Here is a 270,632-nt window from a genome sequence, read left to right as displayed (position 1 = left end):
CGTTTCTAAGATAACGATAAAAATATAAAGGTATTTCTATACCAATTACACTGGTCTGCAAGGAAATCCTCCTTTAAATAAAACTATACTTTTATAAAGGATTTTTGTATGCTGATTCCGAATCTGAAGTCAGAATTGACCGAGCACGTCACGTTTTTTAGATATTTTCATCATGTAATTTTTTTCAATTAAAATTGTTACGGTTTATGAAAGAACTTTTTTTACTTGCTCTATAGGGCAAGTATTGGTTTCGTGTAGAAAAAAAAAATCGAGGTTTTAATCAAAACCAACATAACGATGATGGAGAAGATCAAAAAAGTGGTTTTCGTCATGCCGTCCGTCGGTCTGTGCGTCTGTGCGTCTGTGCGTCTGTGCGTCCATCTGTACATCGAGCTAGGGCCTAAACGGATGGATGGATTTGCTTGAAACTTGGTACAGATGATTTTTACGTAATTCCCTAGGTCCGTTTTTTTTATTTTTTTAATATCTCCATTTTAACGCATATCTCCCATATAACGTTTTCGAGGTATTGCAAATTTCTCGAAAACGGCTCTAACGATTTCGATCAAATTTGGTGTGCGGAATACTCTTATTGATTCTAACAAAACTGCGTTTTTAGTTTTTCTCAAAAAATGCCGAGAGCGGAAATATGGCGTTGCCGTTTTTCAAAAATTGACATGTTTTTTAAGTTCATATATTTCATCAATGCATAAGTCAATTTTTTCAAAAGTTACAGACATCATATGTATTGAAGTGTAAAATGTAAAAAAAAATTAAAAAAAAAAGTTTTTCAAAAAATATTTAAAAAATTGAATTTTTTTAACTTTCGAGTTTTTTTTTTGTTTTTATTTTTTTTTCTCCACAAAATCTTAAATTTCCAATAGATATTTAAGATAAAGATGCTTTGAACTACAAGAGCAAGTACGTGCGACCCAGTCGTGCATTTTATTTTTATTTCAAATTCAGTTTCAATCTTCTCAATATCTCTTTACTTCTCTGAGATATCTAAATTTAAGTAAGTTTAGTAGGTTTGGCATATCTTACCATAAAGAAACTGATCTCTAAAAATTAATATATCTTTCTCCCTAGAACAAAAGTATACTTTTGTAATGGACTTTAGTGCGCTGATTTTGAATCCGAACTCAAAGAATTCCGGTCAGCTCTGGTTTTTGAGATATAGTAGTTTTTTTTTATAATTTGCTATAAAAAAAACTTGATTAATGATACTTTAATGCGAATATCTCAAAATCCTGACGTGATAGATTTTTTTTGACTTCGGATTCTAACTCAGCACATCAAAAACAATTAGAAAAGTATACTTTTGTTTCTAGGAGAAACAAATCTGAAGCTATACAAAGCAGTTTATAGAATGGTTTATTACAATTAAGATTTTTCTAAATAGAAAAATAGCTATAAAATTACAAAACACTTAAAAATTTAGTTTAATGTATTTTATTATGGTTTTCTTTAAATATTTGACTTTTAAATATAATGGGCGTTGACATTTTACATTTTCCTTAATTAAGGTGTTTTTGTTCACGTGGGATTTACTAAAAAGTGAATAATTTCGTTATTTCTACTTTTTTTGTCAATCAGTATTTTAAAATATGAGTAAACATAAATGTAAAAGGACATATTTGATGTCAATCGATAGGTCATATTATGACAAATAAGTCCTCCAAATTTGAGCTCAATGCGACAAATAGTTTTAATTTTATACAAGCTCAAATGAATCTAAAAGGGTGATTTTTTAGAAACTACCCACATTTTTCAAAAATCATATCTACAAAAATGGTACCTGATAGAATTTTTCTGAAATAATATTTAGATTCAAGAAAGTGTCATCTTTCATAATATCAAAAAATTATTTGAAGGAGAAAAAAAAAGTTAATTTTTGCAGACCAGTGTTATAGGAAACGTATGTATTAACTTTAACTCTTTATTTCTCCGAATTAGTTTTTTGTAATACAGTTCAGCACCCAACATATAAAATTGATATGCAAGAATTGTTTACACATTTCATAATCTAATTGTTAGTCATAAAATTTAATTTAAAAGAAAATTGCGTTAAAATTTAATTTATTGGCACTGTGCTCAAATTTCTAAGGCTCTTCAAATGAAATTTTAAGTGAGAAATATCTTCACACAATTTTCAGATCAACTTATTTCTGTTCTTAAGTGAGAAATAACTACACATTTTATTTTTATTTATTTGTGATTAGGATATACATATGCCAGTGGTTTAAAACCAATTTTGCAGCTTCGAAATACGTGCGTTCTAAATGTGTGGTAAGCTAAAAACCGCAAAATTTTAGGACTCTTTTCAGTTTTTAACTTATAAAATTAAGGGGGTGCACTGCATATTGTGAAAAAAATCATAAGGAACCATAAAAATAAGATACAATTTACAGGCTTTTCATTTTTGTCTTCAAAAAAAAAAAAAATTGTTAAGATATTGAATAATATTTGAGATCACGATTGCAACTTCAAAACAAAATTTCTGACCAAAATTGTAAATTAAATGATCAAACATAGTTAAAAATCTACCAAAATAATTTCAATCTCAAACTTTAAAATTGGTAAACACAAAATTATAATGTTTTGTATTTCGCAAGGTTAATAACGTTAAGAACATTTTTAAAATAATAGTCTGATGTAACTGTGAGTTGATTCTGGTACCTCGAATTTTTGGGAGAGTTGTTATTGGTAATTCTAATTACCCAATAAAAACCTTAGTTTTTTCGAACTCAAGTATTGCAAGCTAATAAAATAATAAGAGCCAAAACAATATGGCATAAAGTGGTTCAGTGGTAGAAGTTTCCTTGTTTTTTATTTTTAAGACGTTAGACGTTGGTCAGCTTATCTTTGGTTCCATTCAAAGTCGTAGTGTATTTGTAGAGGATGATTTTTTAGATATACGATTTTTTTCAAAAATAATTTTGAAATACTAAAAAAAGGGATCTACACTACTTTTTTTACATTTTTTTTTTAATCTGAGTCTATTTACTGAATTCAGCTACACTAGTAATTTTTAAATTGTAGGTAAAATGTAATCTTCAACAAAAAGAAAAATAATATATGCGTGATCTTATTTTTTCCGGTTTTCTTAAAAAAAAAGCACGTATACACCATGGTGACCTCATGAATTTCACAATATCAAACAATTTTGTAGATGTATTTCTTTTTTTATTTATTTTCTATACGACTTACCAAAATCCAAAAAAGTTATCAAGAGTATTTCCACCCTTATTAACATCAGCAGGCTCTGCCACCTTCACATCAGGAAAACTAGAAAGCTCCCTTTCTCTAGATCCCATTTCTTCAGCTGATTCTTCAGCAATTCCACTATCATCTTCAGTATCAGTAGCTTCTTCATCAACTGGATATAATTTTCTATCATTCCAATGATGTCTTCGCACACTTCTACCAGATCCTTGTGAATGTCGTGGATTTACATTCAAAAAGTAATCCATACTATTTGAATAAACTGGCATCAATTTAATAAAATTAAAACACTTCTCGAGTAGGTATTTTATGCAATACGAAAAAATTTATATCTATCACAAATCAAATTGGGAATTTTCCGTTCCGTTAATAATATTCACAATCTGAGCGAATTTTTTTTTTTTTTTTCTTAGCGACCGATGTTCGTGGTGCACTATAAATCACATTCAAATACAATTTTATACAATTAAATTGTACACGATTTCCGCACGCACTTAAAATAAAGATACAAATGAATTTTATTTTGTATATATTTTGTATAAAATTTGCAACTCGCTTTGCTGATCTGTATTTCACAAGCAGACGTCCTGCCAATTTTTCCCAACTCGGCGAATAATTTTATTTTTATATAAAAATTTCGTTCGTTTGTTTCGCACAGCTTCTTTTTTGCGCGTATTTTTCTAGGTTCGTTTTGTTCTAAAGCAATGTGCGATCTTTATAGATTTTTTTTTTTTTGATTTTGTTTTTTTTGAATTTTCTAACTCACGAAATTTATTTCACACTCGATGGTTCGATGGAAAAAAAGACGTAGATACTTTTTTTTTTTGTTTAAATGATCTACACACGACATTAGACGTCACCGTCACCAGAGGGAGTATAGATCTAAAGCAAGCAAAAACAAAAGTTGTAAATTATGCGATATAATTAGCTTTTATCTTGTAGAAAAACAAATGTTTTTTATTTTTATTTTTTTTTTTGGTTTTTGCAAAAAAAAATTATGACAACAGGAGCGAAATAATATAAATTGTTCCAATTATAGATGACACTGTGCGATTGAGTATGGAGACATTGATCGTTTGGAAGCTATCTTCAAAGGCTATAATCAGAAAGGAGCCCGCGAGATCCACACCGAGCTCGATGCCAGAAGATGATGAAGTAAAAAAGCCAAAGCCATCAGCGAGCGAGTGCAACACACTTTGTGCAATTAGCAAGATCTTTTTGGCTTAATTTACAATGAATTTTTTTGGCACTCTAATGTGTTTGTATTAAAATTGTTTGTTTGTATTTGTCATACATTAAATAAATGTAAAATATTTTTTTTTTCTTAATTTTAAACAAAAAAATTGAGATTTTTAATTATTTATAAATGTTTGATTTTTTTGTTTTTGAAAAAAAAAAAAAATATATATAAAATTGTTTGATAGTTTCGAAAGAAAAATTTATGGTTTAAATTAAATTTTTCTATTAATTTTTTGTGTTTATAAATGAGAATTCAATGTCAGTATAATATTATAGTGAAAGTTTTTTCTTTTTTTCTTGTCTGCTGTCTACTTTTAATTGTTTATAATAAAGCTTATTGTGATTTTGAGAGATTTTAAAAACACATCACGAACAATTTTTTTGATAAATATTATTTTTAAAATTTACAATGTCATGCCTTAGCTTTTTCCTTGAATTTATTGAATATATTTATGTTTAGACGTAGAGTGTAGTTTTCACTGATGATCAGAAAACAGGTGCAAGGGATAAATCTTTGTTTGTTTTTATTCGGTTTTGGTTGTTTGGTGTTTTTGCATCAAGCAAGCCGGAAAACAGGTGGTAAAGAACGTATTTTCTAAATTCTTGTATGAAAATTAATTTTAAATTTTGACAAAAAAATCCTCATTATATTTATAATAGAATAAAGCTTATTTCAGAATAATCATCATTATTATGAGGAAGTCATCTTATGAAAAAGAAAATACTTATTTTTAAGTAAAACAATGAAAGTGTTCTTTTGTATGCCTTATTGCCTTATTTCTGTCCAAAATTATTTTGTTAAAACATGAAACAATGAATAAAGAAAAATAAGTTTTTACTTGAGTAATACTAATTGTTATTAATTTAAAGCTTGTATGTAAAAAAGAATTTTTAATGAAGAAAGCAAACAAAATTTGTTTGTGCGAGTGAGAGTATAAGATGGTTGTTATTTTTTGGTAGGTCTTTCACTTTTGTATTTAAAGTATGTATGAATTTTAATTTTAAATCAAATTCTTTTGTTGCTTATTTAGTTTAACTGCCGTGATTATGCCTTGAAAAAAAAAAATATTCATATTTTTTCGCAGAAAAGAATTCTTTTTTGGTTACCACATTCCATATAATATAAAGCATTACATACCCTATATTTTTTAAATCGGTGGTCAAAATTTATTTCTTTTGACCAATTTATTGCCGCATTGGGTTCTTTCAAACCCTTCTTTAATGATATAAGATACTCAAAGTTTTTGGAATAAAATAAGACTTTCAAAATATTCTCTTATTTTTTCAACTTCAGCACTTCCAATGAATATGAAACATTTTTACTTGCGATATAGGTACTATAGGGCAAGTTTAGGATTCTTAAAAAAAATCGAACTCGAGATAACAATTTTACATGACATTACGATGATGGAGAATGCCAAAAAAGTGGGTCCGGCAATTCTGTCTGTCTGTGTGTCTGTCTCTATCTGGAGCTGCAGCCTAAACGAGTGAAGTGATTTTCTTCAAACTTGGTAGTTAGCAGTTTTTGGTGATTCCCTAGAGGGGAAATTGAAATTTTTTTTTTATGACCAAAACTAACGGTACCTGCCATATAACGGAAATAGAAAATTTAATTTTTTTCAAAAACGGCTCTAACGATTTTGATTAAAATTTTTGTGTGTAATACTACACATAAGGGCCAACTTTTTAAATAAAAAAAATATTTTTTGTACCGTTATTAACGGTACCTGTCATAGAACGGTTTTTTTCGTTTCTGAATATCTCGTACAAAATTAACCCGATTTAAATGAAAATTTTTATACAAAAGTGTGTAAGTAAAGATAATATTAAAATTTTAGAAAATTTTCAAAAAACGCATTTTTGGTTTTTTAAAAAATATTTCAAAATTTTTTTTTGAAAAATCAATTTTTTGAAAACGGATCAATGAAAAATTTTAAAATTTAGGTTTTATGTGTAAATTAATTATTTCTTCAAAATGGCATACCAACTTTTTTTTTTAAAATGTTAAAAAAAATTTATATATAAAAAATTATTTTTTTAAAAAACGGCTCCTACAATTTTCAAAATTTTTTTTCTAAAAATACTTTTTTATACGAGAAATAAAATGGCATATTTGTTTTTTTTTTTAAGATATTTTAAAACGGAGTTTTATTAATTATAAAAACAGATTTAATTTTTTTATACTACTTATGAAATTTCTTCAAAATATCGAATTTTAAATTTCTTGACTAAAAAGCTTTAACATTATAGTTACTTTAAGCATAAGAGCAAGTACGTGCGACCCCAGTCGTGCAATTTATTTATAATTCTAACGATAAGTTTATTATATCGATATAGACGAATAGTGGCATTCTAAATTTTTTTTTCTAAAGTACCTACAACTTATCATTAAACTGTAGTTTGAACTGAGAAAAAAATATTTTTAACAGATTTTCAATTTGAAATACCTAATTAAAATATACCTATTAAAATATTGCAAAATATTTTTGACGTGATAACGTCTTATAAATCGATGAACCATGGCAGCCACCACAAGAAAGTGACGCCATTTTCTAGCGTTACACTCTCGCACTTTCGCAGTGCGGCAAAAAATTTAAATTCAAAATTAAAAATAAACTATTAGATATACAATAATCTCCTATAGCTTATTTGAAAGATAATAAAATATCCTTTTCTTTATAAAAAATCGATATAAAACAAATAATTCTATTAAATTTACTTAAGTTAAATAATTTAATTAGTAAAAACAACTAAAAACAAAAAATTTAATTCTTTCAAACTACATGTTTTCGGTGTAAATGTATTTTTATACATTGTTTTATAAAAAATTTTAGTCAAATTTTTGGTTTTCTGAAAAAGAAGTAGATTTGGCTTAAATTTTGATAACTTGAAATAGATTGGATCAGAAATTTTAAAATGAAGTAGATTTCGATATTTTTGTGATGGTGCGAAGTAGGAAGTAGATTTAATTTTTTTTGGAAAAGTAGATCTACTTCAATTGAAGTAAAGTGACACCACTGCCTAAAGCTTAATCTAAATGAAGGATTTTTAAAAATTCCGTCATTTAATAGTATAAACAGGGGTAAAACGGAAAGATGAAATTTGGGCTAAAATCTTAACGTGAAGTCGTAGAGAATTGATTTTTTTTGTTATAGATAGATGACATTAATTTAAGAATAACTGCATTTAAGAAAAAATTCTAAAAAAAATTTGAAACTAAGCTATAACGTTTTGTTTGAACGTTGCACACGTGTTGGGGCTATGACAAAATGATGATTTTGGGTAAAGGAAATTTTTTTTGACAATTCTATAGATGCCAGGTGAAAGATGAGGGAAAAAAAATTAGGCGTCTGATACGGATTTTGTTCCAACACTCTGCGTATCGAAATATGAATTTTTGAAAAACACCTTGTTTTTTAGGAGTATTTTTGGGTAATTTTTGATTTTTAGCTTTTTTTTTGGAGCGTTCAACAAATCTCAAAAAGGACATGTAAGTTTTGGCCTTATGCATACATGTGGAAAAACTTGGAATCGTTTAGTGAGTTTTGACTGAATAACGGAAGAAACAAGTTTTTAAAAAACACGTTTTTTTTACCGTTTTTAACCGATTTTCACCGTTTTTTATTTTTATCTTTTTTTCTTTAATAGATACAGGAATAAAGTATATGAAGTAATGATAGACCATGACTACGGCTATATGTGTGCGAAGTTTCAATCATTTTCGTGAACACAATTTTGAGATAACGTTAAAATAAAATTTTAGAATTTAACAGGTTATAACTTTTGACCAAGAGCGGATAGAAATTTTATTAAACTTTTAAACATCCTGATACAATTACCTTTCATTTGGTATATCACACATAACGGTAGCCTAACTACAAGCTTCACAATGTTAAATCAAGAAACTTGCGAAAAACCTCAAAACACCAGTGGAGATCTGTTGCCCCCCGAACAGCCACCAGTGTGGGAAGTACCGTAATCTCAGTCTGGAAATTCGAAATGGTTGACTTTAAAAAATTCTAACTTCTCTTGTAGGCATCTTTGAAATGAGATTGATACGTCATATGAAAGGTGAAATATTAAGCTTTCACATGATATATATTTTTTATAGGTTGTCAAACAAAAAAAATTGATTCCATAGCTTGAGAACATAAAAATAAATAAATGTTTTTTTTTGCTTTTTTTAATGAAATTTGATCGAGTTCAAAAAATTCAAGCTCTTTCTGTAGATGTCTTATAGACCTGATCGATATATATATTTTGAGTTAGGTTTGAGATGTTATAAAATTTTTTATTGGCGTGTTTTTTCTATTACTCAGTAGCTACTCATTTTTGATTTTATTCGCAAAACAATAATAAAAATTACACTAGTAAGTATTTGTTTTTATTGTTTTTCGAATAAAATAAAAAAATGAGTAGCTACTGAGTTGTAGAAAAAACACGCACTATAGCTTGTTAGGGGAAAAAATTTAATTAATGACGTCAGAAGATAAAAATTCATGTTTTTTTTTGCTTTTTTTGATGAAAATGATTGTTTTCAATAAATTATTTTTATACTTTTTGCGCATTGTAAAATTTAAAAATGGTTTTATTCTTAAGAAGAAATACTTGGCTTTTAAATTGCATAATTTTTTTGTAAGCTTTTAAAATAATAAAATTAATATAATGAGAAAATAAAAAAGGTATTTTTTTTTAGCTTTTTCTTGTAAATTATGATTGTTTGAAATAAGTAAACGCGTTCAATTGACTCATTTTAAACAAAAGCACACAACCTGTTTTCATTTGACGTTATCACGTTAAATCATCGTCCGTAAACCGGCTCTACAGACAACCTCTTTTTTACAAAAGCACTTACAATTTAGAAAAAAAAATAAGTTTTGGATTAAAATAAATTTTTTTTTTTTTTTTTAAATCGAGTTTTAAAAAATTAGACATTGAATTTTTTTGAAATTTTGGCTTTAGAAATTGATTTAAAAAATTGTTTTTTTATAAAACGACTCTAGCGATTTTAAAAAGATGCATTTTTAGAAAATAAATTGTCAATTTTTTTTCTAAAAATTAATCTTTATAAAAGAAATTAAATTGTGTATATTTTTTTTTTTTGATTTTATGTGAAGAACTGTTTTTTTTTTCATTTGAAGAACGAATTTTATGTTTTTTTTTTTTATTTATTTTATTTTCATATTTATTTGCAGTGTGGTCCCATCTCCCATTTCAATTTCGTCCAGTTATGGCTATAGAAACTATGAGAAAAACCATAACACCCGTTTTGATCCATGGAAGTCGGTTTTGTTTTTTTTTTGTTATAACAATTATTTTAATGTAAATAGCTAAAGTATCAGCTGAGATTATCGGATTTTTTTAAAGACCTTTATTTTTCAGAAAAGTTACACAAGTTGTCAGTCGAAAAAATGCAGCTAGAGACTCCTCATATAAAACTATTATTTTTGGTTGAAAGCACTCAACATCGTTGTTAGAATTGGCTTAACTTTGAACTTGACCTTGGCTTTACAAACTCAAGCTATTTGGCTTTTATAGATTTAATTAATTAAGGTCCATTTTCTTCACTCGGAGTTGAACATAACTTGAGAATTTTTAATATAAAAATTCTCAAGTTTTGTTCAACTCCGAGTGAAGAAAATGGACCTAAATCAACTAGTGCAAAAGTTGTCGGGCTTATACATTTTTAACATTTATGATGAAAACAATAATACCCGCTTAATTGTATTTCAGTCACGTGCTCAAAATAAATTAATAGTTAGGTAAGTAATCATTTTAAATCACGTGCGATCACATTTTTTCATCATACCATCAACTGCATAATATTATTGAAAAAAAAAAAACTTTTAATTGAATCGCTAAATAAATATGTACCTAAAAAAATATACCTACTTACCTTAAGAAAACCACACACAAAAGTGATTTTATCTCGTTTGATCTAATTTAAAGTTGACTGACTCTATTACCATTTAATTAAAAATACTACATATTTAAACATGTTCATAAATATATAGATTGATCAATGACATACTTTACAAATGACATCAAAACAAAGAACAAAAAAAAAAAAAATCAACTAATTACTTCTTGTAGGAAATAACATGATAAGAAACCAAATCAGGTTAAATTGACATTATAACCAAAAACAATCAATAAAAATTAATTACAAACAATTAGTACTGACAATATGGAAAAACAACATTTCAATCAATGTAATGACTCACTTTTCGTAACGTTTATCTCTCTGACGCTTCTTCATACATAAATCAAACCTCAGAACCTTTTAGTGAGAGTAAAAAACAATAAAGAAAAAGATGTGGAGAAAGAAAAACAACAAATAAACACATGCCTTGACCCTGTTTGGGTATAACTTTTACAAGCTTTCTATAAGTTAACAGGTGAATGTATTTATATTCTTTTTTCACATATATCTCACATCTCTCAGATACATTTCGAACTTCAATCGGAACAGACACGAACCGAATGGTCAGCCAGAGAACGTGTAGTGTATTCTATTCTATTTATATACAAATAATGCTAATTACATAAAAAAAAAGATACATCTTTTAATAGAGTTAGACATCAGTATGGGGTGCATTTTCAAGATTCTCTTAGCTCTCGTAACTGTGTTCTTAAGTTTAAGCGCAGTTAATTCACGAATTCAATTAAAACAACCTGAAGAAATCAATGTGGAACGTATTCCAAATGGTAAGTCCCATTATGTTCCACAAAGTCAATTTATTAACAAACACCTTTCGATTTAAGGTCCACCATGTATTTTGGATATAAACAAAGACCTACCTTTCCCTCAACCCCTTCATCTTCAACCTGGATCAACAGAATTCTGGCCAGTGGGGTCTAAAAGTCAGTTACAAATCCCCCGTGGAGAAAGCCTTGAACTACAATGCACTAAAAATTTTCGATTAAAACCTTCCCACAAATCTATAAATGCAACTTGTTCAGAAGATAAGACCTTTATAGTCAATAATGAAAAAGTACCTTTTCAATTGCTCAATTGTACAGCCCCGGTCAAGTACAAGGTTAGAGAGGCCAATAACACATGCGCCGCCAATGCCAATCTCTATGAAATCGGATTCGAACTCAGTACTAATCGATTTATCCGAACAATAAGTATTTGTCATGACAAATCGACTGTTAATACTCTTTGGACATTCAATAAACTCAAACCGGAGAATGTACACTTTCAAAAATCTGTACAACGTTTGAATTTTAGCAAGGCGGGATTTTTTGATAAACGTAATATGAATCATATCTATTCGAAAGAGAATCAGAAAAAGGTTTTCGAAAATCTTCTTGGAAGTAATTATGTGAAATTTTTCGATAATCGAACACAATTTTTATCACGAGGACATTTATCTTCGAAAGCTGATCATATTTATGGATCTCAACAGAGGGCGACATTTAATTTTTTCAATGCTGCTCCACAATGGCAGATATTTAATGCTGGCACTTGGAGTGCTGTCGAAAATGGTATTCGAAGATTTTTAGAAACTAAGAAAATTGAAGTGGATTGTTATACAGGAACTTGGGGAGTTATTTCGTTGCCTAATTCGAAAGGTGAATCAAAGGATATATATCTTACTGTGGATGAAAATAATAATGGTGAAGTTCCGGTTCCGAAATTGTTTTACAAATTGATTGTTGATACAAAATCAAGTCCACAAAAAGGTGTTGTATTGATTGGTGTTAATAATCCTTATGTGACAATGGATGATCTCAAAGAAGACTATTTGATTTGTAATGATATAAGTGAATGGGTTCCGTGGATTCGATGGAAACGTGATAATATTGCTAAGGGATATTTCTTTGCTTGCAGAGTGGATGATTTTATAAGAGTTGTGGATGAATTGCCAAAAAGTTTGAAAAATGTTCATGAACTTTTGGTATAGATTGGATTTTTTTTGTTTATTTTATACGAGTCAGAAAAAGTCATTTATTTTATTTTATTTATTACTTTTTTATTGTGATTAATATGTGTATAATTATATGTTTTAATTTTTAGTAAAAATATTTAATGGAAATATAATTTTGTATTGAAGATAAAAAACAGTGTTTTTTTTATACTATTGCAAATCAAAACTACGATTTTTTAAAAGTTTTCTTAAAAAATACTGACACGAAGCGTCACAACGCGTCACGACGCGATACAAGGCGAAAAGGTAGCGCGTCGTCAAGTTGACAAGACTATAAGTGACAGTGTGAAAAGGCAACAAGATGATAGGGCAACCGCCGCACATTGGGGCCTTTCCATAGCAATGATAAAAAGTTCATTTTTAAATAATGAAGTTATGGGAAAAATTTTTCTCTTTTCTCAAAGTCAACAGTTTTTTGGATAAGGAAATGTTAAAATCATATATTTTGACACTTGTGCTAACTTTACCACGCATTCAAAGTTGAAGAAGTTGGCGAAAAAAGCACGAACAAAAACGTAGCTGGATTTATGTATAAATTTTAAAACCTCAATTCATTTTGTGAACATTTACCTGATAAAGTGATATTATTGAGATTAGTAAAGGTGTGCGTGTTTTAAGTTTCAAAAATAAAAAATTGAAAAAAATAAATAGTAATTAAATATAAAGTGAATAAAATGACTATTTTTTTTAGCTTATAATTTATTGTTAAGGCAAATACTTAACATAAGAAACAAAAACTTCAAGAATATGAACCTGAAAGCAGAAGTGCTATATATTTGCCTTAAATATTTTTTACGAAATTTTGAACAACAAAAAACGTTTTTTTTTTAAGTCCTATTTTGTTTTTATTAAAATAAATAACAATACCATTCTTTTTTAACAATCATTCAATGATTACGTAACAGAAATGTACGTACGTATCAGAACCTGTAATAAATTTTACACCATTAGAAAGCCTAATATTTTAGCTCAAAATATTTATATCGCCCATGTCTTTGCGACGTCTCGTCTACAAAATGAGTTAGAATTTTTTGAACCCAATCAGTTTTCATAAAAAAAAAACAAAAATATCAATCTTTTTTATCTTCTCACGCCATTAAATTAATTTTTTTCTTTGACAACCTATATTTAGTTTTATACCATAATAAAGCTTATTATTTCACCTTTCATATGAAGCTTCAATCATATTCTTGCGATGCCTACAGAAAAAGTTAGAATTTTTTAAAGCCAACCAGCCAACCAATTTTTTATAAAGTTTTGACTTTGAATTTTTACTTTACAGAAACTATTCTAGAAAACAACTTCAATCAAAAAGCATTTCAAACAATTCAAAGTAAGCTATTATAGCACAGTATTCTAGGTCTTGATTTAGTGTAATTTTTTTTATCTAAGGTTAAATTTTCATAAAACTACCCCTCCCACCGGAACGAGGGGTGTTGCAGAGACCTTCTCATACAATTTTTTTTTCCTAGATTAAACTCAAGATTTATTTCTCAAAATACTGTTAACTTTAGTTACAAAACCAAAATAGAGTGACAAAAAATGTCTTATTATTAGAGGAAGCAATTGATATCACAAATCAACCTATTCTGCCCACAGTTGTTATGTATGCCGCCGTGAGCCAAGCTCATACATAGTCATGTACTCAAGCAGTTTGTTCTCTTTTTTTACCGACTTCCAAAAAGGAGGAGGTTTTCAATTCGTCTGTATTTTTTTTTTTTTTTTTTTTTTTTTTGTTACCTCATAACTTTAGACTGAGTGAACTAATTTTGGTAATTCTTTTTGTATTGGAAAGCTGATGCAATTGGAACTATTAGAAAAACAATAAAACCCAGTTTTGATCCATGGAAGTCGGTTTTGGTTTTCCATAAAAATGACTATTATTCGTTATGATCTCAAACGATTTCGGGAAAGTGGTGCTATTGCTGGCAATAAAACGGATTTCATCAACAGTTAGGTATAGGTAGGTAACAGCTCTCAAAGTATCAAACAGCATAAACAATATAAGCATATTTGATAAGAAAGTGCAAGTGATTGAATTTATGGTAGTTTCACAATAAAAATGAGGTTTTCTCGCAAACACGAAATAAATGCAATGCATTAGCCCGAAAAACTAAAAACTATAAGACAAGCTCTTTTAAGAAATAAATGAGAAAAATTTAAAATTAAGTTTACGCTCTTTCTTTGTTAAAATTCTATACAAACCGAGCTAAACCTCAGCCTAAGGCCCAAAATATACTTTTTCGAAAGATGTCAAGTACTGAAGGCGATTCGAATAAAAGTCCAATAGATCTGATTTACTTAAATACATATAACTCTTCCTTCAACCTTTTTCAACCCATAAGCAAGTTTATAACCTTCTGATTCAATTGCATTCACTTAAAATGAGTCTCGTCAATTCAACCAGAAGAAATGGAAATTGCATAAATGCAATTAAATGATAAGCTAATTTTTCAAAACAATGTCAAGAACTTCTATTTTAATGAAATACTTCATTTAAACCACGCAAATAAGCTTTATATGTAAATATTTGACTTCTTTGTTTATTTTTCACATTTTGTTTAAACTTATTATATAATAAAATAAGAAGCAGTTGTGTACACTACTGACTAAAAATATTTCAACAAGCTGATTTTTTTTTTTTTGATATTTAATCAAACCATAAGTAAACACACGTTTTTTTTTTTCTCTGCAAAATCCGCTGCTTGAAAAAGCTTTTAAAAGATATCATTTTTTTTTCATCAGAAAATATCAACAAACAAATCTTTGGCACCTTCTTAAGACTTAAGATCAGCCACGCAATTACTTTCCTTAAAATAAATTTAAAACCAAAAATGCAGTGCTTAAAGAACAACTATATTTCACTTTAAGTTAACAATGACTTAACATCAAACTTGGGCAAAAATGGTGTTTTCTTTGCAAAATCATTCACTTCACAAGCATACGAGTATCCTGCTTTCAAATCATCCTTCTTCCAACTCAAGAAATCAAGCTTATCACTGATATCCTTACATATAATATAATTCTTCTTAATTTGATCCATTGTCAAATAAGGATTATTAACACCTAAAAGAACAACTCCCCTTTTGGTTGATGGTTCAATAACAACCCGATAGTATAACATTGGCACAGGCATTAAACCGTTATTATTTTTGTCATAATCCAAATAGATGGGAGTTTCGACACCTTTTTCATTGGGAAGTTTCGTAACTCCATAAATTCCAGTATAACAGATAACGTTCATTTTTTTCTTAGCTACCCATTTCCTGACGTTTTCTTCAACTACCTTCCAATTGCCAGCATTAAAAGATTGCCATTGTGGAGCTACATTCGAAAATAGAAAAGTTCCCCTTTGTTGAGTTGAATAGGGAAAATCAGTCTTTGCTGCCAAATGTCCTCGAGCATTGAACATTGTGTTTTTTACGTTAATATACTCTTCACCTTTACCTTTGCCAAGAGTTTTATCCAATACAGTAGTTTGACTCTTTTGGGTGTACAATTTATCAACATTTTTACGACCAAATATTCCACCTTTGATAAAACCTGGCCTATCTGAATTCACCTGATAGAATTCAATCTCTGGAGTCATAGGGTATTTGACATAACGACTGACTTCTTCTTCTGCATTAAAGCAAACTTCCATTTGTTGGACAAATCGCGATCCAACTTCGAAACCATTCTCATACATTTCACCACCATTGCATGGTGCATCCATTTTGCGAGTTACAAACGATGGCCAAGAAGAGCATGTCACTTCGGAGATATTGTAGGTAGATTTGCCAATTTTGAAATTTACTCCTGAAACACAAGTTGCAGTTTGACTTCCAGATATTCCCGATGGATTTTTGTATGTTGAAGTGCAGAAAAGTTCCATTGCATCGCCACTTCCGAAATCCATGGCTCCAACTGAACTTATGGGCCAAAAGTCAGTTGTACCGGGTTTAAGGAAAAGTGGTTGTGCTTCTGCTCCAAGAGAAGAAAGGGGAACATTGCAACCTGAAGGAGATATCAAATTTCAAAGAAAAGAAAACACAATTTTTTTTTTACTTATTTTACCTGACTTAGCGGCACGTTTTTGACGAACAATTGGTGCATCATCTTGTACAACTCCAGCACTGATAAGTGCAAAAGTGCAAACGAACACCGAAAGAGTTGAGGCAAATTTCATTTTAAACTTGGGCTTCGAATAAAAGTATTCAAAGCACTAAATGTCTTGAAACATTTAAGGTTCCTCGAAACCTTTGATATCATCTCGTTTAGTCTAATGTTTGACAAAGTTTCAAAACACATGTTCAAACAATATAATTTTAACTTTGTATTTACTTAATATTTAAGTTTTGAAATGTATAAGTATAAAATTTCCACAATATCAAGACCTCAAGCAAAAAAAAAAAAAAAAAATTCAGCAAGAAATACCTTTGTAGATACTTGAATCGCTTGAATCTACTAAAAGTTTGTCAGATGTTTTGTATAATATTTCCAGTCTATAAGTGTTTATTTTAATTTTGTTTTCGCATGTAGATAAACAATATTAGCTAATTATTATATACTTTACTTTAAAAATATAACTACAATTAATTAATAAGTTTTTTGTTTTCCAAAAACTTTAAACAAACTTCATTTATTTTTGCCAAACTTAACTTCGTTTTAAATCTACTTACACTCCTTAAGTTCAAAACCATAGACGTAGGAAATTATTATCGTATCGTTATGAAAAAGTGCATTTCTGGTTAGACGTTTGGACTCGTACTCAATTATGTAATTAGTACAGATAAAATACATTCATGAAACTTGCCAAAAAGTTTACTCTTGGGATAAGAACCAAGGATAAAAACAAAATCTATAAAAAAAAGTCTTTAAAAAATGGTTCGTGCAAAACTTCTAAGAACTTAAGTATAAATGTTCAATTTGTCGAAACCAAAAATAAAATGAATCATTGGCTTTTTGGGACCAATTACAGATTTTTTGTCTGCTTGAAAAATAAACACCCTTTCACCTAAATTTTGTGTATAAAAGCTCTATATTCTTGTTTTCTATTCCAAATTCAACGTTTTCACTCAATTTCATAAGGGTGAGCCATAATTTTGTTTTCATTAAAAAAAAAACACCCTTTAAACCATGATATTCTTATAGACACTTTATGTTCTTGTTTCTAATCTTAAAAGTAACATAATTACTGAATTTCAATAGGTTACCACTATTATTCCATTTTCTAATATACCCAGACTTTCTCTACACCTAAATCAACACCCTTTCATGAAAAAAAATTAAAAGACTAATTTTATTCTTAATTCCCATGGGAAACACAACATTTGTAATAAATTTCTTAAGGGGATTTTCCTTATTTCCCAAAAAAAAAACACCCTTTCACCTAAAAAATTAATATAGACTGCTTAGATTTTTGGTTTCTGTTATAAATGAAACATTTTTACCAGTTTTCATTGGTATAACATTTTTTTCCAGTTTTTGCGGTACTGCATAATTCCTAATTTTATCATTTCTTGAAAAAAAAAAACACCCTTTAACTTAAGATAACTTGGTAGACTTTTTAGATTCTTAGATCTTATAACAAACAAAAATTTTTCACCAAGTTTTAAAAATTAACAAAATGTATGTCAGCTGTTACGATACCTCTGTCAGCTGTTACGATACCTCTCACACATAACTCAACCCATACAAAAAAGTATAAAAAGAAAAATATAAAAAGAAAAATAAAAAGAAAGGTAGGCCTAAAAACTCCTGGTACAAGCAAATGCAAAAACACCAGCATTCAGTTGGCCTCAGAAACGGAACAATACAAAACCGGGAGGCTTGCCGCCGATTTCTGAGGTCAACCCGGCGAACCCCACAGGCGGATCACTAGTGTGAAGCAGTAACGTGGGAAGGTTATGATCCCCTCGACATCGAGATCATAACAGCTTGTTCTTGTTTCTAATCTTAAAAGTAACATAATTACTGAATTTCAATAGGGTACCACCATAGGCGGATCCAGGGGGGGGCACGGGGGCACGTGCCCCCCCCCAGAACTTAAAGTTCATACTTAAAGGAAATCAAACTATAAGAGTTTTAAAAATATATGAATAATAACAGAAAGAACTTGAGTGAAACTCTTGTCTATTTCTGGCTGAAAATGCGAATTTTGTTGATTGTTGCATCCCTTTCCCATGAAAAGCTCCACCTCACAAATAAATAAACGGCTATTTGTTGGGTACACACGAATTTTTTTTTCGATTTAAAAAAAAAGTGAATTTTCAAAGTGATTTTGGTGAAAAATTTTGATTTGGACATCGAATGACATTGAATGATATAAAAAAAATAATTGTAGGTATATGCAACTCTATTTTTTCATACAGAATGGTTAAAAAATTTGCACTTTTTTCGTTGTTTTTTTTTTAACATTAGTGTTTTTAAAATAGCGGAACACGTCACAAAATTGCATAAACCATATATTATAGAACTGCTGGATATGTAGAACAAACTTGCATTTCAGAAGTTTGCTCAAGTTTGCACCCCGAAAATAAAACTCCTCAAAAGCGACCCTTATACTTATAGATTTTTATAAATATTATTTTATTGAGAAAATTTCTCCAGGGATACCTTTAAAAATATGTAAAAAAAATAGTGTTCCAAATTTCAAAAGAATCGGTGCAGTAGTTTTGAAGTCATGAGGAGCACCGGCGTTGAAAACATTAGTTGTGGGGATAACGATTTAAAGTTTTGAACTCTGGACTAAAAGACTAAAACGTTCCTAAGGGAAGTATTAAAATACTCATAACTTGGTCAATTTGGCTCCAAGAGACCTACAATTTGAACACAATATTCTTGAGGTATAAAACAATTTAACCCCTTGTAGCCCCATGTGACATTTGTGTAATAAACCGAAAAAGATTGCATAAAAGCTCTACAAACTATTTTTTTTTCTTTTGAAGCTTCTAATATTATAATCTTTAAGTATTGCTTTATCGAAATAGTACTTCAAATTTCTAATAAATAGCACCAATAGTTTTTAATTGACAGTTAATGTTGAAAGTTGGGCTTTTTTTGAAAATAAGCAAATTTGTGTAAAAACAACGAAATTCAGAAAAAAAAAAATAGTTTTTGTTAGTAAATCCCACGGGGTTTTATTTTTGGGTTTTAGGAAAGTGCCTAAAAATTAATATTAGATAGTTTTTTGCTTGAATTTTTGCATTTTTATATAAAAATATATTATTTGAACTTTTTTTTTACTCCCATACGTGTTTTATTAAAGATAAAGGCCAATCGATTGACTTATTAATTTTTAAATTAACGACCTTGGGTTACAAAAGGTTAATGCAAATAAAAAAAAAACAAAACTGGGTTTCCCGGCAAAAAAGTATGATTCAGTTTTTTTTGTTATTCTTAGGAACTTTAATATTTATTAGAATGAAGTCTTTAGTATTTGACTAAAAACTACTAGGTCATTAACTAATGGTATAATTATGTCCATAATATTGCAAAAAACGTAAACATTTTTTTTTTCAAAATTTCATCTTTAAAACTTAATTTCTCAAAAACTATTTGGTGAAACAACTTAAGTCAAAAAATTAAATAAAGAATAGATTACTAACTTTAATATAGCACAGAATTGTACGTGCATTTTCTGATTTATTATATTTTTTTTCTTCCGGCTAATCCAGGAGTAAGAGGGTTAGCACTTAAGTGGCTTTTACTATAACAAGAAAATGAAAATTTTTCCTTCCGAATAACTTTTTGGTCATTTGGTACCTATTTGATGTGGGAAATGTGCCTAAATATTTTTGGCCAGGTTTTAGACCACTGTGGGTCGTTAAAATTTTCTGCTTGTTAGTCAGTCGTATGGTACTTCACTTTATTTCTAACTGTTATTGCTGTTTTTTTTTGCCAATCCGTCCCTTGTGCCCCCCCCAGAAAAAAATCCTGGATCCGCCCCTGGGTACCACTATTATTCCATTTTCTAATATACCCAGACTTTCTCTACACCTAAATCAACACCCTTTCATGAAAAAAAACTAAGAGACTAATTTTATTCTTAATTCCCATGGGAAACACAACATTTGTAATAAATTTCTTAAGGGGATTTTCCTTATTTCCCAAAAAAAAAAACACCCTTTCACCTAAAAAATTAATATAGACTGCTTAGATTTTTGGTTTCTGTTATAAATGAAACATTTTTACCAGTTTTCATTGGTATAACATTTTTTTCCAGTTTTTGCGGTACTGCATAATTCCTAATTTTATCATTTCTTGAAAAAAAAAACACCCTTTAACTTAAGATAACTTGGTAGACTTTTTAGATTCTTAGATCTTATAACAAAAAAAACTTTTTCACCAAGTTTCAAAAATTAACAAAATGTATGTCAGCTGTTACGATACCTTTCTCACACATAACTCAACCCATACAAAAAAAAAACACTCTTTCGCCAAAAAAAATTTTAAAAACTTTATGAATCCTTTTTCGTTGCTTTATGTAAATTTCATCAGTGTAACATGTTTTTCACATGGGTTTCGATCATATTTTACATGTTGAATTAAAAAAAAACAAGCACCCTTGTGTTTAATTGGCAATAACTTTTCTTAGAGCAATCGTATTGATTTTGTTCTTATGTCATTAGATTGAGAATCAAAAAAATACCCTAAAAACATGTGTCATATGATGATATTCCACAGAAAATTAGGTTTAAAAAAAGATCTCGGCGAAAATTTGTTCATATGGTTCCATTGAAATGTTGATGTATGTACTGTACAGAGGTGCTAAATATTTGGAGAAACAATAAAAACACACCAAGTATCACCAGGAACATTATATGTAGATCAAACAAACAATCAGCAAATCAGGCGCCTTGTCGCGTTGTAAGAGGCAACTATTCACAAGAGGCTGGGGCTGATACCATCGATGTACAGACCAAACATATATAACGATCAATAATTTCTTTTTTTTTCAGTTTTTTTTTCATACTTTCGTGATTAAACGATGAATGATATTGCAAATTTCGAGAGTTTCGATATCCGTTTAAAATCGATTAAAGTATCGTGTTTCATGATAGCTACCCACTTGTTCAAATACAAAAATCGCATTTAACGATCATATCTTTAAACCACTTTTGCTGCTTGCAAATCAAGATTCTATCACATCCAAACTAACTTGTCAAAAAGTTTCTAGATAAGCTTATCACCTAAGAATTTTTCAAAAATAAGATTTTTAACTTTAGTTATATATCACAATAATTTAATGTCCTTATATCTAATAATTTAAACACTTTTTCTTCCTAATTTAACTTAATACAATAATGAAGTAACATCAAATTCTGGTAAGTTTGGATTCTTCTTCGCAAAGTCCTCAACTTCACACGCATACGAATACCCTGCTTTAATATCAGTCTTTTTCCAATTAATCCACGTAATCTTATCACTCACATCCTTACACAAAATATAATCCTTCTTTATCTGTGCCAATGTCAAATGTGGATTATTAACACCAATTAAAACAACTCCTCGCTTTGTTGCTGGTTCAATTACAACTCTAAAGTACAACATTGGTACAGGAATTAAACCATTATGATTTCTATCATAATCCAAATACATTTCCGTTTCAACTCCATGTTTATTGGGCAAAGTTGTTACACCATAAACTCCTGTCCAACAGTTAACAGTCTTTTTGTTTGTTGATACCCATTTTCGAACACTATCTTCAACTCTTTGCCAATTGCCAGCATTAAACACTTGCCATTGTGGGGCAGCGTTCAAAAATAAAAATGTTCCCCTTTGTTCTGTGCCATAAACAAAATCAGCTTTAGCAGCCATATGACCACGAGCTAGATAAACATTTGTCTTTGTGTCAATATATTGACCAGCAACACCGCCAAGTTCATTGTTGATTGTTTCGGTTTGTGTAACTTGTTTATACAAATTATCAACATTTTTACCATCAAAAAATCCAGCTGTAACAAAATTTGGTCGAGCAACACCATTTTGGAAGTAATTACTTCCTGGTGTAAGTTGATAGTAGACATATCGAGTCACTTCCAATTCTTCATCGAAACATATTTCCAACTGTTTGACGAATCGTGATCCAACTGAAAATCCAGTTTCAACTTCTATTCCTCCATTGCATGAAGCACCAGTTTTTCGTGCTTTGGCACTTATCCATGACGAACATAGAACTTTGCTGAAGTCGTAGTTCGATCCTCCGATTTTGAATGTTGATCCTGATACACATGTTGCAGTTTGACTGCCAGACTTTCCAGATGGATAGGAATATGTTGATGGACAGTACATTTCAACACTTTGTCCAACATTGAATTCCATGACTCCGACATCGTTGAAAGGGTAAATTTGAGAAGTACCAGGATTTAAGAACAAAGGCTGCGGACTTCCTGCATTTGGTAAGCTAAAACTGCAACCTGTTTGATAGAAATTGTATAAACACGTTGTTTTAAACAGATCCTTTAGTTATTTTTACCTGATCGTGATTCGAATTTAGATTCTTCGAAAATTTCGTCAGGTCTTTCAATATCTTCTTCCAAATCGGGAATTTCTTCATCTTCAGAAAGGATATCTTCTTCAGGAATTAAATCAGGAACAACTACGTCATCTTGTTCTGAATTTCTAAGCTTTTGTAATAATGAAGGATATAAAGAATTTGCTGAACTGTTGAGTACAAAGCTTCCAACGAGAAGCAATAAAACAGTCGCGAACTTCATTTTTGCGTGATTTGATAAAGTTTTGGTTAATAACCTGCCTTTAAATACTGTGAATTTCTGTTTCAACCTAATATCTGGCGTGTGTGTTTGCTTATGATAAGGCTAAAAAATTGAGTGATACCTTAAAGATAATCTTGAGTGTTGTAGTTTCATAGATTTTATAAAGTGGTTTCAACTTTTAACTATTCTAATGTTTAAAAGGCTTTGATAGTGATCAAATTTTTAAAATTTATGTAGAAAAGGGCTAGTTAAGTTTTTGTAAAAATTAAGACCGAAAATTGTCATCGAAATATGGATATTCTTGTAGATTTCATCAAATTCTTCAGCTATGGGAATTTCTGACTGATATAAGGATGATTTCAATAGGTTAACAAACTTAGTTCTACTTCTTTCCAAAAGATGTCGCTGTTAACATTTATAAATTCTGTCAACTATAAAAGCAACTTTATGCAACCAATCTGGGAACTTAAGATTTATTTTTGCTACATGTTCAAATAAACGTAAGATAAATTGTATATTTTTGTAGACAATATTATTACTAGTATCGATTGCCAATTTATTGATAAGGATTTTAATTAACAAATGTATTTTCAATGTGTCAAAACTTCAACAAAAATTTTTTTGTTATCATGATAATCACGTTTTAAGGCATGTTTTAATACTGGTTATACCTAAGCACGTCCCAAATTATTTGATCTTAGGGATAATACATAAATAAGTAAATATTTTATTAGCATTGTTACACTGGCCAACAAGGTTTTTGTTACAGACACCAAGGTATACTTTTCTATAGGATTTTGGTGTGCTGAGCTCGAATCCGAAGTCAAAAAAATTCTATCACATCAAGTTTTTGAGATAATCCCGTTAGAAAATCGAAAATGCCGCTTTTTACCAGTTTTCGAGATTATTTCTTAGCTTTTGATTATTTGTTTTAAATAAATTTGTAACGGTTTCTAATAGAATTAAATCTTGTCTTTCTAAATCCGTTTAAATCTTTTAAAAATCTCTTTTCTTCTTTGAGAAATCTGAAATTGAAATCAACGTGTTTGGTATATCTCATGTTTATTTACTTTTAATAGCGAATCTCGAAAAGTTCTTTGCCAATCGCTTTCAAATTTTGACACAACGTTCCATTTAGAATCTTGAAAGTTTTTATATTTGCGAAGGTGGTGAATCGCGGTGAGATACATCAAAGCGTGACCGTGTCAGATAGTTATTCTAAATAATTACTAGTGAGAAAAATATAATTTTTTTCTTGTTAAAAACAAGATAAGAACTTACTGGAATGTAAATGAAACGTTGTGTCAAAATTTGAAAGCAATTGGCAAAGAACATTTCGAGATTCGCTATTAAAAGCAAATAAACATGAGATATACCAAACACGTAGATTTCAATTTCAGATTTCTCAGAGAAGAAAAGAGATATTTAAAAGATTTAAACGGATTAAGAAAGACAAGATTTAGTCTTATTAGAAACCGTTACAAATTTATTTAAAACGAATAACCAAAAGCTAAGAAATAATCTCGAAAACTGGTAAAAAGCGGCATTTTCGATTTTCTAACGGGATTATCTCAAAAACTTGATGTGATAGAATTTTTTTGACTTCGGATTCGAGCTCAGCACACCAAAATCCTATAGAAAAGTATACCTTGGTTTCTGTAACAAAAAAAAAGTTTAATTTTGTTGACCAGTGTTATCAATGCCTTAAAATGACTTTTGAGTTAGTCAGTAAGTCCATTTACCCAATTCGTTTTATTTTTTTTTTAAGTTGAATAAATAGGTACCTAAATGTTTTTTTCTACATGAACTCATTTGAAACGTCATGTTCATCATTAAACATTCATAATTAAATATAATGAATTCTTCTGTTTCGTTTCGACTAAAAGCTGTTATGTGATATGAAGAGAACATTCTACTTCTTTTCGGCAAGAATATAGTTAGAAGAAAAGAGGACAGGACAAACCAGTCTCTACAATTTGTGGTTTTCAGATCGAGAAAAGTATAGGCGGACAACTTTTCGAATCGGAACGAAATTAATTGAATAAAAAATGGATTTCGTTTCAATTCACAATGTGAGTATAAGAGAACGTAGGCAAAGTGTCGTGAGGAACGTCAGACCAGAAAACAGCAACACATTTGTAGTTTCTCATGATTCTGTTTTAAATTGTGCCTACCTACGTTCTGTAACTGTCGTATCGATTAAAGTGGTCAGGAAACACTGGGAATTGGTACAAAATCTATTTTTATTTTATTTGAACTTCGTTCCGATCTAAAGCGTTTCTCGACAACTTTCCAAGATGTGAAAATAACATAACGTAGGTACTGTTCTGAATCAAAAGTAAGAATAAAACGACAAATCCTATTTTTACTGTGTCTGACAGCGTCCTTAAACACTTACAGGAAACTAGAACAGAAAAACCATATTGAACAACAAAAAACTACCCTCATCGAATGACAATTTGTCGAAATAAAAAATTCATCGAAAAAAATTCTTCGAATGGTAATTCTCCTAGTAACAATTCTTTGGCGTCTAAATGTCTGAAGAAGGTCTTGATTTTCGATTAAGTAAGAACTTCTTTAATTTGTAAACAAAAACATCAATTATAGGCAACTGCTTCATAAGAAAATTAGGAATTTCTTGAATGACAATTCGTCGAATTCAAAAAATGATTAAAGAACAATTCTTCAAGAAACCACCTGAGAAAAGAAATTAAATTATTAAAAATTATCAATTAAATTCACAATGACGTTACAATGGCAATGACGATACTTTATCAGATAAAAGGCCATTGGCACTGACAACTTTATCATAATTTCTGACTAATTAGGTTGAACGATACCACAAAGATATGAGCTTAAACGTAATATTTCATTCATGTTTCTGAAAAGCCATCAACTGTTAAATTCTACCGCAGGATGGCACCTTAAAAATCTTTCAAACTAATTGTTCTCGAGAGGTCATTTAAAGGCGAAAACAAGCTTATTAGTATGTTGAATCTAACAAAATTAAAAACAAATTTATACGACTACTCTAAGGCCCAATTTATTCACTCTCCATTATATTTAAAATCTCCATTAAAAAATTGAAAACTGTCAAATCGCATACAAATTTTAAAATTTCCCTTTTTTAATGGAGACTTTTAATTTAATGGAGTGTGAATAAATTGGACCTAAGAGACTATAAAAGTCCTTTTAATATAGGTAATATTTTCAGGGCAACAGGTACATATTTTCAGAAAACTTCCCATAATGTGAGAGGGACGTTTCATTTGCAATAAGAACCAAGAATTTAAAAAAATGCATCGAAATATTTTGGACGAATGGTTGTTTTTTTTTTTTAAGGGACTAACAACATTAAGTTAAAATATTTCGATGGTTATTGGCATGAAGGATACAAAACGACAATAAGCATATCATGGGTGAAATGGTGTTTTTTTTCTATTAACCTGAATTCATATTGGATTTAAAGGGTAATTGTTGAATTGCTAGGGAAAATGTATGTAAACTTGGTAAAAAGACTGAGCTGCGTTCTTTTTCTAACAATAGTCAACTATGGTTGTTATGTCAAGAAATATTGTTGATGTGTCATTGTTAGAAATTGTTGGGTTTTTTTACAAATCATTTAGGAACGATTTATTAATAGATATTGTTAAACTGTCAAACCAACAAAAAAAATTGTTTTGAAAATACTTTTATTTGCATAATTGTAACAAAAAATCATGTTTTTTTATTACAAAATAAATTCTCTCGCATCATAAAATTACAAAAATCTTTTTTTATTTTCATTTTTTCCGTTTAATTCAAAAGAAAAAAATCTTTGTTTGTTTTGTAAACAACACATCCACTTTGACACATCAACAATCTCGTAAATGTTCAACTCATATCAAGGAGGTGAGTTGGAAATAGTTACGATTTGTAACTATTTGACACTTCAAAACGAGTTTAGGAACGATGTTCATCTGTCAAATAGTTACAAATTGTAACTTTTTTGTAGTTTAGGAACGATAAACGTTAACGATAGTTAACTATTGTTAGAAAAAGAACGCACCTTTGATGCATTTTTCTAACTTTCAAAAATTCAAATACATAACTAAGAAAATATGTTTTTATTTAGGTAACACCTGTGAACAGACTCTTGCATCCAATAAGTTGAAATAAAAAAAAAATACTTTTAGGATTTTATTACTCTGAAAAATATACTACATTTTATAAAGTTAAAGTTGGTTAGCTTTCAAAAAAAAAAAACTTTGTGATTAAATTAAAATCAAAGAAAAGTGAGAACTATAAAACGTTGTCGGTCGCACTTTAAGCTTAGTATGCAGATCGAGCTAATTTTAAGCTGCCGTAGAAAATTCTCTAGTTTTCAACATGGTATAAGAAAAGAAGGTATGATCACGCGAATAAAGTCTGTATCGAGAACTGTCAGATGAAAGAAAAAAAATGGCTTTCTAAGGTTTTGACAGCTGCCTCATTAAAACTGTTGTTGTAAACAAATTTGTCTTGGAAATTCTTGTTGCGTTTGACTTTGCCAAATTAAACGTCAAAAACTTATTACTCCATTTTGTAAAATTTTACCATAGTTTTCAACTGTATCTCTGTCAAAATTTAGATCATGAAAAAGTAAAAAAAAAATGGAAGAATGATAAAATTTAGCGCGATACGCGCACTACTCTTTAACCTTTAAAAAGGATTTGACATTTTCTATTTAGCTCAGATCGTCCTTACTAACCTATTTATGTATCTTTTAAGATTACACCTGTAATGATTAATAAAAGCCTGCTCAAATTTTGGTTAAACATCGATTTTTAATTTGATAAAGATATACATAAGCTTGTGAATTGGAGCAATCATTGAGAAAACATTATCCACATCTTCATTGAGAAATAAACAAAAATATACATAAACAAGATAAAATTGCTTAGTAGGAAAAACAAAACTACACACCAGCTGCGTGACAAGTGTCTTAAAATTTCACATGGGTAAAAAATGACAAAATTATCTTTCAAGATAAGATTTCATGCGAACAACTTGTTTCCTTTAAACAAAAGTCTTTTATCTTCATTTTGGTACCTACTCGTAAACACATTCTCAAAATTTCAAAAATAAAACCAATCAATTCAATTGGATCTGTTCAAGGTCTCTCACATTCATTTCACCGAAACGTCTTTCCGAATAGACCTGCCTTTTGAACTAATCTAATTATTTTCTAATCAGAACAGAAATTATTTTTACTCTATCTCCTTAGATAATCGAATATGAAAAAACCCAAAAATAAATCACCCCAAAATGTTATTTAAGCTTCATGACATAGTGTCTAATCGGTTATTGTTATAAGAAACTTGTTGACAGTAGTTATAGAAGCAAAATGCGTTCCGTAGCATTTCGATTTTTACTCATTTTGGTCGTAACGGGTTACGCAGTTCAATCTGAACATAGATTTTTTAATATAAGTGAGATTCTCAAGACATTGAACTTTAATGGAGTTCGAGTTAACGGTGATTGTTCATATCGCATAACTGGAGATTTGACAGATCCACATCCATTATTTTTAAAACACAACAAAACACAATTTCTGCTGCCCGATTCAACTGGAATTGTCAATATTAAAAATGGCCAACATTTTGACATGTTCTGTTCTAAAGGCTTTTCTGAGCCATTGCAGGGTAATCAGAATAAAATAACAGCCCAATGTCTTCAAGGTTCATTCCATCTAGTCGATGGAATTATTCGGAATTTCAAAGATTTTTCATGTAAAGATTGGTCTACATACACAGCTCGTCGAACAAACCTAACTTGCAATGGCGGAACTGTGCTCATAGAAGTAGGTTTTGAAATTGATGGTGGACATTTTGTCAAAGTAATGGAAGTATGTCATGACGAAGTGAATGAGGTCACTCGATACGTACATCATAAAATGGATCCAACTTCACTCGGATATCAACGATATGCTACAAGACCATTATTTATCACTGGAGACTTTTATAAAGGCAAAGATGTCAACGAACTCTACACAAAAGTTAAACAAAAATTGACATTTGATAAGATACTTGGTGGAAATTCTTCAAAGTATTTTAATGCTAGCGATATATACTTGGCACGAGGTCATATGTGTGCTAAAGCTGATCAGGTTTATGGAACAGCTCAGAGAGCGACATTTTTCTTTGTGAATGCAGCTCCACAATGGGAAGTTTTCAATGAGAGAAATTGGGAGAATGTGGAGAGATCTGTCAGAAAGTTTGTAGCTAATCGGGGGATTTCTGTTGACTGTTATACTGGAACATGGGGTGTGTCAACTTTGCCTGATGTCAATGGGACTGAGAAAGAACTTTATTTGGACTTTGATGAAAATAATAACGGGTTGATTCCAGTGCCAAAATTCTATTTCCGGGTGGTCATAGAACCGGCAACGAAGAAGGGAGTTGTTTTAATTGGTGTTAATAATCCACATATATCGTTGGAACAAATCCATCGGGATTATGTCATTTGTGATGATGTGAGTGAAAATTTATCTTGGATAGATATGAAAAGAGATGATTTTATGGGAGGTTATTTGTATGCATGTGAAGTGCAACAGTTTAGAGCGGTTGTCAAGGATTTGCCGGAGTTCGATATTGAGGATTTATTGTACTGATGATGTATTATTGTGATAAATAGTGACTAATAAATGGTACAACGTATATAAAAGTGCACCAGTTTTAAGTATTGTTATAGGATAATTGTTTCAAATGAATGTTTAATAAAATTGTTTTATATTGTACAAAAAAAATGTTCTTGGTTGTTTTAATTATTTTATTGTACAGTTTGTCGACTTTTGGTTTGCTTAGGTGCTTTCAATGGTGAATTCGATAGTGTTCAACAATTTTCTTATAAAAACTTCTCAAAAAGAAAAACAAGCTCAGTAGATTCGCTATTGTAAATCTTTATGTAAAAGGAGACAAAATTTAGCACAAATGAAATAGAATTATGATGTACTTTAAAATGAACAGCTTCTCCGGTAATAATAGCCGCACATTTTTTAAGAGATGTGTCTGATGTCGAAGAAAAAGGTACTTACCTAAGTGAAGAGCGGTTTAACTGGTCCAAAAATGGAAAAATGCGCTGGTTTACACGAAATTAGCTCAGATTTTTCGAAAAAGTGAATAGATATCGGCTTTAGATATGTCATCGTTTTTGTCTCTAAGAATGTCCCGACCGAATGTACCGAGCATGTCCCAAAGATATTATGAAGTGTCCCAAAGATGTCCCGAGCATGTCCCGAGCATGTCCCGAAGATGTCCCGAGCATGTCATGAAGATGTCCCGAAGATGTCCCGAAGCTGTCCCGAAGAAGTCCCGAAGATGTCCCGAAGATGTCCCGAGCATGTCCCGAAGATGTCCCGAAGATGTCAAGAGCATGTCCCGAAGATGTCCCGAGCATGTCCCAAAGATGTCCCGAAGATGTCCCGAGCATGTCCCGAAGATGTCCCGAAGATGTCCCGAGCATGTCCCGAAGATGTCCCGAAGATGTCCCGAGCATGTCCCGAAGATGTCCCGAAGATGTCCCGAAGATGTCCCGAGCATGTCCCGAAGATGTCCCGAAGATGTCCCGAGCATGTCCCGAAGATGTCCCGAAGATGTCCCGAGCATGTCCCGAAGATGTCCCGAAGATGTCCCGAGCATGTCCCGAAGATGTCCCGAAGATGTCCCGAAGATGTCCCGAGCATGTCCCGAAGATGTCCCGAAGATGTCAAGAGCATGTCCCGAAGATGTCCCGAGCATGTCCCAAAGATGTCCCGAAGATGTCCCGAGCATGTCCCGAAGATGTCCCGAAGATGTCCCGAAGATGTCCCGAAGATGTCCCGAGCATGTCCCGAAGATGTCCCGAAGATGTCCCGAGCATGTCCCGAAGATGTCCCGAAGATGTCCCGAGCATGTCCCGAAGATGTCCCGAAGATGTCCCGAGCATGTCCCGAAGATGTCCCGAAGATGTCCCGAAGATGTCCCGAAGATGTCCCGAAGATGTCCCGAAGCTGTCCCGAGCATGTCCCGAAGATGTCCCGAGCATGTCCCGAAGATGTCCCGAGCATGTCCCGAAGATGTCCCGAAGATGTCCCGAAGATGTCCCGAAGATGTCCCGAAGATGTCCCGAGCATGTCCCGAAAATGTCCCGAGCATGTCCCGAAGCTGTCCCGAAATTGTCCCGAAGATGTCCCGAAGATGTCCCGAAGATGTCCCGAGCATGTCCCGAAGATGTCCCGAAGATGTCCCGAAGATGTCCCGAAGATGTCCCAAAGATGTCCCGAAGATGTCCCGAAGATGTCCCGAAGATGTCCCGAGCATGTCCCGAAGATGTCCCGAAGATGTCCCGAAGCTGTCCCAAAGATGTCCCGAAGATGTCTTCAGGACATCTTGGGGACATCTTCAAGACATGGTCGGGACATCTTCGGGACATCTTCGAGACATCTTCGGGACATCTTCGGGACATGCTCGGGACTTCTTCGGGACATCTTCGGGACATCTTCGGGAAATGCTCGGGACATCTTCGGGACATCTTCGGGACATGCTCGGGACATCTTCGGGACATCTTCGGGACATGCTCGGGACATGCTCAGGACATCTTCGGGACATCTTCGGGACATGCTCGGGACATCTTCGGGACATCTTCGGGACATCTTCGGGACATCTTCGGGACATCTTCGGGACATCTTCGGACATCTTCGGGACATCTTCGGGACATCTTCGGGACATCTTCGGGACATGCTCGGGACATCTTCGGGACATCTTCGGGACATCTTCGGGACATCTTCGGGACATCTTCGGGACATCTTCGGGACATCTTCGGGACATGCTCGGGACATCTTCGGGACATCTTCGGGACATCTTCGGGACATCTTCGGGACATGCTCGGGACATCTTCGGGACATCTTCGGGACATCTTCAAGACATGGTCGGGACATCTTCGGGACATGTTCGGGACATCTTCGGGACATCTTCGGGACTTCTTCGGGACATGCTCGGGACATCTTCGGGACGTCTTCGGGACATCTTCGGGACATCTTCGGACATGCTCGGGACATCTTCGGGACATCTTCGGGACATCTTCGGGACATCTTCGGGACATCTTCGGGACATGCTCGGGACATCTTCGGGACATCTTCGGGACATGCTCGGGACATCTTCGGGACATCGTCGGGACATCTTCGGGACATCTTCGGGACATCTTCGGGACATCTTCAAGACATGGTCGGGACATCTTCGGGACATGTTCGGGACATCTTCGGGACATGTTCGGGACATCTTCGGGACATCTTCGGGACATGCTCGGGACATCTTCGGGACATCTTCGGGACATCTTCGGGACATCTTCGGGACATCTTCGGGACATGCTCGGGACATCTTCGGGACATCTTCGGGACATCTTGGGGACATCTTGGGGACATCTTCGGGACATTTTCGGGACATGCTCGGGACATCTTCGGGACATCTTCGGGACATCTTCGGGACATCTTCGGGACATGCTCAGGACATCTTTGGGACATGCTCGGGACATCTTCGGAACATCTTCGGGACATCTTCGCGACATGCTCGGGACATCTTCGGGACATCTTCGGGACATCTTCGGGACATTTTCGGGACATGCTCGGGACATCTTCGGGACATCTTCGGGACATCTTTGGGACATGTTCGGGACATCTTCGGGACATGCTCGGGACTTCTTCGGGACATCTTCGGGACATGCTCGGGACATCTTCTGGACATCTTCGGGACATCTTCGGGACATTTTCGGGACATTCTCGGGACATCTTCGGGACATCTTCGGGACATCTTCGTTACATCTTCGGGACATGCTCGGGACATCTTCGGGACACCTTCGGGACATGCTCGGGACATCTTCGGGACATCTTCGGGACATCTTCAGGACATCTACGGGACATGCTCGGGACATCTTCGGGACATCTTCGGGACATCTTCGGGACATTTTCGGGACATGCTCTTGACATCTTCGGGACATCTTCGGGACATCTTCGGGACATCTTCGGGACATCTTCGGGACATCTTCGGGACATGCTCGGGACATCTTCGGGACATCTTCGGGACATTTTCGGGACATGCTCGGGATATCTTCGAGACATCTTCGGGACATCTTCGGGACATCTTCGGGACATGCTCGGGACATCTTCGGGACATCTTCGGGACATCTTTGGGACATCTTCGGGACATCTTCGGGACATGCTCGGGACATCTTCGGGACATGCTCGGGACATCTTCGGGACATCTTCGGGACATCTTCGGGACATGCTCGGGACATCTTCGGGACATCTTCGGGACATCTTCGGGACATCTTCGGGACATGCTCGGGACATCTTCGGGACATCTTCGGGACATCTTCCGAGCATGTCCCGAAGATGTCCCGAAGATGTCCCGAGCATGTCCCGAAGATGTCCCGAGCATGTCCCGAGCATGTCCCGAAGATGTCCCGAAGATGTCCCGAGCATGTCCCGAAGATGTCCCGAAGATGTCCCGAAGATGTCCCGAAGATGTCTCGAAGATGTCTTGAGCATGTCCCGAAGATGTCCCGAAGATGTCCCGAAGATGTCCCGAGCATGTCCCGAAGATGTCCCGAAGATGTCCCAAGCATGTCCCGAAGATGTCCCGAAGATGTCCCGAAGATGTCCCGAAGATGTCCCAAAGATGTCCCGAAGATGTCCCGAAGATGTCCCGAGCATGTCCCGAAGATGTCCCGAAGATGTCTCGAAGATGTCCCGACCATGTCTTGAAGATGTCCAGAAGATGTCCCGACCATGTCTTGAAGATGTCCCCAAGATGTCCTGAAGACATCTTCGGGACATCTTTGGGACATCTTTGGGACATCTTTGGGACATCTTCGGGACATCTTCGGGACATCTTCGGGACATGCTCGGGACATCTTCGGGACATCTTCGGGACATGCTCGGGACATCTTCGGGACATCTTCGGGACATGCTCGGGACATGCTTGGGACATCTTCGGGACATCTTCGGGACATCTTCGGGACATGCTCGGGACATCTTCGGGACATCTTCGGGACATCTTTGGGACATCTTCGGGACATCTTCAGGACATGCTCGGGACATCTTCGGGACATGCTCGGGACATCTTCGGGACATCTTCGGGACATCTTCGGGACATGCTCGGGACATCTTCGGGACATCTTCGGGACATCTTCGGGACATGCTCGGGACATCTTCGGGACATCTTCGGGACGTCTTCGGGACATCTTCCGAGCATGTCCCGAAGATGTCCCGAGCATGTCCCGAAGATGTCCCGAAGATGTCCCGAAGATGTCACGAAGATGTCCCGAAGATGTCCCGAAGATGTCCCGAGCATGTCCCGAAGATGTCCCAAGCATGTCCCGAGCATGTCCCGAAGATGTCCCGAAGATGTCCCGAAGATGTCCCCAGCATGTCCCGAAGATGTCCCGAAGATGTCCCGAAGATGTCCCAAAGAAGTCCCGAAGACGTCCCGAAGATGTCCCGAGCATGTCCCGAAGATGTCCCGAAGATGTCCCGAAGATGTCTCGTAGATGTCCCGAGCATGTCCCGAAGATGTCCCGAAGATGTCCCGAGCATGTCCCGAAGATGTCCCGAAGATGTCCCGAAGATGTAACGAGCATGTCCCGAGCATGTCCCGAAGATGTCCCGAAGATGTCCCGAGCATGTCCCGAAGATGTCCCGAAGATGTCCCGAGCATGTCCCGAAGATGTCCCGAAGATGTCCCGAAGATGTCTCAAAGATGTCCCAAAGATGTCCCGAAGATGTCTTCAGGACATCTTGGGGACATCTTCAAGACATGGTCGGGACATCTTCGGGACATCTTCAAGACATCTTCGGGACATGCTCGGGACATCTTCGGGACATCTTCGGGACATGCTCGGGACATCTTCGGGACATCTTCGGGACATGCTCGGGACATGCTTGGGACATCTTCGGGACATCTTCGGGACATCTTCGGGACATGCTCGGGACATCTTCGGGACATCTTCGGGACATCTTTGGGACATCTTCGGGACATCTTCAGGACATGCTCGGGACATCTTCGGGACATCTTCGGGACATCTTCGGGACATCTTCGGGACATCTTCGGGACATCTTCGGGACATGCTCGGGACATCTTCGGGACATCTTCGGGACATCTTCGGGACATCTTCGGGACATCTTCGGGACATGTTCGGGACATGTTCGGGACATCTTCGGGACATCTTCGGGACATCTTCGGGACATCTTCGGGACATTTTCGGGACATCTTCGGGACATCTTCGGGACATGTTCGGGACATCTTCGGGACATTTTCGAGACATGCTCGGGACATCTTCGGGACATCTTCGGGACATCTTCGGGACATCTTCGGGACATCTTCGGGACATCTTCGGGACATGCTCGGGACATCTTCGGGACATCTTCGGGACATCTTCGGGACATGCTCGGGACATCTTCGGGACATCTTCGGGACATCTTCGGGACATTTTCGAGACATGCTCGGGACATCTTCGGGACATCTTCGGGACATGCTCGGGACATCTCGGGACATGCTCGGGACATCTTCGGGACATCTTCGGGACATTTTCGGGACATCTTCGGGACATCTTCGGGACATCTTCGGGACATTTTCGAGACATGCTCGGGACATCTTCGGGACATCTTCGGGACATGCTCGGGACATCTCGGGACATGCTCGGGACATCTTCGGGACATCTTCGGGACATCTTCGGGACATGCTCGGGACATCTTCGGGACATCTTCGGGACATCTTCAAGACATGGTCGGGACATCTTCGGGACATGTTCGGGACATCTTCGGGACATCTTCGGGACATCTTCGGGACATGCTCGGGACATCTTCGGGACATCTTCGGGACATCTTCGGGACATCTTCGGGACATTTTCGGGACATCTTCGGGACATCTTCGGGACATCTTCGGGACATTTTCGAGACATGCTCGGGACATCTTCGGGACATGCTCGGGACATCTCGGGACATGCTCGGGACATCTTCGGGACATCTTCGGGACATCTTCGGGACATCTTCGGGACATGCTCGGGACATCTTCGGGACATCTTCGGGACATCTTCGGGACATCTTCAAGACATGGTCGGGACATCTTCCGGACATGTTCGGGACATCTTCGGGACATCTTCGGGACATCTTCGGGACATCTTCGGGACATCTTCGGGACATCTTCGGGACATCTTCGGGACATCTTCGGGATATGCTCGGGACATCTTCGGGACATCTTCGGGACATCTTCGGGACGTCTTCGGGACATCTTCCGAGCATGTCCCGAAGATGTCTCGAAGATGTCCCGAGCATGTCCCGAAGATGTCCCGAAGATGTCCCGAGCATGTCCCGAAGATGTCCCGAAGATGTCCCAAAGATGTCCCGAAGATGTCCCGATGATGTCCCGAGCATGTCCCGAAGATGTCCCGAAGATGTCCCGAAGATGTCCCGAAGATGTCCCGAAGATGTATCGAAGATGTCCCGAAGATGTCCCGAAGATGTCCCGAGCATGTCCCGAAGATGTCCCGAAGATGTCCCGAAGATGTCCGGGAGACATCTTCCCGAAGTTGTCCAGAAGACATCTTCGAGACATCTTCGGGACATCTTCGGGACATGCTCGGGACATCTTCGGGACATCTTCGGGACATGCTCGGGACATCTTCGGGACATCTTCGGGACATGCTCGGGACATCTTCGGGACATCTTCGGGACATGCTCGGGACATGCTCGGGACATCTTCGGGACATCTTCGGGACATCTTCGGGACATGCTCGGGACATCTTCGGGACATCTTCGGGACATCTTCGGGACATCTTCGGGACATGCTCGGGACATCATCGGGACATCTTCGGGACATCTTTGGGACATCTTCGGGACATCTTCGGGACATGCTCGGGACATCTTCGGGACATGCTCGGGACATCTTCGAGACATCTTCGGGACATTTCCCGAGTATGTCCCAATGTCAAAGTTAACAAATATCCATTATTATTGCAGTCCACAAGTAGGGGACACTCCAACGAACAACAGGCTAAAACCGCACTCTTCTCCAATTGCGAGAAACCAAAAAAAAAAAATTAGTCGGAACTTAATCATTGAAAATTTGTGAGACAGGACTGATCTGCGCGGTCTTGGTACAGTTTTAGCTATTTATTAAAATTGCTATATTTAATTTTTTTCTGGTGACACTAGCGATGGATACGGAAACAACAGGTATTAGAAATTTCAAATACAATTTATTTTATGAAATTTGTTTGACCTTAATATTTTGTTAGTGGTGGGCAAAAAGGGACCGAAATAAAGATAATTTTTTTAAGAATTTTATGTATGAAAAGAAATTTCTTTGTGTATCCTGCTAGATCCCGCAATTATTGTTATTTGTATGAAAACTTGAACGCTTTACCTAACAAGTTCTTAACAATTTAGCCCCAGAATACCGCAGTCTCGCGAATTTTCAGCACATAGAAAATTTTAATATATTTGCATAATTAGTGTTAAAAAAAATTATAATCTGATTTTTGTCTCCCTTTATCAATTAATTTTGTATATTGGACATTTAAAAATATTTAAAAAAAAATTTTTTTCAAAAAAAAAAAAAAAAAAATTAAAAAAAAAATTTATTTTCCAAAATTTTTTTTTTCCTAAAAATTTTTTTTTTTGTAACAAAAACAACTGATTGCCTCTTAGATTGTTGAAATACCTCTATGTTTGCAGCCGTACCTATGAGAATTTGCATTTTTCTTTGTTTTTTTACAAATTTATTATATTTACGAACCTATTATTTAAAGCAGCCATCCAAAATTAAAAAGTGGCATCACTGTCACATTAACGTAACATAACTTTAACGTAATGCAAATTGTCAACAAAGCACAGCTGTCAACAACATGAAAAAGCTCTGGAAAAGTTCCACATTTGTTTGCATATGTTTTGAATTAAAAGCACTCGAATTAAATAATTTCTTGTCAGTTTTTTACCGGTTCTCTCCAAGTTGTGTTGTTAAATTAAATTTATTTCCCCCGTGTTTTTTTTTTTCTTTAACAACTTAAAATTATTATCTAATATTGTCATTTCTTTGTTTATCTCTATTAAATAAAAATAATTATAAAATGAGTTCGAAAGTACCAAATGTTGTGCTAAATAATGGCAAAAATATGCCAATTCTTGGTCTTGGAACATGGGGAGTAAGTATTTTTAATGCAATGCTTTGCCTTATCTTAAAGTTAGCTAATCTTTAGTTTGATGTTGTTTTATAATAAAAATAATATTTTATAAATAAATTAGAAAAAAATGCAATTATTATTCTTGTTACATTTCTGTGGCTGGTGGCTGCTTGCATTTTTACATTATTTTTGCATTGAAATTCTAGAAATGACCTTGGCAACTATTCCGTCAGTCAGTTTATAGAACTTAAAGTTTTTTTTTATAAAACTATTTCTAGAACTACTTTTTTTTTACTGGATGATTTGATTATTTGTTTGTAATTTTGATCAATTATTTGTTAGAAAAAAAGGTTTCCATTGATAGAGTTGAATTTGATTAATTCATGACGAATTCAACTAAAGTAGTTGAATGAATTATTAATTTAGAGCAGCAACTATTTCGAGGCAATAAGCCCTTAGTAATCACAAGAATCGAGGGGCACTTATTTAGGATTGTCTTTGTCATAGAAGACTTCATTATTTTCTCGATTGTTTCAATTGCGCTCGGCAAAACTTCTGTTTAGAAATTGTTTTTTTTTTAAGTTTTTTTGTTTTTTATAAAAAAAGTTAAAAAAAATATTATGTATAGTCAAGTCAGTTGATAAGAAAGAAAACTTGAAGTTGATAAGATAATCAATGGCGAGTTCTCTGACGACGACAAGTAGTTATGTCTTGCCGAATATGTAGGTAGTGGAAATGTTTATGATCTTCTTCTTACTTAATTAATATGAGAAGATTTCCATAAAAACAAAAAAACAAACTCATTGCTTAGGTCAAAATAATGCTATCAATGAGTTTGTTTTTTTATGAATAAAATAAAACATGTGCTACGAACAAATAAACTACCTAAATACCTGTTCAATAAGTGCTTATGAATATAAGTGCTTATTATTCATATCAAACAAATAGAGAATTAGCTCCAAAAGCACAGTTGTAGAGAAATTAATTAATACCAAACAATCTACTTTTCTATCTTACTTACTTTGTCTATCTTTTTCTATCTCAAAGTCTAGTTAAAATTTTTGCGTAGTAAAAAAAAACTAATACCTACTTACCTATCAATTTCAAATCTCAATTGGGTGAATGTTAAGTTCATTGTATTTTTGAGAGAGCGAATAACTACTATCAAATAACTCTCAATTATTTTATATTTTGCATACTAAAATAATGTAGGTATAACTTGCTTTAAACTAGAGCAATAGTTCATTCAAATAATTTATCGAGATATCTTATATATAAAAATGAGTTCGTTTAGTGTGTGTGGCCGATAAACTCGCGTTTGGCTGGTCCGATTTTGGTAATTTTTGTTTTGTTTGAAAGGTATTAATATGTAGATGGTTTGTATCAAAAAAAAATAATACCTTTTCTCGCATCTTTACATAGCTGTCAATATGTACGAGTAAAAAACCATTCTCGCTTTTTAAAAATTTTAATTAAGCTTAATTTGTAAGCTTTCAAAATAATTAAAAATGTCTGATTTTGAGTGAAACAAATAATAATTATTCGTCTTGTGATATTAAATCCACATATGGACTGCACAAATAAAATGTATATCTCTGATTTTCATTAAGGACAAATAAGTAAAGCATTGGCACATCAATCAGAGATATGGTTTGTATCTACATATTATATATATTTCTCCTGTGCGTTTGTTTGTGACCCTACTCCTAAACGACTAGACAGATTTTTCTAAAATTTTGTGTGAAATATATGTGAAAAGGTCCATCCGAAACAGGTTTTGTTTTATAATTGGACCCAGTAGTTGGCACTGTTGTCAAGTTTTAGGAAAATTGCATATTTTGATTTTTGTGAAACTTTTTGTGTCTGATATAATTTATTCGAAACATGTTTTGTTTCATAAATTGGACCCGGCAGGTGGCGCTTTTGCCGAAGTAGTTATAGACAAATTTCATATTTGGAGTCCGAAAGACTTGACAGATTTTTGTGAAAGTTCATTTGTGTGATAAGTTCCATCCATGTTTTGTAAATTATAACTGTATGCGGTAGGTGGCGCTGTTGTCAAATTATATATAGAAAGACTTGACGCTGTTGTCAAGTTATCGTTAAATTCCATATTTGGAGTCGCTGTATAGACTTTTATGAATTTTTTTGCGTTTGATAAGGTTCATTCTAGACAGGCTTTGTTTTATAGTTGGACCCAGGGGCGTACGTTGAGTTGTCTGTTCCCCGGGGCAAGATTACATTTTTGTAATCTATTATGATATAGAAAATAAGAACAAATAAAAAAGGACGTATACGCCCACTTATTTTTTTTTTGGGCCCCTGATGTACCTATCATTTGTTGGGCGCTAAAATTATGTAAGTAATATTTTTTGGGCCCCAAGATAATATGTAATTTTTCTTTCAAAAAAGCAATTTTTTTTTGGGACCCCTAAGGTAATACTTTTTTTTTAGATGAAATATTATGTGACTGGCTACCAATTCACTGAAAAATATAATGTGTCTCTCTTGTGTCCGAAGTGATTCATGTCAAGTATCTTATCTTTTTTGCTTCGATACTTTTATAACCAGTTGCCTTCTCTACATTGTCTCCTTACGGGGCCCTGGCGTGTTGGGGGCCAAGATTTTATAGGGTAAATAGGGGTAACACGACATTGAAAAAAGAGGCTATTTTCTAAACGGTAAGTCGTAAAGAGTTGACTTTTTTTTTAAATGATAGACAAATTTATTCAATAGTTAAAAAAGGTATTGAAAAAATTCAAAAAAATTTCAAAACCAAGTTGTGAGGGTTTTTTTTGCAGTCATAGACCTTCGACAAAAGACTAATTAGAGGTACGCAAAATTTTGCACAGAAATTTGAGTTACACCATAAGAAAGATATTTAAAAAAAAATTAGGGGTCTAAAACGGATTTTTTTCATAGGCCCTGTATTTTGAAATAAAAATTTTTGAAAAACAACCTAATTTTTAGGGACATTTTTGAGTAGTCTTTTTTTTTGAATTTTTAAAAGTCTGCAAAAAATCTCAAATTTATAGGAAATATAGTTTTTAATCATGCGCATGCATGTACAAAGTTTTGAATTTTTAAAATGATTTTTGACCGAATAACGTGAAAAACAATTTTTTTTTGTCCCAAGTTTTTTGGCCGTTTTTAACAGTTTTTTATTTTTATCTTTTTTTCTTCAATAGATAAATGAATGAAATTTACAGTGTAGATAGATATAATAGGCAAGACTATATTTGTACAAAGTTTCAATTAATTTTGTAATGACAAATTTGAAATATCGGTAAAATAAAACTCTATTTTTCAACACGTTACATCTTTTGATCTGGAGCTTACAAAAATTTGATTTATCTTTATTGAGCATCCTGATAATATTACCTTTCATTTGATATATCACACATAACGCTACATTCACTACAAGCTTCACAATGGTAAATTAAAAAACTTAAAAAACGTTTTTAACATAGGCCACTTTTTTTTTAATTTTAAAAGTGAATATTTTTAAATTAATTGGACGAACTTTTCAAGTTTTGATTTCCTTTTTGTATTGGGAATTATGACAAATTACAAAGTCGAAAATAGAAATAAATACAAGAAATGGCGGAACGAAGTCCGCCGGGTCAGCTAGTGTTTGATAAAATTAATATGATAGGTAGATGGCAGCATCAAAACACTTGCAAATAGTTGTTCGGTAAATTTTTCCCGTCATCAATTTTATGAATTTTAGGCGCTTAACTGTTTATCTTTAAAATTAGGTATAATCTTTGAACAACAACAACATCTTGAAGGTGCTACCACCAAGTGTTTATGGCAAGAGTTACAATACTGTTTCACGGATGCCACTCCGATCAAACTGGTCTGCCAGGAAATCCTCCTTTAAATAGAAATATACTTTTCTTCTAAAGGATTTTTGTATGCTGATTCAGAATCTGAAGTCAGAATTGACCTAGCACGTCACGTTTTTTTAGATATTCCCGTTAGAAAATCTCAAAAACCCATTTTTTTGCTGTTTTCGAAGAAATATTTTGGCATAATGTAACCTTTTTCAATTAAAATTGATACGGTTTATGAAAGAACTTATTTTTTTCTTTCAAATTCAATTTCAATCTTTTCAATATCTCTTTTCTTCTCCGAGATATATCTTAATTTAAGTAAGTTTAGTAGGTTTGGCATATCTTACCATAAAGAAACTGATCTCTAAAAATTAATATATCTTTCTCCCTAGAACAAAAGTATACTTTTCTAATGGACTTTAGTGTGCTGATTTTGAATCCGAACTCAAAAAATTTCGGTCAGCTCTGGTTTTTGAGATATAGTAGTTTTTTTTTTGAGATTTTCTAAGAAAAACTTGATTTTGTGATACTTTAATGCGAATATCTTAAAATCCTGACGTGATAGAATTTTTTTGACTTCCGATTCTAACTCAGCATATCAAAAACTATAAAAAAAAGTGTACTATTGTTTCTAGGAGAAACAAATCTGAAGCTTTACAAGGCTGTTTATCGAATGGTTTATTACAAATAAGATATTTCTAAATAGAAAAATAGTATATAAAATTACAAAACACGTAAAAAAACATTTAATGTATTTTATTTTGGTTTTCTTTACATATTTGACTTTTTAAATATAATGGGCATTGATATATTACATTTTCCTTAATTTAGGTGCTTTTGTTAATGTAGGATTTACTAAAAAGTGAAGGATTTCGAAATGTCTGCTTTTTTTGTCAATCAGTATTTAAAAAAAAAACAAGTAAACATGAATGTAAAAGAACATATTTGGTGTCAATCGATAGGTCATATTATGAAGAATAAGTCGCTCAATGCGACAAAAAGTTTTAATTTTATACAAGTTCAAATGAATCTTAAAGGGTGATTTTTTAGAAGCTACTCACATTTTTCAAAAATCATTTTTACAAAAATGGTACCTGATAGAATTTTTCTGAAACCAGATTTAGATTCAGGAAAGTCTAGTCTTTCATAATATCAAAAAATTATTTGAAGGAGAAAAAAAAGTTAAATTTTGCAGACTAGTGTCATCAGACTCCTTAATTCCATAGTCTAGTAATTTTTCATTTAATTTGAAAAACTTTTTCCGTCACACTTGAGTATTGAACCTAGACCAAGCGAGTTTAGACTAAGCACCACACACAAATGGAATTAAGGAGTCTGATGATCGGATTGGCATCCCGCATCCGTGAAACAGTACTGTAACTCTAGCCATAAACATTTGGTGGTAGCACCTTCAAGATGTTGTTGTTGTTCAAAAATTAAGTTTCAAGTACAAAAATATAAATAATCAAAAAGAATAATAAAAATTAAATTTTCGTCAGATTTTTCTGAAAAAAAATTGCTATATTTAACTAGTTCAGCGCGGCTTAAACGTTCTGTAATTTTTAATTCGTAAAAAGAAGTAGGTAAAATGAGTAGCTATTGAGCTGTACAAAACACAGGGCTAATATTAAAAGCAAATAATCAATCACTCGTGTGAATTCGATTAAACAAGCGCATACCTATATTCTATTTAAAAATGCATCGTGCTGATTTAAAAAAATATGGTTTTCGTACTGCTGATTATTGGATTATGCGTGTTTTTCTTCTCTTCTTTAACATATTGTACCCTTTCTTAATTTTTTTTTTTTTCATAGAGCTGTGAAACTTTCACGAAAATTAGACACGAAAGCAATTTCTTGCAAATAACTCAAATATGTTTAAAATTTAATTCGACTATTGTTAGTTCATTTAATATGTTTGGCTTCTAGAAAATCTGAAAATTATTTCAAGAACTGAAAAAAATTTGCTTTGTTGATGCGTTGTTAACGCAGCAAGAAGATGATATGACTTTTTCCCCTAAGCCTTGTCTCAGCTTCACATACAAAATAACACCATAGGGCAAAAAACCCGTAGAACCTCCACTAAATAGATTCAAAAAAATAGCTTGACCTTGTGCGACAATACACCTATGGGTTCTATTACATCACGCATTCGTCGATGAGCAAAAATTATGATTTGGACTTTTTCATCTACTTTGAGAATTGGATGTTCTTCATCAAAATCATTTACTATCAAATTTTACCTTTCATGGTATAAATTTCTGGTCTCTAGCCAAAACGAAAACAATAACTAGTAGTTTCTTAAATAAATAGTTTCGCCGGGAGTTTTCATTCAGAATTGGGCTGATTATTTTATTTACGGGCCGTGTTTCTTAAATAAATTTTTTTTTTGTATTTCTGATTTTCTCAGAGCTAAAAAAATTAATAACGTCTTCTTTTTAAATTAATAGAAATTAATAGGTCTTCTGAGCTAGGTCGTTTCATAACTCAAGTCAGTTTTAAAGGGTTAAAAGCGATTGATATGCAATAATCAAAATGCTTTCTATTTATATAAAATACTATATTCTCGCATTATGTAAATGTGTTATTTATTCTTATGCTTTTTGTATATGTCCAAGATTTATTTAATTGTAAAAGTGCAGCAGGTTTTTGGAATATGGTTATATGAAAAAAAATTAAGTATTTGTAGATAAAATACTATAAATAAAATTATTAAATTTCAACAGGGTTCATTTAAGAGGAGTGATAGACCAAACGTTGTAGAGGTAATATAAAAAAAAATATATAAAATCTGTTTTAAATAGAATTTGCTGAAATACTATCTATGTAATTCAAAGGTAATGGTAAAAATGATCCCTAAAAACATACTCTGTCCACATAAATTTAACTTGAAACTTATTTGTAGTCCCAAACAACATTTTTTTAAATTCCTTTTCCTCGGAAAAGAATGCAAAAATCTAAACTTAATAGTAGAACAAAAAATGATACCGCATGAACCAAGAAATTTGACACTAGTTAAATAAAGTACAAATCATCTTTATTATTGTTTATTTCTTTAATGAAAGAGTAAATTCACTCTTTGTTTTCAAAAACGGTTGTTAAGAAGAACTTATATTTTCTTTTTTCTCGGAATTGTTTTGAATTGATAAACCATGGTTTTATCTGAGTAAAATAACCGAAAAACAAACAACATTTTTGTATGGTATCAATATCAGATTTATATGTATGAAACTACTCCAAGGAAATTTCTAATGCACATTGTTTGTGCTATTTCTCAAATGTTTTTGTTACCTTTAAGGACTTCAAATTTTCTAAAAGTATTAATCATCTCCCATAATAATTTCAATTTTATTGAAAATAATGAAATTTATATACATCCAAAGTTCAAATATAAGAAAAAAAAAGGCAACATTTTACACGCAATTCACTCACAATTAGTTTTACAATCTTTGCATACAGGAAAAGTTAGAAAAACCTTGGTTCATTATGACTTATAAGCAACCAAATTATTCATTTATTAACTAATCAAAGTCCTACACTTCTTGCCCTATTTTCTCTCAGAATCCACAAGTGGCGTATGTAGTTACTATTATTTAAGTTTTAAAACTTACAAAAGTAAACGTAAGAAAATCAATAACCCATTACATCGATTCGAATGTAGTTTCCCCCAAATTATTACTCGTGCGACATCCATTACTTATTCTCAAATACTATATTCAATTAAATTGAAGAAACACCCATTTCACCTCAACCACTTAAATCCATCAAAAAGTGATTAAAAGTCTTGTCTTCGTCATAACCATGTAACTTAAAAACCAATTTCTTAACCATTTTACGTCAAACATCATTCTTACAACAAATACAAAACAAAATGCATAATAAAACTAGCTCATAAAACTTTTAAGGTAAATACTTTACCTACTCAAACACACCAAAGTGGTTGGTTAGAAACAATAATGAAAACTGCCCAACCTACCTCAACCCATTTCCTCACAAAGTTAGTTTATTGTTTTAATGATTAGCTATAGCATACCCTTACATTTTATAGAAACTATGTTAGTAAATTAGATGAAAGATTAAAATTCTTCTTTTTTACAGTGAAACGCAAATACAAGCGAAACTGTTTTCTGTTTAAGAAAATAATTCTAATTTTCTGTTCTTTTCCCAAAAAGCATTTTCAATTTTCAATGCAATCTCTATCATCCTACATTTGATCTCTGCTCTAATTCTAAAACAGAACCACAAATTAGCAGCAACTAATTAAGTCTTGAAACTTGTAACATGAATGATAAAAAGCACGTTAACATGCTAAACAATTCTTATGACTTGAATGAAACTTCTACGTATTCTTCATAATATTGACCTTTTCTTATTTCTAATACTTTTTTTATTTCTTTAATTTAGAGCCCCCCTGGCCAAGTTGCCCAAGCTGTCAAGGATGCCATTGACATTGGCTATCGTCACATTGATGGTGCTCATGTCTATCAAAACGAACACGAAGTCGGCGAAGGTGTCAATGCCAAGATCGCCGAAGGTGTTGTCAAACGTGAAGATCTCTTCATTACCAGCAAATTATGGAATACATTCCATCGTCCCGATTTGGTTCGTGGAGCCTGTGAAGTGACATTGAAGAATCTTGGATTGAAATATGTTGATATGTATTTGATTCATTGGCCAATGGGTTATGCCGAAGGAGAGTCTCTTTTCCCTGCTGGTCCAGATGGCAAGACTTTGTACTCGGATGTTGATTATATTGACACTTGGAGGGAAATGGAAAAACTCGTTGATGATGGTTTGGCCAAGTCAATTGGTATCTCCAATTTCAATAAGAAACAAATTGAAAGAGTCTTGGCTGTGGCTCGTATTCCACCAGCTACCAACCAAATTGAATGCCATCCTTATTTGAATCAGAAGAAATTGATGGCCTTCTGCAAGTCGAAGAATATTGTCATAACTGCTTACAGTCCATTGGGTTCACCAAACAGGCCATGGGCAAAGCCTGGCGATCCCGTTCTTATGGATGATCCAAAGGTTGTTATTTTTAGTTTTATTGTTTTATTGATTTGGTTTTGAGATTTAATTTTTTTCAGATTGTTGGCATTGCCACAAAATACGGCAAGGAACCAGCTCAAATTTTGATTCGTTATCAATTGCAACGTGGTAATATTGTTATCCCCAAATCGGTTACCAAATCACGTATTGCATCGAACTTTGATGTTTTCGGATTTGAATTGACTGACGAAGATGTTGCAACTATTGATAGCTTTGATTGCAATGGTCGTTTTGTTCCAATTGAAAGGTAAATCTTATTATTTTTGTAATGATTTTTCAGTTCAATTTTTATAATATTTTATTTTGATGCAAATTTATAAAAAAAAAAAAAAATAATTAGCGAGGCTGGAGCACATCCACACTATCCCTTCCATGATGAATATTAAAAATAATTGAAGGTTTGATAAAATTGGTTTTTCTGTTTTTGTGAGAATCACCCTCTCAAATAATAAATTATTGTGTGCTTCTCTGTGTTCTACATGATGATTATAATAAATTATTGTTCCTTTTTGACTCGTTTGTTTGATAAGAACTAATAATTTGAACTTTTGTGACCTTGAAAGGCTGACGATGTCATAAGAGATAGCATCATTTGATTTTGATTTTCCAAACAAATCATTTATTTTATTTTAATTTTGTAAGCAAATCGCCAAATAAGGTGTTTATCTGGCTTTATATGTTGCCGCAAAGGCTTTTATGCACATTAGGACCTTATAATTGCACAAATTCGATCTTAGGGGGAAATATGGGGCATCATTATGAAAGAGCTTTGCTTGAGATTCAGAAGTTTATCTCAAACGAAGAATGCAACTTGGAAACAGATTATCTCACATCGATGATTACAGATTATTATGACAACAGGGGTTGGACTTTTGTGTTGAATATTGAATTTAATCAGTTTGAATTTTTGTTGTTTTATTTTTGTTTTATGCTGAAGGTGGTTGATATTTGTAAACAAAAAAACAATTCAATGTTGTTTTACCCCTTCCCCTTGTAATGCACTATTTTCCCAAATATTTTTGCACTTATTTTGTTTTGTATGTATTTAATTTTTGTTTTTAATTTAATTTTATGCATTTTTATAATTCTCTTGTTTTTTTTTTATTTTTCTCAACAGTGGTTATGGACATCCTCATCATCCTTTCCAAAACGATGAATATTAAACAAATAGCAGCAACAACATTTAACATTATAACCAACGCACCAATTTAAAAAAAAAAAACAACAATTATATTATTCCACGCAGCAAATACAATAAAATATTATATTGATATCAACTAAAATATTAACATAAAATGTTAATTCTTAATTATGTATATTATCATTATCGTTGAATAAAAATTTAAAATTTATAAAAAAAAAAAAAAATTTTACTTTTGGTTTTTTTTTCTTTAATGTATTAGTATTTAAAGCTGGATATTATTTATGTTGATAAACCAGTGGCGAAAGACACTACAAATGGATTTGAACTGCAAATATTAGATAAAATTTAGAAAAAAAATAAGTACAAAACAAAATTTTAGATCCAATTTCACAGCCGAGTAAGGTGGCACTTAGGTCGTTATTATTGGAAACCTAAGTTACACTTTCCATATTAAAATGTGTACAGTCTTGACGTCCGGAGGCGCGTCGCCGTCTTCGGCAATCCGTTCAGCAGTTTTGAATTAATGTTCTACTAAGATTATAGATGATGACCAAATATGACATCTACATCTGGCTACTCGAAGCCTCTAAATACCCAGAACTTAAGTTCAGCTGGTGTGCTTTAACCCGGGGATTGTCAGCCGGACGCTTATAATGATTTTTAGAATAATTGAAATCGGAATTTTTTATTTAGTTTTAGTGAGAAAAACTGTAAAAGCTCGACAACATAGCCGCTACGCCATTTTGAATTGAATTAATTCGTGGAGATAGTTTTAAAAGATGCGTATTGGAAAATATATTATAACGTTTATAACAAAACTACATTTCTAGTTTTTTTTTTTAATCGGAAACGGATGTATAACGTGTCCGTTTTTAATGGGTCAACCAATTTTATTTAAAATTTAAATAATATTAATTTAGTTAGCTTTAGTAAATAAAAAGGATGGTTAACTCCTTTCCGAAAATAAAATGCATTTTGATGAAAATTCTGAAAAATCTTTCTTATACCAGAAATCAAGTGACGTATTTCTTTTGGTGATCAAATTATTTAGATACTCCGGAGTAAACCATTTTTTACCCTTTTGTGGCCTGAAGGAACACAAAATTAGAAGAAGTGCAAGAATAAGTACTAAAAGGGTACTCTCAGGGAATTCTCAAATGTTTGGAATTTATCAGTTCAAGTAGATATGTACATACGTATACTTTCTTCAAAATTTTTATTTAAAAAAGTAGATGGTTGAAAAGAAAATCTTTAAATATGCTCACAAACCAAATTTAAAAATTTAATAACCAGCGGAATTACATTCTCTGGATATTAATTTTGAAAATTTTGAACGTCTCGCTGCTGCAAAAAAAAATATATTCATTGGGTCTTTTACTGTATCCAAAAAACAAGTAAATAAGCCTGACTTTAATTATTAAAAATTAAGAACAAAGATTTCGATACAAAAAAAAATCAAATTCGGTTTGGCATGAACACTGTACCTATTGGTCATGCGACACAAGAACTAAAATGTTTCATAAAAATCTATAAGTAAATATACGAAAAAGAGATGTTATTTTATGAGAAGAGTTAAGTGCACGAATAGCGTTGGATGAGTTTCAAAAGCACGTAAAATTTTAGTCAGAACTAATTTTTAAAAAAATTTGACCAACTTAATTCGATAGAAATAAAAGCTTAGTTTTTTCACAAGGCATAACATTCAGCATTAAAAATTGAACGAATTTGTTGTATTTTTAAAAAGATGATTTCAATTATGTATGTATATAAAATCGAATTGGTTCACTGTGGCGTATGCGTTACATTTTTTTTGCTCTAGAATTTTATTGATCAATAAAACACTTTCAGCCGCTTAACAAATAACCTATTTCGAACCATGCTATATAGTGTAGTAATTGATCAATTGAAATTTAACGTACCCAGCTTTTAATTGCCAATTAAAATATTAAACGAGTTGGTAACAGGGTTGTAAGAAATTATTTTATTTTTAAATGCATTTGCTCTCCATTACAATTAAAAAAAAAAAAATATTATTGCAAATAAAAAAAAATTGCATTGAAAAAAGAATATTTATTGCAACTGAAAAATATTTACATTGTAAAAAAAAATATTTATTGCAACTAAAAATATTTTGCATTGAAAAAAAACTCAATGCTAAATATTTTGTGCATTCAATATTTTTTTTAATACTCGTCGAATTTCTTACAAATTTGTTAAAAATTCGACAAGTATTAAAAAATTTAAAAAAAAAATTTATTTGCAATAAAGGTTTTTTTTTCAATACAATTTTTTTTTTATTTGCAATACATAATTTTTTTTTACATAATTTTCATTTTTTTTAATTAATATTTATACAACCCTGGTTCGTAATCCCCTAGTTATCCAATTGTTGCAATCAGCAAAAAACTGAAAAAAAAAAGTTTTTCAAAACTCATCATTTGATTCTTCAATTTCAAAAATATAGAAGATACATTTTAATTAAGTTTTTGATTGCAGAAATCAAAAAATCAGTAGTTTATGAACTCACCCCTAACTTTTCTTTAAAATAACTTCCCATAAAAAATCCCTGTATATATCAAACTATTATACGTCAGAATAATAGTAGTATCATAATTCACCAATATTAAGTCAGAGTAATAACAAAATAAATAATCTTCTTTATTTAGAAGTGATATAAAATTCATGAGGGGTGTCTGTACATTTTACCAGCCTTGTGATCTTAGGACTTTTCGATTTGTATTGTACAAATTTAAAGAAAGAAATATGTGACCTTCGTCTTTACTAAGAGGTAAATCAACCCAAATTAAGTCTTTATACAAATATTATAAAAACCATGTGAGAAGATGATTTTAAAATAACCAATATAAAAGATTTAAAAAAATCAAGAAAATTTAATTAAGTATACATTATTTAAACATTGGATATTATTATTCTTTATTATAAAGAATTAATTTGAATTTATACAAGTGCAAAATTAAGATAGCCTTTTTAAATTTATGTTTACACAATATTTATATAAATTCGTCTCGCTACAAAAAAAATCTTTGTCTCAAATTTCTTGCATCAGACAAATAATTGAAATGCTTAATTAGTCTTATTTATAAAAACAAATAATAATAGGGTTATTCAGAATTCCGATGCAATTGCTAAATTTTATTTTTCTACTACTACAATATACAACAGACGAATTTTGCACCATTGTATTTAGTCTGTACATTTGGTTATTTTTAAATTTTTAAATGACGTTTTATGTAACAAACGTCACTTTAGAAATCAAAACCCTTTTAAATATTTAACAGGGCTTTATGAAATTGGCCATTAGTGTAAGAAAATGTTACAATTTTGCACTTGAACCGTGAATACCTACCCCGATTTTAAAAATTGAAGCCACTATTAATATGCTAAGTCATAAAAACTGGCTAAAGAATAAATGATATTTGTTTTTTTTTAACAGACCCAACAAACAATGATTATTCTTTTCGTAGTTTCTTATATCCTTGTTTGCAAAATCAATAGGTACAAAATAGTTTGGAAGGTATTTTGTTTCAAGCCATTTAAATTGACAAAAAATGGTTGTGTATAAAAATTGATGGAAAATTGTATATTTCTATGAATAATTGTTATCACTGATTAATTATTATTTTATGTGAAATAATAAAATTTTGAAAAAATTGCCAATAACACAGTTTGGGATTTTTGCATTTTTTCTTTTTTTTTTGAAAAATCAATTTTTTGAAAACCGGTCAGCGAAATATTTAGAAATTTTGTTTTTAAGTGTTGGTAAATTATTTCTTCAAATTTGCATGCCAACTTTTTTTTTTTGAAAAATGTTAGAAATTTTTTAAGTATAAAAAAATATTTTTTTAGAAAACAGCTCTAACGATTTTCCAATATTTTTCTAAAAATACCGTTTCGTACAAGAAAACAGGTGGCACATTTTGTTTTGTGATCAAAATCATTTAAAACGGTTTTTCATTAATTTAAAAAACAGATGTTAGGTATATATCCTTTATTAAAATAAATTATAATATTCCTCAATTTTTGTTATAGACAACTTAAAGATAAGAGCAACTTTTACCATAAGTGCAAGTACGTATGATTTTTAAAGAAAGACTTTATTTAGAAGCCCTATTCTGCTATTCACGTGAATCTCAGATCCGATTCACACATTTTATTCACTTTAACTCTATCTGTCCATTCTGCAATCCATCGGATAAACTGCATTATCATACCCTTATTTGACGTCCACGTAAACGTCAACTTAAAAAAAAAAATGGTATGCAGATTGCAAATGTATGGGGCAGGTTCAAAAGTTCATTGACGTGAATAGTGGAATACCAAACAACATTACCGATATTACCGACGTGAGTAGATAATTGCTTGCTATACCAAAATATTAGCATTAAAAAAAAAAAAAACTTTTTATTGCAACTGAAAAATATATGCATTGAAAAAAAAATACATATTGCAACTAAAAATATTTTGCATTAAAAAAAATTGTATTGCCTTTTGTGTGCCTTTCTTAGCGTATTACAAAGTTATGACATATTTTTCCAGACCAACCACGCATATCGAAAATGTATTTATTTGAGTCGTGGTGTGGAAGAAATTTAAGCACGGCAAAGTCAAATGCTAGATCTTGTTTTGCAAAAATTGAATTGTGAGGACCCTTCAGCTCAAACGAAGAATGCAGGTAGACCTAGAAAGGATTTCAACGATTCTAGTCATAAAACAAAAAAACGTAGGATTGAAAATCTTTTAAGTTCAACTGATTCTGAGCAGTTGTTGTTTGCGGCAGAGACAAGTTTGCGTGCAGCAGGCAAAAGTGATGCTGCCAATATGTTAAAAGAAACTGCAAGATCACCACATAAGGCTACATAATTAAAAAAATTGTTGCATGAAAAAACCAAAACACCACAGCCTTATAAAGCTGAAGAGGCACTTGCATTGACTTTGGACGCAAAGTAAAGCTAAACTTCATATGATCTAATACGAAAGCAAGCTAAGAAACGCAATTCAGACATTTTTTATCCTCCTTATTATCGTGTGCTGGAAGCCAAAAAAGAATATTATCCATGCATTAGTTCCAATTGGTTACCTTACAGAAGAAGCTCAAGAAGCAGGAAAGATTGCAAGTTTTACAGAGAGCTTCATACAGGAAAATTCTGCAGGGCCAGGGGGTCAATTCCCGATTTGTGAAGCTGTGAAGTGATACAAATAATATCATTTCAATTTCACAGAGTTTTTTCATTTTATCACTTCACAGGCACCCCTTATGCGATTCTCTAACTCAATATGTGATTAAATGTGTACTAAAAAGTACTAAATGAAAAAAAAAACTTTCATTTTTGAGAAAAATATATCCTAGCAGCTTATATGAACTAAAGTTTTAGTAAGTTTCTACGGAAGCCCGATTTTTTGCTGTTTGGACAGTGCAAGTAAACGCAAACTTCAAGTAGCGTTTAACAACACAGCCCGTTTTATATATGGTTTACGTCGTTTCGATCATGTTTCTGCACAGGCAGGTAGTGTATTTAATATGCCTTTTAACAAATACATAGATTTTCTTACTACTACCTTTACGAAAAGCTTAATTTCCCAGTATCACAAAGAAGCAATATTCTCATTGTACCTACCTTTAAATTTAGAAACTAACTAAATATTTTTTAGTTAATTTATATTAATTTCTGTAAATAATATTAGTTGTGTTTTTTATTACCACTGGGCTTAACTGTACAAAAAAAAACGCCTCGGGGCTTAACGAGAAAAATTGGCAGCACTGCATATTAAATGTTCCGAAATCAGCTGACACAAAAAAATATAAAATTGTTATATTTTTCACTTTTGGGTTTTCTTGTGTGTTTTTGAAAAAAAAGTTTAACTAAAGCCTGAACTACATCAAAACACAAAGTCAAAAAAAGTAAACAAGATGTTTTTTCTTCTTCCCCCTAGTAGCTTGTTTGTATATCTCCCTTTCATTTTAAAAAAGTATTCGATTCAAAAAGCTTGAACAAGACCAAGCTTTCAATTTTCACAAATTTTTAAAAACAAATACACTCAAACAATATTTGATATCCTTTCCGTAAGGTAGCTCTTCGATCACATAGTTACTGTCATTTTGCGAAAAAAAAGCTCTTTTGACAAACAATTGAAAATTCAGATACAGTCGATTCCCTATAAGTCGTACTTCCTTAAGGTCAAATTTTCCTCTTACTCAAATTTTTTACCGTTTTTGATGAAACCGACTGCAGCAAAAAGATTAAATAGATTCCTCTTAGTCGAATTTCCCTCTAGCTCGAACCAATTTTCGTGTCCTGTGACGATTCGACTTAGATGGAGTTGACTGTAATTTGTTTACTTTTTGAATTTTTTTTATTTGAAATTTAAAACTTCAAAAACAAAAGAGCTTTTTTAATTAATTTTTTTCCAATAGATGTCAGGTAAATATACATGTGATTTTTATATTTTGAGCTTTTTTTTACTTTTTTGTACTTTTTTGACTTTGTGTTTCGATGTAGTTCAGGCTTAACTATTAAATAAATATTTAAAATAATAATTGTCATTCCAAAAATTAGTTTTGTTGTTTTTAAACAAATTCTAAACAATTTACGAACAAGTTAATTTGGTAGCACAGATTTAAATCTGTTGAAAAAGTTAAGCCCAGAGAATTCTCCGGGCTTAACAGCTAAGCCCAAGGGGCTAAAGTGTTGTTGCATTTAACATGTAAATTCCTTAGCCCCGACTGCGTTTTTTTTTGCCCAGTTAAGACCGGTGGTAATTAAAAACACACCTATTATATATCGTCTGCACAAAGCTAAAACCGCGAATCTGCATTTTTGGACATTTTCACTTTAATACGTCATTTAACTTGTTATAGGTTCCTCTATCCACTGCTTCGACCCCAATCATCCATCTGTTGCCTAAAAAAAAAATTCAAAATAAAAATTCAAATTAATAAACAAATTCGAATTAGCCTTGTGAACAAGGCAGTTGCCTTTTCAAGGTTTAAGCCTAGTACGCAGCTGAAGCGACAAATTTTGAAGTCTCCAAAGTCAACACCAACAGCGAACATTATTAAAGAAAAAACCATCGGGAAAGTAAAAATACAAATCAAGAAATTCCAGAAAAAAACATCAGAAAATAAGTTTTAAATCAAAAAAAAAAATAAATTTAATTTCGTTCAAGATTTCATTAACGAAATTTTGTGTGGAAAATTTCGTTTCGGTTCAGCTGTGTACTAGGCTTAAAGGGCCTATATTTTGTTGTTCATGAAAAGTAAACAAACAGATCTAGTGTGGACACTGCTTTAAGTTTGAATATTCACACTATTTGACAGTTAAAATTTGTCTTGGCATCACTTTGAATTTCAAGAACTGTCACTAGAAGTGTCAAAAAATTTATCAACAAATCAAAACATTTCAAAATTATTTTAATTTTCTTATTTATGTCGTTTTCCAAAATTATGGGAGTGAATCACTCCTTTTTCGTGCAATTTTGGAATTTGTTCACGAAGAATTTGACAAGTGGAGTGATTTGACGTTTGCTTTGCATGTGTTTGTAATACGAAATAATGAATAAAATAATAACACAATCTTTTAAATTCACTTTTAGTGATTTTTTACAATACTTTATTGAATTTTTTTGTAAATAAATATAATTTCCTTCACAAAAAAAAGTTAAAACAACCACCCAACAATTTGACAAGCAGTCCATGAAGTCAAATGTAGAAGTATTGGTAATCACTCCGTCACTCCTTCAAAATTTTGGGAGTGAAGAATTCACTCCAAAAATTCACTCCTTTTTCAATTTTGGAATTTGAAATCACTCCTTTTGGAGTGATTATATAGCTAGGAGTGTCACTCCTTGAATTTTGGAAAACGACATTAATTAAAAAATTGCAAAACCATGTCCCTTCTAGTTCTTGGAGAAGCTTCCGAATCTGAAGAAGAAACTATTGTTGACAGAGTAAGTACTCCAATTTATGTCTTTCTATATTTAAAAACAATCAACAACCTCTTCTAGCCAATTGTTTATGCCAAAGCTGTTGCAGGTGAAGCAGCAGAATCTGATGAAGGTAGCTTAACCTTTAGATTTCAAGTCATTCACATTAAAAACTAAAAATATAAATTTCAGATGTCTATGATAAAAACGATAACCATCAATCTATAGAAGCCAACAACCGGACAATCAATAATAATGAATTCTTTCACAAGAAACTTGGTAACTATTCAAAATTCTCACCTTTTACTATTTTGAACCTACGACTTTTCCCTTCCAGTTGAATCCAATATAGCTCTTTGGAAAAACCTAAATAATCTCATACGTAACGTTGTACTATCTGCCTCCAAACAGTTACTAAGTGCTGATCAAATTCTCATGAAATCACAGGTTTCAATGCAATCAGCACTTTCTTCAGTCAAAGGCATTCAAACAAATGTTAAACAATTAAAAGACAAGACCGAAGACATTCTAACGGCGAACTTTATTCCCCAAATAAATATTTAAATACAAACCAACAAATTTTGTTTTTTCTTTTTCTATCATTTTTCCTCGTCTGAATCAGGGACATATACGGAATCGGTAGGAGATGGTTCTCGTGGCACATAAGTCGCCTCAAAGCATCGAGAGAATATGTAACGCAGTCCTTTTTTATTGGGGTCATTGTGTTCAGGAGATTGCGCAATTTGTTCACCTTGCGCTTGGTTTTCCTCTGTTTCCACAAACGTCACAAAGACTTCACTCTCTGATTGCCGGTTATCGTTGATTTCCATTGGTTGAGAATGTCCCAAATTTGTGTCTATCATTTCGGAATGTTGACTCAAACTTGGAATTCGTGGTATTTCAGTACTAGAAGCTGTGGATCGATGATTTCTAGGAACATCTACCGATTGTCTATCAAAACGGAATATCGACGAATCATCGGAACTAGGTAATTCCTCTTGAATACTTGTGTGAGCCATTGTTGTGGTGTGAGCTAAACTGGAGCTATTTAGTCTCTTACTCTCCCTGGCTGGGGGGACTTTTTTAGGAGGTGGTTTTCGTTTTGTTGCACTTTTTTGGGCATTTGTCTTTGATAGGAAACTTTCGGTGATCTCTCTAGGAGCGACATCTTCACACATTGTGACTTCATCGGGTGATAAAGTGGACATAATGAGAACACCCTCAAAGAAGTTCGCTTTCTCGATTTGGAATACTATCGGGCTATGAAGGAATAAAGACAAAATATATTTATTAATCCGTTATTGATCTAACGTTAGAATTTCAAGCTATTTATATACAATTTTGATACAGAAATTTAACCTACAAAATTAATAAATGTTAATACAATATGTTTAAAAGAGCTTTCTTGAATTTTTTTGATTTTTACATTGTGGCTTACGGATAAAATTAAAAAGTAATTATTTATGGAAGACTGAAATCAATTGATTAAAAGGGCTTTTCACACCATAGTTTGTTCTGCTGAAAATCGGGCATAAGGCCAACTACTGTCTTCTTATGCTAGTTTGACTAAAGCTAAAATTTAAAGGACACAAAGCTGATTGACCATTGATTATTTTGATAAGCAGAGCTGAAAATACTGTCTATGTTGCGGAAGTGAAGATATATTTACAAGCAAGAGTCTGTGAGAATATGGAGGCTGAGTGGTTATATGTATAACAGAAGAGTATTTTTTTTTTAAACGGAGCTATGTCATTTTTATATAAAATAAATAATAAGGGGCCTGTATGGCTGATTTGTGGAATATCAGAGTTGACGTAAAATTTATCAGATTGCTCATTTGTAAAAATAACAGTATAACAATTATACCAATTTTGGAAAAGTTCAATTTTCTCAAAAACGGCTTCAAAGATTTTGCTAAATAAAACAAAAAAATATGTAAATAATTTTGAAAAAATAAATTTTTGGATTTTTGAAAAAAAAATTACAATTTTTTTTAACAAAATTAAATTTTTGATGGATTTTTTGAAATTTTCGTTTTTGGTGTTGATCAATATTTACTACAATATGTATGGAATTTGTAACAAAGAAATTAAATGGCAGTCTTTTTTGGAGATCAAAACCGTTTAAAGAGACGTTTTTGTAATTTAAAACAATTCTTTAAGGTTTTATTCATTTTCTTATAAAATTAAATAAAAAATAATTTTTAATATGTGCAAGCAAATTTTTCCAAAAGTCGTAAATTTTATTCTTTTTTAATATACATTTACTAGATTTGTAAAAATTGTAAAAAATTTAAGCAACTTGAACTATAAAAGCAAGTTTGTTGGACCCTGTCGTTTTTAGTTTTGATTAAAACCTTAAAATTTCTTTTTCACACGAAACTAATACTTGCTTTGCAGAGGAAGTAAAAAATATTGAAATTTTTTCTGACTGTCAGTATATCTAAATGGCTGGTTCGATTAACAGTATAACTTCTATTCTCTAAATATGACGAGATCCTTGTCAAAGGCTTTAAGTTTATGGGCTAGTCTTGTGAAACAATTTATCGAATTTACTGTGAAATTCAAAAGCACAAAAAAAGAAACATTTGTAATAGTTGACTTAATCTGTACGAAATCATAATAATAATTGACTTAAGTTAAAGGATAACAATTAAAAATAATTAGGGATAGGATTTTCATGCACTTAAAACGAAAAATATGCGTCTAAAATATGCCTTCAAAAACAGAAAATATGTATGCATTTTAAAAGCACATAAATTTATAAAATATCTGTTATCTTCTACATTGGCTATAGGTAGAAGATAACATTAATTTAATAAAGAAAGGTCACGGAATAAGGAAAAATTTATAAAATATCAATATCATACAAATATTTCACGTTACTTTTATGAAAATCTATATACGAAACCATTTCCGAGTAGAAAGATGTAACTTTTTGTAATAATTGGGGTTTGCTTTGAAAAAATAAATAAAATTGGCCAAAATTTACTATTAAATAATACAATTCATCATTTGATCGTGTTAGAGTTAATTTTTTATAAGTTTGGACTACGTTGGTTTTTCAGTTTTTCACAGTATTTGCTTACGTTTTTGACTTTTTTTTTCCAATTGACGTTCAGTCACTTTTGGACAAAAATTTCAATTGTGTAATTTCGTTATTTTGCCAATTTTTGGGAAAATCTGCACGATAAACATGCATTATATTTTAAAAATATGCCAAAATATGCAAATTAGTGCAAAATATGCAAATATACATAATGTACTAACGATTGAATGCCAATTTAAATGAAATCACCTAATTCGAATACATAATACGTTGCCATGCTTCCAAAGTGTTCCTAAAAAAGCATGCATTTGAATGGAAATCCTATCCCTAGAAATAATAGACTCAAACAGTTTCTGAATAACTGAAAGTTTGTCGATGGATCGATAAGTCGTGATTTCGTTTTCAGACCCTTTTTTTTATCAATTGAAGCTATAAAAGAACTTTTCCATAATACTTACCTTCCAGCCTCACGGAACTTGATTTCTAGATTTTCAAAGAGTGCCTCCGAGAACAAAAGAAATGCTCTGAACTCTTTGAGGCAGAATGTGACCTGAGTTTCTTCCGAGATGGTGTAGTTCTCAAATTCATCAGATCTGTTGAAGAGATTGATAATTATTTGATTTCTTGAAACTATATCGATGCTTACGTTAGTTTCAATTGTGATCTCATGAATTTGTCATTAACTCGTGAGCCTTCGACATAGTTCTTAACATTTACTTTATCACTTCTCACTTCGAATGTGATCTCCTCTTCGGCGGTTTGGAAGTTTCCAACGATTTCTTGAAATATTTTATAGGAACCTCCAATTCTAAAAAGATCATTCCCACTGTTAGCCTCTTTTTAAGAAAAACAGACTTTTAAACTTACGAATTAGGAAAATTGTCCATTGGAACTTCAGCAGTGACATTATCATCATCAATAATTGAGATGATGAAATGCTTAACAGTTTCATGTTTGCAGTTCATTTGAACAAGGAACTTGGAACGCGAGGGTTGGATTTGTATCGAACAAGTTTCGACCTTCATTTGGATTGGCAATACTTAAAGTCTTCAGTTGGTAAACAATAGAAAAATAATGCTTACCTGTTTCATACTCTTGAAAGCCCCCAAACAGGCTTTCATCGACAGACGACAATAATTCTCATCATCACTGGATCCAGCAGCAAGATCGTAGGTTTCAAAGAATCTTGTGAAAAATTTAAATGTACCAACGGCGGATTTGTTCGCATTCACTGAACGCAATTGAAATCCATTGTCGTCAGCTTCGATGTAGAGATCGGTTCCGAATTTGGACAAAGATTGAATGGCTTTGGCAAAGACTAGGAGGAAAATAATTAATACAAAGTGTGCAGAGTTGATTTATGATAATTTACTTCGAGAATTTGCACCGCTTAAGACACATTTCATGTTTTAAATTTAATAATAAATTAATTGGTGTTATTTTGTTGGTTATTTGTTCAAATTCAATTCAAAATAACAAGATTTTGAAGTTTTGATTTCACATGTCAAAAACGTCAAACAATTTAAAGTTCTGTTTGGTTTGATTTTGTTTTTAATTTTTAAGATCCGTTCGTGGTCTAATCTAGAAATTGTCTCTTTTTAAACAGTTGACCACACCGCAATGGTATGAGGTTGCGGTACAGGTAATTGTATAAAAAAAATCCACACCTAAAACGTCTAGTGTTTTTTTTCAAATTTTGTGTCCCAAACATTTACACAAACAGCTACCACAAGAAGTTGAGTCATCCTTAAAAAAAAACAATTTATTTCGTCCGAACTTTGTCATTATTTGCTGAATTCAAAAATGTTTAGAGATCTATTCCTTTTACGTCTAGTTTTTGAGCTATACACTTCACTATTTTCGATATAAGCACCCATGTTCCGCAATTTGACCGAAAGTGAATTGAAATCACTTTTCAATTTCAATTGAAATGAAATATCATATTCTTCATTTCGATCGATTTCGAAAACTTCGAAATTGCTTCGAACTGTCAAAACTCAAAGATCATCCATTTTTATTTTATTTCTAAAGTGAATTTACTGCTGCTTTGAAATCAAGAAAAAACTACAGGAAATAATTTTTTACACAAGAAATAAATTGCATTAAAAGTGAAAAAACCGTCAACACTGCTCTTAAAAACAAAAAAAAGGCACAGGACAGAGTAAAAAGTATGTGACAAATTAGGGAAAAGCTATCCAATTTTTTCCCTAGAGCTGAGTACTGAAAAACGAAAAGCAAACTAAATTTTTCGTTCAATATTTCGTTATGATATTTTTGTACGAAAAATTTCGTTTCGCTTCAGCTGCGTACTAGGCTTCAGTAAGCAGTCTAGAAAAAAATTGGAGCGTTTTTACTCATTTTGTCACTCACTTTTTTTGCTCTGGCCCCTGGAATTGTTTCTTGATTCAAAGCATGGTATAAGAAAAGAAGGTATGATCACGCGAAGAAAGTCTGTATCGAGAACTGTCAGATGAAATAAAAAAAAGATGGCTTCCTAAGTTTTTGACAGCTGTGTCCTATTGAGTCCTATTGAAATTGTTGTAGTTAACAAATTTGCCTTGGTAATTGTTGTTGCTTTTGACTTTGCCAAATTAAAGCCTTAACTACAATGACCTAAAAAGTGAAAAAGTGGGAAATTTACAAGTACAAGTAAAAATTTTGTATTTCTTTCTAGCGCATTTGGAAAAATTTACAAAAACTGTTTTTAAACCAAAAAATAAGCTTTCTGCTTATTATTATATTATTGTGATCGGAAAAACTGTCACAAAATTAGTTTGAAAATTTTCACTTTTTGACTTTTTGCAAAAACTGGCCGTTTTGTAGTTATACCTTAAACGTCAAAAACTTATTACTCCATTTTGTAAAATGGGGACTCTAATGATCATACCTTCTCTTCTTATACCATGGATCCAAAGGACTTGATGTGTTAACGGTGTTTTCATTTTTGATTTATTTTTTTTTTAATTTATTTTCTAATTTCGCAAATTATCTAATTTCGAATTTCAAATCGAAATGAGAAATTTAAACTGGACTTTTTTGTGAAATTTTCTCATTTGAGCTGTAATGAAAATAAGCTATAATAGCAAGCCCAAGCGAGATAATTTCGCAAATTAGGTCAGTTCTTTTGAAATAACTATGAATATAGCCAAATTTTTAAATGACGCACGTCACTTCTTAAAATGACCCAAGTCACTTTTGAAAATGAAGCTCGTCACTTTTGAGAAAGAGGTGCCTCAAGTTACTTTTAAAAATGAGGTGAAAGGTGCGTCATTTTTAAAAATGAGACTCGTCACATTTGAAATTGACGCGTGTATTTTTTGAGAAAGAGGGGCGCCATTTTAGGCACGTCACTTTTAAAAATGACACTCGTCACTTCGAAAAATGATTCGCATCACTTTCAAAAATGACGCGAATCACTAAAGAAAATGATGCGAGTCAATTTTGAAAATGCACGCGTCACTTTTGAAAATGACTTTCTAATTAAGCGAGAAGGATCTATTTCTATATTATTTCATCGTTCATGACTATAGGTTGTATATACAAAGAAGAAACGCCATTTATTTGTTACAAATTAACTATAAAGCATACACTTTTACATAGTCTACGTGTAGTCCAGCTTCATCGCCACTCCATGTTTTCAACCAATTTTCTCGGTCATTCCAGAATCGCAATTCAGCTTTTGGATGGTGATTACTCCACGACTTAAATGTTTTTCTTGGTCCATTAAGAACACCACCTGGAAAATCAGAATGTCCACCAGCACCAACACCAAGTGTCAAAAAGAACTGAAGAATAAAAATCAAATTATCCATCAATATTTTTCATATACCTACATATGTACCTAACTTATGATACCTACCTCTCTATCAAAAGGTGCCATCTTATGCCTATTACTCCAAAGTGATGCATGTGGTAGATTATGTGTTCGAGTTAGTTTTGAAAAACCACCACGAATAAAACCATATTCGTTTCCATCAACTTGCAAAGCAATGTGATCTTCTTCCCAGATCAGAGTATAATTGTGATAATCATCACCCATATGTGATGATCTGAGACTACTCTTTAGCCAAGTATCACGAAGTTCTTCCCCGGATGATAGTACAACTCCACCCATTATTCGTTTACCAGAGAGATCTTCTCCAGTTTTACTCTCAAGAATTTCGTTACCTCGAATAAAAGCAACTCTCATTTGACCCGATGAATGCTCCGTAAATCCATAATAACTTTCAACTGGTTCAAGTAATATTACTGAAATAAACTTAAAATTGAAAATAAATCATAAAAGAAATAGTTTCATTCATTCTTACATGGAAACAGCCAATCCCCTTTAGGTAGTTTAGCTCTTACTTCAACTCTTCCAAAACGAAAGGTGAAAAAATCTTTGGTATTGATTCTCGCTGTTACAACTGGTGGAAGAATTTGAAAGAATTGTGCTATTCGCTGGCATTCCTTTGACATATCAACAATTGCTGTGCATCTGAAATGGATATTATTAAAATATAGAAATTCTAATAAAAGTGTGAAACTCTACAAACTATTTTGCTTCTCTAAAGCTTAACAGAAGCAACGATAGCACCTGTAAAGCTTTATAGAAGCAATTTGTCTATCGGGAACTCACTCCGCTCTTAAATCAAGCTGTCCAGTTCGAATTAATGATCCATTAAATCCCGGTGTTTCCGATAACAAATTTGGTATAATATGTAATTCACCATTGCTCACATAAGAATTTTCTGATCTGCTTTGGAATGATACAAACTCTGAATCATCTGAATCAATGGGAATTCGAACTTCCCTCTTCCACATGGTCCAATTCAGTCTATCAAAATGATCTTCAAACACAAGTTGACCTTTACAAACTGGATGGCGCCCAACTGTGGTTACTGATTTTTCACAATCACTTGGCAACTTCTCTCCAGATGAAAATGAAGAATTTGTTGTTATTGATTCTGGTTCGGAAATATCCACTGTTGCTCTTCCAGCTACTTGTGATCCCAATTTTCTATAAGCATACGATCCATACTGAACATGCATCCAGTAATTGATTTTACTTCCAGGTTCAATGAAAATATTGGAAATTTGAAATAACCAACGATCATTTGAAGGCTGGGTGATATCGGCTGAATAATCTCCAAGCAGATTAAGAGCAATCGGTTTATCAATGTTTAGATGAAATGCAACTAGAACAATTCCTTTTTCATCTAAAAGAAAAAAAAAAAATTATTTATACCAATCATGATCAAAAGCTGTAGTCACACTCTAAGATTCATAGGGTATTCTATATGCATGCAATTATTATGAGCTCGTAGTTTTTAATATTTGTTTTTACTATAAACACTGTCCTATTAAAAACACGAAAATCCCCTCATATCAATTTAATAAACGATTATATTGATAACCTCAGCAAGACAAAATTGATAAATAGACACTTTTATTCTTTAAATGGTATTTTTTACTAATGTCATTAGTATAATGTTGAAGAGAATGTTGTATATACTTACGTGGTATATAAATTCTTAATCCTTGAGGATTAAGGATCTCTATAGTTGGTTCTGGTACTGAATAACCGAATACATTACTCACAGTTGTTACATTCCAAATTATAAATAGAACAATAGACAGTTTCATTATGCAACTTTTAATTAATTTTATGTTATTTTTAAGTTTCAACTAGTAAAAACTCGTCTTTTGTTTACAAATTCTATTATTGATAGACTAATTACTATAAACAGAATGTATTAATATGAAAGATCTTTGCAACTTATTGCTTGAATAGATTAAAACCTACTGCAGTTCTGATTCATAACGCTTCTTAATTTTCTAATAGCTTCAGATTTTCTCTTAGAAAAATGTGACGTACTTATATTCCTTTGGCAAGCGCAAAAGTTTATCAATTAATCAATGAAAATGTTTGTATAAAATAAAGTTTTTTTTTAATGGTTTCAGTTTGAATTTTTAATTTTAACAACGAAAATAAAAAAAAACAACTTTTTCTGAATTCATTTCTATTTTTTTGTTTTTTTGTAAAGTTTTTACTATAAGATTTAGATAACATGAACAAAAATCACCTTCAAAATATAATTCAAAATTCTGTACTTTAGTTCTTTCCAAAAATCTGTACTTCGAATTTCTAGATTTAAAATTTTTGTTTTCCAAAATTCTGTAAAATATTTTAAGAATGAAAAACGGCGCACGAATTTTTGTATTCAGAAAATGTTTACAGAATTTTGTATAATGGATTTCATAATTTTGAAAAATAGAATTTTTTAAGTTTTTTTTTTTATCGAATACAGAACAATAAAGCAGTACAGTATTTTGAAATGCAGTATTTTAATCACACACATTTTTATGACCAACATTATATACAGTACCTATCTTTCATTGTTTGGTGAAGCATAATTTTGAAATACAACAATAAATTACAGTCCTTTTTTCTCAAGAAATATCGACCCTATTCTGCTATTCGATTCACGTGAATGTCTAAAATAAGAAACGTTTAAATGGGGCTTAAAATTAAACATAAGCTAATTTTGTTTCGATTCTATTGTTTTTACGGGCTCAGTTTTTACTTTGCATAGATCACCAACAAGAACGAAACATTTTTTTAAATTTTTGAAGTAAAATACAAATATTTTTTGTTCCCTAATTTTGCTATGCGCAGTAGTTTGCGTTAAAAGATAATTTCAAAATGCAAGTAATATTATGTAAAAAGCAGAGATACCCAAAAGAGATGAGAAACTTCTGACGTCATACGGGTTTGCCTACAAGCTGCTTTAGACATTTTTGGATAAGTATGCGTGAAAAAATATACATTTTTGGCTAAGTATACGTGAAAAATCGTAGATTTTTGCTTAGGTGTGCGTAAAAACACCGTGGCTACACTATGTGTGTTTTTCACATTTATTCACGAATACAAAAGAGATTACAACAACACGAAATAAACAAATGGGTTTTGGGGGGTAAAACGTACGAAAGTTTCCCATCTCCTTTGGGTATCTCTGGTAAAAAGTCAGGGCACAAAATGAATTTTTCTTAACATCATTTTTTTGTTCATCAAAACGATTTTAAGGGTTGACCACACCGAAGGGTATTTGCGGTAGCGGTAATTTTATAAAAAATAATCCAAACTGGAACAAAAATGTTTAGATGTAGCATATTTTTCATACAATTACCGCTACCGCAAATACCCTTCGGTGTGGTCAACCCTTTAGATAATTTTTTAAAACTTTTGTCTGAGAAAAAGTCACAAGCCAAATCTTGGAGTTCGAATGAAAATGGAACTCCAATATTTTAATTAAAAAAAGATGATGCTTCACAATATGAAAGTGATATAAGCAATAAATATGTAAATCAAAAATCATTCTGAAGTCGGTTGTCTTTTCGCTATTAAATACCTGAAACTGTCAACTATGAATTAGTTTTAGTAAACAACAAATATGTTTATTTGCAATTCGATGTGCATAAAACGGTTTGTATACTTCTTTATTTTGCCGGAAACCGGGGTTAAAAAATTACTCCCTTAGATAGATTGGTATTTCTTTTTCACAAAAAAAAAATCTTGTAAAAAAAAATGTTACTCATACACCACGGTGACCGGTTAGCTTTAAACTTTGAAAATGGATACAGTAAAAGCTGTTCCTATAATGAAATTAGCAACTTTTGTTATAAAGCAATAAAGAGTGACAACTCATCAAGTGTTTTGTTATTATAACATTTAAACACTTGAGTCCGAATAAAATTTAGTCACTTCACTAATATTTAATGGACTTGACTAGATAACTAACGAATATCTGTTGTTTGAAAAAGCTTCATTCTTTTTCGATGTAAAATGTTGCTAGCTCCAAATTACTTCCGACTTAGTAGAAGTTATGTTTTAGCTTTGATTATAAAGTTGAAATTATTAAGCAATGATAATAATAATAAGAAATCATAGGGTAAATTAAATTAACTTCCACTTCTCAGTAGTACTGAATAAAGCATCAAGTTTAATGTTATTGAATTTAAATACTCGTTTTGTAACTTTTACTCTTATACCAAATTTTCAGCTGATATACCGGCTCCGATTAAAAGAACAACTATACCTTAACTTAAGTGAGACTCTATATTCAGTTGAGTCGCGTTTCTCTTCGAATGCAAGCGTGTTGTATCAATCGATTTGTTACAAAGAATATCTACAACTCTTTCTTATTCTAGTCTTGTAGCAATTGTAATGAATAGTTTGAAGATGTTATTGTGAATCAACATAAACAAAAAAGCCGTCAAATGAGATTTTTATTTAATATTAGTGTTCTTACTTTTTGCATCGTAAATGCATTAGTATCATCGTATACAGTTCCAGATGCGAGTGTAGAAATTTTAAAGCCAAAAGGATTTCGAATATCTTTACCACGTATGTGATAATTTTGTATCTTCTTTGTTTTAACTTTTTACTTTAACTACTTTTTTGTGCGCATTTTGAACATAAAACAAGGCTTGAAGAAAATGGTTAAATGAATTATTACGAAATAAAAGAATGATGATTCATTATATTGATTGAGTAAGAGTTCATCCTAAAGATCAGCTTATCATCGTATAAAATTAAGACGTAGGAAAACTTGCTAACCTACTTTTTTTCTGTTGTAAACCTTAAAACACCGAAAATATGTATGCTGAGCTGAGCTGAGCAGATATGAATGCACTTCAAATGCAATTGTGATGAATCTTCATTTGGATACTAGTTTATAATCTATATTAATCAATCAAGTTTTATTCAAACAAGACGGTTTGGGGTTTTTTTTTAACAAAATAAAATAAAGTTCCCGTGTTTCCCATTTGGTTGGTGTAAATATTCATTTGGAATTTTTAGATTATGTACTGATGTTAAATACTTATAATAAGAATACATTCAACCTGTTTGAGTAAAAAAGAAGCTAATTAAAAATTAAAGTGATTAATGCTTAGTGAAATTTTCCCCAGATCAATAAAATTTGGGCATTTTGATGAGTTTTTATTTTTTTATATTTTTGGAACATGACAGTAGACTTGTGTTAATCATTTTTACTCGTTAAAGCTTTCAACCATTGACCTTTCTTATCACACGTTTAGTCTTTTGTTTCTATAATTAAAAAAAAAATAAACAACAATAACAACAAATTTTTGGATTATTTCTACGTATTGAATTTCATTAATTTTAATTGTTTATAATATTAACAAATGTAGGGGGATTAAGTTATTTCTTAATAAAAACAATTATATTTGGGAGTTCCCAGCTTTTCCGTTTATCTTTGCTTAGATTTAAACAGTAGACTTTGTGATTTGTATGCAAGAAAACTATAATATTGGAAATAAATTTATTTTTATGCCAGTGTCTTCGAAACCACCACGTTTTGGAAAATTAGTGCAAGCTTTAGTAGAAAATTTCATAATAAATACAAAATTTGGCTACCCACCATAGATAAGTAAAATTATTTGGCGGGTTTTTATGTTTAAAATACTAGAAAGATTTATCGAAAACAGCTAAAAAAAAATGAGCCTAACTTTTGTTTTATCTAACCGAAAAAATTTTCGGATCACAATTATTTTAATTTAAGTTTTTAATAATAAACATAAAAATGTCTCATAAATAAGTTTTCTATGCGTTTCATGAATTCTTCTTAAATAGTTAGTTTTTTTTTAAATTGGGACCAATCGTTACATTGCGTTTACACAAACAAAATTGATTATAATTTTATATAAACTTATTTTTAACAGTTTTAATTAAAATTTGTATGCGAACTGTGGCAATTAACATTGCACTTTTGAAACAAAAATTCTATTTTTTTATTTATATTAATGGTCTCTTCCATTAAGCCATTTTCTTGTTTCTGATTTTCCACCTTAATGTTAAATCTTAACTTAAAGTATAATTTTTAGATTTTTTAAAAAATTTTCAAAAAAAATGTTTTTAATCAATTCTTTGAAAACGCACCAATGCATTTTTTTGAAAATTTGTTTTTATGTGTCGATTAATATTTTCTTTTTGATGCTATACCAATTTTTTGTAATGCTTGAAAATATTTATTTTTATTGAAAAACAAAACGGTTCTTACGGTTTATTTCTAAAAACTCTTTGTTTTAAGATAATACTGCTATTTTAAAATTAAGTCTTATACTGTTTTTTTTTTTTATTTTGCTAAACAGTTAACGTAAAAAATTTTTTTCTGAATTTTAGCACAAGAAACTTCAATATATATAACCAGAGTTATGCGCGACAGAGATACGAGCGTTAAAGTTACGCAAAACCGAAGTTACGAAAAACCGAAGTTATGGGATTGATTTTTAATAAATATTTTTCCAAATTAAATCATTTTTTTTAGAAAATCCCCCCCTGCCGGCTAAACGGAGGGGAATAGACACCCCGTCCCATACAATTTTTTTCTTGACTTGACTCAACTTATACGCTCTAGCTTTTTGGTACGTTCCTCCCGTATATCGTTCATCTCACTGGTTGCCAACCCAAAAACATAGTTTCATAGCTTTGGTGTTCATAACTCTGGTTTTTTATAACTTCGGTTTTTCGTAACTTCGGTCTTTCATAACTTCGGTCTTTCATAACTTCGGTTATTCGTAACTTCGGTTTTGCGTAATTTTGACGCGCGTAACTTTGTCGAGCATAAATCTGGTATTCGTAACTCCGTTACCATTTCTAACTATTGACGTGCGACCCAGTCGTGAATTTTATTTTAACGCAAACGCCTTTTTTTATTTGAGTCTTACACCAACTTCAAAAATGATGTTCCAACTGGGTGAACCGATTTTGACGATTCTTTTATAAATTGAAAGCATTTTCAATTTGGTCCATGAGAAAATTAAATGCAATTTCATTGCTTAAAATATTACGTATAAATGGTTTACCTAATCAAGACCGTTAGAGCTGTTTTTTTAGAAAATTGCAATGGGTATGCCTTTTTTGGAAATGTAGGTTATGGAAATGTGTACTATGAACGTACCGGCATTACCAAAACCACTTTTTCGGACCTTTCTCCATCATCATAATGTTGGCTTTGATTAGGTAATATTTAAATTTTTTGACACGAAACCAACACTTGCCCCATAGAACAAGAAAAAAAAGATTATTTTAACCACTATTAAAGGTACCCTGTAATAGAACCGATTTCTTGAGCTCTCACTATATCGTTTAACGATTCAACCAATTTCAACAACAATTTCAAAAAAAATGCATTTGGTGTTTTTTTTTTATATTTTTAAGTTTTATTTTTGAAAAATCATTTTTATTGTTAACGTGTTGAAATTTTGTTTTTATGGGATTTTTCTTGTAAACATTTTTCTTATTCATAAATTAATGATATAAAATCATTTTCATATTTGAAGCAACTTTTACCAAAAATTTCATTTTTTTATTTATAGATGAAGAAGGCATCAATGAAGTATCATTCAATGTAAAAATCAACCAAAGAATAAACATCTATCAACCTGGTGATTTTGCAGCAATTATTACAGAACGCACCGATAATGTCTGGGCATTTGATAATATCAACAGCCGAGTTAAAGTTGGTGATCAAATCAACTACTGGGTTCATGTTCGTTTTGGAAATGGAAAAATCTTGCGTGAAATCGGTGTAGTTAGGGTCTCGGCAAATACAATGGAAATTTCAAATACCTGCCCAGAAATTGAATCTCAACAACAACAATGTCCTGCCGTTGATGGCGGGAAAGTTGAATGCGAAAAATCACCAACTACAATAAATGGCAAACAAATGTGTAGGAATGAGTTACTATTCGAAGATCACTTTGACCGATTAGATTGGTCGAAATGGAATCAAGAAGTTCGAATACCTCAATCATCGGATGACGGACAGTTTGTAATGTTTCTGAATAAGCCGAAAAATTGTTTTGCTAGAAACGGTCAATTGCATATTATTCCGAGTTTAGCTTCAGAAGTCCTGGGAAATGATCTTAAAAAGTTCAGAACTGGAAGCTATCAGATAGGAGCAGAGCAAGTAAAATTTATTATTTTCGGTTGCATTCATTTACATTATTGAATGTGCACAGATGCACAGGTTTTCTAGATAAATCACAAGAATGCAGTAGAAAGGCACAATTCTATCAAATTCTTCCACCAGTTGTTTCAGCAAGGATCAACACAAAGCATTTCTTCAGTTTTCGTTATGGAAGAGTTGAAATTAAAGCGAAACTACCCAAAGGCGATTGGCTGTTTCCATGTTTGTTAATGTTTGTTTGTTGGTAGAATATTTGTTTCTATTTTGATTATTTTTAGTAATATTACTGGAACCTCTAGAAAATTACTATGGCATAAAAAATTACCAATCCGGTCAGATACGAATTGCATTCAACCGAGGCAATGAGGTACTTCAAGATGCCAACTACACTGATATTTCAAACAAAATTCTTTATGGTGGTGTTGTGATGTCGAACGTTGACCAACATCGGAATTACTTTCTACGCGGAACAAAGTTGGATTGGGACCTAAGTAATGAATTCCACATCTATACCTTGGTATGGACAGAGCATCAGTTTATTTTAGGCATAGATGGACAAGTCTATACGCAAAATTTCAAAGAAGATTTTCCCAAGTGGATGGAAAGTTTTCATGGCAAAACAAAAGTGACTTCAAAAATGGCTCCCTTTGATAGAGAGGTTTGATTAAAAATTTCATATACATACTTCTTTTAAAAATATAATAACTAACTAATCTTACTTAGTTCTATCTTTCACTTGGAGTTTCGGTTGGTGGACATTCAGATTTTCCTGATGATTCACGAAATGGATTTGAAAGACTTCCAAAGCCTTGGACTAATGGAGATCCCAAAGCAGAATTGTACTTTTGGAAAGATTATGAGAATTGGTCAAGAACATGGAATAGTGATGCAAGTGGTCTTCATGTTGATTATGTTAAAGTATATGCTTTATAAAATGAAAATAAAATGTGAGTGCTGTAACTAGCATGTGATTTATGAACATAAAAAAATATTTTGTAAACATTTTTTAAAAATGGAATAAGTACATAAATAAATACACTTGTGGCGCGACGAGCTCACTATTGCCCAACAACAATTTAAATCTATTTCTGTGTTCGTCTTATTAGTTTTAAAAGTATGGAAGGGACAACACTGGAAAATGATTACAAATTATTAGAATTAATGCATAGCTTTTCAATGAAAAAAATGGCAACCATTGGAACATCTAATATTTTAAGAAAATCTTAATAAACATAAAAAATGAACCGTAAAGGCTATAGCACTTATTTTTTTTTGGCATAGAGGAGTTTACTCTTTAAGTACTACATACAAGAAATGGAATTATCGTTTAAATATTTTAAAAGCTCAAAAAGAGCAAAAGTCAAATTTTCTGAAGTTAGGCATACGCCATAGTGACCGTATAAAATTAACATAAATGATCGCCAACTTAAAAATGTTGACTGTCAACATTAAACAGCGTATTCACCGGTCACCGCCATAGACTTTGGGCTGCTTTGGTAATTTTCTCGTTTGCGCTTCCTTCAGAGTTAAAACGGTTTTTTATGTTTTCAGTATTGTTTTCTTTAAAATGCTCTATTTTTGCCAAACCTCAACTGATTCTAAAATTTAAGTTCTATTCGAATAAAAATTATTAACGATCTAAACTTGCCTCACAATTAAAAAATATACGGTATTGCAGCAATTTTGTTTCAAAAAGGAATTTTGTAATTTTTTTGTCTTTCTGTCCTCCGTTTTAATTTCGAAAACGGTTCCTTCTATTTTTATTAACAAAATCAAGAATTAATTTTAGAATGGAAGAGTTTGTTTCGAATAACTCCCATATACATACATTATCTATGTACATATAATGTCTTAAATGCTAGGTTAAATTCCAACGAATTTTACTCAACAAGAACATTTATATGAGCTCGGTTTTTTTCTACAACTCATCTACTTTTTTAAAATTTTATTTGCAATACAAAAACAAAACAAATACTGAAATCTTTAATTTGTTTTTATTTTGAGTTTCCAATGAAACAAGACTAATTACTGAGTTGTAGAAAAATGAATGAATACCTTAATATGAATCAGAATTAAAATTTTCAATCAAAAAAGAAAACATTTTTTTTGTAATTAAAGTTAGACACAACAATTCCTAAAAGATGGCAATGCAACTATATTTTTGAACGATTTTCTAACGATTTTGATTTTTTAATGCACCTGAGTAAAAGAAAATATGTTGCATATTTTTTCGAAGTTCAAATTGATGAAAAAGATATTTTTTCCTTTAAATTTTATTTAATTTTTTTTTTAAATTAACATTTAACAAACTTTTATAAAAAATGTTTTAAATTTTTTTGTTAAATTTTTTTAAGAGAGAATATTTTTTTAAAAGCTGTTCAATGTGAACGACATCGTTAAATTAAAAAAAAATCTCATCGATATATTTGTGTTTTTGAAATGGCACTTTACTGTTATGTTTATACTCGCACATATACGAATGCCCTGACATAGATTCAAACAAAGAGTTGCAACTTTAATGGGTAAGTGTTAATATTTAGAATACCAACATTAAAATATTTTTTTTACAAAAATACAAAAAAAAAGTACGTATACGCCGTAGTGAATGTGACACATGCAAAAAGATGTGCTAAAGCTCTTGTCCCACTTTTCAGTGCGTTTTCTAGAGATATATGTTGTACATGAAGCAAATGAAATAGTAATTTCTATCTTCGTGACCTTTTTCTTATAATATTGAATCCTAAGCGGGCTTTAGGTCTTTATTGAATCTAGATTATAGATTATTTATCGACGTTTCGAACGTGTCTACGTTCTTCTTCAGGAAATATACAAAATCTCTTAAAATTTAAACAGATTTTGTATATTTCCTGAAGAAGAACGTAGACACGTTCGAAACGTCGATAAATAATCTATAATCTAGATTCAATAAAGACCTAAAGCCCGCTTAGGATTCAATATCAAATGAAATAGGTCTCAAAAAAATGTTCTGAAAAGTTAAAATGAGCTTAAAATTAGCTTCAGCTCATTTTTTTGGTATACGACCAATTATTATCTATTAAATTATCCTTTTTAACCCTTTTTATCAAAAACTGAGGGTTAATGTCAACATTTATTTGGTACACCATGTCACCCAAGGAATTCTTGAACCAAAACCTAATTCAGAGAAGCTTTGCCACAACTCTTTACAATTTACTGGAAGTGACAAATTTTTATTAAATTATCAAAAACAAACGAATTTATGTAACAGTTGAAAAATCCTTTTTTTTACACAGTGCATTCGTAAACCAAATAAAAATACAACAGCAATTTGTTTCTTAAAATCAAATTTTATTACGTTTCATTGCTTTTAGTATTGCCTCTAACTAAAGCTAAAGATTTTGCATCTTTTAACAAAACCAATCTTACAAATGCCAAATTTAACAATAATGCCTGTCCTAGGAACTCTCGATTATATCTCTCAGCTTCTTTATACATTACTCTCAATTCATCGGGAAAATACACATTTCCGCGACTAGAAAACGTTTCATTTTCATTTTCTGGAAGATCTTCTGTATCCACCATATCTTCGATATTGTAGTAAGTTCTCATTAGATTTAATATAGCTTTTTCTGCTGAAACACGTTCAGTTCCAATCAATTGTTGGAACAATCTTGCCGCCAAAAATCTTTTCAAATAAAAGATATTTGGTTTTGAACGTTCTGTCGAAGTATTTCGACTTGCCAAAGCATAACCCAAAATAGCAAGCAATTGGGAACGTTGAACATTAATATTAACTTGCTCAGCATTGCCTGGAGCACTGCTCTGAGCAATTTGTGGATTCTCAAAGATATAACAATCAGCTTTAGGGATTAAATAGTCAACGTATAAACAACGTTCAATTAAATCACGCAAATGTAGCTTTTTGTCGTTGATGTCATGTCTTTCCCAATGTGTCAAATTACAGGGACCATCTTTATTCAGCTCTAAACGTGACCAGATAACACTGGACACTCCAATGTTTATAGAAACACAAGAGTTGATTTCTTGAATTTGTGTTTCCGGTAAAATTGGTATAACAAATGGAGCAGCTTTTCGAGTTGATTTCTTTATTGGTTCTTCACCCAATAAGCTTTTGTAGAATTTCTCAGCTATTTTTATAGAAAAAGTATCAACGTGAAGAATTTCATTGATATTTTGAAATTTTCCATGTTTTAGCTTCCAAGCTTCGACTTTATTTAGCTTGGCTTTAGAAATGTCGTATCTGGAAATGGATTGAAGGTTAAACCATAAATTAAATTTGTATTTTATTTTTTTCTTTACTTGGATAAACTATCGATGGTTTTAGAATTAAGTAAATCAAGAATTTGGTTGCGTTCTTGTTCAGTGAAATTGAATGAATTCTTTTCTGGTTCAGTAGCAGTAGCAAAGAAGTTTTTGATGATTTTTTGAGGAGTTATTGCTGTTGTCATTTTAGAAAAACTGGTTTTTATGATAGAGTGGGATGGTCTTAAGAACATTTTGAATTTATTTTCAATAGTAAATAAATCAATCAATAAATAAACTGAATAAATTGTTTTAACAAAAGGCTAAATGCACAAGGTTTGTTTTGAAAATAGTTTGGAAATGTCAAAAGAAGTGACAGTTTATAGTATAACAGTTTACAGTTGTTATACAAAGACACAAAAAGTTTAGCAACATTTCATTACCTATGCTTTGTTTGCACTCATTGGATACAAATTTTATTTGAGTTTGAAGCCTGGTACGCTGCTCGCGCTAAATTTTAGCCAAGATAAAATTCCCATACAAGTTATCGATAATTTGTATAGGATTCATTTTAGCTCAGATAAAATTTTTCGATAATTTGTATGGGAGCTAAAATTTAGCGCGAGCAGCGTACCAGGCTTGAAGGCTTAAGCCTGGTACGCTGCTCGCGCTAAAATTTAGCTGAGATAAAATTCCCATACAAGTTATCGATAACTTGTATGGGATCCATTTTATCTCGGCTAAAAATTTTCGATAATTTGTATGGGAGCTAAAATTTAGCGCGAGCAGCGTACCAGGCTTTAAGGCTTAACTACATACACCACTTTTTGAAAAAAGTACAAAAGTGAAAATATTTTTTATCTGGCAAGCGCAATTGTTTTGTGAAAAAGAGTATACAAATTCTTTTTTAGACCGAAAAATAAGCTTTCTGCATCATTTGTTTTAAATTTCCAGTCCGAAAAACTATACAAAAATGCGTTTGAAAATTTTCACTTTTGTACTTTTTCACTTTTTGAGCCAATGTAGTTAAACCTTGAGAATTTTAATTTTTGTACTTTTTCACTTTTCACATGAAATATGTATTTTATGTTTTTGACCACTGACATTGGTTTTGAAGTTCTGGCCTGTCTGGGAAAATGGTGGGTAAATTAAAGAATCCCTGTATTTGACGTTACCGCCTAAATCTGGACCAGTGGACTTGTGAATGTTAACTTCATTCATGACTTCATGACACTGTACGAGTGTGAAAGAATATTCGTCCCATGCAACCATGTTTGTTTTTGTTCAAAAACTTATTGTCTAATATTTTTTCTTGAATTTTTTTATTTGTATTTGTAATATTTTGACTTTCACATATTACTCGACAGTTATTTTTCGTTAACATAATATGTTCGCTGTTGACTTTATAGACTTGAACATATTTCGTTTCACTTTAGCCGCGTACTAGAATTTAGCCCAATTCGAATTTCTTCTTTCAAGATTTTATACCTATGGAAAATAAACTGAAAACAAAAATTTTTATGGGGCACTTAATACTACGTTTCCACCTACCCTAAATCCAAGATTTAGCTAAGTAGATTTAGAAGAAATCTCGAGATTTATTTTAAATCTACTTCGCTAATTTCGCAGATGTGGGTGCATTTACCATAAATCAAGATTTTCACCTACCCTCATCCGAGATTTAGAATAAATTTCAAGATTTATTCTTAATTTACTAAGCTAATTCTCGGATTTAGGACCCCAACTGAGATTCTTCGCTAATTTTGCGGCAGTAGACGAATCGAATATAATGACACATTTTGATATCACAAACAGAAAACCCTTCTCTCACTTTGCTATCAATGTTCTTAAGCAAGTTTACCTAGTGGCAACCGCCTCTCTTTTTGGTTAAATATATTTAGTCCTCCTATTCTGTAACTTTATCACGGGCAATAAACATTTTTTAATGTCTAGGGTAGAGTTGCCTATTTTCGGCCGTCTCCAGTTTCCGGCCACCTTTCGGAAAATCGTTGTAACTAGGGATTTCGTAGGGTTTATTCCAAAATTTTGCTCTTATGCTGTTCTCTTATATGTTAGAACAGCATACGAGCGATAATTTGGAAAAAACCCTTTCGAAATCACTAGTTATAACGATTTTCCGAAAGGTGGCCGGAAACTGGAGACGGCCGAAAATAGGCAACTCTACCCTATGTGCCTGTCTACAGGGTCAATTTTCAATCGCTTAGTCAGCTATTACATGAAGCCTCAAGAGGCGCGCCTCTTTTCAAACGAAATGAGCGCAAAAGAGAAAAAAGATGAAACAAAAAATTATCCGACCAGAGAGTCGTGGGTCGGAATTCTGAGACTCTTTTTTGACGTTTCTTTTTCCACTTTTCCTTTTTTCAACATTCTCTTTCATTTCTTTTTGCTTCTTGGTGCAATACAACAACAAATTTTAAATCAAAAGAGAAATGTCAAATTTGAGTCCTGTGCCCATGTTCTGTAACTTTTATCACTGGCGATAAAATATTTTAATGACCTTAAAATCCATTAAACCTCATCAAAATAAAAGAAATTTTGTTCCAGATCATAATTTCTTAATTCATAAATTCTGAATTTGAAATAAATTTTGCTTTATTTATGGAAGAAAGTGGATTTTAGAGACGTTGAAAAACGTTTATCGCCAGTGATAAAGTTACAGAACAGGGGCCCTGGACTCAAGAGGCATCGTGTAATAGTACGCGCCTCACAGAATGATTATCAAAAGAAAATTAGAAAAAAGAGTCAAGCCTCTTGAGGCTTCATGTAATAGCTGACTTACCAGTCATGTTGTAGGCAAGAGGGGTGAGGATTTTCCTCTTTTTGACGTTTGTTCCTACAAAACGTAAATTGGAACGTGATTGCGCACAAAACACTGTGTAGCCACTGTAAGGCCCATTTTTTGAATTAAGAAATTATGATTTTGAACGAAATTTCCTTTATTTTGATGGGATACAATGGTCATTCAAAAGTTTTATAAATAGTGACAAAAGTTATAAAACCGGGACACAGTTTTTGCTGCGTTCCTTTGGAAATATTTATCTACTGCTTAGTCAGCTATTACATGAAGCCTCAAGAGGCTTGACTCTTTTTTCGAATTTTCTTTTGATAATCATTCTGTGAGGCGCGTACTATTACACGACGCCTCTTGAGTCAAAGACTCAAATTTGACATTTCTCTTTTAATTTAAGTATTGTTGTTGTTGTATTCCACCAAGAAGCAAAAAGAAATAAAAGGGAATGTTGAAAAAAGAAAGAGTGGAAAAAGAAACGTCAAAAAAGAGTCTCAGAATTTTTGCCCACGACTCCCTGGTCGGATAATTTTTTGTTTTATCTTTCTCTTTTGCACTCATTAGTTTTGAAAAGAGGCGCGCCTCTTGAGGCTTCATGTAATAGCTGACTTAGTACTTAAAATTACTTTGAACTACTTTTGCTATACAGAAAAAGTAGTTCAAAGCAGCTTTAAGTACTAAGCAGTAGATAAATATTTCCAAAGGAACGCAGCTTTTGTCAACAAACACCTCGTGCTTCAGTTTTTAATGTCGTTTTCTATTGACGAATCTCAGAATGAGATTTGTGAATTTGACAGCTGAAAGGGGGGTTGAAGAGGGGAAATAGTGGACAAATCTCAGATTTCATGATCTATTTGCGTCCTGAGATTCAAAAAAATGACAAAAAAATGAATCTGAGATTCAAGAATCTGATTCTGGATTTTTATCAAGATTCACGCATACAAACACAAGCACTTTCACATACACTCCTCTGTTTGACATTTGTCTGAACATTTGTTGTTGTTTTATTTTTTTTATACGCACAGATTTCGCACACAATTACAAAACTAGATTTCATATTCTATTTGCAGTGGAAAATCTGAGAATTTTACACAAAAATCTCAAAAGTCAATAGAAAACGACATAACCCATCTTCAATACCACTTTTTAGCCCCACTAAAAATGTATCCAAGCCATCCCAGCAACATGTTTCTTTGTATAACACTTTCAATCAGCTGTTTTTTGTTATGACATTTCCATCTGTCATTTTCAAAAGAAAAACTTTATGCTCTCCTTTCCAACAAGACTTGCGCATTGCCCACTCAAACACGCTCTGCTCCAACTCTGTGCTCCATCCAATAAAATCTCCATTTCTCACCAACAGCACCACGACCACTTCTGAACAAAAACACTGCAAATTCCATCATTTGAACAGTTTTCCGCGGCTCTATCTAAAGTGTAGTTCGTTTAGAGAAGAAAAAAGAAAGAATTCGTTATTATATTGCTCAATATATCAAATCCATTCCAGTGCGTTTTTTAATGCAAAAAGGGTGGTCTGGTGAAATCCCCTTTTGCTCCCATCTCCACAACTTTTGTGTGTGTGAAAAACATAAATCATTGATCTTCCATCAAAACATTACCAAAATAATAAATTCCTTATTTTAAGACCTTGCCATTGAATAAGTTATTTGTTCACTATAGTTTTACAAGGTTAAATAAAGACGAAAAAAGAAAACCTGTTTTTTTTTATAAAAATTCCAGAATTGGCCCTGTTTTTACTTTCACTCTCTTTGCTCTCTCCCCCTCCCACTCGATTACACAACAAAATAAGAAGACTTTTTTTTTCCTATAAACTTCATAAAAATTATGCTTCACTCGTCTCTCATTCAAATTTGATTATAATATAAACTTTCTATTTTGATACTTTTTTTCTTTTGTGGAACGAAAAAAAAGTAAGAACAAAGATTCCCTCGCTGTATTCCCCTCTCCCACATCTGTGTGGAAGAGCAAATCAAAATAAATGTCATCCACATCAGAAAAAGCCCAAGTGGAAGTTACAACAACAACAACAACAAATCCAACAACTCCACCACAATCAGCTGAAACTTCAGCAGCCGCTGCTGTGGCAGCATCAACAAGCTTAGCACAAGCTGTTGATAAAATGATGATTCTGGACATGAACGCTCGGCTCCAAGAGGAGCCATCTAGTAGCGTCAAGTCCAAGGCTCCCGTGACTCTCATTGTCCATGAGAATAATGGCAAAATAAATACCAGCCTTACAACAGACAGTGACAGTGGTTGTGAGCGCGACGAACATGACACTCTGACCAATTCCAAGAGCAGACGACCTACCAATTCGGTGTGTCTTCGTGTACACGGTTTCATCTCAGACCATTGGTACCTTAGCTATTTGGTACCGCTAGCTATAGTTTGTGCACTTGTTATAGTTGCTTATTTGATGAGAGATTATGCCCGCGAATTACTCTATTGGGTAGAGACACAGAATCCTTGGGTGGTTTTTGGTATATTTATGTGTTTGTTTGTGTTGGTGAGCTTCCCAATTGTTGTGGGTTACTTTGTGCTGATGATTAGCAGTGGATATTTGTTTGGGTTCATCAAAGGTCTGTTGACTGTGATATTGGGTGCCAATATTGGGATTACTATAGCCCATTTGACGCTGAGGAGTTTACGACATCGGCTGCCAGTTCATAAGTAAGTTGAATTAAGTACTTTGTTTGTTTTTTTTTTATTTTCTTCATTTATGTATGTTAAAACAGTGTGCAATGTGTATGTCGTATCCTTTATCTCTTCTTTTCAATCATTTTATCATTTAAGATTATTTTAGAAAAATTGCCTTTCGACTACTTCGAAAATAATAAAATCACAACAAAAAATTATGCTGGCCCAAAAAGTGCTGAGATGTAAAAGTGCACCAAGTTCTAAAGTTTGGTTGTAAGTTTGTATCAACTAAATTTTGATTGTTCTCTTGACAATTTTTCTATTATTTAACGATTTTCGAAGCTATTTAAAAAATTGCCAAGTAAACAATCAAAATTTAATTGATACAAACTTAAAAATAAACTTTAGAACTTGGTGCACTTTTACATCTCAGCACTTTTTGGGCCAGCATAATTTCAACATAGGAGAACTTGGCTTCTTTTTTAACCGTTATGTTTATTGTTGTGATTTCACTACTTATTGCTGTAAAAATTTTATATCTATATTATTTGGTTATTCTAGCACCTTTCCTTAGAAAATCTCGAGCTGACGATATTTCTTCATTCTTTTAAGGGAGTTGTTTGATTGTATAAGTCTTTTATATATTTCGAATATCTTAAGGTGGGGGTCACGTCCTCTGATTAGAGAAAGTCTATTTTTTAAATATTTCTTTTGCATAAGATTATACCAAGCTATAAAACATTCTATCAGAAGTGCTCTGAACTGAACCGCCAGGGGCGGTTACCACGCCCATGGGTAAAATTTTTAATTTTTGTATTTGTTCCTTTGTATAAACTATCAGCTTTACTATTATACCAAGATTCTACGATAATAATCAGAAGTGCTCTATAATATTTGATGTAAATTCATCGAATTGAAATTTTTAAATTTTAAATTGTTTCATTTGTATAAACTTCCAGCTCTAACATTGTACCAAGATTCTACGATAATCAAGAGTACTCTATAATATTTGATGAAAATTCAGCAAAAGCCCTGAATGGAAAATCTCAAATTTTTGATTTTTTCCTTTGTATGCTTCACAAGACCCGTCACCGTGAGAAATTACAAGTTTCTACGATAACGGGAAGTTCTCCATAATTTTGATGACCTTTCAGTGAGTCAGTGAGTCTGTTACGGTTTTCGAAATTTGTGAAGTCCTATATCTCAGAAACTACTCATCGTAGGTAGCTGAAATTTTGTGAGGAGGTTTTAACCAGCTCAACAAATGAAGCGAGTTTGATATTTCTGGCTTGTTTGGTATGGAAGTAAGAGAGGGCCCAAAATGGCCTGAGTTGTTTCTTGTAAATATTGTAAACATTGTTAGTGTCTTAAAATACTGTAATATTGCCTTATTTGCTGATGATGCCATGATTTACATATTTTGCTGGAGAAACCAATGAAGAATGTCAGAAGAAAGTGCAAGAATACATAAATAGCGTATTTGAATGGCAATGCCAAAATAAACTTAAATTAAATGCGCAAAAAACTAAATGTATGATATTTCAAATAAAACAAGTTTTAAATTTCAATGACAATCTAATAATCGAAAACCAAATCATAGAAAAAGTTGATAGAAAAAAATAGGTACCTTGGCATTATAATAGACAGCAAACTTACATTTGAAAGTCATATGAGTTTACATGTAAACAAAATTCAAAAAAGATAGGTTTTTTTTTTTAGTATATAGGTTTTTTTTTTTTTAAATCAGATATAACTATGTTAACAACAATTAATATTTATAATCTCATTTTTTAACCGCATTTTGAGTATTGTTCAACTATTTTGTTTTTATGTAATAAAAGTTCAATTGCCAGACTACAAAAATTCCAAAATATAGCAATGAGAAGCAGTTTGAAATGTAATAATAATAAATATACATACGTCAGTTAATTTTATGTTAGAAGCTTTAAAATGGATTACCCTTAAACAATAAATTGTTATGAATATGTTAATGTTTGTCATTAAAATTAAAAATATTTTAATGCCAATATGTTTATTTGTCAAGATATGTTGAATGTTCAGTATGTTCGTGAAATTCAACCATAATGCACTTAGAAATGTGAATGATATGAGACTGCCTAATTTTATAACTAGGTAGGTACCAGACCCCAAAATTCCTTTATATACAAAGGTTTTAAGAATTTTAATAAATTACCGAGTCATGTCAAATGTGAAACTAAAGCCTAAATACTGTGCTAATAAATATTAAATAGTGCAATATTTCCAGCTCTTTGGAAAAACTCATTTCTAAACCCAACTCACAAAAAAGGTAAAAATTTAGTAATAAACTATGGATCTACCTATAAACTCTCTGTCATTCCTAAGTTGTTTGAATCAATTGTTTTGTGATTGTTTGTCTTTTCATTGTGCCTCTGTTCCATGTGATAATCAACATGGTTTTGTAAAGAAAAATACTACAACTACAAATTTATTAGAGTTTACGACGACGTTTTCCATTGATGCATTTGAAAAGAATCAACAAGTCGACTGCATTTTTATAGACCTTACCAAAGCCTTGATAAATGATAAACTAAATCAAAAAAATAAGAAAAATTGGTCTTAAAGGTGAACGTTCTAAATGTTTTATTGTCAACTCTCTGGTGTACCACAAGGTAGCCATCTTAGTCCATTATTGTTTGTTTTATTTATTAATGATCTGTCTGTCTGTCTTATTTTTTTTTTTCGAAAATTAATTTAATATCAGACTGAACTTTTCAAGATGAATTGAAAAAATTATGGGAATGGTGCAATAATAATCGTAGAATTAAACGAAATAAAAATAAAATATAAGATAAGAAATTGTATTTTTAAATAATTTTATTGACTCATATGGCAATTAAACGTGTTGTATTATCGATTGAAAAAGTCTGTAAACTCCAGTCAAGTTATTCAGTAACAGCAATTAATAAGGCTTTAAAAAAAAAAAAACAACATTCTCTTTAGGAGCTATTCCAATTGGGGGCAATATAAAATGCAAAATTCTTTAACTAATCATTTGAACACCGAAAAATCCAGACAGCACAGAGCTGTCACGCAAGCCATAAGGACTATTAACTAGCCGACTAGCCTAGGGTTGGGTGGAACAGGAAAGTAGAATATTATCAAACTGTGTTGACGTGTTTCACGTCGTCGTTGGTTGGTCGTCATTATCGCCGCCGGTCGTCAGTCGCCACTTGGTATTAACTTTGCTTCATTGGAATAATTGCTATCTATTTGCCGTTCAATAGTCCAATTAAGAAATAGTACAACGGCAAACACATAAAATTCACTCCCCAGCCGGCGTTTGTAGGTCTTCAATTTACTGCTGCAACACTATCATAGAGCAACTAGGTACATGATAGTCATGTCTTCTTGCAAGTAGAGAGTCATGTTCTCCTGTGTGTATAGTGTAGAGGTCTGTTGGGGTAGATTTTTTTTTTTTTAGATTTTTTTCGTTCCTGCTTTGTTGACCTTGCGAATTAGTTTAGTGTTTGCATGATTTACAAAGTCGAATTAGCATCATATACAGAGAGGGGGTGGTTATTTGGACGTTAATATTGTGGGTGGGAATGAATGGATATGATTAGTTTGATTTGGGTAAATAATAAAACAAAAACAAAAAAAAAAAATTGATAAATAAACTAGTTCAGCTCATGTTACAATTAATTGAATCAGTTATTAAAGATCAAAGGGTATTTCGATTAATAAAATCAGGATAGCATGTATGATATTTTTTTTATGATTTTTATGAATCTGACACCATATTAAATTGCTCATGATTTTTGATACAAAAGGATTCAATGTACCTATTGATTTTTTCACCAACTTAAGTCACTTAAAAAAAATTATAATTGGTTTGCATTGAAGTATTAGGCACAACCAAAACATTTAAATATGGAATTCCATATTTTTCATATTATGCCTATCACGATTTAGAATTGATTTTTTCTTGTCAAATTCATAACTTGCTTGAAAGATAGTTGATTGTCTTGGATTTTATTTCTGAGGTTTTTACTCGTCTCAATTGTAAAGAAATGCTTAAAAAATACAAACACGGTCAGCCAAAAAATTTTAAAAAATCGTGACAAGATCATGGATCTTATCGTAAATTTCATCGACTACGGTTTTTTTGGCTGAAGAAATGGTCGAACCTTTCAAAAACCATGCTTTGGAGGTGTGCCAAGCGGAATGGATACATTTTTCTAGCATAAAAGAGTGTAAACTCAAGCGGAAGCGGAATGCATAAATTTTTCTAGCATAAAGGAGTGTAAACTCAAGAATTTCAAAAACATTTTTTCTCTCTTTCTTTCCACTTTGGCATCAATTTTAAGTATTTACTTAGAGTAGATGATATTAGTTTTAATAATTAATGTTTAACAACTATTTATTTCCAAATCCAACGAGGTATTTTTTTTAAATACTTCCCCACACAAAAATTTTCTTGACCGTTGTTTATCATTTTTAACTAAATGAAGAGTGCTGATTCCGAAAACAATACTAATTTTTCTCTAAGAGTTCTAGTTTTTAAATTATTCACACATAAAAAATGCATACAAATTCATTTATAGAATTTATTTTTTTTTGTATTTGCTTTCTTAACCGAAATGTAATCTTTTTCAGTAAAACCTTTAGAACGCATGTGATAAATAAAAACTAAAAAATAGAATGAAACTTTTCCCAAAATGTAAAAAATGAAAACATCTCGAAAATTAGGCAATGTGATTTTTAGGCTTACTGAGCCGAAAAAAGTTTAAAATTGTTGGCCAGTAGAAAGCGATTGAAAATTGTCTGAAAAAAAAACCATATCCTTTTGTTACCAGTACGAAGAGCGCTATAAAACGTGATACATATGTCTCTTCGAGTATATTCTGAGTGTTTCACTCTGTTTTGCAATAGAAATTTTATCTTTTTGAATTTTTCGTAGTTTTTTCTATTGCAACGTTTCGGGTGCTACATTTCGCCTGAGTAGAGCAAAATTTTTCTAACCCCATAGGATTTGATAAGAACTTAGAACAATTTTGCTTTCCGCCTACGATTTGTGAACAAAAATTGTTAAGCATAAACTAAGCAAAGAATTTTTCGCAAATTGATTTGGGAATAGCTAGATTTAATTAAAACCTCGAAATTTTGTTTCACAGTAAACAAATACTTTTTTAGAGCAAGTTAAAATCCAAATTAAGTTTCTGTAGAAATTAGATACACTTTTCTCCTAGTTCTTAAAAAAAGCCTTATATCTGAAATTCTGCTTCTACTCAAATAATTTTCTCTTCAAATTAACTGTCGGTTCTTATTAGACTCAGAGACAAGAATGGAAAAGTTCCTTAATTTGAAATGTTACAAGCCCAACTTATTTCTGTCTTCTCCGAGAATATTTTAAAATTGAATTTAAAAATCTAAAGAGTAAAGCTATGATTACACAGTCAACGAAATCGGTCAACGCGTTGACTCTCTGACGTCAAGAAAAAATCCATATTCTCTCTGTCATCTCACCGTCAACGTTCACAGTGTCAACGCATAAAACATTGACTATCACATGATTGACACTATTGCGTCAATGTTGTCCTAAATTACGTTGACGCGCAGGTGTGTCAACGTGACGTTTACTTAGCAGTGTCAACGCGTTGACTCGCAAAACTGTTGATCACACTGTTTGACACAAAGCAAAAATTTAAATTTTCCAAAAATATTTTGTAAAAAAAAAGCGGAGAAAATGAGATTTGAAAAAAGCTCTCATAGAAAAATTAAACTGAAATATGTTTGACATTGTTGCATTGAAATGTAAATATTTCAAGATATACGCAATGCACTTTTAAGATAAAAGTCTTAAATGAATTCTAATAAGATTGTTGAACGAATACAAATTTAAAATTACTAAATTTGTGTCGAAAAATTAGAAAAAAAAAAATAAAAAAGTTTCCACATTTGATTTTTAAAAAATCGAAAAAAAAATCAACATGGCCACCTTCAAACGCTTATACCATAGGAACGCCGCTTCCAATGTTAATGGTTATGGTCTTAAAATTTAGCTTAGAATATATAAATGGTTTTTGGTTTTTTGTCAAAAAAAAAATTTTTGCATCCAACATGGATGCCACGGGCATACCAAAAAGTTTTTTTGTAAAAAAAAAAACGAAAAGGTGAAATGAGAACCCCCCTCTCTCCAAAACGGTACACCATTCAAATAATCGTCCTACAAAAATTTTCTCAATCCAACTTTCATCGTATTTCTATACAAAAAACAATGTCATTCTAAAACGATGACACGGTATTAAATTCTGCCGCGTCAACGCTGGGACAGGGTCATTGCGATGACACCCAGTCCTAAAACCCTGTCAACGCGTCCCAATGGCATTGACAGAGAGATTACACGCTCATCGAAAATAGTCAATGCGTTGACCCAAAAATGTGTGTCAACGCGAGTGTCATCGTACCCGTCAACGCAATGACAGCAGTTTTCGTTGACGATCACACGACGTGACACTCTTGGGACAGATTGTGACGTCAGTTTTACGTCAGAGAGTCAACGCGTTGACCGATTTCGTTGACCGTGTAATCATAGCTTAACCAATTAAACTTGACCAAACAACCGTTACAAAAGGGCATGTAAAAATAGCTTTGCAAGTTTAATTTTTTTTTCCTAGGAATTTCTCTAGCGTTGTATAGTCTCAATTATAAATAACAAACAAAAACACCTCCACCCTGCCTGCGATGTAATAATAAAATTTCCAGGACTTTTGTTTTCTATCCAATATTTTTTTTTGTTTTATTTTCTATTTTTCTATTTATTGTTTTCTCAATTTTCTTTAAAATGTGTGTGAGTTGTGTGTTGTTTTTTCGTGTCTTTTGTTTTGATCAATGTGAATTTAAAATTTAAATGTTTTTTTTGTTTTGTTTTGTTTTTTTTTTCTATTTTTAGATTAATTAAAAACGAAACTGGTCGTGCCATACTTCGGGTCATATCTGGACCAAGAGCATTTAGAGTAGTTTTATTCACACGACTAACGCCCATACCATTTGGATTACAAAATGCAATTTTTGGGGTAAGTTTTGAATAAAAAAAAAATGTTCCTTGTTGAAATGTGTCACCTTGAAAGAAAAATGTCTTTAAAAAACATCTTAAACACATGTGTGTTTTCTCCATGAGTATAACAAACACTCATATAAAAATAAATTATATAGACATAGCTGGGATATACATATTTATTTTGAAACCCTCAATAGATATGATAAATGAGTTCATATTGTAAATACAAATTGCCTCTTGAGTACATTATTTTGTTTGCATTTCGCAAATACAAAAAAAAAAAAATACAACGTTCCTATTTTATTAAATACAAAGGAAATAACACAAAAGTAAACAATAACAAAAATAAAAAAAAATAAAAATAAAAAAAACTTGATAAACGAGAAGTATTATGGTTACTTAAAAATGACTTAAGTAAAATTGGTTTTTCTTTTATATTTTTTTTAATTTTATTTTTATAGCACAATTCATATTCTAGAGTAAACAAACATTATTTTGAAAAATGAACAAACAAAATATGTGAAATATCAACTTCAATAAGCTTATCGCGATGAAATAAGACTTTCAAGATGAGTAGGTAGTAAAAGTAATTTCATAATTATTAATTATGTGTAGGTACCTAGTTAACCCCTCAATTAACCTTTATGTTTCAAACTATATCTTATCTTAATCTTTAAAAAAAAAAACAATAATATTCTTCATACTGAAGGTCAAGCTTTTATTATTTTTTTTTTTAACAAAATTAACTGAAATCGTGTCATACTACAATAAAAAAAAAAATTCATACGAACATGTGTGTCAAAATAATATTCGGAGACGAGACACAGTATTTTTGTTTTTTAATTTTTTTTATTTGCCAAAAATTACTATAAACAACTGTGGTTGAAGGACATTGCACCTCACAAAAAACGTTCTATTTTTAGGAGAAAAGTTTTTTTTTCGTATTTATAAAAAAAAAATTTAAACTGAAATGTTTGGACGCCTCAAACTTCAATCTACACAGATGTTGATTTGTCGTTGGCGTAAAATATGCGTTTGGTTGGAGCTTTTATAGATTATTTTTGTTTTAATTGGTTATACAGTGTGGGCCATAAAAAATGTACAAATTTTGTTTTTGTATACAATTCTTTTAACATTTATATTTGAAGTAAGCAATTGGCAGATAGTTGTTTTTTTTTTATCTGAATCGACAATTAATTAAAATATTATCTATTAAAAAAATAATCAGATGGCCGCATATGTAAAATATTAAACGACCAACATACAACTTTTAAGGTCACTTTCAGCAAATTTTAGAATTTCAAATTATTTGATCACTGTGGCGAATGTGGAACAATTTTTAACTTTAATTTTTACTTGCGATATAATGTAGGTTCTATTTATCCAGTTATGCTGCATTCGTACAAAAAAAAACAACATAAAAATCTAACATTTTATTACGATGATTGAGAATGCGAAAAAAGTGGATCTCGAAAGTCCGTCTGTCTGTCTGTCAGATAAGAAGCTACCGATCCACTTCAAAATTGGTATGCAGCAGTTCTTGGACACTGTACAGAGGGATTTTTGGAATTAAATTTTTTGGTCAAAAAAAAGTGGAAAAGTTTAATTTTCTCAATAAAGGCTCCTACGATTTTGATTAAAAAAAAATTAAGTAAAAGTTTTTAGACAAGGTCTATCTTCTGATGATAATTTTTTTTTTTTTTTAACCGTTATTGACGGTACCTCCCATAATACCGGTTTTTAAATTTCTGACAATGCCCCTTATTTCAACGAATTTTGTTGTGTGAAAGCATTTATATTGCTTGAATAAAAATCAAAATTTTCAAAAATTACATTTTTGGATTTAAAATAAAATTGAAATTTTTTGAAAAATCAAAATTTCGAAAGAGGGACATTGATTTTTTTTTTTTTGAAATTTTGGTTTTAGGTGTTGATTAATAGTTGCTTTAAAATGGCATACCAACTTTATTTTTGATTATTTTTTTTTTCAAAAATTATTTATAAAAAATCTAGATTTTTTTTTCTTAAAATACATCTTAATAAAAGAAATTCAAGTGCATACTTTTTTTGGAGCAATTTAATTTAAAATGTTGTTTTTGTCATTCGAAGAACGAATTATAAGGTCCTGCCTTAAGCAAGCAATTTGCGGCTTTGGATTTTTTCCTATTCTGAGGTCTTCCTTTGAGTGTTTTGCCATTTTGTTTTGAGTGCACAAAAAACCTTGAAATTCTCTTCCTCTCTCTCCTCTAATTCAAATCTTCGCCTGTTATCGTTCACAAATCGGTGCATAACTTTCGCATTTTTAAAGATAATTGAATGAAATAAATTTTATTACTTAGATAATAAACAAGGCTAAATATCTTAATCCCCACAATTTCCAAATTTGTGCACTTGTAATTAAGAGAGAACAAAACATTATACAATTTTCGTTGTTTTAGAACGACCTGAAAGACATCGGTTTGTTTTTTAGTTAGACTAAAATTTTTATTTTTTTTATTTCTATTTTGCATTGAGATTGAATCAAACTACGGAGTATAGCTATTTTGAAAAACTAAAAATGTATTTTTCATAGAAAAAAATTAATCGAAACTGAAGCTATTTTTCCTTATGTTAAAATGTTTGAACATGTGTAACTTCTGCAATTATTAATAAAATTCATCGAAATAAAAAGAAATAAGTACCTCGACTCAAATACTAACACACTGATTAGTTTAAGAAATTTATATTAAGTTTTAAGGTCTTAAACAACAAAAAAATGTTAAAAAGTCACTAATACACACTAGAGTGACCGCAACTCCCATAGAAAAAATTTTTTGTCGAATTTTTTTCGGGGGAACCCCATAAAATGTTCCGCCTTTGCAGATTTTTAGATAGCCAAAATTTCAGCTCGATTGGATAACTCTAAATGGTGCCGACACTCGCTCAAAGTATCAAAAATCTCTGTTTTTTCACTGTTTTTCGAAGAAAATTAGCTCTAGCTCCCAAACAGATCGGGTTATTTTCACTTTTTATATATTTAATTAAAGGTAGTGTTGTTACATATAATTCAGATGCTTAATTTGTTTAGTTTTACTAAAAAAGAAAATTTTGTCATCAATTTAAATTTTCAGTACTTACCACAAAAAGAGCTGAAGTGCAAACTCGATTTAAAATTAAACTTTTTTTAACTGTTTTATTCTGCGGATAGGGATAGAATGGATGTTTCTCTATCTCTGGGCCCTCGGGTAGCAAAAGTATGAGGTATAGTCGTGGGGTGAAAGAGCTATTAATAATGAAACTTTCTTTGTTATTGGATCGATGTAAGGCATCTGATAGAAATGCTTCTCGCATAATTATAGCTACAATAGAAGCACTAGGGCAAAATCCAATTGACTTTGTAGTTTCAAAATCAAACTTACATTCAACAAGAAAAAACTTTTGCTTGGTTTAATGCCCCAAGAGCTTATTTGGCTCCTAAACAAGATCTTGATCTTTTGCGTAATTGCATTGAATACCGCAAGATAGACAAAGATATTTCAGAGAAGGCTCTTGCTAAATTCTCAAACCATTTGAGTATTTGAGTTCAGAGCAGGCAGGTCTGGCGTTCTTTGAACTAACTTTACCAGATGGCGAACAAAATTAGAACCGGCCAACATAATTTTGAAAACCAGTGAAACGGAAACCAACAGAATAGTAAATCCAAAGCTACAGACACATGAAGATGAACAATTTGTCACAGCAGGGTTAAAAAATATTGTGAACAAAGAAACATTGATCTTTTTCAGCCGATTGAAAATAGACACAAGTTTTCTCAAAGAACCTCCTAATCCTTGGCCGGAAAACCCGCATTTTAAAGAAGGCTTTAAAAAAGTGCAACCACTTAAAGTCGTAAATGACATGACAGAAAGAGGAGTCAAATTAATAACCGATTTTAATAACCTTTTAACTAAAGATGAGGAACAAAAACAATATGTACTTCAAGTAGTCAGTGAGTGCCGAAAATTGTATCCTGATGCTTCCAAAACTACTTTGTAAATCTCTTGATTAAATTTTTTTAGTATTTACTTCATTAATTATGTATAAGAAATGTAACACGATGTTATTTTTTTTGTTTTTTAGGACGTGTGTGAATTGCGTAAAATAGTTAACATAGTGTAAAATTTTTGACACTATTGAGGTGAATACAAAATTTTCAGCTTTTAAAAATTTATTATTATTATTATTATTATTATTATTAATCTTTATTTTTTCAAAGAAAAGATACAAACTTATAATTAAATAAAAGATATACAAGCATGGCTTATAAGCCGTCTGCCGGTTATTTCAAAGTTATTTCAATTTGAGAGAGAATTATTATTTTTATAAAGCAAATTTAAAAAAAAAGAAGTACAAATTAATTAATATTTATAATTAGATAAAAATAAATGAAAATAAAAATAAAGACATGCCAGAATGATATGCTACAATTCATGAATTTTAAAATTCAAATTAAAGAAAAAATACAAAATGGTTGTTAAACAATATTTCAATATTTTTTTTTTTTTTTTTTTTAATAAATCCGGGCTTTTAGTTTAGCTAAAACAAAAATATAATTTAATAATGACATTAAAACTTTAAATACATTTTTTGTTGAAAAGTGTTATTATAATGGAATAAATCCGGGCTTTTAGTTTAGCTAAAACAAAATTAATGGTAACTACATATTTATCACAGATTGTGAACTTAATTCTTTGAAATATCAAGATTAAAAATTGATGTTTAATGTTAAATATTTATACAAAATACAACCTTAAATATAAAAAAAAAAGAATATAAGACTTGCAACATCCTGTGTAAATCGGGCTTTTAGTTTAGCTAAAACAAAATTATATTAGATTGGTTAGGTTAACGTATGTATTTCTATATGAAAACGCTTCTGAAGAAAACCGGATAAGCAATTTCCAACAACACTCTCCATTAAGAACCGCAAGGCAATCTTCTAATGAAAGGAAACTCTTATTAAAATAAACACGTCGTATTTCCTGTAAAATAGGACACGATGCTATTAGATGAAAAACGGTTTCGGCTTCATTTAGATTACATAATGTGCAATTGGGGTAAATATCATTTCTGTGAGGTCTGTAGTTTAGTTCTAGCATTTCCGTGCGCAGCTTGAATATCAAACTCATCTCGTTAACAGTGAACTCGTTTCGAAAGTAATTTGATGAACCTAAACAAAGATTAAGTTTACTGTATATTGACCTTGATACCGACACCCTCGCTCGATCGAGAAATGACTGAAACATTTGATCATCTACCGCAGAAATACAGTCGTAAAGGGAAGTTCTCCACGAATCTAAGCCGTCCAGATCCAAAGCCAATGTTAAATTGTGTTCCGAAGCCAACTCATACCAATCTTTGAAGGGGGAATACCTACAGTGTAACGCCACTTGAAGAATCCTTTTCTGCAAATTATTGTTTGATCTTTGCATGACTTTGATCATATAGTCTGCATTTGCTTTAAGATTCCTTATGAAAATTGGAGGTAGCCCAGATTCAATGTGAATGGCATAATTCGGTGTATTCGGTGGGAGTCTAAAGATACGTTTGAAAAAATATCTCTGAATCGTTTCCATCTCTTCTGTTTCTTTGTACCCGTAAACTTCATTACCGTAACAAAAACAGCTCTTAATGGTTGCATCGAACACTTTAAATTTTGAGGCCGGATCAATACTTTTGTTTTTGAAAAAGTTTGACCACATGCAGTTGATAGCTGTTTTAGCTGCGGACAATTTGTCTTTTATGTGAACTCGAAAATTCAAATTGTGTGAAATGGTGAAGCCTAAATATTTGAAATCTTGAACTACTTCTATGATAGAACCATTGAGATTCCAAGTGCGATCGTTCCCTACACCACGGTTCTGGGGACGAAAAATCATAATTTTAGACTTCGAAGTATTGATCTTTAAGTCCCACAGATCACAATATTGTTTCAACTTATTAATTTGAAGTTGCAGTGTCACAGGGTTATCCGTCAAAATCACGAGATCATCCGCATAAAGCAGCACTTTAATAAAAAGATCACCAAAAACAACGCCACCAGGTAAATGATCCTCAACATCGTTAATAAACAGAGAAAAAATTAACGGACTCAAAATACAGCCCTGTGGAACTCCCGTTTCGGACCTAAATTCTTTGGACTTGTTCCTGCCGTTCGAAACCACAGCAGTCATATTAAAGAGAAGTTGCTCATATACTTTTATAAATTTGGTCGATAACCCAATACCTGCGAGTTTGAATAATAGCGAGCGTCTGTTGATTGTGTCAAAAGCCGCTTTAAAGTCAACAAAAAATGAATAAAGATTTGTTTTTTTCTCTATAAAACGTCTAGCAACACTTGTGAGCGCAAAGATTTGGTCGATTGTTGAAAGATTAGCTCTAAAACCTGCTTGAAAGCAGCTTATTTTGTTATTACATTCAACCCAATTCGTAAGTCTTAAATACAACACTTGAGTGAATAGTTTCCTCAGAGAACTGAGAATGGAAATTCCTCTATAGTTTTCAGGAAGATTTGGGTCACCTTTTTTAAAAATTTATTGGGCTCTGGGACCTAGTTAAATTTGAGTTAAATTTTTTTTGCAGATGGTTTTGTTTTGTTTTTTTTTTTTTATTAAAAAGGAGTTTCATAGCAGAAAAGAAGCAGAGAAAAATATTAAACAATAAGCCATACAGCTGAAATTTTTTTGTTCACCTCAATAGTGTCAAAAATTTTACACAGTGTTAACTATTTAACGCAATTCACACACAGCCTTAGAATTCTGTTAAATGTTTCGTTTTTTTAAATAAAACAGTTTAAAAAAAAGTTTCATTTTAAATCGAGTTTGCACTTCAGCTCTTTTTGAGGTAAGTACTGAAAATTTAAATTGATGACAAAATTTTTCTTTTTTGGTAAAACTAAACAAATTTAGCATCTGAATTATGTGTAGCAACACTACCTTTAATTAAATATATAAAAAGTGAAAATAACCCGATCTGTTTGGGAGCTAGAGCTAATTTTCTTCGAAAAACAGTGAAAAAACAGAGATTTTTGATACTTTGAGCGAGTGTCGGCACCATTTAGAGTTATCCAATCGAGCTGAAATTTTGGCTATCTAAAAATCTGCAAAGGCGGAACATTTTATGGGGTTCCCCCGACCAAATTTCGAAAATCGATTTCTTGCGGTCACTCTAATACACACAAACTCATTTACATGAAGTCTGAGTTCGTCATTCGGGGACACCCACTCTTAATGCATGTTTCTCAACTTCTTCATCACTTCGTTCTCCAGTTTAGGTACTCAACTTCCATGCTTAATTTTTATTTGAGGGCACTTCATCTAGCCCAGTAGTGCATACCTATTGAGGTAAGAGTCTGAGTCTCCAGTATTGAGTTCCCCCGACCAAATTTCGAAAATCGATTTCTTGCGGTCACTCTAATACACACAAACTCATTTACATGAAGTCTGAGTTCGTCATTCGGGGACACCCACTCTTAATGCATGTTTCTCAACTTCTTCATCACTTCGTTCTCCAGTTTAGGTACTCAACTTCCATGCTTAATTTTTATTTGAGGGCACTTCATCTAGCCCAGTAGTGCATACCTATTGAGGTAATGTCTGTTAACGAGTATCTTCAAACAAAGTGCTTGAATTTAGCAAAACTTGTGAAACGTATTACAAATTACTAGATTTGGCCTGCACACTTTTGGAAAAAAATTGAAGGTGTTGAACTTGGTAATTATATAATAATCTTGTAACTCTATGATCAATTATTTAACTCGAATATTAAGACTAGGCAGTTCTTAAAAATAGTATCAGTATCAGTTTTACAGTACCGGAGTTAACTCAGAGTTAGTTAATCCTGAAAATAAATTTAGTTCTAAAGATGTCTACAAAAGGTCCTCTCAATCTTGCAAATAGCCTATGAAAGACATTCGTTCGACGGAACTCTGATTAAACTCACAAAAATAATTGAAAAACTGTAGCTATAGGTCAGTTTAAAACAAAAAAACTAGTTGCATGAAAAACTGCAGAACACTAATAGAACAAAAACAACAACAATCCCGAGCCAAATAAAAATAAAATGCACGACTGCACAGAAAAAAATATGACCCGCTAAAAACTAACAGATTGCCATATTGTTTTACCGTCCATACATTTCATAAGGAAATCTTATTAAAATCAACGATTAATAAGGTTTTTTTAAGGAGATTTCTTATTATTTTTATAGAGAAAATCTTATTAAAATTTGACTGAAAAGTTGATTTTTTTTGCAACTTAGCACTAGAACAAAAATCGCGATCAATATTTTCATGGCAGGTTGGTTTAGGTGGTAAGGTGGGCGACTAATGATTTGAAGTCTCCAGTTCGATTCCCAGCCTGGTCATATTTTTTTTTATTTTTTTGCAGATTTTAAAACAATAAGGAAAACCCGATTGTTTTAATAAGGTTCCCTTCTTATGTGGTCTATTTTTCTCTGTGTGGGTCGCACGAACTTGCTCTTAGAGTTAAAGTTGCTTAAATTTTTAAGACTTTTTATATAGAAATTTGAAAAAAAAAAAAAAATCGTTTTAAAAAAAAAATTAAATAAAATCTGAAATTAAATTGCCCTCCAAAACAAGTATGCAGTTTTGATTTTTATGTTAACATGCATTTTTAGAAAAAAAATTTTCAAAATCGTTAGAGCCGTTTTTTTTTTTAAACTAATTTTTTATAAATAATTTTTTGGAAAAAAAGTTTTAAAATAAAATTGGTATGCCATTTTGTAGAAATCACTAATCAACATCTAAAAACTAAATTTCAAAAAAATTCACTGTCCCGTTTTCCAAAAGTTGATTTTTCAAAAAAAAAATTTATTTTTGGTTTGTATTTAAATTATATAAATGCTTCTTCACAAAAAGTTTCGTTGAAATCGAACAAGCACTTTCGAAGATAATCGGATTTGAAAAAAACGGTTCTATGGCAAGTACCGTTAATAATGGTTTTCAAAAAAAATTTTTTCATTGAAAGATAGACCTTAGCTTAAAACTAACACTTGAATTTTTTAAACAAAATCGTTGGAGCCGTTTTTGAGATATTTCAATTTTACTAAAATCGTTATATGACAAGTACCGTTATTTTTGGTCCAAAAAAATTAATTCCAAAAACCCCTCTGGAGAGTCGCCAAATAACGCTACATACCAAGTTTGACATTAATCGGTACATCCGTTTAGGCTGTAGCTCCTTATACAGACAGACTGACTTCCGGGACCCACTTTTTTGGCATTGTCTACCATCGTAATGTCATGGAAAAATGTTATCTCAACTTTTTTTTTTTGTACGAATCCATAACTTGATATATAGTACCTATATCGCAAGTAAAAATCAATTTGTTCTACCCATTGTTTAATAAAAAAAACCGCTTTTGTCCTAAACAATAGATACTTGGTAGGTGTTTTGTTTTGTGTATAGTTCTAATTCAACCCTATTTAATATCCTTAACGTGTGTGATTTTAACTTACTGCAGTGCAGTTACAATCTCGATAAAAAATAATTGAAAATAATTATCAAATCAATAAAGGAAGTACTTGAGCATTTATATAGGTAATATCTAAATATTTAACCAAATTATAACAACATAAGCCATAACACACGAAATACAAACATGAATGAATCACCGTTTTTCTATTTATTCAAATCGATAACATACACAAAATATTCATTGAAAACCAAAATAATTTTGTTGGCCTTATCTTTTTTTCAACAAAAAAAAACCTAATCTAAAGGATAATTTGTCAATGAGTCTGAGTCTCCAGTATTGAGTCACGCAATATTCAAAAATCCTTAAACAATTACTTTACTCGAAAAAAATATTATGTATGTAATTGAATAATGTCGTTGTTTTTTTATTTTGAAAATGTGATTAAAGTAAAAATGTCAAATATTCATTTTAAGTAATTAATCTACTGATTTCGATGTCATTCAAATCGTATTCATTTAATTACAAACTAAGCTTCTGATTCTGACACGGTGTTTATTATATTTCCAAATGTAATTAACCAATGGAACCCAACGAACGTACGACTACAATGCGGTATCATGAAAAAAAAACTTACACAAAAAATCAACTGAAAGCTTTCAAATGTCATGATATGTCGGTATGTTTGTACATAATTAACAACATGTTAAGGAATAAATTTCAAATGCGCCTATATAGTATATTGAATATAAGACACATTTTCTCATGGAATGGGATTCATTAATAAATTAGGATCAATTAACGTTGTCGACTCGACTAGTAGAGAAGAGTGATGACTTGAGAGTTGAGAGAGATGGTTTATTTTAGAATATTTTAACGCCTTTTCGAAAGACTGCATGAAATCTAATTGACTGTAAAATGGGTTTTGACTGGTGATATACATATATGAAATGATTGTATCTATAGGAGTTTTGGCAAATAAGGGATTTTTTAAGCGTTAAACTTGAAAAGAATTTGTTTAATATCCATAAAAAAACCTTAAATTTTACTGACATATCTTTAGATTATGTTCTTTTCCCACGTAACATTTTTAAATGACAAATCGGGTTATTTCGACACAAAATTATCTCTTCAAAAAGTTTAACAGAATCATAAATTTGTTAAATTTCCGTGATGACGAAGAAGAACAATAAATTTAAATTTAAATGCTTATTATGATTATTACTTACTTTATCATCGTGTACCTTATAAATTGCTTTATTGAATTTTTTGACAGTTGAAATCATCTACATATCAAATTATTCAATTTTATCTTCACCAACAAAGTTTGTATGGCAAAGATAATACTTGTTGTGTCGGTAAATAAAATCCATCATCCATTACTAAATGGCTTGAAAATATCTAACATAATGTTCGACACGCTTTGCAGCACTTATAATGATATACTCATCAAGGTTCTCAAGATTATTAAATCAGTTTATGACAAAATGGAAGACTCAATTAAGATTTCCCAATTTTACAAATGAGATCATACTTTACAGAATCTATCATATTTTAATTTATTATTGTGTTAATTGAATTATGCCTGCTCATATTGTTAACAACTAAAGGTGTCTTTGCACAAAATTACTTTAGGAGAAAAAAAAAAAAACAATGTAAAATTAACTTTGATCATGTTTATTTTGTCGTTGAAAAAAACTTAATTTTTCATAGTAGGTACTCGGACAGAAACTTTTTTCTAAGACAAAATTTTTGTCTTTTCACTGTAATTTTAAAACTATCATTTTCAAAGAAAAATCATCATCGATTGATTTTAAAGTTTCTTTTTTTTTACATCCCGACACTTTTGCCAACGTTTTTTTTTTTTGTTTTTAGAAAAAGAAAAGAAAGAATTATCAGCAAAATTACTTCCGCATTTACATATTTCGAAACTGTAAATAAAGTAAAATTGATCGGCATTATTTTCATTTACTCCCTTTGCCATACCTATGTACATTAGGGCGTTCGTTATTTAGGTTTTTTTCGGTAATCAAGTTCCTAAGTGGAAAAACTGTTTCTAAATAATAAAAAACAAATCCCCTAATTTTTTCAGATTTTTATTTTGACGCTAGATGGCGCCCCAAGAAGGTTAAAGTTTTTTTCTCATTTTAAAAAGGTATATGTTGGCTTATGAGGCCATATTTTTAGGTACAGACTTAGTGTAAAAATTTTTGATGAGGTTCTTATCTATAAACCATTTTTCTAGGACTAGGGGTTTAGTCAGGACATGCATGTCTTTTTTTGGGTTTTACTTTATTTTTCTTGCTTTTCATATGCTTGTTTTAATAAAAATGCTTGGCTTAATAAAAACAAAAAAGGCATGCATGTCCTGACTAAACCAACCCCTAGTTCTAGAAAAATGGTTTATACCTTTTTGAAAAGGGTGTTTAATATAGATTAGAGACTCATCAAAAAATTTTACACTAAGGCTATACATAAAAAAATTGCCTCATAACTCAACATATACGTTTTTAATTCAATTTATAAATGAGAAAAAACTTTAACATTCTTGGGGCGCCATCTAGCGTCAAAATAAAAATCAGAAAAAATTAGGGGATTTTTTTTTATTATTTAGAAACAGTTTTTCCTCTTGGGGTCTTGATTAAAAAATAACGAACGCCCTAATGTACATGTATGTACATACATAGATTGCACTGATTGTGAACTAGCAAAATGTCACAATAAATTACAGTCTTAGACATCAAACGTCACTATTAACCACAATCTGCAAATAACAAGCGTCACAATAAAGCAAAATCAGAGAAAGCGTATCTCACTATAAACCACATGCTAAGATATCAGATGGTAATCGGAATGTACCTATACTATATAAGACATTAAGTAGACATTGTATTAGAGAGTAATTTAGACGGGAGGATAAATAAAAAATAAAAAAAATATTTAAATCAAACCAAATGAAATTGCGAAATTAGTTGTGTTTCATTTTACCCGTGATCTAGATCAGATCATGTTAGGCAGATTCAGAAACGTTAAGGAATAAAAACTTAGTCAACTTGGAGTCTCAGAATTAGTTTAGTTGTTAAAAAAATTCCCGATTTAGGCATCGCCTAAAAGACGAATTTCGTCTTGCAAAATTTCAATTCAAAAATTATATTGTCTAAATTTAAAGCCTTTAATGTTTTCGGAACGTGCCCTTAATAATGATTTTAAAACTCAAAATCTGTCTTTTAATTTTCAAATTAATTAAGTAGTTATACACGAACATTTTACGAAACAAAATAATTAAAAAAAAAAAACTGTTAGAGCATAAAACAAAACTTTTGAGATCAAAATTACGTTGAAAACCAATGGCCAAAATCTTCGGCAGTAGTGTTTTATTTGTAGTAAACAAAATTGGATATAATAAATTCTTTCAACGTACCATTACTTGGTATCCTGTGACCATGTTCTGTTACTTTTATCACTGGCGATAAAAGATTTGAATGATATTTAAAAAAAATTCGTTCTAAATCATAATTTCTTAATTCATTAATTCTGAATTTGATTGTTTTATTTATGAAAGAACATGGATTTTAGAGACATTGAAAAACGTTTATCGCCAGTGATAAAGTTACAGAACAGGGGCCCTTATCTCAAAAGATTTATTTAATGCTCTAAAAAAAAAACACTGTTTGACCTATTGTGCTAAAAACAATATTGAATAAAGTTATAAAGTTCTCGATTTTGACAAAAATTATGAATTTTTAAATTCGAAAAACAATATTTTGAAAATTCTTAAGGCTCAACTATAATAAATTTTATTAGTTTAAAGCCCGTGATTCATCATTTTTGTCTAAAATCACCACAGACTGAAAAACTGATGTTTTTTTTTTACATTTTATGCATTTTTGACAATGATGCGTTCAACGCTTTTGTCCGAAAACTTAGGATGTTTATTGAGCCATAACAATAAGCAATTCTGCCAGGTTTAACGTACAGTAACAAAAAAATTAATAGACAACTAAACGTTTAAAAATGTTTTTTTTTTATTTTTTAACAGTCGTATTTATTAGATTTTTGTCTACTTACACACTGCATAACTTTTTTCAAATTGTTGGAAATATGCTTTATTTAATAAAAATAATAATCACATTATTCGCGGTTAAGACAATCTACTCTTGTGTATAAGTTTGACAGCTCTAAGACAGCAATAAACAGGGTTTTTGATCACATTTTCCAAATTTAAACAGTTGTATAAAGTTATACAACGTTTATAAATACGGGGGTAATTGTTTTTGCTTAAAGATACATAAATCGTATTTTTAAAAACCATGAATTTAATATTATTTAAATTGTATTTAAGAGTTTTTAGTTGTTTTCGTTCGTAAAAATTTCAAAGAAACTCTCTAGAGAGTCTTAAAAACGTTCAATGTAAAAAAAAATAAAGGTTGCACATACGCCACAGTGACCTTTTATTTTAAAGACCTCGTTTCATGTCAGCCTATATTCATATCTTGATTTAGATTGAATTTTTTCTTCCATCTGAATCACGGTAGTTTTTACGGAAAACGTTTAGTGAAATAGCATTTAAAACCTTTCCGCTTTACAAAAAAAAATTGGGTGCTGATATGCGGAAATGACTTGCATTGTAAAACCTTCTGAATAGTAGAAGGGTCGATGCTCTGTCGACCGAAACAATTTTCTATAATGGAGACAAATTTTCAGATTCTTATCTTTACTTAATTTCTGCTAATTTGTGAGTATAAATTAAAAATAAAAAAAAAAAAAAAACTACACACAAAATGTGATACTCGCAATCACTGTTTAATTAAGCATTTCCTCCACGTGATTTAGAGACAAGGAAAAAGCTGATGCTGATTTGTAACTGATTCGAACACGTGTACTAGATGATTCGTTTTACATAAATTACACAATATTGTTTAGAACACCGCTGCGCTGGTGGCTGTGATAGTGACTTAGTAAACGTGTTATGTACTGATATCACAGGGAAGCACTTTTTTATTTGAATTTAAAAACAAATAAATATTTCAACTCAATAAAAAAGGTACTTCCCATAAGTTATTGAGAAATGTTTACAATATTGTTTAACTTATATACATGTTGAAATTATAAAAAAAACATAGTTCATTATACTCCTCTAATAGTTCCTTTGTTTAAAAAACAAAATATTTTAAATAATTGAAAGAATATTGTCTATACTATATTCACAATCGCTTCTTTGTCCTCATCGTTTAATCGCTTTCGATTGTTTTTGTCCATTTTAAGTGTTTATATTCAATTCTCAAAACATACTCGTACATTCATCAATTTTCTTCATTTATTTATTTTTATTTTCTTTCTTTCTTTCTCGTGCTTGCATACACTTCGAAGTTTCTTCTTGTTTCACACAAATCACTCTCACTTGGCCTGTGAGTTCAATTGATTGCAATATCGAAGATGGACATTTTTGATTCAGGGCTGGACCGAGCTATCTGTATCAAAATAATTTATTATACAAAGAAAACATGTGCCGCTATGAGCATTAGCAAAATTTGTAAATTGTGTAATGGCATATTAAATCAATGTAGTTAAACAAAAAAAAACAAACAATTTGATGCAATTATATCATCTATACAGGGTGTCCCGGGATGAGATAAGAAGACTTTGAGGGATGATTCTTGGGTATATTCTAAGAAAAAAAACTGTTCTACAATAACTCTCTATCTGCAAAGTTGATACCCTTTAGCGATGATTTAAGAAAACGCTTACTTTGGTATGCCTTTACTCATGTTAATGTTTATAACTCCGTTAATACTTATGATAAAAACTTCATTAATGTCTTGTTTTTTTTTAGAAAAAATGCTATTCTTTGTACATGATTTTAAAAAATGTTAAAATCTTTTTTAGTTGCTCAGATATTAATTTTTAAATGGAATTATTTTTTTCTTACCCATGATAATTTTTGACTTTGGGGCCGATTTTCTTCAATAAATGTGTTATAAACAAAACATAGTGTTTTATAAATTTATTCTTATAAAGAAAACAATAATGAACAAAAATGTTGTTCACAAGTTTGCCAGAAAACTCATAGATTTTATGATATTTAGGAAAACCTGCACCAGGTAAATGTGTTTTTTTGCTTTAGTAAAAAATGGGTACGAATTAAAAATTTATTTTTGTAGTTTAAGTACATGTACAAAGAATAGCATTTCTTCTAAAAATCAAGATATTAATGAAGTTTTTATCATAAGTATTAACGGAGTTATTAACATTAACATGAGTAAAGGCATACCAAAGTAAGCGTTTTCTTAAATCATCGCTAAAGGGTATCAACCTTGCAAGTAGAGAGTTACTATAGAACAATTTTTTTCTTAGAATATACCCAAGAATCATCCCTCAAAGTCTTCTTATCTCATTACGGGACACCCTGTATAACACAATTTACTTCACCTTATTGAACCTTTTTCATATGCTAACCCTATTATACGTTAATTTCCACACAAAAAATGCATTTTGTTTAAAGGACATCTAAATGTCAACATTTATATGATACAACTTTTGTTGGCAATAAAACACTAGGTAATTTTTCATACCCTTTTTTGGCGTTCCGTCCCAAGACAATGGAGTTCTTGTAATTTCATACATGAGTATTCATGCACTTGAGTTTTGATATTCTTTCTGAAATAGTATCAAAGTTCGAAAGGCAAAATCGTGACCTTTGAATATATCGCCAACGTCATGCCGGGAGTAAAAATCTGCAAAATTACAAATTTTAAAAGGTTGCTTTCAATCTTTATCACTGTTGTCAAATTTGAAATTAATTTATCTGTATTTCCCTGTAAAGCATATTAGTACAGACAGTATAAAGAAAAATTTATGACTTTAGCAAAATTTCAAAGGGATGGACTCTATTAGCTCTAAATCTGAAAATATAGCGAATTAAATCGATTAAAGAATAAAATGGAATGAGTGCTCTTGTGGTTCTTTCCAATTCCTTCATTTGCTTAATTCTTTTACTATGAAAAACGATATATTGAAACCACCTAGATCGAGTTCAGAAAATATTGAGTTGTTAAATAAATTTCAAAACTGGGTCGCACGAAATTGCTCAAGTTGATTAATTCTGTAAAACATTATATACAAATTATTTTAATGTATACAAACAAATTTAAAAAGAAATCATATTCATTCCTCGTTTCGGCGAATCAAGTCGGCGACTGAAGTCGGCGACTCAAGTCGGCGACTCAAGTCGATGACTCAAGTCTGCGACTCAAGTCTGCGAATCAAGTCTGCGACCCAAAAAAAAATTTTATTGGCCCTCCTTGATTTAGAATTAGACCGTTGATGTTAGTTAGACCGTTGCATTTTCAAAAACCAAAAACAAAAATTAATAAAAATCTTGCAACTTTTTTTTTTTATAAAATTCAAAATTTACCTAATATTTAGCTTCTTAAAAAAATAAACCTTACTTGCGACTCAAAAATGTACACTTTCAAAGAATTTGATCACTTTTTGAATAAAGTTGAGGTTTTAAAAAAGTTGTAGAAAAAAAAAATACTTAATAATGTTAAAAACAAATGATTAAGAACCCAAGATTATTATTTGGATCTGATTTCGTTATCCCCAAAACATAAAATAAAACACACCAGAATCAATAAAAAATATTCTTAATTTCTGCATTATATTTTTTGTGATTGAATTTTTATTTATGATTGTATCACAGTCGTCAGTAAAAAGATATAAAAACCAAGAGTATCTATACATTTATTTCTAAATTAAATTATTTATTAATGAAAATTAAAAATATTTCTTCCAAAATAAAATGCGCTCCTGTTTTAATTCAAATGGCGTAAACAAACAATTTTATATTTTTTATAACCTCTTCCTGCTTTTGTCTTCCCTTGTTCCTGCAATGGCGTCCCCCTTTTTGAGTTCATTGAAAGAAAATACTTTAACTAAATTAGATATTCACATCATGGAAAGAAAGATGTCTTTATGTATGTATGGCATCATTTTCTGTCAATGCATTGATGTGGGGATAGTTTTATTTTAAAATATTTGCTAACCCAAAAAACTAAATTGAAAACAATCATTGAAACAACACAGACTCATGATTGTCAATGAAAACAACTCTAATTTTATAATTCAAATGATTATGCTGCTTCAAATATTTAACCTTAATTTTATTTGTTTGTACTTTCAGATCAGCACAGTTAACTCGCGTGTATATCATACGGCAACATTTTTAGGTCTATTGCCTGCTCAAACGATAAATGTCTACCTTGGATCGACACTAAGATCAATGCATGAAGTGCTTAATAATCATGGAACAGCTGTAACAGGCTACATAAGCTTTGGAATCGAGGTAAAGTAATAAAGATACCATACAAAGTGGTGACTAAATATGTTAAGTGCCTAAAATTATGCAACAAAAAAATACTTGAACAATCAAAACTAAAATTTAAATATAATTTCAGGTTATCTTTGGAGTTGGTTTAATGATTTGGGTAGTGCAAAAAGCCCGAAAAGAACTAGCTACAACCCTCCTATCCGAATACTCAGGTAGCGAAAGCAAGCTCAACGATATTCAAGTGTAAAGTACATTAGTGTTAACCAAATATTAAGATATTATTTAAGAGTTATTATTCTAAGTCAAAGCATTTTTTTTTTTTAGGTTAAATTGTTATTTTTTAATAAAAAAAAGGTAAATATACGAGTATATTTTTCGTTTAAGAAAAGTATTAACATAAAAATGAGAATATACATAGAAATTATGTAACAAAAAAAAAAAAAAACAAAAATAAACGAATCGGAGAAATGAAAGTAGAAGACTTATTGTAAACATAAAAAAAAAAAAAAAACATTTTTGTATTGAGTATAAAAGTATAAATGATAAAAAAATTACTATAAGAGTAAAAAATTCTTTTTTATAAATAATTTACAAATATTTATTTTGAGTAAACAATATTGTTAAATACAAAAAAAAAAAAAAACAACTGTTATAGGTGTAATATTTTTTTAAATTATTATTATTATTGTTTTTGTTGTCCTATTTTTTCGAAACCTAAGTATATCCACTATTTACAAAACAAAACAAAAAAAACTTATTATAAAATTTATTCAAAAAAAAAACTTACCAAAACGTCCAAATAACATAAACATTTGCTCACTATTTTGTCCTTTAAAAAATGATAATCTATATTTTTAAGTTTTATTCTGATGCTAAGTGTGCCTAAATAAAAATCTAAATAAAATACATAAAATGAAAATTAATTAAAAATAATACCTAACTAAAAAATATAAAAATTTCAAATTTCTATACCTAAAAACTGTATAATTTATATAAATATATTGGAAATGTTAAATGTTTAAGAAATATAAGAATGAACCAAATAAAGGAATGAATATTATAAATAATATGAGTATTATTCTTTTGTAACTTTTCTTTAAAAAAAAAATTGGAGTAAAATGCTAGTTCGATAGGTTTAATTGCTCAGTTGTTTTCAAACACGACACAAGTCCATTATATTAAGGTTAAGTTAAACTTCAGTTGATAGACAAATCTCATGTGAAGCAAATCGCTTGGTTAAAAAAATGTTGCCACAAGATAGATTTTCTTCAACGTTAAAGAATAAATAAAGTTCAAGACGGTCTGATTGTTACTTTCTGAGTGCAAGATGCACTCGAAAACTAATACCTTCCGTAAATTATGTCATGGAATGAAGATCTATCAGCAATTTTTCTACATGCAACATTTTAGTTCTTCATTTTTATTATGTTATGCAAATCTATGCCCAGGGGGTCAATTCCCAATCTGTGAAACTGTGAAGTGATAAAAAATGTATCATTTCAGTTTTCATATGGAATATTTTTGAAGTTTGTTTTAATTTTTTTTATTACATTTTTGAAGTTTGTTTTAATTTTTTTATAAATCCAGAATCAAATTTATTATGAAAACGTGATAAAACTTATCAGTTCACAGTTTCACAGATCGGGAATTGACCCCCAGGATAGCAATTTTTCGAAACCTAAATAAGCTCTTATTACGAAGACAAGGTGTTTTAAATTAAACAAACAAAACAACACAAAAATAGAATGAGCGAAAAACAGCCAAGTTTTTGAGTTTTGTTAAATTAACAAGTCCAATGTTAAGGATATGGTAAAAACATAAACATGTTCATTTGTAATAAAATTGGTGATTTACTTTTGGTTATTTGTCAATAATTTTTTTATTTATTCATAATAATATCATATATTTTTTTAATAGTCATAAAATTGTTTAAAATAAAACTTATATAATTTAATATCATTTAGTTAATTCTTAATCTAAAATAGTCATGGTAACTTTAAATCACATTACTTTCTCTTTTTTTTAATATCTTCTAAATATCTAGGCAATAATTATGCACTCTCGAGAGCACATCTGTCATGTTAAGATATAATATTTATTCATAACATCTTTGTCCCGAAACCTTAAAACTGGCAACTTGTAGATTTTCTTGAAATCCATTCTAAAATTTCACTTTCTCATAATATCAATGTAATTTTAATCACTTTCGAATATTTCGATTCCAACTTCTTTGTTTTTTGATATGATAATCACTTAAAACTGTTTCCAAAATTGTCAATGCAAAATCGACGTCTTCAAAGGATACACACATCGGTGGCTTGATTCGCATAACCTGAAAATATACATAAATTTGAATTACAAACAAAGATTACAATTAAATAAAATTTAAAAAAAAAGGAAATCGAAATTAGATATATTTTATTTTTGTTAGTAGGAATAAAAAAATAGTGCGTATACACCCCATTGTCCCATTTCAAAGCGAAATATCAAAACTCCGGACAACACTAGAAATAAATTTCAACTGGGAATTTTTATTTTTTTCATTTGATGCAATTAAATAGCCCTCAGAAATTCTTCGTACCAAATTAAATTCTAAAAATTGTACTTACAAAAAATATGGTATATTTTTATAACATTTTCTGTACTTTTATGGGCTTAAATGTAGATGGAAGATAACTCAAAATGGCTTATAACGTTTTCTAATAAAAAAAGAAAGAACGACCAAATTAAAAAACCTTTAATCTTTTATTATACAAAATTCAGCCTCTAAAGTATTAAAAGGCTTATCAATATTTACAGGAATCTTGATTATTATTTACATAATTTATAAAGAATAAGCTATTTTATTTCAACATTTTTCTATTAGAATTAGTCTTATATTGAGGTAGCGTTATCAAGGTTATATTAATAAATTTCCATCACAGTAAACTCTAAACAAGCTCCATTAGACCAACACTTTTCATTTGCAAAACTTATCGATTTTTTTTTTTCTAATTTAGATATTATTTTTGTAGAAATCAGTTAAAACTTTATCAAGCACATCCACAGCAAATACAACATCATCTTTGTTAACACACATAGGAGGTTTAATGCGAAATACCTGGAAAGTTAGTAGTTTGGGGTTAGTCATAAGCAGGATGGATAAGGGAATATGGGAATATCGTAAATAAAGAAATAACTTACATTTCCACTAATTCCACCTCGACCAAATAAAACTCCTAAATCTTTGCAACTTTCCCAAATTTCCAAAACATGTGGTACACTTAGGGGAGTTTTTGTAACACGATCAGATACAAATTCTATGCCAATCATAAGTCCTTTGCCTCGAACATCACCAATAATATCGTATTTTTGTTTAAGATCCTCCAAAGCTTTTAGGAAGTAAGTACCAACTTCGAGAGAATTTTGCTGAAGTTTTTCTTCTTTGATGACATCTAAAACAGCAAGACCCACCGAACTGGCAAGAGGATTTCCACCATAGGTGTTAAAGTGAAGTGCCTGTCCAAGACACTCAGCGATCTTTGGGGTTGTTACTACAGCTGCTAGAGGAAAACCGTTTCCGATACCTTGAAAGAAAGAAAAAACTTGTTTATCATTCAAACAATTCAGGAAAAAGGGTTTATGTACCTTTAGCCATTGTCACAATATCTGGAACAATTCCATGTCCTTCGAAACCCCAAAAATGTTCTCCAGTTCTACCAAATCCACTCTGAACTTCATCGGCAATAAAAACTCCTCCATTTGCCCGCACCAATTCAGCAGCCTTTTTAATGTAAGACTTGGGAAATTGAACTGTTCCTCCAACACCTTGAATTGATTCTGCAAACATTGCAGCCACTTTACCTCTTGGAAGTGAGAATTTAAAAACTTGTTCGAGCTGTTTGTAGTATTCACTTGCAGCTGAGCATCCAGATTCTGAGTTACACTCACATTTTCTATCAGTTTGGCAAGGTGAGTCTCGACAAGCTGATCCACCCCAAATTCCAAGGTATGGGTCGGGATTCATGACATGATGGATGCCATTACTAACACCAGGAAGTGGAAATCTCCAAGTAGAATGAGCAGTTAAACCCATTGTGTATGGAGACATTCCATGGTAGCAGTTTTTAAAGGTCAGGATTTCATAATTGCCGGTATGAAGTCGAGCCATAAGCATGGCAAGATCGTTAGCTTCTGAACCGGAATTGACAAAATAGACTTGTTTCAAGTCTCCCGGAAGCTTATCGGTCAGTCTTTGGGCATATTCGTGGATTTTTGGGTGCATATAAATGTTGGTAGTGTGCCAAAGGGTTTTAACCTGTTCTTCAAGTGCTTTGTTCACTTTTCTAAAAAGTTCAAAATTTCATGAAAGAGGATACTTTTTTTGAGATTTTTTTTTTAACTTACGGATGACAATGTCCAACTGAGACAGTAACTATTCCTCCAAACATATCCAAGTATCTTTTTCCATCGTGGTCGAATAGCCATTGCATATGTCCACTATGGATGAGTAGAGGTTTCTTGTAATAGGAGACAATATTCGGGGTAAGGTTCTTCTTGCGTATGTCGGTGATTTTATCGTAGTCAGGACCTTTGTAAGCTGGTGGAAGGAAGCTACATTCTGGCATAGCATTTTGAGTTGCTGGCTTAGCTGTTGAATTTAAAGTTGATAAAGTTCGAAATGCTTGACCAAGCTTTGATGGATCTAAGAGGAAAATAAAAAAATAAACATGAATAGTCTGGGAATTTGTTTTTATAATCAAAATACAGGATAGAGGGTATAAAGTCAGTATCAGTAATCAAATTTATTCCTAGCCTTCCAAACATTCATTCACTTTTGCTCGTGCATTATTATTGCATCTGATTTGCATACTTAAGTAGTCTTTGGATACATGCAAACGACCGAGAATGCAATTTTTAAAGTCATTGCCATTTTTGTTGTTGTTTTTTGTTTTGGTTCGTAGAGATATTTTTAGAAGTGCGTAGGTGCCGTCTAACTGCCGCTTAGGTTCGTTAGAAATAGAAATAAAATTTAATCTAGACGTCTTTATGATAGTTTCGAAAAGGTTTGTTTACGTTTTTTTTACAGTCTTTTATATTGAGTTAGAAGTTTATACAACTTGGGATAGGTATATGTAGCTTCTATTGTAAAATTTATAACAAAAGTGCACTCAGTGAGAATTTTTTTTTGTTTTGTTTTAATTTGTTTTAATTACGACGCCAAGTCAATTTGTGATGCTAAATAGAATGTGTGCATATATGCAAATTGACCAGCTTAATTGGTTGATTGTGATGGATATTCAGAAAAATTGGATACATTATTTAACTTTTCCAGTAGCTCTGGCTTAAGGGGTTCTGAAGGTCATGGACTATTGATCACAGAACTCGTGCAATTATTTATTTATTGAACAGATAGTAGGTTAATGGCCTGTTAAGCAACAGAAAAATGTAAATTTAAGCTGTCGTAAAGAAGTTTGAAAAGACATCGTAATAGAGTTCTTTCATCTTTAATCATTACAAATTTTTATTTTGTTGGATATATAGTTCACATTACATTATTGTCAAAAAAGATATACAATTTAAGCTAAATATTAATAAAATTTGCGTATTTCATGTCAATACACAATTTTTTTTTCATATTCCGCTTAGATTAAATTAAAATTACACTTTTTTTGCAATATGTTCTTACATTTTTACTATCTAAAAAATTCGAGATTTTTATCAAAATCGTTCGACATGGTTTTAGAAAAGTTTTTTTTTTTCCTAAATTCATATACATATGTATGTATGTTAGGTACCGTTATTTTTGTTTAAAAATATTCTAAGGAAAACCAAACCAATGCACAATGGGGCAAATTGACCCAAAAGCTGGCAATAATTAATAAACCCAAATTGCAAATAAACTTAATTTTTTAATATTTTCTAATAGAGTAATATCCATCCTTTAAAAAAATTATTTTAATTTTTTTTTAGTCCTTCCCGTTTTTTCACAACACAGTTTTGTTTAAGCTTAATTAGTAGTCAGCTGAGCCAGAAGTGAAATTGTCGATTTTTCATCGTGATCTTTGAGTTTTTCATTTTTTTTGTTGATTCATTAAAAATTTAAGTATGCAGCCTTCAACTTCGGGTATGTAAGAGTTATTTAAACAATTTTTTTTTTGTTATATGTAAATATATATGTAAAATTTTAGTGAAGTTCCGTGATCAGTTTTTTCAAAGGGTTATTTTAGAGGTTCTGTGAAATCCATTGATTTTTAAATGTGTTCCGAGTGGGATCGAGTTGTGTTTTATGTGATTTTAAAATGTTTGTGATGTTTATTTTGTGATTCCGTCAAAAAAACGTGCTCGTTTTGCACCCTTTTTGTGATATGTGAATTTTCGTAACTTTTGAACCTAAACTTTTTTTTTTTTATTCTTTTCGTTGCTTTAGGAATCTCTTCAAATTCAATTTTTTTTACAAGAACGCAACTTGTAGAAATTATCAAAAGATGTGAGAGTGTTATGATTGAGGATCAGATGGATTTTTAAAAAAAATATCTTCTAAATATGACAAAAAGTACCGAAATTAGCCAAGTTAATGAATTCAATAGACTTTTTTCGCATTTTAAATCCGAGTTCAAAACGCGGTGGGTCAAAGCTTCTAGAATCAAACAAAGATTTAATGCAACAAACGAAAATTGGCTAAATACCTCAATTGTTTTTAAAAAGGCAGAAGAATCTGCAAAGAAACGTGCTCGTCCAAAAAAATTGCAGTCTTATCCCCCAGAAGCACCTGCGCTATTGAAACCCAAGCATTCCCGAAGCAAACATTTTTGTTGAAACTAACGTATCTGATGACGAAAGTGATGAATAAACTTATTTTATAATTTTTTTTAGTTTTCTTTAATTAAATTTAAAAAACACAGGTAGATAGGTACTCTAATACCTTTTTAATTTAATTTGGCAATTTGGTGGTTTATTCACTCTTCATTATAATGTTTAAAGTTCCTTTAAAAATTAGAAAAGTATCATATTGCATAAATTTCTTTTAAATTTTAATCAACAGCTTTTGGTGTAGAACAAGAAACCAGTTTAGCAAAAATGCTTAATTTCCTTCGGAAAATTATTAGCTTTTTAAATTCCGGGCGAACAAAAATATTTCGCATAGAAAAATTTAATTTAAACTAGAAACTCATGGCTGAGCATTTGTATTATGTATTTTTATCAAAATTATTACTTCGCAACTTCTCCATAATTTCTTTAAATTTGTTGAATATAACAAAAACAATATAAGCAACAAGTTTTTTTAAGAAAGTAATCTATTTAAACTTTTCTTATCGCCTCTTCTACCTAAATAAAAATAAGTAAATTTAAATCTATGTTTATAATTTTAGATGGAGATATGATTTAATAGTCAAATACACGCTTTGAACTCGTCATGACCGATAAAGACGCATGATATTTATTTATAATTTATACACATAAATATAAGATAAGGGTAGGTAGGGGCATTTGATTAATTTGTGAGACTCACAGCACAGCATTATTTTTCTGTCACTAAAAAGTGATAAAGTTTAATTAAAAATTATTTTTGACCCATTTTGGGAAAAATATATAAATTTCACTGATAGTGTGATACAAGTGTTAGGAAGACACATGGTTTGACATAAATAAAAATCGCATGCATCCATTTATGTACCTTCTCTTATCTAAACGTTATTAGGAAAATAATTTTAAAGTTATTGTTTTGTTCATAAAAAAATAGTTTTCAAAATCGGTTCAGTGAATACTGAAATCTTTTCAAAGATTTTTTATAAAGATATTGTTATGAAGAAACAACTCACAAGAGTTTTATTTCTTCCAAAAATTTATTAAATCATAATCCATACTTTGTTTGAATCTAAAAAACTATAGAAGAAGATTTAATACATTTAAAAAAAAAACTATAGGTATATTATACGTAATTGCCTAGAATTCTAAGCGAGTTTGACTATAAAAAAAAAGATTGGTGCGATCCAGTTGTGTGTTTATTTCATTTATTTTTATTTTGATACTATACAATACAGTATCACTAGTTTTATTAAGGTATTTTAAAGTTGAAGAAGGAACAAAATAATATTATTTCTTAAACGTGATTTTATGTTAACATGAAATATCTATAAATTTAAACTCCACGAACGACGAGTTGGTATGATGGATATTAGGAATAAATTATGGATCAAGCTTTTCTATTTAATGGGCTTTTACTAGTTTGTAGTTTAAATAAAATGCACGATCGCACGTGTCATGTTCTCCTTGTTCAAAGCTAATGTATTGGTCAATCATCAACGCGCCTTATAAAAATTATAGCAAATAAATCGAGGAAAAGCCAACAGTGCTTAAAAATTATTTTTAATTTAGTTTTAGTTTTTTTCATATACCTACATAATATGTAGGTATGTAGTTCGTTATTAATTTATGTGCACAACACAAAATATTCATATTAAGACAAATAACAAACGTTATAGCGTAGAGTTGCTAGTAGCCGGCCCCTTAAGGATTTTGAAAGCACAGAAACGTCAAATATCAACATTTTCGAATAATTCTTGAAATAAAATGTACTTTATTTATTAATTTTTCGGTATGGTTAAAAAAAAAGTTAATAATAGTTCCCAAAAATATTTGACTTAAGTTTTTGTATAAAAAAGTCCGATTGTCCTAAATCTGGCTCTTGTTTCCTATATTCGGCCACTGACTTTATTAGGTCAAGCTTAAATAAATTGAATGTTTTTTATTTAGATTTTTGTGTTTTAAGAATTATGAAACAATTTTGATTGTTAATAAGTTATAACATCAAATGATTCAAAAATGTATTTATTTTTAACCATTTTTTAAACTTTTATCAATAAAAGTGGGCCGAATACAGGAAACTCTTGAATTTCAAAGCTTTATCTCCGGCCCCCCTTAAAATTACCAAAAATCACATCTTTTTTCTATTTAAAACCTATTTTATTTGAAGAATAATATATATTTAATAAGAAAAACAACATTTCAAAGCATTAGCTCTGAAATTGTTTCCACAAAACACTAATTACGATAGTAGGCAGTAAAATTACAAGAAAACTGAATAACAAGAATATTGTAATTTTAGGAGAGACATTTAAAAGAACAGCATTAGAGCAAAAATTTGGAATAAATCCTACGAAATCGATTTTTCTGAAAGGTGGCCGGCTACTGGAGAGGGCCGGAATTAGTCAACTCTACCCTATTCGTTTTTGAAACATAAATTTAGAATATGAATGCATTTCGATGCATTTATTTTTCATAAGGAAAGAAATATGAGCCTGTTTTATAGCTCAATTTAACCTATTTTCGACTATTTGGTATGCGGGATTGCGCACTCTGGTGTTGAGGAAGGCCTAAAGGATGACAATAAATTATGGACAATTCAATAGTTAACAATCTATTTGAAGCTCTTTTGCGGTATGCTTTTTTTTAAATATTTTTATGACCAATCAAAAATCTCACTTTGGTCTTATCTCGGGAAATAAATTAGGTTTATTTATTGTTTATTTAAAAGATCGAGGTTTAAAAATAGAAAACTGGTAATAATTAGAGCACATTTAAGATCCGTTATTCATTTGACCAACCCACATCAAAATCAACTTTTCAAAAAAACTGGATATGAATTCAAAATCTTAAGTCGAACTCAGAAGAAGTTCAGTAATTTTCCCAATTTCCTCAATTTTTCTTACCGAGAATTTTTCGAGGAGCCATTTTTGGTAACTTCTTCCTCTGTCAGCTAGTATCAATAAAGCTTTATTTTATCAAAAATCTTTTCTATTTCTTTTTGCAAATTTAAATAAACAACAAACTGCGTATTATTACGATTATTTTTTGTTTTTCTTAAATTAATTTGCATACAACGAACAAACAAACAGAAAAGTAGTATATCTCGATAGTTGTTTTCTTTTTTTTTATTGAAGCACTACTCTGGCTTCAATTTATTATTGTGGATCGACACAAGATCACAGAGATTCCAAAGCCAAACCAAACCGAATCAACTAAGTAACCGTCTATCAAAACAGAATCAACCGTTCTATTAGAATTCTTATAAACAACTACTGGCTCAAGCGATTTAATTTTCATATTTAAATTGAACTGTTTCATTTTGGTATTCAGCAAAGTCGACTTATTTTGATTTCTAGGTTCTAATATGATTCTAGTTCTCTCTTCAGCTTGTCTCTGTAAACTATAATGTTGATATAAGCGTATCTTTTAAAAGGGGAAATGAAGAGGGTACTTGAATTTTATTTATAAACATTGGTCCGAGCGCTACGCAAGCCGGCTACAACCTACAACATCTATGGTTAAATTCCTATATAATTCTTGTTGATATTTTTTTTCTCTGTTAAATGAATTGCGATTGTGAGTGAAGAGTGTTGATAAGAATTATAATTGAGTAAACAGGGTGTTAGGAGTTAAGAAGATGAGGGTGTTAAATGTTATTTTAGCTTATATTATTATTACTTATGAACCTTGGTCAAGTATTAAATTTGGTATCAAATAAAAGTACCTATGTATTATGCAAGTAATTTTTTCTAACTTGTTTATAGAAAAGTTAAAATATTTCAGCTTAAAGTTGTTGATTTCAAAGTCAAGACATTTCGTCGCCCGAGAATTGTTTTGTCGTAAACGCCAATTTTGGAATTTGCCAATTTGCATTTTAAGGTTTCAGCTTCTATAAAAAAAAAAACGGCCGATAGAATTTTTTCAATTTTTAATAGAATATTTTGTGCGATATGTTCTTCTTATTTATGTTGTTAAAATTGTCTTATCTGGTTTAGTTGTCAAATTATCAAGGTTTTTACCCAAAACCAGTTTGTCGTAAACGCCACCAAAATCACTCCTATACACGTACGACATTCCAATATTAAGACTTCCTGTTTTTGCCAGCTGTAAAGCAATGGCCCCACCATACAAAACCATATTAAAGTGGACTTAACACTTAAGATTAATGCCAGGGTAATGTTAAAGCCTTACAAATCATTTTTTAGAAGGACACTGCCCATTTCTTGCAAATTAGGGATAAGAACGTTTAAAGAAATTCAAAGTTTAAAAAAAAAACTTTTTTGGCAATCCTGTTTCTACAGCTTCAAATATAATGGTAAATGTGTGGGATTAACAAAAATGGGCAGTTTATGAAGATAGAAAGCTGTATCTGAAGAAAGAGATGTCAAAGATGGCATCAAATCCCCCAGAGATAACGTCTCATTAGATGTGTTGAAATTTCTTAACTACTTTTTAAATAATCGTATTTCTGACAAAATTTTAAGTAAATAGGTGGCGCTAGAACCTTTGAAATTATTTGTTTAACTTCGTTAAATAACAAAAAATTGTTTTCATTAAAAAAGTTATCAAATAACTTTCGTTTTAGCTGGAATAAATGGGGTGAGGCTATCCTAATGTTGCAAAAAAAAATTTACTATCTGTTCGCATATAAAAAGTGCATTACAAAATCGATTTTTTAGAGTACTATGAGTGAGGAGAGGGTATCCAAGTTTTACGGACTGTATGACCATAAATAAAAGCGAATTAAATAAATATCAAACTAAGGATTTATTTTTATTAATACATTTAATTTTCGTTTGTAAAAACATGAAGACGCACCAACGCGCGTTACCTTTTGGCAGAGCAAAGGTCCAATAACATGCCGATCATGATCTCTTTCTGCCTTCATAGTTTCCTTTTCAATTTTGTGTTTGTTAAAATCACTCATTTGAGCAATATTTGGGTTTCTGTTTGCCTTGAAAATCAAACAGTCGTCGCGACGTACTGATCCTTTTTGGCTTATAAAACGACAAGTTAAAACTGTAATTAAATTCCCGTAAATACGTTTTTGGACGGGATTAGTCGAAGATTCCTTGATACTACGATCAAGAACCTGGGTTCCTCTTCCAATTATAAAATGTTAAGATGTCTCTGAAATGCGCTTTTTTCTTTCTTCCTTAAATAAATAAATAGAGTAAAACCGCAAGGAGCGAGGAGCTTAATGCAGAACAAATTTTTAAATTCGTTGTCCTTATACATAGAACATAGAGTCCATTTATTCAATAAATAGTTTTATAGTACTTATATATTTATTTATATAATATTTGGGACGGATGCAAAAAGAAAAAACAATTTTAAAATTTCGTTCGAAATTTTTTACCGTACGCCAAAAGTTGGCGCTTACGACAACCAAAGCTAATCCGATACTTATTTTGTGGATATACGACAAAATGCATACTAATTATCTAAAGTAACGGTAAACGATAGGACAATTCTGATAACAGAAATGAAAAGAGCACGTTCTAAGTTTAAAAAAGTGCATTTTGGCGTTGACGACAAAACAACTCTCGGGCGACGATTTGGTGTTTTTTCTAAGAATTGGTCACAAAAAGGTATTAATTATTTCGTTTGTCTTAAAATGGTTTGTCAAAGTTATTTGTACAGTATATCTATTTTATTTCCACCGTCTCGGGTGGGTCACTTAAACAATTAATTTATTGTTAATGCTCTCAAATTCTATTTATAAATTAGCAAATTTAAAATAAACTTTCATAATGGGGACATACAGAATAATTTGTTCATTAGTCTAACCAATGACACACCATTTTAATTATTTTTGAAAATAGACTTTATGTCACGGGTGGAAAAAAAAATACGTATATAAGACAAAATCAATTCATTATTGAAAATTTTGTAGGTAGGTACCTAAATATTCAACAAAAAAAAAACTACACAATTTTATCGTAGTTCAGTTTCTTAAAGAATGTCCAACACGTTTAATACCATTATGAGATATTCAGCTCTATCGTGAGTTTAACTTAAACAAGATTCAACCCGAAAAAAATTAATTTCACTATTCCCCTATTGTGAGTTCCGGGCGAAAAGTTGTTCAGACATCTCTCGGTATTTTCAACTTTTTTTCATGTAATATGCGAGGTAGTCGACAACTCTTCTCTCGCTTTAGTTTTGGTGCCGAAAGAAAAACTAGTTTAGAGGAAAATGTAAATTCCCTTCGGGTGAAACTCACGATACCTTTAAAAATTCCGGGCAAGATAGGGCTGATTAAGTCTAAGTTCCTTGAAAGTTAAGTGCCCCTTGTGCTTTTTGGGGTCAAGTCAAAAATCATTTTCACGGACATTTCTTGACCAAAAGTTATAAAATTGGAACACTGAAGGATATTAGTATGCAGAGTATTCAAAATGGTGGCTCTAAAATGGAGGGCAGAATATGCATTTAAATATTATTTTCTTTTTCAAAACAGTATATTAGTTAGAAATTTATTTAAATTGATTTAAAAAAAAAAGTGTTTGAGCTTGGGCTTAGGCATAACTGTTAAGGTTCTTTAGTAAAAAAACAAATTAAAAATTTTGAAAACAAATTAAAAAAAGTGAAAAATCAGTATAAAAAATACTAACCTATTGACTATTTCTAGATTTTTTTTAAATAGTAACAGTTTTGACAATTTTTACAATTTTTGTTTATTAAAAAATGACTATTTTGAGTTATACTGTGGCCAACATAAAAAAACACACAAAAATTACACAAAAACAAACATTTATTTTTTTTTAGTATACTTTTCTAATAGATTTTAATACTCTAAATACGAATCCGAATTCAAAAAAATCTATGTATATCGTCACGTTTCGAAAATAAAGGTCATCTTATATTTCATAAATGTAACATCATAGTACCTACCTACATTTTGTACTCCTATTTAAAAAGTAAAATTGCTTCAACTAAAAATAAAATTTTAGTTTTATTGAATCTTGTGTTTTTTATTTTATAATGTTTTTTTAAGCTTTACTTAAAAAAAAAAAAATTATCCCACACTCAGCGTGTTTTTAAAATGACATGCAAAAATTAACTCCTGCACTGTTGCAAATTACAAAAAAAAATATGGCACCTAAATGTGCCTGTTGACCAAGATTCTGGGGTTTAAAGTTACTAATTTTCTTTAAAAAAAAATACTTATTTTTATAGAGAACTTTTACAATGCTTCGGTGAAAAAACAGTGATTTTGACAAATACCTATTTCATAATTTCTTAACAACTTACCATATTTTGACAAATTAGATATTTGTTGGAAGCATCATAATTGTTCACTGGAGACTGGATAAAAATTATGGAGCGTTACATTATACTGGGTATAGAGCCGCTCTATTGATTTATTCTTATGGTGTTGCCTCAGATTTTTTTAAACATCTCCTGTAAATATTACAATCACAACAAAAACATTACTGTTAAAAAAGAGCCAAGTTCTCCTATGTTGAAATTATGCTGGCACAAAAAGTATTGAGATGTAAAAGTGTACCAAGTTCTAAGGTTTGGGTTCAAATTCGTATCAATAAAATTTTGATTGTTCTCTTGACAATTTTTCTTTTTATTACCGATTTTTAAAGTTATTTAAAAAATTGCCAAGTAAACAATCAATTTCTTTCCCGAAAACGAAATTCCGATGGAGATTCCCGATAAGGAGAAAAATTCCCGGGAGAGAAAACTTACTCCCAGGGAAATTTCTCACGTGAGATTGCCGATAGGGCTGAATGACTGTTCCCAAATCTGTATTAAAGCTTACGAGTTTTATGTGCAGCCCAAGCACCTTTGAATCTTTTATGTGACCGTTTAATTCCAAAATAAATTAAACGATCAAAATAGCTCGTTGCATACATTCGAGTTTCAAAACCATTAATTTCAGCCGTATTCTGCTATTCCATTCTGGTGAATCGAATACCCTTTCTTAATCATGTCAAATTGGCTTTGAAAAACTTCTAACATTCGATAGCAATGTAAAAAAAAAATTGTGTAAATTTAATTTTAAGCACCTTTTAAACGCTTCTTATTTTAGACTTTCACTTCAATCGAATAGCAGAATAGGGCTGTTTTTTTTTTTAAGCTTTCCTTTTACATATTTTATTCCGAATTGAATTTGAATATCTTTACAGAAAAAAAAGTAAAAAACATTATGTTGAAATGATTATTTGTTCTTGTTTATTTATTTTATTTATAATAATAATATTAATCATTATCATTTTTTTGTTTCCTTTTTAAGTGCTTTCTCTTTATTATTATTTTTTTTTTATTTTAATCACTTTGTTTTGCTATAAGTAGTTTCATTTTTTTGTTTTATTTGTTTAAAATATATATTTATACATAATTTATATATATATACGTATATTTATGTACATATACATGCATTTACTTTCAGTTGTATCAACACAAGCCATAGGTTATCAATAGGTAGGTATATATTTATATAGCAATAATAATAATAATAATAATTACATAATTTAAACATTTATATTTTCCTTTAAATCCTTCTTCTTCTTTTCTATTTATGTCCATCAGCTAAAATTTTAAATTAAAAATACAAAAATAATAGTAAAAAAAATTAGACATTTAGCTTTCCCATGTATATAATATGTATATAATTTTTTTTTTGTAATTAGTATTAAAATTTATTTTATTTTTTTTTCTTTGAAAATAAATATGTATATTTTTTTTTTTGTTTATCTTATTTCCATTATCACTCAATGTTTAGGTTCTTTTCTTTTAAAATTTATTAATATAGCCATTTATACCATTAAATTGCACAATGAGGCTTGAGATAATATTACAGAAAGAACAACTTAAAAGCAAAAAATAATAAAAACAATTCGAAACAAATTACAAGAACACAAATATTTGTGTTATAAATTAAAATTTAACAGAAAAATGGGTTTATTTCTTTCTTTTTTTAAATTATTTTCACATTATGCTGGGCTCAACCTTTCATTTCATATGCTAAAGCTGGAAATACTCTTTTCTTTTCTTTAATTTATTTTAATTTTTTATCGAATAGTATTAAACTTTTGTTGTTTGGTGAGAGGATCTGTACGGGGGGTAGGATGGTGGGTATTGTTTGAAACATTTGTGTTGAGATTATTACAAAGCTGGCCCACCAGTATACTCATCATAGTCATCGCAGCCTTCTAGAAAATCATCAGACATCGGTGGAAAAGTTGATGAGTCATCATAGTCAAAACGGCTATCTGAGTTCTCAATATCGGCTGCCAGTTGACGAAGATTGTCAACACCAGCAAGTAGTTGCCTATAATTAGAAAGAAGAAAAATGATAGTAAAATAAAATAAATAAGTAAAGATATTAAAAATACAATACAAAACAATAAGAGTGAAATACCTAAAAGTAGTTGAAAATTGACAATGTTAAATTGCAAAAGAAAACGATTTTTACATTTTTAGAGCTTTTAGTGTTTTGCACTATCAAATTTAAAAAAAACGCTAAATTTTCGCTCTATTGAATTTTGACAGAGGTTATAGAGTCTACAAGTATGATTTGAAATAACATACAAGCAATTCTTCCACAAGCACTTGCTCATACAGTTCCAGTTATTTAAATTTTAAAACTTTTTATATACAAATTTGATAAATGTGTATGAAAAAAACATGAATTTGGGCACCAAAAAAGTATGCCCTTTGATTTCTTCAAAGTATTTGTTTCCTTAACTAAAAAAAAAACACCCTTTCGCCGAAAGTGTGTTCTGTTGTAGTAAAAAAACAAGCACCCTTGCGTTAGATCGGCAAAAATTTCTCTTAGACCAATCGTATTGACTTGATTTCGATTATATTCTTTAAATAACACTGGTCAGCAAAATTAAACTTTTTTTTGTTATAGAAACCAAGGTATACTTTTCTATACGTTTATTGTGTGCTGAGCTCGAATCCGAATCCGAAAAATCTTAAGTTCAAATCAACGTGTTTGTTATATATCTCATGTTTATTTGCTTTTAATAGCAAATCTCAAAAAGTTCTTTACCAATCGCTTTCAAATATTTATAAAACGTTTCATTTACATTCTTGTTTTTATATTGTTTTTAACAAGAAAAAAGTTATATTTTTCTCACTAGTAATTATTTAGTATAACTATCTGACACGGTCATGCGTTGCTGTATCTCACCGCGATTTACCACCTTAGGCAATATAAAAACTTGCGAGATTAAAAATGGAACCTTGTTGACCAGTGTAATTATTTTCACTGTTTTGTTGAACAGATTTTTAAGATTTTTTTTTGCCAAGTTTCATGAAGTTAACAGTTTTTTTTATTTATTGATTTTTGTACTATTTTATATCTGCTCTAATAGGAAGACTACACAAGTCTACAAGGTTTTTGGTGCCGAGACTAAGATATACTTTTTTATAGGTTTTTGATGTGCTGAACTCGAATCTGAAGTCAGAAATATCTTGTCAGCTCTTGTTTTTGAAATATTACCGTTAGAAGATGCAAAAAAAACGTTTTTTGACTACTTTTGAGGTTATGGTTTTATGAGAAGACATAATTTTTAAAAATATAAATTGTAACGATTTCTATTTTTCTAGCGGAACTATTTTCCTTCTTTCAAAATCTTTTTTTAAATCTAATCGATATCTTTTTTATTGTTCAAATACCACGTTTCCATCCCCTTTCGATAAATTAAGCCAAAATTAGTCAAAAAAAAATATTTTTTTGAATTTTCTAAGAGGCCCGAATCTTAGCTTCAAGAACCAAGCGATAGCGGATATCACCAACTATAGAATACTATCCGTTTCTTGATGAAAGAGTCTGGGGCAAGAATAAGGGGCTTTTAATAACTTTATAATTGTTCTTAAGAGCCCTTGAAGTCTCTTAAAAAGAATAAAACTATATTCATCAAAGTTGAATAAATACCGTATTCGAAAGTCTGCCCTCACTTCAACAAAGGCAAGTTCAGTGCTTAAAAAAGTATCAATAAAATTCAATAAAACCTACCTCAAGTTGCTTTCAGCAGTGGCAGCTGCTCTATGTAGTTCTCTTGAGATCTGTTGCGATCTGGACGGTCTAATTCTTGACGAGGAACTAGCTGCGGTGGGTCTCTGTTCATTACTGCTGCTTCCGCCAACAGCTCCATCGCCATCCCTAAGTGATTCATTTTCTCTACGAAGTGCATTAACTTCCGCCTTAAATGAACACAAAAATAATCCATTTTAACCATAAACTCTCGAAAACCTTCAAAAATACTCACCGTCAATTGCTTGACTTGTAAATTCAATTTCGCCACTTGATTTTGGGCAGCAATTGTGCGCTTCTTACTTTGATCTAAATTCTCCTCCACCAATCCAATATTTTGCGCCATTGTTCGATTATATGCCGATTCCATAGATCTTGTCTGTTCTAATGATCTCTCCAATTCATTAGTTCGCCGTGTCTGTTCACCCAAAGCCTGTCTTGTCTCATTCAACTCAATACAAAGCCTCTCATTCTCCAATCTTAACCTCGACAATTGCAAACTTGGTGAATCATCCTCCGGAGAATCCATATTCGACCAATTTGCTGCAGCTGGCAATCCCGCTGCCACATCCGCTAGTCTTTGAGACGAGTGGATGATAGGACCGTCTGACAAAAAGTCTGGCAAAGTCTGGCATTTCGTGTCGGCTACTTGACCGGAATTACTTCCTCCTCCAGCAGCCGAGCTGGCAGCTCCCCCAGTAATATCCTCAACAAAATCGATGGGGGAATTCGGTGAATTAGGCGGCGAATTTAAATTCATTTCATTGCAATACCACGCATCCATCCAATGGTCTTGGACAAAATCTGGCAAAGCTGCGGCGGCAGCAAATTCCGAATTGGGAGGACGTGGATTTGGATTATTTGCCGAACTATGATTTATTGTGGGCTTGGGAAAGCCTCGAGCTGCTGGCCGTGCGGCTTCGGGAACTCTTCTCCGAGGTGATGGGTGGAATTCAATGTCATAGTTGGAATATGATCTCCTCGGGACAAACTGTTGCCTATCGGAATCTCCTGGGAGATCTTCCTTGGGAACATTCGAACTCACATCATCGTCGATATTCTGGCTAATTCGAAAACTTGGCGATGAGCGAGTATTTATTCCTGCCGACGAAGAGGAACCACTGACTCCACCACAACCCAGAACTCCACTCCCAGTCGCTGCGTACTCGGCTAGACTCGCCTGCGAGTCGAACGAGGAGAAACGAGGCGAACGCTTCATCTTTGAAGATTCCGAGGGAACTCCTCCCGTGCTCACATTGCCATTGCCACTGGCACTGGCGGCACTATTGCCAATCAACGACGACGACGAAGATTGAGGAACTTTCGGCCGCGCCCCTGTTGAAGTTTGGAACGTCGTCGTCGTCGAAGACGTTTCATTGTTGTTGGCTGCCGAATCACTGCCCAGTGTGGTGCTGTTGATGACAAAAGTGCTACTGGTGCCACTGCAGCTGGAGGTCGGTTCTCGGTTGAGGAAGTGCTTGAAAGAGAAAGGATTCTCTTCCCGTCGAACTGGTTGCTGTGTTGTGTGGGTTTCACTGTGAATTGCTATAAAAATAGAAGAAAACAAATTGAACACTTTGCTTTGATTTTTATAATGAGCGCGCACTAAACACAGTACAAGCTTTAGAAAAAGAGGAACGGATTTAAAAGGAGATACCGATGCACATTGGTTATAAAGTTCTGAACATTAAAATGGAAAGGAAAAAATGAGGCGGGTAATGCATTCCACATTCTACTAGTGCGACTAAAGAAAGAATCTCTGTATTTGACGGAACGTCCGAAATTGGGCTCAAATGTAAACTGATGGGCATTCCTTCAAGTACGAGTATTACGGCTGAATTGTTTAAGGGGAGGAATGCAGCTAGCTATTTCATTAGAACATTTTAAAAACAAAATACCTATAAAATAAGGACAGACATGATACATTACGGTGGTGCTCAAGGGGTGCGATTGTATCAGTATCCTATCATTTTAAAAGCTCTATTCTGATTTTCTATCAAGAAGTTGTCCGACTTCTTGCAATCGTTTGAACTCGTCTTAACACACAATTTTTCTTATTTTCAAATAACACTGGTCGGCAAAAAAACAAAAAAAGTCGGGAGCAAGAACTCTGTAAGGTGATTTTAATAAACTTGAGTGTGCTGAATTCAAAACAGTTTACAAATTTTTTCCATCACGTCTAGTTTTTGAGCTCTGCTCATCACAATTTAAGCTATAAAATCCCAAAAACTTATTTTAAAATGAAAAATGAAATGTTTTTTGACATTTGACCTAAAAATACTATTTTTCCGTATAATGTTTTGCTATTTTTTGAACAGAATCAGGAGTCGAAAACTGAAATTTACTTCAAATCTGCTTCAAAAACCATAAGTTACCTTAACCACCAAGATTTTGAGATATCATACCTTTCTATACCAAATATCTTTTAGAAAAAAATAATTTTGAAAATAAAAATAAACGTATTTAACACGATAAAATATGGCTTTTGAATATTGCATATGTAGTTTTGCGAAAAAAAAATTTAACGGTGATGAAATTCAACGCCAAAAACGCGTTTTTGACCTATTAATATTTAAATATTTCGAAAACTTGACGTGCCAGTGAAATTTTGTCTTCAGATTCGGAATCAGCACACAAAAGTCCTTTAGAAAAGTATGGTTTGGTTCAAGCTCCATTTTCGTTGCCGACCAGTGTAATTGGACAATTGTTGACTAATTGGTCATTGGATGATGTTCTTATTAAAAACATTGTCCAATTTTGAATTGGGAGATAGTTTTGTAGTCGTTATTGAGAAAAAATTTAAAAAGGAATTTTGTTTTTTTTTTTAAATTTCTTGAAAACGACATTTTCGCATCCGGTTTTCTGTTTTTGAATAAGAACCAATGAGAAAATTGATAACAGCGTTTTAAAACTAAATAACATAAATTTTTAATTTTGTTTTGTAATTTTTGTTTTTAAAATTTTGAAATCGATAATTTTTTCAAGCACTTTTCCTTAACCTTCGGATAACAAAACATTTAATATGGGTGCTAGGATTAATTTAAAAAAAAAATACTTTTAGGTATAATACAAAATTATTTATTTACTCATAACAATTTACAAACAAAAATAACAGAATATACACTTCGCGTCACTTGAATAGAAACAACATTTTTTCTTTAGAAAATAGCGATTGGCGCTTTGGTGAGGTAACTTAGTAGATTTTTGGTTTTGCATTTTCAAAGAGGAACTTTTAACAAACAATGTTGTAAAAACAAAAAACCCAAAACAGAAACCGTATGGCTTCTAGTTGCGTTTTTTCGCATTACCTCACAAAAAACAGTGTTTTTTTTTGCGTCACTTGAATAGAAACAAGCTCTTAAATTAGATAAAAATGACGAAAAATCATGGAAAACACTAATTATAGTAAAGCAATATTAAGCTTTGACATTATTTGCACATTATAACCAATTATGAGCTACGAGCTACCAATAGGCACCACAGAAAATGCATAAATAGCAGCTAACATTGAAAATGCACCTGCACTATGCAAAATCGAGAAAGATATTGGAAAATTTGCCAAATTTGGATGAGATAATTTTTAAAATATCGTAAACTAGTGATCAAATCAAATAATAAGACAGGTGAGACCCAAGTCACGAGCAGAGAAAAAAATAACTTAAAAACTAGCTGCAATTTTCTTCACTTTGCCGCTGAAATCGGTCAAAAACGTGGTGTTAGTTCTATGGAAACGTGTTGGTTTGTTCCATCCTGGAAGTTATAAAAGGTGCACAACATTAAAAAAGCCTCAAAATGCAAAATAACAATATTTTAAGTTCTTCTAAGATTACAAAAAAGTTAACTATTTTATAGTTGCATTCGAACTGAAAAGTAGTGAGGTAAAGATTGGTTTTTTAAAGGAAAACATACCAACTCAGATGGACCACGTTAATATTAGCCCTATTTCATTGGTTTATAAAAGAATAACCTTTATCGCATCGCCAATAAAGGGCACTAAAATGTGTTATAGTAATACGCTTTGTTTTTATGATGTGCAATAGCAAAATTGAAGCTTCACGCTTCAAAAACAGATGCTAACTTTTACAAAGAAATAATGGTAGAAGCTCTTGGCAAGTTTAGGAACGTGGAAGAACAACCGTCTTAGAGATTGCACAAGGATAATTCAAGAAAAAACAACGCAATAAAAACAAAACAGATGCATTCCGGTTAAAAACGAAAGTTTATTTCACTTATTCAATCCTTAAATTGTAGAAAATGTGATTTTCTTAATTTGTAAGAAGTTACCAAACACTTTTATCACTTTCTCCAATTAGGTCCACGATTGTGTACAGTAGAAGTGCATTTTCAATGTTAAATTTTATTTATGTATTTTCTGTGGTGCCTATTGGTAGCTCGTAGCCCATAATTGGTTATAATGTGCAAATAATGTCAAAGCATAATATTGCTTTACTATAATTAGTGTTTTCCATGATTTTTCATCATTTTTATCTAATTTAAGAGCTTGTTTCTATTCAAGTGACGCAAAAAAAACACTGTTTTTTGTGAGGTAATGCGAAAAAACGCAACTAGAAGCCATACGGTTTCTATTTTGGGTTTTTTGTTTTTACAACATTGTTTGTTAAAAGTTCCTCTTTGAAAATGCAAAACCAAAAATCTACTTAGTTACCTCACCAAAGCGCCAATCGCTATTTTCTAAAGAAAAAATGTTGTTTCTATTCAAGTGACGCGAAGTGTAGATAATTCATAAAAAAAAAATAATAATTTTCAAAAAAAAAAAACAAAGAAAGAAAGATCAAGTCTGGGGTGGTATAGCACCTTTGTTGTCATCGGAAGGTTAAAAGAGCTTTATTTATAAATAATATAATGGAAAAATGTATTGGCTTTGCTAAAAGGTATATCACGTCATTGAAAATGAATTTTTAAATCATTTTTTTTTCCAATTTAAATGGAGGGGAATAGACCCTCTTCCATACGATTTTTCATGTCTCAATCCAACTTCTAAATGTTTCATATTCTCCGTCATCTGTTAAGAAAATTGACTACCAATTTTTTGTCTTTAAAGTCTTTCAACCATGGCTGATTTTCTCCCAAGGAATTGTCTAATTTTTGGATAAAATGATTCTACCGTATAAACAATTTTCACTTGGTAGAAAATTTACAATCGGCAGCTCATTTGTTGCTATTAGAAGACTTTTGACAGTTCGGCCTGTATTGGAAGATCTTCCAATCGTGTATACTTTACTTAGCTTTATAAATTGTAGCCAGATCAGAAGATGTGAAATATTTCTTACATCTCCGAAGGAAACCTAAGCATTTCGCAGAGTTTTTGGCCACATAAAATATGTGCTCATTCCACAAAAGGTGGTTTGTAATGGACATACCTAAAACCGAGAGCTGATCAGTTTCCTCGATGCAAGTACAACTCATGGATAGTGGTAAAGGGGGAAGGTTTTGTTTTAATGATAGCAAGCAGCATTAAATTGTACGCGATTTCTTATTTCCCACTGGACAATGCATTCAAGATCAGAATTTAATGAGCTTATCATATTTTGCCGTTGGAGTTCCACATCCGAAGAACATGGGGGAGATTTAGGGAAGAATATGAAAAACTGAGGGTACTATCATCAGCAAAGTAGTTGAGTGAACTAGAAGTTTCAGATAGGCGATCATTTATAAAAATGAGAAAGAGAATCGGAGACAGAACGGAAACAGAACAGAAATCTATCCAATACGACTTATATTGAACGGTTCGAAAGGTAATTTCTAATCCAACGAAGAAGATACTCATCGACAACAAAAGCACACATTTTCGAAAGAAGAGATTTATGCCAAACTCTAGCACATGCTTTTGTAATATCAAGTGCAACAATCTTACTTTCTCCAAAACGATGTAAAGATTTGTTCCACTTCTCAGTGGGATATGAACCTGTTGCTACGAAAGCCGTACTGCCGGTCATTAAGAAGCTTTCGTTCCTCAAAATATTTCTTAACTTGAAAATTAATCAACATTTCCATGACCTTGGAAAGAAGGGACGTAAGTGCGATCGGTCGATAGTTTGAGGGTGATGAAGATTCGCCTTTTTTTACCGACAGGTTGGACAAATGCTGTTTTCCATTCACTCGGGAAGAGTCCAGTAGAGTAGGATAAATGAAAAACCTAATGCAGTGGTTTTAGCAGCGTGGAAGAACATATCTTCAGAACGATATGGGGTATACTATCCGAGCAAGCGGATTTGTGTATGAGAACTCTTGCTACTGTGCGATTGCGAAAAAAGATTCGTCTCATGAATCCGTTTACGTGCTCAAGTACTGGCGGAGTCATGACACTATCTGGCAGTGTTGAGTTGACAGCGATTTGCCTTGCAAAAAGATTAGCTTTCTCAACAGAGCTAACAAAAGGAGTGTCATTGTAGACCTACGTTGGAACCGACGACAAGGTGATATTGTGTATGTTCTTTACAAATGACCAAAAAATTGTACTACTACTACAAACTAAAGTTCGAAAATATTAAGTTTTGTGAAAATGAATACAAGGTTTTTGAGAAACGGTTAATAGAAATGCGTCTTTAAAGAAATTAGTAAACATATTTGAAATTTCTCGCGAATCATGACTTGAATTCTTATTGAAGCACATAGAGTTAAGGTTTCTATCCGTCAACATTCCGCTAACTACTTACAAAAGACCAAAAGTTTTTAGGGTCATGTTTTAACTCATTTTGATATAATTTGTATACAATTGGAATAGTCAATAAACATAGTTTTCAGTTCAGAATACACCATAAAATCATACATTGAATACATAGCTTTGTCATGAATAGTGTCTCCCTTACCACTGGTTGTTGTTGCTCTGATATTCTTGTAGTCTCCCAATCCTGCCCCAACTCCTGCCGATGTGATTTTTGAATGCTTGCTGTTGTTATCTGTGGCATCTCCATTTGTTGTGGCCACAGATTGACTTGGATTGGAGCCATTATTACCACCCAATGAAGAAGTATTTCTTAATTTATCTGCAATTGTCGTCGTCGTTGTTGTAGTCTGTTGTTCATTGCTTTCTGTCTCGTTGTTGTTTTGGAGGATTTCTTCATTTTCATTTGCCATGGCTTCTTTTTTGTAACTTTTTTTTTGTTTTTTCTTATTTTCAATAAAAAACAATTTATGAGATTTAATACAGATCGAGTTTGGGTGTTTAAGAAAGTTATTGTTTTGTGTAAAAATTATGAAAATTTGATTTTTTTGTAAAAAAAAAAAAGGAAAATTCTGCTTCGTCTCCTTTTTTTCGTTTTGGTTTTTTTTACGTTTTTTTTTTTTGATGAAGTTTTTTTGACAGCAAAATGACAACTCTTTTAGGTGACAGTTTTGGTGGGTTTGCAGGCGGAAGTTACATTCCACAAAAATTGGATGGATTTACATGATGCGTGCCATGTGTGAATGCATTAAAATTTTAGTTAAAATTTGTACCATGATTAAAATTTGACATTTGCTTTAAAATGGGACCAAATTTAGCCATTTTCTGTGTAAATTGCCTTAAAGAGGATTTTTTATACAACTTTTCTGTGAAATTTAAAAAAATTTCCGTCATTATTTGAGAAAATTTCCTCAACAAAGAAAAATCTTTTTTTTTTTAAATAGAATAATTCCTCGCACAAAACCGAACAACAGCGTAAAGTCTATTTCTTCATTCAGCAAGCTATTTTTATAGGCTATTTGTATAGGCCTTAAGGTATAGGTAACTACAATAGCCACCCAACTAACATTTCAGCTTCGGTTAAGGTATTACAAAAGCTACAATTCAGCTTCTTTTAAACTTTAGTAAGGCATGGAAAAAGGAGAACTTTATACAAGTTTGACCTTATATAAGGATCTTAAACGAAGCTTCACCGAAGCTCTACCGAAGCTTTGAGATTTGACATATAGCTTCGGAAGAGCTTGTATAGCTCTTTAATACATGTCTTATCGTAATTAAAAAAAAAAAAAAAAAAAACAAAAAACAACTACAAAACAAAAAATAATTTTTTTAACTGGTTTTAAATCATAAATTTTATCTTTTGATCTGATATTATATATAACATTCCATTAGTTTTTAGTATAATTTTAAAATAGCTGCGTTCCTTTGGAAATATTTATCTACTTTTTAGTACTTAAAACTACTTTGATCTACTTTGCTATACTGAAAAAGTAGTTCAAAGCAGCTTTAAGTACTAAAAAGTAGATAAATATTTCCAAAGGAACGCAGCTAATAAAATAATTTTAAAAGTATATAATTTTTTTACCACACCCAAGAATCGAACTTCGTATCTGCTTGGTGGTAGTCCACCACTCTACCCACTCGGCCATCCTAGTATATTCATTAATGAAATCAAAAACTTAATTAGTTCAAATAGCAAAAAAATGTCCGAGCTAAATTATTCAATGTCAAAACCAAAAAGTGTCCGAGCTAGATTATTCAATATCAAAACCAAAAATCAAATACAAAACTTGGTAGTTTCTATAAAGCTTCTATAAATTCATTAAACAGGCTTATAAAAACAAGCTTTCTTCGTTTAAGTTTCTTTAATAGTATTTAAACAACTTATTAGAAGTTGTTAAACAAGTCCGAATTTCTATAAGCAGTTAAATTCTGAAGCAAGCTCAATACAAGCTGTATAAAAAGTAGAACCTGCGAGATTTCAATTTACAGAAGCTGTTGTGCTAGTTGGGATGGACCGAAATCGGCAAGTTAAATTCCTGAACCAAGGCTGAAATAACATTATTTGTACAAATGTCTGTAAAGGTATTACCTCTTGAGAAATGTATACAGTAGTGATTCAGGTTACTGCATGAAGAAAATTCCAAACCAGAACGTCGACGTTGATAAGTGAAATTTATATTATACCAATACCGGTGTGGTCAAGTCCTTAGAACACTGTCGTATGGCGTTTGTGGAGCGATCAATTTTGTTTACCACTTAAATCCTCTCACTCTACGAACACACTCCTTCAAAATGTAAACAAAAAAAATCAAATACAATCCACATTTTGACAGTTAAAATTTCTCAACTTTGTTCCTTGTTCATTCAATTTTGTTGTGAGAATTTTCAACAAAAATAAATAAAAAATACATTTTTTGCCAATAAAAAAAAAAATGTCACAAACAATTCTTTCAACAATAATTCACATAACACCTCCCATTGAAGAACTACTCTACACAACTCAAATTCGATGTGAAGTAAATGGTTGTCAATCTGTATTCAAAAATTCTGGCAACCTCCAAATGCATCTCAAAAAACACCACAAACTCTCCACAGACTCAATCAAAGATAACACAGATAAGTTATTTTTTTGTCCACAATTAGATTGTGTCTATTATGATGGCCCACTAAATGAAAGAGGCTTTAAAAGTTTAAAATTCCTTAAGCAACATTTTCAAAAAGTTCATGCTGAAAAGAAATTTGCTTGTTCCAAATGTGGGAAGGCATTTGGGACACAATCGATGAAAGAATCTCATGAAAAGAATTGTGGGAAAGAGTACATTTGTGCTGAGTGTGGTTGGAAGTATGACACTTCCGAAGCACTTCTTACTCATGTTAAAAGAAAGGGTCATCATGCCAAGAGAAAACTTGAGAATAAAGTTGCTATTCCCAAGTTGACTCCGGTGGCAGAGAAACCCAAAATAATCATTCCAATACCAAAAGATTGTCAAACTCAAACGGAGTTAGACACTCCGAATATTGTCCTTCCTCCGAAAAAGAGAATCAAGGTCGAAATTGCTCCCGAAGTCAGTATGTTTCATGAAGCACCACTTTGCAATATCGAAACTCAAACAGAACTCAATTTGATTTCTGGACTGAGTGATCCAATGTTGTATTCCAACATGTGCACTCAGACTTGCGATGAGTTCCTATCGGAACTGGGTTTGGCTGACATTCAAACCCAAACAAATTGGCCAGCAATGAATGATCACGACGAACCTAATCGCAATGACCAGTTCTCGTCATCTGGAGCACATGACGAACTAATGGTCTCGACTGAAACTCAAACAAGTTTCACTCAATGTCTATTAGATTCTTGCAATGAAGAAAACTCCTTAACTGGAAGTATCACTCAACACACACAAACGTGTGACACTCTTCTCGAAGGCTTATTTGGTGGTCAAGATAATGATTTCATTGGAAGCTTTCAATCGACTCATACGCAAACATGATGGTTCGATATGGATTGCTTTACATCGGAGAACAATGATAGATAACCTTGGGCTAATGAAGGTTTAGATGCTGCAGTGGCAATGGAGCCGTCAGCAATGACAGTAGAGGAGAATCCTCATGGAAGTACGGCCGGAACAGATGTTGATTGGACATTGTATATAGATTCATCGGATTCATTTTTAAATTAATTTGTTTTTTTTTTCAGCCATATTTTTCATGTACAAAAATAAATAGGTGTTCAATGTTTGATGTAAATTTGGTCATATTTTTGTTCCTTAACTTTTTTGAATATTTCCGCACCCAGCACAAAAAATTTAAAGATAAATAACTACTTCACTGTTTCGTATAGCCTAAGAACTTCCTAGGATTAAGAAAAATAATTAACTCAAATAAATTGTTAAATGGATGTGGTTTTTTTTTTAATTTTTAAAGTTCTAGATGGAGATAATTGTATCGGTTTTGGTAAGATAGGTCTGTCGGAATAATATGGACTGTGGACAAGCAACGTAAAGCTGGAGAACTAGTTGAGATCCTTAAATGCATTGTACCTTGTTGTTGCTAAACTCCGGGTACGGATGTTCTTGGTGGCATAATAAAGAGCGAATATTTCAGAATAGTTTTACGTAAAAAAAAAACTTCAGTTCTAAGATACGGATAAAACTTTAGAATAATCTCTCGGCGAACCTGCTAACAGAATCAAATACAGAAGAGGAAGACGCACTGGAAAAACTGCCAATAGACCATCAGAAGGGCTACTGCCAAATCGAAATCGTAACCCTTTATTGGACGAGAAGTCTAGGCGATCACGTGCAGAGCAACAGAAGATGTTTATTAATGCTTCCTGCAGACAAAGGTCCAGATTTTCTGAGAGAAAACAACTAAATTGTGAAGATGGTATTTGAATTTGAAAAACTAACGGTCGAGTCTATTAGGAGCAGATTCTATGCCAGGATAACATTTGAAAATGTCTTAACAAATTATGATAGGGGATAAGGGATAAGCAGGCCATTGCTGAGGATATGGAATAATATGCTTTTCAAAATGCTAAACGGCGAAGATACAACTAACCATTCGCTGTGGGGCAGGAAAATTGATTTTACTTGATCGATGACTGTCAAAATAACCTTTCATCTGACCAACAAGATTGTAAGAACAGCGACATCAAGATTCAAGTTGAATATAGCTTACTGGTGCTTTTGTCTTACTCCCCGAAGACTTCTTAGAGAAGTCCAACAAGCCGCACCAAGTCAATTTGTGCAGCTGGTAGGTGATTAAACTAATGTAATAAGCGGTGAAGTAGGCCTCTGGTCAGAAAGATACTACTCATTTTTAGAGTTTGTAAATAAGCTTTTAAGCTTTAAGTGAACTCCAGAAATTAATGCTTATCTCACGATGGGCGTACCCTCAAACAAATTTTTGTATACAAATTAAGTAAATGTATATAAAAACAAATAAAATTCGTTCCGAAATCAAAGCATCTTAAATGAATTTCAGCTCATAAAAATTTAAACAACTTGATTTCTTTTATTGAGATGCATTTTTCGAAAAAATCGTTAAAGCTGTAAACTTTTATCTCTATTTTCGAAAATTTGACTGTGCAATTTTGTTCACAACCACAAATTTTATTTTTCATTTATATTAAAGCTAAATAAATGCTTTTGTTTTAAAAATTTCATTTGAATTGAATCAGTGACTTGGGAAAAGTTCAGAAATTAAAAAAAAAGGGAGGTACCATTATACTACCTAATGATCATCGATAAAAAGGTTTCATCAAAAGATAGACTTTACCTAAAAAAACATTTGAATTTTATCATAAAATCCTTTGAATTTGAACTATTTATGAGAAAACTAAACTTTTCTAAAAAATTGGTACGAGTTCCAAAAACTCTTCTGGAGAATATACTAAGTTGGCGACAAGTCAACAACTCGGAGAAGAATTATGAAAATTCGAATGAATGATGACGGGAATTGCATAGATACACACAAAAAATGGTTCGCATAACATTTTTAATATTCAAATTTTTTTTAAGTTTATAATTTTTAGTAAATTTTTGTACACACTTTAGTGCGTTGTATCTTTGAGGGCCCTGTTACATGGATACACAGCTGATACAGTGGTATATCTACGCCCCAGCCCTGGCATAAGGAGCTTACGTAATATCTCAGTAGCAAATTACAAAATGGTGGCGCATGAGCACAGCTTTTGTTAACGATGTTAGGTCTACCGACACCATTTTACTTGTATTAACGGCTCGTCTACGCGTTACCACGAGGAGGTAAGTGAGCATCACCGACACTACTTATTTTCTGGTGGGAATAAAACAATGAAAGAAACCGAATATGGGCCATATTCATTGTCATTTTTAAACCCCAGTTTATCTTAGACTGGGTTGTTATTTGAATAGAATAAACTCTAGTCTTTCTTAGTAGCAACTTAGACAGCGTCTATTAATAGCCCTGTTCCATTGGAGGTGGTAGTTTACTGCTAGTTAATCTAGTACTATCATCTACTCATGCTCTTCTTCCCGAGTAGATACGATTTGTATTGAATTCGTTGAAAGTGAGTTCCATTGAAAATCCCTAGTAAACTACTAGTAGTACTTTGCCACCTCCCAATGGAACAGGGCTAATATGGCCCAATGAATACAAATGGAAACCTAATCTACGTTCAGGTGTGGAATTTTGTTTTACCGCTAGAGCTTTGTATATAAAATCTATAGTACTATCATGAAGTGCAATTTTTTAGTTTGTTCGTTACCTGAGTGGTCGCGAGGGTGCTTAGATCGAATTAATAATGGGAGTAAGGAGATGAGATATACATTTCTGTTTGAAATTTGACATATTTTTTAGTTCGTTCGCTAGCATACTTTTTTGGTGGCGCTGTTTCTTTTCATGATAGTACTATAGATTTTATATACAAAGCGCTAGAGCATATCTTTCCGGTGTGGTCCTTCTTTAGACGATCCTGTACCGCTACCATGTAACGTTTTCAACGTCTCTAAAATCCATTTTCTTCCATTAATAAACCAATAAATTTCTTTCAGATTCAGAATTTATGAGTTAAGAAATTATGATCTGAAACAAAATTTCTTTTATTTTGATGAGATTTAATGGATTTTAAAGACATTCAAATATTTTATCGCCAGTATAGGTAATAAAAGTTACAGAACTGGGCACTGAGTGCAGTCAGTCAAAATATAACACAGAGTCCACATACAAAACTTACTAGGAATTATTTTATCTTTTTCTTCCATTAGAATTGAGTTGAGATAAATGTATCGGCACAATTTGAAAATATGAATATATACATACATACGTTTTCGTAAAATAAAATAGCTTTTGCTTAATTCTCATGAGACCATGAGAAAATTAGACAAACAAGACACTAAATAGCCCCTTAATTTGAACTGATGTGAGCATACCACAAGAATTTTTATTAAAATCCACTCAAATACAATCCACAAAAATGTACTAGAATTCTTCTACATTTCTGAAATTTCTCCCCAAACAAAAATAACAAAAAAAAAAACCTCAACCACCCCCTTCTACGTCCTTGATGATGGAGCATGTACCAACTGCGCTTGCTTGTGTATTTTTTTTCTGCTGTTGTTCACAAGCAGCAGCAGCAGCAGAGATATGCGCTAACGATATGAATATGAAGGAAAACCCGTTCCCACACATTAAATTCTTATAGAACCATAATGAAAATGAAACCAAAACGCATTTCTCTAGAAAATCCAAAACGAAGAAAAATCTTTTATGGCAATGGTGACTGTTCCGCATTTCCAATTTTCCATTGACTGTCAAAGCTAGAGCAATCGTCCAACCGGTAGGACTCCTTTGCACGTCGCGTAATTCTCAATAATTTTTTTTATAAAGAATTCCAAGAGAATCTATATAAAATAAGGTGGTTCACCAAAAAAACTCCAAAAATTCGGTTAACGAATAGTTGTCGCCATGTCATTGATTTACAATGAAAACAATTGGCCATAGAAAATTCTTGAAAATAATCAAAGTGATCTTTGTTTTTGGGTCGCCACAATCGGGATAAAGTATAATTTGATTTGTGGTGCATCATTTTTTGTCTGGGAAAAATCAATTCCCTCTGTCATTATAAGAACAAACCACGACATTGATGATTCACACTTTTATTTTTTTTCCAAAACAAAAGAAGTGAGAAGAATTATCCTTGTTTTTAGAGAGAGCAAGGAGTAAATTCCTAGAAAATTCAATAAATATCCAATTAAGAGCAAAATAGTGAGAGAAGTGAGGAAGGAATTCAAAGTGCACTCGTATCACACAGAACTCCTCTATTGTGCTCCTCCAAGAGGCCTTGTAGAGGAGACCTGTTGGCCTTCCATTCGAATCGACAAAGCGGATAAATCGATTATTTGGTCAGTCTAAGTTTTGTCGTTGTAGTTGCAAAACGGCGAACTACTTTAGGGCTTCTTATTTTCTTAATTTTTGTTAATTTTATCGAGAGAGATCGAAAAATTTGTGTTGTGTCATTCTTCTCCTAGTTGTTGTCTTTTAATTTTGTATTCGTGTCATGGTGAAAAATATGAAACAAAATAAATATGAAAAGCTGCCACAGGATTTAGACTTGAGCTTTAATTTAGATCAGGAAGAGAACGATAGTGGAGGTGGAGGAGGCGGTGGTGGTCAACAGCAACAAGGCCTAATCGGGACAGGAGGCGGTCCTGGAGGTGGTGGACATAGTCCACAGAAATATCCGCCAATAAAAGGATTGGGAAGTGACAGTGACGATATTGCATCGATTTTGGTAAGTTTAATTTTGTTGAACAAAGAACTCTAGTGGATTTGTGGGAATTTTCTTGGGAAGTAGAAACTGGTTTTATATAGTTTGTTTCTTTTACAAAGAATTTTGTTTTATTTTCTTTACTTTGGCTTGGTTTGGGGATTTGTTCTTGTGTTCAAGGTTACGAATGCCAGCGGCAAAGTTGATGCCGGCTTGATGTTTATGCTGTTGTATTAGAGTATTTTTGTTGTTTTACACAAGTTTATGCTTTTTGACCTTGAATTATTCGAATGAAGAGATGTGGCTTCAAACAATGTTGAATTATTAATCTTGAGATAAACAAATTCCGGGAATTATGCTTCAATTCGTTAAGGTTAAAAGTTACCTACATAAAATTCCATTACATCAGAGGGTCGATTACACTAGCCAACAATTTTCAACTTTTCAAAATTTTCCAGAGAGATTTATATCAAATTTTATAGATTTGGGTTCAGTAAGCTCAAAAATAATATTGGTTTCTTTCTAGCAGCTCTAGTTTTTGAAATATTTAATTTTTCACATTTGGGGAAATATTCTAGAGATGCCACGAACATCGATTTGGCCGAATACCGAATATTCGGCCACGCTCCTCAGCCGAATACCGAATATTCGGCCGCCGAATATCAGGAAAAAACGTTGGTAATTTCAAAAATTTTATACTTTGTCTCAAGAATAGATGTGGCTTAAGAAATTCCCAACAACATCGTATTGTAACTATGAATAACTGAACTACTTTTAAGAATCCCAGACTTTTAAGAACCATAAATCTGCAACTGAAACTTAACGTTTCCAAAAAATCTAATAAAATGGTAATTAAAGTAAGGCCTAGGATGAATTAAGACATCATTTATTTTGCCAAAACTATCAATTTTTTCTATTATTTAACTATAGTTTTCAAATCAACTGGAGTTTGTTCATAACGTTGTATAAATTTCCTTCTTGATTTTAACATTTCATTTTCTCAAATGAAAATTGTAACAAAAATTTAGTACGATTTTAATTTTATAGAGGAAAATGGATAACAATACAACTATTAAGAAAATTTAACAATTTGAGCGAGGAAAAATATTCTCGTTATTAATTTTGCTGACACCTGTTCGCAAACTTTCAAATTGAGTGTCCCAAATTTAAGCAGATTTTTCGTCGTTTCAGCAGATTTTTCAAAACATTTTCATGGCAACACTGATATGAGGACTGTTCGCCAAGATCGAACAGCGGACCCTTACAAGTGGTGGTCAACACATACTACAAAATTTCCAATTTTGACAACATTTGCTAAAGTCTACCTTTCCTCTCCTGGGACAAGTGTTTACAGTAAAAGACTATTTTTCGAAGCAGAAATAGTCTACGAAGATAAACGTAATCGTTTACTACACAACAAATGCGGAACAAATAGTTTTCATTCACCACAACTTGCCTTTAGTAGATTATAAGTACTAAAATTAAAATTTTTTAATAAAACACACATTTTGGTATAATAATTTATGTCTTTTTTCTTCTCCATTTGGTATTCGGCCGAATAGTTAAACTAGTTAAACTATTCGGCCGAATACCGAATACCAGAAAAATAGGCCGAATACCGAATAGTGGCCGAATAGTTCGCGGCATCTCTAATAATATTCATACTAATTTTTAAGTTTTTCTTATTTTGAGGGTTTATTAAAGTTTTCCAGAAAAAATTGTATTTGGGGTCAGTAAACCTAAAAATCACATTCATTTTCTTCTAAGAGCTCTATTTTTTGAAATATTTAAGTTTTCCACATTTTGGGGGTAATTTCGTACTAATTTTAAAGTTATGCTTATTTTAAATGTTTGTTAAGATTTTCCAGAAAATTTTTTGTCGAACCTATTTCATTTGGGCTCACTAATCTTAAAAATCACACTGGTCGCTTTCTAGGAGATCTAGTTTTTTAGATATTTTAATTTTTCACATTTTGGGGTGATTTCATACTATTTCTTTTAGATTTTATTATTAAAAGCGTTTTTTAAGTTTTGCTGGAAAAATTTATTTTGAATGTATTGTATTTTGATTGCGTAAGTAAAATAAAATTACAAAAAAAATTTTTACATAAAAAAGAATTAACAAAACAAAAATTTGTATGAATTTCTTTCTATGCCTTTTCATGTATGAATAACTCAAGAACATATAAATTCTTATGTAATTGCTTTAAATGAAATGAAAAAAGGTCTCCTATGAAAAATAATTTTTTTTATGAACTGGAATTTTGAAATCCTAATATTATGGCCTTAAGCCTAGTACGAAGCCATGCGAACATGTTAACGAAAAAATACCATCGGGTCAAAGTTAAAATAATAAAAATACAAACAAAAAATTAAAAAAAAAAAAATATCAGAAAATAAGTTTAACAGCAAAAATAAAAAAATTAAATTTCGTTCAAGATTTCGTTGTGCTATTTTTGTATGTAAAATCTCGTTTCGCTTCAGATGCGTACTAGGCTTTAAAGATAACAGAAAGAATAAATTGTAAAAATTTAACTTCCAATAAGGCAATGGGCGCATTCACAAACCTAGGTGCTACGTAGTCGAGTTTCAACTAGCTTTTGGAATGCGAATTTGCACTACAAAGCTAGGTGACAGATGCAATAAAAAAAAAATGTGTTTTGAGTGGTTTAAATGGCTTTTTTTCTTTGAAATTCCTCAATTTCCTGATTTATATTCACATACTACACAATTAATTTTATTTTATATGCTTTTTTCATCAATTCCACCAAATTTAAAATTCAAATAGAATTTGTTTCCATCAAACAGCTGACTGAGAAATGTCAGCTAGCTTTGAAGCTGAAAATTTTTCACCTACGTCGGAGGGGAAATTTCAACTAATTTCTTAGCTATTTTCAGCCAATCAGAACGAGTCGCTACGTAGCACCTAGGTTTGTGAATGCGCCCAATAATGAGACCTATAAATTAAAGCTTCTTGCACTTTATATTGAAGATCTACAAATTTAAAAAAAAAATATAAGGTTTGCATATTGCCTTTGCCCCATTTTAACGCAGAGGCTGAAAAAATATCTGTTTATTATGAAGTGAGTGATTACCACTACAAATTATTTATCAACGATATACACGAAACTAATTTATGTTTATAAACTACTACGGCTTTAGGTTAAGTCTACACATAATTTTTATTAAACCAATAACATTTTGACAAATGTTTGTAAACAAATGGTCTAACTACTTTGCTATTGTAATTTGGTTTTTGAACGGAAATTCTTTGAAAAAGTACACAGTTTTAGAATTTTTCACTTTTTTGAAGAATTACCTAATATGTATTAAAAAAAAAAAAAAACAGAAATACCTATTTTTTTTTTGAGCAGAACCCAAAAGAACTTTTAAATTACAGTTTTTATAAAATGCTATCGCAAATAAAGTTGTACAGTTGAAAAAAAGAAAAATATTTTTTCCTGTGCCATATCTAGTCTCTAATATTTCCTGAACGTGCCCAAAGATAGCTATAACAGATTTCTCAAAAATCACTCCAATGATTTGTTTCAATGATGAATTTCAGTGATTGCTATAACAAAAAGAGAGCTTTGAAAACTAAACGCAACCCACAAACGTCTATCCTCATTGACTGACAATTTCTGTTCAACCAATATTGCACTATATTTAACCACCTACAGTGAGTTTAATTTGGAATCTGCAGTGAAAAATGATTTATTTCTCTGTTAATTATTATCTCCACGAAAATTATCTCGTGGAATAAAAAAATCTAAAAATTGACCTTAATTCGCGGCTCAGAGATCTAAGCAATATTTATGTGAATAACTGAATTACCTACTTACTTTATCAACAATTTTCACTATTTGTTAAGCGATAAGAACTTATTTTAAGAATATTATATATGAAAGAAAAATGAAACGATCATTGTGGTGTATGCGTAACTTTTTTCTAATGATATATTTTTCTCTGGGAATACCTAATAGTAATCAGAGATACCCAGAAGTCAACTTTTCAAAAGCAAAACACAAGTTGATTAACTATCAAACTGTTAAAACAACTTGAGGTCTCAATCTCTTCGTAGTGTTTTTTATAAAATTTGTAAAACATAATTTCCTTTCTTGTCGTACAAATTGTGTTTGCATCCCTTAAAAAATTGTGTCGACTTTGTAGAGTGTACCTTTTTTTTACGATTTCAGAACGTACTAACGGTGGTTTCCTGTTTTCTAAATATATCTCTCCTGAGATGTAAATTCATTCCAGATTTAATTTTATTTATCTATGCGTTTGTATACAACTCGTGTTCATCATAATTACTTTTGCCTCATCATAACCAAAGAAGACAGAATCTTGTCAGATTTAAGATCTACGACGTAAAATTAACAGTCACTTCGCAACCAGAAGCAAAGGCAGCACATTCGAAAGCAAATATATACTCTTTCTCTCTCCTCATAAACTTTTGTTATTAATTTAACAACGTGTTTGCATCATTACTCGTAAATTTTTAATGTCATTTGCTGATGTGTCGTCAGAATAATTGACGAAGGCAAACAAAATTAAACAAAAAATTCAAAAAAAAAAAAATACATCGCAGAGAGACAGACAAACCGCTAAACCACGTAACACGTAATTCACACGGCAACGAATTATTACAAACCAAAAAAACGACAGACAGTGCGTTTGAATCTCTGACGTGCAACAAAAGAACCCCCACCCCCCCCCCCCAAATCAGGATGTATACAGAATTTATCTATCTACGACGAACATACATGCAAAGATACCTCCTACACACGTAAACCGCGAAGTCCTTTTGTGTCTTTATGAATATTCATAAGCGAGACAAAAGCTAAGGATACATGAATGAATTATGATTTCGAAGGTAAGTCTTTTGGCTGAATTTAGGGCGAAGGGACTTATCTTCATCCGCTCGCCCGCCGCGCCCCCTACCTTTGAAAATTTGTATCAAGCATTATAACTTTTTTTTTTCAGTTAACACACGTTAAATTTGTATAAAAGATTATAACGGTGTGAAAGTAAGTGTTACATGTTAAAGCTTACAATTATGATTTTTGCTTGATATTGGGTGTGAACTGCCACCTAGTGGCATAATGGTATTTCCCACGTATGTACACATGCAACATATTTAAATGGCGTTTTCCTTTTTTCTTTTTTTGAGGGAAGGAAAAATATTAAATTTCCCTCACTCAAACCGATTTATGACCAAAAAAAAAATGAGAAAGACAGAAACGAAAGAAAGAACATCATCTGAAGTAGACAAGGCTAACAGGAAATGGAGTTGGTTCTCTTGGCAAAAAAATAAAACTGGACATCTCTACAAAATGCGGGGGAAGATCAAGCAGAAACAAAATGCTCAGCATGAGGCACTGACTGTTGCAACTTTATTTTTTGACAGTTGAAATATGAATTCAGTACTCGTATGCCAGGAAAAAGAATAATAATTTCCGGCAATGTTCATTTTTATTTTTTTTTTTTTGTTGAGAAAATGGGAAAATGGAAAAGGAAATTTGGAAACTAGTCTCTTCATCAAATGGTTGCTCTTACTCTTGCTCTATAACCAACTATAAAAGCATGAAATAAAGTTTTGGAAAAGTTAAATGTGAAATGCGGAAGGGAATTACTATACTCATTTGCTTTTTAGAGTTTAAGTTAATTTGGAAAACACATTATTTTGAAATTTTTCTACCAAAGTTTTTTTTAAACTTAAAACTTTAGAAAGTTCAGACGTTCAGTTTTTTTAGTTCAGCAAAAGGTGGAAGTTTGGTTTTGATTTGTTAAGAAGAAGAAGAAAAAGGATTGAAATGGATTTGGAATTCAAAGTAAAGTTCAAAGAGCAAGTAATTTAAGTTTAATTTTGGCTTCGATATTAACACGTTTATGAACTTCAAAGGTAGTTTTGGTTTCTTTTAAAAAAAATTGTTCTTCCAAATTATTACAAATCTCAGAGTACTTTGCCAGTTTTGATTGAAGGTGCTTAGCTTCATTTTTTGAAATATTGTTGTTTTTAAGCAGACTACGGTGAAGCCAAAAGAAGATATACAGGTGTTAAACAGACTAAATGTAACCTATAACCAGTGGCATGCAAGGCGCTTCCAACGATTTCTCATTTGTCAAAAAATATCATGTAGTTTAGATGCTATTATGGAATAGATGAACATGTGTGTGTGTATTTATGTGGATATGAAAGCATGTTCATCTGTTCCATCATAACTTCTAAACTACTTGACATAATTTAAAAAACGGGAAACCGTTGGAAGTGCCTTGGTCGTCCGCTTGTTATCTTATAAGGTATGTATGTTAAATCTCATCAAGTTGAATAAAGCGCCATCGGCAGGGAAAAGTCATGATCTAATTTGTGTTCCGAGCGTCGCTTCACGAAAAAACTTAGGAAGCCATCTTACATTCTATCTCGATTTTGACAACTTGCGCATTATATGCCCTCCTCATGCCAAAAACATGAATTTGAAAAATTGAAAAGTTGGTAAGGTCGGTTTTTAAAGCTAATCGCTGTCATTAATTGTAACCGAATTCAACACTTACCGAATGGAAACATTACCTAAAATATTATTCTGACTAAACTTTTGGTACATTTTTAGTTATTGAACAACAGAGATTGGCGAATTACTTACCAATGAATGTCAATGAAGGAAGCAAAGTTTAAAAAAAAAATGAATTTGCTCATTCATGTTTCCTCGCCAGAAGAATCTTTTTATTTTGAGTGATGTAAGATGGGAATCGAACCCAGACCTCGGACTAACCATCGCGCAAAGGGGTACTATATTACAGCCGGACTTTTAACCTTTTATATTTAGCTCAAAACTAGGGCCAAAGACAGATAAGACGACATTGAAAATGAAAAAAAAGATCGCAAGTTTCTTTACTTGTTGAAAACACTTAAATCACAAGAAATCATTCCTTTTCTGTATCAAATTTCTCATATTATAAACTATAGATAAATATGTTTACGTAATTAAGTATCACTAAGGTAACTCAGCACTAAAAACTAACTAAAAATTAACTCAAAATATATAAACCTTCCATAAAGCAACTTAAAAGCGTTTATTTTTGATGTGGAAACAAAATAAACAAATCAGAGTGTTAAACACCTTTACAATATGCTTCGTTTATACACACTTTCCATATTTTTTTATTTGATAACTTTATGCCATAACTTCCTCTAAAAGCCTTGAAGTCAATATAAAGGAAATATCGTTAAACAGAGGAGACCCCCTTTTTGTATACGCGCTCTTTAACCAACTTAACCACGAATATAGTCGAGAAATATGTTTGCTCCACAAAATTCGATTTAGTTTTGTGTGTTTGCTCCTGCTGCTGGCTTCTGTTGGTGATGTCTTTGTGCGACATTGAAGCAGAAATTTTCTACTCTGCGGTAAATATAAATTCAGAGTCACGTTTGTGGCATCAAAAGGGTTGATTATTATCGAAAGCCTTAAAAAATTTTCCTCTTTCATATATTCGATTGATCTATTTTTTTTTTTAACCATTTCGAAAACAAGTTTCTGCTATTTTGGGATTGGAAACAAATAAGCTTCCAGTTTTTATTTTTTGTGTTCTGAAAAAAAGCATTTCTATGGTTACCTTTTTACGATGCCAACAAAAGCTCGTAAAAAAAAACATCATCCCTTCTTGCCTTGTCAGATGATGATATTCCACCATCAATATAAAACACAACATCAACTACTCCTTCCATCGAAACACAACCTGACGATGACGGTACTGTACCATAGGAAACACTCCAACCCCCAAAAACCCAACTGTAAACGTGTGGCTTCGACTATCCTGCGAGGCGGAACCATCATTGCTGCCAGCTGATGGGGAAGAGTACCAACAGAATCAGAGGATATTAAATTTTAGAAAAACCCCGATACGAAACGGAGATTCCCATCAGCCATCAAGCTGCTGCCACCCTGTTCCGTGTATTCCTATGGTGTTCCTGTGAAACTATTACTGCGAGAAGCTACAACCCCCGAAAAATTGATTGATGTTCTAGGGGGGGAAGAGAGTATAGGAAGTGGATTTATACGGTCACATGATGGATGTTTGAATGGATCTGCAATAGATGGTACAGATAAAAGGCGGATGGATTTGGATGGATACCAACGATCCGATGATGATGATAGAGTTTTGTGTTTTCTTTCTTTTTTTTTTTTTTTTTGAGAGACAAATTCTCAATTAGCAACTAGAAAACTGTTTCACTCAATTCACACCCACTCGTTGGTTTTGGTAAGGTTTTTTGTTTGTTTGTGTGAAACAGACTTTCCATGAAATATCAATAAAATTTATATCAAACTGTTATGCTGCTTTCGATGATAACAATTTTCTGCTAGGTGATGACGATGATATTGCCACTGCCAATGGCTACTACCTTTCGTATCGAAGCCTCTGAAATGATATCAATAAAATTCATACACACACTATGTATATTCCATTTGCGCGTTATGTTGTGGTTTTATTTTGCGTAATCAAAACGGTTTAATGTATGACGGTATAAAGTATGGTCAGGCTGGTTTTAGTGTATAGATGCAATTAACAAACGGCAGGCAAATGTTTTCGAGTAGGTAGGTACTTTAGGTATGAATAATTTGCCAGGCATTATAGCAGTCTACTAATTTTTGGTTATTGTGGTGTTCTAAGCTTTCAAATTGATTTAAAATGTGCAAAGTGCAATATTGTAATTTTAGGTTTTGAAACTGTTTTGGGTTTTTTATAAAGGGATAATGGTAAACCTAATTATAATTATGTAGGTATTCTGAAACAGTGGCAAATATTATAATAATTAAATTTGTATTCTAATTTATTTTATTATGATGGTTTTTTTCTCAATTAAAGAATTTTTTTTGGCACGATTTTTAAAACGTGATATTAATAATATGTTGCTTGTATATCTGATATCTGGCAGGGAAGACTATTCCAAGAGCGCAATTAGAATTACATTAGGTTCTTCAAAATAAAAGAACTTAATGTATGTAATTGCAAGTTGGTCAAATGGCCCCAAAGCCGGGGTAAGTTGGCTTAGGCCATGGGGTCCGAATATTTATTTCTGCTCGCGCAAAAAATACCCTGTGACAAAAAAAAAGAAAGTGCTGAACTGGGGATATGACTATGTTAAAAATATGTTTTTTTTGGTCGCTGAAACTGAATCCGAAGTCTGTCTCACTCACAGACAACCTAAAATAAGCATCTTTTTTGAGGTTATCTCGAAAACCTGACGTGATAGGGCAAAATAGACTTCCAATTCGGTTACTCCGACCCAAAAAAATAAATGATTAACATAGTTGCATCCCCAGGTCAGATATTAGTATTTTGGCAAGGTCTATCGTTTGATGAACAATTTTTTTTGGAAGTCATTACCAGCGTACCTGCCATCGAACTGTTTTTACTCGCGATATATGTAGGTACTATATATCAAGTTATGCATTCGTACAAAACAAAAAGTTGAGATAACATTTTTCCATGACATTACGATGGTAGACAATGCCAAAAAAGTGGGTCCTGGTAGTCCGTTTGTCTGCCTGTCTGTCTGTCTGTCTGTCTGTCTGTCTGTCTGTCTGTCAGTCTGTCTGTCAGTCTGTCTGTCTGTATAAGGAGCTACAGCCTAAACGGATGGACCGATTAATGTCAAACTTGGTATGTAGCGTTATTTGGCGACTCTCCAGAGGAGTTTTTGGAATTAATTTTGTTGGACCAAAAATAACGGTACTTGTCATATACCGATTTTAGTAAAATTGAAATATCTCAAAAACGGCTCTAACGATTTTGTTTAAAAAATTCAAATGTTACTTTTAAGCTAAGGTCTATCTTCTAATGCATTTTTTTTTTGGAAAATCATTATTAATGGTACCATAGAACAATAGAACCGTTTTTTTTTTTCAAATCCGATTATCTCCGAAACTGCTTATTCGATTTCAACGAAACTTTTTTGAGGAAGCATTTATAGAATTTAAATATAAACCAAAAAACAAATGTCCAAAAAAATAATTTTTGGATTTTTAAAAAAATTTTGAAAATTTTTTTTTGAAAAATCAAATTTTCGAAAACGGGACATTGAATTTTTGATTAGTGATTTCTACAAAATGGCATACCAATTTTATTTTAAAACATTTTTTCCAAAAAATTATTTATAAAAAATTAGTTTTAAAAAACGGCGATTTTGAAAATTTTTTTTCTAAAAATGCATCTTAACATATCAATCAAAACTGCATACTTGTTTTGGAGGGCAATTTGATTTCAGATTTTATTTTATTTTTTTAAAAAACGGATTTCATTTTTTTTCCAAATTTTTATATACAAAGTCTTAAAAATTTAAGCAACTTTAACTCTAAGAGCAAGTTCGTGCGACCCAGTCGTGCATTTTATTTTTTTTCAAATCTGATTTTCTACCACACTGTTATTTAAATTTCAACGATTTTTTTCATACTGAAGCACTTATATAACTTTAATAGGAGCTCAAAATACCATTTTGAAAAAAATTATTTTTTGATTTTTGAAAAAATTTTGAATTTTTTTTTTTAAATCAAATTTTCGAAAATGGGATATTGAATTTTTTTAAATTTAGATTTTAGATGTTGATTAGTGATTTCTACAAAATGGAATACCAATTTTATGTTAAAACTTTAAGAAAAAAAAATTATTTAGGTATAAAAAATTAGTTTTTTAAAACACTAACGATTTTGAATTTTTTTTTCTAAAAATGCATCGTTAAAAAACAAATGAAATGAGGGCAATTTGATATCAGATGTTGTTTTATTCCTTTGAAAAACGATTTTTATGTGTGTTTTTAATTTTTGTTTGTTTTTATATACATACTTACAATAATTACATTTATGTACTAAATTTGTATATAAAAAGTCTTAAAAAATCCAAGCAAAGTCGTGCATTTTATTTTTATGGATTTCATTAACGAATCCCGTCATTGCATTGTTTAATCTCTTTATGCTAACCGATCAAATTTCTCATTCATTTGTTGTTGTTCACAGTACAAAAATACGTCTGTTCTATCACTATCAGGCTCAGTGCGCTTTTAATTCACGTTGATTTGTCTTTTGTCTACATAAAAGGTTTTGATTGTAGATCATTGTAGGTTAATTAAGATTTTTATAGAAAAAATCTAAATTAACAAATATTAATCAGCAAAAAATAATATTATAAAATAATTACAAATATCACTTAATTTCTTTAAATGTGGGTATTTCGCTAAGTTCATGTCAACTTAGCGAAAATGTTGTGACTATAAAGAATAGTACCTAGATAATATAATTTTTATAGCTCATAGGTTAGAAACTACGGATGAAGACGGACCTAATTTGTTTTGTAAATATTACTCGCAACAAACAAAAAAAGCATTTAATATAAGAATTTTTTTTTTATAAATATCATAACCTGAAATACTTTTTTTTTTTTCAAAAACCCTTCACATATTGTATTTTCTTTCATGTTAAAATCCTCTTATTTTGCAAAATTTTCGAATGCATATAGAACAATATCCGAACACCGTGGCTAAGATAACTGTCTTTAGCGGCCTTAAACCTCATGAAAATAAATAAATAAATAAATAACAGGATTCCTTTTTTTGACATTTTTCTTCAAACTATTTAAAACCAAAAAATAAAATTGTCCCATGATTTACATAATTTTAACATTTTTTAAAGATTTTATCTTTAAGGAAACCGTAAACGACCCAATCTCGACTCTTACCAAAAAGCCTTAATCGTTTTTGGTTGTAAATATAGGTACATTACATAGTCAAAGCTTGCACAAAAAAAAAAAATTCTTAAAAAGGAAGAAAAAAAAATGTTTATGTATGTCAACCCTTTTTTTTCCCACTTGGCACCTTCTTTCCTTTCACATTCAACCGGATTTGATGTCAAAAAATTATAAATTGCTTGCAGGCACAATTTCACATCCAACTGTGTCACACAAATAAAACACACAAACAAATACACTATACGAATATAGGTAGTTCAAAGTTACTTTGCCCATTAAAAAAAAAAAAAACACCCAGAAATGAAAAGGGTACCCCAAAAAACTTTTAAGTGCATCCTAAAAATGGTTAACAATAAAACAAACGAAAAAGAATTGCTTACTTTTTCTACTCTTTCTTTTCTTCTTTACAAAACGTAAATACATAATAGAACTAAAATATAAAAAAAAAAAAAAATAGAAAAGAAAAAAAAAAAAAACGCCTCCTCCTCCTTCACCGTTATACGAGAGCGTTCTTTTTATATTTTTCCATGCAATTGCAGCTGGCAAAGCAGGTCACGCCGTGGTATAAAAATAAAATCTTTAGTGTTGCAAGCGCTCGCGATACATGGCGTTTCAAAAAAGCACTTAGTAATGTGAGCTGAAAAATTATAAAAAAGAGGGCGCTGTTGTTGTTATTTCTAAGGAAAGGGGAGGTAGGGGCAAGAAGAGGTAGAAAATGTACTCCAAAGAAGAGTACTCATTTGGCGCGTTCATTCTATACACAACGCAACAACATTTGGTGATGGGTGGTGGCGGAACTCTGGGTGGCATGGGAAAATCAATAGAGAACTTCATGATGGAGGCGCTTATCACTGTGCCCCCATCTGCCTGTTGTACCTTATACCTCTATAACTGTAAAAAAAAAACAGACACACACATACAAACATACGCTTAAAAACAACATAACTTACATGTGGTAGTTAGTGTTTTGGTTATCTCTGTTGCAGAAAGTGCAGACAGACAAATTGTAATTTGAAAGGATTACACAGGGGAGATGTTCGGGGGCAAGAACTGACACGCAGGCAGGGAGTAGATAGAAATATGGAGGACTGTAGTAGTTGGTGTTCCATTTTGCCCCTTGGGCAGTGTTTTGGTCGATAACCGCACTAATTTAATGACAGCAATCTAGTTTCTTGGTTATGGGAACAGAACTATGGTGCTTGTTGGGTTCATAATGTACGCTTGGATTAAAAGTGCATACATATACAGAGCTTCTCTCTCTATTTGGGGGGGGGGGGGGGGGGGGTGCCCTGAGATTTTAAGTGGTTCGTCGTGGTGGAGAAAACGGTGAGCATTAAGGATATTACATTTGGTTTTCAAATTTGTCAACAAGGGTTGTTTATAGAAGCCTAGGGGGTATATATGTATAAAACAGACAAAATAAAAAAATGAGAAAAAATATATACGAAAGGGGATATGATGGGAGGCAACAAGTTGATTTAGTTTATGAGTTTGAGTTTGGTTGAGTTTTTTTATAAGAAACACCCCAGAGTTATCATATTTTTGTTTGTTCCCATAAAGAAGGGTTAGGGTAAATAGGGTAATATCTAATCTGATTCTGAAAACTTGTAAAGAGGTGTAATTCAAATGCTTTTACTTTTTTTCTTCACTGGAGAAATTTTGAAAAAAATAAAATTGAGGTTGTCATGAGATACTGTTTTTTTTTTTGTAGTGAAGGGAAAAAAGTAAGATAAGTATCTTGAAGAATTTTTTACAACCCCCTCTGCAAACCTTTTTTCTTTTGTTTTTATTCAAGTGGCTGAAATGTTAATGCATGTTTTCTTTGCTTTTTTTTTCTTTTCATTACAGGTAAGACGAGAACCAAGAACACTTTTGATTTTGAACAACTTGTTATTTATAAGTAAGGACGTGTGGTGTATGTTATTTGGCTAATAAGGTCGTTGTATGGAATTGAAAATTACGAGGGTATATTTCGTGTTTTGCTTAGTTTATTTTTTCAAATAAGGTAAGGAAAAAAAAAAACAGGGTATCAATGACATCACTTCACAAAATGAAGTGTAGAGAACCCACTTTGCAAGTTAGTATTTTAAAATGCAAAAAAAAAGTAGGTCACAAGAAACCCCAAAAAAAAAAATAAAATTCCAATTAATGGCATCCTGATTAAACTCTTCACATAATGTTTTTATTATCATTTATACATTATACTTACGGTGGCCATATTTCTAAAAGTGAAACCCGGGGCCATTAAAAAATTTGTTGGGTCGTTTTGAAAACTTTGTTTAAAAAAAAAAAAAAATAAAGAACATTTTCGTTGAAATCATTTAAGTCGTTTACGAGGAAGTCAGAAATCAAGAAAACAGTTTTATAATAGGAACTGTTAATAACTTCTGAAAACATTTGTTTTATTTTAATTTTATTTTAATTGATTTTGAAATTTTGTAATATTGAATTCAACTGTCCCTAAAAGTTTTGAAATTTAGCTGGGTTCTTTCTCATTCATAAATTTTGTTCATTATTCGAAAACAATTTTTTCTGGTGTAGCTTTCCAACTTGACAAAAACAAGCTGGAATTAAATTATAGCACTGGCCAACAATTTTCAACTTTTTAAAATTTTCCAGAAAGATTTATATCAAATTTTAAAGATTTGGTTTCAGTAAGCTCAAAAATAATATTGGTTTCTTTTGAGCAGCTCTAGTTTTTGAAATATTTAATTTTTCATATTTGGGGAAATATTCATACTAATTTTTAAGTTTTTCTTATTTTGAGCGTTTGTTAAAATTTTCCAGAAAAATTTATATTAAACTCAATGTATTTGGGGTCAATAAAACTAAAAATCACATTCAATTTTTTCTAGGAGCTCTATTTTTTGAAATATTTTAGTTTTACACATTTTGGGGGTTATTTCGTACTTATTTTAGGAGCTCTATTTTTTTTTTTTTTAGATATTTTAATTTTTCACATTTTTGGGGTAATTTCATACTGTTTTTTTTTTTAGATTTTATTATTACAAGCGTTTTTAAGGTTTTATTGGAAAAATTTGTTTCGAATGTAATGAACATATTTCTGTTCAGATATTAAAATAAAAATACGAACAAAAATTTTGTAAATAAAAAAAAATTAACAAAAAAAAAAAATTGTATGGATTTCTATGCCTTTTTATGTATGAATAATTTAAAAACTAGAGCGGCTAGAAAAAAACTAATGTTATTTTTTAATTAGCACCTTATATTTAGTAAGAAATGATAAACCATGTTCTGGAAAATTTTTGTGTGTTGGGCAAGAGAGTCCATGAGTCTCTCTCAAATCTGTGCAGAAGAAAAATTTACTTATCATACGACCTGAATTCTGAATAGTTGGTATATTTAGTTCAAAACAAAGAAACAAATCTTTTCTACAGTACAAATTTTTGTAGCATAAGAAAAAATGTTTTGAGTTTGTTTGTTTTTGTCGGGAAAAAGGACACTTGCGTAGAAATTTAGAACAAAATACTTAACTTGCGTCTTACTTTCTATTTGTCAAGTTATGAACTGTCAAAATCCATGACAGAAAGATAGGAATTTTAAAAAAGGGTAAAAATAAATATGTACTAAAATGAAGAAAGTCTATGATCCCAAAGATAAGTGGAGATATGATTAGAATGTAAGTTTGCTGTTTTATAGCTATATGATTCCTGATATCGAGTTCAAAAGTCTGACAGGGATGACCTAAATAGCAAAAGTTAAACCATGTCCAAAAATACTAAATATTCTTTTTTATTTTGTTTACAAATGTTCGAATAGAAAAGAAGATAACTACTTTGTATTGTTATTCTTAATTTTCGCTGCTTTGCTGATTTCGAAACCGATACTAGGAAAAAGAACGCACTTTTTCGACACTTGATAAAGGAGCATACTTGTGTTGATTAAAATCGAATCCCTATATCCGCTTTTAAAAATTTCGAGTAATTCGAAAAAATACTTTTCCTCATTTAACTTATTTTTAATGGTTTGGATTGGATTTTGAGTTGAAATTTGGAGCTGTATGTGGATGTGTATTAAAATGTCACGCACAGAACCATATTCCTAAATATGTATGTAATTTTTTTTTTTAATAGTGGATACATTATAGGTTTATTTTATATGGTCAACAATAACTGAAATGTATCACATCCATATAAAAGACTCGAATATGAAGCCTTAAAAAAGCAGTTCAATTAAAATTTAAGGAACAGTTTTTCTTAAAAATGTCACAAAAAAAGACAATTCTCTGCCACCCAAAGGCAAAACTTTTCAAAGCCAATTTGACGTAATTAATCAAGAGAATCTTTCGATTTCCGTGAAACAAATAGCTGAATAGGGTGGTAACTGTGACCTGTAGAAAAGTGAAATGATTTTGAAGATAAAATTAATTAGTTTTTCCTTCTTTGGGGGTATGAATCTGACCCTCACCCCCTTGTTAATTTAAAATAAAATTTTTAATTAATGTTTTAGAATCAAAAGAGGCTTTAAGATGGAACTCTAAATAGTTAATTAGTAGATACCTAAATTCTTTCTGAAAAATTCTTAAGTAAGCTCTAGTAATGTACCTTGTATCCAATTAATCTTTGAAACTAATACTTTTGTTGGAGCAATAGCTCATTACACAGCCACACAAAAAAAAAAAGTGTTGAACTGGGGTCTCTGAAATCGAATCCGAAGTCTATTTTGCACCATCATATCAGGATTTCTAGTTAAACACAAAAAGAGTTCATAAACAACCTGCCTCGAACACCGTTTTTGAGCTTATATCGATAACCTGACGTGATAGAGTAAAAAAGATTTCGAAAGTGGTTTCAGCAACCCGTAAAACATACACAAAATTAACATAGTCGTGCAAAAAAATTATGTTTAGCGGACATTTTTTGAGGTTATCTCGAAAATTTGACATGATAAGGCATAATAGACTTCGGATTCGGTTCCAGCGACCCAAAAAACATATGAAAAACATGGTTGCACCCCCAGGTCAGAACTTTTTTTTTTGTGGCCGTGTTATCATTCGTTTTAAAAATAGCACGAAAAAGCTAGTTCTTGTAAAAAACGGCTCTAACGATTTATGATTACATGTTATGTTGGCAAATAAGGTCCTACTCCTGAACCACTTCATTATTTTTTTTATTATTATTTTCTTGATTCTCACACTTTCCTAAATGACTCAATCGATTTTAAAGAAAATCCAAAAATGTGAAATTACCGTAATATAATTCTTTTTGAATGTTCAAAAAATCAGTTTTTAGTTTTAAATTTTTTTTTTGAAAAATCATTAAAAAAAAAAATTTGTAAAACTTATTCGTTACACAGTGTTTGTTTGAAAAATCATTGTGGTTCCCGAGATTACAAAAAATATCAGCCGATTTCTTCAAATTAAAACATAAGTTCTTTTTCGGTAAAAAAAAAACTTCACATGATAACCGAATACAAAATGTACATTTTTAAAGACATCTCTTACTCATTAAAATAATCTGATTTGTATCTCAACATTAATTCTGTCATTACTTCTCCCCCCTTCTATTGTTGAACTACTAATTTTTATCTCAAAATACAAATCATTTAATTAAAGATTTCAATGTTTTGCTAGCAAAAACGTCTTTAAATATCTAAATAGCCCCAAGAAAAACACCCTATAATTTTCGAAAATCAAATCAGCATAATTAAGTTAATAGCATCCTGTGTGTCACCCATCACAGTAGAACTGACATCCTTATGCGCTGGAGGAAATCTAATAAACTGTCACCAGATCTTCTATTTCCTTTCGTGCGATGTGTTTGGAAAAGTCTTCCTCTCCTGGAAGGAACCATCATCATAGACAAAAACACATAGCAAAACAAAAGCCACTCACTATCTGTTAACACACTCACAAAGATACAACAGACATCGACATCACCCATCCCTATGGCAACCATGAAGCGAAGCAAATTGATTTGGAAAAGCCACCCACAAAAATACATACAAACACACACCACGCACCTATACTTACATCGACAAAGACACACCAGAGAAGAAGTCGTCCTGTTTCAACGTTCCCTATATTTTTCGCCAAAGGAAGACTGCAGTTAATGTTCACCACAACAATCTACCGCAGGAGTAAATAAATTAAAAATTAATGGCGGTCTCCTCGATAGTTTCGTGGTAGTGGTTTGACAATCTACAAACTTATACAACACAAAAAAGGAAAAGGGTTTTAGATATGGCTTTCCCCGTAGACTTTGACAAATGACTAGGTGTACTGTAGGCACTTGCTTCCTTCTTCTTCGTTGGCCCTTAGGCAAAGGAAAGTCTCTCTCAATCGATATATCGATATTCAGAATGTTCAAAGTAACTTTACCGTTGGGGTTTTTTTTTTTGGGGAAGAGTTTGTTAGTTCAAAAGAGAAATAAAGCCTGATAGCTCAGAGAAAGATGACATTCCAATCGACACAGCGGGCAGCTGAAACGAAGGTTGTAAGAATTAAGTGGAAAAAATTACTTTGACAAGCCAAACGGGTCACTTTGACTAATGGCACATTAAATGTTTATTTTTTTTTTTCTTGTCCTTGTTCTAAGCTTTTTTTTTAATGGCCTGAGAAGCACACCACCATTATAATCGGATTAGTGTCATCTTACCCACTGGGGTCGATAAAATTTGTGTAAATCCATTCAAAGGCAGTTCTCCTGTAGTCCTTCTTTTGGCTTGTTTCGGGTTTAGATTTCTTATATCCTTTTGTTCAACATGTGAATAGAGAGAGAAACTATAGCAACTACAAACTAACTACATAACCTAACTATCTAAAGATTGAAAGTATGTGGGCTGGAAAGCTGATAAGACCCTTTATTTATTAATAAATTAAGTTTTCAATTGAATCGATTTTTGGGGAGAGAATTTATAACGAAGGACGAAAGAAGGATTCTGTTGTTGCTTGAAGGATATCCTTATCCATGCATAAGACTATATACACAAACATTTTCAACTGAGGGAATTTGGAGTCTGAACTAACTTCAATTATAAAAAAAAATGTATAACATAGATCTGCGCAATGGCGTTGGTAATGGGGTATCGTATAAAGTTTGTTAAGTTAATGGACATAAAAGGACGACTTCTCTTTGGGAAATCGATTATATATTATATATAAATACATATTTACCTTAAGGGCTGTTTATTTTTGAAAAACAAATCACCTCCATTTGGATATTTGTGGGAGTGAATGGAAGGTATGTATCTACATTGTTTTAATGGTTGTGCCCCTTAAGAAATGTTTGTTTAATCTAAAACATGAAATATTGACCTGATTGCTAACGAGAAAGAGAGGACATCACATTGTACAAATAAACATACCATCATCACAATCTGATTCATGTCTTGGACTTGGTCTGATGTTTGTCTAAGTTGAATAGTTCAAAAAGTGTTTTAATGGAAATTTTGTGTGGTTGGTCCAAGAGAATTCTCTCTAATCACTTTTTAAAGGAAAATTATATTTGCTTAGAGAAACATGAGTGTTGTCTTCTTGACAAAGTTGATGACATGAAGTTTAAGGAGGAAATATCAAGACCTTTTTTAGCCCACAAAATATACCCAAAAAACACTTAAAATCCCAAAGCACTAAAAACACCCAATGAAAGAAGAATGTTCAAAGTGAAAGGTCAGGAGCTATGAATAAATTCTAAATTTTCTGTTGTTTCAGAATTTCCCTTTATTAAAGTTTTTCTTAAATGACCTATGGACAAGGTTTTAGTTGGGATTTTAATGAATAATTACAATTTTGATATATTTTGAATTTAAACATTCAACATTAACTTTGAGTAGGTGCCTTTTGCAATCTGTGTCCTAATTTTTGACAACACACATTAACTAAATTCGTCTTAGGTATAACATTTCTTGGATTTGAAATTTGCCCTTTTATCCAGATTCGTCGAACCTGGCCAAAGTTGTTAAAGATTCGTTTCTTAGCTTATTTTTGCACTCGTCGAGTTGCGTAAAGAAAAGTCGGAGCTTTATTGTGGACCTGTTTCAGATCAAGTGATTACTCTTTTCTTTTCAAATCGTCAGGACTTTCATTTAAGGCTGTGCTGTTTATCAAAAATTATTAGCACTTTCCGACAGCGAGTAACAAACTTGGATTATGGCTAGATCTTTCTCAAAGCTTTCGTCATTCACGGGTCACGGCTGTTCTGATTTTCATTCTAATTCAATTTTATCCCGTTTTCGGGATCCGAATCCCGTATTCGAACACATTTTGCGGATTCATAAGTGTTTCGAAAAACGAACAGATCTACAATCCGACAATTTTTTGGCGTTTTTAATCCGGGTAGCAATTTGCTACCGGAAAAAAATATTCACCAACAAAAAAGTCGAATGGAAATCCGAACAATCGTTTTCAATCCGTACGGACTCAATTTTCGTTTCCGTTTTCAAATTCGAACGAATATTAGAACAACCGTGATTGTCAGAATTTTAGCTAAAAAACCTACCGCATAGATGGATTCTATGGATTCTTAAATTAATGACTTGTAGAACTTTTGTGGAATTTTTGTTTTTCAGTGGCTGCACGGAGAAAAAAAGGGCACCTTAAAATAAAACGATGCCCACCTTAAATTCCACCACCTTAAAAATAGAGAATTTTATTTCATTTTAAAATGAACTTTCATCTTAAGAAACCGAATAAAAATAAAAATTTTAAAATTATCATTAGCCCTTAGTTTATTTCATTGATTTATTTCATATTTAAATTTACAGTCTTGGTTAAAATAGTACCTATTTAATGTGGTTTTATAAAATTTTTTCCCAAATTTTGACTTTGAAGTTGATTATTTCTAGAACAATTAATTGCAATAATTTGATTTAAAAATTAGAATCAAGTGTACAATTCTAGCTTTCATAACTGTAAGTGTGGCCGTTGTTTTTTAATAATTTTTTTTTGTATTTAACGTGATATTTTAGAAAATTGCCCCTCCCGACTAAACGGGGGGATATGAACCCCCCTCCCAAAGTAAAAAATTATTGTATTAAACTCCTCTACAAAATACCATTATCAATTCTTGTCGCCTAAGAACTTTTGATTTTTATTCCAAATTATCCCGATTAGAAATACAAAAATATGAATAACTTTTGAAAAGGAGCAGCTAGTATTTCAATTCCAACGGATTTTGCACGTATAATCATCAACAAATACAACCCAACTTGCAGTTTTTGTCGACATTTTTGTGCAACCTATCGATGCTTCCTGCCCACCACCGTGAACGGTGAGATGGTCTGATAGTAAAGCACTCGCCTAGTGAACAGTTGTAAATTCGATCCCCAGCGGCTTCCTTTTTTTTTCTTTTATTAAAATGTTTCCACATAAAAATAAGATGATTTTCCGCTTAAATTAAGTGAATTTTTTTTAAATTTGCGCATTAAAGAAATAAAGAAGATTTTTCCGTTTAATTTACAATGAAGGTCACCTCGGCAAAAAAACATGCAGAAATCCGCTCAATTTAATGTGGAATCCGCTTGTTTTAGGCAGCCTTTTTCTTCGTGTGTGTTTATTTCCAACTACAAAAAAGGTTTTGATATCAGTCAGCTAGTAAGTATTATTCAGCAGCTAATAAAGTTTTACCCATTCAACTTTTGCTGGTAAGCTAGAGCTTCCACATGGTAAAGTAAAACATGTCAGCCAGGCAGCAGGAACTAATCAGCGGCTTGTCCCAGCCTTTGACCTTTGCCTTAAGTCTTTTACATTGATTTTTCCACATTTATCTGCTGATTTGTCAGAATTGTACGTTGAATTGCCAGGCCCGCTGATTTTGAAGATCTGTTAACTTGCAATAGGTACAATTCTGTTATTATTTCGGATTTGCCAGTTGATTTCTCGGATGGGTTCTTGTTGTTGTTGTTGTTTTTATTTAAGTTCAATGTTCCTAAAAACCCGATTAAAAATGAAAATTTGGTAGGTATTTGAAAATTTTTTTACCGCCTAACCGCAAACGCGTCTTTATTTTACTAGCCGAATCAAGTAAGACCCTAAAGACACAGGTTAATGACCTGCAGACCTCCCGAAAACATCACTTTGAGAAATAACGGAGACCCTAATATTGTACATGCTTCTCTCTGGGTTTAACTCTGCGTAAGTGGCCATAGTGAACCCTTTTCGGCTTTTCCAATTAAAAATTTCGTGATTTCAATTTTCTACGGACGCATAAATTACCATGAGTACTTACGTTATGAAATAAATTACTTGTATCACTTTAAAGTACAGACTTAGAATTGGTCCCCAGGTGAGATTCTAAAACTGAGTGCTACTTATTATACTTTGGGGACTTGAGGCAATTAACTTTTTTGTTTTAATGAATTTAAGGATTTTGTTTAATTATAGGAACAAAAATGAAAAAAAAAAAAAATACCTACTCTAAACCAACGTGAAATTTTGACTTGTCAATGTTTTTTTTTTTTTTCTCTTTAATTTCAAGACCTTCCTTCCCTTCCTTCTTCTTCGTTCAACAAGAACTCCGAAAGGAGGAAAAACAAAATGTTAACAAAACTTAAACCTCTGTATTCAATTTATCCTTCAATTTTCTTTCTGCTACCGCAGTAAAATCAACAATAAATAAATTCATAACTGAAATTGCTGTTCATTATAATAATCGTACTACACCACACCTTTATTTAAATGCGTTTTCGTATAAATAACACCAGTACAAGAAAGAAAAAAGAAAAAAAAAAACTCCAAAGAATTACCTCGCGGCAAAATCGCATAAAACGTAATGGTGCATATATTGCAGATAAATTTTAAGACTTTACTTATATATATATTTTTTTAGGCAAAGGAAGAAAAGCTAATGTCAACTTTGAAAACGAAAAAAGATAGGAAAAACGGCAAGGAAAAATAAACTTTTTTAACGAGGAAATTTATTTACTTTTATGCCTGGTTTCATCCAAATTTTCATTAAAACTTGAAATAAAGTTTAACCTTTGGTTGTTAAAATTGTTTTGAGAGAGAAAAAACATTGAATGAAGGCTTATAAAGAAGGTACTCTAAATTGTAATCGTTAAGAACTGTTGCTTCCTTAAAATATAATCAAGACTCGTTAAGTACCAGATTTCTTGGAAAAACTCTCCAAAAGTTAAAATTTTCCTTCAAAAAGTAGGCAAATAAACGTATTTGTATAAGTCAAAAAATTCAAGTTCGATTGTTAAACATGCTTAAAGTACACCCTGGTCCAAAGTAAAAGAATAAATTTTAATTTTCTTAAAAAGCCTTGGATCAACCCGGCATTAACGTATGGTTAAGATGAAAATGTGGCTAAAGTTTGCTTCCTTAAAGCAACAGACCCTTGTTGATGGATTTACCCCTACAAAATGGAATTAAATTACTTTTCTCCCCCCAAACTTAAAAATTGAAGAAAAAAAAAAAAAGAGAAAACGAAAACGTATAAAAAAAACCAACAAAATAAATGACATAAAATCCGTCACCTCTTGTCCAAGTCACAACAATAGTCTTTGTTATGGGATGAGAGTTGTAGAGGATGTGGGGTCGGTCATAGGCCAATTTTATACAAGGACTTTCGTATATTTCATTCTCATTGTATACAATTCTACTTCGTCGTTCGTAGTCCACCAATACCTTATTTCCGCCACGAATTGTCAAATTGGATTACCAACCGAGCGGAAGTGATTGTTGGTTTCACTCTCACTCTTATTCTCTCTTTTTCTCTGTACCAATCTCTTTTATACAAATTTTACCTACTTGTCAATTTTCCCCTTGAGTGAGTTACAAAATTAAACGTTTTTCAGCAGCACAGACGTTATTGCCGCATGAGAAAGTTTAACGATTAAATTTTGACATCTGGCTAGTTCGCGGATTATTATGAAGGATAATTGAATATTTTTTAAGGCATGTTTCTTGGGCTGCTAATTTATGATAAACTTATGTCAAGAAATAGAGAGTGAGACTCGACAGAGGCAGGAAGAGAAATGACTTCGTTAAATTAAATTTCGAGGTTGAAAAGTCTTCAAGTCGAGTACATCCTGCCATCCAGCAGATTGAAAACGACAATTAGTTTAAGATTACGACAAATAAAAAAATAAAAATGAAAAAAAAAAAAAAACGGAAATGCGACATCTTGATTTCAAAAGAAGCTACTCTCTGTGTCGTAAATTAAATTACCCAAGGACGAAAGAGATTTTAAAAGAGCCAATATCCGAAAAAATGTTTGTGTTCATACAAAAGAAAGCATTTTATTGCTGCATGATTCATGGTAAAGTATAAATGTTTGCTCAAATCACAAAAGTCATTGTTGTGTAATGTTATATAGACCCATTGTGTAAGGGTATGTGTAAGGGTATTTTTTTATGAGTTTCTAAGGTGGTTGCTATACGCTCGAGAGGAAATGTTATTCCTTTTTTTCTATTGCAAATAAATAAAAAAAAAACCATGGGTAGAAGGTTGAAGAATTATGTTCGACAATTATATGCAGATATTGTATAAGGATAACAAATAATATAACTCGTGTTTTAATGTCATTTTGGGTTTTCCTAGGAATGGAGTTCTTCTATTAAAATTGTTTAATTTTATGGAAATAAAGATCGAGTGCTTACATTAAATTATTTACAGAAAACAAATTGCTATGAAATTATGTACATGTAGGGAAGTAAATTGAAAAAGAGAAAAAATTGTAGAAGAATATTAAAATGTCATACCCTCCCACATTGTTTTCTAAAAATATATTTTGTTTTTCTGTGGGGAGGTGTTGAAACCTTCCAAGGGCTCTTTAATGACCATAAAACACGTGTTTAAAACTTTTGGAATTCTAAACCACTAAAAATATATTCTGCTTATTACTTTAAGGTTCTATAAAGCTTATCCAAGAATTTTGGACACCCACCAAATTTATTAAAATGCAGCGATTTGTCAAAACAAAAAAGGTTTAAGCTGTATCAAAAAATGCAATTTTTCAGTAATTTTTATTTACCGTAAAAAAAAATACGGCTAGAGGAATCAAAAACTTCTACAATATTGACATTTGAAAGTTTTTGGCACTGGTAACGCGATTTAAAAGTTTATTTGCGTTTAGTTAAAACAACCTTTAATTTTGAAACTCTTACAAGGCTCAATGAGAACCGGGAAACACATAGTGAAAAAAGTAGATTCCTAAGCTCTAAAATCACTTTTTCCTCCCGATAAGAGTAAGTTAAAGATAGGTATTTTGCCCCATTTGTAAATGAATTCGAGCAGTACCTACTAATAAATGCAGCTTATCGTTTACTTTTTTTTGTATACGTAAAGTCCTCTTTTACTGAATTGAGTCGATGTTTTTGCTTATTCATTTGAATTATTTAAAGTATTTTAGCATTTTTATATTTTATAAAAAACTTAACTACTAGGCCTTTGCTATCACGTAATGATGTTCATGGACATTAACGAAACGTGTCGTGACAAAAATAAATTTGAAGCCCGTACAACACATAAAATTTACTTCTAAGCTACATTATCTTCTGCTTGGGCTTTAATGCATTCAAATAAAAGAAACAAATGTGGACCTAAAACACTACCTTGTGGTAACCCAACAACTTTTTTGGAATATTTGTCTTCAAACACGAAGATAATTCTGTTCTCTTAACGTTATCAACTGGGACATTAGCAAAATACAAAATATCACTTTCAACCCTCTCTGACTTCACAACCTAAAATATAAAAACTCGCTTTATTTATTAAGCTAATCTAAACAAGCTCCTCAGAAAATTTTAGCTACTAAGGATGAGTAGTTATTGAGATAAAGAGCTTCACAATCACAAAAAAAAAACGTAACTGAGATACTTACAATAAAAAATTAAAACCAAATCTTAGAACTACATTTTTTTATCTCAGAGCAGCTTGATTTCAGCATAGAAGAACTTTGCTCCTTTTTAACAGCTATGTTTTTTTCATATTATAGTTTGTTAGGTTTCAAAATCTTTACGATTTATCCTTCTATTGGAAAATTACACAAACGATTTGATTTGAGTTTACTTTGCTTATTTATTATGACCTTACAGCGTTATGTGCTTTAAAGCTGTGCAGTGCATTCAATAGTTCAATAGAAAATAATCAGGGAAAATGTCAAAATTGACCTTTATAAACAAAAAATCCAAAAATTGCACAAAAAATGTCAAAAGTGACACTTTTTGAACTTTGTTTTAAAAATGTTTGAATTTTTTTTCATTGAATATGAACAGTTTTACATCAATATAGCTAAATTTTTAGCTTATAAACATTTGCGAAAAGAAGATTCTATAAACGCTTATTCTGTCTGCCATTTTGAGACCACCATTTTGAGTAAAAAAAAAAAAATGGGTAGTTTTTCCATATTTCTTATACTTATATACTTCAATGTACTAAATTTAATGACTTTTCATCAAGAAATGGCCGTGAAAATGATTTTAGAAGACAAAAAGCACCAAAGGCACCACTGTGCGGCAAAGAGAATAATAAAAAGCCAAAGCGTTCTTGACCGAAAGATCAAGGGGCACGGTAGTGCCCAGCCAAGTTCTCTAGCAACTTTGGCACTACACCCTTATTTACAGGAAACAACTCAGGCCATTTTCGACCCTTCTCCAACTTCTATACCAAATATGTCAGAAATTTGAAAGTCGCTCCATTAGTTGAACTAGTCAAAAACAAACTCCTTACGAAATTTCAGCTACCTAGGACGAGTAGTTCCTGAGATATAGGGCTTCGAAAATCTCAAAAACCGTAACTGACTGACTGACTGACTGACTGATTCACTCACTGACAGATCATCAAAATTATGGAGAACTTCCCGATATCGTAGAAACTTGTAATCTGAGATTTTCGCTGAATTGTCATCAAATATTTTAGAGCACTTCTAACTGTCGTAGAATCTTGAAACTTGGTAGATTGATAGAGCTGGTGGTTTATACAAAAGGAAAAATTTTTAATTTGAGAATTTTGGCCAGGGGGCGTGGTAACCGCCTATTTTTACTAAATTTTATCAAATTTCTTAAACTTGGTAGAATGGTAAAGCTAGTAAGTTATACCAAGGAAAAAATTTAAAATTTGAGAATTTTGGATAGGGGGCGTGGCAACCGCCCATTTCTGCTGAATTTTCATCAAATATTATAGAGCATTTGTAACTGTCGTAGAACCTTAAAATTTGGTAGAATGGTAGACCCAGTAGTTTAAACAAAAGAAAAAATTTAAAATTTGAGAACTTTAGACAAGGGGCGTGGTAACCGCCCATTTACTCTGAGTGTTCATCAAGTGTAGAGATTTTAAGTTCTACAGCAATACCTTGCAAAAAGTAGTAAAATCACAACAAAAACATTACTGTTAAAAAAAGAGCCAAGTTCTCCTATGTTGAAATTATGCTGGCACAAAAAGTACTGAGATGTAAAAGTATACCAAGTTCTAAAGTTTGGGTTCAAATTTGTATCAAAAAATTTTTCTTTTAATTACCGATTTTTAAAGTTATGTATTTCAAAAATTGCCAAGTAAACAATCAAAATTTTATTGATACAAATTTGAACCCAAACTTTAGAACTTGGTATACTTTTACATCTCAGTACTTTTTGTGCCAGCATAATTTCAACATAGGAGAACTTGGCTCTTTTTTTAACAGTAATGTTTTTGTTGTGATTTCACTACTTTTTGCAAGGTATTGCTGTAGAACTTAAAATCTCTACAGTTGATGAACACTCAGAGTAAATGGGCGGTTACCACGCCCCTTGTCTAAAGTTCTCAAATTTTAAATTTTTTCTTTTGTTTAAACTACTGGGTCTACCATTCTACCAAATTTTAAGGTTCTACGACAGTTACAAATGCTCTATAATATTTGATGAAAATTCAGCAGAAATGGGCAGTTGCCACGCCCCCTATCCAAAATTCTCAAATTTTAAATTTTTTTCTTGGTATATCTTCAGCGACTTCATGACTTTCACTGATTAAGTCAACTTCATTTTTAATTAATATTTAATACAAATAATTTTACAAATGGTTTATAAAAAAGAAAAAAATATCGTAAAAATATGATTTTTATCATTTTTTGACAACTTTTTTGTAAATATACCATTTTTAAATTTTTTTTTTCATATTTCAGAGCCGATACGCTACCGGAAGATATGAACTGATTTTGTTTATTTTTTTTTTAACCCTTATTAGTCTTCACCATTCGCAACTTTTCCGCGCTATTACGATTTGAAATTCGAAAAAAAATGTTTTTTTTTGAAAACCGCTAGTTATTGCTAGTAGAACGTTAGAATCTAGTATTGTTAAGAACTACGTAAAACTTGGTTTTAGTGCAAATCGTTATTATTCTTTCATTGACATCGTAGAATCTTAAGAGTCAAGACGTTATCCTTGATTCTTCCTCGGACCGCAAATCCACCACAAAATTAGTTAAGATTACTGAATTATTAAGGTAAAGTAAAAACTTTAAGTGAGTTAAAAGAATTTTCCAAGAACCAGAAACAAAGTTTCTGCATGTACCAAATAAGCCCTGTCAAATATAATTAAATATATTTTTTCTCTGATGAAGAAAATCTAATTCAATGAGAAAAAACAAAATTATTTTCTTTTCGTTCTAATCTCATAAGCTTCTCCATGTCCATTAAATGTCAGATATACATATATATATTTTTTTCTTTTTGTTCTCATGAACTTGTGGTCATTTCCAATTGATTCCAACAACTACCTAAAAATCTTCTTCGTCTAATAAAAGAAATATCTCGAATAAAATTATATCAATAAATATTCTTGTTTCTCCCTCCCATCAAAGAGAAATACCCACCCAAAAATGTATTGTTAACATGAGAACAAAAAAAATTACTCTCTAATCCATGAAATGCCTTATAAATAATAGAATTGTCAAAATAGTATTACGATAAAACCTTTTTATTCGATTTCCCTCTGTTCAATATAAATTGTACAAAAAGGATACACACTCTATATTTCTATACATACAAAAGGACGATAGACAACAATTATATATGTAAAAATGGAATGTTTGTATTACATAAATTGAAAGAGAGACACAACTTCAAATGAAACATATATAAGTACCATCGAAATAGATAGAATTGGAGAGTAGAGTGGAGAGTTTCCCTTTTCTTATCCTTGTTATGAATGACACATGTCCAAGTGTCCATCCTTCATCGTTTGCGATTAATAGCTCTTGCTTCTATTCTCTTCTTCGAGTTTCTCGACCGCATGTTCGGTTTATAATTCACCATAAACCTTACCACCCACACAAAACTACTCAGCTGAACTCTGTTGGTCATTTTCAGAAACTATTGTCATCGTGTCATTGTTTGAGAAGGTCCTTCTTCACCCACAGGACCAAAGAGCCACTCATCATATGCATATACGAGCTTAAACCCTCTCTAGCAATATGCTCCTTTTCAACATTATGCTGCAGCACACGGTGATAAAGCTGGGGATAGGGTAAAAGGGGGTGATTGGAGATAGTTTTTAGTTCGTTAGTATAATCTGTCCCCCCCCCCCTTTCCTTGACTTCCGTTTTCGAACGTTTACCTTTTGTAAATGTGTGTTCAGAAATTGCACACGATAATAACAAATCCACCCCTGAGTCCTTGCCAAACGACCGAAGGGCTATATAGAGCCCGTCCTAAATGGGGAATAGATTGCGGTTGATGGTGATATGAGAGCGATAAGTTGTTTTGTTTGCATATACACAATCTGCAGTGCGATGGGGCTAGAGGGGGTAAGTGGACGTGGATAGATGGATGTTCGGTATTGCAGAGCAAGCAACAAAGGAATGCTTTAGCCGCCTGCAGGCCCCAAAGGGTTATGCATACCCGTCCGCCCGGTAATGGAATTTGATGAGTTTTTCGGTTGAATATTTTTCCTGTCCCTATTCTGTGTTCTTTTCTTTTTTTTACCCACCGTTAAAAGTATGTGTAAATGAGTGGCAGCAATGTCTCCCGGTGATAACAAAAAAAAAGGACTGGGAGATAGGTGGCGCTGTAGATTGTTTGTTGGCAGACATATTTTCGAAATTGAAAATTCCACCGCATGAGTTGGAAAACATCGTTTTTATGTTCTTCTTCCATTTTTTTTTTATATTCATTCCTATAATAATTTTTTATGTGAGAAGAGAATGAGTGTGTTGGTCTATTGTGTTGGGGGGCTTAAACTTTCATATAGCTAAAGTTTTGGGGTAGTTTTTTATGGAATGGTAGAGATTAAAATCTCGTCATGTTAAATGGAGGTTGGGTTATTTGTTTTGGTTGGCTCGATTGTTGAATATATATGCATTTTTTGAAGAGGTCAGGTTCACATTTTGAATATTATAGAGTGGTGGTCAATTTTTTAACGTTTCCATGGCGAGAAAAAAAGTTTTAAATTTCAATTTTAATGCAAGTGCAAGTGTACAATAAGTTGATGCATATGGATAAACAAAAGGTTTTAAATATTTAAATTGTTGGGGTTTTTTTTTTTTTTTTTTTAATGTGAAAACCCAAAGTTGTATTGTCATTAAAAATGTATACGGTACAATTTGTTTGATGTCCACGTAAAGGGTAGAGATAAGATATAATTGATTTATTCTCAGGAGGGTAACTTGCATTTATAGGAAAGTAGTCAATAATTCGAATGACTGATTTTCGTGCTAGATTTTGTTGTGAATTGAGGACATTTGCAGCAATGGGTAAACAATTTAGAAATGAATGGAGGGAAATTAGGAAAATGGGTGCGAAATTATATATCGAAACGAAATTCATTTAGAAGATTAAACAAATAAATGGAAAATAATCGCAAGTTGCAAATTGCTGGAATATTAAAGCAATTTTGTGCAACTTAGTTGCATTTTAAAGTTATTTTCGGTAAAAGCAAAAGCAAAAGCAAAAGCAAAAACAAAAGCAAAAGCAAAAGCAAAAGCAAAAGCAAAAGCAAAAGCAAAAGCAAAAGCAAAAGCAAAAGCAAAAGCAAAAGCAAAAGCAAAAGCAAAAGCAAAAGCAAAAGCAAAAGCAAAAGCAAAAGCAAAAGCAAAAGCAAAAGCAAAAGCAAAAGCAAAAGCAAAAGCAAAAGCAAAAGCAAAAGCAAAAGCAAAAGCAAAAGCAAAAGCAAAAGCAAAAGCAAAAGCAAAAGCAAAAGCAAAAGCAAAAGCAAAAGCAAAAGCAAAAGCAAAAGCAAAAAAGCAAAAGCAACAACAAAAGCAAAAAACAAAATGAAAAAGCAGAATATAAAACGCTTAATTCCTACATACTGAAAAATGCTAAAAACAAAATGCAAAATGCACAATGCTAATGCAAAATGAAAAATGGTAAATTCAACATGCAAAATGCAAATACAAAATACAAAATGCAAAATGTAAAATGCGAATGCAAAATGCTAACGCAAAATGCTAAATGCTAAATTCTAAATGCAAAATGCTAAAATGTTAAATGCTAAAGCTAAATGCTAAATTCTAAATTCTTATTTCTAAATACTAAATGCTAAATGAAAAGTGCAAAATGCAAAGTGCATAAACAAAATGAAAAATGCTAAATGCAAAATGCAAGAACAAAGTGAAAAACGCTCAATGCTTAGAGCTAAATGTAAAATGCAAAATGCTTAGGTATGCAAAACGCTAAATGCTTCAAAGTGGGTTGGTGATGAATGACCAAAACCGGTAATCCCAAAAAGAAAATCCTCAAAGCCGAAATCCCCAAGACAAACCTGGGTAAAGAAAAATCGCCAAAAAATAAAATCTCCGAGAGAAAATCCCAAAATTTCAGATACACAACTTACGCATCTTCATTTTGGAAAGACATCTTTTCACTCATATTTAATTGTAAGCTGCGATAACTTACCTCAAACACTATGCTTAGTTCAACTTCCTGTATTCCACAGTATATTAGTATAATGAAAGTTCAAATCACGGTTGTTTACATTAATTTTTTTTTTAAATACTTAAAATTCAAGGTCAACAACATGCGACCCCGTCATGCATTTTATTATTTTACTAATCGATCTTTGTTTACACAGCTTTAAAGTTTTTATTCAAACAATTTGTTCGTTTTCAAATTATTTACATTTAAATTCCTTTTACCAAATCAAAATTAAAATAAACAAAACAATTTCAAAACAATAAAACAAAAAAAAAACTCCATAGTCACTATGGCGTATACGCAACAACAAAAAAAAAAACAAAAACTCTATTTTATTGCCATATCTCATGAGAATAACACAAAACATTTGCATATCCTTCTTTTGACAGCTCTGCTGACGTTCGTTGTGTGTGGTGGTAGGTAGTTGCTAAGTCCTGGTATAAAATTAATGGCGAGGTTCCACTTTAGCGCAGTTTAAATTTTATAATTAATTTATTCATAAAACACAAACATTACGTTAGTTATAGTTTTTGTTAAAACTCAAACAATATACAACATCCTTCGCTTTTCACATCATAACGACTGACGATGACGACGAATGTATGTTTGTTTGTATATGAATGAAACCCACACATCATGAAGTTTGATAAGCTTTATTCAATGTCCTTTGGTCGTCGGTCGTCTCCCACCGGGGACGCATTGTTTTGTTATTAACACTCCAATTCGCCAATTCTTCACATTCTACTCTTCGCACTGTGTAGTGTATATTTGTATACTTTGTAGCGCCACAGTGCACAGTGAAAATTAACTGTATTAAAGGATAACTTTTGCTATATCTTTTGTGTTTCATTTGTGTATGAGTTGGGTTTGAGGGTCGTTGCTGCCACTGACGACGACACAACGAGTGCGGGTTATGTTGAGTGTGTGGGTTTGTTGGTGGGATTTTTTTTTGTATTTTGCCACTGTTGCATCAGGGCAAATTTGTGTGTGTGTGTGTGTGTTGATTGTGTGTATGCGGATTTATGGAAGTAAACGATGCCACCGGGTGGTACTGGTGATGATGTTCGTTGCATTTTCTTTTCAAGCTGTTTAATTATTATCTTTAGGTGCTTCAACTGTCCAGATCAGCCTCCGAGCTCCGACGTAGTCAAAGTATTCGTTTGGTTGGTTTGGATTGGCTTGGTTCGGTGGCTGGTGAAATCGTGATTAATTACAATTTCAAATTAATTGAAATTGATGATGATTCTGTCATTGGCCGGATTTTCCAATAACAACGGTGGCAGTGGCATTGGCTAGCAACGAAATAATTATATTGTCAAACTAAAAATAGATGTTGTGGAATTTATTTATGTAATTTTGTTAAATTAGTCTTTTGATAAGGGAAAAATAACAAAAAACAACTAAATATGTATATTTTGATGAATTTCTATTTTTATTCAAAGTCCCTCCGATGAGGGTTTTAGTTTGCGATTACAAATCAAATTAAATATCAAATTGGGACAAATTGAGTTTGGCTTTATTCACGTAAAGTTAACTTGACTCTATCTCTTTCTCTCGCAGTGGATGCCAAAGTAAATTGAATGTGGAGTTGATTTGATTAAACTTGATCCTTGTGAAATGACGTTACAACATATATAGGCATATTTTGAATACTCAAATAACGTTATTTTGGTGTTGAAGTGTTGCTGTCGGGCATCAAATCGAAATAGATTTGTTGTATGTAAACACAACACGAATTGAAGATATTAAATTCATATACAGAGATATGATATGATTTTTGAATTTTGACAGGCAACAGGTAACATGGGCTGAGTAATTTAGAAAATATGATGGATTTGTGTATTAACGAATCCATGAGTCTGTCGGTGCCATGACCAGAGTGGCCGTGTAGAAAAGAGCATTTGGGACCTTCTCGATCGCAATATTTTCTTAAAAGTGTGCTTACTTTTTTCTGCCAATCTTTAAATATTAGGCAATTTTTGAACGACCATACCAACACCAAAAACTAAAAGGATTTTAAGGGGTTATGTCTGAGAAGTGCTTCATAACAGCTGTTTACAAAATTATCTTGAAGTGTTTTTTTTTTAAAGAAAAGATTAAATTAAGAATAAATACCTTAAAAACTGTGACAAAAATGGTAAATCAATGAAAATTTGTAAAAAAATGTTTCAATTGCGACAGTAACCCAGAATATAAGCAGTCTTTATCAATATTTAAGGTAAAAGGGTGTTTTTTGGGAGATAAATAAAATCGAACTTTACTAAAAATGTTAAATTTCCCATAGAAATTACGAGTATAATAAGTCTATACATTTTTTTTCTGTAAAAGGTTTTTTGAAGTGAAAACTTCTTTAGTATCGAAGTGATTTGAAACAAGATGAAACGAAAACGCGACACGACTTCAACTTGTTATAACTTTTTTGTTTTAATAGATAGATGAATGAAATTTGTACTGTAGATAGGTAATTAAATAAATTATAATTGTACAAAATTTCAATTAATGTCATATTCAAAATTCGGAGATAACGGTAAAAAGATGTTCTTTTCCAACACACGTTATATCTTTTGATCTAGTGCACATACAAATTTAACTTTAATACGCATGCTGATAACATAACCTTTTATTTGATATATCACACATAACGGTACGTGCTCTACAAGTTACACAATCTTAAATTGAAAAAAATTTGAAAAATACCTCAAAACACCAGTGGAGATCTGTTGGCGATGACCAGCTACCAGTGTAGGAAGAACCGTATTCGACATGGTTGACTTTAAAAAATTCTTACTTCTCTTGTAGACATCTTTGAAATTAGATTTATACATCATTATACAAGGTGAAACAATAAGCTTTCACATGGTATAAAATTTTGTATAGGTTGTCAAACAAAAAAATTGAATTACATGAGAACATAAAAATAAATGTTTTTTTTTGCTTTTTTTGATGAAATTTAATCGAGTTTAAAAAATTCTAGCTCTTTTTGTAGATGTCTCATAGACTTGATCGATATACAGGGTGTCCGGTAGAAAGTGGATAATCCTGAAATGGCTGATAGGTGCACTTTTGACTGTTCTGAAACCGAATAGAAAAAGTTTCTATCGCAACCAGTTTAGAAAATATTAGCTTTTTTCGTTCAGTGTACTTTAAATTTCATCATCTTACTTTTTTCTTTAACCACAACCACGAATGAATGAATTTTATAAATTTCTTATTTTGATAATTTTCTACAATAATTGGCTCACTACATAAGAAGTTAATAGTTTTTAAAACTGTTGCATCTTTTCTTTAAACAAATTTTGAAATTTGTTTTTCGATGCAAAATGTGAAAAAAAATTTTTTATGAAAATTTTCCAACACCTGTGGTATAAAAAAAATCCATAGGAACGTAGGTGGCCAACTTTTTTAAAAATATGCGCGTCCAAAGGGAATATGCAGAATGGTAAAAGTTTTTATCAAATCTATAGTTTCTAGGAAGTTATTGGTATCAAAGTGCAAAAAAAGCCTATTAATTTAATAAATTATTTTAACTGTAAAATCTTAAATTTTTCACATTGCTGCCACAAATGCATGGATTCCATCAGTTTTTTTAATCAGCCATATTTAACAATAATTCTTCTTACACATAGCTATTAAAAAAGAGTTATAACCGTTAAACAATGGCTATTAAAAAAAAATAATTTGATTTTTTTTTTAATGCAAAGTAGAAAAAAATATATATATATATGTATATATTTTGAGCTAAGACAATAAGCTTTCAGATGGTGTAGGTTGTTATAGGTTGTTTGGGAAAAAATGCATTTAATAGCGTGAGAAGACAAAAATACGTGTTTTTTCGCTTTTTTTGATGGAAATTGATCGAGTTCAAAAAATTCTAGCTCTTTTTGTAGATGTCTCATAGACCTGATCGATATATATATTTTGAGCTTAGACAATAAGCTTTCAGATGATATAAAATTTATATAGGTTGTCATATAAAAAACATGGATTTGTAGGTGATAGAATAAAAATAGGTAGATTTTTTCTATTTTTTTTTTGCAAGAAAAATGATTTTTTAAGGTTTCACTTCTACCACGTGTGAATTGCACACATGATTTTTTTTTTTAAGTGGTTATTTTTTTCTGCCAATTTTTAAATGTTGGGCAGTTTTTAAACGACCACATATATTGCGCAGAAAATCGAGAAGCTCAATCACGAACCAAATCGGTAAATTTTTTATAAATACCTACCAACTAACAATTTTGCGTCTAAGGCTTTAATGATGCTATTGTTGCTTAAGAGAAGCTGGATTGCAAGTTGATTTTTTTATATTACTTTTAACAAATATCGTTTTGATATTTATTAAAAGTTCAGTAAATTCTAAATACAAAAAGGTTTCTGTAGTTCTGTTTTGAAAATTGATAATCGAGTTACTGGTGGGCGATAATACGTTGAAACCGAAAAATTGAGATTAAGGGGCAATTTTAAAAAGTTTGGAGCAAGACCAATTTTGGATTTTTTTTTTCGAAAACGACTAAAATATAAAATTTTAAATGCGTTACGGACATGACGTTATAAAACAAATTATTTATCAAGTAAAAAATCGATATTCTATTATGAACTATCTTTAGTTATCCAGCCAATTTGGCTTCACTGACGGAGACTGTAACGGGGAAGATCGTACGCATATTCTCCGTTACCGTCTTTGTCTGTGAATAATTGGCTACTTTATGATAATCCCTTAACCCTTTCGGGACCAGCGTTACTCTCATGTAACATATCTTTAAAAATTCGTAAAAAATATTTCCTTAAATAATTTTTAGGTTTCGATGGTTTAATTGAAAGATAATAATGTCTATTTACTGAATTAGTACAAAAAGTTAGTGAAATATTATACTTTTAATTTTTTTTTTTTTATCAAAAAAGGGACTGAAATCCATATTTTTTTTAAATTGTTTAAATTCAATGTAATTTTTAGTTAATTAAAACTTTAATAAAGAATAAAAAAAAATTCACAAAATTATACCTGTGTAAACGCCAAAAGACTGACTTATTTCAGTTGTACTATTTATATAAACCCAAAATGGCGTATTTTGTAAATGGGTTACACAATTTAAGAACTATTAAAACAATTTCCTAGTTAAAACTTGTACTAAATTTTCTAATGCAATGATAGGTTTGAAAGAATAGGAAACCTACCACCTAAAATTGTGTGGTTTAAACTATATTCACGAAATAACTGAACATTTAGTATGTAAGAAATAAAACTTAATCAATCACTCAATTATAAGAACACCCTATATTTCTGAACAATTATTATATTTTTGATATTATGTACTATCTCGAAATATTATAAACGTTTTACTTGCTATAATCCCCAAATCGAACGATGTTACAGCTTTCTGTTTTATGATTATGTAGGTACATATGTGAATGCATATAACAATACGAACCTAATTGTATAATATTTTATCATTGTTAGTTTAAGTTGCAATAAAGCGTTTAAAATCGAAGCATCTTGTCTTGTGGTCTTTTTATTTTGGTCGCCTCTCCACTCCGTGCCCCTTACAAGTATCAACAACAAAAATCAGTCTAGCAGCCCGGTACATAATTTTAATGTAACTCAGAAAATTTAACGATCCAATAGACCAAATTGAAACTAATTGAACTGAACAATTCTATTCAAAATGTGTTTTCGAAAAGTTCTTTAACACTTTTCATAAATTTTTACTTACATTCTTTCTGTGTAATTTCACTTTTAAATTCCTTTCAATTTTCAAGACATCTTGCACTTGCATTACAAATTTATGCATAACCAACCACCAACACAAAACACAATCGACGACGAGTTGCTTTTGCTTGATATACTACTTAATTTTAGTACTTAAATTTGATTCTTCTTCGTTTCGTTTCTTTTTCTCAATATAACATCCTCTCATCTCATCACTCATGCAATAATTTATTATATATATTCACAAGAGTGTTCCATAGATGTTTTCTGATGTGAGAATACAAAACGCCACTTAACGTTAGCAGCTCGTTTTCTTCATTTGTAATATGCTTAAGCTCATTCAACACATTTCCGTCGTTTGCTATATACAACACTATACAACTCTAATAGAAGCAGCAGCACATACCAACCATCCATCCATAAAGACTCTTAAGAGCGCAATCGAGAATTCAATTGAGCATTGAAAATACATTGAAGAAAAAGGGCGTGAAAGAACAACCAAACCAAACCAACCAACAACATCTCCATGGTGCTAAATGTGAAAATGCAAACTCAAAGGATCTTACTTAACTATAAACAACAACAATATGGGAGAAGTAAAGTGTAGACGAAGTCTTAAATTTCTTAATAGACTGAGAAATAAGGTTGCATATGGAATGAATTCCAACCCATTAATCTATTTTACTCAATAAAAAAAAAAAACCGAAACTGAATTTTGTGACTTTAGATCTCATGACCATATTCAATTTCGTGTGACGTCACACAGCTTATAACCAGCGGGCAAGCATGATGCTTCTAACGATATCACACTTGTCAAACTATGATAAGTAGTTTAGAAGTTATGATGAAACAGATGAACATGCAAAAATAAAAAATCGATAAAACACATAAAATCCTTTCCTATTGACGAATAATTCATAAAATCTAATAAAAACTTATCTCCGTAGCAGCAGAGTCTTAAGAGAGCGAAATTTTTTTTTTTCAAAAATGGAAAATCCAAAATGGCCGCCACAGGAAATCATACTGCTGTTTGCTGTGAAACTGGTAAATTTCTTCCGATCAAAATTATCACTACAACATTTCCTTCGAAATAAATTACCTTATAACATGCAACGCCATCACTGCGACTATTAAACATTTCTAGCTAAGTCGTGTGCGGCATGGAAAAGCCGCTGTAATGACAAAGAAAAAGCTAAAGAAATAAATTTATGGTTTGAAGATATGAATATGTATGACAAAAGGATCTTTATTTCCTTGGTAATTATTTCATGTTTTTTTTTTTTTTTTTTTGTTTTTCCTCAAGAAGAAGTATAAATACCCACTAAAAGACGATGTGAAATAATTTTTTTTATCACACTTTGCCATTCGCTTGTTAAAAAAAAGTAAAAAAAAGTAAAAAAAGGAAAAAAAAATAAGGCAAAGCTTCGCCCCCGAGGAGGCAAAAATTCAAATTAATGGAAGGTAATTTATTTCGGATTTCCTTCCATCGAGTTGAGTCGACTAGAGTCGTTGTCGTCATCATATACAACTTTCTGTAAAAAAAAAAGAGAGCAACAACGAGCACAAGAAAAATAAAATGCACGACTGGGGTCGCACGTACTTGCTCTTGCAGTTCAAAGCACTTTTATGTTAGTCTACTTGTAGATTTTAAAAGCTGGATCTAAATTTTAAAAAACTTGATATTGGGGAAGAGCCGACATTTAGGGCAAAATTTTGTTAAATGAAAAATTTTTTTTTTGTAATTTGACTTTTTTGAGAAAAAATAAAAATGCAGTTTTATTGCCACTGCTTTAAATATTACGTAAACAAAATTTAATCAAAATCGTTAGAGCCGTTTTCGAGAAATTCGTAATATCGTATTTTTTTGTATGGGAGGTATACGTTCTAAACGAGATATAAAAAAAACAAAAAAAAACCAACTTTCAGAATTCCATAAAAATCATCTGTACCAAATTTGAAGAAAATCCATCCATCCGTTTAGGCTGTGGAAATGTGTACAGATGGACGCACAGACGCACAGACGTACAGACGCACGGACGGAATTGCGAGACCCACTTTTTCGGACTCCTCCATCATCGTAATGTTGGTTTTGATTAAAACCTCAATTTTTTTTTTCGACACGAAACCAATACTTGCCCTATAGAGCAAGTAAAAAAGTAAAATCATAATGACAACGCGTAACGAGGACGCTAAACGCAAATATACACGTTGTAGGGACCAAATTATACTAGTATACTGGCTGGTTTCGCTGTGTGCTCGTCGTCGTAATCCTCTTAAAAGCTCAACTGCTTTTCTCGGTTCTCTGCTGTGTAATAGGTATTTGGAGGTAACACTTGAATGAATGAAGAAGGTTCAACAAGTGACTTAATTGTGGAACGTTTTTGTGAAGCGAGATCAATAAGTGCGCAGAAATAAGGACTCAAGTGAGGAGGGGTTATTTTATGCTTCACCAACAAACACAAATATGAGAGTCCTGTAAATGCTTTTGTATTCACATAGAGTATATCGATGGAAACCAATTTTAAGCTCAATGGTTTTTGTTGTGATATAAATGAATAAATGCCTTTGTTTCTTTGAAAACCTCAACCATATGTTGGAACCCGGAAAAACGTTCGTTGCTAAGGTTAACCCTGTTAACCCTGTTCAATCTGTTTTATTTTTATTGTTTTTAATAATAGCCAAGCAATTCATGTTCACTTTGGAATTCAAATACATATTAATTCCTGTCAAAACTTACTCAAAAACTTTACAAATTAAACATTTCATCTGGATATGAATGTTATCAAAAGTTTTGTGAGAAAGAAATTAAAATCATAAAAAAAGGACTCTTAGTTTCAGGTTCAACAACTCGTAGTTGAAATAGTTTTTCAACTTTTTTTTTTAAACATTTTTTTGAATTTTTTGAGTGTTTCCCTTTTTTTATTTTTGTGTCTGCTAAATATGAAAACTTTAAATTAAACATTTTGTATTGAGGCGTTTCTCATCATAACTCTACTAGATGGGTGTTTTTCGTATTGAAAAAAAAAAAAAAATTGAAAATGTTTCGCTTTATCACTTACTTACAGTTTAAGTTAAATTCAAACTTTCAAACTTTTATTGAAGAGTCCTTAAAATAAAAAAAAAAATAAAAGTTGCAATACTCAGAATGGATACTTAAATTGGCTCAAGGACTTTGTCAGAAGCAAATATTAAGGTGAAATATAAAAGTTATGTATTGAAGATTGTTAGTTAACCTTTTTATTTTGCTTAAAAAAAGGAAATAAGGCAAAGAGAAAACTTTAAATTTTTGTTTCAGACTGTTTCAGTATTATACAAAATGCGTTAGTATAAAAAATTAACAAGTTAATAGCAAAATGTAAAAAACCCATCAACGATCTTTGAAGTAAAATGAACACTCCATAAAACAACATAAAATCAATGAAAACCACATTGATTTAACTATTATTCGGAATGATTTTGCGTTGAAGATGAACATTTTAAAATCAACGTGGAAAAAGGGTTAATTTTTGAAGGTTTCGTATCTTAAAGTCAACTTCAATTTATTTTTTCCCTCAGTGAATTTACGTTTTCATAAACATAAAAAATAAAAACCAAATTCGAGGTACCACACAAAAGTGGCGGGTTTTTTAATTTGAAATGAATCAAACTTGAACATTACAAAAGTTTTACCAATCCTAAATTTGTGGTGTTAAGTGATTTCAATTATGACAAGAAATGTTGCATTATTTCTAAATTTCATAACCCTTTACAACGACTTATTATTATATACTTTGCATATAAAATTCGCTGATAATTTTTACCTCGATTTGTGCAACTTACTACATATACAGTGACGAGCAAAAGTGGTCAAATGTTTTGCCTTTTTTGAGAAAGTTACTTAAAACTTAGTGCTCTTTACACGAATTAAATCGTTTTTATTTTATTATTTTTCTATATTATGCCAGCATTTGTTTTCCTGATTAAAATTTTTAAAAATGCTTCATTGTCCAAAAATGGAGAGTATCATATTGGTATTTGGACTTGACCAATTCTGCTCGTTTTGGAAAAAGACGAAACTGTCTACATTTTTTATTTCTGAAGCAATATTTGACAATTTTAAAGGTTTTGGTGAGGTCTTCATCTAGTTGAAAAATTATATCAGACAACACGGAGTCTTCTTTTGCCAAAAAACTTGGTAAATTGTTTCGTTTTATATCAGGATAGGTTCGCTTGTTCATTATTTTTTCAAAATTAGCTAGCAATCCACAAGATAACACCGGAAAATATTCTTGAATCCATAATAATTTATGTCCGTTCTATAAACTTGATACTGCTGAAATGTTTTTTCCAGTTTTGGATTGTAACTAGATTTGCATTCTATTTCTTCTGTGTTCTCGTCAATCCAATTTACTTTTTCTACTTTTCCTATTGGTTATTGATTCTTTTTTGTAGTTATAATTAAAGTTTTAGTAAAAGTTTTAGTAAAAATTCATCTAACCTAACGATTTTTGATTTAAAAAAAAGGTTTGGTGATGTTCTGTTTGAGTTTTTGGGGGGAGTTCCCGACCTTTGATAAAATTTGAAGATATGATGAAGAGGAGAATCTATCTTGATATAAAACGGTACAATTTAACAAGTTTTTTTGGCAAAAGAAGACTCCGTGTCGTGTGATATAATTTTTCAATTACATGAAGACCCCACCAAAACCTTTAAAATTGTCAAATATTGCTTCGGAAATCAGAAATTTAAGACAGTTGCGTAGTCAGCATAAGACCCTGACATAATCTGGCTGAAAATCTGTTGAAATTTTTGAAGAAATTTTAAGCGCAGTAAAAGAACACAAGTCTAGAAGCGATGAGATTTGAGATTTCCATTAAGCTGAAATACGACCGAATTTTAAAATTATTTCTTCACAGATTGATAGATTCTATCTCGAGGCATTGTTAAAAGTGGTTAAAAGTGGTAAAAATTAATTCTAGTACACTCAATATATTGAAACAAAAGCCTTTTTCCAAAACGAGCAGAATTGGTCAAGTCCAAATACCAATATGATACTCTCCATTTTTGGACAATGAAGCATTTTTAAAAATTTTAATCAGGAAAATTAATGGTGGCATAATATAGAAAAATAATAAAATAAAAACGATTTAATTTATGTAAAGAACACTAAGTTTTAAACAATTTTCTCAAAAAAGGCAAAACATTTGACCACTTTTGCTCGTCACTGTATGTTTATTGTAAAAATTTCGTATTCAATAAAAGTATGTTGAAAATAAGAGACAAAACACACGATTTTTTTCCTTTCTCTAAAAGCTAGTATCTTCTAAACGATGGTAGCTATGAAGAAGCACATCTTAATATTTTTTTATGGAAAACATCATGGACATGGGCTATAAAATAAATTTAAAATATATTTCAAAAACTGCATTTGAGAAGAGTTAAGTATAAAAAACTGTTATTTTTCATTTTGGTCCAAGTTAAAAAAAATTTTTTTTTTTGTTAGGGGAGAGTGGGGTTAAAAGTAACAGGGGTAAGAAATAACAGCTAAAAAAAACGATTTTCCTTTCAATATTAAGAAATGCGTAAAGGAGATAAATGCTCAATTTTTCCATATCTACCGGCACATTTTCTACAGTTGAAGATAAGATGACAGGGTGAGAAGTTATACTAGTGGTGCCCAAAAAAAACATGTTTGTAACTTTTTTTTTTAATTTTATTTTTGGTCTACCTTTTAACCCGAAAAAGATAGAGTGCTAAGTGTTTTTTTGTTATATGCATTTGTGTTTTGGCTCTAATTGCGTGTATATGTTATGTCTATATCAGTTTCGCTTTTTTTTCAAATTGATTTTGTGTGAAAAATTTCATGCTGGGGCTAGTTGTAACATTTTTCCATGGCACATGCAAAAACCTACCTATAGATCTGTTCACTTAGGTATTTATGTTTGCATAAACTGTGACTCAGATTAATATCAATTTTAATTAGTATTCATTCGACTTTATTTTACTTTTTATACATAAATTGTGATTTTTAGTTTATTTTATTATTATTTATTTTGCATTACAACAAATAATGCTTTTTGTTATCAACTAATGTAAACTAATTTTTTGAATAATGACCAGAGTTCAAACCTTGCTCGGTTTGGAGCATATTTATTCAACTTTTAGTGAAGAAAGATTTACTTAAACGTTCAACGTAACGATTTTTTTCGACTTACCCCACTGTTTTCTTACCTACATAAACCCTGGATATGAATGCTTGTAAATGAATTTGTATTTATTTTGGAATTGCAAACACATTTTGAACCAACACTTGAATTTATAAAGCTTATAAAAGAATTTATGAATTCAATTAATTTTAATTTAAGACTTTAGTCAAATATTCTCCAAAATCTTGGATTTAATCCCTTTTTTTTCAAATCTGCACCAAAATTTCATGACTGAGGTTTGTTTTTATTATTACTAATTAAAATAAATAAATATAAATAAATAAAGGTATTTTTTTCTTATTTTAAGTTCTTGGTACAACCTACCCCGGTATGTGTTGAAACAACACGATTTTTTTTTTGAAGTTTTATTTTTCAACATTACCGTTAGGTTTTGAAAAAAATTTTCTGATGGATCTTGCTGTTAAAATGTGGTTCTTTTAATTAAAAAAGGTTGAGCTGACTTATTTTCAAATTTGTAGTGTTATATTTGGCCCCCCTCTCCCCTACAGATCTAAGAAATAAAAAATGAATTGAATTAGGTATATAAAAAAAGAGTGTGTGTTCACATGTTCACGCGACTGAAGTTATACTTCTCACTCAGTTTATGTAAATGAATTGCATTTGATAAATTTAATTTTTATTATTTTTGTTTTATATCTTTATTAAAATAATTAAATAGAGCAATTTTTTAACAATCCCAGCTTATGGTGATCTTAGGAAAATTTCTGATGCTAGATCTCCTTACCTTAACCCAAGACAATCTGACTTCCCTGAAAATAGTTATGCATGAAAAAACCTTTATAATGGGAAATTAAGAATCTTCATACAAATTTCCGGGGCTAACTTGCCACATGCAACTTGCCACATGCAACTTGCCACATGCAACTTGCCACATGCAACATGCCACATACACTTCCACATGTTGCATAAATGCATACTGAATGCCACATGCCTAGTGCTACTTGCCACATGCTATATGCAATTGCAATATGTTTCATGCCACATGGTACTTGCCACATGCAACTTGCCACGAGTTGTGTGTACTGCATTTTTAAATACTAAAGTACTACCAACCTCAAAGGTGAAATGACAGCCCTGCTGCCCATCGGTGATCGCGTCATAAACCTTTGACATTCTTGTCAAAAAGTAAATTTTCATGGCTCACCGCCGCGTCGCAAAAGAAGAATAACTTCAAAAAACACATAATCTACACATGATATGAAAATTTGATTTGAATGATATCTTCTAAACGATATCTTGTAGAATAAAAAGTGTCGTAACCTTTTTTTTGAGAATTACAAAATCTACAAGTCACCCGTATACTTTTTTTTTGATAGCTTCTCCCGTTTCAGAGTTATTCATGAAAAACCTACTTGTTCGACATCAAAACTTGAATAACTTTTTATGCACACATGAGACTATTGGGGACTTTTGACATTTTACTTTAATCGACATTATAATGCTCTATACCAATTTTCAGCTCTATGCGAATTATTTCTGCTTTGAATATCTATTTTGACCGGACTATCATATCTTTCAAAAAATTTAGTACCTTATAAAACTAAATCAACAAACCAGGCCCTGCAAGTGTTAAATTCAACCATTTTGTGCCAGTTTTTAGGGTCGTGTTAACTCCTGGAAATAAATTAGATTTTCAAGATTTCTAGCTAGTATTTATCATAAAAAAACACTTACATACATATGTACATTAAAAGTAAATAATAAAAAAAAACTTTTTATCTATTTATAAATAAATGAGTTTGAACCTTACCCTCATCCAAACAAATCGCTTATATTAATATCATTTTAAGAGAAGAAAAAAAAAAAACCCACCTGAACCACGTCACATCTAATCCTCATTGTTTCAAAAATCCTTTATTTTTTTTTTTTTTGGCAAATCTAATTGACTTTGATGTCTACATAAAGTGTATACCTTTTAAAGCCTTTTCCCCATAATATATTTGAAAATAACTGATCCAAATTACAATAACAAAATTTAAAGCCCTATAATCCAGTTGAACATTACTTTTACATTAGTGAATAAGGATTGGGGTAGAATAATTATATGAAAAAGGGAGGCTATCGTAATATACTCGTACTGAGTTAATGGATAAAATTTCGTAAATTTTCTGTCATTTGGGATTTTTCTTCAAATATTCAATCTTTTCTCTCTCAAAAACACTTTATAACTTTCTTCCAACAGAATTTAATACACACACACATATAATTGACAGCTTAAATTATTATTTTTTTTATCTTATCGAAGAATAAAATTCTGAAGGCATATTTTCAATTATCACGAAACGTGACGGTTCATGGATTTCTCATAAAGTAGCAAATAATTTTATTGTTTGTTAGAATAAAGATTAATCATTATTATTATTTTTTTTTTGTCGTACGACGTCGTTCTTTTATATAAAATAAAATGTGACGAATTTTGTGTTGAGTGTTTCTAATGTGATATAGCTTATCATTCAAGAAGATACTTGACAGCTGTCATAAAAATATTTTGATATACTTTGGTGATATTTATTTTATATTTTATGACTCATGATGGAAAATTCAAGTGCAAGTTATAAAGACATCAAATTGTTTTATCTGACCATGTGATTACCTAATTGGCCGTAAAGAAAGTAGTTCCGTATTGAGAATTGCTCTATAAATCAAATTTTAAAAGTTGACACTCCTGAAAAAACAAAAATATTTTATTTGGACTTTAAGGTACTAAGTAAAAAAAAATGTCCTTGTCCCTTTTTCGAATTAGCAATTAATGATCCTGTTTCCAACTTTAAACATTTTCAAAGGAAAATTCTTCTCTTTACTTTACAAAGTAATTTTCATAGAATTTTCTTCTCGTTAATTGTAAATTTATAAGCTTAAAAGGTCAAAGTTTTAAGTATTTTTTTTAAATTTTATTTTAAAGTAAAAAAACCAAAGCGGTAATTAGTAGTTGGTCATTTTGTATGAAAAATAAATAAAAACAAATAATTAAAAACAACAAACAAGAGAAATTTTTATTTATACAAAAGTCCCTGAGTTAATTATGAAAAATTTTGTAAATGTTTGTTCGAAAGAAAGGCTATTAAAAAATATTCGTATATGAACAATGGGCAATTCTTAAAAATCCAACTCAGCCTCCTTTTTTTTCTGTTGTAAAGAATAATTCATAATTTGTAAAGTCATTATACATATACACTACACGTACTGAAAAGCCTTATAAGTTCATTTTATAAAATCCATTTCATAATTAAAAAAAAAATATATTTTTTTAAAAATGGAATTTAAAAAAGCATTAGTCCACCCCTTGTATCAGCAAGATTTATGTGTTTGTATGAGTGTATGATTGTAGCTTGTAAATAAACGACTTATAATTTCATGTCATTTACTTGCATGCAACGAAAAACAAAAAATAAAAAAAAAAACATATTGAAATGGAAAATTGTGCTAAAAAATATGTTTCATACCCTTTTTTTTCCGGTATGAATGTGTATAAAAGACTGTATTTAAAGGTGTGCATACGCCTACAATTAGCAATGGAATTAGGTGACCGTTTGGACTAAAAATGTTTTTGAATACTGAAATAATTGGAAGTTGAAAAAGGTATTTAATTAACTATGAGAGTTCAGATGGCAAATTAACACTATTTTATGTTCAATTAAAAACAAAAAAATTTATTTTTTGTTAGAAAGACCAATTTGTTTTATTAATTGGTCAACCATAAAAGAATTCTTGTTAAACGTTAAAGTTAAAACAAAAGTGTTACACATACGCCACAGTGACCCTAAAAATACTGTTTGAAAAAAATAATTTTTTAAATACTTCTCTCGGGACCAAGTGCGCGTTATATAGCTTGTTGAATGTTAGAAAACGGCATATATATTTTTTTTCTAATATATCTTCCAAATATGGATTAATGGTAAAAAAACAATTTTTTTTTTCAACCTTCAGCCGTTGGAAAAAGTTTAGCGTCGTCAATGTTCAACATATTTTAGTGTTTTTTTCCTATTTTTTTTTTAATAGAAGACATATCGAGCCTCTCCCGCCGTTTTATCGTAAGCGATAAAAGATTTAAAAAAAAAATCAGTTTTTTTTTTAATTCCAAAAATAAAAGATATCAAAATATTTTCTAAATTATTTAAGTAAGGGACACTTTTTCATTACGTTTAAGCAGAAGAATCAATTTTCTCACAAATTGATTTCAAATATTAATAAAGATATTTGAACAAAACGGCAAATACCCACAATATTAGAAAACATTAGGAAATATAATTCAAAAGAGCCTGAAGCCTATTTCTATCTGCAAAATTAAAGTCAAGTAAAAAGATTGAAATGTTTCTCAAAACTGGTCCTCCAACTCTGAATTTTGAAAACTGCTTAAAAAAAATTAATTAGAAAAATTTTATCAGCCTTAAAAAAATTGCATCATAAAATATAAATATATCTTTCAAAGGAAGTATTGATACCTACGATTTGAAAGCTTTTTGTATGTATGTGTTCTCAAATTAAAAAATTAGCAGGTTTACAACCTTAATTTGTTTCTCAGAAAAACCATCCCCAGAACATGTTAAGACGATTCTAAATATAAAATTATAAAGTTTATTTTTTTCAGGAAAAACTTTTTTTTTAGGGAAATCTTGGTTTCAGTTCCATGAGGTCAAGCCTCGAAAAATACCCCAAGGTAATTATTAAATTAAAGAAGCTCACAAGGTCACGTGCCATAAGATTAGATTTTTTTTTTAAATGACTCTGTTTGCTTATTTTAGGGTCTGAGAAACCCCCGTGGATTTGGGTGATAACGTAAAATGATTGGTATTTTGAAGGGGCCTTTGACTTGGATTTATAAAATGTGAAATTCTTGCAGAGCTTAGTGATTTAATTCTCAACTAAAGTGAATTAGCAATGAATTTCTTTAAGCAAGAATGAAATCTTTTTCTCGTTAATTAAAATGGAAAGTTTTTCCAATATTTCCATAGTTCCTTCCATAATTAATAATTCATTCTTTTGCAAATCAAATTCACCTTTTTGCTATTCAAATTCAACTTCCGAAATACAATGCTTGAACTTATAAGTCATTTAACTTTGATTCAATTTATAAATAAAGAAATTGTTGCAGAAAAACTTCAAGGGATTCCCAAAAACTATATTTTTATCATATTTTCAACAAGAAAACTTTGAAATCACATAATTACAAATTTTCAAAAAATTTTTTGAAGCTTAAGAATTTCCAGGCCAATTCTTCCCTAAAATTTTGACTTTTCTTTTTTTTAAGTACTGAAATAGTGGAGTAACTAAAGCTCAAAAATTGGCAATATTAGGGAACCCGGCCAAACAGCTTAGATTTTGATGATCTTTTTTTTCAAACGTCGGTAATTAAAAATACTTTAAAGTCTATAGATTAAAAATTGCCGGTGTTGCCGTTTTGATTTTTTAAATTTAATTGAAGATTTTTGTGAACAAAAACAAATTTTTTTCAAAATTTTTTCTTAAATTTCATAAATTAATTGATGCCAAAAGATTGTCTAGGAAATTCAAGGAAAAAAAATATATGGGAGTGAGGGACAATCTTCCATAGTTCAAGCGATAGATGCAATTTTCTTATTAATTGACTTCAAACACAAAAAAAAATATTTGAACACAACGGCAACACCTAAAATTTCAAATAAACATTTTTTAAAAGCTAGAAGCTTAGTTATATATGTAAAATTAAAATTAAGTTAATTGAATGAACGGCTTTTGAAAGAATGGTAATTGAACTCAGATTTTTGAAAAAAAAAAAATTATTGAAAAAATTTTAACATGTCGTTTTTTAAACTTGGTCGTAATATAAAATGCATTTATTTTCAATTTTTTTTTGGCCGCATTTATTGTGATTTCAAATTATAAAAGGAAATGTCAATATGTATTACGGTTTATGAAAAAAACTAAAAAGTATTTCATTTTCGAATAACTTTTTTTAATAAAAGTTTTGAAAAAAAATGTAACTTATTTTTTTTTTAAAGTTCAACATCTAAACATAAAATTATTTTTTATTCATTTAATAACCCTTACTATTGAAAGTTAAATAGCAAAAATTTAAAGTTCCTATTTACCACAGTCTTTGAGAAAATTAATTATTTCAATGCAAAAATTCAGTTTTAATAAAAAAAAAACCATTGAAATTGAAGTAATTTTTCATTTTTTTTTTTCAAAAGTGTGATATATTTTACCTTTTTTGCTTCGAAATTCAACTGATAATATTTATGGCCAAAAATTTTTTTTAAATAAATTCATATTTTATTAGAAAAAGTTTGGAAAAAAGTCATTTTAAATTTTTCAAATAACATTTTTTTTTTAATTCTGAGTTTGAGGACCATTTTTTCAAAAAGTCTTGATTAAATTTAGTGGATTTAAATTTAAGAGATAAGAATGAGCTTCTGGCTTTTTAAAAATGTATTTTAAAATATTGTAGGTGTTGCCGTTGTTTTCAAAATATTTTTTTTGTGTTTGAGGTCAGAATGTTAGAAAATTGCATTTATCGCTTAAACGATGGAAGATTGTCCCTTACAGCCTTTTATATATTTTCCTTAAATTACCTAGAGAATCTTTTGCTATCATTTGTTTTATGAAATTTAAGCAAAAAAAAAAAAATGGTTTAGTTAAAAAAAAATAATTTTAATTTTGAAAAACAATACGGCAACACCGGCAATTTTTAATCTATAGACTTTAAAGTATTTTTAATTACCTACGTTTGAAAAAAAAATCGTCAAAATCAGAGCTGTTCGGCCGGGTTCCCTAATAATTTGCTTTAGTTACTCTACTAAAAGATGTTTTTATTTTGTAAATTTTTCACATCGAACATTTGGTCACCTTATAAAAATTCACTTTACTTGGGCATATACTGCCAAACAAAAAATTGCAGCTATAAAATGCATTCATTTCCTCCTCCTTCTCCGAACAGACTTTTTTATAATCTAAAATAAATTGCATTTTCATATATTTTTTTTTTCTTTTACATCCCCTAATGTGCCAGTGCCATGAATATTTCTTGTGTCCGACATGGAAGCACGTTCAATTACACGTGTACATTGTGGCTTGGCGGGCGCTTACTGGGCTGGCAACGTTTTGCAAGTGCATGCAAACTTGCCATAAATTGAAATTGAAGATACTCTTACAGATAGAAATGTGCATTTTATTGATCGAACACAGAACAAAAAAAAGTATTAAACAAATATGAATAGCAAAGAAAATGATGATTATAGAAAGAAGCAAAACATTTGTGTTAATACAATTGATTTATTTGTTGTCGTTTATTTAATTAAATAAACAAAAATTAAAAAAAAAACCCCAACAACATTCTTGGAAAATATTGTATTTACGAGACTAATTATTTAAATGTTGTGTGCGGTTTTTTTTTTTTCTTTTTTAATGAGCTTCATTATATTTATATTTTTTTTTGTAAAATAATGAAAGGTTTTTGTTACTGGTGCCAGCCACCACTTATCACTCATGAAGGACCAATAACAAGACACCCAAGTAACTTTATTAAAAAAAAACCACAGTCACAAATGGTCACGGATAATAATTAAAAAAATAAAAACAATTTTAAAATTAATGAAGCTTCCAAACAAACAACCCCGTGTCATCGCTATGACACCAAACAAAACTGTGAAAACTGACCAAACACACAAAAAAAAAACAAGGCACAATATTAATACTGTAACTCGGGTTACATTAAAAACCATTTATCAGTTCGAATGATGAGGCAGAAAGTTTATACCCAATTTATTTATTAAGGATAAAAATGACTCACGGACAACGATGAGGTGGCTCATTTATTTTTTTTGTTTCTGTGTGTGTTATGATATTTTTTTTGGAATGATTGATAATAATGATGGGTGGTTTGTATCGTCTTTCATTTCGAATAAAAAAAAAAAAAAATGGATATGAAATAAAAAAATCTACACTTTGATGATGATGAGTCACTGACAACTTATTACCACAAGAACATAACCGAAGAGTATCAGTTGACATTTGGACATCGATATTACACTCATGAAGATGATGATAAATGTATTTTTTTTGTGATATATTTTTGGTCTTTTTTTTTTAGCTTCTGTCAATTAATTCATATAGATTTTGAACTTTTTATGGTTATGAGTTTTTTAATTTAATTTATTTAATCCGTTAATAGCCTAACGTTAGAATTTAAAACTATTTATGTAAATACAATTTTAATAATAAAATTTTACCTAAAAAATAAATAATAACTATAATATGTTAAAAAAGTTTTCTTTAAATGTTTTGCTTTTGACATTGTCGTTTACAGATGAGATCAAAAAGTAATATTTATTGAAGACTGAAATCAATTGATTTAATGGGCTATTCACACCATAGTTTGTTCTGCTGAAAATCGGACATAAAGGCAATTGTCTTCTTATGCTAGTTTGACTATAGCTGAAATTTAGACGACACAGAGTTGATGGACATATTATTGAACCATTGATTAATTTGACAATAAAACAAAGCTGAATTATTTTCTATGTTGTAAAAGTGAAGGGAGATTTTAAGTAAGAGTCTGTGAGAATAGGGTGGGTGTATGGATCTTTGGGACCATGGAAGAAAACGAAGGCAAAAACGCAAAAACGCAAAAACCTCCTCTGTATACCTTCAAGTCTATTTATATGAACAGAATAGTAAGGAGCCCATATTACGCAGCCGTATTCAAGTACAGGTCTAACAAAAGAAATATAAAGAAGCTTGAGGACATAGGGATCACAAAAATCACGAGAAAATCGTTTGATAAAACCAAGAATCTTATTAGCTTTTTTTACTATAAAGTTATAATGGTCAGTAAACGTCAACTTAAGAATAACTCCTAAATCAGAGAACTCGGAAAGTTTACAGAGAGAAGAAGAATCTAAAATATAATTATAAGTTATAATTGTTTTTTTGCGTGAAAAACACATAGTTTTACATTTGTCTATATTCAAATAAAGTCGGTTAATATTGCACCATTCCCTAAATCTATGTAGATCTTCCTGAAGCTGTGAGCAGTCATTAATTGAGTTTATAATTTTGGAAATTTTAATGTCATCAGCGTAAATTAAAACAGACGAGTTTTTTATAATGGATGTTATGTCATTTATGTACAAAATAAATAAAAGGGGACCTAAATGGCTACCTTGTGGAACACCAGAGTTGACATGAAATTTGTCCGATTGCTCATTTCTGAAAGTAACAGTATAACTTCTATTCTTTAAATATGACGAAATCCACAGTTAAAATTTGTCATTAAATCCTAAGGCCTTTAGTTTGTGGACTAAATAAAGTCTTGTGGCACAATTTGTCGAAGGCTTTACTAAAGCCTGTGAACACACAGTCTACTTGCTTCCTTTTTTCAAAGGAATCAAGGCAAAAAGAAGTAAAATGGAGCAGATTAGTAATAGTTGACTTATTTTGGACGAAGCCATGTTGATTGTCGCAAATAATTGACTTGCAGTTAAAAGATAACATGCTACAGATAATGGACTCAAATAGTTTAGGAATAACAGAAAGTTTGGCAATGGGTCTGTAATTCGTGATTTCGTTCTTTGACCCTTTTTTGTGAATTGGACTTATAAAAGCATTTTTCCATAGTACTGGAAAGATTGAGCACCTCAGAGATTCGTTGAATAAAACATAAAGAGGATAGGATAAATACGATACGCATTTTTTTAACACACATGATGGTACACCATCAGGGCCAGGGCTAAAACAGTTTGTATGTTCCCTCATAACTTTTAAACTACTTATCGTTATTTCACAAATGAGACGACGTTTAAAGCGTTTTTGTCCTCCGCTGGTTATAGTATCGTTCTCTTATACGACGCCATCTAGTGGCAAAAGTCATGAACATATAAATTTGCTTAAATTATGTTAAGGTTAGAATTTTATAAAGTATTTGCAGAGATGCTGTTCATAACAGACAATATTTTTAATTTTTTGCTTTTGCCTCTAGAGGGCGCCATAAAAGAGAATCTTACATAGCCTATAACCAGCGGACGAGCAAAGCGCTTCCATGAAAAAGTCTTTTTTCAAATTTTGATTAGTAGTTTAGAAATTATGAGGGAACGAACATGCAATTTACACTCGGACACACATACAAATCGGTCAATAAACAACTTTTCTTGTTTACTTTGCCACACAGTCATACTTTTTACGTGTTTCAGTGTCAAAAATCATTTCCATGGTTTTTTCGTGACAAAAAGTATAACAATTTTGCAGGCTTAAGGACTGTAGTGAATCCTAAAAGGCTGCCATTGTTTCCGTAAAGTGTCTAAGATTTGTTGAAAATATGTTGTTTTAATATTTCCAAACCTTTATCTGACTTTGCATATCTTTAATCCTCCATTCAAGTCTTTAAAACCATTGTTTGCACAAAAAAAAGTACGTATACGCCCGAGTGAACAAAAAAAATTATACACTCTCCCCACACAATAAGTTTCTTCAATTAGTACCTATTCGTATCTTTCTCATTCATCAAACTCAACACATACCCTTCTGCTTGAAAATCAACTAGTTTCTCTCACACTATAAACCTACCATACCGTTCATAAAAACATACATCTCCTCTATAAAATACTTGAACCCCAATTATTTCCTCATTTTGGTTCTGTTTATCTTCTTCTTCAAATAAACTCCTCAAAAAACAATTGAATCATGAATGGGGAACTCAATTAAAATGCCAAAGGAGCAATTAATAAAAGAAAGAAAGAAAAATGGGGACTTTTGTATGACTTCTTCTGTGTCTTCTCCAAAACCCCCTTTATTTTTCGCTCTAAGGAGTAAAGCTGAGTAAAGGATCAATCAAATTCAATTTTGATTTTTTTTTTATTTCATATATACAAACATACGGGTAAAATATACACATAAACGTGTAGAGTAACGGTGATGATACCAAAAATTTCCAATATAAAATTGTGTCTTCTTTTTTTTTTATTTTTACCTCCATCACACATCCTCCAGCCAATCTCTCATTCAATACAAAACTCACTCGATCCAATTCGAACTCTATTCAAAAAAAAAAAAAAAAAAAAACAAACAGATAACGATTGCATTCGTATATCCTGTGGAGGTCCTGGATGATGGCGTCGCCCGCCGTCATCGCATTTAAGAGTGTGAGTGCATGGAGAATCAACAGCAATTGAGTTCTTTTGAATAATTCATCCTTTAACAACGAAAACCGAAAAATATACAAACATTTATATAAAATATATACGAGAATATAGATACAATCATATATATATTTTTTATTGATGTATTTTTTTATTCCTCGGTCCTCGCTCCTCCGGGATAACTATTTTCTCTCATTTTTCAAAACTAACAAAAGAAAAAGAAATATCCTTTCTCTCTGGCTCTATAAGTACACAGATTGTAGTTCGAGAATGAAAAGGATTGCAATTTATATATAAATGTATATAGTTTCTACTTGTATAGGAATTTTTTTTTTTTCTTACTGTATGCATATCCTGTTTGTATAAAGGACAGGGTAAAAGCGGGAGCTTAAATTTCATGCTTTGGTAAATAAAAGGAATCAAGGATCTCTGCCACCGAATAAAAAGTATTAATAAAAATGCAGAAATCTACATTCCTGATGTTTTTTTTCCATGTTTATGTGTGTGTGTGTTTGGTGGAGGTATGAAAAACTCAAGAGTCGAGGATAGATTTTACGATGTAATTCCTTCCTGTTGCATGAAATTAGTCATCTTCGTTGTTTTTTCTTGTTTTATTTTTTTTTTTTGAACGAAAAATCCAAGTGGTAGAACGAAATAAATGTGAACATGAATTTATATATATATTTTTTTTAGTCGTCCTCGGATAAGGACGAAAAAGGCGACTTTACAATGTAAACTCAAAAAAGTACTATGCTCATGCATCATCATCCATCCCTTGCACTTGAAGAGGATGTTTTTTTTTTTTTTTGTTTTTTTCATTTCCTCTGGAACTTGCGTGTTTTCCTTTAATTTTAAATTTAGTGTTGTTGAGTTTTGAAGTTTTGAGTTTTTTTTTCTTGTTTTTTTTTTGCATCAAAAGTTGGTAAAAGAATTCAAGGAATTGTATTTTTTGTTGTTTTTACTTTTTTTTTGTTTTACAAGATTTTTCTTACAAAGAAAGACACAACGAGTCACTTGAGCTTAATTGCTTAAGGGTCGTCAAGACACATAGTTGTCGTTCTTTTTTTTTTCTACTTTTTTTTTTATTTTTCAAGGATAAAAAAGTTGAAGTTTTAAAAGTGTTGGAGAGATGTAATCTCCGTCGCTTTCACTGTAAGAGAATACTTTTCAGGACCTTGAATTGTGGGTGGGAGAGAGTGGATTTTAGGGAATCTCTTGTATAATGATGTAAAGATATAAAGTAGTTAAAAGTGGAATAATTTAATTTCTTTTGATAAAATTTAGTCTTTAATAAAGAGTTAAACTTTGGGACATAATATGCTTTAAAGTAATTTGATAATTTAGATCGTATAAAAGATTAAACAAATTAAATGAAACTCAGTTTACTTATAGTTGTCATAAGAACATGAATTTCAATTTTAAAGTAAAATATAATAACATTAAAATGACTGAATGTAGTCTTGTCCAATAAAGATTTAACCTTGGAATGAAGGGTATAATAAGCTCAAAAAGTTTTGTAAATATATTTTGGACATGCTATAACTTCGCGATTTCAAACAAAAAATAACATGATTTGAAGATACTTTTAAATAAAAATCCAAAGAGACCAAAAATCAAGACAAATCGGTACAGCCAATAGCAAAAATTAGTTTGAAGTATTTATGCACCTATGTATATAAAATTATCAAAACACATATCTATTGCGTATGAACTAACTAATTTCTTGTTTTTTTTTTTTTTGTTTGCAGGTGAGTGAACAATATAAAAAGGATTTGTTTTTTTTATCTCTTCAACTGTAAGTATTAACTTGAATCATTTTATTGAAGCATTTTCGTGTATAACGGCACGAAAGCCATAAACAGGGTTTCGTGTTTCTTTGAAAACTATATTTCGTCGCCGTTCAATGAAAACTCCCTAAGTCCATTTCGATTTTTTTTAGATTTTCCTAGTTAACCAATAAAGGAAGCTTTATTTTAAAATTGTAACAAAACAATTATTTTACCGAAATGTTTAGGAACTCACAGCTTAAACCGTTTTTGGATTTTTAATATTGGATAACCAATTTCTAATACATTTCTCAAAATACGAAAATGTGACTTAGGGAGTTTAGATTGAACGACGACGGTTTATACTAATTTTAGCTAAAACAACAACTAGTTTTAGAAATTTTTGTTTTATTTGGACAAAAATTAAAAACCATTTAAATGTGTTCCACAATTTTGCCTTTTCAGTTTTTTCTTGAATTTTTGGTCACGTGCCATATAAGATATAACGGTAATAGAAAAGTATTTTTTTTTTTTTTCAAAAATGGCTCTATAACAATTTTGATTCAAATTTGTATGTATAATTTTACAGACAAGAACCAACTTTTGATTTAAAAAAAAAAATATTTCTGGAAGGTTACTAACAGTACCTGCCATGGAATCGTTATTTTGGTTTCAAAAGATCTCTTACAAGACTAACGCGATTTTAACGAAAATTTGTGTACAAAAGCGTTTAAGTGACTTAATATTAAAATTATAGAAAATTTTCAAAAACCACATTTTTGAATTTTTAAAAAAATATATAAATTTTTTTTTGAAAACCAATTTTTGTTTTTAAGTGTAAATAATTTATTTCTTCAGAATGGCATATCAACTTTTTTTGAAAAATGTTAGAAAATGTTTATATATAAAAAATTAATTAAAAAAAAAAAAACGTTTCTAATGATTTTCAAATTTTTTTTCTAAAATTCCTTTCCATACAAGAAATCAGATAGCAAACTTCGTTTTGTGTTCAAAACCGTTAAAAACAGATTTTATGTATTTTTTTACATTATCAGAAATATGCTTTAATAAAATCAAATTATTACTTTCCTTAATTTTTTAAGATAGGGCTATTTTTACCATAAGAGTAAGTACGAGCGACCCCAGTCGTGCATTTTATTAAATTTGAAAACATTTTATTCAGAAAAATGTGTTATTGCCGCGTTTGCATAAAAAATAGTAAATTACTAGAAATATGAATTTAATAAGTATAAACTAGGTTTAATATGCACAAAATGTGGATAAAAAACGTCGATACTTTACAATTTTTCAAGTAAAAGAATTTACTATTTTTTTATGCAAATACCATTGAGTAGCATTTTTTTCTTCGGATTACGAAAGACCTATTTATTCTCTTTAAAAAAACTTTACGTTTTGTATTGCTACACAGGAATTTTTGGTGAATGTAAGATGAATCATGAATGTAAGTTGGTTAATATTTTTTTTTTTTTTTTTTTTTTTTTTTTTTTTTTTTTAATTGCAGGTGGCCATGGCACAGAGGAATAAGTAGATGACTTCAGAGCCAGACATCGTGGGTTCGAGCCCAACGGTCGGCTCAGAAGTTTTTTCTAAATCGCCAGCTTAACTGAAGCCACCTGTGCGATAATATGAGACAATTTTCAACTATGTCTCCTCCTCTGTGCCACGTAGTTCTATGTTATATGTTCTTTCTTTGTGTCTATCTGTCCTTCTCTTTGTCATTGTCTGGTGTTGTCTCAGCCAAATGGCCTCAGTTGCCGCGCTGATAAGTGTCAGTAGTTCGTACATTCATGTACGAAGTACTATGTATATAATAATAATAATATTTTTTTAAATATCGGTCCTAAAAACGGTTTTTCTTTGCTTATTTCCGATTTCGTACTTTTCTTTGAGAATATTTTTTTTACATAATCTTAAAGAATAGTTAAAAAAAAAAAAAAAAAAATTGTAGGGAAATTTTCAAAATTTTAAAATTTTGTCATCAACTTTTTTTTTATTGAAAATATTAAAATCGAAAAATTAATATTTTGTCTTAAAGAAAATTCAAGCTCACTTTAATTTAAACATTAAAACGAATTATTCGTAAAATTCGGTAAAGAGGTAAAAAAAGAATCAATAGACTTCTTAAAAATATGTTAAGATAAAATCCAGAATTAGCTAGTAACGTAAAAACTATGATAAAAATATACCTAACTCTTTTGAAAATTCATAAACATTGATTTTTCGGTACAATTAATAACCTTAGTGAAAACATTAACTTTTTTTGTTGTTGTTAATGAATTAAGAATTTGAAGTTATCGCTAAGTTATTCTGCTAAGAATTCAAAAAATGTTTGACATACATCCCTAATGACTGTTTAAAGCAAAAATGAAATTCTTGTTTTAAACAGATATTAAGTTACGCAAAAAAGAGGTTGTCTGTAAAGCCGGTTTACGAACGATGATTTTACGTGATATCGTCGTCAGAAAACAGGTTGTTTTCTTTTGTTTAAAATGAGTCATTTGAAGCGTTTACTTATTTCAAACAATCATAATTTACAAGAAAAAGCTAAAAAAAATACCTTTTTTATTTTCTCATTATATTAATTTTTTTTATTTTAAAAGCTTACAAAAAAAATATGCAATTCAAAAGCCAAGTATTTCTTCTTAAGAATAAAACCATTTTAAAATTTTTATAATGCTCAAAAAGTATAAAAATAATTTATTGAAAACAATCATTTTCATCAAAAAAAACAAACATGAATTTTTATATTCTCACGTCATTAAGCTATACAAAATTGTATACCATCTGAAAGCTTATTGTCTTAGCTCAAAATATGTATATCGATCAGGTCTATGAGACATTTACAAAAAGAACTAGAATTTTTTGGACTCGATCAAGAGCGGAATTCATAGTCGTCACTCAAGTTGAGAAATATCTTAAGCACTCGCTCAAGCGAATCCTTATTCATAGTCTTCACTGGAGTCGAAATTTTTCTCCAGTGAACCTTCGAGGAGGCTTTTTTACTTGAGGAAACGCTTAAGTTTTTTTTCAGTCAATTGACATTACGAGAGTTTGTTTTTTTTGTATTTAACAATTGAAATTTGTATTTATTTTATAATAAAATAAATGAATCGCGAATATTTGTTTGAGTTTATTTATTTTTAAATATTGTTTAATCGCGACAAATCAAACCGAAGTTGAATTATTAAAAAAAATGTTTATTTTTTATGACAGTTAATTCAAATCAGTCAAATTTTCGAGTTTGAGAAAAAATTTTCCTCAAGACAAGATTTTTCTTAACTCAAGTGACAGCCTTATTTTCAATTCCCTTGAGCGACTGCTTGAAATATTTCTCAACTTACTGGAGTTGAGAAAAATCTTAACTTGAGTAACGACTATGAATTCCGCTCCAAATTTCATTAAAAAAAGCAAAAACAAAAACATTTATTTTTATGTTCTCACGCTATGGAATCAATTTTTTTGTTTAACAACCTATAAAAATTTGTATACCATGTGAAAGCTTATTATTTCACCTTTCATATGACGTACCAATCTCATTTCAAAGATGCCTACAAGAGAAGTTTTAAAGTCAACCAAGTCGAATTTCCAGACTGAGATTACGGTACTTCCCACACTGGTGGCTATTCAGGGGGCACACATATAGTCGTAGTCATGGTGTATCAATACTCTAAATACTTTATTCCTATATCTATTAAAGAAAAAAGATAAAAAGAAAAAACGATGAAAATCGGTTAAAAACGGTAAAAAAACGTGTTTTTTAAAAACTTGTTTCTTCCGTTATTCAGTCAAAGCTCACTAAACGATTCCAATTTTTTGCACATGTATGCATAAGTTTGAGATTTTTTGAACGCTCCAAAAAAAGTTAAAAATCAAAAACTATCCAAAAATACCCCTAAAAAACAAGGTGCTTTTCAAAAATTCATATTTCGAAACGCAGAGTGTTGGAAAAAAAATCCGTATTAGACGCCTAATTTTGTTCCTTCATCTTTTACCTCGCACCTTTAGAATTGTCAAAAAAAAATTTCCCCTACCCAAAATCATCATTTTGTCATAGCCCCAACACGTGTACAACGTGTCCAATTCTCGTGTCTTTATCTTAATAAAGTATTTTTATGTATTTTAATGACTTTCAATTTAAAAATATAAAACAAAATTTGTCACCGTTAATAAAAAAAGATTCTTACGATTATTAAAAAAAAAACTACATAATTTTAACTCATCACAAAACTCTTCTACTTCTTTAAATATTTCGTGAAAACTTTCTTAAGAACCCTTCTTGCAAACTTTTTCAAAAACTATCAAAAACCAATCTCGTCTGTATACAGCGAAAAAGAGAATATTCCCAAATACTCTCACGTCCTTATTGCTCCAATCCATTTTCCGACTTAAAATATTCCCAACACAGCAGAGTGCCAAGGCTTACAAAGCTGTCAAAATAAATTAAAAAAAAAAAAGCTGCAATATTTCCCTTGGTAAAAAAATGACATACTGCATATCTTTTTTTTTGTTTTGTGTTTCTTTCAGAAGTTTTGTATATTTTCGCCTTTTGTAACAAAAATATAAAAAGACTTTATTCGCACCATGAGGTCCTTACACACGTTAGCGTTATTTCACAGCCGGTTCCTATTTTCGCCTTCTTTATTACTCTCGGGGCTACACCATAGTGAAGTCATCGTCATCATCCTATACCCTAAAGGGTTGATATGAAACAGCTGAAAAAAAAAAATAATAAGACAAAAATCAAAATAAGAAAAAAAAAATAGGTACAGAAGCTCAGGGAGGCAGGATTGTGTCTTGCTTGAAAATATCAAACTGAAAAAAAAAAACACCCTGTTTTGTAGCAGAATCATATGCCACACCCATTTCTTCTGTGTGGCACGACTCTAAAAATGATTTGTAGACATTTGAAATATTCATGCAAATTCCTTATCCGTCACAGAGAAGTCTCTATGTTGTCGACACGACTGTCGTTTGGGCCTGACGACAACGCAGCTCCGCTGTTATCGTTGTACCGTTTGTACAGCAAAATGTCCAATATGCATGCATAGAAAATATAAGAACCACATGCACCTTTGAGATGGCATATTGTATGAACAGATACAACATGCGGCTATGTTGCCAAGTTCAATATTGGAGTTCAAGTGTGCTCTAAGCTCTCTCTCTCAAAGAGTATTCCCCCCTCGAACAATAACAACAACGACGACATGTCAATGTATCGGTTTCGTGATGCAAGTAGATGTGCAAGGATTATTCTGTGTGATTTAAATAAATTCCCATATGAAAGCGGATTACTGTTGGGAATTTTGACAAAGGCGGTTTTTGTGTGGTGATATGGTTTCGTCGTCTCCATTGCTTGATGTGAAAATGATGATGACAAAGCCGCCCCAAAAGGGATGGATGACGTCATGTGTGTGTGGCAATGGTTGAATGAATGATACCCATAGCAAACATAGCAACAAATATACAAAGACACATGTTGCTATAGTTTTGTTGGGTTACCATCATCATCATGCCGACAGTTAATGTCTTTCTTGTCTGGTGTTCTTCTTTTTGAGGGTGAATAGAGATGGATTCTTTATAACAAAACCGATTCTTGGAATAATGCCACCCATCTTTACTCTTACTTGTGCTGCCCTGAACTCTTTTACATGGAATATAAAAATAAAAAGGCAATGAATCGTTGTGGCATTAGTGTCATCGTTTTTGACAAAAAGACAGTCGTTTTTTTTTATGAAAATAAAAATGAAACAAAAAATTGAAAGGAGAAAAAGAAAAAAAAAACGAGAGTAATACGTTCTTATAAAAGGAATGAATATAGAATGAATTTTTCTTGTTATTTATTGTATCTTTGAGATGTGAAGAAAATAAATAAGAAAAAGGTCGTGAAATCGCTGGAGGTTTTAACCCGGAAGAATTTTTTATGTTTTTTTTTTTTTTTATTAAAAGAAGAACAAAATGTGTCAAAATGTAGAGAAGACTAATGAGATGTGTCACCTAGATCTGCAAGGTAAAGCAGCTTTTTTTTTCTGTGGAAAAAAAAGGGTTTCTTAAAAGTATGGTTTTACACAGAGAAAAATAGACCACATAAAATAGAACAAAAACAATAAGATTTCTCTATGGTTTTCATCCAAGAAGGAAACCTTATTAAAACAATCGGGTTTTCCTTATTGTTTTAAAATCTGCAAAAAAATAAAAAAAACGATGACCAGGCTGGGAATCGAACTGGAGACTTCAAATCATTAGTCGCCCACCTTACCACCTGAACCAACCTGCCATGAAAATATTGATCGCGATTTTTGTTCTAGTGCTAAGTTGCAAAAAAAATCAACTTTTCAGTCAAATTTTAATAAGATTTTCTCTATAAAAATAATAAGAAATCTCCTTAAAAAAACCTTATTAATCGTTGATTTTAATAAGATTTCCTTATGAAATGTATGGACGGTAAAACAAAATGGCAATCTGTTAGTTTTTAGCGGGTCATATTTTTCTCTGTGTATGAATGTTGTTTAGTTATTATTTTGTCCTTTTGGTTAAATTTCACTTTTCATATAAAAAAGTACAAATTAGTAGAAAACTATAGTGAGTTATTAAAAAAACACTATTTTTTTGTACAACAAAAATCTTCTTCGAAAATGATGGTAACATTGTAGTGTTTCTTGGTAACGCAGTTGTTTTTCATATAAAATATTTCCGTCCCAGAGTATCAGTCTCAAATATAAAAAGAAAATTCATTCCTCAGAATACCTCATGTACAATGTTGCTTTATACTTATTTGACATATTATTGAAATTATTAAAATTTACAATGGTTCACCAACAAGAAATAAAATCTTAGTTTCCTTCCGTTACCTTACGTTACCATGGAAATATAAACTTTAATTTACTGTTGTTTAATACATCTCATCTATTTCGACTTGTTGTAAGTCTTTTAATAAATCACAGCCATTTCTCAGAAGAAATAAGCTAAAAAAAAAAAATATATAGCTTAAAAGAGTTGTATTTTTTTTTTTTTTTTCGTTAGATACAATTGAGTTACCGCATTTTTGAGATAAGTACCTATAAAAATAAATTTTTATTTTTGTAACTCTTATACAGAGTTTTTATGCTAATATTTTTGCAGTTTGTTTTGTTCGTATCTATAATAAAATAAGATATTTACAATTGCGTTACTGCTCTACTGCGTTAAATAAAGAATAAATTTGTAAAGAAAGTAGCTAAGATCTTTTTTTTTTAAGTTATTTAATTCGACAAATTTCATATAACTTGATTGAATTTTATAAATTTTAGCGTTAAACTCAACCTTAAATATGAGAGAAGATATTTGAAAACATGTATTTTGATATCCAAGAAACGATGTGCAATTAATTTCAAATAAAGATAACACTGGCCAACACATAAAAATTTTCCAAAGTGTTGTTTATCATTTCCTACTAAATTTAGGGTGCTGATTCCAAAAATAACATTCGTTTTTTTCTAGCAGCTCTAGTTCTTGAGTTATTCATACATGAAAAGGCATAGAAATTCATATAAATTTTTTTAATGTAAAAAACATTTTTTTTTTATTTTTATTTTACCTCCTGAACCAAAATACAATACGTTCAAAATAAATTTTTCCAGCAAAAATTTAAAAATTAGAGCTCCTAGCAACTAGTGTGATTTTTAAGCTTAGTGAGCCCAAATGCAATAGGTTCGACAAAAAATATTTTAAAAAATCTTAACAAACATTTAAAGTAAGCATAGTAGTAGAGTAACTAAAGCAAATTTTATTAGGGAACCCGGCCGAACAGCTCTGATTTTGACGATTTTTTTTTTCAAACGTAGGTAATTAAAAATACTTTAAAGTCTATAGTTTAAAAATTGCCGATGTTGCCGTATTGTTTTTTTTTTTTTTAAATTAAAATTAATTTGTTTTAACAAAACCATTTTTTTGCTTAAATTTCATAAAAAAATGATAGCAAAAGATTCTCTTGGTAATTTTAGGAAAAAAAATATAAGGGAGTAAGAGACAATCTTCCATCGTTTAAGCGATAAATGCAATTTTCTCACAATCTGACTTCAAACACAAAAAAAAATATTTTGAAAACAACGGCAACACCTACAATATTTTAAAATACATTTTTAAAAAGCCAGAAGCTCATTCTTATATCTTAAATTTAAATCCACTAAATTTAATTAAGAGTTTTCGAAAAAATATTCCTCAAACTCAGAATGTAAAAAAAAAAATATTAATAAAAAAATTTTAAATGACTTTTTTCCAAACTCTTTCTAATAAAATATGAATTTATTTTAAAAAAAAATTTGGCTATAAATATTATCAGGTGAATTCCGAAGAGGAAAAGGTAATATATATTACAGTTTTGAAAAAAAAAAAAATTAAAATTTACTTCAGTTTAAATGGGTTTTTTGATAAAAACTGAATTTTTGCATTGAAATAATTGATTTTCTCAAAGACTATGGTAAATTTTTAATTTTTGCTATTTAACTTTCAACAGTAAAGGTTATTAAATGAATAAAAAATAATTTTATATTTAGATGTTGAACTTTAAACAAAAATAAGATACTTTTTTTTCAAAACTTCTATTAAAAAAGTTCTTCGAAAATAAAATACTTTTTAATTTTTTTAATAAACCGTAATACATATTAAAATTTCGTTTTATAATTTCAAATTACAATAAAAGTGGCCAAAAAAATTTGAAAAAAAAATGCATTTTATATTACGAAAAAGTTTTGAAAACGACATGTTAAATTTTTTTCATTTTTTTTTTTTTTCAAAAATCTGAGTTCAGTTACCATTCTTTCAAAAGCCCTTAATTCAATTAAAAATTGTTTTGTTCACAAAAATCTTCAATTAAATTTAAAAAAATCAAAACGGCAACACCGGCAATTTTTTATCTATAGACTTTAAAGTATTTTTAATTACCGGCGTTTGAAAAAAAAAGATCATCAAAATCTAAGCTGTTCGGCCGGGTTCCCTAATATTGCCAATTTTTTCTGGAAAATTCGAAAAACGCTCAAAATAAGGAAAACTGAAAAAAAAGTATGAATATTCCCCAAATATGAAAAATTAAATATTTCAAAAACCAGGGCTGCTATAAAGAAACCAATATGATTTTTGAATTAGATAAGTATAAATCTTTCTGGAAAATTTAAAAAGGAGATGGCACATTTTTCTATGGAGCTTGGGCCCAGTGTGTTCACTAACGAAATTGGTATCAAATGAAAGGTGACGGTAAGCACATTACGTGGGTAAAATATTTTCAAATTCGTTAGTGGGGTTTTGGAGATATTTGAGTTTGAAGTTTCGGATTTCACAATCAAGATTTCAGCTAATTTTTCGAACAATTAATCGTAGAATGCGTAATAATGGGTGTACAGAAATAATATTGGTATAAAATAAAAGGTATTTCTCTTGTCTATAAATCTGTATCAAAAGTTTTTTTCTTTGTTAAAAAAAATAATACATATCGTCCCGTTTCTGCCTGAACCACGTATCTACAGATCAAATTTTGTTCAATTCTTAAAATAAATATACATTTTTCTCAAAATTTAAATTATGAATTGAACAAAGGGAAATCAGGTTTTGATTTAGACATATTGACTGAGTTGTTTCTTCAATTAAACCTTTGTATCTATTCTTTCTGTAAGTTATAAAGCAATGTTTAACAGAAAAAAAAAATCTTTAAAAAAATGTACTTACGAGGTTCAAGCAGAAACGGGACGATATTAGGTATTTACTTCTCAAAAGGTGATTTTTTTAAGCGAGGCATTTGGCACATCGAAATATCAAAATATTCAGTGGTGACATTCACTTTTTTTTTGTAATTTTTCGATAGCTTAATGTGTTACCTTTAATTCTATATATAAAATAGTTCTATAAAACATACAAAAACCTTATAATAAGCAAAATACACAAAAACGCGCTGAAATATGCCTATTAAATAATAAGAATAGAAACTATAGTTCAGTCAATGGGGAAAAATCTGGAAAAAGCTATGACTTGAGCTAAGTTTGAATGCAGTATTGAAGAGGGGTTTATCCCAAGTACAAATCTCAGATTGCGTATTGTTTGGTCTTGTGGGGCGACCGCCATTTTGAAAAACGCATTTGTCTCAATATCTCGAGAACGACTGGTCGGACAGAAAACTAGAGAGGACTTTTTAGATTGGAAATTAGTTAATCTTTCTTTTTCTAGTATATCATTTTTCTCTAGGAGTTATAATTTCAGAGTTACACTACCGAAAATTGTGTGTTTTTTGATATTTTAAATATTTTAAACAACCCTTAGAGTTAAGTGCGGAATTACTGAGAATGAGATACTTTGCGGTTCTGTTACTCTGAAAGTATAACTCCTAGAGAAAAATGATGTACTAGAAAAAGAAAGATTAACTAATTTCCAATCTAAAAAGTCCTTTCTACGCATTCTACGATTAATTGATCGCAAAAATAGCTGAAATCTTGATTTTGAAATCCGAAACTTCAAACTCAAATATCTCTAAAACCCCACTAACGAATTTGAAAATATTTTACCCACGTAATGTGCTTACCGTCACCTTTCATTTGATACCCATTTCGTAAGTGAACACACTGGGCCCAAAAATGTGCCATCTCCTTTGAAAATTGTTGGGCAGTGTGTAATATAACCTTTCATTTGATATATCACACATAACGGTACATTTCCTACAAGGTACACAATCTTTAATTGAAAAACTTCAAAATTACCACAAAACAACTGTGGAGATCTGTTGCCGATGACCAACCACCAGTGAAGGAAATACTGTAATCTAAGTTAGAAATTTCGATATGGCCTAACTTTAAAAAATTGTAACTTTTATTGTAGGTGTTGTATAAATTTGATTGACGTGAATAAATCAAAGCTTAAATAATCAGCTTTCCAATGATATAAAATTTATGATAAGTTGTCTTATAAGAATATGGATTTTAAGGTGATGGAAGAAAAAAAAGTTAGATTTTATTCGCTTTTTTCAAGAAAAATGATTGTTTTCAATATAAATCTTTTTTGTACTTTTTATGCCATGTAAAGACTTAAATATATTTAGATTGTTACGTATAATATTTTATAAACTTTTTCGTTTTTTTTTTGTAAAATACAATTGGCTTGAAAAAATTACAATTATAATTCTACAAAACCTACAAATAAAAATAAAGTCTCAATCTTTAGCTTAAATCTGCTAAGGTGTTATTATTTTATAAACTTAATTACAAAAAAGAGCTCAACAAAATTAAACAAAATAAAAATATTAATGCACGCGTTTCCTTGGTACAAGTACTTGCTTGATTTTAATATTTGAGGATTGAGGTATGAATAAAATTTTTTGAAGGTTTCACTTCTAACATGTGTGAATTGCACACATGTTTTTTTTTTATTTTGTTTTCGAATCTAGTAGTATCAACTTAATGGAAGTACAAATTATTTGTAGGTAAGATACTACTGTGGTACGAAAATAACCCGTGCGTTACTTTTTGTTACCAGGTATTTTTATACATTTTTTCTCATTATTTCTAACTCATGACCTTTTTTTTCTGTTTTTAGAAAAGTTTAAATTTATAAGTGAATTTTTGGTAACACTGTAATATTAACTATTAACATTATTAAAAATGAATTTTGTAGTAAAGTAACGCAGATGAATATTACAATATTTTTTTTTGCAAAATTCACTGCCCTAATTAAGCATCAAAAAGTATTTTGGCCCGAATGCTCTACCAAACTCTTGCAAACTATTCATTTTGTATGCAAAAATATTGAAGTAACGATTTTTGTGAGAAATACCTGTTATGTTAAGTTTTTTTTCTTGTATTAACTTTAAAATAGAAAACTTTTTCTACCCTCCCTCATCCCAGCACCCAAATGATATTACTGTAAACAATTTCTACAGAACTTTTAACTCAAAACAGATGGTCACCATAGTAGCAGTAACGGTATATAGTATGTATGCAGGTATGCTTAATACAACCTTTAGTCTGAGTTTTCCTTCTCATTAACTGCTGCTGCTTTTTTAGTAATGGCGTTCTTAACAGTTTGGTAATAGCTTTCAAAAGAACTAAGTAAAAAAAATGGAAAAAAAGTTATGAAAAAACTCCTTCTCATTCCATTGAGATGCCATGACCAGATATCCAAAGGAATAAAGAAAGGAAAACTGTTGCAGACGCTGTTGGCTGGCTGGCATGGTTGCAATTATGAGTGCAACTTTTATTTGCCGCATCCTTCAACATTCAGACTAACAGACCAAAGCACAGAGCAATTTTCATAATTTCGCACAAGGATCTTTTTATTATATATTTTTTTTTAACCTTATTCCAGGATTGCTTTTATATGTGTAGTGTTGGTATATTCTGAGAATAAAAACGACGTTGTGGAAAGAAAAAAGTACAATTAAGCGATTTTTCATAGCACTCGCACAGGATTTCCCAGTTCCGTTGTTATTTTCTTCTTCTCTTTTTCTTATACTTTGCTTCGGTCGTCCGTTAACTGATAATTACAGTAAATTCTTGCATCTTGAAAATAAGGATGCGAGTGTATTTTCTTTTCTTTTTTTTTGTTCATCGCATTGCATCGCATAAGTTCGCAATTTTCAGAAAAGCTACGTTTCGTTGCAGTAAAATTTAATTTTTGTACAGAATTTTTCTTGACGTCCCCTAATGGAATAGCAAAAGAGAATTAATTACCACCTTCTTGGCATGCGAGAGAGAGACTTGGTTTCTGTTGCTGATTGGTATGAATAGGAGGATTTTTTTCTTTTTCTTTTTTTATTCTTTTTTACCTGCGTTTTGTTTATGTTTCTTTACACAAAAGGATAAGCATTCGAAAGGAGTTGACCTCGACGATTATTTTCTGTTTCAATTCTTTCTTCTTTTTTATAAAATTCTTATATTTATTGCCCTTGTTGAGTTCGTTTGGGGGGTGGTGTAGCAGGATATTGCAATTAAAATTCCCTTTGAGATTGAGTCCAGGTTTATTAAGTGACTTATAAAGGATAAAGAATTTAGCAATGTTGTGTATTATTAATGTATTTGGGAATTCAGTTGAGTACACTTAATTAGTACAGGTTTTATCATTGATTGGAACTTGGTTTGTGGGAGATATTGATCCAACCATGTGACATTTTGAATTGTTAAAGCTTTGTATGGATTTGAGCACAGAACCATTAAGAAGTCAAACATTTTTTAACTTCAATTTTCTTTTTAAAGAAGTAAAAAAAGGACTCATTTTATATCCCTTTTTTAGTACAAAAGATAAGAAAAAATTTAACCCAAATTTGTTTTGGACTTTCTGTGATCGATATCGACGAAAATTTCAAGTTTTGACTTATAATGGTACATTATTTGAAGATATTTGTCAATTCTGGACAAAAGGTCCCTTAAACTTTCCTTCAAAAAAAGTTCAAAAAATTATGCGCTAGAAAATAAAACTTGTATATCAACAAAATTGCCAACAAAAAAATAGATACAAACTATTAAATTCCAAACACAAAACAGTCAGAAATTGTAAAACTTAAAGACCGTTGAAAATAGTGTCAAAAACCTTCTATTTATGAATATTGTTATATGAAATTTTAACCTTCCAGTTGAAAATAATTTTTTCTCTAAGCTGAATTTTTGAAGTTATACTTCTTATGGGAGGGTGGGTATGAAAATTTACTTTTTGACAAGAATGTCAAAGGGATTATGACGCGATCACCCTGGGTAGCAGGGCTGTCGTTTCACCTTTAGAGTAGGCAGTACTTTAGTATTTAAAAATGCAGTACGGCAAACATAAAACACATAACACGTTGCAAGTTACATGTTTCATGTGGCAAGTTGCATGTGGCAAGTTGTATGTGGCAAGTTGCATGTGGCAAGTTTCATGTGGCAAGTTGCATGTGGCAAGTTGCATGTGGTAATTTCCATGTGGCAAGTTGCCAGGGTTGCAAAAAGCTCACATTTCAGCTCAGCTCAAATTTGAGCTAGGTACCATAACTTAGCTCATTTGAGCTGAGCTGAAAGTGAGCGCCCCAACTTCCAACGCCTATATCTCGGAATATTGAAGAAAATGAAAAAAAAAAAATTTTTGATGCCAAAAGGTAGCGGGGACTCTAACCTACATTTGGGTACAATTCCCATCCCTGTAGGTCCACGCGTTCTCAAACCGAGAGAACTTAAAGGTAAAAAAAAGTTAAGCCCGATTCTGAAAAAATAGGCATGATGTGGCGGTTTAACATGGAAGGCGATTTTTTAAAAATCTGGCAATATGCAAAGCGTAGGCCCATGACACAAGCTATCATTTTGCATCACTCCCAAAAATTGCTCTCAAGCGGTTTAGCTTCTAGGAGCGTTTAAAGACTCGGGGATTTTTCGAAAAAAAATTTTACCCCAACTTTTAAACGCGATTTTCTCGGAATTTTAAAAAAATTGAAAAACCGGATTATACCACTATCGGGTAGCTGAGAATATAAGCTTTCATATGGCACCACTCCCCTGTCTCTAGATCAAAGCGTTCCAACGCCTATATCGCGGAATTTTGAAAATGAAAATAAAATTTTTGATGCCAAGAGATAGCGGGGACTCTAACCTACATTTGGGTACAACTCCCATCCCTGTAGTCCCACGCGTTCTCAAACCAGGAGAACTTAAAAGTAAAAAAAAAAATAGGCACGATTCTGAAAAAATAGGCATGATGTGCGGTTTAACATGGAAGGCGATTTTTTAAAAATCTGACAATGTGCAAAGCGTAGGCCCATGACACAAGCTATCATTTGGCATCACTCCCAAAAATTGCTCTCAAGCGGTTTAGCTTCCAGGAGCGTCCAAAACTCGGGGATTTTTCGAAAAAAAAATTTACCCCAACTTTCAAACGCGATTTTCTCGAAATTTTGGAAAAACCGGATTGTACCGGAATTTTTTTTTATGATAAAAAATGAAATATATGTGCCCTTAATTATGAAAGTGGACTAAGTCACTCATAAAAATGGTTTCAAATCTAGCCTTAAAATAATTATTATTTCAAGTGTAAAGTTTATTTGAAAGCGAAATTGCAATAAATAAACTTCTTTATTTATTTGAGCTGAACTGTGAGCTGAGCTGAGCTTACTTTTGAGCTCTGTAGCAACCCTGCAAGTTCCATATTGCTACTACTAGTTCTGAAGCACACACAATTCTCATAAAATTACAATATCGCACATTTTATGCGCAATTCATTTACTTTCGTTAAGCATATACCGTACGTTCTGAACCGCACAACATGAGTAAATTTAACAGAATAAATTGAAAACTACATGGACGCAAGGAGGATGAAAGAATTAATTTATTGTTCACTTGATAAAAATGTAAAAAAACGAAGTGTGGATTAATTAATTTAATAATAGAAATTAAAAATATCAAATAAAATTCATTTACATATACTGAATGAGAAGTATAACTTCAGTCGCGTGTACATGTGTACACACACTCTTTTTTTTTAAAGACTTAAGACTTACCAAAATCGTTAGTTGAAAGAAAGTACAAAAAAATAGCAAAATCGATAAATCTAGCCCTCAGAATATGGTCAAAAATTTGGTTAAAAAACTAAAATTTGATGGGTCAAAAATATTCTGCCACTACATTTGTATTTATCCCAACAAGAAATCATAAAGAAACATCCAAGAATTTCTGCAACTGATTTATTTGGAAGGTTGTTTTTGCAACATTTGGTATTTAAAGATGATAATAAGAAATTGATAACAGAGTTTTCAATAATTTATGTTCACTGGTATCGAAAAACTTACAATATTACTATATAAGGGTCAAAATCATGGAGGTGGGAAATTTCGATGACCGAATTCTTAAAAAATCAACTTTGTTTTATGATAAAAATTTCATGCTCAAATGATCGCTTTAGCCATAATTTGTCGGTTCATGAACGAGCAGAGCACAAAAATGTATATTTTTCACTTTACCGCAAAACCCCAAAAATTAGTATTAGAAAAACGTTCCTCTAAATGGTGGTAATCTCTTCAAAACGACTTTAGGGGTCTAGAAATAGTATCAATATGAATGATACACTATTATATTAAGGTAGTAGGTCCTAAATTAATTAAATATAACTTTATTTCTTAAGACAGAGACCGATTTCTACAAAAAAAATGCTTTTATGCACCTCCGAAACACTTAGCCCATAAGTAATTTTTTCTTTTGTTTTCTTGTAACTTTTTTGATAAAAGTGTATATTACAGCCATACTTAGATAGATTGCTGAGTAAAAATACCCAAAAAATGCAAAATTATGAGTGTTAGACTGCATTATTTATTCAGAATCTAAGAGCGTTCCCGGAAATGACGTTTCCGGAAATGACGTTTTGACCTTAATTTATTTTTTATGCCACAAAGTTAAACGAAATATTTTTGAGATTATATTGCAGTGGCCTCGATTTTTGATCATAATATCACCAAAAAATTAAAATTTCAATCTAACTATACCCCAAAACAAGCCTTCCCGGAATGACGGTTAATTGATGTACGCTACTTAAAAAATGAAACTAAAACTAGCTTCTTACATACATTTTATATATTTATCCATAAAAATAAGCGTGGAATGATAAATCTATATAAAATCAAATTTAAAAACTGCTTGCAGCACAATTTTGTACTTTAGATGATTAAAATATTGATACAGTAAGAGATGTTGGTTTTATGCGTCATTTTTCTTGGGACAACTTTTATTAATGTATAAAAAATAACAAAACTTAATTTTTTTGTAAGAGATGTACCAATTTATAAAAAGTATTGTGTATGTGTAGTATTTAGAAAAGAAATACTTAAAAATAATTGACTTTAATGTGTTTTTAAGTCATTTGAATATCAGTTTTTGAGTTATGGACATGTCCGGGAACGCTGTTTTTGGGTATATAAGATGCAATAAAAAAGAAATTTAAATTTTTCTAACCGAAACAAATATATTCGTAGATGCGTGCCTACTATTTTAATTGGTAAATGAGAAAAAAACTTTAAATAAATGTTATTTTGATTTAAAAATATGCCTGGACATCAAATTTTCCACCTCCATGATTTTGACCCATAACACTGGTCTACAAAATTTAATTTATTTTTTTGGTACGGGCACTTAAATATACTTTTCTATAGGTTTTTGATGTGCTGAACTTGAATCTGAAGACAGAAATATCCTATCAGCTCCCGTTTTTGAAATATTTTTGTTAGAAAATGCAAAAAAAACGTTTTTTTACTACTTTTGGTGCTATGCCTTAATTTGAAGAAATTTTTGTTTAAATATAAATGATAACGGTTTCTATTAGAACTATTTTCGTTCTTTCAAGACCCGTTACAATCTTTGCAATATCTTTTTTATTGCGCGAGATATCTTAAAATGAAGTAAGTGTGTTTGGCTTAATTTATCAAAAAATTAGTTGAAAATGTGATACATTACAATAAGCCATAAAACTGACGATATCTCGAACAATAAAAAAGATATCGAAAAGATTTAAAAAATTCTTGAAAGAAGGAAAATAGTTCTTACAGAAACCGTAATAATGTAATGTATTTAAAAAAAAATAATAAGGAAATAATAAGGGAAGCAATTATCAAATTTTCGATATGGTATTGACCTAATTAATAGCTGAAAGTTGCAAGTAGAAATTTTTTAATTGGCTTCTTCTGTCACCAAAGAATAACAATCGGTTGCAGTTTTTACCGACTTCCAAAAAGGAGGAGGTATTCAATTCGTCTGTATTTTTTTTTTTTTATGTTTGTTACCTCATAACTTTGGACTTAGTGAACCAATTTGATAATTCCTTTTGTATTGGAAAGTTAGTGCCCGCAGTGTGGTCGCATTTCAAATTCGTTCAGTTCTTTCCATAGGAACTACGTAGGAAGTACGTTCCATTAAATTCTTTTTTGGTCCACACGGCAAAATTATAATATCCCCTGCTTTTGATGCTTTTGGTCCTCCCTTATCTACATGTTTTTTTTTTTGTGTTGTGTGGGTGATGAAACTTGCTGAAAATACCTGTTGTTAACATCTTTTACTTGTAAAAATGTTTTCACTACCCCAAATATCAGCAAAAAAAAACTTGTATCTTTCAGCATTTTTGTCCTCAAGCAAAAGCAAATCCACACTCAACTGTTCTTCAAGTTTACCAACAAAATAAAAACAAAAATCCGATAAATCTCACCACAGGAAAAAAAAAGTCCACAGAGCAACGAACTGAGCTTAGCACACCATCATCAAGGGAAGTATTATTTTTTCTTTGCCAAAACTGCCTAACCTACATCTCAAGTAGGTTCTTTTTAGCCATGGCTGACTACATACCTATTACATCGTCCTTATCCTCACAAATGAGGTTCAGGTTTTTTTTGTCGATGAACAACGAGGACTCTACCACAGCCATCGCCGCCGTCGATAGCAATGATGAAACAATATACCTACTTATCGATTCATTGCACTTGCCTGTGGCAACTTTTCAAGCCATCGACCATCAACTATCTTCACCACCAAACCCCGCCATTGTGTAAAGGAATTCATTTTTTTTGTGTCTTGTTTTTTCTTTAAAATTCATGTCATGCCTGCTACACTGTCATTTCCTTCGATTTTCTTTTTTTTTTTTTGAAATATTTTGTTTTAAATCGTGCCTGGGTGCCATTATCCTTGAACGTTGGTGAAAAATTTCACAGCATCCATGAAAAGGATACAAAATAATATAAAGTTTGCCAATCGACGATTTTTTTTTTTTCTGTTTTTCTTTTCGGTCGTAAATTATCCAAGTTCTGAGACATTTTTTGGTCATAAACGTCCACAGGATTTTTTTTTTTATTCGTCCTGCCTGCATTTTATACACATTCCTGACTCTCATCGTTACCCCAGACAGGCGAAAGCCTGGCAAAAGCCTTAAAGTTATGCAACTTTAATTTGCATTTTTCCCTCAATCATGGTTATCCTGGTCCTGGTCAGTAGAGTGCAAAAAAAAAGAAGAGGGGTTAAAATAAAAACGACAAAAGGGTCAATATTATTGGTTTCGAATTCTGTTCACTTCAAAGAGAATGAACCGTTCGTTTTTCTCTTTTTGGCATTTCTAATCTATATAAGCCATGACCGGAACTGCATAGACTACACACAGACAAAAGGTGGATTTTGTGGTATCTCCTAAAACTAGACTACCGTTATACAGGAGGACTCTGCTGATGATGAGACTGCAGCTGCATCGGTAAAGATAGAATAAGCTCGAACACACAAAAAATACAAACCGACGAAAAATGAGAGAAAAGTGGTTAAGAATAATTCAATCGGAAAAGCTTTTTACTTTTGCCACAGGACATTCGCTTAGCTGTCGATTCGAAAGGATGTCCTTTGGAAGTATGTGTAAGGTGGCTAGGGTCATCGTTTGTCCTTTCCAACAGGAACACACTCATACCGAAAGCAGTGTCCCTACAAATAAGTCCACAGCTGTGTGAGTGTAATTACATTAGAATTGTCACAATCAGAGTTCAAATCCTTGGCCACATCCTGTGCGACTCTACGAAAGTCAAAAATAAAACAAAACAGAAGCAAAAAAAAAAATTGAAAAGAAATTCTTTCACCCGTGTATTTTCACACTCAACCAATTGGAAGTTCAAAAATTGAAATTCAATTCGCTGCTTGTCCAACGACCGAATGATCCCGGATCCCGTTTATATGGTAGCACTCACACCAACACCCAATAACGAACGTATATATCCGCTTGATATCAATATGAAATTAATTTTGATTTAAGATGGCGACGGAACGATGTCAGCAGGCAGCAGCGCCATAATGTATTTTACAACAGTTTGCACTTTATTACACCAAAGTACCACAAGATGGGGTTGGTGGTTATAATGGTTTTGCTTTGGTTGGTGTGAGAGAATTCACAGGAAATGCATTTGATGTTATGGTCAGATCGTTAAATCACTGGAATTTATGAGAGAAACACAACCAAAACAACAAAACCAAAAACAAAATTCAAAGAGATAAGGGAATTGGAATGCTAGATAGGATTAAAGCGCAATTGCAGTTTGAATAGTTTTGATGTTTCGTGTTTTGTATATATATTTGAGAGGGAAGGAATTTATGTGTAAAAGAGAGAGAGAGAGAGAGAAGGATGATTTTAAAGGATATAACATATAACTTGACAATTTTGGAATGAGTCTTCATTAAAATTGTAATTTATCAAGCACAAATAATGACTGTAATGGGATTTTTTTTTATTTGAGGGTAGGATTTTTCATTACAGCTTCTACGAGTATTATATCAAGGTTAATTGTCCGTGTAAAATATTTCCTCATTTTAATTAAGAGAAATGACAAATTCCGGAAATAAACAAGAAACAAATTGTTGGGTTATATTTTTAAAGATTTTGTAACCAATTGCAGATTTTACTGTCTCTTCGAAAAAAACACCCTTTTACCAAAATTTTTTTTATGAAATCTCTTTATTTTTGCTTTCTATCCCAAAATCAATGTTTTTACCAAATTTCATTAGGGTGACCCATCATTTTTGTTTTCAATTAAAAAAACACCCTTTTAACCATGATATTTTTATAGATACTTTAGATTCTTGTTTCTTATCTTAAAAGTAACGTAATTGCTAAATTTCAATAGGTTACCACTAATATTACTCTTGTATTACACATTTTTTCAAATATACCCATATTTTCTTTACTTCTAAAAAAAACACCCTTTAACATAAAAAAAATTTATAGAAAAATTTATATTCGTAATTCCCATGGGTAAGATAACATATTTAATGAATTTCGTAAGGGTACCATTTATACCATTGATTTTATCGGACTTATCGCGGATTTTTCAATATTTCCCAAAAAAACACCCTTTAACCTGAAATATTTGCATAGACTTTTTGGGTTCTTGGTTTCTGTTATAAATGAAACATTTTTACCAATTTTCATTGGTGTAACAATTTTTTCCTAGTTTTTGTGGTACTAATTCCGAATTTCATCATTTCTTGAAAAAAAAACACCCTTTCACTCAAAATAATTTTTTACTTTTTATAGATTCTTAATTCTTATACCAACCAAAACTATTTCACCAAGTTTTAAAAATTAATCAAATTTAAGTCAGCTTTTATGATACCTTCCTCACACACAACTTAACCCATCAAAAAAAACACCCTTTCACCAAAAATAATTTTAAGAACTTTATGAATCCTTTGTCCCTGCTTTATCTAAAACCTTTATCCAGAATTTTATCAGTTTAGCATGTTTTTCACATGGGTTTCGGTTATATTTTACTTGTTGAAGTCAAAAAACAAGCACCCTTGTTTTTAATCGGCAATAACTTTTCTTAGAGCAATCGTATTGCATTATTTTTATGTCATTAGATTCAGCATCAAAAAATACCTTGAAAACATGTGTCATATGATGATATTCGACAAACAATTTTTTTGCAGTATATTTTTGACCTTCATCCCCTCCCTCTTGTCCGCGAAAAAACACCCTTCCACCCAACTTTTTTTTTTAGTCATTTTTTGTACTTGGTTCTTATCCCAAAAGCAAACTTTCTGCAAATTTTCATGAGTGTAACATTTTTACTTGCGATATAGGTACTAAAGGTATATCAAGTTATGCATTCGTACAAAAAAAAAGTTGAGATGACATTTTCCATGACATTACGATGGTAGAGAATGCCAAAAAAGTGGGTCCCGGAAGTCCGTCTGTCTGTCAGTCTGTCAGTCTGCCTGTAAACGCAGCTACAGCCTAAACGGATGAACCGATTGATGTCAAACTTGGTATGTAGCGTTATTTGGCGACTCTCCAGAGGGGTTTTTGGAATTAATTTTTTTGGACCAAAAATAACGGTACTTGTCATATACCGATTTTAGTAAAATTGAAATATCTCGAAAACGGCTCCAACGATTTTGTTTAAAAAATTCAAATGATAGTTTTAAGCTAAGGTCTATCTTCTTATGAAAATTTTTTTTTTTGAAAATCATTATTAACGGTACCTGCCATAGAACCGTTTTTTTTTCAAATCCGTTTATCTCCGAAACAGCTTATTCGATTTGAACGAAACTTTTTGTGAAGAAGCATTTATAAAATTTAAAAATGAACCAAAAATAAAATTTCCAAAAAAATAATTTTTGGGTTTTTGAAAAAAAATTGAATTTTTTTTTTTGAAAAATCAAATTTTCGAAAACGGGACATTGAATTTTTTTGAAATTTTGTTTTTAGATGTTGATTAGTGATTTCTACAAAATGGCATACCAATTTTATTTTAAAACTTTTTTTCCAAGAAATTATTTAACAAAAATTAGTTTTTTAAAAAACGGCTCTAACGATCTTGAAAATTTTTTGTCTAAAAATGCATCTTAATATATCAATCAAAACTGCATACTTGCTTTGGAGGGCAATTTGATTTCAAATTTTATTTTATTTTTTTAAAAAACGAATTTTATTTTTTTTTCCAAATTTCAATATAAAAAGTCTTAAAAATTTAAGCAACTTTAACTCTAAGAGCAAGTTTGTGCGACCCAGTTGTGCATTTTATTTTTTTATTTCTTGATTTTATGTACTATTTTACCTGTACTATTAGTATAGTAATAAGTGATTCTTCTTACCTCGATAACCGTGACCACAACAGGATTCGTTTCATATTCGCATTTTCAAATCCTTTTGTAATTAAATCTGGGGCTCCTCATGGTAGTCACTTAGGTCCTCTTCTTTTCATCATATTCAATTATATGGACAATTTCTTGATTTGGTGTTTAAAACACTTCATTGATCTAAAATAGACCATAATTATCGTGGATTTGCTTCATGATCTAGGACTTTTATGTCATCGGAAACTTAATTTCCTGGCATAAATAGACAACTCCTGACTTTGTTTAAAGATGGTAAAAAAAAATTCACCAACTTTTACGTGACACCCTAACTCTTATGGTTCCAATGAACTTGTCTACTGTGTTTTCTTCCCAATCCGCTCTTATCTTAGTTAAAAATTTCTTATTTCTATTTTGCATTAATTTTTAACCTCTCGGAAATAAAACAAAATGCCACGAATAAAAGCTGGCAGCTGTTGTAAAATCTATGGGTTGTCAAACTTTATTTTTACAACCCCTCAAATAATTTTTGTATTACCTGTAAATCTATTGATTTTATGCAAATATATGAAAGTATGTCGTATACATTTTTTTTTTCTAATTTGATTTTAATTCATAAGAAACAGCTGAACTAATTTGAAATGAAGCTGATATCTGATGGAATGACCCAATTTTTTCCAGTTTACTTTTTTTAATTTCGTATTTAATTTTTGAAATCTCATCAAGAAAATGTCAGTACTGGGTTAAATTATAAATATTCGACTAGATTTAAACATAATTTTTCTCATTTGATTTTGAGTCAAAACTAATTTAATAAAAAAAAGGCTGCTGTTTTGCTTTCGATCTAAAATGCATTAGGTATTTATTGTTTGGAACGAATTTTTATCTCTCAAACAAATTAGGTTTTCCACTGTGTGACAAAAACGTAGATTTTTTTTGCAATTGTGTGTTTTAACTTAATTATTCTATAGTTGAGTTTTATTGCATCTGTCATGTTGTGTTGTCACAATATTAGAAAAAAAAGATTAACGGATGTGTATTATAACATCACGCCCGTTACAAAAGGTGACATTTTCGGTCAGATATAGCATTATTTGTCTTAACTCGTGTCTCAATATATAAAATGTCTTTAAAATATTTTTCATGATTATTTTCTTTGTCCTTTAAAAATATTTTTAAATTTCCACTGTAACGGGTGTGAGACAAAATTAAAAGTTTTCAATTTTTGTTAATGTTTTGTTACTTCTATTCGATCAATCAAAATTGTTTAGCTTTAGCATTACATCTGTCATATTGTCACAACATTGCAAGGAATAAATTGATTTTTCAATGTGGGTGTGACAAGGTATGTCATATTTAGTTGGATATAAATAAATGTTAAAATTTAAAATATTTTGTAGTACCTTAATTTATTGTCACACCCGTTCCAAAAAAAAATCCTCTTAAACAGAAATCAGGTTGAAAAAAATTTTAAATTAAACTAACAGACAATTTAAATAAAAGTAGGTAATAAATGAGTTCTATGTTATAAGAAAATAAATGCCAATTTTATGTCCCAGACTATAAGTGTCCCATCAAAATACACACACGTATCTAACGTTCTTTTGTTATTTTTTTTTTAATTTTTTTCTGTGAATTTAGGGTCAAATGCTTATGAATAGAGAAAAATGTGAACATAGAGAAATTCCTGCCTTTGACGTTTCATTATACAAAATAATTCAATTTTCTCCAAACCATTCTTTGTAATGTATAGAATGTTTGTAATGTCAAATTTCACATGGGTATTTTTTTTTTTTATTATTTTTTATTTTTACTGTTTCATCTTTTGTTGGTTATTTGAAATTCATGATATTTTTAAGTGATAAATATGATATTGTGTGTCGCCTTTACAACCTTACAGCGTTCAAATGTATAGAATTCTATTTTTTCAGGATACCAAAAAATGATATGCGTTAGAATCTTTTGTTCTGGGGGACTATTTTTTTTTTTTATCTTCTATGATTTGTATTCTGTAAATTTTTGTAAAAGTTTTTACACTTATGGTGAGGGGGTGAGTGTACAGTTAAAATTTATATTCTATAGAGCTATATTTTATAGATAAGAGTTTTACTGTTCATTGAAAAACTCTAAACCAAGAACTCAATTACAAAGGCCTTTTGTTGCATGTCGCCTTGTCCCCATGTCGTCTTTTTGCCATGTCGCCTTTTCGACATATCGCCATATGGCCTTGTGGCCTTGTCGCCATATCGCCATGTCGCCTTGTCGCCATGTCGCTATGTCGCCATGTAGCCATGTCGCCTTGATCCTTGTTGTCATATCACCTTATGGCAGTGATTAAAAGATTGGCGAATGTTAAATGCGTATTTACAACTGTAACGCTGTTCAGCAGTAATGTATTAAAAAAATGCGAAGCTACCAATATAAGAATTCAAACTAATTTATGAATCATTTTAAATTATGCTACAGTAACTTAACAAGTTTTTTTCTTCATGGTAACGCAGGGCACTGTTAACCATAGTCAAAAATCTTCCAGGAAATTGGGAAAAATCAATATGAAATGGTTTAAATGAAAATTTTTTGTTTCCATCGAAAACTTCATAAAGATTTTCAAGTTTTAATATTAATTTCCTTATTTCAAAATCCTTTTGAAAGTAAATCGATTAATTTTTATTTGGCAAATTCCTTTGCTCCAAAAATGAATCAATATTCAACAAAGCAAAAAAAAAGTTGTGTTCGTTCGAAACTTCTCGAAAATAACTTTTCATTTAAAATAAAAGGACATCTAAAATGTCCTAGTTTCCGTTTTTTTTTTAAATTCATTTTAAACTTTCCAATCCTTTTTGCAAAGTTTTATAACATACATATATTTCATTAAAAAAAAAACTTTTTATACAAAACCACATGAAAAAGGATGCTTTAATAACCAATTTTTTTGTTTGTATTCTAGATATGTATTGGTTGACTTGAAGTGACAATCGGTGTTCTAGATATGTCGTTTTTTTTTTTCATTTTTTTGTTATCCTGAAGATACTCAGATTTGTTCATCCTTTATCCAACCAATATCTAGAAATGAATATTATTCCTTTTTTTATTTTTATAAATCCTCACACTTCGTTTTCATTTTTGCTTGAAGTTATGTTTTCTTTGTGATATGCATGAATGACTAGGGAAGGTAAGGGTATGTTACGAAAATTACAAAAAAAAATGATGATTTTAATCGAACATCCTTAATTTATTTCGATGAAGGATAAAAATTAAATTAAGCCTTTAAAATACACTTGTAAGACTTTATAGATTTTTTAATATACACAAATTGTTTGATATTAGATAAAATTTCATGAGCAACTTCATACAACCAAGTTGTAAGCTTTAAAAATTTTTCCCTTGAATGCACAATTTACTAAAGTTGCGTTTCTGACTTTTTAGCTTTGCTTTTCGGGTTCATCTCTCGCATCTATAAACATTTGTATAGCTATGTCCTATGTGTTCTTCTACATACTCGTTTTTGTGCTTTGAAAGAAGAGAGTGAATTGGAGTGAAGATGGCCTTATTATGTCATATGCACTCTGTTCTGTATGATGCTTCTTAGGACGATGACGATGAATAAGAGTGGAATTTGTGAAATTGGTGCCAAACGAAGGATACAAAAGGAAGACCAAAAAAAAAAGGATATAAAGGCTTTCATATAGGTAGAAAACTATCTTGTTTTTATTCTGCTGCTGAGTAATCAATAAAATGTTCCTTTCTTTCTTTTTTTTTTTTGTGAGAATATCATTCGAGTTTGCTTGAATGATTTTTGTTTGATAACTTTGTAGGGTAGGAATTTTTTGTGTTCCTTTTTTCTTTTGTATTTTTATGTGAATGTCCATGGAAAGTGTTTTTAAATTCTATTTGAATTTCAATTTCCTTTCGTTTTTCTTTTGCCTATCTTCTTATCGGGTACGAATATTTTTTTTTTTTTATTCATACGCAAAGCTAATCAGAACGCCAAAAAAAAGTGTTAAGTGAAACGATTTTTTTTTATGGTTTAAGGGTTTATTTTTTTGTGTTGGAAGAAGGATACCTAAATTTCGTAAAAATTGTGTTAACCAAAATGAAAAATTGATTGGTTTTTAACTCATTTTCATTTTTGGGTAAAAAAAAAAAAATTTTTTAACAACTTTTTGGGTCAAGATTATTTATTTAGGATAATTCTTTAAGCGTTTTTTTGGTTAAGAGGGTGTTGATGTTGATTTTAAGTAGACAATAAAGTTTTTAATGAAAATCCCTACTTAAGCGGTTAAAATCTTTAAATAATGGTATTTCATGCGTTTTAAAGAAGAGAAGAATATATTTTATTTAAAACAGCAACTTCTTTTTAAAAATTTATTTCTTAATTTTCCTGTACCAAATCATTAGGAAACACACAAAAATTCATTATTAACAATAAATACTTTGTTGATTTCCAATTTAAAATTTTCCTGATTCGTTTTCTTAGTTAGTATCTTTCAGTTTAAAACTTTAATATATTTTATATAATTCTTTTTAGTACCAACTCTGAATTGAAACATTTTTTTTTTAAATACAATGAAAGAAAACATACATTTTTGCATTGCAATGCGGGACCCTAGCGATGGGAAGATATATTCGAAAAAATCATTGAATTTAGCAGGGATTTTTCCCTATTTCCCAAAAAAAACACCCTTTAAATTAAAATATTTGTATAGACTTTTTGAGTTCTTGGTTTCTGTTATAAATGAAACATTTTTACCAATTTTCATTGGTGTAACAATTTTTTCCCAGTTTTTGTGGTACTTATTCCGAATTTCATCATTTCTTGAAAAAAAAAACACCCTTTCACTCAAAATAATTTTTTACTTTTTATAGATTCTTAATTCTTATACCAACCAAAACTATTTCACCAAGTTTTAAAAATTAATAAAATATAAGTCAGCTGTTATGATACCTTTCTCACACACAACTAAACCTATCAAAAAAACACCCTTTCACCCAAAATGTTTTTAAAAACTTTATGAATCCTTTGTCCCTGTTTTATCTTAAACCTTCATCCCAAATTTTGTCAGTGTAGCATGTTTTTCACATGGGTTTCAGTTATATTTTACCTGTTGAGGTCAAAAAACAAGCACCCTGGTTTTTAATCGAAAATAACTTTTCTTAGAGCAATCGTATTGACTTTATTTTTATGTCATTAGATTCAGCATCAAAAAATACCTTGAAAACATGTGTCATATGATGATATTCAACAAAGAATTTTTTTCAGTATATTTTTGACCTTCACCCCCTGCCTCTTGTCCGCGAAAAAACACCCTTCCACCCAACTTTTTTTTTATAGACTTTTTTTGTACTTGGTTCTTATCCAAAAAGCAAACTTTTTGCCAAGTTTCATGAGTGGAACAATTTTTTTTTTTATTTCTTGATATTATGTACTATTTTACCTGTACTATTATGTTTTTGTTTATTTATTAATTCTTATTAATTTGGTCTTATATTTTGTAATTTAAATTTAATTTATAAATGTTTGGCATTTTAACAAAAAAATTTAAAAATTAACAAAAATTACAATTATAAATTAAATTTAAATTGCTAAATTATAAGAACAAATTAATAAGAATTAATAAATAAACAAAAACATAAAAGAATATATTCGTTCCTCAACAAGAAGTTTATATAAATTTCTTGTTTTAACTCTTACATTTAGCACCAAAGATACTACATCCAAATTAATTTTTAGTTCAAAATCTTATAAAAAAAAAACAGCCTTTCATCCAAAATAATCAATGGACTCCTTAGATTTTTGGCTACTTGATTTCAATTGTATATAATTTTTAAACTAATTTTTGGTGCCAAAAAACGGGTTCGGGTCAAAATTCTGCCTTCAAAATTCTGCTTTTCAAAATTCTGCTTTTTTAACGAAAATTCTGTTTTTCAAAATTCTGCTTTTTTTCTATTCTGCTTTCAAAATTCTGCTTTTCAAAATTCTGCCAGCATTATACTTGAACAATAAAATTCTGCCAATTCTGTTTTTTTTTTTTTATAGCATATGCGCTGACTAAAGAAAAATACACCTCATCAATGTAATTCAACATTGATACTCTCCTAAATTTTTTAAAATGTATAGACTGACTTTCTTTCAAATACAATCTATAACTTATTGGAACTGATGTTGTTTGACACAAGATATTCCTTTTCTTATTAAAATTTTTGAATATTCATCTTTATTTGATAAATTTAAAAATTTTAAATTATTTTCGGAAATGTTTAGTGTTAAAAACCTTTTCTTAATATTTTCAAATCTATTCATTTATAAAACAAAAATTAATATGCATTCAAAGAATGACAAATTATTTAAGTAAGTAATCAAATAAGCAGATAATTTTTCAAGAAGATGATTTTACTGAATTTTGCAAAAAATTAGAAAAGGGTTTGGAAAATGTTAAAAAGCGCGCGCTTTTTAACATTTTCCAAACCCTTTTTTAATTTTTTGCAGAATTTTGAAAAACAGAATTATGAAAAGCAGAATTTTGTAAAACAGAATTTTGTAAAACAGAATTTTGAAAAGCAGAATTTTGACAGCAGAATATTGTAAAGCAGAATCTTGAAAGCAGAATTTTGACCCCGGCAGAATTTTGACCCCAACCCCAAAAAACATCTTTTCGCATAAAATAAAATGTATAACTGTATAGACTAATTTAATTCGTAATTCCCATAGTAAAAACTTTTCTAATTAAGTTCTTGAAGCTATCATTTATACTATTGACTTTTTGAAAATTATTGTGAATTTTCCCTTTCACCCTTTCACCTGAAATATTTTTCTATTTTTATTGTATTCAAACTCTTGAAAATATAAAAAATCTATCAATGTAAATCTAAATCTATTTTTCAATCTTCAATCTTGGTGGCTGTGTTAAATGATCATTTTTATATAAGGTACCATTTTTGCCACATTATTTTTTGTACTAATTCTTATTTTCAACTCTTATTATAAAAAAAACGACCTTTGTTTAAACATAATTTTGTGCATAGAGAAAGTTATACCTCCTCTATGATTTTGTGTTTCACGGGAGATACAATTTTTTTTAATTTTATTTAGGGCGAAACTCATAGTCCTTACTCAAGTTAAGATTTTTCTCAACTTAAGCATTCACTTGAGTAGAGTAAAATCTTGACTTGACAAAATATTTTTTTTTCAATCAAACTCACAATAAAATTTGACTGATTTGAGGAAACTATCTAAAAAAATATACTTTTTAATAATTCTCGTCTCTAAATATCGTCTATGGCATAAAAAACAAAACCAAATCGATGAAGATTTATTAAAAAAATATATATTTTCTGATGACAGCTGGACTGAGAAAATTTTTTTCTCAAGCCGAGTGGATCGCTCTATTCTTGCTACGAATATTGACATTACTTGAGGGAATGCTTAAGTTGAGAAAAATCTCAACTTAAGCAACGACTATGACTTCGGCTCTTAATTTTTTTGTACTGTACTACCTGTAAGTTCGTCCTTATTTCTTTTTATATTATTGTCTGAAAGATACTAAAGATTCGGTAAATTTAAGCTAGGTATTGATATAGTAGTTGAGTTAGTTTTAAACCTCGCCATGAATAAAAACAACGGCAATCACTTTTTTTTTTAAATTGCTAAGGTGTTTACCTTAATTTTGTTTATATTTTTATCAGAGAAACTATTACTTTTTCTTCAAAAATAAAAAAAAAAAAAATCTTTATAAAAACTCTTGGTTTCCAAAATGCAACCCGACATTTTTGACTATAGTAGTACCTTTTTTATATCATAACTTTATAACAACCAACAATCCTACCCTACATCGATCTATCACACAAATTTAATATTTATCCAATTTTTTTCTTCTTTCTTATCTGACTTTTGGTTTATCTTGAACTCGGTTAATTTTTTCCTTGCAAATCATTGCACAAAGAATATACCTTTTTTGCTTGGTTTTTGAAAAATAAATGTATGATAAAAAAGTACTTCAAGGTAAGTTATTTTTTGATTTCAATCTAGAAAATGTCATCTCCAGACCGAAAACATCTGTTTTTTTTTTTTTTTTTTTTTGGTTTGTTTGTTTGTTTCCTCTCCAGCAACCATGATAGCTGGGTTATTCATGAGGGAAAAGAAAACACTCAGCCCATCCGTCGTCGTCGACGTTGTCGTCATCATAAGGCACGAAAGTGCAAATTTTTTTTTTGTACCAAAGTAGAGGATGTCGACGTCACATTTATCCACAATTCAAATGGCAAAACCACATTGCAACGTGCGGATTGCGTGTGCTATGCCAAACGGATAGATGAAGATGATGATGATGAAGGTTTTCATTTTTTTTTTTCATCTCGATTTCCATTTCTTAGTGCAATTTCAAATTCGAAGACGAAGAAGTTGAAGATGATCTGAAGCGCTAAATGCCTTCGGGTGTATGATGAATACATGACAGACAAACACAACAGACAGACAGACAAACCAATCTACTTTCATGGATGTAACTTTTTTTCATTCATTTTGTTTCTTTTCTGATCTAATAAATTTGTTTTTTCATTTGTTTAAATGAAAGTTGGTCACTAGTGATAGATATTAATTTTTCTTTTCTTCTTTGTGTACTCTTTTTTTTTTGTTTACATTTAGTTAACATGTAAATTGGCGTGTAACTACCATATTACACGCAAATGTTATAAGTAAAATTATTTGTTTGATACAAAAAAAAAAAAAAAATAATAATAATTCACCTATAATTATAGTTTTTTTATGGCCAGTTAGATTTAAACGTTATTCGAGACTCCGAAGAACACTTTCGAAATCCACCTAGCTGGAATACTTTCAGTCACGGCACATTAACGAAAAAGTAAGAATAAAGTAATGTTAATGAAAGCTTCATAAAATTTGTACTAAATGAATGGAATAAATAGTATTTTCGTAATTTGAAAAAAAAAAACTTTAAACTTCTTTTACGTTTCCTATAAAATTAATGATTAAATTAAATGCTATGAAAAATTTAAAATTCTAAACAACCATAAGAGTAAGTACCTACGTGCATTTTATTTTGTTTCCGTTAAAAAAAAAACACCTTCCCCTCATACCCAAATTATTTTTGAATTTTCTCTTGACACTTTTTTTTTTAATTTCTTCAATCAATTTTCATTTAATTGAATTACTCATTAAAAGTCAATTTTATTACTTGCCATTTAAAAATATGCAATTTTACCTCATTGTACTCTACTTTAAAAAAAAAATTCCACAAAATATATGTAATATAGTATAACATTGGTAGATTAGTATTAATACAGTAAAATAAGGAGAAAAAAAGGGGTAAATCTCGGAATGAATGTTAGTAGAAATTTTTTTTGCTCAATATTTTAAAATCTGCACCTTATTTTTTAACCAAGAAAATTAGGACTTGCGGACATGAGATGTTTTTAGATTTTTGAGGGTAGTTAAAGAATATCCAAACAAAGATTAAAATGAAAAGATTAGCCTATTTGCACTTATTCCTAAGATGAACAAGAATCTTCTTTAGTGCATACCTATCCTAAAATTTGCCCCTCCATCAAAAAATACCATTATATCGTAGGTATATATATTTTTTGTAAGGGATTGTTTGGATTTTTAATAATGATGGATTCTAAAATCTTCATGCAAAATTTGGTTCATCTACCATAACTTTTAAGGGTTTTTCGGCAGTAAGTTTGCAACTGTTATAATAATATGAGTTGACAGATGAAAAACAGGTATAACTTTTTCCAGAGACGTCAGATTGGCTTGATTTTAGATTTTTTGGAATCAGCATTAAAAAATACCTTGAAATCATGTATCATATGTGTATATACTACCATAGCCTATTTTTGCTAATTTTGAAAATCTCCATTTCGCGATATGACCTTGAAATCGCGACAAGCGGACATGAGATTTTTCTAGACTTTTGAGATATGTTATAGAATGGCAAAAGGAAGATATTGAGCAAAAAAAATTTCTACTAACATTCATTCCGAGGTTAAACCCTTATTTAACTGGATTATATCATTAATATACTTTTTTCATGCTTGTGAGTGATTTTTTAAAATAATTTATATTTTGTTAATTAATATTGACAAAAAAAAAATTATTACTCGTTGCTAATTAATAGCTTTTGTTTACAAACAAGAAAAACAAAAGTGTCAATTATTACACCGAAAATTGTCAGACTATTAAAACAAACAAGTGAGTAATATACCGGCATTTTGCAACCCAAACAATAAAAAAACATGACAACACAACAAATTCTTGTTTGTTTTTTTTTTATTATTTGTAAGAAAAAAGAAAACAAGTAACATCTTCAATTTAAAAAGATTCTGAAATCCATAAGAATTTTATGACAACTGTCATAAAATAAAAAATTGTGTAACTTAAACGACCTCCATCTAAACACGAAACAATGATAAAAAACAAAACACACAACCTAAGTTATATTATTTTTTTCATTGTAACTTGCATTATCAGCATTTTATGTTGAAAGTTTATTCACCGCCTTGAGATTCATTTTTTGTTTGGAGTTCACTCTGAGATTTAAATGAATTTTCTCTTAAATTTAGATTGTCATTTTTTTTTGTGAGATCTCTTTCTTAAAGCTTTTATCAAATTTCATTCATGGTTACCACTTGTGTAAATCTTTAATTTTGTTGCTAAATATCGAAATAGAATTCAAAATTTATAAAATTAAATGTCTATTGCTTAAAATTCGTCCCGTTTAACATTTTATCATGAAAAATGCTAAGCAATGATTTACAGGTTCGCTATGGCTAATTTTTTAATTGAATTCTACTGAAATATACTGTACTGAAATGTACCGTATTGAAATACAATGTACTTAAATGATACTGTACTGAAATATTTTGTAAATTTCTGTTCTGTATTGAAATGTACTGTAATTAAATGTACTGTACTGAAATGTACTCAATTAAAATGTACCTTACATACTGTACTGAAATGTACCGTACTGAAATGTATTGCAATATTTTGTACTACATATATTGAAATGTACTCTAATTAAATATACTGCAATGTACTCAAATAAAATATTCTTTAGATATTCTACTAAAATGATACTGAACTGAAATGTTTTGCACATTACTGTACTGTATTTAAATGTTCTGTAATTAAATGTACTGTACTGAAATGTACTCAACTGAAATGTAATTTATTGACATGTACTTAACTGGACTCAAAGAACTAAACTGAACTGAATTGCATAAAACTGAACTGATAGAACTGAACTTTTTTTTTTTTTTTTTTTTTTTGACGGGAGGAAATCTTCAAAAGACACTTGGCAGTATTCGACACCAAGTAGTGTGGGACTCTTAACCACTAAAACCACCTCTTTATCAGGACCAATCTTGAGAGATAGAACTGAACTGAATAAATTTCATAAAACTAAATGAATTGTAGCCACAATTATATTCTAACTTCAATATTTTCTGTTACAATTCTACCAAAGTGGTAACCATGTATCTCAGTAATTTAAATCTCTCTCTTTCTTCTCTCTTTCACAAGTGAATAACTGAATGAATAAACATTCTTCCAATTGCTCCATCCATTACTTCAAAACTTCGAGCAATACAACTCAGCAGAAAAAAAGCTACTTTTGTACATCAGTTAAACACACGACATTCTTCATTCAAGTAATCGTGATCGTGTGCGTTGTGTGTAAATTTTTCTCAGAATGTAATAAAAAAAAAATACACATTCAATACAAAAGTGAATCGAAAGAAATAAAGAAAATAAAAAAGAAAGAGTAAAGTCTGACTTCCCATCTGTCAGTTGATATCTTTTTTTATTTTGTTTAAACAAAAGAATTGTTGCAAACAAATAAAATATTTAACCAAACAGAAATTGAAATCCAAGTGAAAGTTCGATCTTTTGCGTGATTGTAAGCAAAAAAAATAAAACAAAAAAAACCTATCCGGCTATCCGCCTATCAAGTGACACTGACACATTTCAGTATCAAGTAGCTTCACTGTTGCCGCTCTCGCCCGTTTTGTGTTGTTGTTGTGCGTCGCACTGTGTTCTGATCATCGAATTGATGTTTTTGTTGTAAAAGTAAAACAAAAAAAAACAAAATCTCCGCTCCACGTTTTCTGTCATTTTTCAAAAAAATTACATACAAACAATCGAACCGGAGATTGCTAGTTGGAAAGTTTTGATTTGTATAAACTAAAAAATGGGATTAATACACTTGTGATTTGTGACGTCATAAGAATTAGATTTTTTTTTATATCATGCCACAGAAAGATACACGGCAAATGTGTGTGGCAGAAGTTGAAAGAAAAATAAATAAATCCAAATAATGTCTAAAAGGTTTTGCAATTTTACGCCGAGTTTGTTTTTTTTTGTATCTGATTCATGCTGCATGATGTTATGACGTAGGAGTGTCTGTTTATATGAACCAATTACAATTTTTTAATTTTATTCATTTCAATTTAAATTGAGTAAAAGAGATTTTTTTTTCGAAGAACTGAACGGAAATATGTGGATCCAAGTGAGTTTGGTACTTTCTAATTATTTTGGACACATTTAAAGTCTCTAACCCGGATGCGTGGCTTGGCTTTTTTTAATTTTATGAAATCTATGTAGCATGTAGGTAACTAATTTTTTCTATTTTACAAATTAACAGTAATTAACGAATATAAAATTTGTTTATGAATAATAAAATTGGAATTCCCCAAAAAATAATATGGTGATGGTATATGGTTCTATTAATAAAACGATCCTAAACTAAAATTGGTTGTATACTTTCATATTAAAACAAATAAATAATTCAGTTAGGTAAGTGAAATCTTGTAATTAATTTGTTATTCATAATGTAATCGATAAGTTAATACATGTATAAATGGAGAGATAATTGTGTTATGTATTTGTGTTTGATAAAAACATTTATGAATTTTAATTTTATGCTCAAAGGTAAATGAACGTTTGATTTAGTCCATGACATTGGTCGTTTGCGGTTTACAATATTGCCCCTTGTCAGGGTTGCCAGCACGTGACAATATATCTTTGATCTTTACATTCAATTTTTTATCTGCTAATTTGTATTTGATATTTTTATCGATTTAGAAGTTTTTGAGTTTTAATTATAAAAAAATCATTTCCTCAGAAATTGATTAAAATTTTGAAATCGTAAATTCTGAATGCCCTTAACCCTGATAACAAAAAACCCCTAGCTCCATCAAATTTTAGTCTAAATATATTTTCAAAATTAAAAAAAAAAAAAAAAACAATCAAAACCCGAGATTCCAAAAACTCTAAAAACACATAATATCCTTATTGGCAATAATAGAGAATTCCAAAAATTTGAAAAAAAAAATTATATTCAGCGAAAGTCAGAATTCGATTCGAATCGAAAAACCAAGTTCAAAAAAAATAAAACAAACTCCAAGATCCAAAAATGTTTAAAGCCAAAATTTGGAAAATTCAAAGATCAAAAAAGTAAAAAAAAAACACGATACCTCCAAATTTTAAATTATAGTTACGGTGACCATCCGTCCCGGTTTACCCGCGACTGTCCCGTATTTCTATAGCTTGTCCCGGATTTTTATTTAAGAAAACCGGGGACTTGTTAGTGTCCCGTACTTTGTTATTTGTCCCGTGATTGTCCCGTGTTTTCACATTCTCTGATTTTTGTATTCAAAATTTTAAATACTTTGTACAAAACACGAAAACTGAGGTCGAATTAAAGCATACGTTCGTTAACGTATTGGTGCTATGTGTCCCATTCTTTTTCTACTGATGATCGTAATCGTGTGCCGTGCCCGTGATTTGACCCCCAGTGCTTGGAAAATAAAAGTTTATCTATTTTTTTCGAAAAAGCATTAGTTTTTAAAAAAATTTTCATTAATTATTTAGTTCCAGCTTGTTTTTGTCAGGTTGAAATGCTACACCAGAAAAAGTTTTTCGAATAATGAACCCAGCTTAATTTCAAAACTTTTTAGGACATATTAAAAGTCGAATTAAATATTACAAAATCATTTAAAATAAAATTAAAATGTTAAAAAAGAGTTCTCGCAATTTTGATTAAAAAATATTTTTTTTGGAAGTTATTACAGTAGGCACCTACATAAAATACAACCGTTTTTTTTATTTCTGACTTCCTTGGAAACGACTTAAATGATTTAAACGAAAAGTTCCCATAAAATCGTTTAAGAAATCTAGGTGAAAAAATCAATGTTTTCAAAACAATCCAACAAGTTTTTGATTTGTCCCGGGTTTTGCTCCCAGAAATATGGTCACCGTAGTTATAGTATACAAACATGATAACTTAAAATTCTGAAACCTTAAAAATTTCAAAAATTAAAATTTTTAAAGACCCATTCCTTGAAAGTCAAAATTCCACAAAAAAAAAAAAAAAATTCTCAAAAATTTGTCATCTTTGAAAGTCTCAAAACCAAAACAAGTCCCGAAACAAGGTAACACAAAATAAAAAAAAAAAACAAATATAGTTGGAAAGGCTTGAGAACACGATTTGTCAGTGTTATAATGGCACCAAATTTGAACAATTAACATACATATTTGAGGCTAAAAGTGTTTCTAATATATTGAATATTAACCAGCCAAGTACCTATTCCTAAAATGGTCTTCCTTGTGCTCACATGAAATACTAAACGCAAACTTTCCAAATTTTGGAATTTTAATTTTTTTTTTCTTTTTGCAAAAATTTTGCGCACACAATTTTTACTTTGCTTGTGTATAGGATACAGCACCGTCTTAAATAAAATGCACGACTGGGTCGCACGAACTTTCTCTTAGAGTTAAAGTTGCTTAAATTTTTAAGACTTTTTATATAGAAATTTGGAAAAAAAAATAAAATTCGTTTTTTTTTTTTAAATAAAATAAAATCTGAAATTAAATTGCCCTCCGAAACAAGTATGCAGTTTTGATTGATATATTAACATGCATTTTTAGAAAAAAAATTTCAAAATCGTTAGAGCCGTTTTTTAAAAAACTAATTTTTTATAAATAATTTTTTGGAAAAAAAATGTTAAAATAAAATTGGTATGCCATTTTGTAGAAATCACTAATCAACATCTAAAAACAAAATTTCAAAAAAATTTAATGTCCCGTTTTCGAAAATTTTATCTTTCAAAAAAAATTTTCAAAATTTTTTTAAAAATCCAAAAATTATTTTTTTCAAAATTTTATTTTAAATTATATAAATGCTTCTTCACAAAAAGTTTCGTTGAAATCGAATAAGCAGTTTCGGAGATAATCGGATTTGAAAAAAAAAACGGTTCTATGGCAGGTACCGTTAATAATGATTAAAAAAAAAAAAAATTTTCATTGAAAGATACCCCTTAGCTTAAAACTAACATTTGAATTTTTTAAACAAAATTGTTAGAGCCGTTTTCGAGATATTTCAATTTTACTAAAATCGGTATATGACAAGTACCGTTATTTTTTTTGGTCCAAAAAAATTAATTCCAAAAACCCCTCTAGAGAGTCGCCAAATAACGCTACATACCAAGTTTGACATTAATCTCTCCATCCGTTTAGGCTGTAGCTCCTCATACAGACAGACGGACAGACAGACTGACAGACACACCGAAAAAAAAATTTGATAATAACAGCTATCAAATTAACATTTTTCAGTGACAAAAGTCATCCAACAATTAAAATATCAATTTTGATATTTTATCATATCATTTTGACATTTTTTAATTTCAGGTGGGATAGTGAAAATTTCACTTTGACAATTAAAATATCAATGTTGACTAGATTTTAAATTTTAGTTTATTATAATGAAACCTATTTCTTTCCTTTTCTTTTTTATTATTTTTATTATTTTAAGTATTTTCTTTCTTTTTTCAAAACATTACTAAAAAGGGAATATTCTTTACAAAATAGTGATGATATTATTTTTTCTATTATAGGTGATAATGGTTTTGTTATTTTCTCCCAAACTATGTGATGTAAAATCTTAGCGCCGATCAAATTTTCTCAGTAAATCATACATTTTACTTCGAAAAAACACAAAGTACCTTTAAATTAGTACACATTAAGAGTTTTTTATTTAATATTTTTCAATATTTTGGAATGAGAAATTGATATGAAAAAATGATAATAAAATATCAAACAAAATTTCCAAAATGTGGCATTTAAATATCATCCTGATAATAAAAATGTTGTTTTAACATTTTAAATCTCATAAAACACATTTTATAGAGCATTTTTGGCTGATATTTAAAAAATGTTAATTTGATATTTAAAAAATGTTAAATTGATATTCGTTTTTTTTTCGGTGCAGACTGACAGACAGACAGACAGACGGACTTCCGGGACCCACTTTTTTCTCATTGTCTTCCATCGTAATGTCATGGAAAAATGTTATCTCAACTTTTTTTTTTTTTGTACGAATGAATAACTTGATATATAGTACCTATATCGCAAGTAAAAAATAATATTGGTTTAACGAAATATTAAAGTAGTTACTTAAATTCTCTCATTGCCGTCTTTTCCCTTGAAATCTAACCAATCAATGAGAAGACATTTCTAATATTAAAAAAGTACAAACCCTCGCTTTATAAAAAAAAAAAATTAATAAACTTTATCGAATTGATTCGTTTCAAATAAATACAATTTCCAAGAACATGCATTTATTTTCGAAGGTCATTTTTGTATATTTACCTACTGAATGCTTAAATTTTATTATATTTTGTTTTGATAGAATGTGCAAATACCTGACAGCAAAATGTTTGTTTTTGTTGTTTGTATATTTAATTGAAAAGCTTTTTGTTGATAAGAATATTAAGTATTTTTAAAATAAAAATTCTCAACCGAATTAAGATGATTTGATTAAACATTAGATGAGTGTTAATCCAGTCAAATAAGGGTTTAACCTCGGAATGAATGTTAGTAGAAATTTTTTTTGCTCAATATCTTCCTTTTGCCATTCTATAACATATCTCAAAAGTCTAGAAAAATCTCATGTCCGCTTGTCGCGATTTCAAGGTCAAATCGCGAAATGGAGATTTTCAAAATTAGCAATAATAGGCTATGGTATTATATACACATATGATACATGATTTCAAGGTATTTTTTAATACTGATTCCAAAAAATCTAAAATCAAGACAATCTGACGTCTCTGGAAAAAGTTATACCTGTTTTTCATCTGTCAACTCATATTTTTATAACAGTTGCAAACTTACTGCCGAAAAACCCTTAAAAGTTATGGTAGACCAACCAAATTTTGCATGAAGATTTTAGAATCCATCATTATTAAAAATCAAAACAATCCATTACAAAAATATATATACCTACGAAATAATGGTATTTTTTGATGGAGGGGCAAATTTTAGAATATGCACTAAAGAAGATTCTTGTTCATCTTAGGAATAAGTGCTAAAAGGCTATTTTTTTCATTTTAATCTTTGTTTGGATATTCTTTAATTACCCTCAAAAATCTAAAAAAATCTCATGTCCGCAAGTCCAAATTTTCTTGGTTTGAAAATAAGGTGCAGATTTTAAAAAATTGGAAAACTACACTTCAGATTTTTGTGTCAGATCAACATGAATAAGGTGCATTACTTTTCAGGGATGGTCAGGTCGACTTGTTTGTGAGTTTTGTTGGAATAAGTGTTAAAAAATACCTTTAAATCATGTCGCTTATGTTGGTATACATATAAAAATTTAAACTTTTCTTATTAATTTTTTAAAATCTGCACCTTATTTTCAAACCAAGAAAATTAGGACTTGCGGACATGAGATTTTTTTAATATTTTTGAGGGTAATTAAAGAATATCCAAACAAAGATTAAAATGAAAAAAATAGCCTTTTAGCACTTATTCCTAAGATGAACAAGAATCTTCTTTAGTGCATATCCTAAAATTTGCGCCTCCATCAAAAAATACCATTATTTCGTAGGTATATATATTTTTTGTAATGGATTGTTTTGATTTTTAATAATGATGGATTCTAAAATCTTCATGCAAAATTTGGTTCATCTACCATAACTTTTAAGGGTTTTTCGGCAGTAAGTTTGCAACTGTTATAATAATATGAGTTGACAGATGAAAAACAGGTATAACTTTTTCCAGAGACGTCAGATTGTCTTGATTTTAAATTTTTTGGAATCAGCATTAAAAAATACCTTGAAATCATGTATCATATGTGTATATAATACAATAGCCTATTTTTGCTAATTTTGAAAATCTCCATTTCGCGATTTGACCTTGAAATCGCGACAAGCGGACATGAGATTTTTCTAGACTTTTGAGATATGTTATAGAATGGCAAAAGGAAGATATTGAGCAAAAAAAATTTCTACTAACATTCATTCCGAGATTTACCCCTTTTTTCTCCTTATTTGACTGTATTATGTGTGATTTATTGTTTTGTTATCATTTTTTCTTAAATTAAATTTTGACATAGCCAAAAAATGTAGATATACGAAAATATCTATAAAAATTAATTGAAATAAACAATTTTAGAGGTTTACGTGTTGTGCATAATTTAATTTTCGTAAGTATACAAAAAAGAAACTTAATTTAATTATATTGATACAATTTGTTCGTATAGTTTTTTTAAGTTATAATTTGTCTCGCCCTCTGTAATTACAACTATTTTTTATACCTACTATAATTTTTTAAAATAATGGTGTTTAAGTAGTGTTTAATTTCCAATAGCTTCTGATTTTAATTTGTATTTTAGAGATAAGGTAACATAGTGGGGGTGTTGTTTTAGTTTGTTTTAGTAATTTTTTTTAGATTTATAGATTTTCTCGGTAGGTATATATTTTTTATTTTTAAATAACGTTATAAGATATAGTTTATTCACGCGACTGTAATTTTTCTGAAAATGGAAAAACCGTGTACGTCAAAAAGTGCTTTTTGTGTCATTTGTGCTAAAAAAATTTCATCTGTTCCATCATAACTTTTTAACTACTTATTGTAACTTGATGGATGAGGTATCGTTAAAAGCGTCTTTTTTGCCCGCAAGTTATAGGCTGTACACGTCATCACATAAAATAGAATATGGTGTCTTCTTCAGTAAAAAAAGTAATTAACTAGATTTTTTTTAATCATAATGAATAGCATTTTTCGCAAATTTTTGGTACATATAAAATTTACTGCCAACAACTGTAACAAAAAATGGCTTAAGAAAATTGATAAAACCGTTTCAATCAAGTGATTCAGGGTGTTACTTCTGGCGACAAATTTAAAGATTATGTTGAAAATAGAACAAAACGCAAAATAGCTTGGCTTTAAGTGAATATTTTTTTTTTTGTTTGACCTTAATTCAATCCATCATGTTTAGAATGCAAAATATTTGTATAAATTACAATCAACACTCTCACAAAGGAGTTACGTGCGACTCGAAGGTGTATTTTATTTTAAGTGTTTTTTTTTTTTGTTTATTTTCTTATCGCGACATAAATGTTCTTTAATTTCAAACAATTTGCTTTAAATTTGCCTGAAGTTATTTGTTTTTTTCATGTTTTTTTTTTTTTTTGATTCTATTGATTTTTATGTAGTTTCACCTAATTTCTCTTCAATTTAAACCTGTGCCACTTGTATACCTTACTTTTAAGTGGGTTGAGAATAAAGGCGAAGTCAAGTGAACATTTAAATTACTTTCAATTCAACCTCAAACCCTCGCACAGAATAATGTCCAAAGTACGCCAACCACAGACAAAACTTTTACTTATCTGTGCGCCTATATCTCATTCAAATGATTTGGAATTTTTTTTTTTTTTAATTTGTCTTTGCATTAATTTGAATTATTTACAACCACTTAATCGGTATTAACATAAATTTAGCTGATTGTCGATTTAAAAATTGTTTCATGTATTCGACTTGGACTTGCATGTAATTTGTTTGGGAAAACAATCTTGTGAAGAATTATTTTTTTTTCTTTTGTTTTAACAAAAAAATGAAAAAAAAAAAAAAAAATTCGTGTGAAAGTATAAATTGTTTTGATTTTGCCAAGTTAATTGCATTAAAAACTTATGAATGTATATTTTAATGCGGTACACATGCAATTAACTGACCGGAAAATAAACAATTATTGTTTAAAAATAGTAGACGTATTAATTTTTTTTTTCATTCTGCATTCATTTTGTTAGAAATAAAAAAAAAACAAAAAATATTTTTATTCCTGATGAATGATTAGAATTTTTTTTTGTTTATTTTTTTTTATCAATGAAATCACATTGTGATTTGAATTGAAAGGTTTTTTTTTTTTTAATAAAACAATTTTGTACCTGGCGCGGGCTTTGTAGTTTATTATACGGATGTATCTATTTACCCACCTTCCTATTCAAACTATATTTTTTTTTTTTTTTTTGTGATGAGGGCTACTAGTGGGGCTTGTAATATAGAGTTTTAGATTGTTATTATATTTTTCTACGAATATTCTTTACTGAGTTAAAAATTTAACATTAGTAGGGGAGAGTGGGGCCAAATGTAACACTTTTTTCTAAAATCGATGGTTCTCCTACAAATTTGAAAGTGGGTCAACCAGACCTTTTTTAAATTAAAGACCCATGTTTTAGCTCCAAGATCCATCATAAAAATTTAGCAAAACATAACGGTAATGTTGAAAAATAAAGCTTCCAAAAAAAAAATCGTGTTGTTTCAACTTACCCCACATACGGGGCAAAGTGTAACACATACCGGGGTAGGTTGTACCAAGAACTAAAAATAAGAGAAAAATAACTTTATTTGTTTATATTTATTTATTTTTAATTAATAACAATAAAAACAAACCTCAGTCATGAAATTTTGGTGCAAATTTGTAAAAAGTGGAGCAAATCCAAGATTTCCAGAGAAAATTTGACAGTAGTCTTAAATAAAAGTTATTCGAATTCATAAATTGTTTTATAAGCTTTATGAATTCAAGTGGTGGTTCAAAAATGTGTTTCTAATTTCAAAATAAATACAAATTCAATTACAAGCATTCATATTCAGGGTTGTTAATTATATTAGGTAAACAATTTTTCAGTATAGGTAGGTTTTTACATGGTACAACTTGCCCCGGAAAAATGTTACAACTAGCCCCAGCATGAAATTTGGCACATAAAATCAATTTAAAAAAAAAGCGAAACTGATATAGACATAACATATACACGCAATTTGAGCCAAAACACAGTTGCATATAACAAAAAAACACTTAGCACTCTATCTTTTTCGGGTAAAGAGGTAGACCAAAAATAAAATTAAAAAAAAAAGTTACAAACATGCATTTTTTGGGCACCACTAGTGTAACTTCTCACCCTGTCGTCTAATCTTCATCTGAAGAAAATGTGCCGGTAGATATGCAAAAATTGAGCATTTTTCTCCTTTACGCGTTTCTTAATATTGAAAGGAACATCGCTTTTTTTAGCTGTTAATTCTTACCCCTGTTACATTTAGCCCCACTCTCCCCTATCGAAATATAGTTTGTTGATTAAACAACATGTCGGATGATAATAAAATAGAAAATATTAAAGAAGATTCCGATCCAAATGTAGACAAAAAAACAGAAGCGACAACAACTGATCCGGATCCGGAAAAAATAAAAGATTCAGATAAAATCGAAAAGGATATAACAGATTCGATAGTGCCTTCATCTCCAACAGAAACTAAAAAATCCGATTCAGATGCAGTTTCAATAACAGCTAAAGTGTCAGAAAATAAAGTGGAAAGAGTGGAAGAAGAGGTAGATTTTCGAATTTTTGTTAGAAAACTATTATTGTTATAAAAAAGTTGAAGATGTGTTGGTTAAACAATATAGAACAGTAATCATTCAAACTTAATTATGACCTTGTTTTTTTTTATACAAGACACGCGATAAATTTGTGTTCCAATTTAAAAAAAAAGTTCAAAAACTTCTGCGACAAAATGTAAATAAAGAAATCTGAGCTAACAATTAGAAGTTTACTTTTTAAGTGTGTATTTGCTTCAAATTAATTTTGTTAATATTAAAAATTATGTTATTGTGAATGAACAAATAGAAAATTTAGATAAATAGATGTCTGAAGTTGATGTTTCTTTTGTTTAAGCAATCAAACAAAAAAAAAAAAACGGAAGTGGAAATATGTTTTTTTTTATAATTTAAGTTGTTTGAAAAATTGGGTTAATTAAACAATTAACATGAGTTCAATCATAATATTTAAATTATTTAATTAAATAGTTATCAAAATTAGATTTTTTCCGTTCTTATAATTAATTCTTGCTCATAGAGTTAATGTTTTTTAAAACGTTATATAAATTATTTTAACAAATAAGAAAAAAAAAAAACTTCTCTCAGCTCAAAAAAAAGGTCGCCACTTAATTTCTTCTGCCTGATTAAAAAAAATATTACAATCATTATAGTAGTTTTTTTTAATAATTTCTATAAAAACAAATCTTTGAAAAAATTCATTTACAAGTTCGAGAAAAAAAAATTGATTTATCTAAGATAAATTATTTTTAAAATCCAACTGTTAGTAGTCATAATTCGAAATTTAAAAAAAAAATATTTGCTGCAAATTAAAAAATTTAAAATGTTACTGTAGTATGACAATTTTTGCATAAGATAAAAATAAAATTTCAATGCAGGATGTGTGCATTAAATACTTTTTCCAAATCATTGTCGGCTTTCAACCTTACATTAGGTCTGATATGATACGGAATTAGCTAATGTACGGTTAAATAGTTAAGAACTCGACGAAGATTTAGAAAAAAAGTACTTAGTACACATTTTGCAATACAATTTTAATTTTTAATGCAAATAACATTTCTATTTAACATTTTTTTTTAATGCATTTTTTATAAAATTTCATTAACATTGTAAAGTTGTAGCATGGCAAAGTTGTTTTGCACCCTAAGTTTTCGGACTCCAGTGGCGTATTTGTTAATCTTTAGTATAATTTAAACCATTTAGGAACTATTGCCTAATAAAATGCCTTATAAAATGTCTGGTTATTTAAGTCTAAAACCGTCTCTGTAGGAGTAATAGTTTCCAAATTATTTTTTCTCAAATATCATATTTTTTTTCATACGTGAATATCTTATGTCATTTTCTCTATTTGAAAATACTTATGTGAAAAAAATTAAAATTACAAAAATTATTAATTTGTTTTTACTTTTTTAAAACGATACTTTTTCTGCATAAATAAAAACATATATTGTCAAACTATATTGATTTGAAAAAAAAAAAAAATAAAGTAAACATCTGTGAAAAAACCCAAAGTTTCAATCGTCCGATAAACTCATTACAGTGAACCCAATATCACAAACACTTTTCTCTTAAATAATGTTTTTGTACTTACTTGCAGCTGAATTAATTTTACCTACATAAAATTTAATCTTAAAATTTTCTTTTAGCACAAAGTATTAAAAAGTTTAAGTACAAGATCAAAAAGCAGTTGCTTATACATACAAATTTTGTGAACAAAAATGTTTGTAATGAACACATAGAAGTCTGTTATTAGTACATAAAAGTCTGTATTTCCTCATTTTTTACAATTTTTTTCTGATAATATAAATTATCCTTAGTCCGTATTCAAAAATATAAATCTGTTATCTGTAGGTATATAAATATTCATCAAGTTTTATCATAAATATGCTTTATTGAGTCCATTAATAAGTGTGAACTCAATAACTAATGCTGTACTAAAAAGGTATATGCACACATGACTTATACATACATAGAGGGTCAAATTAGAAAAATAGAAATAGAAAGTGTTCGGTTGTACATTTATAGAGAATATGTGTTCAGTTCAACCCTTTTAGAGGATAGCATACTCCGAGTTGTAATTTATTGAGTACATTTTTTCAAGTACTCTATAGTTTATTTATAGAATATGTTCTAATGCAGTTGTTTCAAACGTAAACTAAAATCAGGACATAATTTTGTAGTTAAAAAATGTTAAACGTGATCAATTTTTAAATTTTGTATCAGTACAAATTGCTTATACTCAGTACACTATTTTTTCTTATGAGTTCTTATGAGTAATTTTTTTAAAGATTTTTTTCTGATACCTATACCTATTAAAATGCAACCTTTATCTCTAAAAACAAACTGCAGTTCCATGAAAACATAAAAAAAAAAGATTTTACATTATTGTTTTGTACTGATTATATTGTGTACTTTTAATTCCCATAAAAAAAGAATTAAAATTCAGAAAGGTAAAACGAACCTACTTAATAAATATTAAAAAACACAAGGAACTATTTTTAAATCACACATTAATATATTTAATAGTGCTACTGCATGCTAGAACGATATTTCGAAGGTATAAAACCTAACCTTCAATAAAAAATGATTTATGAACAAAAATTGCAGGGATTTGTGCTGCTCGTAATTTACTAGTTCACCACTTAGTAACACAATCCACTTCAAATTAACGAAAATAAATTGCCTACCGTTTGCTTGTGCATCCTGCTGCTTGACCCACAAAAGTAATGTCATTTTCTTCAGCAATATCACGAAACTGCATGCCTCAGACATAAATACCATTCTTTTAAATCTCTTGTTAAAAGAGCAAACTCCGAGAATGTTACTCATTCGTAACCAATTATTTTCATTTATTTTCATTTCCAGGAAATAAGTTCTCCAACTGAATTATGACCATCAAATACAGTTACACCAAACTAGAAATCTACTGAGACTTCTTAAAGAACTTAATAACTAAGCTTTCGACCCTTAAATAAAACTTCTCATGTAATATAATTTCTCATAGAAAAATATAAAAAAAGTGACAAATATAAATAGGTACATGTAATCCTTTGCAATAACATAAAAACAGCCAAACGACTTCTACAAATCATTATTGTAGTCATACTTCCCCCAAAACACACCCTTTTTTGTACCCCATCAAACAATGTCAAAAATTATTCAAAAAACAAAACAAAACACACAAAAATAAACAAAAAGACAAACAAAAACAAACCAAACAAAAACTACGACCACAATTCAAAGTTTTTTGACAACAATTTCGTATTCAGAACTATTAGTTGAACCTTTTGAGACTGTGGGATCCAATTTTTCACTTTTCTTTTCTTCCTCCCCAATTCTCTTTTTTACCTTTTAACCAAAACCCACCTTTCTTCTTCTTTTTCTATGTTTTTGATATGTATATTGATTGTTAACACACACAAGTCCCTTTTTTATATTAGGTATTGTCCTGGAGTCTGGATGTATATCCTTTTGAATATTTTCAGATAATAACTTTTTTTTGTGGTATGCTTTGTTTATTTATTATTTAACTTTGTCTATACAGAAAAGGGTTGCCATTTTTTTCGTCTCTCTCTCTTTTTCTAACAAAAGTTCATTTAACTTTGAGGAAATTTTATATTCCTCCCTTGATAATTTCTAAACCCCCTTCTTTAAGTTAGTTAATTATAAAATATAATTAATTTTTTGTATTGTCTACTTTTAGGCGGGCTCCACATTAACTCCCGAAATGCTACTATCCACTGCGGAATCATCAACTTATACCGCTCAAGAAGTAGCCGGTCGATTGCAAGTTGACGTTCGTACCGGTCTCAAATGGACCGAAGCAAAATACCGGGCCAAAATAATTGGCCACAATGAACTGAATGTGATTGAAGAAGATCCCACCTGGAAGAAATACATTGAACAATTTAAGAATCCTTTGATTTTGCTTCTACTGGGTTCAGCAGCGGTATCAATTTTTATGAAACAGTTTGACGATGCAGTCAGTATAACGATTGCGATAATAATTGTTGTGACGGTGGCATTCATTCAAGAATACCGCTCAGAGAAATCCCTGGAAGAATTAAAGAAACTAGTCCCACCAGAATGTCATTGTTTGCGAGAGGGCAGGCTAGATACGTTTCTGGCGAGGGAACTTGTCCCGGGAGATGTAGTCTATTTGAATGTAGGCGATCGGGTACCCGCCGATGTGAGACTATTCGATGCAATCGATTTGTCTATTGATGAATCGAGCTTTACCGGAGAGACTGAACCGGGAAGGAAATGCACTGAATTGGTCTTGAACAACAGTGGGAATAAGGATCATACAAATATGAAGAATATCGCATTTATGGGTACCCTTGTTCGATGTGGAAATGGAAAGGTAAGAAGAATCTCAAATTTTCTTACCCACTTTAACCTTTTTTTTTAATTTTTAGGGAATTGTTGTAAGCACAGGAGAACGAAGTGAATTCGGTGAAGTCTTTAAAATGATGCAAGCCGAAGAAGCGCCTAAAACGCCACTACAAAAATCCATGGATATTCTAGGAGCTCAATTGAGTTTCTATTCATTCCTAATAATCGGCGTTATCATGCTCCTAGGCTGGTTACAGGGCAAGCCTTTAACAGAAATGTTCAATATCAGCGTGAGTCTTGCTGTCGCAGCTATTCCCGAAGGTCTCCCCATCGTGGTTACAGTAACTTTGGCCCTCGGAGTAATGAGAATGGCCAAGAGAAATGCCATTGTTAAGAAACTCCCCACCGTGGAGACATTAGGTTGTGTAAATGTGATTTGTTCCGACAAAACGGGTACCCTAACTAAAAACGAAATGACAGTTACTGTGATAATAACCTCCGATGGCTATATGGCCGATGTAACAGGAGCTGGCTACAATGATCAAGGTGAAATTCACATTCGGAATTGTAATAATGTCGAAGTAGCAAAGCAAAATATCACAAGTTTGTTAGAAATTGGTGCCGTTTGTAATAATGCTTATATTCAAAATGAAACATTACTCGGACAGCCGACAGAGGGAGCTTTAATCGCAGTTGCAATGAAAAATGGAATGTATGCAACGGCTGAAAACTATGTTCGCATTCAAGAGTATCCATTTTCGTCGGAACAAAAAATGATGGCAGTTAAATGTATTCACAAGTATAACAACAATAAGGAGGAATTGTTTTTTGCTAAAGGGGCTTTGGAAATGTTGCTGCCACAATGTACAAAGTATATGTATGGAGCGCAGGCATTGACTTTGTCGAAACAAAATGAAGCTGAATTTTTGGCTGAAGCCTATGAGATTGGAAGGAAGGGGCTGAGGGTGTTGGCACTAGCTAAGGGTAAATCGTTGCAGGATTTGATTTATTGTGGTTTAGTTGGGATTACGGATCCGCCAAGGCCGTTGGTAAGGGAGTCGATTGAGTTGTTGATGCAGAGTGGTGTGAGGGTGAAGATGGTTACGGGAGATGCACAGGAGACTGCTATGGCTATAGGTGAGTTTTTAATTTGAATCCTATTTAGCTAAAATTTATTTATCTTAAAGTGACTTTAAGAATGTGCTACAACAGTTTTTTTCTTAAGTTTAATCCAAAATTTTTGAGTCTTCAGTTTTGGCAAAAATTTGTGAGTTTGATGTGTTTTTTAATTTTTTCGTACGTTAAAAAATGTTCCCAGACCTTTGCAAACATTTAGCAGATAAAAAAAATCGATTTGCTATTTATTTTGCAAAAATATCAAGCAAAATTGTTGTAAGAATTCGCCAACTTTTGCGAAACGCCCCTTCTTAATTTTTCAACAATTTCTGATCATGCGGAAATGTATTTGCAGTCATTCGAAAGAGACTTTTTGACACACTAAGCTTTTTTTATCGTTCTTAAAAGTTGAGTACAAACAATTCGATTGTTTTTGCGAATCCGATATAATTGTTAAGTTGCAATGTGTTCTGTTCTGTGATTTATATATCGACATTCGACATTATCCTTTTTGTGAGACGTCTCAACACTCACACAATTGATTTGTGAAAGATTGCCAGAATATCAGTAAGTTTGTGACGATCGCAAATTAATTTGCGACATTGAAAAAAATCATATCAACATTCAAACAATATATTTTTGAGTACTTTACTTGTTTGCAACAACACAGGCATTTTCAAGCATTTTCTTTACTAGACCATTTTCAATAGTTGAGTATATTTCATAAAAAATGGTTCGCAATCTTATTTTAAACTTTTTAACACACTTCGCAAATGTAACCAAAATATTTGCAAATGATTTGCAACTAGTCTGCTAATTTTATGAAAAGTTTTGCATTTGTACGGAACATTTGCTTCAATTTGCGAAACATGAAAATGTTTTAATGCTATTTCTAAACATTAAATATCAGAAAAATAAGGTGCTGTTCGGACTTATGCAATTTGTATAAAGGCATTATTGTTGAAAAGTGGTACCTTGCAAGAAGTATTTCCAACTCAATCATTCAATATATAAGCATTTTACCGGTGCATGTTGCAAGCATCATTCATTTTACTTCACAGCTTCCGGGTTTCACGCATTTATTAACAATTCGGAAATGATCGTAAAGTTTTTGACTTTCATCATTGCTTTTTATTTCGTCTGTTCAGCTACAGATTCCTTTTCCGACAATCTGCGAACGACTGTTTCATACTTTGCGAAGTAACAAAACTGTTGCCTTAAAAAACAGTTATGGAATTTTACTAAAAAACCATTTCCGTTGTGTGCCCTTCTTCATATAAAATTCTCAATTTTCGCAAGTCATATTAACAACGCTCCAAATATTCGCCATCTCAATTGCAAGCATCCGATTTTCGAATTAACATTTCACGTCCTTCAGGCAAAATGGATTAATATTATTACTTTCGGCAACGTTACAAGAAGTTTTAAAGAAGAGCTAGAGCTTTGTAAAAAAAAAAGATGCAAAGTCATTGAAAAATCAAGGAATAAAATAATTTTTTGGAGTTAATTTGTATTCCGTGCCAGTATAGCAGCAACACCGCAACTGAAAGTAAAAAAAAAGCAAATCGTCCAAAACTGGGATAAAATCCGTGACCCGGTTGGAAGTGCCCCAAGCGTGAAAAATAGTTGTCCTACCCTAACATCTAATATAAAAATACTCTTTTGTTTATAGAATCTATGAATGTTTTGTGTTAAAAATCAAAGGATTTTGATACAAAATTGAAATAACTTCACAGATATTCTGCAAGAATCTTCCCCATATATTTTATTATTTTTGTGTCCCACCTGTGACAGTAGAAATGCCATTTTTCTTTCCACATTTCTTAACTAATTTAACGGTTGCCATTACAAAAGTTTATTTAAATTTTGAAAAATTATGAGTAGAATTTTAAACAGAAACAATAAATTCATTGTTTGAAAGTCACACCCGTGACGATGAAATTCGCAATCTGTATTGTATGTCTTGCACTTACAAATTTAAAAAAGTTATTTTATCGTTACTTTCGAGCATTAAATTTGCTTATCGAGAAATAATATGGGCTTAACATGGACAAATGAAAACATAGCTTCGCAAAGCCATTTCATAATTTATTTGTAGTCATATATTTTTACTAATTTATGGACTGAATTTTTTGAAAAATCCAATTCCAAAATCCTTCTAGCTTCTTCAAAGCAAAGTAACGTTACTTGAGTTCTTAGCAAATTGAATAATATCCTTCTTGCATGCATTACTAATCACTCACCGTAGAGGTAACAAGATTCAAAGATTTTACCTCAAACCTCATATATATTTTCCATTTACCCTTCTATCTCTTTCAAAAAGTCAGGAAAGCAAAAACTTTACAAAATTAAGATATATTCAAAATGCATTCAAGATCATCCAACTAAAAAACCTAAAAACAACTTAAAAACAAAACAACTTAAATTTGCATATTGTATTCACAAAATCAATTTATTTTCTAGGGAATATATAGAGTAGACTCGTTCGTTCGTATACCTGCACTATAATACACTGCTGCAATAACTACTTTCCATTTACATACATCAACAACAAGAATTTGTGTATGCTCCCTTATGGCATTGGCATGCATAGTGCAAAACTCTCTAAAAAAAGGATATGCTCCTGCTTTTCTAACTACTTGACAATGAAAATTTCTTTCAAAAAGTCTTCTTCTTCTACCAGTAAATCCGAAAATCCAAAGAAGCTTATGAATTTAGAAGAAAAAAGAAGAAGAAGAGAAAGAAATACCCAAAGATCCCCAAACTCAAGACGATTAGGTAATGTTTGCGCAATTTTGGGCAAAAAAAAGAAAAGTTGTTTTTTGTGAAGAAAAACATGTTCCACATACGCCCGAGTGACCTCTTCTTGATTAAGCTCACAATGGGAAATCACATTTTGTGCAAAGTTTTTTTTCTCTCTTTTGATTCTCTCTCCCTTGGGCATTCATTAAGAGTTTATTTTTATTGATAAAAGTTGTATTTTTTTTTCTAAGAAAAGTTAAATTCATCCAATAAAAGTGATGATGAAGAAAAAAAAAAAATGACGAAGAAATTGGCATGGAAAAACTTTTCCATTTTCCATAAATTATGAGTTTATGATCATCCTCAAGTTTTTTTTCTTCTTTCAACGGAAGAAAACTTAAACAGATAATTTGTACGGAAAATAAAACTGAAATCGAGTCATTTTCGTAGTAATTTAATAAAAGCTGCATTGAACGCATATTTACACGAACAAAAGGATGAAAAAAGAAGGCGGCAGGAGCGGTGTTATTAAAGTCTGTGTCATCAGTTGCAGTAGTTGTTATTTTTTTTTGTCCTTCTTTAGTGATGAAGTTTTATACTCTTGTAGGTACTATGGAAAAGGCAAAGGGATGGAAAAATAAAATAATGAGACTTTTAGCCGATGAAAAGGATGAAGATTTTTCTCCATGACAATGCACCTGCATAGAACGAAGCCAAGGCATGGAGCAGGAATAGCAGCATCAACGAAGTCGCCAGAAACAGGAGATGACGATGGTGTGTATAGTGACGACAATGACACAAGTCGATGTTCAAGTGCAAGGACATTGTATATGGCGTGTTTTGTAGTAGTCTAAGCTCCCTTCTGTTTCTATACCTGGAGTTATTTTTTCATCCTTGTTTGTGTGGTGGAGGTTGGGTTTTAGGGTATTTTCTCAATTTATTGTCATTTTTCATCTTCATTTACCTGCGAAGTTTTTTTATTTCTCCTTTTTTTTCTGAAAAACTATTTTCTCTATTGAACCACCAGAGAAGAAGACATAAGGATGTTGATGTTGGTTGAAATGAAAATAGGATGAGACAACGCGTAGTGTTTTTGTTCAAATTGAAGGAGTTTTCTAGGTATCTCTTTTTTAGTCTTGTTTATTTTATATACGAGGAGATGGCTATGTATAGCGAGAGAGATGAAAAACTTTTCACTTCTTCGACTACAAATTAAATTATAGTCTTTTTAAGGAGTTTTGGTGGAAGTTTTATATACACCTGATGAAGACAATGAAGTTCATACAAGTCGACGAGGTAAAATTAACAAAAAACAAAAAAAATATAAGAAGACTTTTTGAAGCAAAGGTGAAGTGAAGTTCTTTCATAAGTAATTATTGTTATGGTTTCATTTTCCAAATGTTAATGAAAATTTAAGACGAAGTGAATTGAGGGTTAAAAGAAAATATTTAAGTCATTAAAAAATGAGAAAATAAAAATAAATTTTCGAAAGTTCATGGAGGAATTATTTTTAGTTTGAGGTATTTCAAATTACACCCTTACATTAATATCTTTTCCTAGTGAATTGTGTAATTTGAGGGTAAACTTAAATAAAAATTAGAAAAAAAAAAACAATCTTCGGGTGATTTAGAACAAAAAAGTCAACCCTTTGCATATGCGGTCGATATTGAAAACAGATACACCCAATTTTAATTTTTGAGACTTTTGCTCTATTTAAGTGAGATATAAGATTAAAGTTCAATTTGAATCGTATGCTTAAAACACTTAAACAAATGTTTACCCATTTTCTCGAGTCAGACATCAAAAGAAAGGTCTCTTTAAGCTCTACTTAAAAATGAAACCCAAATCCAAGAAAATCCGAAAATTCCAAAACTAACCCCTTTCAGAAAAGAAGCATTTTAAAAAATTTGTACCCATCTTCTCGAATGAGACATCAAAAGAAAGGCGTATTTTAGCTCAATTCATAAGTGAAAGCAAAATCCAAGATAATCCATAAAATCCAAGGTTAACCCCTTGCAAAAAAAAGTCTCTCTGAGTTCTTTTCATAAATAAAACCTAAATCTAAGAAAATCCAAAAAAAAAAAAAACAAGGTTAACCCCTTGCCGAAAAAAATGCATTTCAAAATTGTATACCCATTCCCTGGAGTGAGACGTCAAAAGCAAGGTGAATTGAAGCTCTATTCATAAATGAAACTCAAATCTAAGAAAATCCAAAAAATCCTAGGTTAAACCCTTCTCGAAAAAAATGTATTTTACAAAATTTTTACCCATTTTCTCCAGTTAGGCATCAAAAGTAAGAATTCTTAAAGCTCTATTTAAAAATTAAACCCAAACATAAGAAAATAAAAAAAAAAACAGTTAGTTACCGAAAAATCCTTTCAAAACTTCCTTCATATCATAACATTGATTTTGAAAATTTTTTTTCACACATCAATAAATATGAAACCATCCATTTTTCTAAAAAAAAATCTTTTTCTATTTTTTAAGGTTTAACGATAGAACCCAACAGAATCAATAACCATTTTCTCGTTCACAAACTAAAAACAAACTGTTCCCAACTATCGGTACTTGAATTTCAATCTGAACAAACATGTGAAATCATTCATGTTCGTTTTTTTTCTTTCCATCTTTTTTTTTTTGTTGGAATGTCACATATGGATGCTCGTTAACTGGACATGGACTTGGTGGTGGTCGTCGATTAGGACCTCGACTCGTATTCACTCAAAATATATATAAATTTTAACTGAAAAAGGATACATTCCTTCTGCAACCAAAAAAAAAGAAACCAAATCAGAACAAAGTTTTACCCACAAAACGACTTTTATTTTTCTTTTTGGTACAAAAACTCTCTCTCTCTCTCTCTTTTGCTAGTTTTTCTATTTCAATGCTTTTGAAACTGTTTTTTACACACAAAAAAGCCAAGAGACGGAAGTGCATTAAGGACATTTTTGGTTTTCTTTCTGCATCCCCAGCAAAGGGAACAAGCTGCTAATCTCATATGTTTGTATTTGTGCATGTGTGTGTTTGTGTGTATATGAGTAATTTAAAGATAGTTTTGTGGGATTCCTCTGTGGCCATTTCAGAGCAAGAAGCATATTCAAACTTTTCAACAGAAAATATAGGTACACCTCTCGACTCGATGGGAAAGGACTTTCTTTTTTGGTACATGTCTCTCTTCTCTGGAATACAATCCTTCTGCTAACTTCCTTTCTTTCGTCCTTCTCCCTTGAGTGTATGCGAGTTTTGTGAATTTAAAGTTTGAATAGTGATTTTCCAGTGGATGATTTCTGCCTTCTCGTGGTTCCTGCTGCTGGCCATTTAGAAAGTTTCAAATATTTTATGCGGTTTGGCTAAGAGAAGTTAGACAAAAAAAGAAAAGGACTAGGTTGCCACTTCATTTGAAATTATTTTTCAAAGAATCCATTTCATCTCTCGTCTCGTTCCTCGTTCAGCTCATTTCATTATGCGGCTTCGTCAATTAGTTTTTCTTTACTTTTTGAATAATTTTTTGTGTAAAGTTTGTGTATACAGTAACTCAAATCAAAAGCATCCATCCCGATGGGGAGGAAATATTTTTGTAAGGATTCACCAGGACATCCTCCCGAGAGTCTATCTTTCATAGAGCAACTCAGGGAACGCTGTTTTGGTTTGTTGCGTTTTATGTTAAGATTCATTCAAAAGAAAACAAATAAACAAAAAAAGGATGTCCTGGAACATCCTCTTTTTTGGTATATTTTCCAAATGAAATAATGAAATTAAGAGAGGGAGATGAAGAAAATTGAGATCCTGTTGTGGTGATGAATAGAAAATATCAGCGGGATGCTTTATTGTCTGCTGTTTCCTTGAAATTATTATTTTTTTTTTCTTCATTTCCTTTTTTCACGAAACAAGTAAGAGAATCTCTACAAATGGTTTCTCATCATCATATACCAAAAACCATCATCACCAACGTTGTCGATTATATTTTATGGGCTTAATGTAAAAAGTAATGAAATATTCTTCACTCCAGTCCAGTCCAACAGAGACTGACAACAACAACAAAAATAAAGGACATTGGTTTGTTAATAAAATTTGATTGTGGTAGTTGTCTGTTTTTTTGTATATGTGTGTGAGTGAGGTAGGAAACGGAAGGATGTCAGATTTTTTTTTTGATAAAAAATTCATCATCAGCAAAGCTATATCGTGGTTGCGTGTTTTCGAAATCACTGACAGAGACAGATTATTTTTTTTAACTATTTTTGGTTTCACAAATATATAAATATTTGATTTCGCCAAGAACCACAAAAACTAATCAATTTGCGTTTCCATATTTTTCATTTGAAAATTAATTTTATAAATTCCAGCGAATTTCAACAGGAAAGGGTTGATTTTTATTTTTCATCCTTTTTTGTTTTTTTTTTTTTTGGTTGAAAACAAATAAATTGATAGACTTTTGGTAGGTATATTGAAATGAAAATGGCACAAGGATTTTTATGATGAATTGTGGTTAGTATTTTTGTGAATAAAAAAAAAAAAAAAAAACAAGACAAAAAATGTATGAATAAAATAAAAGAGGAGAGAATTTATTCATTTGTTTGGTTAGTTTGTGTACGCGTGCACGTGAACTCCCATAAATGGTTCATTAAATAAAAAAAAAAAAATCAATTAGATATAAAATTGGAGCGGAAAATTAACTACTCATGCCAAACGACACTATGCACCCACATAAATTTGTGTTATAGGTGTGTTTATTGGGATAATGAATCATCATTGACGTGATAATTCAGCTGTTTTTTTTTTTATTGAAAAAGAACTTCAATGCTTAATTGGTTGAAATTTTTTTAAGGGTATGATGTGATTTAAAATTCAATTGTCTTTAAAAAAAGGGTTTTTACAGTAAAATAACTCAACAGTCAGACCTCAACGAAACTTTTTGATATCCATTGAACCGACCTTTATGTCTCATTCAACGTATGTATTTGGAGAAAATTTTTAAAAATTAATTTTTTTTTTCAAGAGTTTAACCATGGATTTTTTGGATTTTATTAGATTTGGGGTTTATTTATGAAAAGAGCTAAGAAAGACCTTTCTTTTGATGTCACACTCGATGGAATGGGTACAATTTTTTCAAAAATTTTTTTCGGCTAACCTTGGATTTTTTGGATTTTCATGAATTTAGTTTTCATTTATAAATAGAGCTTAAAGAGCTCTTTCTTTTGATATTTCAGGCGATGGAATGGGTAAACAAATTTTAAAATGCGCATTTGTTTCGGCAAGGGATTGACCCAGAATTTTTTGGATTTTCTTAGATTTGCGTTTAATTTATGAATAGAGCTTGAAGAGTTCTTTCTTTTGATGTATCACTCGATGGAAAGGGTAGACATTTTTTAAAATGCCTCTTTTCGGAAAGGGGAATTTTTGGATTTCCTTGGATTTGTTTTTTTTTTTTTATTATAAATAGAGCTTAAAGAGACATTTCTTTTGATTCTAACTCGAGAAAATGGGAACAACAACCTAGCATTTTCTTGGATCTGCATTTCATTTATGAAAATAGGTTAAAGTGACATTTCGTTTGATGTCTAATTCGATTGATTTGGAGGAAATTTTTGAAAATGCATTTTTTGCGGGGAACCTTGGATATTTCGGATTTTCCTAGATTTGGGTTTCATTTCCGAATAGAGTCCTTTACTTTGATGTCTTACTTGATGGAATGGGTAAAAAATTTTTAAAATGCAGTTTTTTTGGATTAGGGTACCCCTTGGATTTGTTGTAGAAAATCTTAAAAAAATTGATTTTTAATTTTTGCACATAAATGCATAAACCTGTTGTTTATGACAGGTTCCGATAAACTGGTTTGTAAACATTTGAAAAATGTATGCAATATCCTTAACCAGGAGCATAATATTCAACAAATAAATTTGTATTTTCTCATGAACAAAATCAATATAATTCCAGGAATTCTTAGGAGGCATAGCTTAAATGATGTTAAGCCTACTTCTTAATATTTCATAACGATACACCCACATAATATTTGTATGCTGTGTGTCTTATGGTTGTAAACATTTTAATTAGGTATATCAATAATGATGAAAATAATAATAACAATCTTGTTTATGCATTAATCCTTTGGTATCTACATTTCTCAGAATTCAATTATACGTGTGCAATTAATTGTGTTTGCTTCGTTTCCATTTCAATGCCTTTTTACATCACACAGAGTAGATTTAAGTTGGTGGAGAAAAAGGACGAGATACTTTACTTACGTCTGAATGATTTCAATCTAGATAGTTTGTTCGTTTCAACGCCTGTTATATCCTTGAGAGTTCTTTTTCTTTTAGTTTACAAATGGATTATACTTCACTGTGTGTTTGGTTTGGCAGAAATGCCTGACTCAACCAATTTCTAAGTGATGGAGTTTCAGAGTGATGTTGTCCTGCCAATGAATCCTTTTTCTAGACTAGACGTAAAAGAGAAACGAAATGTAAATGGAAGTTGGATGAGATGCTAGGATTTACGAATAAAGATTGGATTTCTTCTCTTAGTCAGAGTGGCGGCGTAGATACACCTACATTCAAATGCATTTTCATTTCAATTTCATTTTTTTTCGTCCTTTTTGCATTTTTTTTGTACTTTCTTCAATTAATTGAATCCCTGAGTGATATTTTCTGTTGAAATTCCTGGGGTTTCATAGTAATTGTGTGTAATTCCATTGTGTGCTAGAGAATAATGTATAATTGGACTGAGAGAGAGCAGAGAGAGAGGGTCCTTGAAGGAGAGAAAATCATCCGGATTTTGTATGGGAGAGAGGATGAAGTGTGTAATAGTTGCAAGGAATTTATCAGAATATTCAGATCAAGGCTATTGGATGTATTATCGTGGTATTGGTATGGTTCATTTTGTTTGTTGGAATTTGCAAACTAAGCTTCTTCCACTCTGGTGTGATTGTGAGTAAGAACCTATTTAATGCAATGTAGTGGAAGATATTCCACAAATTTGTATGCAAAGTTAATGGAGTGCAAATGTTTGACATTTTTTCTGGGTTTTATGATGACTATCTATGTTATTGATGGAGAAATTGAAGTAATTGTAAATACATTTTTAATACGTTTTGAAATTTCTAATTAAATTGAACAATTTAATGAATTTTGATGTTTGATGATTATTGATATAATTTTAAATAAAATAATATTGTATTTCTGTATCTTGTGAACGAAAAACAATAGGTTTTCAAATAGGTGCTACAGTTGCTTGCAAAAAACCCAAGGTTAACCCCTTGCCGAAAAAATGCATTCAAAAATTTTTTTACCCATTTCCTCGAGTGAGACATCAAAAGCAAGGTATCTCTAAGCTCTTCTAATAAATGAAACCCAAATCTAAAAAAATCCAAAAAATGCAAGGTTAACCCCTTGCCGCAAAAAATGGACTTCTCTCGAGTGAGACATCAAAAGAAAAAACTCTTTGAGCTATATTCATAAATAAAACCCAAAACTAAGAAAATCCAAAAAATCTACCCATTTCCCCGAAAAACAATATGCATTTTAAAAAATTTTACCCATTCCTTCGAGTGAGACATCAAAAGAAAGGACTCTTTGAGCTCTTTTCATAAGTAAAACCTAAATCTAAGAAAATTCCAAAAAATCCAAGGTTAACCCCTTGCCGAAAAAAATGCATTTAAAAAAGTTTTCACCCATTCCATCAATTGAGATTACAAAAAAAAGGACTCTTTGAGCTCTATTTATAAATAAAACCCAAATCTAAGAAAATCCAAAAAATCTACCCATTTCCCCGAAAAAAAAATGCATTTTAAAAAATTTTACCCATTCCTTCGAGCGAGACATCAAAAGAAAGGACTCTTTGAGCTCTTTTCATAAGTAAAACCTAAATCTAAGAAAATTCCAAAAAATCCAAGGTTAACCCCTTGCCGAAAAAAATGCATTTAAAAAAGTTTTCACCCATTCCATCGAGTGAGATAACAAAAGAAAGGACTCTTTGAGCTATTTTCATAAATAAACCCCAAATCTAAGGAAATCCAAAAAATTCAAAGTTAACCACTTGTCAAAAAAAAAAATGGATTTTAAAAAAATTTTACCCATTCCTTGGAGTGAGACATCAAAAGAATGACCTCTTTAAGCTCTATTCATAAATGAAACCAAACTCTAAGAAAATCCAAGAAATCCAAGGTTAACCCCTTGCCGAAAAAAATGGTTTCTAAAAATTTGTACCCATTACCTGTTGTGAGGCCTCAAAAGAATGGTCTCTTTGAGCTCAATTCATAAATAAAACCCAAATCTAATTAAATCCAAAAAATCCAAGCCTAACCCCTTGCCAAAAAAAATGGATTAAAAAAAAAAATTCGAACTCATTCCTTCGAGTGAGACATCAAAAAAGGTCTTCTCAAGCTCTTTATAAATGAAACTCAAATCTAAGAAAATCCAAGGTTAACATCTTGCCGAAAAAATAATCATTTTAAAAAATTTTACCCTTTCCATTGATTGAAACAATTTGTAAGTCCTACTTTACAAGTCTTTTGACGTTTCAATTCCGTCCTTTGTTCTCCATAATTTACCAAAAAAAGTTATCAATCAAATTTTAATTTTTGTCCCTCTATTTTCTTTGCAGCAAATTTGATTGGAATCGACACAATCCATCACCAAACCCTCTCTGGTCAAGAAATGGATCAATTAAACGACCATCAACTGGACAAAGTTGCTAATAACGTCAGTGTATTCTACAGAGTTACCCCACGACACAAACTCTCCATAGTCAAATCCCTCCAAAGAACTGGCAATATTGTCGGAATGACTGGCGATGGAGTAAATGATGGAGTTGCTCTCAAAAAAGCTGATATCGGTATTGCTATGGGAAAGAATGGTACAGATGTCTGCAAGGAGGCAGCTGATATGATCCTTGTTAATGATGATTTTCATACAATTATGTGAGTTATATAAAATATCAATCCCTTTCTGAGAACTAACTAGAATTTTTTTCAATTTCAGAGCTGCAATTGAAGAAGGCAAAGCAATCTTCTATAACATTCGTAACTTTGTACGATTTCAACTGAGTACATCTATCGCTGCTCTATCCCTAATCGCTCTAGCCACCCTAATGGGTATCGCAAATCCTCTAAATGCCATGCAAATTCTATGGATTAACATCATCATGGACGGCCCCCCAGCTCAATCACTCGGAGTCGAGCCAGTCGATCATGATGTCTTGAAGCAAAAACCTCGCAATGTCAAACAGCCAATGTTAACAAAGTCAGTTATTGTGAATGTCCTTCTCAGTGCTAGTATTATAATACTCGGCACACTCTGGGTATTCCAACGTGAAATGGCCGATGGGACACTTGGCAAAACAAAACGTGACACCACCATGACTTTTACATGTTTTGTTTTCTTCGATATGTTTAATGCGTTAAGTTGCCGTTCGCAAACTAAGAGCGTCTTTAAAATTGGTCTAACTTCAAATCGAATGTTCCTTTTGGCTGTGGGATTCTCAATTATTGGACAAATGCTTGTTATTTATTTTCCACCTTTACAGATGGTCTTTCAAACTGAAGCCTTATCAGCTTATGATATACTCTTTTTATTGAGTTTAACATCATCGGTGCTGATTGTGGCTGAAATTAAGAAATGGTTTGAAAGGACCATGGAACGAAAGATCTACAAGACCAGAACTGATTTAGATTTCGTATGACAAAACGCAAGCGCTGGAAGATTGTTAAAAAATGATTAAACTTAGAAAAAAATAAAAAGTATAAACATAAAAATTAATAAAAAATAATAATAATAATAATTAAACGATAGATATAGGTAGGGGAGAGAAAGAAAGAGAAAAAGAGAGAGAGAGAGAGGATAGAAAATAATAAAAAAAAGAGCGAGAGACAGTATGATATTGAATGCAAAATATGCATATTTTGCATTTAATAAAAATATTAATGAGAGATATTTTGTTTGTTTAAATATTTTATATAATAATTTTATTTTTCATAAGATTTTGTTCGAATTTTAATTTTTAAATTTATTAAGAGTAAGCAAGAGAGCAGGATAATAGTTTTAAATAAATTAAATTTTAAATTAATTTTTGTTTCTGTTAATTTATATAAAAATAATTTATAATTGGATTTGATTTATGTAGAATTCGGCCGAGTTTATTGAGAATCTATTTAAAATTTGAAATAATTTAATTTATTTAACAATTTACAACTCAATAAAAAAAAAATCTTAAAGAAAGAGACTAAAAAAAAAAAAACAACTCCAAAGATAAATAAATTGACTCTTCAAGGAATTTCGATTGGATTTTGATCCATTAGATTCCCAGATAGAGGCTTTTAAGAAAACTCTCCACTCCATCCAATATGGAGACTAACAATAAACTAAAAACAAATTAAAATCAAGAAAAAATAATAATGTACAACAAAACAAACAAAAAAAAAAAAAAAAAAAAAACATAATTGAGAATGAAGAGAGAACAATTTCTTTTTGTGATATAATTATAAGCAAACTTTATTTCTTTATGTTTTTTTTTTTTTCATCTAAACTGTTTATGTTAATAATTTCATTTATTATAATTGTGCACTTAATTAAGTATTTCAGTTTGCTCTTTTTTTTTGAAAACAAATTTTGAATGTGTTTAATGATGAATATTTTAGAGACGAATCTATGTGTGAAATGTATACGAAGTTAATTTTTTTAAATTTTTATTTTGACATTGAGAAAATATAATTTGTAAATTGGTTCTATTCTATTTTATAGTAATAATTATAATTTCTAAATAAAATTTAAGTTTAAATACAATTTAAAATTTGTTTTTATTTATTTTATTCGTTAAACTTTATAATTTTTTGTAATTGTATATGGTTTGAAACACATAAATCAATATCATTCTTACAATGATAAAAGTTAAAGATTATTAACTGAATTGAATTGAATTAACTCCGAGCCTAATTCGCTGATTTTTGGTACTACTTAAGGTTAGCTTCGAATTACGGCGACTGCAAAATAAATATTATTTCTTAAAATACATAAACCAGTCAGCATTGGTTTCCGGTTTTCTAGCCAAACAATAAGTTTGACTTGATCATTGGAAAATAAAAACGATTTAGGCTTCAAGTAGTGTAGTCAACTTGACGAAACTGGGTTTCAACTAGAAGTGGATTGTAGATTAGCAATACTTGTCTATAGCTTTCAACTGATTGCTTTGAACGAGATTCATCAATTGGCATTTATTTGAAATTTTTCCAAAAATAACAAAAGCACTCGGAGACTGATTATTTAAAGCAAGAAAATTCATTTTCGTTTAAACAAAAGAGTTGAGCAGCGAACTTTATTTTATTTAATATTAAAAGAATTTGAAAATTGATAATGAAAATACTTTAAAGTATCGAAATAATAATTTGAAAACAAAGTAAATATATTTTTTAAACATGTATTCTATGCCGTTTCCGAAAAATCATTTTGTTCAGTCGGATCGTATTCCACGGGTAAGAACTTTATTTTAATGTATCCATTTTATTGTGTAGATTTCAAGAAATTGAAAGCAGCTTCTGTACGTAGAAAACAAAGCCTAATTTGAACAAGGGTACATTATAATATTCTAATATCTTAAATGTTTGAAAAAAAATGTACCCCAAACTAAAGAATGAAGTCTGTCTTTTTTTGGGTGGTTCAACAATACAATTTTGTTTAAGGAATGACAATCCATAAACAATCTTTATTTCTCAAAGCATTTCAACTCTGTTCAGTGATTTCAGCTTTTGAGAAACTTGAATCTGAGTTTTGTATAACTCCTGTTTTTTCATCTTTAACTTTGCTTTGATCTTCGAATATTTCGAATATCATATCTGTTTTGTAATCTTTCCTTCTTACATCGCAGATATTAGACATTATGATCAAAAATTAATATTATTTATCTCGTGAACTGAACAATTTGTTCACTATTTGACAAGATATGAAAACAAAGCTTATTGTAGAGGAAACTGGAGTAAAAAGTTATTTTTAATTTTATTCATTTGTAAGTATTTAAGTTTGATCTTGCAAAAATATGTTTTCGTATCATTTTTCAAATCTGGAAGATCATAATAAATCGGCCCGAAATCATACAAATTTATGTAAGTTTTCTTTAAATATTTTTTTATTTTGTTTTTTTTTTTTTTTTGTATAGCTCGCTTTTTTTTCTCTTATTTTTAGCTGGTGATAGTGACAAGAATTAATTAATCAAAAAAACCCTAATTAAAAACAAAATACCTAAAAAAGCAACAACAACAGCTCCAAAAAATTATAAATTTTATTAATAAAAAAAAAGTGAAAATCATTTAATCATTTCTCGAACATCTTAGAAATTTGAAATAAAACAACAAAAAATCTTCTAGCGCGTTACGTTATGTTGAAAAAAAAACAAAAATTATAAATCCAATCACATTTTCTATTGAGAATAATTGTGTATTGAAGTGAACAACAACAACTTAAAAAAAAGAAACCTAAAATTTGGACTTAATTGGATAAGTATAAAATTAGTAATACCAATTTCAAAAAAAAAAAAACATTGGTTGTCCTCTTAGTTTTTAAAAAAATTGAAATTTAATATTTGCATATTAAACGCACAACGTATACACTTTTACGTTTCCAAGAAAATCAAAAAAAAATCCTAAATATTTAAAAATCATTTCTTTTTTAATGTAGTAGCGCACGAGGATTTAAGTAGAAAAGATCTGAAAATTTAAAATTAATAAAAAAAAAAAAAAAAATGAGAGTGATACAATAAGATCAATTTTAATAAAAGAAAAAAACACCAACAACTTAAAACTATAACATCAAGAGCAAGCAATAAAACCGGTTTTCAAAAAAAAATTGTTAAATTAAAATAAAAAAAAATTAAATAAAAATTAAAATATTTTAATAGAAAATAGTAAGTTAAATAAAACTTAAAATTATTACCTAACTAAACAAAAAGTTAAACAAAACCTTCTTAATGTGTTATATCCAACTACGGAATTTAAAATTATATTTAATGAGTAGTGAAAAAAATATATAACATAGAATTTAAAATAAAAAACCAACATTAAACGAAATCATTCACCTTTGATCATACACCCGTCATATCCATTCAAATACAAAACAAAATAAACAAAATTAACAAAAAAAAAAAAACAAAATATAAATAGAATAGTTCAAATGTCAAAAATAGTTGATAGAAATTATAAGAAGAGAATATAACTTTACATAGGTTAACAATTTTCCTTCTTTTTCTAAATCTAAAGTCTGAAAGTAGTAAAAAAAATGTAGAAAAATAAATAGTAGAGAGCATGTCAGCTTGCCAATATTTTCTCTATACAAAAAAATTTAATTGAACTAATTTATAATCTTAAAAAAAAAACTTTAATTAGAGTTTCAAAAAGTAAACATTTTTCAAAAAAATAACAATTTTACTACTTTCAATAATGAAAAATTAATAATATGTCAACATCAAATCAACATCATGTATTATTAAACAAAAAAAAATTGAAGAAGGAATTGTTTCCCAGTAGACATTTTCGAAATCATCACACATATCACCTTTAGAACTTAAAAAATGGAAAATAAGAAATGAAATTTAAGAAAAGAAGAAGAAATTTTTAGAAAACTCATTGAAATCAAAAACATCATGCTCATGAAACACTCTTTTATAAAAAAAAATCTTTCAGATTCATAATCACTTTAAAAAAAAATCTTAATAAAAATGATACATAACACTTTTTTGATCACCATCATCATAAAAATCACAGCAAAATTAAGCTATTTTGAAATTACTTATTTTAACTTAACTTTTGTATATAGAATAATTTTAAATAATTTTCTGAAAATTTGTTCTTATGTGACGTATACGTGATTTTTTTTTCAAATTCTTACTATCATCCATTTATTGCTAAAAAAAAATTAAAATTTCACAGGTTAGAACTTCTATAAGACTTCTTAAAAGTATAACTCAGAAGCATCTTGCTTAGAAGTATTAAGAAGTTAAGCGAACCTTGGAAGAAATTCCTTAAGTAAGCTTGTTGAAATAAAGTTAAGCAATAGCTTCGGAAAGACTTCCAAACAGCTTCGCAGCAGCTTTTAATTAGAATTCGATAAGATTTTATTTATGATTATTGACTAGTTAAGAGTTTTCCTCAGATGCATTGTTGAATTACTTATTCTTTAAGGTCGCTTAAAACTTTCAAGACGTCTAAGGAACCTTAAGTAAGTTTTTTTTATGCTTTAAAAAAAAATTCTTAATGGCTTCTTAGTAGCTTTAAGGACGTTTAAAAGTTTTAAGAAATATTAGCGAACTTAAGAAAGAATTCCTTCGCTTCGGAAAGACTTTTTAACAGCTTGTTAACAGCTTCCTAATAGCTTCATAAAAGAATTCGAAGAAGACTTTCAAGAAGTCTCAGGGAGCTTAAGTAAGAATTTTGAAAGCCAAAATCACATTTATTAATATTAACAAATGTTCATAAAATTAAGAAAAGTATTAAATCTTTAAACTAATTTACTAATTTTTTTAGCAAAAAAAGATAATGCTCGAAAAAAAATACTTCTCTCACTTTTAAAAAATACATACACATCCACAATGGTAACAATAATTAGTTATATAAGATTTTATTAAATTATTTAATTCGCAAAAAAGGAAAAAAAATATTAAACAGAACAACAACAAAAAAAAAACCTATCGCTCACCTACTGTATACACACTGACATGTTATACAGAAAAAAAAAAAACAAATTTTAAACAAAAACAAAATATCATTAAATGTTTGGTGTATTTTATACGAAAAAAAGAAATAAAGGACATAAACTACAATAAAAATGAATGTGAAATACAAAAAAAAGTTAATGGCACACACTAATAAAATATTTAAAAAATAAATAAATATGAATTAATCTCTTGCTTCATTTTTCATTCTCCTTTCACTTCGAATATTATTGTTCTATCATTATAATAATAAAAAATAATTTTAAAAAAAATAATCATTTAATAATAATCTTATCTGTGCTACTAATTCTAAGTCAATAATTATTTAAATCCTATGTTAAATATTTTAAATAAAATAAATTTCATTTTTATTTTCTTATAAATAATCACAAAATGTATTATCTACTGTGACTGTATAAAAATAGTTTTTTTTTTTTTTAATTTAGTTTATTTTTTATTATTTTAAAATTTAACACTATAACAAACAACTTAACTTAAAAACTATTCGTACAACTCTATACATACATAAAATCTAATATCATTACCTTAATGTAAACTTTACCTTGAATAAACACATCTTTGAACAAAAAAAAAAAAAAAAAAGTACGTCTATGTTGAAAAAGCTATATAAAAAATACATAAAACAACAACAAAATAAAAATACATTTACATTAAAAATTATTATATTGCGTAAATTATTTTGACCAATTAATAAAAACAAGAAGAAAAAAAAAATAAAAGATGAGTCACGCTACTACACTAGCCCAAAAAATTAAAGGAACAAAAAAAAAATCGTTATTTTTTTAGTGATTTTCGATAGGCTGTATCTCAGTCAAAAATGACCGCGTCATGATAAAATAAAAAGAATGTGAAAGCTCTATTCTTCTAGTTTTAGGATTAAATATTAAAATATTTTATTTCTAAAGGTAAAATAGCAAAATTGTTGGAAATGCTCAAAAACCAAAATTTTCTAATTTTTTTTTGTTTTTACTTCTCTCATAAGGAAGTGGGAAAATTTTTTCTGATAAAATGATTATTATTTTTAGATAGGCTTTTTATTTGGCTTTAGAATTCCTTTTGTTTCAAACTTCTACGATTTTTTTTACACTGCAATATCAGTCATCAAACCAAAAACCATACTTTTGACTTTGACTATCAATATCTCAACAACGAATCACTAACCAGAAAATTTAAGAACACATTTAAAAACTTCATTCAATTCTCTACCAAGAAATTAAGTTTGCTTTGTAAAAAAAAAATGTTTTCTTATTTTTGAGATTAATTTAGGAAAGCTATCAAAATAGGCATTTTTACGGTTTTTTAGAAAATGTACCGCTATTTAATTTCTATGTGTGAAAAGATTAAACTGAGGCTTAATTTTTGAAGTTTAATATACCTGAAATTAATATGCAAAGTTTCAGACTTATTCATCAAGCAGTTTTTCTGTTGTGAAGGTATGAACTTTTGAGATGAAGTAAAACACCATATTTCTACAGTTCTAAATGACTTACTTCTTCTAAAATCAAAATCAATTTTTTTTTAGTTTATTTGAACAATTTATTGATAAATATCCTTTAAATTATAGATATACCAAAGAAAAACAAAAAAAATTTCAAAATTAGGAAAAATATACAAAAATGGTATAAATAGCTTTTTTTTTCAAAATTTAAGTTTTTTTGAAAACTTTTAATTTTTTCGTGGTTTATCTTAAATTTAAACGATATTTATCAATAAATTGTTCAAATAAACTAAAAAAAATCGATTTTGCTCATAAAAAAGTAACAAGAAGTAAGTCATTTAGAACTGTAGAAATATGGTGTTTTACTTCATCTCAAAAGTTCATACCTTCACAACTGAAAAACTGCTTGATGAATAAGTCTGAAACTTTGCATATTAATTTCAGGTATATTAAACTTCAAAAATTAAGCCTCAGTTTAATCTTTTCACACATAGAAATTAAATAGCGGTACATTTTCTAAAAAACCGTAAAAATGCCTATTTTGATAGCTTTCCTAAATTAATCTCAAAAATAAGAAAACATTTTTTTTTTACAAAGCAAACTTAATTTCTTGGTAGAGAATTGAATGAAGTTTTTAAATGTGTTCTTAAATTTTCTGGTTAGTGATTCGTTGTTGAGATATTGATAGTCAAAGTCAAAAGTATGGTTTTTGGTTTGATGACTGATATTGCAGTGTAAAAAAAATCGTAGAAGTTTGAAACAAAAGGAATTCTAAAGCCAAATAAAAAGCCTATCTAAAAATAATAATCATTTTATCAGAAAAAATTTTCCCACTTCCTTATGAGAGAAGTAAAAACAAAAAAAAATTAGAAAATTTTGGTTTTTGAGCATTTCCAACAATTTTGCTATTTTACCGTTAGAAATAAAATATTTTAATATTTAATCCTAAAACTAGAAGAATAGAGCTTTCACATTCTTTTTATTTTATCATGACGCGGTCATTTTTGACTGAGATACAGCCTATCGAAAATCACTAAAAAAATCACGATTTTTTTTTGTTCCTTTAATTTTTTGGGCTAGTGTATTTTGCGAATTTTTCATCATAATAATTTATTTAAAATACATATATATTTAATAAAAATGAATAAACAATAAATTATAAACAAAAAAAAAAAACAACAACAACAAAACAATTACTTATTACACATATTACGATATGAATATTAAGGAAAAAACCTAATAAACAAAGAATTTAATAAAGATTTATGTAGAAACAAATTTTTTGAGTAGTTTTAATTTTTTTTTACTGATTTCGAATTCGTAGGTGTGTTCAAATATAGGTAAGTACAAAAATGTTAGCAGCATTTTAATTGAGTGCAGAGATTGCTTTGATCGGCAACTACTTTACTTGCTTCGAAAAGTAAACTTTTGAATGGCTTCAATCCTATTTGAGAGAAAGGGAACAAAAAGTTGTTGTAAATGGGACCTATAGCGATTCCCGTTATTTAAAAAACGGTGTTCCACAAGGATCTGTCCTTGGCCCGTTATTTTTCCTAATTTATATAAACTCAATATTCGAATTAAAACTTAATGGATCATCTACTGCCTTTGCAGATGATATAGCCTTCACTTATCAATTTAGCACGTTATTTGATTGTATAACAAAAATTGAAGAAGATCTAGGACATGGTTTACTGCTCATAAGCTTATCATCAGCGAAAAAACAAAACTGGTGACCTTCAAAGTATCTGGAAATAGTCTTCCTGATTACAACCTATACTTTCATGCCCATAACTGCAAAACATTTTGTCTACCTATTCACAAGGTGTGGTAGGAGCAATTTTAATCCTAGATTTCAATGCTCCAATAGTTGTTTTGAATCAGTATTGCATTTTAAATATTTAGGGGTTTTAATTGATTCAAATTTGAGCTGGAAGGAACATACTCCCACTTTAAAATTGCATATGATGTTGGTTTCTCGGAAAATGTATCTTATAAAACCATTTTGCTCAAAAAAAGTATTAAAATGTATTAATAACGGTCTTGCACAGTCAAAACTTCAATATGATATAACCAGTTGGGGTGGGTGCTATGCTAATAATTTTAGACCTCTATTGATAGCACAAAAACACTTGATAAGAATTATTTCTAACATAAATCGATTAGCGTCAAGTTGGCCCCTATACAAGGAATTGCAAATTCTACCAATGAGACATCTCTATGTTTTTAAAGTACCTACTCAAAGAATTTTTTAAACAAAGTGGCAACATCCCCAGTAGAAACTCAGAAATTTATGATCTACGCACAAACAGCTTGCACCTAATGAATGAACCTTTCACTCGTAGAACACATTTTTCACTTTTTTACATTGCTACAGCACCTAAATTTTTCAATAAACTGCCTGTTTTTATCAGAAACACTACCCGATTGAGTTCTCTTTTGAAAAAAGTCAAATACTGGCTATTCAATGTTGAAACTGAGCATATTGAATCCATTTTAAGAATCCCAAATTAATTATCAGAACAAAATAACAATAATTAATTTACCTTTTGAAATTGTTAAGTTAATTTTTTTCTATTTCTTCCTATGTTTTTTGATTTTTTCTTCATTTTTATCTCTCTTCTTCATTTTTATCTTTTAATTCTACTTTTGTATCTTAAATTAAATAATTGTATATAGATTGAAATATTGTGTTCATTTATTATAATTATAATAACGAATTTACTTTGTACTGATTGTCACCCCACATCAGACCTTTATTGAAATTATTTATTGAAACGTGTCATTCAACACTAACTTAATAAGTTAAAGAATGATTACTATTGTTTACTTCATTCAATTTAATTTAATTTGTATAATTAGGTCTGTTTAATGAAGAAAAACTGGAACAGAAAAGATCAGAACAGCACAAATTCTTGAAAACTGTCAGAACAAAAAAGATCAAAAGTACACCTTCCTATTTTATATGGTTGACTTTTGCCTATCAGTTTTCAAACTTAAAATTAAAAAAATTTTTTTTGTTATGACTTTTCATTCAAATAAATTATAATAAATCAGAATATTTGTTCACATTTGGAATTTTTCTTCATATTAAGAAGATTCTAAACAAATTTTCATTATTTTGACTTTATTTAAATATATTTTTGTAAGAATAAAACAAAACAGTTGCTGTTTGACACTTCTCACTCGTTTGCTCTACCTCAAAAGTAGGAGCAGAAAAACTTGAACTAATCTGTGCTGGAAAACTTCATGGAACACAAAATGACAGTTTGTAGAACAGTTTAGGGCAAGGTTTTTCTTCATGAAACACACAAACCTGTACTTTTCGAATCTTTTCTGTGCGGATCAGATTCATTAAACAGACCTATTGTATCTAGCTTTAAGTAATTTATATGAATGAAAAAAAAACAAAATGAAACTGAAAAAAAAAATAATGTTTGGTTCAAAATATCTCAGGAACCAAAGTTCAGTGGCGTATTGAGGGGGGGGCTCAGGGGGCTCAAGCCCCCCCCAAGCCTCCAAGACGATGTTATTATTTAGCTGATTTCTTCGTAATGTACATGATTAACTGAAACTTGTTCGTAAATCTTAGAGATTTAGAGGCAGCTCAGATGTTTGAGCCCCCTCCAAATTCTGAAAGGGCTGTTTGTGTTTGTTTGAGTAAGGGCCTTAGCTGACGTTGAGGTTTGGGATACATTTTTTTCGGATTTTATTCCAATTCGGAATTCTTCAAATTACATCACCGTTAAATTTTGTAAAACTTCTTATGCAAACTCTAAACACCGTATTTTATCGTCTTCAGTATATTTACTTTTTTTTCAAAATAATATTTTTCTCAAAGATAATAGAAATTTTTGGTATCTTAAAATATTAGTGGTCAACATAACTAATGGTTTCTTTAAAGACATTCCAGTTTGCGCTTCTGAAAATTAGTTTTTCTGGCTTTCACGTTCTGCATTTCACTTTTTGTGCATTCACTTGCCGATAGTGAAGTTAAATGTTCTGCATTTTTTCACTCATTTTGGATTTTCTGATCGAAATCAGTTCACTTTGTTTCTGTAAGTGAATTTGGTGCCTTTTTCAATGAATCTGCAATCTTTGGACAAAATTTGTTGTTAATTTATTTATATCATAATTAATCACTGCCTCTGTGTTTGCACCTCATTCGCTTCACACTTTACCTAATTAATTTTTATTTGAGTATTTACAAATTGCAATAATATGCCTGCATTTCACTTATATACATACATATTTGATATGTCTCGAAAAATGTGTATTCTTATTTTTTTTTTTTTAATTCTGCTTTTTTTCATTAAAATTGTAAATAAAATTGCATCCATTCTCAAAGCAGCAGTAATTTCACTTTAGAAACAAAATAAAAATGGATGATACTTCAGTTTTGACAGTTCGAAGCATTTACGAAGTTTTCGAAATCGATCGAAGATCCATTTCACGTGAAATTGAAAAGTGATTTCAATTCACTTTCGGTCGAATTGCGGAAAATAGTAATGAGTATAGCTTAAAAACAAGACGTGATAGGAATAAATTCGTAAACGGTTTTGAATTCAGCACATGACAAAGTTCAAACGATATAAAGTGTTTTTTTTTTTAAGATTACTCAACACCTTGCTGTTTGTGTAAAATGATTGAGATACAAGAACTTTGAAAAACACTACTTTGACAGTGAAAGGAAGAGACAGTAGTACGAAGACGAATAAAAAAAGAGAAAAAATGTACCTACATTTAGGTACCCTATACAAAATTTTTTAAAAATTTTCCAGCCCCCTCCAAATTTTTTTTTGGATACGCCACTGCCAAAGTTCTAAGAAAGTTTTAGTTTTTAGTTATGAATAGAGCTTAAAGAGACCTTTCTTTTGATGTCTCACTGGATGGAATTGGAAGAAATTTTTTAAAATGGATTTTTTTTTTTTGAAAAAAAAAAAATTGTAATGATCACTGAGAGCTCATATCTTTAAATCAATTCTTGATTTTTTTCTCAAAATTCTTTAAAAAATTAATTTGTATGTTTTTCCCGGATTGGATAGGCCTTCTCACTGTTAGATCATATCTGTAAACCAAAACTTGTTTACAGACTTTGGTCAAAAGATATCGGCTTCGAAATGTAAAGAAAAAATATGTTTGGTTGTAAATATCTCAGAAACCAGACCTCCAAGAAAATTTTAGTTTCCAGTTATGAATAGAGCCTTAAGAGACCTTTCATTTGATGTCTCACTCGATGGATTTGGAGGAAATTTTTAAAAATTGATTTTTTTGGCAAGGGGTTAACCTTGATTTTTTCTCAAAAATCTGAAAAAAAAAATTGTAATTTTTTTTTTACCGAAATGCATAGGCCTTCTCACTGTTAGCTCATATCTGTAAACCAAAACTTGTTTCCAGACTTTGGTCAAAAGATATCGGCTTCGAAATGTAAAGAAAAAATATGTTTGGTTGTAAATATCTCAGAAACCAGACCTCCAAGAAAATTTTACTTTTCAGTTATGAATAGAGCCTTAAGAGACCTTTCTTTTGATGTCTCACTCGATGGATTTGGAGGAAATGTTTAAAAATTGATTTTTTTTGGCAAGGGGTTAACCTTGATTTTTTCTCAAAAATCTGAAAAAAAAAAAAATTGTAATTTTTTTAACCGAAATGCATATGCCTGATCACTAAGAGCTCATATCTTTAAATCAAATCTTGTTTGTGAGACTTTGGTCAAAAGATATCGGCTTCGAAATGTAAAGAAAAGAAAGAAAAAATATGTTTGGTTGTAAATATCTCAGGAACCAGACCTCCAAGAAACTTTTAGTTTTTAGTTATGAATAGAGCCTTAAGAAACCTTTCTTTTGATGTCTCACTCGATGGATTTGGAGGAAATTTTTAAAAATTGATTTTTTTGGCAAGGGGTTAACCTTGATTTTTTCTCAAAAATCTGAAAAAAAAAATTGTAATTTTTTTTTTACCGAAATGCATAGGCCTTCTCACTGTTAGCTCATATCTGTAAACCAAAACTTGTTTCCAGACTTTGGTCAAAAGATATCGGCTTCGAAATGTAAAGAAAAAATATGTTTGGTTGTAAATATCTCAGAAACCAGACCTCCAAGAAAATTTTACTTTTCAGTTATGAATAGAGCCTTAAGAGACCTTTCTTTTGATGTCTCACTCGATGGATTTGGAGGAAATGTTTAAAAATTGATTTTTTTTTGGCAAGGGGTTAACCTTGATTTTTTCTCAAAAATCTGAAAAAAAAAAAAATTGTAATTTTTTTAACCGAAATGCATATGCCTGATCACTAAGAGCTCATATCTTTAAATCAAATCTTGTTTGTGAGACTTTGGTCAAAAGATATCGGCTTCGAAATGTAAAGAAACGAAAGAAAAAATATGTTTGGTTGTAAATATCTCAAGAACCAGACCTCCAAGAAACTTTTAGTTTTAAGTTATGAATAGAGCTTAAAGAGACCTTTCTTTTGATGTCTCACTCGATGGATTTAGGGGATTTGTAGAGTTTTAAACTTAAAGAATTTTTGAAAACCAAATTTTAGCACTTGAAAAAATTTGCCTCGAACCCAAAACATTAGTCTTCATAATTTGAAAACTTAATAATGTTGCTTTTTGTGTGCTTTGGTCTTCAGTTCCTGATTCCTTTTTTTTGCTTAAAATAACAACGTTTAGATATATGACATCGTCAGTCGGTTACCTTTATCAAACTGAAATTAAATAAAAACACAATCATCAATTTTATATTACAAGATTCATTTTTATTCATCATTCTTTTCTTGTATATAATATATAATAATTTTTTTGTAGATTTTTTTTTCATGTTAATTGTTTTTTTTTTGTTCATTTTATTTTTTTGCAAATTTAAGAATTAATTTCTGAATGGGTTTTTTGTGTGTTAGTTTTATTTTTTTTTTTTTTGTTTTTCTTAAATCTAAACTGAGGGGAAGATATTTCTTGCTTGTATTAAGTAGGGTGATGTAGGGTTAAGGGGGGCTTAGGGTGGAAGTTTAAATTTATATTTGGATTAAGGGTAAGATTTTTTTTCTCTTCTTTTTGGGGGTGTGGTGGGGGGAACAATTATTATTACAACAATGAAATTTTGAATTTTCTTTGTTTTTTTTTTGTTTTATTTTTCTTTCTATAAATTGTGTAATTTTATTTTTTTTTCTTACCATGACTTAGTTTTTACTTATACATAATG

The 270,632-nt window shown here is 30.7% G+C and overlaps 14 protein-coding genes and 1 long non-coding RNA gene across 18 annotated transcripts; 7 read left to right on the top strand and 8 right to left on the bottom strand.

The window, feature by feature from the left end:
- The first annotated feature begins 10,927 nt into the window (after positions 1–10,927).
- LOC129918787 (uncharacterized) lies at positions 10,928–12,480 on the top strand. The gene is made up of 2 exons (XM_055999512.1): positions 10,928–11,172; positions 11,230–12,480. Exons 1-2 carry the CDS (start codon positions 11,052–11,054, stop codon positions 12,372–12,374), a joined length of 1,266 nt encoding a protein of 421 aa, XP_055855487.1. The 5' UTR covers positions 10,928–11,051; the 3' UTR covers positions 12,375–12,480.
- A 2,760-nt stretch (positions 12,481–15,240) lies between these two features.
- On the bottom strand, positions 15,241–16,585 carry LOC129918788 (uncharacterized). The gene is made up of 2 exons (XM_055999513.1): positions 16,455–16,585; positions 15,241–16,394 (listed from the first exon to the last, which is right to left on the bottom strand). Exons 1-2 carry the CDS (start codon positions 16,564–16,566, stop codon positions 15,265–15,267), a joined length of 1,242 nt encoding a protein of 413 aa, XP_055855488.1. The 5' UTR covers positions 16,567–16,585; the 3' UTR covers positions 15,241–15,264.
- A 5,017-nt stretch (positions 16,586–21,602) lies between these two features.
- Positions 21,603–23,098, bottom strand: LOC129919345 (uncharacterized). The gene is made up of 2 exons (XM_056000203.1): positions 22,858–23,098; positions 21,603–22,798 (listed from the first exon to the last, which is right to left on the bottom strand). The coding sequence occupies exons 1-2, from the start codon at positions 23,096–23,098 to the stop codon at positions 21,675–21,677; spliced, it is 1,365 nt and encodes a 454-aa protein (XP_055856178.1). The 3' UTR covers positions 21,603–21,674.
- A 14,997-nt stretch (positions 23,099–38,095) lies between these two features.
- Positions 38,096–48,427, top strand: LOC129918793 (aldo-keto reductase family 1 member B1-like). Of its 2 annotated transcripts, XM_055999519.1 has the most exons (5): positions 38,096–38,290; positions 46,509–47,135; positions 47,195–47,403; positions 47,497–47,554; positions 48,274–48,427. In XM_055999519.1, exons 1-4 carry the CDS (start codon positions 38,216–38,218, stop codon positions 47,540–47,542), a joined length of 957 nt encoding a protein of 318 aa, XP_055855494.1. In that variant the 5' UTR covers positions 38,096–38,215; the 3' UTR covers positions 47,543–47,554; positions 48,274–48,427. The 2 variants fall into 2 exon arrangements, with proteins under 2 accessions (XP_055855494.1, XP_055855493.1); XM_055999518.1 differs by lacking the exon at positions 47,497–47,554.
- A 7,317-nt stretch (positions 48,428–55,744) lies between these two features.
- LOC129918794 (biogenesis of lysosome-related organelles complex 1 subunit 3) lies at positions 55,745–56,837 on the top strand. Its single transcript, XM_055999520.1, has 4 exons — positions 55,745–56,265; positions 56,323–56,374; positions 56,434–56,520; positions 56,579–56,837. Exons 1-4 carry the CDS (start codon positions 56,206–56,208, stop codon positions 56,803–56,805), a joined length of 426 nt encoding a protein of 141 aa, XP_055855495.1. The 5' UTR covers positions 55,745–56,205; the 3' UTR covers positions 56,806–56,837.
- Positions 56,746–60,744, bottom strand: LOC129918785 (cell cycle checkpoint control protein RAD9A). Its single transcript, XM_055999511.1, has 6 exons — positions 60,662–60,744; positions 60,372–60,607; positions 60,157–60,308; positions 59,936–60,097; positions 59,748–59,882; positions 56,746–57,501 (listed from the first exon to the last, which is right to left on the bottom strand). The coding sequence occupies exons 1-6, from the start codon at positions 60,693–60,695 to the stop codon at positions 56,841–56,843; spliced, it is 1,380 nt and encodes a 459-aa protein (XP_055855486.1). The 5' UTR covers positions 60,696–60,744; the 3' UTR covers positions 56,746–56,840.
- Positions 60,745–62,820: 2,076 nt separating this feature from the next.
- On the bottom strand, positions 62,821–65,068 carry LOC129918783 (gram-negative bacteria-binding protein 1-like). The gene is made up of 5 exons (XM_055999509.1): positions 64,788–65,068; positions 63,908–64,487; positions 63,597–63,766; positions 63,149–63,537; positions 62,821–63,074 (listed from the first exon to the last, which is right to left on the bottom strand). The coding sequence occupies exons 1-5, from the start codon at positions 64,912–64,914 to the stop codon at positions 62,865–62,867; spliced, it is 1,476 nt and encodes a 491-aa protein (XP_055855484.1). The 5' UTR covers positions 64,915–65,068; the 3' UTR covers positions 62,821–62,864.
- A 2,329-nt stretch (positions 65,069–67,397) lies between these two features.
- On the top strand, positions 67,398–72,331 carry LOC129918784 (beta-1,3-glucan-binding protein-like). Its single transcript, XM_055999510.1, has 5 exons — positions 67,398–67,675; positions 70,672–71,260; positions 71,317–71,486; positions 71,543–71,922; positions 71,988–72,331. Exons 1-5 carry the CDS (start codon positions 67,549–67,551, stop codon positions 72,195–72,197), a joined length of 1,476 nt encoding a protein of 491 aa, XP_055855485.1. The 5' UTR covers positions 67,398–67,548; the 3' UTR covers positions 72,198–72,331.
- A 2,239-nt stretch (positions 72,332–74,570) lies between these two features.
- Positions 74,571–75,758, bottom strand: LOC129918789 (uncharacterized). Its single transcript, XM_055999514.1, has 2 exons — positions 75,564–75,758; positions 74,571–75,504 (listed from the first exon to the last, which is right to left on the bottom strand). Exons 1-2 carry the CDS (start codon positions 75,710–75,712, stop codon positions 74,595–74,597), a joined length of 1,059 nt encoding a protein of 352 aa, XP_055855489.1. The 5' UTR covers positions 75,713–75,758; the 3' UTR covers positions 74,571–74,594.
- A 3,873-nt stretch (positions 75,759–79,631) lies between these two features.
- LOC129918790 (transmembrane protein 64) lies at positions 79,632–106,248 on the top strand. The gene is made up of 4 exons (XM_055999516.1): positions 79,632–81,006; positions 87,908–88,031; positions 105,651–105,812; positions 105,925–106,248. Exons 1-4 carry the CDS (start codon positions 80,315–80,317, stop codon positions 106,042–106,044), a joined length of 1,098 nt encoding a protein of 365 aa, XP_055855491.1. The 5' UTR covers positions 79,632–80,314; the 3' UTR covers positions 106,045–106,248.
- Positions 106,249–107,682: 1,434 nt separating this feature from the next.
- LOC129918782 (alanine--glyoxylate aminotransferase 2, mitochondrial) lies at positions 107,683–115,872 on the bottom strand. 2 transcript variants are annotated; one of them, XM_055999507.1, is made up of 5 exons: positions 115,490–115,870; positions 110,184–110,481; positions 109,425–110,122; positions 108,981–109,363; positions 107,683–108,129 (listed from the first exon to the last, which is right to left on the bottom strand). In XM_055999507.1, exons 1-5 carry the CDS (start codon positions 115,509–115,511, stop codon positions 107,998–108,000), a joined length of 1,533 nt encoding a protein of 510 aa, XP_055855482.1. In that variant the 5' UTR covers positions 115,512–115,870; the 3' UTR covers positions 107,683–107,997. The 2 variants fall into 2 exon arrangements, with proteins under 2 accessions (XP_055855482.1, XP_055855483.1); XM_055999508.1 differs by lacking the exon at positions 107,683–108,129 and adding an exon at positions 108,520–108,897 and having other exon boundaries at positions 115,490–115,872.
- LOC129918795 (uncharacterized) lies at positions 110,523–110,904 on the bottom strand. The gene is made up of 2 exons (XR_008773004.1): positions 110,853–110,904; positions 110,523–110,779 (listed from the first exon to the last, which is right to left on the bottom strand). It is a non-coding gene; the product is annotated as an uncharacterized LOC129918795 (long non-coding RNA).
- A 5,399-nt stretch (positions 115,873–121,271) lies between the features above and the next one.
- On the bottom strand, positions 121,272–130,892 carry LOC129918781 (serine-rich adhesin for platelets). Its single transcript, XM_055999506.1, has 4 exons — positions 130,416–130,892; positions 123,821–125,130; positions 123,568–123,755; positions 121,272–121,872 (listed from the first exon to the last, which is right to left on the bottom strand). Exons 1-4 carry the CDS (start codon positions 130,681–130,683, stop codon positions 121,707–121,709), a joined length of 1,932 nt encoding a protein of 643 aa, XP_055855481.1. The 5' UTR covers positions 130,684–130,892; the 3' UTR covers positions 121,272–121,706.
- A 1,724-nt stretch (positions 130,893–132,616) lies between these two features.
- LOC129918792 (ATM interactor) lies at positions 132,617–134,165 on the top strand. The gene has a single exon (XM_055999517.1). The coding sequence runs from the start codon at positions 132,706–132,708 to the stop codon at positions 133,762–133,764; it is 1,059 nt and encodes a 352-aa protein (XP_055855492.1). The 5' UTR covers positions 132,617–132,705; the 3' UTR covers positions 133,765–134,165.
- Positions 134,166–137,549: 3,384 nt separating this feature from the next.
- LOC129918780 (calcium-transporting ATPase type 2C member 1) lies at positions 137,550–257,437 on the top strand. 2 transcript variants are annotated; one of them, XM_055999503.1, is made up of 5 exons: positions 137,550–138,548; positions 242,796–243,455; positions 243,511–244,564; positions 255,884–256,199; positions 256,261–257,436. In XM_055999503.1, exons 1-5 carry the CDS (start codon positions 138,315–138,317, stop codon positions 256,958–256,960), a joined length of 2,964 nt encoding a protein of 987 aa, XP_055855478.1. In that variant the 5' UTR covers positions 137,550–138,314; the 3' UTR covers positions 256,961–257,436. The 2 variants fall into 2 exon arrangements, with proteins under 2 accessions (XP_055855478.1, XP_055855480.1); XM_055999505.1 differs by lacking the exon at positions 137,550–138,548 and adding an exon at positions 228,888–229,939 and having other exon boundaries at positions 256,261–257,437.
- The last annotated feature ends 13,195 nt before the right edge of the window (positions 257,438–270,632 follow it).

This window comes from Episyrphus balteatus, chromosome 4 (genome assembly GCF_945859705.1).
Source record: "Episyrphus balteatus chromosome 4, idEpiBalt1.1, whole genome shotgun sequence".
Lineage (NCBI taxonomy): Eukaryota > Metazoa > Arthropoda > Insecta > Diptera > Syrphidae > Episyrphus > Episyrphus balteatus.
Note: the sequence above shows the minus strand (reverse complement) of the source record. Positions and strands in the feature narration are given on the sequence as shown.

Coding starts and splice junctions, on each gene's coding strand:
- LOC129918784 (XM_055999510.1), top strand. CDS start 67,549: ATGAGATTTTTATTTAATATTAGTGTTCTTACTTTTTGCATCGTAAAT. Junction 71,487..71,542: donor AGGCGATTGGCTGTTTCCAT/GTTTGTTAATGT, acceptor GATTATTTTTAG/TAATATTACTGGAACCTCTA. Junction 71,923..71,987: donor TGGCTCCCTTTGATAGAGAG/GTTTGATTAAAA, acceptor AATCTTACTTAG/TTCTATCTTTCACTTGGAGT.
- LOC129918789 (XM_055999514.1), bottom strand. CDS start 75,712: ATGACAACAGCAATAACTCCTCAAAAAATCATCAAAAACTTCTTTGCT. Junction 75,505..75,563: donor ACCATCGATAGTTTATCCAA/GTAAAGAAAAAA, acceptor ATCCATTTCCAG/ATACGACATTTCTAAAGCCA.
- LOC129918781 (XM_055999506.1), bottom strand. CDS start 130,683: ATGGCAAATGAAAATGAAGAAATCCTCCAAAACAACAACGAGACAGAA. Junction 125,131..130,415: donor CAGAGCAACAACAACCAGTG/GTAAGGGAGACA, acceptor CTATTTTTATAG/CAATTCACAGTGAAACCCAC. Junction 123,756..123,820: donor TACAAGTCAAGCAATTGACG/GTGAGTATTTTT, acceptor TGTTCATTTAAG/GCGGAAGTTAATGCACTTCG.
- LOC129919345 (XM_056000203.1), bottom strand. CDS start 23,098: ATGAAGTTCGCGACTGTTTTATTGCTTCTCGTTGGAAGCTTTGTACTC. Junction 22,799..22,857: donor TAAATTCGAATCACGATCAG/GTAAAAATAACT, acceptor TCTATCAAACAG/GTTGCAGTTTTAGCTTACCA.
- LOC129918792 (XM_055999517.1), top strand. CDS start 132,706: ATGTCACAAACAATTCTTTCAACAATAATTCACATAACACCTCCCATT.
- LOC129918794 (XM_055999520.1), top strand. CDS start 56,206: ATGTCCCTTCTAGTTCTTGGAGAAGCTTCCGAATCTGAAGAAGAAACT. Junction 56,266..56,322: donor AAGAAACTATTGTTGACAGA/GTAAGTACTCCA, acceptor AACCTCTTCTAG/CCAATTGTTTATGCCAAAGC. Junction 56,521..56,578: donor ATTCTTTCACAAGAAACTTG/GTAACTATTCAA, acceptor TTTCCCTTCCAG/TTGAATCCAATATAGCTCTT.
- LOC129918782 (XM_055999507.1), bottom strand. CDS start 115,511: ATGGCTCCTCGAAAAATTCTCG. Junction 110,482..115,489: donor GGCTCCTCGAAAAATTCTCG/GTAAGAAAAATT, acceptor TTTTCCTCTTAG/ATCCATCAAAGCTTGGTCAA. Junction 110,123..110,183: donor TCAGTTGGACATTGTCATCC/GTAAGTTAAAAA, acceptor TGAACTTTTTAG/AAAAGTGAACAAAGCACTTG.
- LOC129918787 (XM_055999512.1), top strand. CDS start 11,052: ATGGGGTGCATTTTCAAGATTCTCTTAGCTCTCGTAACTGTGTTCTTA. Junction 11,173..11,229: donor TGTGGAACGTATTCCAAATG/GTAAGTCCCATT, acceptor TTTCGATTTAAG/GTCCACCATGTATTTTGGAT.
- LOC129918790 (XM_055999516.1), top strand. CDS start 80,315: ATGTCATCCACATCAGAAAAAGCCCAAGTGGAAGTTACAACAACAACA. Junction 88,032..105,650: donor TACAAAATGCAATTTTTGGG/GTAAGTTTTGAA, acceptor TTGTACTTTCAG/ATCAGCACAGTTAACTCGCG. Junction 105,813..105,924: donor ACATAAGCTTTGGAATCGAG/GTAAAGTAATAA, acceptor ATATAATTTCAG/GTTATCTTTGGAGTTGGTTT.
- LOC129918788 (XM_055999513.1), bottom strand. CDS start 16,566: ATGAAATTTGCCTCAACTCTTTCGGTGTTCGTTTGCACTTTTGCACTT. Junction 16,395..16,454: donor AAAACGTGCCGCTAAGTCAG/GTAAAATAAGTA, acceptor TATCTCCTTCAG/GTTGCAATGTTCCCCTTTCT.
- LOC129918785 (XM_055999511.1), bottom strand. CDS start 60,695: ATGAAATGTGTCTTAAGCGGTGCAAATTCTCGAA. Junction 60,608..60,661: donor AAGCGGTGCAAATTCTCGAA/GTAAATTATCAT, acceptor TTTTCCTCCTAG/TCTTTGCCAAAGCCATTCAA. Junction 60,098..60,156: donor ATGGACAATTTTCCTAATTC/GTAAGTTTAAAA, acceptor TGATCTTTTTAG/AATTGGAGGTTCCTATAAAA.
- LOC129918793 (XM_055999518.1), top strand. CDS start 38,216: ATGAGTTCGAAAGTACCAAATGTTGTGCTAAATAATGGCAAAAATATG. Junction 38,291..46,508: donor TTGGTCTTGGAACATGGGGA/GTAAGTATTTTT, acceptor TCTTTAATTTAG/AGCCCCCCTGGCCAAGTTGC. Junction 47,404..48,273: donor CGTTTTGTTCCAATTGAAAG/GTAAATCTTATT, acceptor TTTTCTCAACAG/TGGTTATGGACATCCTCATC.
- LOC129918780 (XM_055999503.1), top strand. CDS start 138,315: ATGGTGAAAAATATGAAACAAAATAAATATGAAAAGCTGCCACAGGAT. Junction 244,565..255,883: donor GGAGACTGCTATGGCTATAG/GTGAGTTTTTAA, acceptor TTTTCTTTGCAG/CAAATTTGATTGGAATCGAC. Junction 256,200..256,260: donor GATGATTTTCATACAATTAT/GTGAGTTATATA, acceptor TTTCAATTTCAG/AGCTGCAATTGAAGAAGGCA.
- LOC129918783 (XM_055999509.1), bottom strand. CDS start 64,914: ATGAAACTGTCTATTGTTCTATTTATAATTTGGAATGTAACAACTGTG. Junction 64,488..64,787: donor ATTAAGAATTTATATACCAC/GTAAGTATATAC, acceptor TTTTTCTTTTAG/ATGAAAAAGGAATTGTTCTA. Junction 63,538..63,596: donor AGGGGATTGGCTGTTTCCAT/GTAAGAATGAAT, acceptor AGTTTATTTCAG/TAATATTACTTGAACCAGTT.